Raw genomic sequence first — 242,880 nt, 5'->3', positions numbered from 1 at the left:
CAAGTGAATCTAAGAATCAAGTGAATAAATAACCTGATGTACAGAATGAACTGGTGATTATAATAGAATCAGGGACATAGAAAGGGAATGCACTGACTATGCTTGGGGGGGAGCGGGGGGAGTGGAAGAAGCCAGGACATGATAGGGAATCCCTGTGGGAAGAGACTGGACAAAAATCATGCACCTATGGATGAGGACAGTGGGTGGGGAGTGAGGGCGGAGGGTGGGGTGGGAACTGGGAGGAGGGGAGTTATGGGGGGTAAAAAGAGGAACAAATGTAATAATCTGAACAATAAAGATTTAATTATAAAAAATAAAATAAATAAATAAAATCCCCTCCAAGCAGGAAAACTTTCCCACCAAATACAACATTCAAATTCATAATTCCTCTTAGTAATATGTCTATAGCATTTATAGCATAACTGGATGCCATGGTGCATTCATTAATAATGAGAAGTCGGGCCTTTTTAATAGTTTTAGCAACTTCACTGTTTATATTGAGTCTAGAAATTGAAGTTTCATTGAATGGAATTGGTAATTTATATTGGGAATGAAAGGTCCTTCCACCGAGAGGTAAATTTGCAGCAATTCCTTCCACCACGACTTCTAATATAATGTATTAAAACTTTATAAAGATATGCCTCCATGCTCTGAGGGCCGGTTCCTGCCTCAAACCTCGCCCTTGCGGGAAACAGCTCAGGGAGGGTGCAGCCATTGCCAAGGCGACACCTGCAGGACTGACTTCCTTCCAGTTGGTCAAGCCTCGGACATGATGGGCATTACACTCAGGGTTTTTATATAAATAGATACCTGTTATTTCTCATCCATTTGCCTCAACAGATTATAAGCTCACTGACATCAAAGTTTGTGTGTATTGTTCACTTCTGAATTCCCGGAGCTTAAAATAGTATTCAGCGCATGCTGGATGCTCAACCTATATGTGTTCTTCTAATAACCATGTGTTACTATGAGAATTGTATGAGTTAGTATTTATAAATTCCTTAAAACTCTGCCAAGTGCCATGTGCAAGAAAAGTTTAGGGCCTGGGAAGCAAGGCTGATTTTGACAGAGCCCCTGACCTCAGGTTGCTTCTGCCTGATGACCTATTGTTTGGAGACTTGAGTTGACAATACAGAGTGGCAAATGCCAGAGTGGGGGCCTCCAGGGGAAGATTTTGGAGCAGAGGAAGGCTTTGAAATCAGAACAGGAAGCCTTTAAAGACTTGCAGGGAGAAGAGTGGGCTGGATCCAGGTTTTGAAAGACTTGCTGAAGTTAGCTAGAAGAAAGAGGGGAGAATATTTTAGACAGAAGGAAGCTAAAAACAGCCTAACCTAAAGTGGAAGAAGCCAGGACATGATAGGGAATCCCTGAAAGACTTAAAGCAGGCAGTGAACAATCAGATCAGCATGTTAGAACCATCACTCAGGCTGCATTATGGAGGGTGGATTGCAAGGGCAAATTCAGCCCAGTCCTGTAAGGAGGCCACTGCAATAACCTAAGAGCAAAGGAAGGAGGATTGAACAAAGGCAGCAGGCATGGGGATGAAGATGCCAGGACAGGTATTTGCGATAATACAGGGCACTTGGTGCTATAACAAGAAGATGAAATTTCCCTGGCTTGGTAGTTCATTGGATGTGGCTCATTTTCCCTCAATCCAACCACTTCTATTTGCATTTGGGTGAAGACTTTCTGCCTGTTTTAATGTCATTGAAAATAATAATAAAAGGGTAATATGCAAATTGACCTAATGACGGAACAACCAGTCACTATGAAGCGCACTGACCACAGGGAGCAGACGCTCAATGCAGGAGCTGCCCCCTGGTAGTCAGTGTGCTCCCACAGGGGGTGCACCACTCAGCCACAAGCTGGGCTGATGGCTGGCGAGCACTGCAGCCCACCTCCATGGCAGCACTAAGGATGTCCAACTGACGGCTCCATGGGGAGCAGGTCTAAGCCGTCAGTTAGACATCCTCCAAGGGCTCCCAGACTGGGAAAGAGCGTAGGCCAGCTGAGGGACCCCCACCCCGGGGTGCACGAATTGGATTGAAGTGAATGTTGTGCACTGGGCCTCTAGTTGAAGAAAATGGTCATGTGACTCCAAAAAGAACATTCTAAACCTTTTAGAAATAAAAATGGGAAGGATTCATTTTTTATTCATAGCTTTAGAATGATGGTACAATGGAATTTCTTCTCATAATCATTTAGTTTAATGATAATTTAAAATATTTTTATTGTAAAAGTCACTTATACATATTACAGAAGTTTCAGAAAATAAGTTGCCTTCTACCTTAATCACTCCATTCTTACATAGCCACTGTAAATAATTTGGTTTATTTGCCTACATAATTTTGGAAATATTTTTAATATTTTAATGAAAAATAAAACGGGGAAGTCTTGTTAGATTTAGTTAGATTTGTTTATACGTCTTTTTAATACAAATTAGTTAGATACAAATTAGAAACAGGTTTTAGTTATTTTTAGCTGAATATAAATACACAATATCCTTATAAATATTAATAGTTGTGGGATGAAATATTCTTGGTCTTTTTTGAAATATAGCCTTGCAGAGTTAAAAAACTTGAATAGTTAATGACTACTGAAGACCCTAGAGCAGTTCTACCGAACAGTTCTAATATGCATAGTGCTGAAACTTATTCTCAAACTGGTTTTCATTAACAGAGTTTTAAAAAGTACCCATTAATCATTATCCTTTCAAAACAACAAGGGGTTTTCTTGTTGTTAGTAATAGCTACCATGTCTTGAGTGCTTGCTACAGATGACGCACTAAGCTAAGCATTTTGGCTGCATTTCCTCCAAAGCTCTTTCAGACACGTGCAATTAACCTCATTATTACAAATAAAGAAACTGCTACAGAAAAAAGTTAACTTGCCTGAGCTTGGTCATACAGGCAAGAATTTGAGTGAAATCACCTGACTCCAAAATCAGAGTATGTAACCACTGAGGCTGCTGCCCTTGAAGTTGTTTTAGATACAACAGCCCCGATTTGCCCCGACAACCGGGCACTTGGCCCTCTAGAGAAAAGAAGCACACTTGGTTTCTCTTCTATATCCTTCTCCCCCTCCCTTAACAAAGGTCAACTAACTCCCTCTGGAGGGGTTCACCGGTGCTGCCATCCAGTCAGGAAAAGGCTGCTCCTGGGGGACAAGGGCATGGATGGGACTGTATTGCCACCACTCTCTCCCTGGATGCCTACAGTAATTTCCTAACAGGGCTCAGCAGAGCTTTTAAAAGCCTTGGTCAAGCCCATCTGGTGTGGCTCAGTGGTTGAACATCGACCTATGAACCAGGAGGTCACCGTTCTATTCCTGGTCAGGGCACATGCCTGAGTTTCAGGCTCGATTGGGTTCTTTAACTTGGGATATTATCTGATTAGATTAGATTGGATTTAAGTGAATTAAAGCAAAGTGAATATTCATTTAGCTTGGCTGAAGGTTGGTGTTATACCTAAGCGTGGCTAGAGAAGGTCTGGGTCCTATAACAAGCCCTTCCTTCAGTTCCATTGAGTCTTTGTTGGGCTGGTTTTTTCCTTTAGCTAAGAGAACTGTCACAAGGAATTCACAGGGGCATGCAGGAAGCAGTCAACCGATGACTCTCGTCATTGATGTTTTTATCTCTCTCCCTCTCCATTCCTCTCTGAAATCAATAAATTAAAATACAAAAACATTGGCCACGCCAAGTCACTGACTTGTGTAAAACCCTCCACTGCTGTCCTCCTGCACTTGTCATGCAATCTAAACCCCTCAACATGCCCCAGGAGGGTCTCTTCTGTGTCCCCCACTCCTTTGTCGGATACCACTCACTCTTGAGTTGACTGTCAGTCCTGTGCGAGGCACACTCACCTCCTCTTGATTCTGCGGTCTTGTCTGGTTCTCTCACAACAGTTGCCCTTTTTGTTCCCTCTGCCAGGAATGCTCCTCAGCCCTTCATGCACCTGCTGGCTTGTTCTCAGCCTTTAGGGCTCAACCTACATGTTGCATCCACCCCACCCTATAATGGTAGCTGTTCCTACCAAACCCCCTTTCCAACACCACCCTGTTAATTCCACTTACAGCACTCCACACAATCTTCTTGAGTTTGCTCCCCTGACTATTGCCTGTCTCCCTGGCTGGAATATAAGCTCCATGGGTCCAGGGGTCTTGTGGGTCTCATTTATTGCTATCTCCCCACAGGCCAAAACAACACATGGTACCTCACTGGTAGCACATGGTAAATCTTTGCTGGATGAATATATTAACCACATAAGCATTAAAAAATTGTCTAATATGTAATGGCATGGAACATGCTTATAGCATAATGTTATGTTTAAAAAGCCAAAACAATATTGCATTTACAGGGTGGGGCCCTGGGGTGCCCTGAGGGAGGAGAGACCAGATCTCAATCAGGTCTCTAACCCACTGGAGAATGCTGGCCCCTCTGGCTGTGGGTTGGAAAGTTTGCTTCTACCCAACTGGAAGAATGTCATCTAGCAATGGAGTGGCATTCGGGCATGTGCAAAATCACAGCCAAAGAAATGAAAGGAAGATAAACAAATGAGCCCCTGCCTCCTGAAGAACACAGCAACAATGCTTGAGGAAAGCCTCGTCTATGAGAGTCCAAACTAAGAAAAGTAGGGAGAAGGCAACAAAAAGTCCCTGCCATGTGATTTCCCTGTGACAGTTCTCTTAGCTAAAGGAAAGAACCAGCCCAACAAGGACTCAATGGAACTGAAGGAAGGGCTGGTTATAGGACCCAGACCTTTCCTAGCTACGCTTAGGTGTAACACCAACCTTCAGCCAAGCTAAATGACTATTCAGTTCACTTTAATTCACTCAATCCAATCTGAGCTAATCAGATGATATCCCAAGTTAAAGAATCCAGTCAGTTATTGACAAAGGAGAAATATTCAAGACAGGCAGGGCCCAATTAGCCAGTGGAACGTAACTGTGCTGTCTGGGCAGACAGTGCTTCTGCCATCACCTGCCTGGTCACTGGGAGCACAGAGCATTCACACCATAAAGTGCTTTGGCATTTCCAAGGGCGGAAGTTTTACATTAGACCCTCAGAAAACTGGGAGTCAGAGAGGGGACTGGCTTTTCCAGGGCGAGGCGAAGGCTGAGGGCCCTGTTGTCCCAGGATCTTACTCAGGTTCTGCTTCTGGAACCCTTCTTCTTCACCTGGTAAGAGGTTTCCCGAAAGGCAGATTCTTTTTACTCCTCTTTTTCAAACAATGAAAACATTTACTTATGAAAACAATACGTGATATTTACATACAATAATAGAGATTTAGAAACAAATCTTCACTGAATACAGATCCTTTATAGCCCACCCAGAACATTTACACACTTGACCATTTGTTTGTCCACAAAGACAATCACAACAAATTCCAAAGGAATGATGTCATATCAATTATATTTTTTTTTTCACTACAATACACCAAAAATAGAAACTAACAGTAGGAATGTAGTCTCCCATTCCATAAATTTGACAATAAAAATATTCTAAATAATCTCTGGATTATAAGAGCAACCATGGTGAAGATAAAAAATATTTAGAAATGAAACACAATGAAAGAATGCATATAAAAGCATACGAGTTACAACTAAAATTGTATTCAAGGGGGAATTTAGAGCTTAAATGCATTTTTTAAACAAAAGAGATCTGAAAATTATTGGATTAAACACTCAATGATCTAGAAAGAAATATTTAAAAGGAGAAATTAATATAAAACTAATAGAATCTAAAACCAAGAATATAAAAATTATCAATGAAATCAAAATATTGTTAATTCAACAATAATAAAATAGGCCAGTCCGTGGAAAGTCTGATTAGAAAAAAAAGAAAAATCAAAATAAACAATATTAGGGACAAAAACGCTATAAACAAATTTTTGCCTATAATTTTGAAAACTTTCATGAAATGGACAACTTTATAGAAACATATCAATTCAGAAAGTGACCCCAAGGAAATAGAACATCTGAATATGCCTGTAACTATTGAAATGAGTCAATGGGGCCCTGGCCGGTGTGGCTCAGTAGGACAGCCTCAGCCCCAGTACCGAAGGGTCTCAGGTTCCATTCCCAGTCAAAGGCACGTACCTGTACCTGGGTTGCAGGGTTGTTTCCTGGCTCTATTCAGGGTACACGCATGAGGCAACTAATCAATGTGTGTCTCTCACATTGATGTTTCTCTTTCTCTCTCTCTCTCTCTCTCTCTCTCTCTCTCCCTCAATCAATCAATGGAGGGGGGAATATCTTCAGGTGAGGATTAACAAAAATAATAAATAAGTAAGTAAATAAATAAATAAATAAAATGAGTGAATGGGTAGTCAAATATCTCTCCTCAAGGAAAGCAACAAGCTTAGACAAGTTTATAGGCAAGTTTAACCAAATTTTCAAGGAACAGAAAATTTATCTTAGCCAAATAATTCCAGACAGCAGGGAAAAAGGGAAAAGCTACAGAGTTTATTTTATGAGGTTAATATGAGTGGAAATGTTACCAGTGGAAATGGGATTCTTCCATGGAGTTGCAAGCAAAGCGTTTCGGGGACCCACGTGGAGGAGGATGAGGTATAGTGAGATTTATTAGAACGGGAGCAAACACTAAGGATTGTCCCCAGGTGCCCAGTGTCTTATCCAAGACCAGGTGGCTCAGCTCCATCCTTCTGTAGAAGTCCAGCTTTGTCTTTTCTAAGCCCAGAAGAAGGGCCAGGGTCCAGAGACGTTGTGTCATCACCGGGCATGGGCAGGGCCTAGGACGCTGCTGTAGTTCAGTTCAGTTCATACCAAAGTTTAATTCAGCTTAGTCTCTGTCCCTGGCTGCACTCCTGCGCTTGGAACCCACAGTTTGGCCGCTGTCAGGCCTGCAGGGCTGCTACAGAGGGAGAATGCCTGAAGGGGTAAGTGCAGAACTAATGCTTGTGCTACTGAGAGGAGCCTTTGTTAAGCTCTGATTATATTACCCTGGCTTGGGAAGGCATAAGCTTTCTTTCAAACTAACCAATCTCTTTCCTGGCTGTTTGAGGGCTTGTGTTGGGTCCTCCCGCTATACCGTCTCTATCCTAAATCTTCTGAGGTTTCATGTCCTCATCCAATCCATTCCTTTTCCCAGGCTAGACACCTCCCCTTTATGCCATCTTGGCTCCTACTGCACATGTGCTTACCTCCCCCAGGGCCATCTTGGCTTCTACAGGGCATGTGCCCAGTAGAAGAATTTCCCCTTTATTGTTTATTCTCTCCCCAACCCCCATAGTCCAGGCAAGTGGACCAGTTGAACCCTAGGGAAATTGGAAAGCCCATCCTTCCTCCCTACACAAGGTGAGTGGGGAAGGGGAGAGAGGAAGGGAAACAACAGAGGGGTGTTAATCCCCTTGGCAGGGATTCAGCTAGCCCCTGTGTGTCTGAAGCTATAATTTCCAGATTTAAGCCTGATAGCTTGATTAAGGGTAACTTCCAGGCTCAATCAGGCCCAGCCAGTCTAGTTCCCTTCTCTTTTGTTAAGTCCTAGCTGCCTACCTATAATAATAAAAGCGTAATATGCTAATTAGACCAGATGTCATTCTGGACATCCTTCCAGACAACCTTCCAGACGAAGCTGGGGCTGTGAGGGAAGCCAGTGCCAGCAGCCAGGGGAAGGAAGGCCTACTCTTGCAAGATTTTCATGCATAGGGCCTCTAGTGGTAACAGAAAAGAATAGTAATTATTTTTAGAAGCACCCTAACCGGTTTGGCTCAGTAGATAGAGCGTCGGCCTGCGACTGAAAGGTCCCAGGTTTGATTCTGGCCAAGGGCATGTAACTTGGTTGCGGGCACATCCCCGCAGTAGGAGGTGTGCAGGAGGCAGCTGATTGATGTTTCTCTCTCATCGATGTTTCTAACTCTCTATCCCTCTCCCTTCCTCTCTGTGAAAAATCAATAAAATATATTTTAAAAAAACAAAAACCAAAAAAACCTACCAAATCTAATTTAGCATCATATAACTAAGGTTTATCCTGTTAAAATATATATGACTCAACATGAGAAAAATATATCAAGTTACTATAAAATATGAAGATGTTAAAGTGAAGAAAACCACATGATTATTTCAACAAATATGGGGAAATTCAATACTAATTCATTTTTTTAAAATAAAATTGTAAACAAACTTAGAATAGACAGAAACTTCTTTAACTTGGTAAAAATATTTCCTGCAAAAAACCCTATAATGGTATCATCTATATAATAAAAACCCAGTGGTTGTAACACTGTAATGACCAAAGACCGGTCACCAGGAGGTGCCTTGACGCTGCATCCTGCAGTGCTGGCGGGACTTGACTCTGGGTCCTGGGGCACACTGGGTCTGGGTCTCACACGATTTCGCGCTCTGGGCCCCTAGTATTTAGTAATAAAATTTTAAACACATACCTTATTACATTCAGGTACAAGTCAGGGTGCCCATTATTACCCTACTACCCAATACTGGACTGGGGGTCCTTCCTTACCAAAGAAAAGAGACAAGAAAAGAAGAGACAAAAGAATCAGGGTGAATTTGTTTGCAAATTATCTTCTTTGAAAATCCAAGAGATTCTTCAGACAAACTATTAAAATGAATAGAGTTCAGCAAGTTTGCTGCATACAAGGTCAACATAAAAATCATTAGCATCCCTTTATATCATCAATAACTGATCAGAAATGCAGTAGAAAAAAATAGCAACAAGCAATTATATTGAATCTAAGAATAATTTTAAGCAAATGATGTTTGGAACTTTATAGGAAAAATATAATGAGTTGTTGAAAAAGAAAAAAGAAAAGTTGAATACATAGACACAAAGAAAGGCTCTATATTTCTTTCCCCAAATTCATCTATGACTCCAATATAAGGTAATTTTTTCAAAAAGCAAGGATGTTTTAGTTCTCTATTGATGTATAACAAATCTCCCCAAAACCTAATGGCTTAAAACAATTACTGTGACTCTGGGGTCTGGGATGGGCTCAGCTGGGCATGTCTGCTGTCCCTGCAGGTAGTCACTCAGGTGCTGCACTCAGCTGGGGGCTCAGGTCTAGGCTGCATTCAGCCAGCTGCTAAGAAAATTAGACTTCCTCTTTCTCTGGGGAGACTCAGGGCCCCTCCCCTCCCACATGGGTTTTTCTCCAGCAGAGCAAACACTTACATGGTTGCTCAGAGCTCCCAAGAGCACAAAACAAAAGCTTAAGGCCCAAGGGCTGCTGAGATAGATAGGCTTCTCTCTTTCTCTAGGGATACTCAAGGCCCCTCCCCTTCCACGTGGGTTTTTCTCTGTGGGTCTCTCCAGCAGAGCAGTGACCACTTACATGGTGGCCCAGAGCTCCCAAGAGCACAAAACAAAAACTTACAGGCCTAAAGGTTAGACCAAGTATTGGCATAGTATCACTTCTGTCTCATCTTAAGATTAGGAGGTCTGGTCCATGGGCTATCTACCACAAGGGACCTATCACACATCAAGATTTGTAAAGTTAACCTACAGTGTTGGTGCAGGACCAGATAAATAAATCAAGGGGTCAGAGCTGAGAGCTCTTATAAACAACTAGAGGCCCGGTGCACGAATTTGTGCATGGGTGAGGTCCCTCGGCCTGGCCGGTGATCGGGGCCTATCGGGAGGGCAGGTTAGCAGTGGGGAGGGGCCGAGGGAGGTTGGCAGGCTGGCCCCCCGATCAGGGCTGATGTGGGGACTGGCCAGCGGAGGGGGAAGGGCCACGGGAGGTTGGCTGGCCCAGGGGGGGAGAGGCTGGAGGAGGAGCCATGGGATGTTGGCTGTGGAAGCACACTGACCACCAGGGGGCAGCTCCTGTGTTGAGGACTGCCCTCTGGTGGTCAGAGCATGTCAAAGTGACTGGTTGACTGGTCATTCCGGTCATTTGGTCGTAACGGTCGCTTAGAATTTTATATATATACTAGAGGCTTGGTGCACAAAAATTTGTGCACTCGGGGGGTCCCTCAGCCCGGCCTGTGCCCTCTCGCAGTCTGAAACCCCTCAGGGGATGTCCACCTGCTGGCTTAGGCCCACTCCCTGGGGGATCAGACCTAAGCTGGCAGTCAGACATCTCTCTGGCAGCCCGGCAGCCCTTGGGGGATGTCCACTTGCCAGAGGGGAGCAGGCCTAAGCTGCAATTGGACATCCTTAGTGCTGCTGAGGAGGCGGGAGAGGCTCCCACCACCACCACTGTGCTGGCAGCCATAAGCCTGGCTTGTGGCTGAGCAGAGCTCCCCCATGTGGGAGCGCCCTGACCACCAGGGGGCAGCTCCTGCATTGAGCGTCTGCCCCCTGGTGGTCAGTGTGTGTCATAATGACCAGTCATTCCCAGTTGTTCTGCGGTTATGGTCAATTTGCATATTATCCTTTTATTATATAGGATAGGGGCCTGGTGCACGGGTGGGGGCTTCCTTGTTTGCCCTGAAGGATGTCCTGGATCAGGGTGGGGGTCCCGCTGGGGTGCCTGGCCAGCCTGGGTGAGGGGCTGATGGCCGTTTTCAGGCTGGCCACGGCCTCGGGCTGGAAGCAGGTATCTGGGATTTATTTATCTTCTATAATTGAAACTTTGTAGCCTTGAGCGGAGCTCAGGGCCGGCAGGGCAAGTGGGAAGGTTGACTTCTTCCATTGCCAGGGGCAACCCAAGCCTCCATGGCCACCGCCATCTTAGTTGGGTTAGTTTGCATATTTGCTCCTGATTGGCTGGTGGGCGTGGCTGTGAGCGTGGCTTGTAGGTGTAGCAGAGGTATGGTCAATTTGCATGTTTCTCTTTTATTAGATTAGACTAGAGGCCTGATGCATGAAATGTGTGCAAGAGTAGGGCTTCCTTCCCCTGGCTGCTGGCACCAGCTTCCCTCTGGCACCCAGGACCCGGGCTTCCCTTGCAGCCCTGGCTTCATCCAGAAGGTCGTCTGGAAGGATGTCTGGTCTAATTAGCATATTATGCTTTTATTATTATAGATAGATAGGAACCTGGTAAACGATAGAAGTGTCACTATAGATCAGTGAGAAAAGGTAGGCTTTTAAAAGTAAGTAGAGAAGAGGCAAATAACTTTTTATACTTATGGTGGCTTTCAACTTCTTTGATATTCCTGCCTTGAAGATGTTCAGTGTCATTCCCCTCCTATTGAATGTGGGCTAGATTTAGTGAAGAGGCTCACTTCAAATGAATAAAGTACAGTGGAGGTGACAGCATGTGACTATGTCATAAAAAACATTTTAGCTTCTTGCTTGCACATACTTTCTCTTGAGTGGATCACTCATTCTGGGGGAAGCTAGCTACCATGTCATCAGGACTGTCAGGCAGCCCTGTGGAGAGCCTCCATGGGGAGGAACCAAGGCCTCCTGCTGACAGCCATGTGAGTGAGCCATCTTGGAGGAACAGACTTCACATGACTGCACCTTTGACCAACATCTAGATCCTAAGCCAAAACCACCCAGCTAAACTGTTCCCAGATTTCCAGCCCCCTGAGATTGTGAAATAACAAATGTCTGTGGTTCTAAGCTGCCAATTGCTGGGGTAATTTGTTTTACAGATAACTAATACAATATCCCACCACCACCACTCCACCAGAATGATAAAATAATAAAATTGGATCCTTCCTCATGCCTCACACACAAATCTTTAGAACTTTCCAGGAGATAATATTGGACAATATTTCTTATGATTATAGAAAATAGTTCTTAAACCAGACACATATACAGAGACACATGCCACAAAGGAAAAGATACTATAATCAAGGTTAAAAAATAAATGACAGCCCTGACCGGTTTGGCTCGGTGGATGGAGCGTCGGCCTGCGGACTCAGGGGTCCCGGGTTCGATTCCGGTCAAGGGCATGTGCCTTGGTTGCGGGCACGTCCCTAGTGGGGGGTGTGCAGGAGGCAGCTGATCGATGTTTCTCTCTCATCAATGTTTCTAACTCTCTATCCCTTCCTCTCTGTAAAGAATCAATAAAATATTTTTTTTTAAAAATAAATAAATAAATAAAATAAATAAATGACAAACATATAGTATACAGAATATACCAAGAACCCCATCAAATAAGATAAAAGACAAACAGCTGAATAGAAAAATAGAAAAAAAGTGATAAATAGGTAATTCATGGAAGAGGCAACCTAAATGACCATTAAAACATGTAACGAGTAACAAGATCAATGCAAAGTAAGCCAGAATGAGATTTTTTTTCTGATCCATCAGAATGACAAAAATTAACAAATCTAAAAATATCAAGGTTTGACCAGCATGTGGGCAAATGGGAATTCTCATACATAACTGGAGGGAGTATGTAGCCATGTGGAAGCAATTTGGCAGTCTATAGTAAAACGAAATATGTACATACACTGTGACCTGACAACTCCACTTTGAGCAATACTAAAATTTCCAGAGAGAATCCCTGGCACCATTCACAAGAAGACCCATACTAGGCTAGTTATTGCTGAATTACTTGAGGTATAGAAATACGTAAAACAACAAATATGTCCATTAATAAAATCTATAATAATAAAAGCATAATATGCTAATTAGACTGGACATCCTTCCAGACGAAGCCGGGGCTGTGAGGGAAGCCCGGGTCCCAGGTGCCAGAGGAAAGTCGGTACCAGCAGCCGGGGGAAGGAAGGCCTAGTCTTGCACAAATTTTGTGCATCAAGCCTCTAGTGCAGTGGTTCTCAACCTTCTGGCCCTTTAAATACAGCTCCTCATGTTGTGGCCCAACCATAAAATTATTTTCGTTGCTACTTCATAACTGTAATGTTGCTACTGTTATGAATCGTAATGTAAATATCTGATATGCAGGATGGTCTTAGGCGACTCCTGTGAAAGGGTCGTTCGACCACCGAAGGGGTCGCGACCCACAGGTTGAGAACCGCTGCTCTAGTGGATAAATAAAAGATGGTATATTTAAACCACATACCACACCAGGGTAAAGGAATAAACTGCAGTTTTGTTTTTGTTTTTAATTAATTTATTTATTTATTGTCTAAAGTTTTACCTATGTCTCCTTTTTCCCCCGCTTGGCCCACCACCCAGCCATTCCCACCCCGGCAAGCCCCCACCACCCCAGTGTCTGTGTCCATTGGTTATGTGCAGTTGTTTTTTTAAAATATATTTTATTGATTTTCCACAGAGAGGAAGGGAGAGGGATAGAGAGTTAGAAACATCAATCAGCTGCCTCCTTCACACCCCCCACTGGGGATGTGCCGGCAACCAAGGCACATGCCCCTGACTGGAATTGAACCTGGGACCCCTGAGTCCGCAGGCCGACGCTCCATCCACTGAGCCAAACCGGCCAGGGCTATGTGCAGTTTTTAATATCAATATTGATTGGCCTCAGAAACATAATGTTGATAAAAATATAATTACTTTTATATTGATAATAAAATCACATGCAAACAATTCTATGTTTTATGGATATATATGTGGATTGTGTGTGTTTAAAAGACATTGGAAGAACTCCTATGACTATACATTAAAACAGTATGCAAATTAAATTCAATATGAGACTTTTAAAAATAGATTGGAAAGACTGTAATGATTAATTTATGTGTCAACTTGACTGAGCCTCAGGGTGTCCAAATATTTGGTGAAACATTATTCTGGGTGTTTTTGTGAGGGTGTTTTTGGATCAGATGAACATTTTAATTGGTTGACCAAGTAAAGCAGATTATGCTCTCTAATATGGGTGGGCCTCATCCAATCACTGGAAGGTCTGAATAGAACAAAAAGACCAACTCTCTCTCAAGTAAGAGAGAATTCTTTCCTGCCAGACTGTCTTCAATCTGGGACCTCAATTTTTTCCTGCCTTTGGCCTTGAACTGAGACATCAGCTCTTCCTGAGTCTCCAGTTGCCAAGTTATTCTGCAGATCTTGGGACTTCTCAGCCTCCACAATCCCCTGAGCCATTTCCTTATAATAAATCTCTCTTATATATATTCTATTGGATTTGTTTAATATGTATGTGTGTTTGTGTGTATGTGCATCTCACATCTGTTTATCACCTCCCAGGTCCATAGAACATTCACACACATACACACACACACACACACACACACACACACACTTCTCTGAAAAACCCTGACATATTCAAGACAAACAATAAATACCTAATAGCATTTGTTTCTACAAATAAGGTAAGGGGAGTGGGACTAGCAACTTTAACTTCAATGTTTTATTATACTTTTCTTTATTTTTTGTAAAGTTCTTGAGAAATTTAAAAAACTGCCCTTATACAAAAAAATATTTAAAAGAAAGTAAAGTATAAAGAAGAAAATAAAAATTACTCATGATTCTACAATTATTGGCATTTGGGTGTACATTTAGGGTAGTCCTGAAGTCCCATTTCCACTTAGACGAAGAGAATTTCCTTTTGTTTTAGAAGTCATATATATTTTATAAATTTCTAAAATATATCTGTGTTGATTTCAGAGAGGAAGGAAGAGGGAGAGATAGAAACATCAATGATGAAAGAGAATCATTGATCAGCTGCCTCCTGCACGCCCCCTACTGGGGATCGAGCCTGCAACCTGGGCATGTGCCCTGACTGGGAATCAACCATGACCTCCTGGATCATTGGTCAATGCTCAACCACTGAGCCACACCATCCAGCAGAATTCATATATTTTAATTTCAAACACTCTTTGAAGGCTCCTAGAATTGCTAACCACATTCTGGTTCCTTTTTTTTTTTTAATTAAATCTTTATTGTTCAGATTACATTTGTTCCTCTTTTTTTTTTCCCCCATAACTCCCCTCCTCCCAGTTCCCGCCCCACCCTCCGCCCTCACTCCCCACCCACTGTCCTCATCCATAGGTGCACGATTTTTGTCCAGTCTCTTCCCGCATCTCCCACTCCCCTTTCCCCCCCAAGCATAGTCAGTTCATTCCCTTTCTATGTCCCTGATTCATTATAATCACCAGTTCATTCTGTACATCAGGTTATTTATTCACTTGATTCTTAGATTCACTTGTTGATAGATGTATGTTTGTTGTTCACAATTTGTATCTTTACCTTTTTCTTCTTCCTCTTCTTAAAGGATACCTTTTAGCATTTCATATAATACTGGTTTAGTGGTGATGAACTCCTTTAGCTTTTCCTTATCTGTGAAGCTCTTTATCTGACCTTCAATTCTGAATAATAGCTTTGCTGGATAAAGTAATCTTGGTTGTAGGTTCTTGGTATTCATCACTTTGAATATTTCTTGCCATTCCCTTCTAGCCTGCAAAGTTTCTGTTGAGAAATCAGCTGACAGTCGTATGGGTATTCCCTTGTAGGTAATTGAGTCTCTTTCTCTTGCTGCTTTTAATATTCTCTCTTTGTCTTTTGCTCTTGGCATTTTAATGATGATGTGTCTTGGTGTGGTCCTTTTTGGATTCCTTTTGTTTGGGGTTCTCTGCGCTTCTTGGACCTGTAAGTCCATTTCTTTCACCAGGTGGGGGAAGTTTTCTGCCATTATTTCTTCAAATAGGTTTTCAATATCTTGCTGTCTCTCATCTTCTGGCACCCCTATAATTCTGATATTGGTGCGCTTGAAGCTGTCCCAGAGGCTCCTTACACTATCTTCGTATTTTCGGATTCTTTTTTCATTTTGCTTTTCTGGTTGGGTGTTTTTTGCTACTTCGCATTTCAAATCTTTGACTTGATTCTTGCGCTCTTCTGTTCTGCTATTGGGTGTCTGTATAATATTCTTTATTTCAGTCAGTGTATGCTTAATTTCTAGTTGGTTCTTTATCACAACATCGAGGGTCTCACTAGATTTCGTGAGGCTCTCATCAAGTTTATTGGCAGCTTCTAGCACATTATTGAAAGCCCTCAAAATTGCGTTTTTTAGCTCTATATCTTCCATTTCTGTCATGTTTTTTTGTCTTCGCATTTTTTATGCTTTCTTGGTGCACCCCCTTGTGGTCTTTGTTCGTAGTCTTGTTCTAGTTAAGCCTTGATTGTTGTAGTTAATACTAGAGGGATTTGACCACCAGGCCGACTGGCTGTGAGAATCAGCTGTATCTGCAGTGGGAAAACTTCTGTCCTCTGAAGAGGTGCTAATCTAGCCTTTGCCTGAGGCTATCTGGCAAATGGCTCTGCGCAGGGCTTGGGCGGGTCGGGTCGCAGGGTATCAACAGGGCGGGCGGAGGGAGCAGTTATGGTTGCTCTCAGACCCGTTCCCAGAGGCTCTGCTTCTCAGAACCCCAGCAACCGCTGCAAACCTCGGAGAGAAAGCTGCCCTCATGTTCCAACTGATGCCAGATAATCCCGCTTCTCCCGTTTGAGTCTGAGTCCCTAGAGACTCGCCCGGATCTGGAGCTCAGAGTCTGAGACTCCATCCTGATTGAAAACGACAACCACACCCTCAGCCACCAGCGGGCTCCAAGCGCACCTCCATACCTTTGTATTTTCCACACTGCACCTCCTCTGAGCCTTGGTATGCTGTTCTCTTTCCTTCTAGTTGAAGAATCTCTCCTCAGCCAGCCTTCCTGTGGTTCTGGGTGATGTCCGTTCCGTCTTTTAGTTGTATTTTTGAAGTGGTTGTTTGCGGCAGCAATCTCAGGTATTTACCTATGCCGCCATCTTGGTTTCTCTCTGGTTCCTTTTTTAAATGAGACCTGCTTTCATAAAAGTCACAGGATATGCAGGTATCAGTGGCAGCATCCGTGTAAATGACCTGCTGTGCCCCTGCAAGGCTGTGGACCAGGGACTAGAGCCTGAGATTGAAGACAGGACATACCCCAGTGGCAGCATTGCCATGTTATCCAAAGGTCCCCTGTGCCATGCCCACATGGCCAAGGGTGAACCTGAGGAGGGGTGGTGAAGGATTAAAGAAGACAGACAAGAGAATACAGCTGGGGCTCCGTGGATTTCCAGTGCCTGGATGAGGACACAGAAAGAACCAGCCTGCAAGCTGAGGCTTTATTTTATAGTCAGATCAAAACAAGGGTAGTGGTCAAGGTGTTTACAATGTTCTTGTGAGTTTCACCTTGTTTTGGCAGCACTTGCTGCACCTCCCACAGCCCATTAGCTACCTAGGTAGGAACTAGGGAGGGCTATAAGGTTAAGCTTAATTATGCTAAGAGGGCTCTGCCCTCCAGAGGTGGAAACATCAGTTTCAATGTTATTAGTCCTTTAACTGCTCAGGATTTCTTCCTTCTATGGACAACTTTTGTTTTCAGTCATTTTCAACTTGCAAAGCACTCTGCCTGAGTGCCAAGCCCCTGACCTGTCTCTTCTTGCTGACACTGCAGAAACATAAATGAGGCTACATTTTTATTTCATGTTGTAGAAAGAGTCAGTAGAATAGTGCAGGGCAGCAACTGGAGCATCTTGGGACCTGTCCAGCACTGAGGGGGAGACACTCAGGAGAATGGAGACAAGAGGGCAAATGGAAACCGCAGCGTTCATTTAGAACGCAGTAGAGATAAGAGTGTAGGACTTCTATTGGAAACATCTGAGACAGCCACTTGAAAGCCAAGTTTTGGAAACAGGGGCTCAGGGTAGAGGCCTGGGGATGGAAGGATGAGGCGAGAAGTTTCTAAAGTAAGCTGTACTGTGTATGAGTGGGCAGGGGGTGACAAGGACTGAGAAACCCTCTACTGTGGACTCTGATTCTCAGATAAGCATGTCTCTATTCAAAGTTCTGCTAAGTAGAGCGACAGACAGCAGCCCTATTCTACCCGCCAGAGGGGTGCGAGAGAGAAGTAAACAAGAAGGGGAACCTGCAGCCTCTCTCTGCCTCTGCTCTGGCCTGCAGGCTCTTTACCTGAAAAATGAAGGGATTGTGTTAGTAGGTGTCAAAGGTCCCACCCAGTTTTTATAAACCAATATCCATTGTCTTGTAGCCACTCATTCCACACCCAGTCACTATTAACCATTCTGATGTACATTTGCCATGGGAGAAAAGAGAAGAGAAACTGAAAAAACAATGGATCCAATAGATTTTGTGTAATGAACACACAAATAAGTGGTTTGTGGTGTAACTACAGACCAGTCCAGGTCTTGAGCTAGAAGGGCAAAGGCTTCCTTTACTTTTTCTCCCTGTAATTCCCTCTAACCACAACATATTCTTTATTATACCTGTGCATAGTTTGTGTGGTGAAGCAGGACACTCCTTGAAAACAAGCTCTGAAAATCAGTGACCACATTTTTTCTCTGAGAACAATGGAAGCACTTATTGCTATATCGACTGTGTGGAGACCTAACTACCCAAATATGCCTGTCCTGGACACTATGCCAACTCATTAACATTCATGAGCTACCAAACACATAGTGGCTCTGGAAGGAAATTTTGGGTGGTTGGTTTTAATCCTTCAGGAACTCAATAAATAATCACTCTGAGCAGGAGCATGTAACTCATCGGTAAGCAAATTGAAATACACAGAAAACGTTTTATCATTTGACAACTTGAAAAGTTTCTATACATATGTTTGAGTTCCAATCCCATGTCAAGATTGTGTCAAGATTCGGAAAACCTTATTGCACTAGAAAGAGTGGAATTATTCGCTCTAAAGGTGAATTATTTGGGTTTTTCTTTAATAGAGCAGTGCATATTTTTAATGAATTATAAGAAAACTGAATCTTATCTATAATAAGAGCTATTAGAATCTATAACCAGGAGACCAATTTATTATTTTCTAAACTGTTATAGTGATGTCCATTCTGGGTATCCCAAATGATTCAAATACACAATTATATATTTTATAATCGAGGCTTCTGTAGAATTAGATGAAGCAAGAGGGATGAGATTTGGGGGAAAGGAATATATTTTCTCAGATTTAGATTACTCTCGTAAAATATTAAAACTTATGAGGTTTAGAATGCATTTTTTTTTACTTTAAAAAAACTTGTTTGTTAAAAAGCTCACTAATCGCCCAGCTGGTGTGTGGCTCAGTGGATGAGTGAAGAGCTATGAACCAGGAGATCTTGGTTCATTTCCTGGTCAGGGCACATGCCCAGGTTGCTGGCTCGACCCTCAGTAGGGGACATGGAGGAGGCAGCTGATCAATGATTTTCTCTCATCATTGATGTTTCTATCTCTCCCTTCCTCTCTAAAATCAATTAAAAATATATTTAAAAAGCTCACTAATCAAAAGTGGATAGTGCGTTATCACAATGTTCTCACATTTGGGAAACCATTTCCCAGGTCAGTAAGTAGAATATTCCCAGTTCTGCAAAAGGGTCCCTAAGCCCCCTCTATCTATATCCCCTTTTCACTCCCCAAAGATAACCACTATTCTCACCTCTAATAACAAAGATGAGTTTTTCTAAGACTTTAAAAATTTATATAAATGGAATGATATAAAATGTATTCTTTTTTTGTACAACTTCCTTTATTCAACATTACGTTTTGGAGATTTATCCAAGGTGTTATGCGTAACTATAGTTCACTCTTTTTAAAAAATATATGCGTTTTTTTACTGATTTCAAAGAGGAAGGGAGAGGGAGAGATAGAAACATCAATGATGAGAGAGATTCATTGATCAGCTGCCTCTTCCATGCCCCGTACTGGGGGTCGAGCCACTCCCCGGGCATGTGCCCTGACTGGGAATCAAACCGAGACCTCCTGGTTCATAGGTCAACACTCAACCACTGAGCAACACTGGCTGGGCTACAGCTCTCATTTGATTGCTATGTAATATTCCATTGTGCGACTATACAACAGTTTATTCATTCATCCTGCTGTTCATGGATATTTGAGTTTGTTAGAAATTGTGCTGGTGTGACCATTCAGGTCCATGACTTGAGTGCACATCTCTGCATGGATTTCTGTTGATGTATACTCAGGACTGAAATTGCTGGGTCATAGGTTATACGAATGTTCGATTTTGAGAAAGAATGCCAAACAGTTTTACAAAGTGTTTGTGAAGCTTCTTTTATTCTTGGCAGTCACTCTTTTTCTACTTCTGGCAACGGAAAGTAAAGTAGGATTTTTAATGTCTTACAGGTTTCTTGGAACAAAACATCTTTTTACAAACACTACTTGAATAAGTGTAGTTTAAAGTAATTAGGCTATAGGGATTAAATTTCTAAACTACACACTTAAAAAAGAAAAGTGAAAAAGCACTTGGGGCAAAATACATTGGGGATTTCCTTGTTGCCAAATATGTGAAAAGTAATTCCAGCTGCTCAGCTCAAATAATCCACAGCTGGGCTGGCCAACTTCTGACCTCATATCATCCTGAGATTTTCAATAAAATAAACAAACAAAATACAGAGAGAAGCTAGGATCCCCAATATCAAAGTGATGCCAGGCGCAGTGGGGGGTCCTTTTCCCCACTGGGTGCTGCTGGGATGGAGTTCTTACTATATCCCAAGAAAAAGAATTTTCTGAGACTTGCATGGGAGGACGAGTGATTTTTATTTGTGTGGAATTAATTCCCTGTGTTTCTAAAGTCCCATTTCCCTTAGTCCATTTATAGAAGTGTGGCTGGGGTTTCAGTAAAGATAGAAGCAGAGCCAGTGTCCAGAGTTTCCTTTCCATGTTAGAGGCAGGTCCAGTACAGCTTCACACTAGTTGCAGTCCATTAGTCCATTGTGTGTGGGGTCCACATGGCCATGGGCCACACACGAGAATGCCAGGAAGCCAAGCGTGAGCCATGAGCCAAGCATGCCAAGAGGAACCAAGAGAGCCCAAGAATTTAGTATCCCAAATCTTTAAAGGCTTGCAGTGGCCATGCCCATTCTGGCCAACCACTTCTGTCCCCAGGTGTGACTGACAGTAAGCACCTTCCCTAGTCATCTCAACTTTACTGGTCATGCGTCTATCTTCCCTTTGTCTAGTCTCCTTCCACCAATGTTTTGCTGGAAACATGCTTATAATGTCTGGCCTTCCCTTTGCTCTATTCCTATCTAAAAGCCTAGGCAACCAAACAACCGAATGACCAAATGACCAAACGACCAGCCGACCAGTCACTATGACATGCACTGACCACCAGGGGCCACATGCTCAACGCAGGAGCTGCCCCCTGGTGGTCAGTGCACTCCCACAGCGGGAGCGCCGCTCAGCCAGACGCCGGGCTCACGGCTGGTGAGCGCTGCTGTGGCAGCTCAAGCCTCTCCCACCTCTGCAGCAGTGCTACCAAGTGGTGGCAATGGCAGGCGCAGCTGACCCCGGTTGGGGCTCCTTCCCAGCCACCTGCTGCTTCGCGCACTGCTACATCCCTGCAGATCAGAATGACGTGCAGAGGTCAAAACCGGCAGTCCGACATTCCCCGAGGGGTCCTGGATTGTGAGAGGGCCCAGGCCAGGCTGAGGGACCCCACCAGTGCATGAATCCATGCACCAGGCCGCTAGTTATTAATAATTAGCTAATTGCAACAGTATCAACAACAATGTCAGCCCTGTGAACTTAAGCAAAAAAACAAACATTTTCAATATAGCCATAGTTCCACCAACAACTGGGACAGGTTTGAAGATTGAAAAAGAAAAGAAAGTTTCTAAGATTAGACATTTTCTTCTCTCTGATATGAAAGACAGGTAGAAACAAGCAATTGAGTGAGGGGAAGAAGCTTTGCAAAGGCTACTATAATGTGTGCTGGGCTGTCCCCTACCACCTGGGTCCTTCAGTGTAGAGCTGTCTTTCCTCCCCAGCCAGACCAGAAATTCACTCTCTGGCAGGACTGTGAAGCATGGGCTCACCAGTGCCCCCTAGGTTTCTTAACGGGTTTTGTGCCAAGATTAACAAAGTGTGAGAACTTAACTTTTTTGTGTGTACAAGCATAGGAAGGCTAAGTAGCAAGTTAAGAAAATTGGCCAGGTACTCCACATTAAAAATTATTCTTAAGAGTGTGTGATTAAAATGGGTAAATTGCAGTATACTCACACAATGGAACACGAGGTAACAATGTGGATGAAAGAACTGCAACTACAAGGAACAACAGACATAATTGTTATATAAGGGCACTAATAAGGGCACTAATCCCATCATGAGGGCTCTACACTCATTCCTCATCTAATGTGGAATGAAAGAAGCCAGGCACAGAAGTTCAAAAACAGCCAAAATTAACTTATGCTTCCAGGTCAGAATGATGTGCAGAGGTGGGATTCTGGTGTGCTGGTCAGGATCTATTTCTTGGTCTGAGTATTGGTTACATGGGTGAGCTCATTGGTAAACGTTTAACAAGCTGTGTACTTATGATTTGTATGCTTTTCTGTTATGTTTGTTATGGTTCAGGATTTTTTGAAAAAAATACAGTTGCTTTTGAGGGAAAAGGTGGGCAGACCTCAACTGCGATTCTTTTCACAGTCCCAGGGTGGTGTCAAATAGCCACTCCTACAAAGCCTCCCCAAATCTCTAGCGGGAATAATTACCATTTTATGGAATAACAGCCATGTGCTAGGCTTTGTGTCAAGTCCTGTACATACATTATCTCCAGGCCTTAAAACAAACATTCAGAATGGGTAACATTGTCCCCAGACTCGGATAAGAAAATAAAGGTCAGAGATGTTTAACCTTATCCCCAGGTCACACAGCTTGTGGAGGCTGAGCCAGAGCTGAGTCCTGCCTCCTGCCTCATCATCCAGCCCTTTAGGAAGTCCTCCTGGCTCCCCGCAGCGCAGGGCAGCGGGGAGTGTGGCTCTAGGCAAAAGGAGGATGTGCTGTGCAGTAGAGGCTCGCCCCCCTGTAAGCTCATGAAGGGGCCACATCAGACAATGTCCATTCATAAGAGGTAAATCCAGGATTACTCTTTAGTGACTAAACCCTGATGAAACCCAACTCTCCACCCAGGTTATCATCACCGTTTAGAGCATCCACTCCTCCCCTCCAAACCACGCACACCAACCTCCTCCTCCATGAAGCCTTCCCAGATACATGAGGCCACAGGGCTCTCACTCTTTTATTTTAGGAGTCCCTTCCACAGACGCTGTTTCATTAAATCTCCACAAGAAGTAGCCAGTAAGTGCTACCTCCTTTCCTTAGATGAGAACCAAGGCTTAGAGGGGTTAAATGCTTTGCTCAAGGTCAAAACGCTATAAAGTTGCACAGCTGGGATTCAAAGTTGGTTTTGTCTTCTAACCCCTCCCCGCCCTCTCTGACCTAAACCTCCATCCTCTGTTTCCTATAGTATATCTGAATTTATCACATCTTCCCGCAATCATTGACTGTTTTGTTTTTGTTTTTTTGGGTTTTTTTTGCTAGTTTACCTGAGTAGATGGTGAGGAGAACTTCAAGTGGTTTATTTGATTGTATTTCCCCCGTCCTCAGCTAAGTACCTGATAAATAGTAAAGACTCAAAAAGTTTACTGAAAGAATGAAAGAATGAATCAATGCCTCTAGTCCTGCATCCCTCTTAGCTAGATTTATGTACAGTGACTGAGAGGCAAGGCAGCTGGGAGGAGTCAAAGCACAGGCTGTGGAAGCAGTTCTGCTTCCACTCCTCTGCTTGCTAGTTGTGTGCCTGTGGGTAGAACAGGCAACATCTCCGGGTTTCATATTTATTAAAAGGATTTAAAAATTGTCCCCATTTCATAAGGTTGCTCGCCTATTTCAGGTTTCTAACAAAATACCATAGATGGGGTGGCTTAAACAACAAGCTTTTATTTATTACAGTTCTGGGGACTGGAAGACCAAGATCAAGAAGCTGGCAGATTCAGCCTCTGGTGAGGCTTGCAGATGGCCACCTTCTTGCTGTAGCCTAACTTGGCGGAGAGAGGAGCTCTGGGCCCCTCCTCTTCTTACAAGGGCACTAATCCCATCATGAGGGCTCTACACTCATGACCTCATCTAAACCTAAGTACCTCCCAAAGGCCCAACCTGCAAACAACATCACATTAGGAGTCAGGGCTTCTACACATGGGTTTTGGGAGGACACAGACTTTCAGTTCATATTAACTATGAGAATTAAATGAATTGAAATATGTCAAGCACTTTGAGCTCCGCCTGAAATATAATAAAAGTAGGCATCCCTAGTACAGGGTGAACTTAGCTAAGTTACCTGGGCAGCTTAAACACCAAATCACTGTGGGCATACAAAGGAAAGAAGGGTCACCTGTTGTTGCATGTACACTAGGTACCAGGAACTGTCGTCCACAGGTGCAGTCACCACCTCCACGCTGCACGGTAGGGGTATTATCTCTGTTTCATGTATGAGAAAACAGAAACTTAGAGAGGTAAGAACACTCACCCAAAGTCCCCCAGCCAATCGTTGTGCAGCTGGGATGTGAGCCCAGGTGGGCCGGCTTTTGCCATCCATGTCTTAGCAACAAGCCATAGTGAGGCTGACTGGGGCCACTGGGGAAGGCTTCAAGGGAGAGATGATATGTGAGGTGAATCTTGAAAAATGAGTCAAATGTTAAGCAGTGGTAACGTCTGTAGTCTTCATTTTGGCACTTGCTGTTCAGTATTGTGTTTTTGGCTAATTGCTTTGACTGTGTCAGGGTTTCTCAGTCTCAACACTACGAACATTTGTTGTGCTGACTGTCCTGTGCAGTACAGGTGTTACCAGCAGCCTTGATCTCTACCACTAGATGCCAATAGCATACCCCTACCTCCCAGTTATGACAACTAAAAATCTCCAGCTTTCCCTCCGTTGGAGAGTAAAATCGCCCCTGGTGAGAATCACTGCTTTATATGTGGTCTCTTAACTCACTTGTCAGCAGTATGAAGCCCACAACAGGTTATGCCTTTTGCATTCTCCAAACTAATAATCCAAGTCTGGAAACAGCAATTGCTCCATAAAATACCTGTTGAAATGAATTGAGTTGTCACCATAGTCACCTTACACCTTTGAAAATGACTCCTATTTATCCTTCAAATGTCACCTCTCTAAGGATGTGGTCCCCAAATCTAGACTTGTCAGTTTCTTCTTCTTCACTTTCAGCGAAGTGCCGCTGGTCTTTGGCCGAGTCTGGAGGGGTGCTGAGCTGCAGGTGGAGAAAGGAAGACTTCAGATGAGGCAGAGTTTACTCAGGTGTGGGCCCAGGTGTGTGGTCTCCTAGTGGGCAGCATTCACTGTCCTCTCCCAGCAAGATGTCAGGCATTCATTTAGTTACTGACGTAAGTAATTGGCACCTATTGTTGTGCTGGGTCCTGTGATAGGCACAGAAGATGCCAAGGTGAGCACAACAAGGTTGTCCCCATCTCTCAACCCTAACTAATTATCATGCAAATAAATGTTTAATTACAAACCGTGACAGGTATTGGGAAGGTTGGGCACAGCATGGCATGAGAGCATAGAACAGAAGGACATCCCCTGGTCTGAGGGCTGGTTTCCCTGCAAAGGTGACAATTGAGCTGAGATCTGAAAAGTGAGTAGGAGGTTATTATGTTCATGTGTGGGGGGAGGTGGTAGATGGCTTCAGGCTGAAGAAACAGCAGGGCAAAGACTCAGGCGGACCAGTGGAGGAAGGAGGCTGAAGACTGCAGGGCCATGGAACATACAGTTGAGCCCAATAAAGAAGGTTAAGGTGATTAGAAACAAAGAAAATAAAGCTAAATGCACCATTCAATGTCCTAGAATCTAGGACCTAGATGGTGGGAGTTTCCCCTGCCAACAGGACAAAAATAAATATAATACCCCAAAAAGAAAGATAGGCTGGCTTTGCAGACAGGGCCTGTCTCTTGATGATGGTAGAATATTGGTGGGGTGGTCAATCCAGAGTTTTATCTGAAAATGTCTAGTGATTCAGCTTTTCCGGTTCCTTCAGTCAATCAAATTCAGGGGATTGAGTCACATTGACCAAAGTCACAGAAAACAAATGTATAAATTAAAATGCCTGTGTATAAATTTGCCATAAGAAATACAACTGCCTGCAAACTGAAATGTTAATGTCTATTGGTCAATGCACTCCCTTCCCTATAAAGCAGTCTACAGGGGAAGACAAATGCCAATCAGAAGGTTAATGGGTGAGCAGAAGTTGGGACAAGCCAGATATGACCATTTAATGCACCATTTTCCACTAGAGGTAAGCATATTTTCTTAGCCCCAAATCAGAACACAGGGCTTAACAGAGAACTGTAACCTGATTTATTCGTTCATTCATTCATTTATTTGTCTTTATTGGGCCTTCACTAATACATAATAATATTACTTAATAACTATATAATAATATAATTGAATAATATAATTGTTATACCATATTATATATTCATATAATCCTATATAATAAAAGGGTATTGTGCAAATTGACCCTAACAGCAGAATGACCAAGAATGACCGGTCGCTATGACTCACACTGACCACCAGGGGGGCAGACTCTCAACACCGGAGCTGTCCCCTGGTGGTCAGTGCACTTCCACAGGGGGAGTGCCACTCAGCCAGAAGCCAGCATAGCGGCGGTAGCAGGAGCCTCTCCCACCTCCACAGAAGTGCTAAGGATGTCCGACTAATGGCTTAGGCCCGCTCCCCATGGGCTCCAGGGCTGCCAGAGGGATGTTTGACTGCCAGCTTAAGCCCGATCCCCCACAGAGTGGGCCTAAGCCAGCAGGTGGACATCCCCAGAGGGGTCCTGGACTGGGAGAGGGTGCAGGCTGGACTGAGGGACCGCCCCAAGTGCAAGAATTTTTGTGTATAGGACCTCTAATTATAATAATAAAATTAATATTTTATTATGTTTAAATAAACCACCATTATTAGAAAGAATAAAATTATATGAAATACAACATTCAGCAAAATGTATTTTTAATTGATTTTAGAGAGAGAGGAAGAGAGAGAGAGAGAGAGAGAGAGAGAGAGAGAGAGAGAAACATTGATGTACAAGCCCCAACCAGAATCAAAACCTAAACCTGGGTATGTGCCCTGACCAGGAATCAAATCAGTGACCCTTCAGTGCACAGGATGACACCCAACCAACTGAGCCATATTGGCCAGGGCAAAATATATAACTTTTAGTTCAATATTTGTGTCATCATTTTTTAAAGAATAGTTTATTGGTGTTTAGAGAGAGGAGAAGGGAGAGTGAGAGAAAGAGAGAAACATTAATGTGAAAGTGCAACATTGATTGACTGCCTTCTGCAGGCTCCCTGCCAGTGATGGAACCTGCAACCCAGAAATGTGCACTTGACCGGGAATTGAACCAGCAACCTCCTGGTACACAAGACTATGCCCCAACCAACTGAGCAACACCAGCCAGGGCTGTGTCATCATTTTTATAAAACATTAATCTATCCAAGTTGATAAGTTTAATTTTCCAACTTATTTTCTACTTATATTGTTTTCTTAATTACTTTTCTCTTAATCATATAACGCATCTTTTAAACAGTCTTTGAGTAATTTAAGAGATAGTGCAGTTTCATTCATTATTGAAGACATTTTCATTTCCTCAATGTTATTCATCAGACCAACAAGAACAACGCAGTGGCAGTAAGCAACTCCAGCACTGGATGTGGTTTCTAAATACATTCCTCACTAATAGAAACAAGGGATCCTTGGAGAAACAACCAATTCAAGCTCTGGGGTAGGAATTGTCAAGATGGGGCTCGAATATTTGTTATGCCTAAAATTGAAGCCACTATAAAAGACTCCTGGGATCATGGCAAAGGATACAGAAACTATCTTAAAGGGGCTCTCCCTGTCCACGGTTGAGTCAATTTGAACACCAATGAAAAATAATAATCATAATAGATGAAACACATCCAACATATAAAAATCCGATAGCTCACGTATGATAATTTAAAAACAAATTAGTGATATTCTCTGGAGGTTGCTAGTGTACCAACTCCTGACAGGCCTAGAACCACCTGTCAACTTAAAATCACTAAAGGTAGAAACTCAAGACATCATATCCTTTATCTGATGTGATGCAATAGGAATGCACAATGAACTGCCTTTAAAAAATGCTTGCCAAAATGAACCTGAATCGACTCAAGACTCTAGGTTTAAATACCTGTTTTCAGGAGACGTGGGGGTATAGGAACATGTAGATGACACCAGGATAATACAATCAGTCAAATCTGGAATGTGAGACTTTCTATAGGACAAATGACCCCGTGTCTTTGTAAAATAAATGGCATAAAAAGGGGGTCATCATGGGGGAACGTAAGAAACTTCGAAGTATATTGTATTAGTCAGCTCAGTCTGCCATAACAAAATACCATAAACTTCAAGAACAAAACTTTACTTTCTCACAGTTCTGGAGGCTGGAAGTCTGAGGTCAGGGTGCCCACAGGGTTGGGTCTCACAAGAACACTTCCCGGTTTGCAGATGGCCACCTTCTTGCTGTGTGCTCACTTGGTCTTTCCTTGGTGTATGCGCCTGGATGGAGAGATTGATCTCTCTCTCTTCCTCTTCTTATAAGGCCACCAATCCTATTGGATTAAGATCCCTACTCTCATGACCTCACTTACCCTTCATTTATCCTAAAAGCCCTATCTCCAAATATAGCAACATGGAGGTTAGGGCTTCAACACGGGGACTTGGGAGTTGGGGGAAAGGACACAATTCAGCTCACAGTATATATCAACCAGATGTCATGTGTGAATCTTGTTTGAAATCTGATTGCAACAAACCAGTTGTCAAAAGACATTTATGGGACAATCAGGGAAATCTTAATATCACCTATCAGAACACTAGATAATGTTAATTATTGTAGACTTGACAAAGATGTTCTGGTTATTTTTTAAAAAAAAACAAAACATTCCTGATCTCTTAGAGGTACATACAGAAGGATTTACCAGCCCTGACTGGGTAGCTCAGTTGCTTAGGGTGTCTTATTGACACACCAAGGTTGTGGGTTCCATCCCCAGTCAGGGCACATACAAGCATCAACTAATGAGTGCATAAATAAGTGGAACAATAAATTGATGTTTCTCTCTCTCCCCCCCCTCTCTCAAATCAATAAATTTTTTTAAAGCATTTACCTTTGAAATTATGTACCGTCTGGGACTTGTTTTAACACATTACATAGAGGTGCAGGTGGAGGTGAGGAAGAGGTGTGCAGGAAACGAGATCATCCATGTAACTATCAACACTATTGAAGCTTGTGATGCACACTTGGGTCATGTGAGCACACAGACAAAGGGCAGCTACCTACAAGCCAACAGATGAGGCCTCAAAATGGGACCCACCTTGCTGGCACCTTGGTCTTGGACTTCTCAGCCTCCAGAACTGTGAGAAATAAATATTTGTTGTTTAAACCAGTCTGTGGTATTGTGTTATGGCAGCCTGAGCAGACTAATACAATGGCCCAGCCAATTTGACACATAAAATTAACCATCACACAGGCATTTATATTGTCTTGAATTTGCTTTAAAATACTAAAACCAGCAACAACAACAACAAAAAACAGGGCAGATAGATGAAACATGATTGGCAAAATGTTGATAATTGTTAAAACTGGGTGATGGATAAGTGGAGTTTCATCACATTATTATGTGAAACTTTCTGTCATAAACGATTTAAAAGAAATATTTCAGAGACTATCGTGTTCTAATCCAATAATGACAGGAAGAATTCGCACACCCTCTTTATACTTGGAATATGAATGTTTTAATAATGAAATTCTTTACTTTTGTCCAGCTCTGATCTGCAGCTTCCCTTTTTCTATTCAGCCAGCAAGTTCTCATTAAGATATGACTCAAGGACATAGAGTTCATTAAAATGATCGTCATATCACATAGTGGGAGGAACACTGTCAAAAAATTCCGTCTCCTGCAGAGCGTGTCATTCAGGGTTTTCTGCAACTGAAACTGAATAGCTAATAGGGATGAAGACCTAGATAATGGGCCACATTAACATATAAATCCCTGTAACGAGACTCAAAATGCATTAGATGCCATTGTTATACGTCTCACACTTTGCCCAGTAAAATAATATTTTCTCCTAAAATTGTATGTAAATGCAGGTATTTATATACAACTTCCTACTGCTACATTTCTGTTTTAGCTAAGTGAATGCTAACAGTGTCATCAGTAAGAAAACAACCAGAACCAAAGCTGTTACTTAGGATCTTTGATTTTTCTCCCCCCTTAAGTGTAACAGGAACCTTTTCATCTAATAAAAAATGCCCTCTGAAGGTTGAGCATTTTTATTATTTGAAGAATAGGCATGTTCAGAAACCTCATACTCTACGTTAAAATTTGCAAATAAAACATCGTTACAGTTTCTCAGCACAGGCAGAACTGGGGCAGAGAGAGCATCGTCCCCGAAAGGGGGAGTCTCCCACCTGCTCTGTCCCCCACCCCTCCATGGGTGCCGCCGGACAGGTTGGAAAATGGGACTCGGCGTAACTGCTTCTGAGTGAAAGTGGAAATTGGGATTTGGGGGGAGTTGTTTGGTAGAAAATCTTGACCCATAAAATAAGAGCTTTGCTGTCCAAGGGCCCTGATTTAACATTTCAGCCCACGATTCCGACCTCTGATTGTCCTTTTCTGTTCTGAGAGGCGTGGACTGGGCAAGGCGAGAGCCAAGCTTCTCCTGCAGGTCACGTCCGGTCAGCCTGCCGGGGCTCCGGGTCTTGCAGGCCTGACGGCAGCACCTCTGAAACTGCGTGACAGGCGAGGCAGACTGACTCGCAGCACCTGCAGGTGTCCCTGCAGCTGAATAAAACAAAAACAATACAAGGGAACGGGGGGGGGGGGGGGGGGGGGGAGGGACGGGGGACATCTATCATCTGAAAATACCATCGGAGGGGCACAGAAACTTCCCGGCCCCAGGCAGCTGAGCAGAAGCCACGGAAGAGTACTAACTGGAAAAGGAAGCGGGCACCGGGAGAGCAGATGAACCTGGAGACGGAGAAACGTGTATTTGGGTCAAACGCGGGCACGACAGCCCTTAGGAGACAGGTGCTGGCAGAGCCTCATAAATAGCCTTTGGCTCACTGCCAGGGGGAGCAGCATGTGCGCCAACCTACCAGGCCCGGCTGCGAGCACTGGGGTCGCCTGGACCTGGCCACGCTGTGAGAAACCAGCAGGTTCTCAGAGGAGCCCGTGGGCACTGCCTGTGCGGAGCAAGCGGGATTCCCAGAGCAAGGGGAACTGGGCATATTCCCTGTGGAAGGCTGGAGCCAGAGCTCCAGGGAGAAGCTGAGACAAAGTAGCAGCAATCCTCGTTCTGCACCTTTTTATCACGAGTGCCCCAGAAAGAAGGGCCACTTTGGGGTGGGAGGGGAGGAAGAGCTACCCACCGTGCAGCAGCCAAAACACTGACTGGTGGAGAGAGGCCCATTTAAGGGGAAATGCAAGACCACTATCCGGGCAGCCTTAGGCTGCCACAGGGCTCAGGGTCAGATGGCCTTACATCGCACAGAACTTTCGAGTTGGCAAAGACCTTCCCCACACTGCAGCACATTTTGGTCTGACAACCACAGACTGAGGCAAGGTTTATTAATCCCCTGCTGTGAATGCAGAAACATCACTCAAAGAGTTTAAATGACAGTTACAATGTCACCCAGTTACCCAGTGACAGAGCTGGAATTCAAACCTCATCAATGGATTCCAAGTAAAATCCTTTCTCCAATAATCTATAATAATAAAAGCATAAGCCCTAACCGGTTTGGCTCAGTGGATGAAGCATTGGCCTGCGGACCCGAGAGTCCCAGGTTCAATTCCAGTCAAGGGCATGTGCCTTGGTTGCGGGCACGTCCCCAGTGGAGAGTGTGCAGGAGACAGCTGATCGATGTTTCTCTCTCATCGATCTTTCTAGCTCTCTATCCCTCTCCCTTCCTCTCTGTGAAAAATCAATAAAATATATTTTTTTAAAAATAAAAGCATAATATGCTAATTAGACCGGACGTCCTTCTAGACGTCCTCCCAGATGACCTTCTGTATGAAGCCAGGGCTGTGAGGGAAGCCCGAGTCCCGGGTGCCAGAGGGAAGCCAGTGCCAGCAGCCGGGGGAAGGAAGGCCTACTCTTGCATGATTTCATGCACCGGGCCTCTAGTAAAATAATAATAATGGCTACTATTTATGGAGATTTCCTACCTAAGTGCCATGCCCTATCCTATGTGCTTTACACACTTAAATTTAGTTAACCCTCATGAAAACCCTATAAGGTCATGATATTATTATTCCCATTTTGGACCAAGGAAAGCTGAGGCACAAGGAAGCTAAGTAATTGCCCAAGGTCACACAGCTAGATCATGCTAGTCAGTGCCTGCCTAAAACCTCGCTATTCATACTTCATTGCAAATCACAAACTCAGGCAGGAAACAATGTACTAGGCAGATTGGGACCCAATTTAAATGTTTGGGAAATTCAGCATCAACAGTCATTTACCCTGATGAGGGTGCTGGTCCAGGGGCTCAGCCCACAGCAGTGAGCTGTAGGTGTTTGCTGCTAGATCTGGGGACAGGCTCCACCAGCACATTCTAACCTAAATGAGAAGGTTTGGTGAGAGTATCAGCCAGGGCCCTGGCAGGAAGCAGATGGCATACTCCAAAGTGTTTGAAAATCCTATATAATAAAAGCCTAATATGCAAATTGTCCCCTTGACTGGGAGTTCAACCAGGGGGCAGGGCTGGTGGCGGTGGCGGCAGGTGGCTGGGGAAGGGAGGCCCCCCGGCTGGCAGCCAGCAGCCGCTAGGGACCCTCTAGTTTACAGTGATGGCGAACCTTTTGAGCTCGGCGTGTCAGCATTTTGAAAAACCTTAACTTAACTCTGGTGCCGTGTCACATATAGAAATTTTTTGATATTTGCAACCATAGTAAAACAAAAACTTATATTTTTGATATTTATTTTATATATTTAAATGCCATTTAATAAAGAAAAATCAACCAAAAAAATGAGTTCGAGTGTCACCTCTGACACGCGTGTCATAGGTTCGCCATCACTGCTCTAGTAAGTTAATAAAGGGACTATTTACATAAGGGTGGGCAGGATTACAGGAAGTGACGAGGGGTGCTGAGACACCCAGAACCACCAAATGCCGGAAGCTGTTACCACCAGGACTGTAGAAGTAAAGGGAGGGAATGTGTTACCAAATGCAGTGAGCATCTCCATCTCCTAGAGGTGCCCTCCATTAGCAGAGAGCCCGCCTTAGTGAGGCTGTCCATAGGCAGCTCCCCGGCCACCATCAGGGCGAAGGACAGAGAATAAAGGGGTGGAGCAAGCAAGTGGAGAACACCCAGCATGTGACCAACACATCTCGTCCTGAGTCTGTCCACACACGGCATTAACTGAAGCCAGACAGCGTCTGAGCTCCAATTGCCTCTAACAGAGCCAACGTGCTCTGGCTCATGCTTTCTCCCAAGACGCAGCTGTTTTACGCAGACCAGATAGTTCAGGGAGCATCAGATCTCGTCTGTCTCTTTCCCAGGGACTGCCCTGGGTTCAATCAGCACCGCGGAGCCTGCTAGCCCAGTGGCATACAGAGGAGAGTTCTTTCCCCCATTTCATCAAGGATGAGTGAGCAAAATCCCAGAGCTGTCTCTCTTCTCTGCACCTGTCTTTTAACCCTTAGCTGCTCTGACTTTTTAAAACATTTTACTTCAAGGGGAAGGCAGCAACAAAGAGCAAATGACTTTCCAGGCCGGTTGTGCTCACCTAGTCGTGGGGCGGAGTGCGCTGCGGTTGTGTCTGCAGGTAGGTGGCAGGGAGGGGCACCTGTGCCTGCCAAGCATCTCAGCCCAGGAAAGAGGGAAGGAAAGGGTGGGAGTCACAGGCAGAGCTCAGTGTGTTACCATGGAAAGAGGAGAGGAAGGGTTTTCTCCTGAGAATCAGAACTTGAAGAGAAGATGTACGGTAAGCTTCAAAACAAAAGCAGCCTCCAAGGCCTGAAACAAATACCCACACTGGAGGGACTGCTGTGTCAAACACAGGCCGAAGCAGCCTGCCGGGGGCGGCGGGGGGGGGGGGGGGGGGGGGGGCGCCTCCCCGCACTTGGTCCGGCCTTTAGAAGATCCAGGATCTCACAACTCAAGTGACAGCTGCCCTGCAACCTCTAGGTGGGCAAAGGAGGGGGCAGGCTGGAAGAGGAGTGTTCATGCTGTATCTCTTTCTTAGTGGTAAAGTGGATTTTATTTAAATTGTGGGAAGAAGGGGGGCTTTCCTCCCCTGTTAGACTTGTCACTCAGCTTCATCTCCCAAGGCACCTGGAAGATCAGAATCTTAATAATGTTTGACAAGAACTGCTCTCAAGTGGAGAACAATTATACAACATGGCAAGTTAGGATGAAGCCCATATTGAAAGATGAGCAAGTCACAAATACACTGGAGTGTGGGGGAGGGTGGGGTGGGGAATCGTAAGTGGCCCAACCATGTCTCCTAGTCTGGTTCTTAAGGGTCCCAGGTGTTTCCCTTTACTCATTGTTTACACAAAGGATCCATGATAGTGATAATAAACAAACAAATGAATGAATAAACAAATGGATGGATGGATGGATGGATGAATGAATGAATGAATGAATGAAGCCACTTTAAAATGGAGCAGAGCTGCCATGCCAGAGGAACTGCATTACATATCTTATGCCTCAAATCTTTGACATGTTAAACAGGGCAAAATAACCTTTGGATGGGACCAAAGCAACACTGTTTGTAAAGATAATAAGAAAGCAGTTATTATGTCTACTGACCTGATGTCTACTGAACTGAAAAATTTTTAATTGCTTAGAATTAACATCACCATGTTACATTATCTGCACAAATAGAAATGCCTTCCTTCTATTGATGTAATTGTCCCCCTTCCCTTTCTCATAAATACCATTGTTTGTGTCTCCTAATTGAAACACTATTTGGGTTTCTGCCTGAATCAGTACATTCTGAGTAGCTATTCTTATTGATCTTAAATAAATGCTTGTTGCCTCTTTCTTTGAAAGTCCTTTTATGTTTAGGTTAACACAGTGGAGAGAGACCAAAAAGGTCACTATAAAATGCCCAGTGGTCATAGTCTGGGCTGTCCCACCTCCAGTATTGCTCTATTAATGACATGCCTATCAGCCTCATCACTCGGACCCTAAACCAGGAAGTCATCTTAGACTCTTCCCTTTCCCCCAACATGCAATATTCCACCAGTCATCAATTCTGACTGAAAAGGCAAATAAAACATATTTATTGTGCAGCTATGATGTGCCAAACACAATCAAGGTAGTGAGGGATTATAGGCCTAAGGCCCTCACAGCCCAGGAGTTTACAATCTTATCAGATAGGACAATAATCAATATATAAACAAATAAAATAATCTCAGATTATGTGTGAAGCTGCTTTTGTCTGTTAGGTAAAAGAAACTGGCTTAATTGTAGTTGTGGAGAAGACTTCAGAGGTTCATGATCAGTGGCTGAGACTGTCATCAAGGACCCAGGTTCTTCCCATCTCTCTGCTCTGCCATCTTGTTTTGCTTTGTACTAAGGCCAGAAGCAAGGCGGCTGCAGCAGCTCCAGGCACCGCCTTCAGACATTACCAAGGCCAGAGGGAGCAGAGGGGCCCTCTCTTCTTGTGGCTCTCCAGGGAGAGCGGCACTAACTTCCCGTCATGTTTCATTAGCCACAATTGGGTCACCTACCCGTTCCAGAACCAAAGACTAGCAGAGGGACTGGGATTGCCTTTAGAACAAACAGGATGGAGTCTCTCCCACAAGGGGGTGTGGGGGAAGGTGATATCTGAACAAAATTAAGTTTCTTTTAAGGAGGAGGAAGAAGGGGAACAAATTCTCGGCTGGCAGTCAACAGTGTTGACAATAATTTTAAAAGGGCATTAAAAATAAGATGGGGCCTGGCCGGTGTTGCTCAGTGGTTGAGCATCAACCCATGAATCAGGAGGTCAAGATTCAATTTCCTGTCAGGGCACATGCCTGGGTTGCAGGCTCAATCCCCAGTAGAGGGCATGCAGGAGGCAGCCAATGAATGATTCTCTCTCATCATTGATGTTTCTATCTCTCTCTCTCTCCCTCTCCCTTCCTCTCTGAAATCAATAAAACATATTTTTTAAAAAAATAAGATGTGGTAACAAGACAGAGGGGATCAGGAAAGGCTGCCTTGGATCTCACCCCCATTGCCACCAGCTGGGGTTATGCCAGTAGCCTCCTAACTGGTCTTCCAGCTGCCAGCCTTCCCGCCCTCAGTCCATGAAACCATTTTTCATATTGCCCCAATGAATCTGCTGAAAATGCAGCTCTGCTCATGTCATTTTCTTCCTGTAGCTCCTATTTCATATGGGATAAAAAGAAACTTTTTGGCATGATGTGATAATTGAGTACTTATAATTGAGTACTTACTGCATGCAAAGCAGTATTCTACGCACTTTCTATTGTGTTTTTACTTCACCTCTCAGGATAGCACTGTGATGATAATGCTTTTATAGCTTCATGTATAGACAGGTGATCAGGCACTGGGATGTTAAATATCGTGTCCCTATTTACTACTCCAACACGTGATCACAAACGTACTACCAGCACAAATTGATTATCTTACCGTTTTGAAGGTCAGAAGTCTGAAGTCCGTTTCCAGTCAAGATGCCTGCTGAGCGGTGTTCCTGCTGGAGGCTCTGCTTTTTCTTGCCTCTTGCACCTTCTAGAGCAGTGGTTCTCAACCTTCCTAATGCCGCAACCCTTTAATACAGTTCCTCATGTTGTGGTGACCCCCAACCATAAAATTATTTTCATTGCTACTTCATAACTGTAATTTTGCTACTGTTATGAATCGTAATGTAAATATCTGATATGCAGGATGTATTTTCATTGTTACAAATTGAACATAATTACAGCATAATGATTAATCACAAAAACAATATGTAATTATATATGTGTTTTCCGATGGTCTTAGGCGACCCCTGTGAAAGGATCATTCGACCCCAAAAGGGGTCGCGACCCACAGGTTGAGAACCGCTCCTCTAGAGGCTGCCTGTATTCCTTGCTTCGTGGCCATGTTGCTCAACCTGTTTCCATCCTCACCTTTCCTTCCCTCCTTTCTGATTTCCTGCCTCCTCCCATAAGGACCGTTGTGATTACACTGGGCTCACTCAGATAATCCAGGATAATACCCCAGCTCAAGACCCTTAATCACATCTGCAAAGTCCCCTTTGGCGTGTAAGGTAACATAGTCACAGGATACAGAGAGTAAGAGAGGGACATCTGTAGGAAGCCTTAGTTATTCTGTCTACCACTCCCAAGGTCAGATGGCAAGGAAGTAGTAGAACCAAGGTTTGAATTCAGGCTCTGCAGCTCCCAGAAGAGGCCAGGCCCTACCTCCAAATCTGACAGTTTTGTCTAATATCTGGAAGACCTCTTCTGCATACCCCAGCCCCTCACATGCTAATTACCACTGAACCTCAGGACCCAGCTCACAGGGATCTCTCTGGGAAGCTTTCCTTGACAGCATTTTTCCTACTCCTCCACCCCTGCACCCCTCCTCTGGCTGGATGTCCCTCCTCTGTGCTCCCGAGTACCAGAGCTCACTACTAAAATAACACACAACTCTGAATGTGAATTGGCTTCTCATAGAGTGCATGGAGCTCAGGCAAACTGGCTGGTGGTTGGTTGGTTGGTTGGTTGAATAAATTAGCTGAAGGTAAGACACTTGAAAGAAGATAAAATATTTTAAAAGCTAATATGTATTAGGGAAGAAGGCTTTTTGGGCAATAGTCTTTTGTAATCTGTTTGAGGATTGAAGTACATTTTGGGGTTTGGAATACCTTATAATTTTTAAATTCATTGATTGACGAGAGAGAAAGAGAGAGAGAGAGACATCGATTTGTTGTTCCGCTTATTTATTTCTTCATTTATTGATTGATTCTTGTATGTGCCCTGACTGGAGATGGAACCCAAAACCTTGATGTATCAGGATGAGGCTATAAGCAACTGAGTTACCTGGCCAGGGCGGGAATACCTTATACTTTTAAGAACCAAAGGGATCGGTGTAGGGCTCAGAGAAAGAGGCAGGTAAGTGGCCCTTTCCGGTTGCTCTAGCTTTCTAGCTCAGTCATCAGGTGGGATAGGAAATGAGGAAATGAGTTTCAGGACAGGAGATGGATTCTACTCTAAAGAGTGCGCACGTGGTTGTGGGTCTCTCTCAGGGACAGCGGTGTGACAGATGAGGCACAGGGTGAGTGTCAACCCTTTAACCACTCCCTGATTTGTGGACGTCCAGTACATTAGAGCTTAGAATTTGAAGCCCACATCACACACACACACACACACACACACACACACTGGGGGAATAAAATTAAATGTGTAGCCACAGTCACAAATCTAGTAAGTACTAGAACCAGGTTTGGAACCCCACACTGTCTGGGTTCAATAATGTGTGCTTAACATTGCATCAGGCTACCCATCAAATACCAATTGTGCTTTATGTATCTATTTTAAGTTTTCTTTTTTTAAAAAAATTATCTTTATTGTTGAAAGATGCTCCCTTTTCCCCCCGATTGGCCCTCTCCACCCCGAACCTCCCCTTAAAACTTCACACTATTATCTGTTTCCATGGGTGATGCGTATATGCGTATGACTTCTTTGTTTAATCTCTCCCCACCTACCCACCCACATCTTCCCTCTGAGATTTGACAGTCTGTTCCATGCTTCTATGTCTCTGGATCTATTTTGTTCATCAGTTTATTTTGTTCATTAGATTCCACATATGTGTGAGATCATGTGATACTTGTCTTTCTCTGACTTGTCTTTAATGAAATTACTTTGGAAAAGAAAGCAAATATTTGGAGACTTTGGAGCCTGGCCTAGTGGGCAGCCATGTCACAGAAAGAAATAAAGTCTAGGAGAAGAGAGGGTGAAAGAAGGGGTGAGGATGAATTTCAAAGGGCGTGTCTCAAAACCAGATGTCAGGAGGGTGTGCATAGTACTAGGCCAATGAGCCATTGTCAGGACGTTTGTTTTCTAAATGACTTTGCTTCTCAAAATCTGCAATGATCATTCACTGAGGATTATGATTTTTACCAAGGAAAAAGGAATCTTAAATGTAAAAGAAATTTTATGCTATAACTCAAACTAATTCAATGCTGTGCAAAAGACACAGAATGACTTCTCACCCAAAAGGGCATATTTATTTCAAGTGTGCCATTTGCCAATGAGTTGAATCAGTCAGGGGTCTTAAAAGGCCCTGCCTAATATTCTGAATTGTGTTTTTATCTAATAAAAAAAACATAAAACCCTTCTGTTTCCCTGTTTCTAGGGAAGCTAAAATGCCAACATAGCTCGATATAAACCATGCTCCCCTAAGCAACCCAACATACACTTTTGTTGAATAATAAATGGACTAGGGATTTAATTCTTATTTCCCCAAAAGAGGTATTAATATATATTGACTAGCATGTGTGCACAGTTCAACTCTGCTAACCCAGCCATAGGCAGGTCCCCGAGATAAGCCAAAGCCTTAGCATGGTGGAGAGTATGGCAATTTTCCAAGGGTAGCCTTTTTCTACCAACATGAAGCTCTGCATTCATAACAATTGTGCTATGTCTTGCTTAAACATAACAATAACACCTAAAACGTTGAGGGTCCAGCCCATCATTTTACAGATGAGGAAGTTAGGGTGAGGTAGATGCATAACTTGAGGTCCTGGAGTTTGGGGCAGAGACCCAGGCTGAGGGTGTGGGTTTGGCAAGCTTCAAGATAATCAAGAGAGGAGGCAACCAGAAACAGCAACATTGAAGAGTAAACAGAGGAGAGAACAGTAAAGAGGCTCTGGGAGTGCTCCTAAACATGGAAGGAGAGAGAGAGAGAGAGAGAGAGAGAGAGAGAGAGAGAGAGACCAAAGTCTGGGAACCAGATGAAGAAAATAGTCAAAGCAGCAGTCATCCTGTCACAAAGCTGCACAGGGGTCAAGAAAGAGAAGAGCTGAAAAATCCCATGGATGTGGCGACTGGAGGCCATCGGTGGCCTTTGGCAGAGCTTCCAGCTGAGTTTTGGGGACAGAAGCAGATCTCAGGCGCTCCATGAGGGGTGGGAGGTGAGTGGAGACACACTTGGGGGCTTCCTTTGAGAAGGTGGCTGTAAGAAGAGAGGAGAGAGGGTGGGGGGAGACATCTCTTCATGCTCCTGACCTTTGGAGACAGGCATTGAAGAGGGAAGACTAGGAAGTATGGGAGAGATGAGGACTAACCGTCAGAGCCACGGAAGGAGACAGGAAGAGTTCCCTCCTCATTAGACACCCAGTTTGGCATACCAGCCAGAGGGGCCTGGTGAGGAACGTCCTACTTCCAATGACAGGAGAATTCACTAAAATCTCAGTTGATTGAAATGCCCAGAGAGGACTAACTTAGTGCTCCCTCAGTTTGTGATCTGAAAGGCTAGGGAGACCCCATGTCTCCCTAAACTACCCTGGCCAAGGTGCCCTGGTGCTGGCAATTTTCATTTTTCTGAGTCAGAAAAACACTACAGGTATGAGGAAATTTTTTCTAAACCAAGTCTATCAAAGAATACATTCTGCTCCTAATAAATGACCACAGAGGCGTCCCTAATGGTTCTTAATTTGGCATTTTGATCACAACCACTAATCTATTTGGAGGTAATTTATTCTCTCTGGAAACTGGCTGAAGACATTGATTCAGGCATTATTCAATGATTGTTATCGTTGTTTTACATGAAGATGGTTAATAGGCCCTGCCTGTTACCCCAAAACTACAATATCTGGATGTTCTTTCTTGGTCCAGAAGGGAATAAAATCCAGCACATTGGAGGGAGCGGGGGGGGCGAGCGGGGGGGGGGGGGGGGGTTCAGAAGGTTCCAGGTGTCTCCAAAGTTGCTCACAGACTTAGCGCAGCCCTGAATATAGAGTCACTTGAAGAAAAAAAAAAAATTTTTTTTTTAGATGAAGGGAGAAAGGTAGAAAGATAGAAACATCATTGAGAGACTAACATCGATTAGCTGCCTCCTGCACACCCCCTATTGGGGATTGAGCCTGCAACCCAGGCATGTACCCTGACAGGGAACCAAACCAGTGACCTCTTGCTTTATGGGTTGCCGCTCAATCACTGAGCCACACCAGCTGGACTGGAGAGATTTTTAAAAACAGTGGTGCCTGGGCCCCCCCTCCAGAGATTCTGACCCAAGTGACCAACAGAGGACCTGCGCAGTTTATTAAGGTGTCCAGGTGAGTCTACTATGTAGCCAGGATGAAGAATCTGTGGCCTAAACCTGGTCCCCTCATTAAATCAGTCCAGGCCAATGAATCAACCTTGAGTCTTACCTCTTCCACATCCTCCAATTTTCTACTGTGGCCTTCTGCCGCCAGTGATTATAGGGTGAGGAGAAACTCTACTTTGTTTCCCTGCTAATTTACCTGGGAAGTAAAACCAGCACCACCCTTTTCCCCCTTCTATTGAATTTGTTGGGGTGACACTGGTTAACAAAATTATACAGGTTTCAGGTGCACAATGCTACAAGACATCTTCTGTACACTGTAGTGTGTGTTCTCCACCCAAGTCAAGTCTTCGTCTATCACCATTTATCCCACCACACCCTCCTCCATCCCTCTATCCCCCCCTCCCAACCCCTGCAATCACCATGTTTTGTCCGTGTCCATGAAACCAGCACTAACTTAAACCGTCAGCCACTTATACCTTTGTGCTTTGACCCCTTCCTTACCTTTAGGGCACCAACCCTTTGGGAAGTTAACTGGTCAGAATTCTGGTGCCAAGAGAAGTGCAGAAAAAGGCAAGGAACAACAGAAAATCAACTCAATTCCTTCATCTGAACCATTCTCCCAATTCTCTGAATTCCACAGAAAGTTCCCATTCTGCTCATACGCCATCCTCTGTGGTACAGTGAGCTAAGCAACTCAGGCATGTAGCGGTCTCCAAAAATGGGAGGCTGTCAGGGAGGGCGAATGAAGAGAAAGATACATTTGTTGGGGTGGTGAGGCGTGCAGAAATTTGAGGAAGTTCACACCCTGGGCAGTAAATCAATCCTCTGTCAGCCACATGAACCTTAAGAGAAGTTAAATAGCTTTCCCGAGGCTTCAAAGTGGTTGCCAGGTGTCTGTGAATCCACAGTTGGTTTATTTTCTCTGAGTGGTGTTGGCATCATGTTGAAATAGGCCCACAGTTGCTTATTTGAAACCGCTGGGGCCAGAGTGGCTTGGAATTTAAATTTGGGGGTGGGGGGTTTAAAAAAGTAAAACATTAATATGTCTGCAGCGAAACTTACTAATATTTTTACCAAAGAGGTCAAGAAAGCTCAGATCAGCTTTTATCAATCAGGCCAGGTTGTACCACCAAATTTAGGATTCAGAGCTGTTTGGAATTTGGTAATTGCAGATAAAGGACTGTGGAGATGAATGTCAAGGGAAAGAATTGTATGTAGCAACAAACATTTATTGGAGAGTGCATATTTGCCAGACATTCTGCAATGCTCTAGACAGGCATAACCTTCGCAATAACCTTGTGAGATAAGTACTATTTCTATCCTTATTCTAAAAATCAGGAAACTGAGGCATGGAAGTGTGGATGAAAAATGGTTCTAGGAAAGTAATCTCACCGGGTGGCGATCTGATCATAAACCCTGAGCGAGGCGGGTCATGGCGGGTAGTCACCCCAGGCATATAACTTCTTTAGTAAAAGGTTTGTCTTTGCCTTAAGCAAGGCCTGTCCATTATTTTTTGTGCGTCTAAGTTAACACATCTTTGAAATAATACCTCAAGAGGATGTTACCATTATAGTAAACCTGGTTATTATTTAACTGGGAAGGAACCAAGGGACTGGAGAATAGACGCATGCCCAGTCAGGCCTGAGTGACATGAGAATAAAAACGATTACTTCTCCTGGGGGGACCTCTGGAAATGCTGATTCTAGGGGTACCCCAATCTTGTTAACTATCTTGTAATCCAATCCTTGCCTTTCTTTCTCCCACCTTCCTGTAATCTACCTTACGTCCTCGCCTTAATTCCAAATGCATAACAGAAACTGCAAGCTGCCATTCTCTGGAGCATTTGAGATCTTGCTTCCCAGCCATTGTCGTCAGTTCAGCTCAAATAAAATCTTATTAAAAACTGTGGAACTGTACACTTGAAACCTATGTAATTTTATTGACCAATGTAACCCCAATAAATTCAATACAAAAATTCATTACATGTTTGAATGTTCTTACCTAGACAGATGGGTTGAGTAACTTGCCTAGTCACCTGTCTAATAAATGCATTCATTTGTTCAGTCCCAGTTTAAATTAACATCTGGGCACTGGGCCCTGGTCTGAAAGTATAACAGAGTGAAATGCTCTCTCTCTCTGACTCTATCTTAATTCCAGCCTGCATTTCTCCCATGGTCTTCAGGAAGTAGCTTCTGCTATAGATGTGCTATTACAGGAATTCTGCTTGAGGCTTGAGCTTTTGGCAAGGATTTGAAGGAGCCTCAAAACCAGTCTCAGATCAGCAGGGGTCAAGAGACTTGGGAACAAAGAGATTTGGAGATTTCATGCTCTTCCTTGGATCCTTGTTGATGCCTAGATGTCACACACCTCTTGCCTTACCCATTTTCCCTTCCCTTGACATAAAAGAAGCCTGAATTCTGAGCTCTCTTAAAATGGATTTGTGGAAGCTGTAAGTGCCCCACCCTACCCCACCCTCATCTTCTTAAGCAGGCACCTTCTCGATTAATAAAACTTTCCTTACTCCAAACTCAGACATTTTCAATATTGGCCTTTTGAAGCATCTGCACATGAACCTTAAGCCTGTAACAAAATGCATTCATTTGCTGCTTGTTGAACACCCACAAAGTTCTGGCATGTTATCAGCATTAGATCCACTTCTGATAAAGCAGAGCAGTGTGAGAACTTCCACGAACGCAGTATTGTAAAATGAAGGGTGGACCGTTGAGGAAGGCTCTTCCTTGGTGATGAGACTCCACGTGTCCATGGCAGAACCTGGCGTGAACAGTGTGTTCTGCCTCATGTATAACTCAGTTTCCTCTGGAATGAGAACCTTTGCCTTCCTAAGTAAGCTACTAAAACTCATGCATGGTCCTACTACTGTTCCCACTACTGTTTTTTTAGGATACACTTTACTGTCAAAGATTTATCAGAAAAGTATCAATGTTCTAATAATTATTGAAACAGAGAGACTTGAACTTTACACAACCATTTAAAATTCTGAAAGAAAAATGTACTTTGTTGCCCTGAATGGTTTGGCTCAGTGGATAGAGCGTCGGCCTGCGGACTGAAGGGTCCCAGGTTTGATTCCAGTCAAAGACATGTACCTTGGTTGCGGGCACATCCCCAGTGGGGTGAGCAGAAGGCAGCTAATCGATGTTTCTCTCACATTGATGTTTCTAACTCTCTGTCCCTCTCCCTTCCTCTCTGTAAAAAATCAATAAAATATGTTTTAAAAAATGTACTTTGTTAATCTTTTATTTTTCCTTTTAGAACTGAAAATTATTGTGCAAATAGTATAAATAATGCCAGGGACCATGCATGTATTTTGTGATTAACTGAATTTTTTATTTCAGAAAAGTAGAAAATTGTCCTTTTTCCATAAATGCATTTTAAAAAAAATATCAGTTGTTATCTTAAGAGTTATTTTATTAAGCTTAGGTAATAAAATTATCCAGATAACACGATCCAAAGGGAAGAAAGGTTTATCCATGAAAAAAATCTATGGGCAACTTTGAACAAATTTATTCTTAAAAAAATAATAATGCGTCCTTATGCTGAGTGCGCTTGCCCTACAATATGGTCTACTACTTCTTCACAAGGCTCCCTCTGGTGCTTAATAAATCCAACTTTCCCCAGCTCTTTTCTAATTATCCTAAAAAGTTATCCATTGACGCCTCACAAATGATTTAAAAAGCTAGAACATTTGGCCACATTTTGAAAAACATTGAGTACATAGTACTTTCTCAACAAATGTTTGTTGGATGCATTGGGATATTCCTATCAACCTCACATCATAAACCAAGCAATGAAGGCAGACAGAGGTAATTTAACTTTCATCTATTGGCTATGCGACCTTAGACAAGTCACATTACTTTCTTTCTTTATTTATTCAACAAATATTTGCTGACTGTTAATCCATGTCAGGCACCATCCCTTTCCCCTCCCATATTGGTGCAGGGGACACAATAGTTGGGAGGCAGGTATGGTTCTTGCCTTCATGAATCTTACAAACTGAGAGGTCCTCCAACTTGGTGTGCATTAGAATCACCCAGGAGACTTGCTTAAAAAGAAAAAGGTTGCTGGGCCCAATGGGCCGAGTTTCTGATTCAGTGGGGTAGGGACGAAGAATTTGCATGTCTAACAAGTTTTCAGGGGATGGTGCTGCAGCAAGCCTGGGGCCCCACTGCAAGAGCCACTCCCCTAAGAGGAATACAGCCCCAGGAGCATAAGGGCTATGAGAAGCAGTCCATGGGGATAGAGGAAGTTTCCCCAGACACAGCATATTTAATCAATTCAAAGACCTTAACATCTCTGAGATTGGGATACAATAAACACTGACCATTCTTTTCACACTTTAAAATCTCCAAAATCAGCCATAACCTGTTTGGCTCAGTGGATAGAACGTCGGCCTGTGGACTGAAGGGTTCCAGGTTCGATTCCGGTCAAGGGCATGTACTGTGATTGCAGGCACATCCCCAGTAGGGTGTGTGCAGGAGGCAGCTGATCGATGTTTCTCTCTCATCGATGTTTCTAACTCTCTATCTCTCTCCCTTCCTCTCTGTAAAAAAATCAATAAAAAAAATAAATAAATAAAAATAAAATAAAATCTCCAAAATCAAAATCATTTGCTGAAATACTGCCACAACATTTAATTAGACAGAACCTCATGTGTGAAGGTCTGGAAAACATGAAGCATGTAAAAAAAACACACACACACAAAAGAATTTCAATAGGGTTGGCAGATATTCTCTTTGAGGGAGAGAAGACTGAGAATTAAGAAGAGTGGCGCCGGGCCACAAAGCCTTCCTGTTCTTCCTGCTTACACTCTAGGCCAGTGGTTCCCAAAGTATGGTCCCAGACCTGAGAACTTGTTAGAAATGGGAATTCCCTGGGCCCCACCCCAGACCTACTTGATCAGAGACTCTAGGGGTGGGATCCAGCAATGTGGGAGTTAACAAACCCTCCAGCTGATGACACTGAAGTTTGTCTGCTTAAGTATCTGACTTGGGAACAGAAACCAGTGTATGTCTAACTGTGTAACTCTAGTCTCAGCACTCCCTTGCTTAAAATCCTCTAACACTCCCCAGTAACTGCTTAGTAGGCAGAGGGCTGACCCTTGTGCATTCAAGTCTAAAGTTCAAATTCCTTAGAATAATTTAAAAAGAAATTACAGTCTTCCCCAATTTCTTCCATTCAGTTTCAATTGGAGGGGTTCTTGGTGCCTGGGTAGATGGAGGAGCTCCTGTAGGACCGCCAGCCTGGACTAATTGTGTTCCTTCATGATGTGAAAGAAAAGTGGGCTTTGCAATAAACCTGACAAGCTGGTGCGGGGAGGGCAGGGAGGGAGAGGGAGACACATGGCGAGCCTGACAGGTTCGGTGACCAAGGGTAACCACATAGGATGGTCTGATCATAAATTCCTAACTACACAGCCCATGGTGGGTCGTCACATCTCAGGCCTCTAGCTTCCTTAGCAAAGGTCTATCTTTAAGTAAGCTCTGTCCATTGTTCTTAGGCATCTAGGATAACATAGCTTTGAAATGTCAGAGTGATTTTCTTTTCTAGACCTCTCGAAGGCACAACTGCAGGCACCAGAGCATAGAACCCCTCATTGTTATCTTATTCCCTGAATACCGTCTCCATGTGCTGCCATTGTTAATTATTAACTATTCTGTACCCATCAATGTAAAAGAAATATGTGTTCCTCCATTTGGCTTATAACCTAATCCTAGAAATTTCCCTGATATGCTTTCTCCCACCTCCTTAACCTATCGCCCATGGATTTCATGAACCTTCCTAACGTCTTCTGCTTTGATTCTAACATATAAAAGGAACTGCAAAATCGCCATTCTCCAGACCATTTCTCAATCTGTTAAGATCTTGCTTTTGGGCATGCACTCAAAATTTGGCTCAAACAAACTCTTATAAAATTTTTCTCTATTTGAATGTTCATGAGGTCCAAAATGTCACCCGTCACACCACTTTTCAGAAAATTCAAGGTGTTCACAGAGGTAAACTGCCGGGGCTGACCGACAGACCCTGAACGATGGATGAATGATTACTCTGACACACGTTTCTGTGAAAGAGAAGCTAAGGGGCTAGTTGGCATAAGGAGCCAAAAAAGCCCCGATTGCCGGCCTCCTTAGGCTTTTATTGTAACAGCAGCTTTACCTAAAATTAACCTCTAGATACAATCAGCAGGGTAAGTATCCTTGAGAAAGCACATGCTTCTACAAGCTCAGGTCTAAAAGACTAAACAGAGACCTTAGCAAAACACCTGGGGGCTCCAACTTGTTTGGAAAAGTCAAGGTAGGGGCTGCCACTTTTGGCAAGGTCCCCCCAAAGGCCCCCAACCTTTCAGAGAATCCTCCTTATAGACATTCCAACCAAGTCCCGTGCTTCCCCACAGTAAACCTGGCCCCACAGCTACTCATTGGCAAAGCAAAAACCACCACCACCACCACCACCAACAACAACAACAACAAAAGCCAAACTCTGGCCTTTAGAGCAGTTATTCGGGCAAAAATTATGTTCCAGACACCAGTACCTTGATGATGCTAAAGATGACAATAGCTGAGAGAGGACAGAGGAACTGTGGTGTCAGCTTCACCAGGGAAAAACTAGTCAGGCCCAGTTATCCAGAATCTACAATTTGCATACTCATGGTTCTTTCAGAGATTATTCCTACCAAGAAATTAATTACAGCACTCTGTTTACCATTGCAGGGTGGGGGTGGAAGGTTCTCCTGTGTGCCTACTGTTTCCCTTCAAAGAGTAGTGTAGGGGTTCAGAACAAGCTGCCCCACTATGTGCCTCCATGGTATGCATATTACTTTGAGCTAAAGGCAGCCAAGATCCTACAGGCTCAAAAGAAACTTCTGCTCCACACTTAACTCTCTAGAATAATTAAATTAAGAGCCTGGCCCACAATAAGAGTTATCACCAGCAGCTACATTTTACCTATCTGTATGGCAGGGCAAATTCCTGATTACTGAACATGTGCTCTTCCTGCAATTACCTTCCGAGCCCCAAGGTGCCTTAGCTCATCCCTAACTTAGAATGTCTTATAGACCTTATTTTCTCTTTCTGTCTCTGAACCTCTTATGTATGTGTGGTCTCTGGCTCTCTCATGTATGCATGTAATGGGGTGACCCGTGGAGACGACCACCAGGGACTCAGATAAAAATTTAGGAGCCTTTATTAAGCTGGCCAGCGACTACAGTTACAGCACCCTGCCGAAGCAGAGGCTGAACTGCAGTCCCGACTACAGGAGTTACAGCGTTTTTATTTGCAAAAACCACAAAGTTAGTTACAAAGCCTTGTTTACACAATTTGTTCCCGACACAGTACAGTATCAGTACAGTGACTACCTTCCTATCTATGTGTTCTAGGACAGTGTACCCGCCTGGCCAAAGCGCCAGATATGCAGCCCAGCACCTCCGGGCCTTCTGAGAAAGAAGGCCTGTGTGCTGGGAAGGGGCCATGAGACCACATCTCAAGGCTTCTCCTGGTGTCAGCACTGACAACTCAGTCTGGGGCATAGTTTACGGCCTCTCTGGAATGGGAGTAGTCCTATTTTCCTTATTATTTAAGACAGAAGCCAGAATAGCAGGGTTAAAATTTCAAACAGCAGTTTTTATATAAGATGGATACTTCATGCAGAGTTCCCATACTTATGTATGTAATTCAATTTGGTTGTTTTCTTCTGTTACGCTGCCTCATGTCTATTTGATGATTAGAACAGAACCTGGAGGGCAGAGGAAAGAGTCTTCTTCCCCACAGGAGCATTGAAGACATCCCTACTTTCTTCCAAAGTTTAGAAATTTGCAGCAGCCTAATCATTATATCCTATTCATATATTTTTTGGTTTCCTTTCTGGCTTATTGAAGAACTCTGAACTTTGATTTCCCCCTTTGAGTCTTGATCATTTAAAGCTAGAAGTGAATACACAAATGCTCTGTACACATGGGACCTGCCTGTATTTTAAAGCTTTGACCTGCAGATCTGACTGAAAAACACCATGAGAGCAGCAAATGATTGTTCCAACCATAATGATTAAAAGTTCTTTTCTTCATAATTTGGTGCTTCTCACCTTTATTGCACAATAGAATTACCTGGGAAGCTTAAAAAGAAAAAAGAAAAAACCAATACTTGGGCTCCACTCCAGATAAATTAAATTCAATCAAAATTTGGGGGATGAGGGTGGGTAAAGAAGTCGAAGGATCTGGGCATCTGTTTAATACGTTTCCCCAGGCAGTTTTAGTGTGCTGCCAGGGTTAAGAACCATGTGACTTGCTGAGGCCTTGTGTAGCCACTGGTTCCTCTACTCATCACTATTCCTTGGTTTACCTCCTCATTTTGATTAAATACATCCTCCAGCAGCCTTTTAGGAAAGGTGCACAGGATGTAAGTTTTCTGAGTTTTAAAAATGTCTGAAATGTCTTTATTTGGTTCTCACCCTCCACTAAAGTATGATGAACTAATAGTTCACTATATGAGCTAATACACTAAGAGTTTGCCTATGCACAGAAGTTTATGTCACCATAATGATCCCTCGGAATTTTGAAGCACTGCTCAGGAATCCTGGGTTTTTCTTGGAGATTCTTAGAGTATCCTATAAAGCTATTGAGAAACCTCCTGCTTTTCTAATTCTCATTCAGTTAACTGGGATCTATTTTTTTTCTCTGGAAAGTTTAATCTTCTTTATCTGTGGTGTTTAGAAATTAAGCCTGAGGAAGGGAAGGGAGAGGAAAAAAGAGAGGGAGAGAGATTATGTTTATATATTGTATTGGAATATACTGGGCCATTTCAGTGAGGAGACCCATGTCAAATGTTTCAAAAATTATTTTCTTAATAATTTCCTCTCTCCATTTTCTCTATGTTCATTTTCTGGACTCCTACTTGTTGATTACCTGACCTCCGGATTTGATATCTCAGACATTTTTCTCACTCTCAAATTTTCCGTCCCCCTCGCCTCCAAAGATGTCTTTGACTGTTTTCCAACCATATCACCAAATTTCTTATTTCAGACAACAGTTCATTTCTTTTCGATGCTATTTAAATAAACACAACAAAAATTTTTTCTGGAAATATTCAAGCTTATTTTGACATTTATCTGGGAAAATAAACAATAAAAGCCCTTAATGTTCTAAGAGGTGATACACTGAGAGGGGACAAGCCTTGTCAGATATTAAAACACACACAAAGCCTTAGTAATGAAAGCAATGTGGTATTATGCATGAAAAGACAAACAGAGCCTTGTAGCAGAATAGAAAGTCCAGAAACAGGTTCAATCTTATAAATAAATTTAATTCATGAAAAAGGTAACATTTCCAATCAGTATAGTAAAAATAGCCTTTTTAGAAAAAGATATTGCAGTAACTGGGAAGCTATTTGGAATAAGCTGGAGTTGGATTCATACTTCACACCAGACTCAAAATGGATCAAAGTTTTAATGTAAAGAATTAAACTGTATAGCATACGAATATCTAATAGAAGAAAAAATGGGTGATTTTTTAAAACTAAGAAATAGAGAAGGCCTTTCAAATTATGACTAAAAATTCACAAGTCTCCACAGAAAAGATTGATACATTTAACTACACAGAAAACAAACAAACAAACAAACAATAATTTACATGGCAAAAACACCAAAAGAAAAATCAAAAGATAGAGTGGGAAAATATTTGTAAATTATATTACAAAGGTCTAATTTTTCTAGTGCATATAAATGACCCTTCCACATAAGAAAATATGAACGACTTCACTTATAAAAAGAAAAATATAAATGTAAACTGCACCAGGATGCCATTTTTAACCTATCAGATTGACCCCCCCGCCAAAAAAAAAATCTAAAAATTTGATATCACACTTTGTTAGAAAGGCTGGGAAGAAATAGGCACTCCCATACTTTGTTGGTGCAAAATCATACAACCACTTTTTGAGGGGAATCTGGCAATTCTACCAGAAATACATATATATCTTCCTGTTGACTCAGCAATCTTTCTTCTGAGGATATAGCCTACACAACCTTTTCCATAAGTAAGATTTAACATATGTACAAGTTTATTGATTGTGGCATAATTTTTAAAATTTAGATATTATAAGCAACTCACATATTTAGTGGTTAAATACTAGTTAAATAAATGAAGGCACGCCCATTTGATGGAATACTATGCAGCCATAAAAAGGAGTGTGGAAGACCCCTACTGATGTGAAGAGATCTATCTACAAGGCTGTATCATTAAGTAATAAAATGAAGGTACAAAATAGTGTATATAGAATGTATAGAATATGCTACTTATAGTGAAATAAGAATATCTATTATGTTCATCTTTATTTACATTAAGAAACAGTAAGAAACTAATAAAATATATTCTCTTTGGGAGGAATGGTTAATCAATACTCAATTCCTCTAAGGATACAAAATGGATTTGAGTGAATTGTGGAGGTTTTATTTGTTTTTCAGTTTCCTAAATGACTTACTTTGGTCTCTGTATCAGGAATGTTTTCAGCCACAAGTCACAAAAAGCTTAAATAAACAAGAAATATGGTGTTAGGCAGATGCTGGGCATTGGTTAGGGCTGGTATCTCTATAGTCTCTTTTTGCATTTTAAAAATCTTTATTGTTGAGAGTATTACAGATGTCCCCCCCCCCCCCCCCCCCATTGCCCCCATCCCTTTCTTCACCACCCTATTGTCTGTGTCCAAGGGCAATGCATATGCATATGTTTTTGGTTAGTCTCTTGCCCCCGCCTCCCTTCCCTCTGAGATTCGTCAGTCTATTCCATGTCTCCATGCCACTGGTTCTAGTTTATTCATCAGTTTATTCGATTCCACATATAAGTGAGGCCCCAAGCCTGAAGACTGTCCTGGCTCCTGGTCTCTTTAAGGCAGTGGTTTTCATTGGGGAGCGATTTTGTTCCCCAGGGAGAGTTGCCAAATTCAGCAAATAAATATACAACAAATGGTTTGTTTGTATAAGTCTGTTTCAAATATTGCATGATTTATCTGAAACTCACATTTAACTGGACAGCCTATATTTTATCTGGCAACCCTATTCCCAAGGGATATATTTGGCAACATCTGGAGACATGTTTGGTTGTCACGACTCCAAGGGTGGGTAGAGGCCAGGGATGCTGTTACACACCCACAGTGCCCAGTGCAGTCTCCCACCACGAAGAATTATTTGATCCAAAAAGGCAGGAGTGTCAAGATTGAGAAACCCTGCTCTAAGGCAAAGCTGTTTCCTTTCAGCTTCTGAGAATAAAGATCCAAGCTCCTGCCTGACATTTTGTTCCTAGGGTGGGGCACACTCATTTATTTTTTAAATTTCAGCATAATTTATTTTCCACAGTCATAGCAAAAGTCAAACATTCTTCTTAGTGTTCTTCTATCGCTAATAGGCAGGCCACAGAAACCCTGGCCAAGAGAAGACAGTATTTGCATTAAGTCCCTGGCACTAGGGCCAGCCTGCACATGCTCCTTGAGCCTTTCCTTGGTAAAGCCAGCCTCACAAGCAGCCCTGAGCTGGGGGTGGGTTTGGAGGGAGCCTTCCCATCACATTCAGGCGGGGAGTCCCACCTTCCTGGTGGTGAGGAGAGGGAAGGGCTGGCCACACACAGCTGCACTGCTCATGAAGAGAGGCTTTCTTTGCAGGCCCGGGGTGGGAGGGAGAGGCAGCAGAAGGTGGGGATGGTATGCATGGCTGTTAGAGGACGACGTTTAAAAGAACCGGAGAGGAAGGAAGCAAAGGGGCGGGGAAGGTTTTCTGGTTGGAGATGTGTATAAATTCATGGGAGGTTATTTGAGGATATTTACCCCAAGCCCTATTCACAGTTGTCCTTGACATGAATGCCGGAACATTAGAATTCAGGGTCATCGCTCCTTTTCTGCAAGTTCCTTCCCTCCCAGCCAACCCCTGGTCATAGCAGAAACTCAAACCCTCACACATGTTGGTGTGTATGCAAACAGAATGAACACGGATCCTCATTCACCCAGTTTGTAGGCTTTGATGTTCCTGGGGGAAAATTACTGGTAGGTTTTTTATCTCCCCTTTATTTTATTAATTTTTAAAATAAAGACTATAAAGACTTTTTTTTTTAATCACTAACTGCTGACTCAGGGATAGAGACCAGGGGTTTTTTCGTTTTTGTTTTTGAGAATTTAAAAATTAAAAATTCATCATTAAGTCAAGCATGATGAATCAGGCTGTTAGCTATATAAAAGTCTGGCTTTTTCTGGAAAATCTGTCTTAGCAGTTCTCTGCTTGCTGGAGAAAAGAATGCAAGAAGCATAAAAAGCCAGACTGTGCACGCAGCTTTATAAACACTGGGAAAACCCCTTTTAGGCTCAGCTGTGGTCTAGCACAGCCTAGGTAACAAAACCTATGAGTGAGGGGTGGAGCTTTGGGGGTGGGCGCTCATGACTGTACATTGTTTGTCTGCAGTAAAGTCCTGAATTGACTGCCAGATAGTGTTTGTAATTTTTGTCTGAACTTTAGTGACTTCATCTATTCCTATTGGAAAGTATTGCAAACTAAATCATATATGTCTAGATATTTTTAAAATAGTCTGATCTATTTATGCATTGTAAAGGTAGTAGAGATGTGTTAGGGGAAAAACTCAGAAAAATTTAAAGTAGAGAAAATAATACTTGAACCATATTTGAACCCATAGTTGTTCACCCACTGAAACAATCCTTGCCTTTGACATATGTCTTTCCAGGTTTTCTCTAAAGCTTAGTTTTTAGATTGAAATCTTATAACGACTCTTTAGATGTAAGGTTCTAGCTCACTCAAAAAAAAAACAAACAAAACAAAAACAAAAAGTAAGAACTATCATTTATTGTGCAATTACTGCTTGCCAGACATATTGCTAACACTTTATTTACGTAAATCCACTTACTAATCAAAACAACCTGATGGAGAAGATACTGTTGTTACTTCCCATTTTATAGATGAAAAACTGAGTCTCTTACTAGCCACAGAGTAAGTGGCAAAACTAAGCATACCCTACTTTTTTCACACTTAATTTTGAACATGACCTTTTCCCTGTTATAACTCTAAACATAATTTTAATTGTGGTCAATATATTGAGTTGTTATATCATAATTTATGAAACATTTATTTATCATTGGACATTTGGGTTACTTCCAATTTCTTGTGGTTGTGGGTAATGTTAAACTTTTATCTGTGATTGTGGATAATGTAACAAATACCTTTGAGCAAAATTATTTTTAGATTTAGATATTTTAGGAATAGATGGAATTTCTCTGGCCAGGTAGTTCAGTTGTTTAAAGCATCGTCCTGACATGCCAAGGTTTGGGGTTCAATCCCTGGTCAGGGCACATACAAGAATCAGCCAATGAGTGCATGAATAAGTGAAACAACAAATCGATGTTTCTCTCTCTCTCTCTCTCTCTCTCTGTGTCTCTCAAAATCAATCAATAAATAAAAAAAGAATAGATGGAATTTCTAAAAATGTGTTTAAGGAGTGCTACACATAGAGATCAACACTAATGTCCAAATAGGCCCCCTTCTCTGTATCTTTATGAGCAATGGGAATTATTATTGAAAAATAATTTAGTTGACTTTTTAGAAAGAAATTTATACTAAGTGGTTGAATTTAATTTTGCTTTATAAGTAACCAGATCAAAATATTTTTAATTCATTTTTTGGCCAGAAATAAATCTCCTTTTATGAAGTTTTTCATCCAGCTATTTATTGGGGCTTTAATGTTTTTCCAACCAAATTCAATGAGTAATTAGATAGTAAATATTTTGTCATTTGTCATGGTCTCAGTATTGTCCTCAGGTTTCTATTTTTCTTTTACATTTGATTACTTTTGTCATAACATTTAGAAATGTTTATTTTAAACCTCCCGGTGTTTTCCATTGTGCTATCTCTCATGTAGAGTTCAGACACTCCTTTTTTTCTCCAAGTAAACTGTTCTTAATACTTCTGAGAGATTTCTCAGTAGTATTTATAAAAATTAAGGTTCAAAATAACACAGAGAAAAACAACATACCCCTACCTCAACCCCAGCTTTACTTGAAAAATTGATTGCTGTGAGCTGTGGATTTCAAACCAACCAGAACTGATTTGTGCAAGCCAGCCCCAGGCACAGTTCTGGCTCCTGCATTCCCCTGGCAAGCCAACCCAGGGTTTAACTGCTCGCATTATGTGAGATCAAAAATTCTCCAGGACAGCTCATTTGAAACTCTTCTTCTGCCGTGCAGATCCATTTGCCTTTGTTCCATTCTCAGCACAGCCAGAACAGCTAGGCATTGTTCCCCTGGGGAACACTTGCCCAGTGCATGGTAGGCTCTCAATAAATAGTTTTTGATTAAAATTTATATTTAAAACCTCTAAATAGAGCTCCCTCTCTCTAAGTTAAATGAGCTAATAACTTTTTTTTTTTAACCCTTTCGATCATCTCTGTGTTTCTCTCTAACTTACTTCCTGGCGCTCCCAGTCTCTTCAGGCATTGTCTCCAAGCTGAGGCAGAGAAGTCTGTGTCCTTGGGTCTCCCCACCCCAGAACCTCAGGGGTAGGCTGACAGTCACTTAGCACCCTCACCTACAGTTTGGCTCACCCGGAGATGTGATATAGGTGACCTTTATTCTCCCTGGAATAGATACAGGCTGACACAAAGATGCAAGGTCAGAAGAGGTAAGATTGGCTGGGGACGGAACTGAACTCTCAGGCCCAGGAGTGCCAGGCACAGGCAATAGCTAGCTGAGGCTCACAAGCTGGCATTGAACTGAAGATCATCCTGTTTCAAAAATAACCCTCATTAGTGAAAATATTTAGCATTAATGTAAGTTGATACATTAATGTCAGCAGATAGTCCCATATGCTCTTTACTAGAGGCCTGGTGCACGAAATTTGTGCACTCAGAGCGGGGGGGGGGGGGGGGGGGTCCCTCAGCCTGGCCTGCGTCTTCTCACAGTTCGGGAGCCCTCGGGGGATGTCTGACTGATGGCTTAGGTCCGCTCCCCTTGAATCAGCAGTCAGACATCCTTAGCCCTGCTGCGGAGGTGGGAGAGGCTCCCACCACCACCACTGCACTCGTCAGCTGTGAGCCCGGCTTTTGGCTGAGGAGCACTCCCCCTGTGGGAGTGCACTGACCACCAGGGGGCAGCTCCTGCATTGAACGTCTGCCCCCTGGTGGTCAGTGCACGTCATAGTGACCCGTCATTCCACCGTTCGGTTGATTTGCATATTGACCTTTTATTATATGGAATAGTAAGCTAACTCTCAAAATATCTAAGATATTGTCTGAGAACAGCATGCATGCCCCCATCCTCAAAATATCCTCAGGAAAGATCAGACTAATACAAATAATAGCGCTATAAGCCTTGTTCCTATGTCACTCTATATTTGATGCAGAGGTCACCATTATTACTTTTGAAAATAATAATAAAGGAGCTGGAGACTGGAAAATGGAGGGGCTTTGATAGCTGCTATTTTACCTGAAAATGTATGTAGTTTTTATTTTAAATCATCTGAAGTTTCTCTTTCCAGTACTTGACAACCGTAGTTGTTACTAAAAGCGAATTAAGAATGGGTGACATGAGAGCTCAAATGCTGTGCAAAAACCTTGCTCAGAGGTGAAAGCCATTTTCAACGTAAGCCAAAAAGAGGTCAGTACCTTAACCTGCTTAGGGAAAGAAAAGGAAGAACCTAGTTTTTAAAAAAGATTTAAAAGTGGGATAGGGGGAAATATAACATTATAGCCACTACCAGCAGCTTACTAAGTGCCACACATCTTAACAAATGCCTTATGTATGATTTTATTCAATTCTGTGAAACAGGTATTATTTCCATTTTACAGATAAAGAAACTAAAGCTCAGAGAAATTAATTTAGTCAAGTCCATACAGCCAGTGAGCAGGGGACCATGATTTCAATTAAAATCTGTCTGATACCAAAGCTTAGACTTTTTAAAAAATATACTTTTTTATTGATTTCAGAGAGGAAGAGATAGAAACATCAATGATGAGAGAGAATCATTGATCGGCTGCCTCCTGCACCCTCCTACTGGGGATCAAGCCTGCAACTGGAACCAGGACCCTTCAGTCCACAGGCAACACTCTATCCACTGAGCCAAACCAGCTAGGGCAAAGCTCAGACTCTTAATCCTTACTCAGAGTTGTTTGAAACCTAGCTTAACCACTACCTTATAACCTTAACTAAGCTACTTAACATCCGGAGCCTTAGTGTCCTCATACATCAAATGAACTTCTGTAGTGACATCTGTCATTTTTGGCTGCCCAACATCTATTTCCCAGTGGACTTCTAATAGTATATTGATTTTCTCTTGGGTGATCACTCTCTTCCATTCTTATTTAGTGCATGTGGTTCAGATGCAGCTGACCTACCTCTCCACTCCTTAGGGGATTTGGGACCCACGTCTGGCCAATCATCATCTTCCAGGCTCCTGGCCCCAGTGATTATCTTTAGGGTGGTCACATGATCCAAGCTAAGCCAATGAGATTCAGCCCCTGTCTGGTAGCCTCACTGGCGCAGAGACATTCTCTTCCTACCGGTGTAAACCAATTGTGGCCACCTTTACCACTACCTAGAAAGAGCCTGCTGAGAATAAAACCGAAAAGAAGCAAAAACTGCTTGTCTCTGCACTTTATTGTTTCTGAAAATTCTCACACACATAACCACAATTAGATGACAAAAACACTCTGTTCCTTAAGCCAGTTTGCAGTAGGTCTCTGCCTCTTGCAATGGAAGTTTCCATTAAAGCATTATATAAAATGCTTAGCATCGTGTTTGGCACCTATGAAACCTTCAACAAATAATAGTTATTGTTTTTTAGGACATCTTCCCCAAAGTGCACGCACTATTTAAAAATTAAAAATAAAAAAGGAACTTTTGCTTTGTTTTACTTATTTAGCCTAAAAAGGAACTACATTCCCATCTCCCTCCCTGTCCCCATTTTAATATTTGTCAGGGGGAAAGGAGTTATGTGGCTTACTTAAATGTCTCATGTCACCTTCATTGGATGCTAAATATAGTTCCCAAAAAAGAGGATTTCACCAACCAGGAAATATGTCCATGAGCTTGGCGATGCTCAGCTCAGACTTCCAGTTAAGCGTTCTTTCCAACATCCATACCTGCTTCCCTGGTTCATGATCTGGACACTGAAATGTGGCAGAACCCCAAAGTCATTGGTTGTTTTGTTGGGTTTGTTTGTTTGTTTGTTTGTTTTTTGAGCCAGCAGCAGAATTACTGGATGGTCGATTTGGAAAATGGCCTTTCAATAGTTTAGCTGCTGGGTTTTGTTTCTCCACACTCAACAGGCTCTGTTCCCACCTGCCCTGGGTGAAATGACCCTATACCACTTGCCTTCTCTAGAATAATGCTTTCCACTGCCTCAGAAATAAACAACTGACAGCTGAGAGGTTAATTGGTATCCAGAGGATAGAATGCAAGAGTGAACCAAGAAGTTGATGTAGGCCCAAGCTTTTTCTACTGACCCTGCAGAAGATCCATTTTCTTTGGTTCTCTCATTAAGTCACTATTGCTTAGTTACAGGGTTCTCTGGAAGGCAAAGGAAACCAAGTTTGAATTCCCTTCCGAAGGTTTTCTTCAGCCTCTCTGAGGAGCGTAACAAGGAAAACTGGAAGACAAGCACTGTTCTGATGCTTGTCCGGAGGTAGCACCTATTGATTTTGTATGGCAGGGCCCTGGGTTGCCTGTGAGTGCTTTTAACCTTCCCTTGCTTGAGAGTCCTACACAAACGTATTGCATTTTTTGCCAAATACGTTTTAAACAGACCCTGCTACTAAGCAAAGAATAATAGAATATTAATTTCTAATCACATTTAAGAAATGACTCCTTAGCTTAAGCTAAAATTCTCTCTTTTTTAAATGATTTTTGAGAGAGAAAGTGAGAAAGAGAGAGAAACATTGACTTGTTCCACTTATTTATGCATTCATTGGTTGCCTCTTGGATATGCCTTGACCAGGGATCAAACCGGAAACCTTAGTGTATCTATGGGGGACGTACTAAGCAACTGAGCTACCCAGCCAGGGCTAAAATGCTCTCTTTTTAATATCAATTTTAGTGACCCGAGCTCTAAGTCACCTCTTCCATTAGCCCCTCAGAAGGTCATTTTTAGAACATGAGTGTGAATGTATAAAAACGCAGGGAGAAATGTCTGAAGTGGCAGTTTCAGTGTCTAAGCTTAAGGCCTTGAACCGCACTGATTTACAAGTCCTATCACAGCATGTTTATCAGCCCTTCTTGGCTAACACTCCTCCAAGACAAGTTTTAAACAGCTCATCACTTAATCTTTCTCTTTCCTTTGAGTGGCCTGGCTCAAGAGCAGCCTTCTTCCAATGAATGATATAGTGTTGGACTCTTCTTTTTGTATTGAATTGCACTATACAATCCCAGGTTTGACAGTGCCTCACCACCAGACCTTGGGCCAGTCACTTAACCTCCATGTCCAAGTGGCTGCACTTAAAGTGGAAGATGTTAACACTGACCTGAAAATTCAGGAAAGAATAACTTATTAATGATTTGAAAGCACTTAAGACCCATAAAGCGCTATAAAAATCTCTCTTGCAATAATATACAACTAGCATTAAATGAAGCATGATAGCCAATTGCCATAGTGGAAACGAACCACTTAAGCGCCGTTTTGGCATCCTGTGAATTCAAGCAAAGGAGGATATATACCCCTTTTCCACCACAAGGTTTTTGCCAAAGGACAAATCCATCAAAGTAAGTGGACACTTGTGAATTTGCCTTCTGCTCATTTCCCTGTGGTTGTACTGTAACAATTTGATGTAATTCAAATCTGTCTTTATGTGTCAAAAAGTCTGGGGTCTCCTCATTGCTGTTGTTTGTTTTATTATTTTTTTTTTCTTGACCAAGAAGATAAAAAGCAAAGCTTGTACTATTCAACAAGTTGGAACAGAAAATGCTAGCTGGTTTGGCATGTGTAAGAGTCTTGTCTCGAAACTGCAGTGGAGTATGTGGAAGGAGCGATGGACAGGCAAGTGGATCCCTGTCAACCATCTCAGTGTTTTGCAAGAGGTGTAGATGTGCTATTCTAATGCGAGTCATTTCTGGACCCAAAGAGGCCAATTTTAGACAACACTTTAAAGAGATAGTGTTTACTGTCACAGTGGATATTGTCCCCTTGCTGTACCTGCTTCCACTATTGGAGAATTCTCCCATCTTAGGAATTTTGATAGGAGGCAGAGTCTGCCTTGGACTCAAGAAGGTGAAAATGCAAGATTCTCACTTTCCTAGGACACAGCCACAGGACAGTGCCCGACAAAGGCACCTGCCCTGGACTTTGAAGACAGAGCTAGGAAGGGGCCAGAAGGAACTCTCTCTCTGACAGTGGTGAAGGATATGGAAGCTCAACTCCCTGGGCAGGAGAGAAAGTGATGCTGTGGCAGCATCCATATCCAGAGTGAGCAGAGTCCACAGCTCAAGTTCAGATGTGGTTCCCAGTGGGGCTGGCTATGGAGGTGTTCTTTCTATAGCAGCTCGACAGTGGGATTTTGAACATTGCTCCTGATCGGAGAACTCAAACTTGCTCCCAGTGATTCTGTGAAATACCTGGTACCCTTTTGCTGTTATGTACTTTTAAATGTGAAATTTCCAAACATACACAAAAAAAGAGGGAACAGTCTAACAAACACTCCTTACCTATCTGCTATCTCCCCACCCTCCACTCCTTCAGGTATAATAGAGCTGCTAGCCAAGATCTTTTTTTATGTTTTAAAAAAATATTTTTCATTTTGAAACAATCAAAAACTTACAGAAAAGTTGGGAGTACCATACAATTAACCTTCTGAACCATTTGGCAATAATTGCTGATCTGATGTCCCATTATTTCCAAGTACTTTAGCATGTATTTTCTACAAACAAGAGCATTCTCCTATATAACCACAAGACAACAATTAAAATCAGGAAATTAACTTTGATACATCACTACCACCTAATCCTCAGACCCATTAAAGTTTATTCATTTGACCCAATAATGAATTTCATAGCCAAAGCATGCAGGTCATGATCATGTGAAGCATTTGGCTTTCATGTTTCTTTAGTCTCCTTCTGTCTGGGACAGTTCCTTAGTCTTTCAGTGGCTTTCATGACCATGACCTTGATACTTTTCAAAGATAAGAGCCAAGTTATTCTGTAGAATATCCTTCAACTGGGTTTGTCTGATGTCTCCTCACTATTAGATGAAGTTATCATTTTTGGAAGTGATTGCATCCTATAAGTTCTGATTGTCCCATTACTGATGATGTCTACTTTCAACCCTTTGATTTAGGTGATGTATACCAGGCATAATAAGTATTTTGTGGCATGGTACTCGGAAAATACCTAAATATCCTGTTCTGCATCAAAGTTTATATATAGACAGTGTAATATATATATATATATATATATATATATATATATATATATAAAATTACATTCCTATGGTTTTCTTATTTCATAGGTTATAATCCTTTATTATTATTATTATTTTCATGTTTAAATTGTCCCAGATTTGGCCAGTTGGGAGCCCCTTCACACTGGCGCCTGTTACCTTCTGATCTTCACATCGTTCCTGGAGCATGTTCTTGCTTTCTGACACTACAAGATGTTCTGGCATCATTTCATTCTTTCCCTGTGCCAGGCATGTTAATTGATACTAGGGTATTGCTGCTCCCAGTCTTTCAGTAGACGGAACTAGGAATATATATAAGCATATGCATATACACACATACACAATCACATTACATCTACATTTCTATCTACCTATCATCTATCTAATGAAAACTGTAAGTTTACACTGATACCTCCAATTCCAAAACACTAGAGTTTATTTTAGTTTTTCTTCTTTCTTTTGACTGCCAGTGAGAAACATCGTTCATATTATTGCTGAATCATATGGCAGTTCTAATTTTAATTTTATTAGGAAACTCCATACTGTTTTCCATAGCGGCTGTGCCATTTACATTCCCACCAATAGTGCACGAGGGTTCCCTCTTCTCTATATCCTCTCCCCAACACTTGTAATTTATTGTCTTTTTCATCATAATCATTATAATAAATATGATGTGATATCTCATTGTGGTTTTGACTTGCATTTCCCTGGTGATTAGTGATGTGGACTACCTTTTCATGCATCTGTTGGACATCTGTATGTCTTCTTTGAATAAATGTCTATTCAGTTCCTCTGCCCCTTTTAAAATCAGATTGGGGTTGTTCAGGGCTTTTTTGCTATTGAGTTGTATAAGTTCTTTATTTTAGATAGTAATCCCTTGCCACATATATAATTAACAAGTATTTTCTTTCATTCCGGAGGTTGCCTTTTTATTTGTTGATAGTTTCCTTTGCTGTTCAGGAGCCTTTTAGCTTAATGTGATCCCACTTGTTTATTTTTGCTTTTGTTGCCTTTGCTTTTAGTGCCAAACCCAAAAAATCACCTGCAAGACCAATGTCAAGGAGCTCACTCCCTGTGTTTTCTTCTAGGACAGTGATGGCGAACCTATGACACGGGTGTCAGAGGTGACACACGAACTCATTTTTTGGTTGATTTTTGTTTGTTAAATGGCATTTAAATATATAAAATAAATATTTGGTTGCAATATAAGTACTATGGTTGCAAATATCAAAAAATTTCTATATGTGACACGGCACCAGAGTTAAGTTAGGGTTTTTCAAAATGCTGACACGCCGAGCTCGAAAGGTTTGCCATCACTGTTCTAGGAGTTCTATGGCTTCAGATCTTATGTTCAAGTCTTTAATCCATTTTAAGGTGACTTTCGTTTGTAGTGCTGTGGAGGTGCGACTGCTCTAAGATTTAACCTCTGCCTGATGCATGAGCTGGACTCAGATCAGGGGATAGAAATTGCTTCTCACAAACCCCTCTCGGAGACTGTCTGATTGTAATCAGTGTTCGTTGTGACATAAACCAGCATCCCTCTCCTGCCTCCCACTATATGCTGGTTCCTAGAACAGGCTGTTATCCTGACCTGGTCAAACATGTAAAGTAATTTTCTCTACCTAGTAGCATTCACATACTAGTACCCATGACTACCCTCCCACCCCCATATAATTCTTTGGCACCTGCCAAGTGGGGCAGGAATCCATATTGTCTTTAAGTCACTCAAGACGTACCTCACATGTAACTTTCCCTTAATAAATTCTATTAATTACCATAGTGGAATGACCAGCCTCTTTCCCTGCCCTCCGCTTGGGATGTAGAATTTCAGTTTTGGGACCTTTCCTTAGCTCTGTGTGTACTAACAGGTATAAGATAGAGGTACAGTTTCATTACTTTGCATATAGCTGTCAAGTTTTCCTAAAATGATTTATTGAAGATTATCCTTCCCCATTGTATAGTCTTGACTGCTTTGTCATATATAATTGACCAGATACACATGGGATTATTTCTGGGCTTCCTATTCTGTTCCATTGGTATGTGTATCTGTTTTTATGCCAATGCCATACTATTTTCATTACTATAGCTTTGTGATATAGTTAAAAATCAGGAAGTGTGATACCCTAGCATTCTTCTTTCTCAAGATTTCTTTGGATACTCAGGGTTTTTTGTGGTTCCACACAAATTTTAAGACTGTTTGTCCTATTTCTCTGAAAAAATGCCATGGGAATTTTAATAGGGATTGCATTGTTTCTATAGATTGCTTTGGGTAGTATGGGCATTTTTAACAATGTTAATTCTTCCAATCCATGAACATGGAATATCTGTCCATTTATTTGTGTCTTTCTCAATTTCTTTCATCAGTGTACAGGCCTTTCCTCTTCCGTGTTAAAATTATTCCTAGGTATTTTTGTTCTTTTGATAAAATTATAAATGGGATTGTTTTTCAAATTTCTCTGCCTAATCATTTGTTATTAGTGTATACAAATACAGCTGAGTTTTGTATGTTGATTTTGTATCCTGCAACTTTACTGAATTATTTATTGTTCTGACAGTTTTTTGATGGAGTCTTTAGGGTTTTCTATATATGATACCATGTCACCTTTAAATAGAGACAGTTTTACTTCTTCCATTCTAATTTGAATACCTTTTGTTCCTATTTCTTGCTTAATTATTTAACTAAGACTTCCAATACTATGTTGAATAAAAGTGGCAAAAGTGTGAATCCTTCCTTATTCCCTATCTTAGAGAAAAATCTTTCAACTTTTTACTGATAAATATAATGTTAGTTGTGGGTATTATTATGTGGAAGTACATTCCCTCTTTACCCACTTTATTAAGAGTTTTTATCATGAATTGATGTTGAAGATTGACAAAGGCCTTTTCTGCATTTATTGAAAAGATCATATGATTTTTTTTATCCTTCATGTTGCTAATGAGGTATGTCACATTGAAAGCTGATTGATTTGTGCATATTGAACTATCCTTGCATCCATGGAATAAATCCCACCTCACCATTGTGTATGATCATTTAACATGTTGTTGAACTAGGTTTTTAAAAGGACTTTTGCATCTGTGTTCTTTAGGGATATTGGCCTGTAATTTTCTTTTATTGTAATGTCCTTGTCTTATTTTGGTATCAAGGTAATGCCGGTCTCACAAAATGAATTTGAAAGTATTCCCTTCTCTTCTATTTTTTGGAAGAGTTTGAGAAGGATTGGTATTAATTATAATTTAAATGTTTGGTAAAAAGCACCAGTGAATCCATCTGGTCCCATACTTTTGTTTGTTGAGAGGTTTTTAATTAGTGATTCAACCTCTTTACTAGTAATTGGTCTGTTCAGATTTTCAATTTCTTTATGATTCTGCAGGTTGGTAGGTTGTACATTTCTAGGAATTTATCCATTTCTTCTAAGTTATTCAATTTGTTGATGTATAATTATTCATAGTAGCCTCATGATCCTTTGTATTTCTGTGGTATCAGTTGCAACATCTCTTTCATTTCTGATTTTATTTATTTCAGTTCTTTTCTTGGTAAGACTGTCTAAAGATTTATCTATATTTGTTTATCTTTAAAAAGAACAGCTCTTACTTTCATTGATCTTTCTATTGTCTTTTTAGTCTATATTTCATTTATTTCCACTCTGATATTTGGTATTTCCTTTCTTCTACTAAGTTTGAGCTTAGTCTGTTCTTCTAATTCCTTTAGGTATAAAATTAGGGGTTTTTTTTTTTTAGATCTTTCTTATTATTTAATGTAGGCATTTATCACTATGAAATTCCCTTTTTCTTTGCTCTTGCCGCATCCCATAAGTTTTGGTATGTTGGTCTCCATTTTCATTTGTATCAAGACAGTTTTTGATTTCTCTTTTTGTTCTTTCTTTGGCCCACTGGTTGTTAGCAGCATGTTGTTTAAGAACCACATGTTTGAATTGTCTAGTATTCTTCTTGTAATCCTATATAATAAAGCCTAATATGCTAAGTGTCCGACCATTGGACTGTTCGACCAGTCGCTATGACATGCACTGACCACCAGGGGGCAGACGCTCCAACCGGTAGGTTAGCTTGCTGCTGGGGTCCCGCAGATTGGAACTGGGCGAGACGGGCTGGACATGGCCTGGAGCCCTCCCGCAGTCCCTTCCCAGGCCCGATTGTGCACCGGTGGGGTTCCTCGGCCTGGGCTGTGCCCTCTTGCAATCCAGGACCCCTTGGGGGATGTCAGTGAGCCAGTTATGGCCCGATCCCCACAGGCCAGGCTGAGGGACCCCACTGGTACATGAATCTGTGCACCGAGCCTCTAGTTGATTTATAATTTCATACCATTGTGGTGAGACAAGATGTTTGATAATGATTTCAATCTTCTTAAATTTATTAAAAGATCGATCATAAGATTTATTATGAAAAATCTTCTGTGTGCACTTGAGAGAAGTGTGTATTCTGCTTCTTTTAAATGAAATGTTCTGCATATGTCTATTAAGTCCATCTGGTTTAACATGTTGTTTAAGTCTAATGCTTCCTTACCGATTTTCTGTCTAGGTGACCTATCCACTGATGAAAGTAGGGTATTAAAGTCCTCTAATATTATTGTAGTGCTGTCTTGTCTATCTCTCCCTTTAGGTGTGCTAATATTTTCTTTATATATTTAGGTGCTTTTATTTTGGGTGCTTAATCTTTATAAATATTATATCCTCTTGTTGGAGTGATCTCTTTATCCTATATAATAAAAGCCTAATATGCAAATCAACTGAATGGCAGAACAACCGGTGGAATGACTGGTCGCTATGATGCACACTGACCACCAGGGGGCAGATGCTCAATGCAGGAGCTGCCCACAGGCACCAGGCCAGCCAAGGCAGGTGCCAGCGGGGGGTCCCCCGTTTGCCCCACTGGTTGCCCCACAGATTGGCCCTGATGGCGGCCAGGCCTAGGGACCCTACCCATGCACGAATTTTGTGCATTGGGCCTCTAGTCATTATATAATGCTCTTCTTTGTCTCTTACTACAGTCTTTGACTTAAAGTCTATTTTGTCTGATATTAGTAAAGCTACTGCAGCTATTTTTTGGTTTCCATTTCCATTTTCTGTGCATATGTGCCCTTAAACCTGAAGTGTGTTGCTTAGAAGCAGCAAATAGTCAGGTCTTCTTTTTTTCTTGTGTGTGCGTGTGTTTTTTTTCATTCAACTACTCTGTCTTTTGATTGGAACATTTAGTTCATTTACATTTAAAGTACATATTGATTGGAATGAAAGTATTATTATTGTAGCAAGTGTTTGTGGCTGTTTTAGAATTCCTTTCTTATTTTCTTCTTCTCTTGCTCTTTTTTGTAATTGATGATTTTCTGTAGTGGTATGCTTAGATTCCTTTCTCTTTAGGGTCTTGCTTTGTTGTCACCATGAGGCTTACATAAAGCAACTTATATCTATAACAGTGCATTTTAAGTTAATAACAGCTTGTTTGAATGCATTTTTATTCTACCTCTCCCCATGTTTTATCTTGTTATCAATTAACAAATTATTTAAAGTTATTTATCCAATATCTTTAAAAATACATTCATTTTTTTCTAATTAAATCAGCCAGAATTACTTTCTGTTGCTGCAATTAAGAACCAGACTGCTGCCCTGGCTGGTGTGGTTCAGTTGGTTGGGCATCATCCTCTGCACCAAAAACTTAGGGGCTTAAAACAACAAACATTTTTACTATCTTACAAGAAACAGAAGTAGCTTAGCATGAAGATCCCTCAGCACCAGTCAAGCCTTCAGATGATAGCAACTCTTAGCTGACATCTTAGCTGCAACTTCATGAGAGATCCTGAGCGCCATCTCACAGCTAAGCTGCTCCCAAATTCCTGACCTACAGCAACTGTGAGATAATAAGTGTTCAAGTTTTGTCATAATTTGTTACATAGCAATAGATAATTCTAAATCTATACCCTCGTTTTTTGTTTATAGCCCTTTTTTTCTTTAAAAACATGTTTTTATTGATTTTAGAGAGAGAGGAATGGAGAGAGAGAGAAACATTGATGTAAAAGAGAAACATCCATTGGTTGTCTCCCTCATGTGCCCTGATCAGGGATCAAACCTACAATCCAGGAATCAAACCAGCAACCCTTGGGTGCACAGGACAATGCTCAACCAACTAAGCCACACAGACCAGAGCTACAGTTCTTATTTTTTAAAGTCAGGTTGTTGAGATATAATTTATATACAGTAAAATTCATCATTTTTAGGAGTACAATTTTATGAATTTTGACAAATATATATATATAGTCATATAATCCCCTCTACAAAGAAGAGATAGAATACTTCTATTTCATGCTTTTTTTGTAATCAGTCCTTTACTCCACCCACATCACTGTCATTTAATCTGATTTTTATGCCTATAGCTTGCATTTTCCAGAATGTGATACAAATTAAATCAAGCAAATTTTGAGTTTGGTTTTTTTCACTTAACATGATGCTTTTGAGAGTTGTCCATACTGCTGCATGTTATTCATTTCTCCCTTGTTATTCCTTAGTAGTATCTCTTTGTAAGGCTCTACCACAATTTGGTTATCCATTCACAATTGATGGACATTTGAGTTACTGCCAGGTTTTGGCAATTTAAAATACAGCTGCTATATACATTAGCTTTGGGATGTTTCTGTGCACATGTTTCCATTTTAATTGAAATACCCACGAGTGAGATTTCTGGATCAAATGGATCACAAACCTAAATGTAAAACCTAAACCTATTAAACTTCTGCAGCTACATTTTCCAATACAACTTTCTGTAGTGATGGAAATATCGTATTATCCTGCCCCCCTATCTTCTGTTCACCATCCCTTACAATTCAGTTCAGTTATTCGTGTCAATTTTATTTTCTTAAGTGTGGGTTGTGTGTATTGTTGCTGTATTAGATGCAGACTTGTTATATACAGACTAGAGGCCTGGTGCACAAAATTGCGCACTCGCGGGGGGTGGGGGGAGGGGTGGGTCTCTCAGTCCTGCCTGTGCCCTCTCACATCCTGGGAGCCATTGGGGTATGTCAGGCTCAGGGCTTCTGGCTGAGCTGCACTCCCCCTGTGGGAGCACACTGACTGACCACTCCTGCATTGAGTGTCTGCCCCTGGTGGTCAGTGCACATCATAGCGACCAGTCATTCAACCTTTTGGTCGATTTGCATATTAACCTTTTATTATATAGAACTAGAGGCCCAGTGAACAAAAATTTGTGCACTCACGGAGGGGGAGGGGGGTCCCCAGCCCGGCCTGTGCCCTCTCGCAGTCTGGGATCCTTCAGGAGATAACGACCTGCTGGTTTAGACCTGCTTCCGGGTGGCAGAGGGCAGGCCCAATTCCTAAGTGCAGCCCCTGGTCAGGCTCAGAGCAGGGCCCATTGAGGAGTTGGGGTGCCGCCCCATCATGCACAGAGCAGGGCGGACCGGGAGGTTGCAATGCCACCCTCAGTCACACTCAGGGTAGGGCCGATTGGGGGGTTGGGGCACCGCCCCCTGTCACACTCAAGGCAGGGTCAATGGGGAGGTTGCGGCGCCACCCCCTGTCACACACAGAGCAGGGCCCATCAGGGGGTTGGGGCGCTGAACCCTGTCACACTCAGGGCAGGGCCAATGGGGAGGTTATGGCTCTACCCTGTCACACACAGAGCAAGGCCCGTGGAGGGGGGTTGGGGTGCCACCCTCTATCACCCACAGAGCAGGGCCGATCAGGGGGTTGGGGCACCGCCACTGTCACACTCAGGGCAGGGCCGATGGAGAGGTTATGGCTCTACCCTGTCACACACAGAGCAGGGCCCATGGGGGGGGGAGGGGCGCTGGGGGCGCCGCACCCTGTCACACACAGAGCAGGGCCGATCAGGGGGTTGGTGCGCTGCACCCTGTCAAACACAGAGCCGCAGGGCAATCAGGGGATTGGGGAGCTCCCCCGTATCAGGCACAGAGCAGGGCAGATAGGGAAGTTGTGGCCCCGCCCCCTGTCACTCACAGAGCCGCAGGGCGATCAGGGGGTTTGGGCGCTGCCCCCGTCACGCTGATCCCGGTGCCGGGAGGCATATTACCCTTTTACTTTATAGAATAGAGGTCTGATGCATGGGTGGAGGCTGGCTGGTTTGCCCTGAAGGGTGTCCTGGATCAGGGTGGGGGTCCCCACTGGGGTGCCTGGCCAGCCTGGGTGAGGGGCTGAGGGCTGTTTTCCGGAAGCGAGTGACTGAAGCTTCCAACCGCTCCTTGTTTTCTTTTCTTTTCTTTTTTTTTTTATTCTGGGCCAGCTTTAGCTCTGAGGCCTCGCCGCTGAAAACATCGATACAATGATGCTAAAGCCCGGCTGAATGAAAGCCGGTTTCTGGGGTTTTGTTTAGCTTTTTATTTGCAACATAGTACATAGTTACTTAGAGTTGCAGCTGAGAGGGAGGCAGCGGCAGGTGGGGAACATTGGAGTCCGCAGTCACTGGAGCAAGCAAGCCTCATGTTCGCTTCAGTGCCTGGCTGCCGGCGCCATCTTGGCTGACAGTTAATTTGCATATACTCACTGATTAGCCAATGAAAAGGGTAGCGGTCATACGCTAATTACCATGTTTCTCTTTTATTAGTGTAGATAGTAAGCTAACTCTCAAAATAAACTGTGGGAAATAGTTAAAGTTTGATTGGGAAAACCAAATGTTAATGTAACTTTTTTTTTGCCCCAGAGTTCTCAGACCACTGCTCTTTTGGATCCATTGGCACGCTCCAAAGCAATTACATACATTCTAGGAAAAGTAGTCCTGGAGGTAAACCGGATTAAAGAAAAAGAAAGAGCCCTAACCACTTTGGCTCAGTGGATAGAGCATTGGCCTGCAAACTGAAAGGTCCCAGGTTCGATTCCAGTCAAGGGCATGTACCTTGGTTGCGGGCACATCCCCAGTAGGGGGTGTGCAGGAGGCTGATCAATGTTTCTCTGTCATCGATGTTTCTAACTCTCTATCCCTCTCCCCTCCTCTCTGTAAAAAATCAATAAAATATATTTTAAAAGGAAAAAAACAAGATGCCAGATTTTAAGAGTCGCCAGTCCTCGAAGCCCTGACACTGTTTCCTTCCCACGGCATGGGTAAGGACCCCGGCACCAGCACTCGGGTTTGGTGGGCTAGCCTGGGAACCCAACGAACCATCCCTGGAAAGTGATGTTCCCGGGAAAGCCCCAACATCTGAAACGCTCTGTCCTGATTTGTGCGATCCAGCTGCGGCTCAAGAGGGAAACAGGGAGTAATTCACGACATCACGACATATCTGGGAAGCTCTCAGAGACCAGGCTCGGCGCGGTCTCCTCCCTCGCCCCGCCGTCACCCAAACAGAAAAGCAAAGAAACGAACGTTAATGATGAATAAGACCCGGGACCGGCCCCCACCGCGCAGGTGTGGGTCTCAGGCAGGGGCCGCTGCAGCCCGCGCAGTTGGTCGCTCCGCCCGGCCCCGCCCCGCCCCGCCGCCTCCTGCCCGCCCCTGCCCCGGGGCGCCACCGCCTCCTGCAGGGGCGTGTCCGCGGGCCGGTCCCGGGGCCTCTCTCAGCTCCCGCCCGGGTCCGCCGACGACTCGCTCCCGCGAGCCGCGCGCAGCTCCCAGTGCGGACTCGGGCCGGCGTCAGAGCGCGCATGCGCAGCCAGTCTCTGCCCTCCCTCTCCCATCCGCACCCCCGCCCCCACCCCCACCCCCGCGTTCGGGGCTCCGGGCGTCGGCGGTTGGGCGGGGGAGGACGGGCGGATGCGGGGAGGGGAGCGGCCCGGCCTCTGCGGGAGGGCCTAGGCTCCTCGGCCCGGTGTCCTCTGGCCCCGCACCGGGGCGGCGGCTGCACGCGAGACCAGGGCGGGGGCAGGAAGCCAGGCTGCGAAGTAACGCGGCCCGAGCAGGTGGGCTGGTGGGCCGCTGCGAGGGGGGCCGGGAGCCCCTGTGCGGAGCGCCCCCTCCGAGCAGTCGCCCCGGTCAGCGCAGCGTCCGGGTGGCAGAGGGTAGGGGCCTGGGGCGGCGCGGCGGCCGTGGGCCTGGGAGGCGGGGTGGGATTGGGGCAGTGTGTAAGGTGCAGCTGTCAGGACAGTGACCGGCCTGGCCGCGGGGTGTGAGAGGGGCAGAAGCCGGCCGGGGAGGGAGATGCCCTAGGCTGTGCGGGTTGATGGTCCGGGGACAGTTCGGAGCTTGGCCCTTTGTGGGGAGCCGTCTGTCTGGAGCCCGGGGAGGAGGTGCCTCAGAGTTTGGTGGGAAACCAGGCGAGGGCGTCCCCCGGGAGCCAGGAGAAGCAGGAGGAGAGGTGAGCAAATGGGTCGGAGACTGGACTTCATCGGGGTTTGACCTGGCGGAGGTCGCCAGTGACCTTGTCGGGAGCACGTGGTAGAGGAGGGCGGGGAAGGAGCCTGCGGATGTTGATAGCCTAGGACCGGTGCATTGCATAAGTTTAGCTCATGGGTGTTCAAAGTGTTTATTGAACGCCTGTGTAAGTTTTTGGAGTTCCTTTGCAGTATACTTCTCATGTGCTTTAATTTTTTTTTTTTGCGTGAAATATTTTTCTCTTGCATTCCTGATATAACCTTTCATTTATTATATTTTTCAGAATTAGTAGGTTGCCCCCTTTTTCCCTCAGGGAACATACATTTTTTCTTTTTTCCTACTTCCATAGGTGAGTTTCAGGTTTCACAAGAAAGCCTGGTTACACTGGGGACTGCCATCCCAGCGGTTCTCAACCTTCTTAATGCCTCGACCCTTTAATACAGTTCCTCATGTTGTGGTGACCCCCAGCCATAAAATTATTTTCGTTGCTACTTCATAACTGTAATTTTGCTACTGTTATGAATCGTAATGTAAATATCTGATATGCAGGATGTATTTTCATTGTGACAAATTGAACATAATTAAAGCATAGTGATTAATCACAAAAACTATATGTAATTATATATGTGTTTTCCGATGGTCTCAGGCGACTCCTGTGAAAGGGTGGTTCGACCCCCAAAGGGGTTGCTACCCACAGGTTGAGAACCGCTGCATTAGACTCATGCCAGTGTACCACCTCGGGAAAGTCTGTTTGATGAATGAGTTTATTTCCTCCCCTGAGGCTTGTCTTCTCCCCCTGAAGATATAATCAAGGCAGAATAATTGGTAGTTTCACCCTGGGCAGTTTTCACCCTAGGGGTTTCTGAAGGGGATAACCTGAGTTCTCATTGCCCTGTGGCCTTTCCCTTTTCTTCTGGGAACTTGCTTTTACACTTGAACAGGGCTGTGAGCGTGTGGAAGGTAGGACCACTGCCCACTCCCACTCCCCCCAGGAAAGCAAATATATGTTGGCACACAGACAATAAATACTTTGTGGTAGCCTCTTTAAAACAGCCTTATGATCTGAGCATTTCTGATCTTGGAAATAAATTTCTGGTGGCACTGACCAGAAAAGATGCGACCATTTTGTTTTCATTCTCTGCTTTCACATTTACTGAGAGATTTGCAGACCATCTTGTAAATTAACAGGAAATTTGGCAAAACAATTCCCACATTTATTTAAAAAAAAAAAAACCCAACATGTGAAATGTTGACTAATAAAACTGGTAGTAGAATGGATTTTGTAACCTGGCAGACCAAAATTTTCTCACTGGTTCATTATGTCAGCTATACATTAGATTTTCAGTAATATTAAGTATGATAAAAATTTGAAATTTAAAAATATACATTTAGAGCATTTATAATTTTATACAATTCTTGAGTGTGTGTATACGTGTGTGTATAATACATGTATGTCATTAAACATAATTCACATGAGAACTAAAGTTATCTTTACAAAATACTTGCTGACTGCATTGCCTAGGCAAAGGATCTAGAAGCCAGTGATTTTTTGGAAATGTTGAAACATGAGCAAGTAAATCTTTTTTCTATTTTTTTACTTTGAGTGGAGTGCTATGGTGAAAATAATTATTACTTAATAATGAAAACATTTGAGTAAAGAAACTTAGATGAAAAATAGTAATATTTTACCCAGATAATACAAGTCCTAATGTTGTCAATCCTACAATTAAAAATTCCTTAATACTCTCTGACAACTCAACAGATTCAAACTCATGTTCACAGTAGAATGAAGACTTGTCTTCATTGCACAGCTACCCAGCAGATGACCCATCCTTAGATCCTCGTGTAGAAGAATTACACTGATAGCAGCATAGTCAACTGCCTCTGCCTTGTAAGAGCATCCAAACCTGTAGTGAATTTTTATAAGAATTTATTTGAGCCAAACTGATGACATTGCCAGAAAGCAAGTTCTCATTCTCTGGAGAATTAGATTTGCAGTTTCTTTTTCTTCTTTTTATTTATTGATTCTAGACACAGAGGGGGAGAGGGGAAGAGAGAGAGAAGCATTGATTTGTTGCTTCACTTATTTATACATTCACTGGTTGATTCTTATATGTACCCTGCCTGGGGATTTGAACCCTCAACCTTGGTATATGGGGATGATGCTCTAACCAACTGAGCTATCCAGCCAGGGCCTGAAGTGTCTTTCTTTTTTTTTAATCCTCACCCCAGGATATGTTTTTATTGATTTTTTTTTAGAGAGAGGAAGGAAGAGAGATATAGAAACTTTGATGTGAGAGAGAAAAATTGTCTGGTTGCCTCCTGTATGCACCCCTCTAGGATCAAACCTGCAACCTTTTGGTGTGTGGGATGACACTCCAACTGACTGAGCCACCTGGCCAGGGCTGCAGTTTCTTTTATGTATTGAAATTAAAGAGGTAGCTAAGGAAGATTACATAAACAAGATTATATGCTTTCTTGAGGGTGATTATGCTTATTTCAAAGGTGTATTAACCTAGATGCACAAAAACAATGGACAGGTCTTGTTTAAGGCAGAGATAAGCCTCTTAACTAAAAAGTTATATGTCTGCAGTGTGACTACCCACCATGACCTGCATAGTTAGAAATTTATGATGATCAGATCACCCTGTGAGGCTCCTTACCTAGAACCCATTTTTCATCCATACCTCTGTTGATTATCTGTTATTTTTTATCCTCACCAGAGGATATTTTTTCCATTGATTTTTAAAAGTGGTTATCAGTTTTCTCATTTTTAAAAAATATATATTTAATAATTTCAGAGAAGAAGGGAGAGGGAGAGATAGAAACATCAATGATGAGAGAAAATCATTGATCGACTACCTCCTGCTTGGCTCCCACTGGGGATCAAGCCCGAAACCTGGGCATGTGCCCTGACTGGGAATCGAACCATGACCTCCTGGTTCATAGCTCCATGCTCAACCACTGAGCCACACCAGCTGGACTTTAGGATCTTTTAAATTCTTTTTCTTCTGGTTATTTCTCCATTGATATTTAAAGAGAATGGAAGGGAGTGGGAGAGAGAGACCAAAACATCGATGTGAGAGAGACACATCGATTGGTTGCCTCTAGCACAGCCATGACCCGGCCTGGGGATGGAGTCTGCAACCAAGGTACATGCCTTTGACCAGAATTGAACCCATGACTCTTCAGTCCGTGGGCCCACACTTAATCCACTGAGCCAAACCAGCTAGCCTAAATTCTTTTTTAAACAATTTATCTTTATTGTTGAAAGTAATACAGATGTACCCCCCCCCCCTCATTTGCCCCTTCCAGCCTCTCCCCTGCCCAGGCCTTCACCACACTATTGTTTGTTTCCATGGATGTTGCACATCCTTTATAATAAAAGCCTAATATGCTAAATGTCCGGTCAGTCGGCCTTTCAACCAATCAAAGTGTAATATGCTAATGATATGCTAAGGCCACTCAACTGCTCGCTATGACGTGCACTGACCACCAGGGGGCAGATGCTCCAACTGGTAGATTAGCTTGCTGCTGGAGCCCTCCCGCAATCCCTCCCTGGCTGGCCAACCTCTTGCATCCCTCCCCAGCCCTGATCATGTACCCGTGGGGTCCTTGGGCCTGGCCTGGACCCTCTCACAATCTGGGACCCCTCAGGGAATGTGAGAGAGCCGGTTTCGGCCCAATGGCAGAACATCTGGTCACTATGATGTGCATTGACCACCAGGGGGCAGACACTCCATGCAGGAGCTGCTCCCCAGTGGTCAGTGTGCTCCCACAGTGGGAGTGCCACTTAGCCAGAGGCCGGCTCATGGCTGGCAAGCACAGCAGTGGTGGCAGGAACCTCTCCTGCCTCCATGGCAGCGCTAAGGATGTCCAACTGCCAGCCATCAGTTGGACATTCCCCAAGGGCTCCCGGACTGCTAGAGAGCACAGGCTGGGCTGAGGGAACCCCCCTTCTGAGTGCTCTGGGCCTCTAGTTTACATAAAGTTCTTTGGTTAATCTCTCTCCATCCCACCCCCTCACCTCTGCCTTCCCTCTGAGATTTGACAGTCTGTTTCATGCTTCTATGTCTGTGGATCTATTTTGTTCATCAGTTTATTTTGTTCTTTAGATTCCACATATGAGTGAGATCATGTTATACTTGTCTGACTGGCTTATTTTGTTTAGCAAAATGCTTTCCTGGTCCCTTCATGCTATCTCAAAGGTTAAGAGATCCTTCTTTAAATTCTTAATGACTTTTAAAATCTTACCTTCATGTCTGCCCTTGCCAGTGTGGCTCAGCTGGTTGGTAGTTGTCCCAACCACTAAAAGGTTGCCAGTACCATTCCCAGGGTTATAGCTCTATCCCCCATAGGGGACATGCAGGAAGCACCTGATCAATGCTTTGCACTCACACTAATGTTTTGGCCTCTCTCTCTCTCTCTCCCTTTCTCTCTCTAAAAATCAATAAAAAAGCCCCCAGTGTGGCTCTGTTGCTTGAGCATGGTCTCATGAACCAAGAGGTCACCAGTTACACCTGGCCGGTGTTGCTCAGTGGTTGAGTGTTGACCTTTGAACCAGGAGGTTACAGTTCAATTCCAGGTCTGGGCACATGCCCAGGTTGTGGGCTTGATCTCCAGTATGAGGAATGCAGGAGGCAGCCAATTGTTGTTTATCTCCCTCTCCCTTCCTCTCTCTAAAAAAGTAAAAAAACAAACAAAAAAACCCCACACATTTAAAATACCAATAAAATATTTTTAAAATGTAATTTAAAAAACAAAATAAAATCCTACCTTCATGCCTGAGAAAAAAATATGACAATTTATTCAGGAGTTATTCAGAATTCTTTGGCCATAAATGGGAATGTTTGCTAACATTTAAAATTAACAGAAGAAAAAAATTTTCTAGATCAAATTGATGTCTCCTAATTAAAATATTATAAAGCAACAGTGGAATCAAACATCTTTGGGAGAAATAACTAAAGACATATATTAAGCTCAAAATGATAACGTAGTAACTTCATGCAACATGTAAGGAGCTTTTAGTAAAGTTAGACAGTATTGAGTACTTTACAGTTTTCAAGATGTGCAAGTTTAACAATATCATCTATGACAATATCTTAAAGCCTCAAATGGATCTGAGAAAACTCCTTTTTTAAAATTTACCTTTATTGTTGAAAGTATTACAGATGTCCCCTTCTTCCCCCCATGGACCTACTTCATCCCACTCCACACACCCCCTCCCCGGGCCTTCCCAGCACTAGTGTCTGTCCATGGGCTATGCGTATATGTTCTTTGGGAAAAAAACCTTTTCTTGATCATTATTAAAGCTAGGTTGATAGAACAATAACTCGTATTTTTGTAGATGTTTAAATCTTTCCATAATTAAAAAATAAACTATAGTAACACCTTACTTATCCATTACTAAGGTATTCCGATAATTAATTTTTCCAAACAAATTGAAGCTTGTCAAAGCTTATCATGCCCTTGCTGGTTGAAAATCATGCCAAGCTATTTTCTCCATGGGGTGATTTTCATGATGGTTGGGCATTCCATTGTTAGAGTCTACAAGCTGCTCACCAGAGTGGCCTTCCTGGTGGTGGTGTCTGAGTCTGCCCACCTTCTCCACTGGTAACCGGTCAGCCAAGTGCCTTTTCTGACTCTGACCTAAATTCCCTGAGAAAATGACTCCAGGCAGCCAGAGGCTCTTGTCTCCTGAAGTGTTCTGGACCAACACTACCCCATTTTCTCTTCGGTATTCCAAGCTTCTTGTTTAGTTTTTTTTTTTTTTAATTACAGCAGAGACAGGTTACAATGAAAATTTGTTGACATGCTTTCTTGTCATTAAGTGAGGTTTATTGAAATACAATTTATATACTATAAAATTCACTCTTTTTATTATAAAGTTCTATGAGATTTGAAAAACAAGCACAAAATAAAGACAGAATTTTTCATTGCTTTTTTTATTGATTAAGGTATTACATATGTGTCCTTATCCCCCCATTGCTCACCTACCCCCACTCATGCCCTCACCCCTCTGGTGTCTGTGTCCATTGGTTAGGCTTATATGCATGCATACAAGTCCTTTGGATGATCTCACCCCTTACCCCCACCCTCCCCTACCTTCCCTCTGAGTTGCGAGAGGTTCATCAGTCTTGTTTATCCTTTCAAAGAACCAGCTATTGGTGTTATTGATCTTTTTTTTTTTTTTTTTTGGTCTCTATGTCATTTATTTCCACCCTGATCTTTATTATCTCCTTCCTTCTGCTCACTCTGGGCTTTTCTTGTTGCTCTCTTTCTAATTCTTTAAATTGTAGAGTTAGATGATTTATTACCATTTTTTCTTGTTTTCTGAGTTAGGTCTGTAGAGCTATAAACTTCCCTCTCAGGACTGCTTTCACTGTGTCCCATTGATTATGGATTGTTGTGTTTTCATTGTCATTCATTTTCAGGATGTTTTAAATTTCTTCTTTGATCTCTTTGGTAACCCAATCATTGTTTAATAGCATGCTATTAAGCTTCCAAGTGTTTGAATTTTTTTTTATTGTTTTTATTGTAGTTTATTTCTAATATTATGCCATTGTGATCTGAGAAGATGCTTGATATGATTTCAATCTTCTTGAATTTGGAGAGACTTTGCCTGTGACCTAATATGTGGTCTATCTTTGAAAATGTCCCATGTGCACTTGAGAAGAAGGTATATTCCGTGGCTTTGGGGTGAATTGTTCTGAAGATGTCAATTAAGTCCATCTGATCTAGTGAGTCATTTAGGATTGTTGTTTCTTTGCTGATTTTTTGTTTAGAGGATTTATCCAGTGATGTCAGTGGGGTATTAAAGTCCCCTATTATGATTATATTGTTGTTAATCTCTCCCTGATATCTTCCAGGAGTTTTTTTTTTATGTATTTGGGTGCTCCTGCATTGGGTGCATACTAGTATATGTTTACTAGGATTATATCCTCTTATTGTATTGATCCCTTTAGTATTATGAAGTGGCCTTCCTTATCTCTTGTTATGGCCTTCACTTTGAGGTCTATTTTGTCAGATATAAGTATTGCTATCCCAGGTTTTTTTTTTCATTTCCATTTGCCTGATTGATATTTTTCCATCCCTTCACTTTCAGTCTGTGAGAGTCCCTTGTTCGGAGTTGGGTCTCTTGTAGACAGCATGCATATGGGTCATTTTTTTTTTTTAATCTATTCAGCCACTTGATGTCTTTTGATTGGAGCATTTAGTCCATTTACATTTAAAGTTATTATTGATAAGTACTTGTTTGTAGTCATTTCAATTTTTTGTGCCTGTGTTCCTTCTTCCCTTTTTATTTCTTCTTTTTATACCAGTCCTTTTACCATTTCTTGCATTGCTGGCTTGGTAGTGATAAACTCCCTTAGCTTTTTTTTGTCTGTGAAGCTCCTTATTTACCCTTCAATTTTGAATGATAGCCTTGCTGGATAGAGTATTCTTGGATTCAGTCCCTTGCTTTGCATCACTTTGTAAATTTCCTTCCATTCCTTTCTGGCCTGATGTGTTTCTGTTGAGAAATCATTTGATAATCTAATGGGATATCCCTTGTAGGTTAACTTTCTGTCTCTCTCTTGCAGCCTTTAAGATTCTCTCTTTGTCCTGAACGTTTGCCATGGTAATTATGATGTGTCTTGATGTGGGTCTTTTTGGGTTCATCTTGTTTGGGACTCTCTGTGCTTATGTGACTTTTTTCTTCTTCACATTAGGGAAGTTTTCTGATATTATTTCTTCAAATAGGTTTTCTAACCCTTGTTCCTCTTCCTGTCGTTCTGGCACCCCTATTTTTCATTGCTTTAAAAAAGTTTTTTGCCGAAACCGGTTTGGCTCAGTGGATAGAGCGTCGGCCTGTGGACTGGAAGGTCCCAGGTTCGATTCCGGTCAAGGGCATGTACCTGGGTTGCGGGCACATCCCCAGTAGGAGATGTGCAGGAGGCGGCTGATCGATGTTTCTCTCTCATCGATGTTTCTGACTCTCTATCTCTCTCCCTTCCTCTCTGTAAAAAATCAATAAAAATATATTAAAAAAAAAAAAAAGTTTCTTGGGCCTCCTTGCCTCCTCCCTCCCCCAGACCCTGAAAACCATAGATGTGATTTCTCTACTTACAGTTTTGCCTTTTCAGAATATCATATAAATGGGAACCATTTGAAATCTTGCTCCTGGCATATGTCATCAGTTTGGCTCACATAAACTCTTATAAATATTTATTCTCTACAGGTTTGGATGTTTCTTACCTTCACATTATACGCTGGAAAGGGCATGGTGATGAAATTGACAAAAGGGTGCAAATGTAAACATGGTTGGAAGAGACTTCTCTAAGGAAATGATATTTAAGCTGAAATGTAATGCATGGAAAGGGCCAAGGGAAGAATATAATGGCAAAAAGAAAATCAGGTACAGAGGACCTGAGCAGAGACTAAATAAGGGTGTGGTAGGCAACACATTGAATGCAGGAACAGATATGAGAAGTGAGTTATATTCTATTTAACCCGACATTATAGAGATTTGCAGAAATGTAATCAATACCACTACTTTAAGTACATTTTTGTTATTGTTGAAAATATAGTTCTTTTTTAATAAAAATATGTAATGGGTTAAAAAAAAAGAATATCTCAATGGTCTCAAACATGTAGCCTTTCACTTAGTATAATGCTTATCTTCCTTTTTTTAAAGAAAACTTTATTTTGAAATATTTTTAAGTTTACAGAAATGTTGCAAATATAGTACACAGAGTTCCCATGTACTATTTACCCAACTTCCCCTAAAGTTAATATCTGACATAAATTACAGTACAGTGGTCTGAACTAGGACATTTACATCTATTCCGTACTATTAACTAATTTTCAGACTTCATTCAAATTTTGTCAGTTCTCTCACTAAAGATCTTTTTCAAGTTCTGAATCCAATCTAGGATATCACATTGCATTTAGTTGTCCTGTTTCTTCAATCTCCAACCTGGGACAAGTTCCCTGTCTTTATCTTTCATAACCTTGATAACGTTTTTAAAGAGTATTAGCCAGTTTTGCTGTAGAATGACCCTCAATAGGGATTTTTCTGATGCTTTCTTATAATTAAATTGAGCAAATGCATTTTTTGGGGAAAATACAACACAAATGATGTTTTGCCCTCCTCATTGCATCCTACCAGGAAGGTACATGAAGTCAGTGTCTTATTACTAGGGGTTCACTTTGACTACTTGGTTAAGATAGTGTCTGCTAGGTTTTTCCACTGCAGGTTACTATTATCTAATTCTTTAAAAATTCATCCATGTTGTTTTACGTATTAGCAGTTGGTTCTTTTATTGCTGAACAGTATTTCATTGCATGGATAGACCACAATTTGTTTACCCATTTATACGTTGATGGCCATTTGAATTGCTTACAGTTTTTGGCCTCGCACTATCTCATAGGCCTTGGTGTTCTCCTATTAAACATAAATAATTTCACAGAACACCTTTATCCTGTTTATTGTCATAAAAATATTTTTCTGCTTACTTCAGTTCTCAGAATTTGCATTCTTATAGAACAGTATTTTAATCAAAAAATGAGAGGCCAATGATTTTCACACCTTTTTAAAAGCAGCTGAACCTGTTTTTCAAATGAATTCTCACATCTAACCCCTTCTCAATCTTCTAAGGCAGATTCTAAAATTTGAGCATCAGAATCACCTGGACACAAATGTGAGCCCCCCATCCCCAAAATGTCTGATTCATGGGCCTGTGGTGGATCCCAAGACTTTGTATTTCTAATAAAATCTCAGGTGGTTTTGTTGCTACTGGTCTGGGGAACCACACATGAGAACCACTGCTCCAGGGCACATAGGTGCTCTTGAGAACCAATTGAAAACAGCTGAATACCATGAAGATCTGACACTAAAAATATTGTAAAGGCCTTCATATGTACATATATAATATATATAATATAGATGTACATATATATCTAATACATATATGTATGTAATACATACATGTATGTATGTATATATTTAGTACACATATATGTAATATATATGTACATATATAATGTATATTTGTGAAATACAAGTATTTTCTGATTGTTTCTATTTGTTTTTGTGATTTTTCTGAAGTCCATCTCAAGAATTAATACTATAAAGAAAACCTGATGGGACTTCTCCAGATTGTCCCCAGACGATTAATTTCCCAACTGTATTGTGGATTGAAGTCTCCAGTTGCCACAGGAACCAAGATTTGCCTAACAATGGCTCGTCCAAGTTCAAGTAGGTCTTTCTTAGCCTGCCATCTCCTCATCTCTAATGGAATTTGAAGTACCTGAAAGTTCCTACACTTTGAGGGGAATGATTATATCGAAGTGGGTGCTGGGCAAGATTTTGGAAGAGGCCATTCTGTCCTTTTCTCCTTAGGCAAGCCCCTTCCAAGACAGGTCAGAGATGATCTCTTAATAGTTAAGGTAAGTCTGTTTAAGACTTTGTTGCTTCTCATAAAATATTTGCACTTACGCCTTTCACACATGATTTGTATTTTAAACCCTTCAGCTCTCTGCAGAAGAGAAAAGCTGATGATTGTCCTACAGCAGGGGTGGGCAAACTTTTTGACTCGAGGGCCACAATGGGTTCTTAAACTGGACCGGAGGGCCGGAACAAAAGCATGGATGGAGTGTTTGTGTGAACTAATATAAATTCAAAGTAAACATCATTACATAAAAGGGTACGGTCTTTTTTTTCTTTTTAGTTTTATTCATTTCAAATGGGCCAGATCTGGCCCGCGGGCTGTAGTTTTCCCACGGCTGTCCTACAGGGTAATATTGGATTAAATTTTTTACTGGACAGAAATGATTTGTATCTCTAACCAAACACAGGTTTGGCTGCTTGCAGCAACCAAAGCCAAACTTGTAAGACAGGTGCTCGTGAGAAGGAAATAGGTTTATTCAAGTGCTGGCAACCTGAAAAGATGGGGGACTCTCATCCCAAAGATCATCTTAACACCTCAGTGCAGGCAGAGGTTTTTATTAGGAAGGAGAGGGAAAGCAGAACAAAGAAATCAGGGGTAGGTGGGGTTGAAAGTTCTCTATATGTAAATCAGCACAGTCCATTCCCAATAATTATCTTAAAGCTGGTCAAGTGGAGGTCATTTTTATGGTTGAGAGTAAGCAAGTCTCCTGGAGCCAGCATGTCCTTCCCTGATACTAGTTCCTGTAATATGCTCAGAAGGCTGCTAGTAATTTATGGCAGGCATGACAAGCCTGACCTTTGTTTTAAGGCATCCATCCTCTTCCCTGATTTGGGGAAATTATATGTTATTTAATCAAGAAGGTTATTTTGTTGATTAGCATAAGATTTCATGTATCCTCTGTAAATCTCTACCTGACAAAAACCTACAAGTTAACATATCTGGGCCCTTCCTCTGTAGTGGGTATAGAGTTTAACATATTTATATAATAAATGATCCTTTTAAACAGTGTTTCAATGTGACATTGAAAGGCCAAGTTGAACTCTTTTTGCCTCATTTTCAACTTTTGGATAACTTTTTCTAATACTACAAGTCTGCTGAATTGTAATAATACCTCCTTCCATTTTGCCCAATCTCAGGAACAATAAAGAGCCCAAATAACCCAGTTCCACTCATCTATCCAACCCTTGGTGTTCACAGCTATGCAGGACAGGCTGCTAGAGGCTGTGGTGGGACCCAGAAGCATGTGCTTGACAAAAAGTGGGTCACCTGGGTCTGAAACTGTAAAACATGCTGGTGTGTTTTCCTTGAGCAGTTAGGAAATGTCGTCTATAACACAGCTTTAACATTATTATAGCTTACATCCTGTTTTCCAAAAACCAAACCTGAGTTGACTTCTTTATCTGTTTCTAGAAATTGCTTAAAGTGGTACCTTAGCAGAACTCACTCTGACCTGGGAATCTATTCATCAAAAGGATGACAGACTTTACATTTGAGGTAGAAAAGGCATTCAGAGCGGGGGAAAGTTTTATGGGTGAACTTTGAAGTCCTTAAATATGTTTGTATGGTTCAACTCAGGAGTCATATAAATAGTTACAAGATGTAGTTAGCATCTTGTTCTCTCAGTGGATAGATCGGACTACAAACCCTGATTCACTCAGATTAGATATTTTTTTCAGAAATATTCTTGGTTGGACAGCTTTAGCAGGCCTTATTTTTCACATCAGTCCATTTCTGAAAGGTATGTGAGGGTAGGCAGAGTGTTAACATGGCTGGCAGGTAGTTGGGCTGGTTATACCTAAAGGCAACAATGTGCCTGAGCCATCTTCATTCCTTTGAGTCTTGCTGCGAGAAAAGTGATCCCAGAGAGCTCCAGGAATGTGGCCGGCAGGGAGCTGGAGCCTCTGCTTTTCTGTTTCTGAAACCAGTTCCATCTCTTATTGTGTGCTCAGTCAGCCCAAGGGTTAACCTTGGTTGCCATTGGAAGACCAGAAAGTCCACTCCATCAGCTGTGGGACTCACTTCCATTTTTGCTGAACTTTTCTGTTAGCACAGGTTGGCCACTCCTAGACGTCTGCTTCGCGGCCCAGGCCAGCCCCAGGCAATGCTGGTCTGGCACTCGCTTTTCCAGGTAGAGGGCAGAAAGGGAGTCTCACTTCTCCCTGAAGTTTATGCTCAGCTCTGTACGGCTTCCATCTGGCCTGCTGGAGCTAAGCACTTACCCCTCGCATGAGGGCCTGCAGAGCCGCAGTGTCTGTGAGAGAAGGGTGTTGCCCTCAGCCACATGCTGGGTCCTGACCTAATACTCTGCCACCCAAGAGACACAGTGGCACTGTCAAGTCTGGCTCCTTGTTTTTATCCTGGGATGAGGACATTCTCTTCAGGGGCAAACTCATTTTGTGACCCATGTAAAGTGCTTGGCACAGCCTGGGGTGCAGTGAGCCCTCACTCTGTAATGGCTACTGCCTGCGTAGGTCTGAGATCAGGGTAGAATGCCTGGAGGTGCAGAGCAAGGCCTTTGATCAAGAGGGCAAGCCATGGTCTGTGACTATGATTACGTGCTGCCGTGTTATTCTCTATGTTCAATTCCCTTTTGTTACCCCAAGTCTCTGATGACATCTTGTTGAAAAGTCTAGCTCTTATTTGAGCCGTAAAGGAAAAAGTCATGTGTCTAGGTTTAGGGCACAGCATTTGTTCACAGGGGAGGGGCCCTCATCCTGACCTTTGGTAGTGATGCTGAAAGAAGGTAGGACTCGCGCGCGCTGCGCAGCGCGCGCGCGCACACACACACACACACACACACATACAACTTGTCTTTACTTTCTTTACTTTCATGAAGGAAGTTGCATTCCCATCCATTAATCTTCATAGCAGTCCTGTTCTGGGGAGGACAGTATTGTGCACATTAAATTGCCAAGGGAGCCCAGGATAGCAGAAGGTCAGTGATTCACAGAAGATCTCACACATGAGTGGAGGTGGAGCTGAGATTCAGAGCCAGTGCTGTGTGCCTGAAGGCCCTGCTTCTTTCTTAAGATGTTGTACATTCACACATCAAGGGCGTGGATAGCGTTTTCATGATACAGGAATGATTTTTATTTGAGTATCTTAAAGTATAATTTCACACAAGGTCAAGTTTCAAAATATAGATATCTTCTGCTTTTCCAAAGCTTGCTCTACACCAGCGGTCACCAACCGGTGGTCCATGAGGTCCAAAAGGTTGGCAACCACTGCTCTACACCACTTCACTATTACAAAAAACTAAATTAGTATCTGTTTTCGCTAACCAAAAGAAAACTGAAGAGGATTTTGCATTGAAAAAAGGTTTAAGACAAAAATAGCATTCAGCATTAGTCTTGCAGCGAGTTACAGAGACAGGGCACACCCCAGCAGCAAGAGTGGCCCCCCAAGCTCCTTCTCTGGAAGCTACATTCAGCATCAAGCACTACAGCTTTGAACTGTGTCTGTGAGCATCTGTGCTTTATCTCCACTTATTCTGTGCATCCATTAGCAAAACGTGCCCTAAGGTAGTTGCTTCTCTGCTTTATGCAAGTTTTCATAAGAAACACTCTACTTTCAGAGAGCAGGGGAAACCTAGGCAGATGATTGGTATGAGATATAAATATCCAAATGGTGCACTGGATTGATAAAGATTTTATTCTCTCTTTAGGTATGGCCGATTTTCGGAAACTTTTTGCAAAAGCAAACCACATAGTCATCATTTCAGGGGCTGGTATTAGTGCTGAAAGTGGGATTCCAACTTTCAGAGGAGCCGGAGGTTATTGGAGGAAATGGCAAGCTCAGGTTAGTAGTGTTTCCAGAATATTAAGAGGCTGTTCTGAATGAGGTCATAACAGAGTTTGACTCAGAACCTAATGATGGCTGAAACCCAGAGAGCAAAGTTTTGAAATTGGCAGCGACTCTTGTCCTGTTCATTTTGGCATCGACACAATGTCCATATGATTAAGATCTGAGATTTAAGCAAAGCAGCCACGTCCCTTATTTTTTAGGTATGTATAATTTGCATTTTTTCAGATAAAAAAAGTAGAATCAGAAAACCCTGATTAGCATAATTCATTACTATAGATATTGAAATTAAGTATTACACATTTTTAAAGTTTCTGTGAACTTTTCATATTAACATTGAAGTTGAATTCTTGAAGACCTAGAGCTTAATATTCAAAACTTTATATGAAGGCCTTTAGAAATTAAGTTCTTTGGGGGTGTGCATTTTTTAAAAAAAATTTATTGAGGTATATTAGCCATACAATAAAATTCACCAATTTTAAGTATACAATTCAATAACTTCTAACAAGTGTATACAGAGTGTAGCTACCACCAAGATCACCTGTGGAACATTTCTGAACCCCGGATTATTCCCTCAAGGCCCTTTGCAGTCAGTCTCCACCACTCCCCCAGGCAATCCCTAATTTTGAGGGCAGGGAATTTTGTCTGTTTCATTCATTGTTCCTTCCCCAGCTCTGAGAACTCTGGAACAATGTAAGTGCTTAATAGATGTTTCTTGGTTGAATGAAAGCAATCATAAATAATTACTTCAATACTTGACTTCCAAATTTAGCAGGTGATTTCTTATTGAGTGAAGGGTTAATGAACCTGCCCTTCTTTCCTGAATGAAAGGTCTCAGGATGGCAAATGTTTAGGACAAGCATGTCAAACTTGCCGCCCGTGGGCCACATGTGACCCACAACGAATATTTTTGGGGCCCAGCCAATGTAATGGTATGTAAGAAACGCTTTAATAAAAATTTCGTTACTTGCCAAAACCGGTTTGGCTCAGTGGATAGAGCGTCGGCCTGCGGACTGAAAGGTCCCGGGTTCGATTCCGGTCAAGGGCATGTACCTGGGTTGCAGGCACATCCCCAGTGGGAGATGTGCAGGAGGCAGCTGATCGATGTCTCTCTCATCGATGTTTCTAACTCTCTATCTCTCTCCCTTCCTCTCTGTAAAAAATCAATAAAATATATTTAAAAAAAAAAAAAAAAAAAAAAAAAAATTTCGTTACTTAATTTTTACAATATCCCGTTATACATAATTATTAATAACTATAACATTTGCTAATGACTGATTGTTATAATCATGTTGCATTCATTTTCCTTACTCACCTTACGTGCCTTATGCGCCTTACGCACAAGACGCACAAGTGCACCATTTCTCTCCACTAACACTAGTAGCAAACATTTTAGCTGCTGATTGCCATGTCATTGGTCTTGTACTGACTTGTTTGGTGTGAAAAACAGGAAATATTTCACTTTCAGAGAACAAGAAAAATGGGTTTATTTGTTTTATGCTTATTAATTTGTGCACTTATTCAGTGCCTGGTAAGTTAATGTTCAAGAAAAAATATTAATTTTTATTAAAATGTTCTATTATTTTATGTTAACAATCACTCATTTATTTCAGCCCTTTGTATTCAGCATGTCTCTATAGAAATAAACCTATGTTTCTATGAAAATTGAAGCTTTTGTTTTTTTGAGGCCCACATAAACTTAAACCTTGTTTATTTGGCTCATGTTAGCCTTTGAGTTTGACATGCTTGGTTTAGGACAGTGGTTGGCAAACTCATTAGTCAACAGAGCCAGATATCAACAGTACAACGATTGAAATTTCTTTTGAGAGCCAAATTTTTTAAACTTAAACTATATAGGTAGGTACATTGTTATTAACTTAATTAGGGTACTCCTAAGGCTTAGGAAGAGCCACACTCAAGGGGCCAAAGAGCCGCATGTGGCTCGCGAGCCGCAGTTTGCAGACCACGGGTTTAGGATGTTCTGTCACCTCTCTGCTGCCCTCCAGGTAAAGCCTGGGGATGTAGACATGGCATCATCACCTTAAAGGTGAAGGAGAGGAGAAGGAAGAGTGAGGGCCATTAGGGTCCCACAAGAAAAAGGAGCCACAGAGAGCCTCCCCTGATTTAGAGAATCAGGGGATGGGGCTCAGATGGTGTCAGGAGGAACTTACAGAGGGTGGTCAGTCAGGTCAGAGCAGCTGATTTTGTGGGGAAGCAATAGATTACGTTTGACTCCAGCTGTGTTCCCAGGACACATACAGGGTGGGGCACAAAAGTAGGCTTACAGTTGTGAGTTCACGAAGCACAGTTTATTCTTGTTTTATTAATTAACTACTGTAAATCCACTTTTGCCCACCCCTGTATATCCAGGTTCGTGTGCTCCAGGCCACTTGTGCTCTAAGTAGAGGGCAGGAAGGAAGGAAGTACAGGGTTGAAATGGATAATCTACAGCGTAGATGATCCACTCCCCAAATGAAGGCTGACATGGCTACCAGGCAGTTAGGGACCTTTACAGTAAAATAAAATGCATGATAGCACCACTGCCACCACGGAGATACAGAATACTTTGGTCACTGCCAAGGTTCCCTTGTATGTTTCCTGTCAGCTTCCAGCCCTAGACAACTACTTCTCTGCTGTCTGTTCACTGTAGATGAGATTTGTCTGTCCTAGAAGAGGCTTTGCACCTTAAAATACATATTCGTCTATGTTTTGTTAATATAATGTGTATGGTGAGTGTGTAACTGTAAGTGATAAAAACTGAGTTTCTCAACTATGGCCATTATACTTCAATTGAACATTTTACATTTCACTTTTTTTCCTGGACAAATGATACTGACTCCATACATTTTGGTGCTCCAATCTAAATTATCTTCTTGCATATTACTTTACCTCATGTCCATAACTTCCTTGAGGGTCAAATGGGACAGGTTGTATTTTCTCTGAGTTATAATTGGGGAAATTAAAACCAATTTCTCCATGGTCCCTTGTTAGTCCCAGGATTGGGACACAGGCTGGTGCCCAGGCCCCTGCCCTGTGTCTGCCATGCTGCACGAACCTAAGCAGACGTGTGCCAGCTTGCACGCTCCCAGAGCTGCCTGCCCATTGTAGGGAAAGAGGGGCCTGCCAGTGTTTGCCGCCACTGCCCCGGCACTCCAAGGTTCCGTTCGCGCCCCGCTGCCTGTGCTCTGGACGGAGCATGAGCGCTTTTTCCCTCCCTGACTCCTGCCCCCTCTCACCCCCAGACCCTGGCCACTCCTGAGGCCTTTGCCCAAAACCCGTCCCTGGTGTGGGAGTTCTACCACTACCGGAGGGAAGTCATACTGCGCGTGGAGCCAAACCCCGGGCACATCGCCATCGCTGAGTGTGAGGCCCGGCTGCGTGAGCAGGGCCGCCGGGTCATGGTCATCACCCAAAACATCGATGAGCTGCACCGCAAGGCTGGTACCAAGAACCTTCTGGAAATCCATGGTGAGAACCCCCAGCCTCACACGGGGAGGGAAACTAGACTTGAAAGCATATGTCCTGCCATTTTCCACCTGGACTCACTGACAGAATCTGCATTTTGACAACACACCCAGGTGTCTGGCGTGCGCCTGTTACCCCGCGAAAGCGCTAGTCTGCACAGCTGCGTGCGTGCCCCTCCCTGAGCAGCTCTTGAGGGGGTTGTGCTAGAGACAACTGCCCAGCTGGGCTGAAGGGAACCAGGAGGGGTGGGCCATTGGACAGGTGGCTTTAGCAGGATCCGGCATGGGGGGCCTTGGCATTCCTGGGGCATCTATTTACTTTCCCTTTGTCCCACTTGGTACTGTCTGCTGAGGCTGTGCTTCTGCTAAGCCCTCCAGCCGTTCGGGAGCTACCCGCTCAGCGACCTTCCCTGAATCAAGCCCACCAAGTTGTGACACACATAGGTTTTGTCTTAGGTCCCTCTGGCTTTCCCTCTCTTCCCTGACGACAGCCTCCTTTCCCCCTCTTGTCTTCTTACTCCTTTCCCCTCTTTGATCTCATCAAAAATCTAATAAACCCATTCATACAAGAGCATCAATGGGCAAGCAAGGATTTTTCCCCCAAGGACATTTGCATTTAAGAGTCTACAAAACTTTAATTCCAAGGGATCCATTTCTAATAGTGGCTTTTCCAGGAACAGTGAGCCAATGGGGATGGTGCTTGTGTGCGTACACCGTGAGGTTGCCCATTTTTGCCTAGGCTTATGGTCACCCTGATAATGAGAGTTGACCACTGTGTGCTTGGATCCCATCCCTCTTTTATGTCCTAACAGTGTCAGCCACCTACTAACCGAAGTCTTTGGCACCTTCTTCTGTTGGATCTAGGATACTTTCCACATGGCTCTTCTCGTTTCTCTGCAGTGTCAGATTGTAGGCTGTCACTTGCCATGTAGAATGTATAAAATCGAAATCCAGTTATTTTAAGCATGAAATAAGATAATATATACATATTAGTTGGGACTTTTTTGTTTGCAAGTGATGAGAACTCTCTTCAAATTCAGGTAAAAACAAAAGGAAGCCCTTTCTTTCATCAAATTGAAGACGCAACATGTTTTTAATGTGATACTTAGAAAGAAAATAATCTGCCCAAACCATAATACCTTATTTTATTACTCCTTAGAATTCACTATTTTATACAAATAGAAAGGGCTTGTTAAAAGTTATTTAGATACATATTTTTAGAAACTATCACTCTCATGCATATAAAAAACAAAACATGGGTAAAATAGAGTGGTTAAGATATTCCTTCTGAATGACTTCTGAAGGTCTCCGAGGTGTCAGTGATTGTGTTGTCCACAGTGTGTGGGATCGGTGATGCAGCATTTCCTAAAGGGAGATCCTCTCTTATCTCTGGGTTTCCCTCCCAAGCTGCTGACACACATTCTGCAGGTTTGACGTTGGCCTTTCTTGATCTTACCAAAGGGTGTGAGTGGAAGGGTTCTAGATGACAACCAGGACTCATTTTTCTTCCCCAAATGGACCTTAACTGGTTTGTTGGCTGAAATATGCAGAGGCTGCCTTTGTCCAGTCAGGACACATGTCAGTCATTGGTGTAATCCTTCAACAAGTCTGTGCAAGTGCTGGCTATGGCAACCACATCACACCCGTCATATGGCCAGTGGCAGTTACAGGACGCGTCTGAACTTCAGAGATGTTAACGGGAAAGTAGCATGCTAAAACTGACAAAATAGGTACATTGGTTGGCAACACTGAGGAGCCTGGGAGAAGCTGACGTCAGCAGCAGGCTCACTGTCTTTCTCTCCCTGCCTCTCTGCCTCTCCTTCCCTCAACTTTGCTCACTCAGAGTTACTTTACCTCTCCCTCTGTAGTTGATCACCTACATGTGCCAGCAAAGTAACGTCTGGCAGCTCCAGGCTCACTCTAACTTAGCTCTCTCCTCAGAAAACAAACCTCGGGTAGCCTTGCTTGGGTCACTTACCTGCTTTTAACCAAACACTATCGCTAGAGGGATGGGGTACTGGGATTGGACCAGTCTGAAACGTGTATCCAAGCTTGTATTTTAGGATGTGATTGACACCTTCATCAGTTTGGCATGGGATAGAGGAGAGATGGGTCCTCAACAAAGTGACACTGGACAATGGAACAATGTGTATCCACCACAGTGTGTGTGACATGCTCAGCTCAGCACTGGGCACATGACAATATGTAGTGAATTGTGGTCACCATTATTGGGTGAGCTCAACAAATGGTTGCTAGTTTTAGCAGTTATTTTCTTCATTTATTAGTTTATTAATTATTGATTGATCTTGTTTTAGATAAAATATTCAAGCTTTATTCATTTAAAATTAAGATTTGTAAACACATCCCAAGCTACTGAACCTTTATCAATCATGTACTTAGTAAATCATGCCCTTAGTTGGTTGGCTTCATCTATCCTATAGATCAGTTCAGGCCTACCTGAGCATCACTCCGAGTAATGTGAGAGCTCCTTAGTCATGAATGATTATTTCATCTGTCTCTCTTCCCTCTAAGAGTACAAAGTCCAGGAGGACAGATGCTCCTGGCTTGTTCAATAATACTGCATGCCTTTACATTTCCCATGATGCCTAGGGTAGGCCCATTTGCTAAAATGAACATATAAAAACTAAGTGATTTTGTACCCTTTTGGACATGGAGACAATTGCTCTTGATGATATTATTTCTGGTCTTGCTTGACTTATGTTTTTCAGGTAGCATATTCAAAACTCAATGCACTTCTTGTGGGGCTGTGGCTGAGAATTACAAGAGTCCAATTTGTGAAGCTTTTGCAGGAAAAGGGTAATTATGCTGTACTATAGAATGAGCGTGTGTTGTTTTCTCTTTTAAATTGAACATAAATGCGAGGAAATAAACATTAATTTAAGATTTGCATGGATATTTATAAAAAATAGGATCCAATACATTATACCATATTATGAAAGAAATATTTTGCTCTCAATTTATAATATTAAGTGAAAACCACAGGATCTAACTCTATACAGTTTGATCCCAACTTTGTATTTTTTTTTTTAATCCTCACCCAAGAAATGAGGATATTTTTTCATTGATTTTAGAGAGTAAAAGGGAGGAGGGAAGATGAGAGAGAGAGAGAGTGAGGGAAAAGAGAGAGAGGGAAATATCAACATGACAGAGATATATCGATTGGTTGTCTCCCACATGTGCCCCAGCAAGGTGGGGATCAGACCTGCAACTCAGGTACAAGCCTTTGAGTGCCCTTAATAAGGAATGGAACCTGTGGCCCTCGGTGCTCAGGCTTACACTCTAACCACTGAGCCATGCCAGTCAGGGCCCAACTTTGTATTTAAACTCTCTCTCTCTCTCTCTCTCTTTCTTTCTCTCTCTCTCTCTCTTTCTCCTCCCATGTTGATGTATTTGTGTATAGATGACAGACCTAAAGAAAGCACAGCAAAATTTTAACAGCAATTATCAGGAGTGATGGGATGATAGGTAATTGTGATTTCTGCTTTATATCTTTTTGAATTTTTCAACATTTCTATGATGAATGTGTACTATTATTGTAGTTAGGGAAAGAAATTAAGAGTAGACTCAGAATATTGAGAAAAATTCTACCTGATCATTTTAAATCAGTATAAAGTATACAAGAAATATCTACACTAATAAAAGAGAAACATGGTAATTGGCGTACGACCGCTACCCTTCCCATTGGCTAATCACGGGCAATATGCAAATTAGCAGTCAGCAAAGACAGCGGTTAACCACCAACCAAGATGGCGGCTAATTTGCATATTGCCCGCAGGATGGGGCAGCACCATCATGCCTGCCCCTCCACCATCCAGGCCTGCTATCTGTGACCTGGATGGCGGGTGACCCAACCCAGGGCTGGCGGGGCGTGACCGCAGTGGTCCCCTACTGGCCAAGACCCCAACCGGCTCTCCCACCAGCAGACCAGGGCTGGCCTGACGGCTTCGGCTTCCGCCCACAGTCACGCCCCCCAGACCTGCTGCTGCCAGCAGACCAAGGCTGGGGAGGCAGAGGCTCCCAACCCGCTCCCCCAGCAGACTAGGGCTGGGGAGGTGGCTGCTGCAATCGCCCGCACTCACACCCCAACCCGCCTGATTGCCCCGACCGGCTCCGCTGGCAGACCAGGACTGGCGGGTAACCCTGGACCCGCATTCCCGCGGGCAGACCCGGGCTGGCGGGGCGGCTGCGGCGTTCGCCCGCAGTCACGCCCCCAAACCGCGAGAGCTGGGAGAGGGTGGGGGGAGGGGGCGATCGCCCTCACTCACGTCCCCAACCCGCTGGCAGACCAGGGCTGGCGAGTTGCCCGGGACCGCATTCCCGCGGCAGACCGGGGCTGGCGGGGCAGGTCCGCCCGCAGTCACGCCCCCAACCCGAGCGGGTTGGGGGCGTGAGTGTAGGCGATCACCCCAAAACCGCTCCCACTGGCAGACCGGGGCTGGCAGATTGCCCTGGACCCGCATTCCCCTGTGTGCACCTGCCCGTGGGATCGCAGCCGCGATCACGGAGCAGGAAAGGGCGGCCTGCAGCCAGCCCATGTGTGCACTTGCCCGTGGGATCACAGCCACGATCACGGAGCAGGAAAGGGCGGCCTGCAGCCAGCCCCACTGTGTGCCTTTCCCTAGGTAGCCCTGGGGATCCCACAGTAGGGAAGGGTGCCCCACCCTGGCCACAGCTCAGGGGAGAGTACAACATGCAGTGGAGGCCAGGAGCCTGAGTGATCAACAGAGAGGGGCGCCTGCTTGAAGCCTTCAGGGTGTGGCTGGTGGTAGGCCTCCAGCAGACGCGCACACACACACACACACACACACACACAGACACACAGCGCTTACTCTGAGCTTCCAATGTGGTTGGGAGCAGACCACCAGTGGACACACACACCTGGCAACTGCTCGGAGCCTATATGGCAGGGCTGGAGGCAGGCCCCCAGCAGACACACAAACACACACACACACACACGGGGATGGCTGCTCCAAGCCTCTGCTGCCAGACTGTGGCCATCAGTAGGACATCCACTGAGGGCTCCCAGACTGAGGGGCAGGCTTGGCTGAGGGAACCCCATCCCCCAGTGCACAAATTTTGTGCACCGGGCCTCTAGTATTAATATAATGTCGAAGAAGATTCAAATGATAACATATGAAATGTAAGTCACGAAACTCCCCCATTAGCGCATATGGCTGCTTTACATCCTCCCCACATACAAATTCCCTCTTGAGGTAAAACCATTAGTAATTAGTTGGTGTCCATTCTTTGAGTAGCTCATGTATTAATTAGGAGTTTTGTACCATACCCTGCTACGAAAATATACATACTTATTGGGTTATGTTATTCCTTTGTTCTTTGATGATACCAATGACATTTTCTCTTTTCTAATATTGTTTATTCAGTGCTCCAGAACCCGAAACGCAAGATGCCAGAATCCCATTGGAGAAACTTCCCCGGTGGGTAAAATCTTTAATCTATACTTGGTGTTCCAGGTTGCAAGAAAAGAAAATTAGGAATTAAAATCCAAGTTCATTTGGTGAGATGCCTCTTAAATCCTCAAATGTAAATACCAGCCCTGACCTATGAGGCCAAGGGCAGAAATAGAGAGGATGAACCAAACCTGTGGAAAGAGAACTGCTTTTCAATCCTTCTTGCTTTTCATTAGTTACTGTCATCTTCATCCTCTTCCTCCTCATCAGTGTTATTAATCCAGGTTTATGGAGACAGTAAAAGGTCTTGCAAAGATGAAATTATAGGACCAAAATGTTGTAGATTTTTTAAAAAACGTAGAAAGATTTTTGTCAGGTTTTCAAAGCCAGATATTAAAATAGCACTTCCAAAAGTGTTTCAGCAAGCACTATATCCATGTGATGTTCATAGGCATTGCTTGAAAAAAAGATGTTATGTGCTCAGATCACACTAGATTAAACCAAGTCAGAGTATGTTTGCTTTACTGTAGGACTTCTCAGAACATTTCATATTCTAAAGTACATTGTTACTCTCTAAAAAGTTGTTACAATATGCTAATATTTGACTGGTTTATTTGACCACAGAACCCTTTTTATTTTTCTTAATAAGGCTTTTCATTACTAAATGCTAAAGTTTCTATCTGAAAGAACAGGGAATCCTGAGGGGTTCCTGGGTAAGACATTAATATGATGAAAACTATGTTTGGGGGAGGTTATTTTAGAAGGTAGAATAAAATGGCTAAGAGAGAGTGTGGAGGAAATGGTGACAGATTTCTAGTAATTGATACTGGAGAACTTGACTATAGACAGGACCAGAGAGAGGCGAATCTCCGAGAAAATAAAAGGAGGTCATTGATGAAGTTAGGGGATGATTGGGGTGTCTGAGACAAATCTTAGTCCAGTGTGTCCTCCCAGGCCTGGGTCACTGAGCAGAGTCATGCCCATGAGGGTGATGAAGTCACTGTGAAAGAGAAAACTGTTTAAAGAGAAGGTCAAGCTTGGCTGAAACACATTTGTCTCTAAATCAACCCAATGCATTCAGACAAATAGAAACTTTATAAGGCAGTTAAAGTTAGTGCTTCATATTCAAGACAAGCTCCTATGGGCTGGGAGAGCAGGGATGGTGATCAGAGGATGAGGTGACCTATCTGGACAGACTGGATTTGGGGCAGCCCCTGGTCTTCCTCCGACCCACCTGGCAGACCTTCAGGCAAGGTTGAGTTAAGGATGATGTTTTTACAGGTGTGAAGAGGCAGGGTGCGGGGGCCTGCTGCGACCTTATGTAGTGTGGTTTGGAGAAAACCTGGACCCTGCCATTCTGGAGGAGGTTGACAAAGAGCTGACCCTCTGTGACTTATGTCTAGTGGTAGGTTTCGTTCTTACCTGATTGTGGGGATTTTCTGAAACACCAGGACTGGGGTGGAGATTAATGTTGTTCCCTCCCTCCCATCCTCCCTCCCTCCCTCCCTCCCTCCCTCCCTCCCTCCCTCCCTTCCTTCTTCCCTCCCTCCTTTCCTTTCTCCCTCCCTCCATTCCTTCCTCCTTTCCTTCCTTCTTTCCTTCTCTTAAGATGTGTTTTGAGAGTTGTGGTGTTCTACATAAAAACTAAAAAAACAGTGAATAAGAATTTATCTTAAAATACAAAACAATGCAAGACCATGTCTTCGGCTTCTCAAATCCTTTTCTCCCCACAAAAAATATCATAAAAAGAGCATGTTATTGGTTCTAATTTTTAAAATAATACATGCTCATTATTAAATTTAATTGAGAAAACACAAAAAGAAGAAATTAAAAATTCGATAATTCTACCATACAAAAATAATCAGTTAGCATTTTAGTATGTTTTCTTCTAGACCGGGGATGAGCAAACTGTGGCCTATGGGCCAAATCTGACCTGCCACCTGTTTTTGTAAATAAAGTTTTATTGGAACATAGCCATGCCCTTTATTCTTTGTATAGTGTATAGTTACTTTCACACTACATTGGCAGAGCTGAATGTTTGCAACAGAGACCATGTGGCCTATAAAACCTTAAAAAAAACAGCAGTATTTGGTCTTTTACAGAAAAAAGTTTGCACACCCCTGGTCTAGACCTTTCCACATGCAGATGTACACATATTGATTAAAATTTTTAAAAATGTGTTCATACTCCCAAAACACTAATTAGAAAGAATATATGCACCCTATGTTAATTGCAGCCTTATTTAAAATAGTGAAGATATGGAAGCAACCCAAGTGTCAATCAATAAATGAGTGGATAAGAAAGATGTGGTACATATATACAATGGATTACTACTCAGCCATGAAAAGAATGAAATCTTATCATTTGTGACAGCATTGATGGACCTAGAGGGTATTGTGCTAAGTGAAATAAGTCAGACAGAGAAAAACAAATACCATATGATTTCACTTACATGTGGAATCTAAAGAACAAAATAAATGAACAAAAAAAAAATTGAAACAGACTTAGAGATACAGAGAACAGACTGATGGTTGCCAGAGGGGAGTTGATTAGGGGACTGGGTGAAAAAGGTGAAGAAATGGATAAGTACTAATTGGAAGTTATAAAACAGTCCTGGGGATGTATATTATAGCTTAGAAAATCTAGTCAATAATCTACACTAATAAAAGACAAACAGGCAAATTGACCGTACTTTCGCTACACCTTAAGCCACACCCACCAGCCAATCAGCGACTATATGCAAATTAACCCAAACAAGATGGTGGCTGGTAGCCACGGAGTTGGAGTAAGCAGGAGGCTTGGTTGCTCCAATGATGGAGGAATCCAAGCTTCCCGTGGTGGCTCTGAGCTCCACTCAGAGCAACAAAGTTTCAATTATAGAAGGTAAATAAATCCCAGAATAAAAAATAAAAAAAAAGGAGAGGCTGGGAGCTTCTGTCACCGGGGCGGGGGGGGGGGGGGGTTGGCCAGCCTGAAAATGGCCTACAGCCCCTCACCGAGACTGGCCAGGCTCCCCAGTGGGGACCCCCCACCCTAAAGGGGGTGTGGCCAGCCTGAAAACAGCCATCAGCCCCTCACCCAGGCTGGCCAAACCTCCATGGGGTGAGGGTCCCCACTGCGGGGGGCTTGATCAGCCTGCAAACAGCCATCAGCCCCTCACCCAGGCTGGCGAGGCACCCAAGCGGGACCCCTACCCTGATCTGGGACACCCTTCAGGGCAAACCAGCCGGCTCCCACCCATGCACCAGGCCTCTATCCTATATAATAAAAGGGTAATATGCAAATTGACCCTAACAGCAGAAAGACTGGGAATCACTGGTCACTATGACACACACTGACCACTAGGGGGCAGATGCTCAATGCAAGAGCTGCCCCCTAGTGGTCAATGGGCTCCCACAGGGGGAGTTCTGCTCAGCCACAAGCCAGGCTGATGGCTGCCAGTACAGCAGTGGTGGTGGGAGCCTCTCTTACCTCCTCAGCAGTGCTAAGGATGTCCAACTGCAGCTTAGGTCTGCTCCCTGCTGGCAAGTGGACATCCCCCGAGGGCTCCCGAGCTGCCAGAGGGATGTCTGATTGCCAACTTAGGCCCAATCCCCCCGGGGAGCAGGCCTAAGCCAGTAGGTGGTCATCCCCTGAGGTGCCCCAGACTGTGAGAGGGCACAGGGCAGGCTGAGGGACCCCCCCCGCCACCGAGTGCACAAATTTTTGTGCACCGGGCCTCTAGTCTATAATAATGAAAGCATAATATGCTAATTAGACCTTCCAGACGAAGCTGTGGCGGCGGGGCCAAGGCAGAAGCGGCCACCACGGCAGCGGGGGCCAAGCCCCTTGCACAAATTGTATTGTAATAACTATGTATGATGTTAGGTGGGTACTGGAAATACCGGGGGAAGCACTTTGTAAAGAATATGATAGTTAACTGCTATGCTTTACACCTGAAACCAATATAAAATAATATTGGTGTAAATGGTAATTTAAAAATTTTTTAAATGGGTCCATATATGTTCTTTTTTGAAACTATTTTATTCATGTAGCAATTCACTTAGCATATTCCATGTCAGTACATCATCTTTTAATTGGCTATGCAGTGTTCTGGTGTATGCATTTAACCAATTCTCTATTGTTGGACGTTCAGGCTGTTTGAAATTTTGATATTTTAAACAACGTTATAGTGAATAGCCTTAGACATAACTCTTTTAAAAAAAAACTTATTGATTAATTTTTAGAGAGAGAAACATTGATGTGATATTCCACTTTTATTTATGCATTAATTGGTTGCTTCTTTTATGTGTCCTGTCGGTGGATCGAACCTGCAATCTTGGCATACCAGGATGATGCTGTAACCAACTAAGCTACCTCGCCAGGGCCTCAGACATAACTTTTAACATGCTCATCAAATTATTGTCTTAGGACAAATTTTCTAGAAGTGGAATTAACTGGACAAAGGGTAGGCATATTTCAAATTTTTCTTAACATGTGTTTAAAAGCAGAGTCACTTTTTCATGGATGCATACTCATTCAGCCAGTGTTTACTGAGTGCATCCTGAAGTTGAGTATAGGGTCAGTGGCTAGGTGAAAAAAGCTGGTTTGTAAAATATGTTCTGATCTTCCCATTCCTTCTCCCCAATCGCCCCCCTCTACCCTCTCAAAAAACCTCAGCACTTGAGTCCTGGCTAAGAAAGAATTCAGAGTGAAGACTCAAATATAAGCAAAAGTTTATTTAGAAAGTCACAGAGGTAAAAGAAGTGAGTCAGGGAAGAAATAAGCCAGCTAGTCTTCCCATTCTTGTAAAGAATGTTTATAAAACTACTAGAGGCCCAGTGCACAAAAATTTGTGCACTCGGTGTGGGGGGTGTCCCTCAGCCTGGCCTGTGCCCTCGTGCAGTCTGGGACCCCTCGGGGGATGACCACCTACTGGCTTAGGCCCGTTCACCGGGGAATTGGGCCTAAGCTGGCAGTCAGACATCCCTCTGGCAGCCGGGGAGCCCTCGGGGGATGTCCACTTGCCAGCAGGGAGCAGGCCTAAGCTGCAGTCGGACATCCTTAGTGCTGCTGAGGAGGCGGGAGAGATTCCCACCACCACTGCTGTACTGGCAGCCATCAGCCTGGCTTGTGGCTGAGCAGAGCTCCCCCTGTGGGAGTGCACTGACCACCAGGGGGCAGCTCTTGCATTGAGCATCTGCCCCCTAGTGGTCAGTGTGTGTCATAGTGACCAGATTCCCAGTCTTTCTGCTGTTAGGGTCAATTTGCATATTACCCTTTTATTATATAGGATAGAGGCCTGGTGCATGGGTGGGAGCCGGCTGGTTTGCCCTGAAGAGTGTCCCAGATCAGGTGGGGGTCCTGCTGGGGTGTCTGGCCAGCCTGGGTGAGGGTCTGAGGGCCGTTTTCAGATTGGTCACACCCCTTCAGGGTGGGGGTCCCCGCTGGTTGGGGTCCAGCCCCAGCAGATCCAGGGGTTCCCAAAGGTGTGGACGGAGTCGGTGAAGAATGAAGGACACAGAGACAGCGTTCAGTTGATCAGCAGCCTAGCCAGGTTCTCTAGCCAGGTTCTAGCCAGGTTCTGTGTCTTGTCTTGTTACATCTGTATTTATACCAGTTGATTTTAATCCTATTAATTTCTATTCCAAAGGTTAGGGCGTTTCTTATCTCCATTCCAGGGAGTAAAGATTATGTAGCTTAAGCGTGATTGTTCATAGTTAAAGTGATTAACTACCCGCCTGGCACTAGTTAAGGGGTTTTATTCCCTTCCTAACTTTAGGGAAAAATCCCTACCTGGGGAAACAACCTTTCTTGGAGAGGTGACCTTGGTTAAAACACATAGTGCCAAGAAGGGGAGCAAACATATTAAGAACAGTATGCCATATTCGCCAGGTCCCTTGAAACATATGCTGTGCAGATGTTTCTTCCCTGCAGCCACTGTGTCAAGCAGCAAGGATGGACTGGCTTCAGGCACCCGCTGGAGTGCCTGGTCAGACTGCAAACAGCCATCAGCCCCCAGCCACCCAAGCTCCCAGTGGAGACTGGCTGGAAGCAGGTATCTGGGATTTATTTAGCTTCTATAATTGAAACTCTGTTGCCTTTTGCAGAGGCCACAGCCGGCCAGGGCAGGCAGGAAGCTTGGCTTCCTCCATCACCGGGTCAACCAAGCCTCCTGCTTGCTCCAGCTCCGTGGCTGCCAGCCGCCATCTTGGTTGGGTTAATTTGCATATAGTTGCTCTGATTGGCTAGTGGGTGTGGCCTGGGGCATAGGGAAGGCACGGTCAATTTGCATGTTTCTCTTTTATTAGATAAGATATCCATAGGGGATAACCTGAAAGAATATCCATCAATATGTGAGCAGGGGTTATCTTGAGGTAGTAGGGTTATGAATGATATGTATTCTTTTTTCTTTGAGTTATCTAACTTAGAAAAAAAAGGATCATGGATTATTTACATCACTTCAAAAAACAGAAACAAAAACAAAACTAACCCCAAAGGTGATGAGTCATTTCGTTGCCACTTTCTCCGTTTGCACAACCCTCCTTTTCATAACACATCTTTCTGAGTTCCAGTGATCAGCCAAAAAGATGCCTCCTAACTCCTGATTTGTCCCTTAAATCCTCTCCATTTATCTCATCCAGCTTAATTTCCCCTCCCCACACCTGCAACCACAAACCTGCCTGGGCTTATGTGAGATTTTCTGAAATAATGTTTCTTCTCGCATAGTGTGGTCATTTGTCTGTTTCCATCTGTTTGCTTTGTAGGTGGGAACTTCCTCCTTGGTTTATCCTGCTGCCATGTTTGCCCCCCAGGTGTCTGCCAGGGGCGTGCCAGTGGCTGAATTTAACATGGAAATCACCCAAGCCACAAACAAATTCAGGTACAGGGATTACTAGGGTGGGAAATGGAAGGCATTGAGCAGGATTGGACATGGTCATCTAAAGACATTTTATCTACTGTTCTGTTCTAATTAAAAAAAAAAAAGACACTGAATTTGTGTTTTATTTGGTCTGTTGTTGCTTTTTTTGAAGAACAAAATATTGTTAACTGTAGACTAAGGTGGCTCTGTCATTTTACAAGCGGTTTGCTGTAAGACTTTAACTTTTTCACATTTTGAAAGCTTTCTTCGATTCCTTTGGCTTTGCTTTCATTTGTCTTTTTAAGTAGATTTAGTGATGGCAGGCATTTGGATGTAGGTAAACTGAACGAATGCAGAGCAGTAAGCCTTGGAGATACCAGCCAGAACTTCTTCCCACTGCTCTCATGGTGAGGCTGCTACACACATGTCTCTGGTCTAATTGCCAAGAATATTTGTACTTGTGGCTTTGTTATGATACTGATTCTGTTTCCCACCTTTGTGTGGAAAGAGTAGATCATCATAGTATGCATTTTTAGCCCGATTCATGTCTTCACCTTTTTTTCCTTTCTTGTTTCACCCCTGCTTTTTTGTCTTCACTTTTAATTTAGTTTATATTTTATTGTTAGTCTGCTTAATTCCTTTCTAGAATGAGATACAATAGAAATAACTAAGCATAAATAAATAAAATTCTAAAACACCACTGAAACTCTTGTCATTACTTCAGTCAGTGGTTTTCAAACTTGGCTACACATATTTAAAATACTGATGAGTTGGTACCACCCATGACATTCTGATATAATATCTTCTCCAGATATTTTTAATCAGCTACAGCCTGTGTGTGTCCTCAATACATAAGTGGTAGGAACTAGAAAGACATCCTTTAAAAAAAAATCACTCTCTATGTAAAACTTATACTCTGAAAACTACAGAATGCTATCAAAAGAAGTAAAGAAAACCTAAATATCTATAGAAGGACATCCATGTATACAGATTGGACAACTTAATATTATGAAGGTGGCAATACTCCCCAAATTGATTTGCAGATTCACCCATTCTCTATCTAAATTGCTTCTGGCTTCTTTGCTGAACTGACAAGGTGATCCTAAAATTTATGTGAAAATGCAAGGGACCCAAAAAGCCAAAACAAAGAGAAGAATAAAGTTGGAGAACTTATACTTCCCAATTACAAAACTTACTACAAGGTTAGTTTTCAAGATAGTGGGGTACTGACGTAAGGGTAGACATACAGATCAGTGGAATAGAATTGATAGTCCAGAAAAAAACCCTCACATTTATAGCCAACTGACTTTTGAAAAAGTATGAAGAGAAAGCAGTGATGGAAAGAATAATCTTTTTAACAAATGGTGCTGGAACAGCTGGATAGCCACATGCAAAAGATTGGAATTGGACCCCTTTATACCATATACAAAAAATAACTCACAGGGATCAGAGGCCTAAATATAAGAGCTACAAATATATAAAATTCTTAAAAGAAAATGAAGGAGTAAATCTTTGTGACCTCGAGTTTGTCAAAACCTTTTATATGACATAAAAATCATAGGTAACATAAGAAAAAATGGATAAATTATCGCTTCTAGGCCTTTTGGCTAAGATCAAGTGTGGAAAAATGGATACATTGGACTTTATCAAAATTAAAAACTTCTTTACTTCAATGGACACCATCAATAAACAGAAAAAGACAACCCACAGAATTGGAGAAAATATTTGAAAGTCTAATATTTGATAAGGAATGTGTATCCAGAATATATAAAGAATTCTCACAACTCAATAATAAAAAGACAAATAATCCAATTAAAAAGTGGGTCAAAGATTCAAATAGACAGTTTTCCAAATATATACATATGGTCAATAAAAACATTGAAAAGATGCTGAACATCATTAATCATTAGGGAAATGTAAATTAAAAGCACAAGATACCACTTAACCTCTAGTATGGCTCTGCAGAAGTCCCTTCTTATCCACAGGGGATATATTCCACGACCCTCCAGTGGATTCCTGAAATCACAGATTGCACTGAACCCTATATATACTGTGTTTTCCTATATATACATAGCTATGATAAAGTTTAATTTATAAATTAGGCACAGTAAGAGATTAACAGCAATAACTAATAAAATAGATTACTTACAACAATATAATGTAATAAATGTGATGTGAGTAAAAAAGTATGCAGTTACTCAAAGAAGGGAGTTGTTCTGATTCTTTGCAGCTTGTCCTGGGAAAATATGTTTCCTACTCACTCTGCAGCTGGCTTTATCTGTGTCTCTTATTCCCATCTGAGGGATGGCAGGGCTGATTTTCACTGGCCAAGCTCAGTATTACCTTTTCAATGTCAATTGTAATTCTTAGTTTTTGGTTTTTATAGATGGATGTACTGGGAGAACTGGGCTACATAACCCATGACATGAAAGGAATTTCAAATGGCATGGCCACTCAGATTTTGGACCTCCTTCCAAGTTACATGCTAAAATGCCATAGTAGTATCTTATTTCATTGTCTGTTAACTGACAATTCTACCAGACCCTCTTTCCATTTTATTGAAAGCAAGGATGAAAAGGCCTTATTTGCATAAGGATGTGATATCCAGTCTTCAGAAAGCATTTGTTTTCTTTAATCTACACCAATATTTCAAATGTCTCTTTAGTTAGCACCCGATAGGTTTTCACACTCTGGGCTAAGGCACCATCTAAGATTTGGGGTGAGTGAGGGGTACAGCTTGCCTTTGTGAAGTGGGGGAAAGGGGAAGTGAAAAGGGGCACTTGAGAGTCACTTTCTTAAGAAGGAGACCATGTGGGATTGAGGATATGGAAATTCCCTGAAAGCTCTCCATGCCTTGGAGGCTATAATTCAGTGGTTCTCAACCTTCCTAATGCCGTGACCCTTTAATACAGTTCCTCATGTTGTGGTGACCCCAACCATAAAATTATTTTCGTTGCTACTTCATAACTGTAATTTTGCTACTGTTATGAATCGTAATGAAATATCTGATATGTAGGATGTATTTTCATTGTTCGCGACCCACAGGTTGAGAACCGCTGCATAATTCTTGGACAGCCTCAAGGGACTATGACCACTGTGCTGGAGAGGAGCTTTCTAGCGGCCAGTGTTCAGCGCGCTGAGCGTGGCAGGAGTGGAAATGCCATTGGTCAGGGATGCCCATTAGTGGCACTTTGTGATGTGAACAGTGTTTAAGGGATAAGGCATTAACGATGTGTGTTGTATCAGAATTGGTAATATGATGAATTACATTAAGCAAATGCTTTCTTCATTTTTAATTGTGCTCAATTGGTTTTCTTATTAATAATATACTAGAAAACCCTGCTATTTTTCTGCCCTAAGTATTTTCTCTTGAAGGAAGCAGAAATCATTGATTTTTCTTCCTCCTCACTGCTTTTTCTTTTTTCTTTTTTTCTCCTTTCTGACTACAAGTCAGAGCTCTTTGTGAAAGGTATGGTTTGAGAGGCTGTTGGCGCAGCTAAAATCCTGTGGTCTGTATGGCGCATGCAGTTATTTTTCTCTTGTCCTTAGTACATATGAATGCTGTTTTAATGTAGTATGTAGATATCGTAAAACTTAAAACTTTCATTATGGCCCTGGCCCTGTAGCTCAGTTGGTTAGATAGTCATCCCAGTTCACCAAGGTTTCGGGTTCAATCTCTGGTCAGGGCACATACAAGAAGCAACCAATGAATGCATGAATAAGTGGAACAACAAATCAATGTTTCTCTCCCCTCTCCCCTCCCTCTCTCTCTCTCTTTCTCTCAAATCAACTAAAAACAACCTTTTATGAGTTTGGCAATATAATCATGAAATACAATTTACAATCATATCTCCCCTTGCTCTTTAAAATAAAATTCTTATTTATACCACCTAAATTCTAGGCATTTCCTTTCCTAAATTTTCTTGATCACAAGGACCAACCCATGGTGAAATGTCTATATCTTGAATTGTCAGAAACTAGATGAAAGAAGTGGGCACAAAAGCTCATAATGCCACATTTATGAGAATTTGGATTTTCCTCTGGGTAAAATTAAGAAATGTGTGACTTGCTGAAGTAGTATGTTGGTTTCGCTCCTAACTGCTGTATTTGTCCTTCTGTTTCAGGTTTCATTTCCAGGGGCTCTGTGGTAGGACCCTTCCTGAAGCCCTGGCTCCTCATGAAACAGAGACAGTTTCTTAATTGTCCTGGGAAGGAAGAGATTATAGTACATCTAAGTACCAGGCCACAGACAGATGACATACAATCTTGTGGATGGGGAGCTGAATATTGGAAGATCTAAAAATAGTCTCTGATTTCCTGGCTGGGATCCAACCTTTTGATAAGTGGTAGGGGCCTTGGAGGTAACTGTAGCAAATATAGTTACAAGAAGTCAGAGAACTGTAAAGTTAATGCATGTTATTTGGTTTGAACTTAAACATAACATACCTCTGATCCTCTGATGTGTTTGATTGATTATTGAGAGGGGGAAATTCTAATTAGATTGTCTTAAAAATGTAATTATCCCAATCATATTTTTGCTATTTGTCAAAGATAGAAGTAGAAAGGTAAAACATTGCTATTTCTGATTTTTATACAAATTTTGATGGAAAATAAAATCACTCTCTACAGGAGGTAATATATGGTATACAGATGTGACCCTGAGAGATACCTTTATTGAGGATTTTTTCTTTTCCGTGTTTACCTTGTTTGGCTGCTTTACCTCAAAATATGTGGGATAGCTTAGAACAGGAGCTCAAGAAAGAAAAGTAGCAACAAGGTAGAAAATCAGGATGAGGCCCCCACCCCAAAATGACACAAATATATAGATTCCAAAGGTATTCACAACTGACTAAAATGTAGTACTAGCCTTTTTAAAAAACATATGTTTTTATTGATTTCAGATAGAGGAAGGGAGAGGGAGAGAGATAGAAATATCAATTGGCTGCCTCCTGCATGTCCCCTACTGGGGGACATATGCCCTGACCCAGAATGGAACCTGCACCCTTCTGGTGTATGAGATGACGCGCAACCAACTGAGCCACAAGCTGGGCAATACTAGCCTTCTTAGCAGCCAAGGAGGAAAGGGAGAGGTGATGGTTGACTATTTCTTGATATAAACACAGAAGCATATAGGCCCTTCAGGGTCTGCCAAGCTTTCCCCGACACTGAATTCTGAAGGGAATGTTTTCCTTAGGACTTTACCTCAGAGTAAGGTAGCAAGAACACAGTTCTCACCTCAAGCCCCACACCTAATATAGTACCCAGGGCCCATGGAATGCCTGCTTGCTCTCAGGCAAGCATCAGAAGCCTGACTGGGAGCAGTGGCCTTTAGTAAACAGTGTAGGAAGGTCATACATAACAATGGCCCTTGGGTCAGCTGGCCCCCTGGGTGATTACACAGTCTCATCACCTCAGCCCCGTACAAGAATTGATTTAATGTTACATCCTTGGCTTTTGTGGGAATAGATGACAAGACACTATCATACAAAACTTTGTACTGCATTTGCAAGTCATCAATATGCAAATAGACCGAATGGCAGAACAATGGAAGAACAGAACAACCAGTCACTATGACATGCACTGACCACCAGGGGGCGCACGCGGAACATGGCAGCCCTCTGCAGCAGGTGGCAGAGCATGGAACATGGCAGGCGTCGGCCACGGTGGGATGGTGGAGCAGGTGAGCGGGGTCGCCAGAACAAGGCAGGGTGCCAGTTGCTATCATTGGGGCGAGCCTCTGATGGTTACTGAAAATTCTTTGCTCCTGTGCGCTGCGGTCCCACCCCAGCACTCACACCTGCTGCCGGTGCCAGTCCCGCTTGCACCTGCTGCCAGAGCCACTGCTCGCACCCACTGCCTGCACCCGGCGCCGGCCCCGATCGCTCAGTACTGTCAGCGGGTGCAAGCAGCAGCTGCTGGCCCCGATCACCCCTCAGGGCTTCTCCACCTTCCCTTGCTCCTGAGGGGTGATCAGGGCAACAGCTGCCACTCGCACCCATTGATGGCGCTGGCCCTGCTGGCACCTGCTGCTGGCACCGGCCCCAATAGCTCCACGCCATCAGTGGGTGCAAGCAAGGCTGGCACCATCAGCACATGGGAGCGGTGGCGGCAGAGAGGGGACTGGGGGCCGCGGTGGGAGGGACCAGCAGAGGATGGGCTGAGACCTGCCCTGGTGCCCACTGCAGCCTCTTGGCCCACAGTTCTTTTCAAGGTGCACAAATTTGTGCACCTTGAAAATTTTATTAAAATTTAAATCCAAAAGGTTCTTAGCATAAGAGGGATGTTCATGATGTTCATAACCTACAAGGTGTCTGAAGGGCCAGCCTTTGGGGTTCACTTCACACGAGTGGCTCAAGGCATATATACTGAAGGGACTTGTGATACTTATAATGTAGTTTTTGCACATAAAATACCATTGTTGTCTTTTAATAGGTTTGTTGTTGGGCTTCTCTGTTACTTTAAACATTTTCCTAGTGTTAGCAATGATGGAAATCAGTATGCTGTCTCAGTCTGATTATATTTTTAATCTCCATCTGCCCAAGGCCCAGATATTTCAGTACAGTTCTTTGCAACTCCTCTCAAATTGGGCCTTTGGTACCAGCAGCTTTGTGTGTGTGTGTTTTATCATTTGTGTTCACATTTTGGTTTTATTAGAGAAAATGAAAGGAGAATTGAAAAAAAAAGTGAGGTAGAAATTATTCAATTCAATTTAGTATTATTGAATGTCTACCACATAATAGGCATTAGAAATATAATTAGTAAGAGGTGGGCCTTGCCATCAAGGACTTGACAGAATGTTGGGACAACTGTCATGTAAACTATTTTACAATGTAGAAACTGCAGTAATAGAAATTTGTTCAAGATTCAGAGGAAAATGTAGTTAAAGATGGGCAGAGTGGGGATGGGTAGATGTTAAGGGTCTTTGAAAGACCTTTAAAGGAAGTCAGCCCTGGTCTGTGTTCAGGTATAAATAGTTCCACGTGGGGGAGTGTGTGTCATAAAGGGAACAGCATGTACAAATGCACGGCAAGTGTGAAACCTTGGTTTGATGGGAGAATGATAGATGACTCACTTAGTATTGTATAATGGGTGGGAGAAGATAAACACAGGTCAGGAAGGGCCATGTATATTCCAAAAAATGGCATATACTGAGGACACAGAAATAGTACTAGGGCTGCATTCACTGAGTGCAGGGTGGCATTCTTTCACTGGATTCAGGATTTGGGATGGGCTGGCCATTGTTTAAGGTCCTGGGGTTGCATCAGGTGGGCTCCCTACTCTCACAGAGCTTACATTTAAGTGGGGGTTGGGCGGCAGAGTCAGGTAATACACTGTTGGGGAAGTTGTCAGTGATGGACACAGAACAGAGGCATGGACAGACTGGTGGAGGAGCTGGTGGTCGGGGTAGCCTGATAAACGGGGCCAAAGTCGCCCAGCACACATTTGGTGCTGGGAATTGATTTAATCCGGTGTCTGTCAACTCCTCCGTGACAGCAGGTCCTGCCACTATAGCGGATTTCTTCCCTTTGAAACGCCACTACTCCCGAGCACGGAGTGAAGGGAGTCAGATCTATAAACACTGTCAGCGGTTCTCTGCCGGTGGGTCGCCACCCCTTGGGGTCCAACGACCCTTTCACAGGGGTCGCCTAAGACCATCGGAAAATATAATTACATATTGTTTTTGTGATTAATCACTATGCTTTATGTTCAATTTGTAACAATGAAAATACATCCTGCATATCAGACATTTACATTACGATTCATAACAGTAGCAAAATTACAGTTATGAAGTAGCAACGAAAACAATTTTATGGTTGGGGGTCACCACCACATAAGGAACTGTATTAAAGGGTCCCGGCATTAGGAAGGTTGAGAACCACTGGATTAACTGAATCCAGTTCCTGAGCACCGGATGGCGTGACCCCGCGCCAGCCCGCCTCGAGGAGGTGGGGACTCAGCCAGACCTGCCGTCAGCACCCCAGCCAGGAAGACAGCACGACGTCTGCCCGGCCTGCAAACAGCCCCGCGCCCACCGGCTCCCACGGGCGCCTCGGCAGCAGCGAGGAGGGAATGCGGCAGCCTGAGCGCTCAGCCTCCGGCCGAGCGGAAGGAAACGCCCCCAGCTTTCCTTAGGCCACGCCCTTCCCCGCCTGCGCATGCGCCTCCACTCGCTGTGGGGCTTCAGAACGTGCAGGGAGCGACTAAACTCGAGTCGCTAGCTCTTCGCGTCACGCTCGGCTTGTGGGCTGCTACTTCCGGGTCAGAGGTCGGACGGTCCGGCACGCCGTGGGCCATGGTGCAGCTCCGACCGCGGGCTTCCCGCGCCCCGGCGTCGGCTTCGGCGATGGTGGACGAGGGCCAGCCCGCCTCGGAGGAGGCGGAGCACGGCCTGTTGCTCGGGCAGCCCAGCAGCGGCGCGGCCGCCGAGCCCTTGGAGGAAGACGGGGACGGGGACGGGGACGACGAGTGGGACGACGAGGCCCCAGAGGAACTGACTTTCGCCAGCGCCCAGGCGGAAGCGAGGGAAGAGGAGCGGCGAGTCCGGGAGACGGCGCGCAGGTCGGGAGAGCACGGCGGGGCCGGAGAACCGTCCCTCCCGTCCCACTGTCTGTCCTCGCACTGACTTGTCTCCCTTTCTCTCAGGGATAAAACACTCCTGAAGGAGAAGAGGAAGCGGCGCGAGGAGCTGTTCATTGAACAAAAGGTTCGACTTGCAGGGAGGCATCTTCTTTTTTAAAAGAACCCGGTTTGGGGTGGAATTCCCGTGCTTGTTGCAAAGCTGGTAGGATATGGAGGTGGGGGGGAAGCCCTAATGTTTCTTCAGACATCGGTGAAAACAAAGATGCTCGTACTCTTGGCTGCCCACCGCTTAAAAATGGGGGCGGGGAGAGCTGTGAATTTAAAATCACACGGTTAAATGCCGGCCCTGCGTTCAGCTTGCCGGGACATCTCAGTCGCTTCTCGCCGGCGGTAGTTTATCTGTGTCGCTGGGTTGCTGTTGGACTTGGCTGAGGTGCTTTGGAAACTCAGGGCGGTGCCGACGGCGACTGCTCTGCTGTCGGGTGTTTGGCAGATGGGCCGCAGGGAGCTGACTCCGGGGGGACGTGACCTAACTGCGCTCGGGGCGCGCAGTGACGGGAGGGTCGGGCGCCCGGTCCAGTCTTCCCCGGGTCTTCCCCACAGTGTCGAGCGGGCTGAGCTCCGTGACCGCAGTTTCCCCCCAGCTTAGAGGCAGTGGAGGCAGCGGGCAGCCGACATTCTTCATTTGCCTAGGATAGAAGGCAGTCCCCGAGCCTGTAACGTCACAAGCAACCCAGTATGTTGCCATGTACCTCACGCTATTCTTTTAAACTGTCTTTAAGAAAAGGAAACTCCTTCCAGACACTGTTCTAGAGAAGTTAACCGCCGCTTCACAGACAGAGTAAGTAATGGGTCTTGTTATATTACTTGCTTACATACACCCATCTTTGAGATACATATTGGAGCATTTATTTGAATCCACATAATTAAAGAAATAATAAAGACTAAATTAGACAATAAGGCTTCAATTACACAGGTTTTTTAATTTGGTGGGAAAGATGGAAATGTTTTACCTCTTTGCAGTCTTTCCCCATTTCTTTTTGTTCATTCCCACTGCCAGCGCTAGCTTCTGAGTTCCTGATCCCAGAGTATTTATTCAACAATTGTGTATCTGTCATTGTACCAGGCAGGGTAAATGGTGAATAAGACAGGCGCCTTGAAATTTATCCGTTAGTGGAGTAGCAGACATGTACCTGCAGGCTCCTCCTAAAACTCAACTTGTCCCGTACTTGCCTTACCTGCCACCAACCTGCCCTTCCTCCTCGTTCCCCATTTCATTCAGCAGCGTTGCCACCCACTGAATGTTTGAAGCCAATGTCATAGTCATCCTCTTCCTCATCTATCCCATGAAGTCAGTCAGACCTTACTCAATTTAAACTTGTAAATATTTGTCTTTCTCTCCTCTCCCCTTAATGCTTAGACCTATATCTTTGACCTGGTTTTCAAATGTCCTGTAGAACTTTTCCAGTTATTCAGATCTTGAATACATTAAACGAAAAAACAAATGTATTTGGTGGCAAATTCCCCTTTTATCCTTTAAAACCAAACTCATGTCACCTCTCATTCTCTCAGTCCACCCACCCCGTTACTTCCTCCTTGTAGCTTTTCTACTGTGCATGGTATAGGCATCTCATCCTGTTTTGTCATTTTTCAGACCAGATTCCTTGAGCCTCGTCCGTCTCCCTGCTTGTCTCTTGTGCTTGAACTGTTGAATTATTCCTTTGTGACTTCTCCAAATAAAAATGAGGCCTACCACTTTCCACTTTGTATTTCACCTTTCACTTTAACTCCATTAACCACAGCAATCTGCTTCTTTGAAGCCTGTTGATATGCTTTCAAATTTTAAATTCTGAGAAGATACTCCCATCCAATATATACTAGTTTGTTGATTGGGAATTGGTGGCCATGAATTTTGGGGATGACTTGCTTTCTAAAACTGATTAAAGATCCTGAGTCAAAACTGAGGGTGGTGGTAATGAAAGGGGTTATCTTATTTGTAAAATCAGATTTAACTGTAATGAGTTGAGTAATCTTGGCTGTCTGCCATTCCAATCAGTGTTTTTGTGTTCTCCCTTAGCATAAAGAAATCACCAGGAAAGTTAAAAGAAGGTATGAACTATTCTAAATTAAGTAACTTCTCATGTAAGTGTCAAGAGCATTTGTAGTCCAATGTTATTGGGAATATGAATGGCTGGCCAAGTTTAGTTTGGGCCTGTTGCCTTATTTCTTACAAGTTGGTGTGAGTAGATATTTAACAATGAACTCCAGGAAATGTTCTTGATTTATTTTTATGTAAGTGCTAACTAGAAATAAAACTTTTTTATTTTTTAGATAATTTGCAGAAGAAAAATGAAGAATGTGAAAAAGGAAGTGAGTCCAAGAAAGCTAAAGAAAAAGTACAGTCTATTGGGTAAGAAGAGTCTTTTTTTCATGTAGGATATAAAGGTAACTTTTTGAGAAAAGTGTTGGCTTACGTAGGAAAACATTTTAATTAGTAGCAGTTTCAGATTGGATCCTTTGGAAAACCAGTTGTGATACTTATATAAAAACAAAATATTTGCTTTTACTAAAATGTGAATAAAAACAAAATTTTTGCTTACTAAAATGTATTAGCCCATTTCTTATAAAACAGCCCTGGAATTTATTTTTTATTTATTATCCTATCTGCATTTTGTTTTCACCTTTTGAGACAACTAAGAAAAATACTTTAAGCATGTTATCAACCTCATTCATTTTGACTTTTTGTTTTGACTACCAGCCAGAATAAAAGCTACGTGGCTCTAAGGCTAAAAGATCAAGATCTGAGAGATTCAAGGCAACAAGCAGCCAAAGCCTTCATACAGAATTCTTTGTATGGCCCAGGAACCAACAGAACTACTGGTAATTTCCTTATGGGCTGTTTTTCTCACTTTTTATATCAGTAAACAAAGAAATGATCAATAATTCTCTTTTGTAGTAAATAAGTTCCTGTCTCTTAACAATAAGAGGTTACCAGTGAAAAAGGCTGCAGTCCAGTTTTTGAATAATGGTTGGGGTAAGGTCCAGCTTTATTTTCTTGGTTATGATAGTTTTATATATTGAATAATATTCCTTTTAAGGAAATAGCAAATACTCAAGTATGACTTACCTTTTTTTCTTATAATGGCTTCTATATTAATATTTTTTAAGTTGCTTCTGGAAAATAGGTCAGCATAAGTATTTATGTATATCTGACATAAAATCTAATTTAATAGACCTAATTTTAGTATTTATATTCATATAGAGCAGTGGTTCTCAAGCTTCCTAATGCCGCGACCCTTTAATACAGTTCATGTTGTGGTTACCCCCAATTTCATTGTTACAAATTGAACATAACTAAGCATAGTGATTAATCACAAAAACAGTATGTAATTATATGTGTGTTTTCCCATGGTCTTAGGAGACCCCTGTGAAAGGGTCGTTCGACCCCCAAAGGGGTCACAACCCACAGGTTGAGAACCGCTGATATAGAGGATCTTGAAAAGTTTTTAATTCTTTTTTGGGAATATTTTCTCTCTAATATTCTTACTGCACAAACTTTCTATTCTAGGAACCCAGAAAAAACAAAATGCCAAGAGGTTTAAAAGACGGTGGATGGTCAGAAAGATGAAAACTTCTAAGAAGTAAATCAAAGCTAAATGAAGAATGAGAACTTTGTATGTATGGAACTTGCAGTTATTTAGTTTAGAAGATTAATTTGTCTTTAAAAATCTAATAAATCATTTTAAAGGATTACAAGTCATAAATCTATTTGGGGAAGTACCCCATCACATTTCATCCTTCTGGAATACAATTGTGCCTTTAGTCTTTGAGGGTCCTGGAAGAAATAGCAATTTAAAAGGAATTGTCTTCCTTTCTTTTTATAAATATTTATCCATTTCAATGAATACAAACGATACTGCTAATGGCACCTGTTTTGCCCCTCTTCCCAGTCCACAATGTGGGTGTGTGGCAGGAATGGCAGGGAGGAAGAGAAATGGATATCCAGGAAGTCTTTCCAACTGCAGCTCACAGATGCCTTAGAGTCTCAGATGTTTTGGTGCTACTGATGAGAATTTGTTTCACAAAATACAGAATGAGAAAGAAGTAGCTGTGAAAATGCAGTATCTAAGTGTAGATAAATACCTACTTTTCTTAAAGAAGATTCAAACCTCAGTGTACAAAATAATAGCCAAAGTGTATGGTCATCCTCTTGAACAGCTTGTTTAAATTTTACTTTTAACTGGTTTGGGGGTTTGCTTTACTGTCAAGTAACCTGTCTTTATTGTGATTATGAAAATAAGGACATTAATTTTCCCCTTTCTTTCTGTGTACCCACATTATTAGGTCTGACTCTAATACAGGGAGGCTAGTAAACTGAACAGTTTTAGGTTATAGAATTCAGACTTACAGTAAAAATTATTCATTAAGCTCTAATTTTATATTAATCATAAGAAATAGGTAAGTACCTAATATATAAATTCAGTTGACACTAATATCTGTAGAAGTAAATTTTTAATGGCTGGTTAATTATATCACTACATTTTTATTGCAATATAGTACTCATTTAAGCACTTAAAAATGGAAGGTGTACAAAGATTAAATTAAGACACAGTAAATTGACTAAATATTTGGTTTTTATATAAATAAAGGTCATAACCACACCGTTGACATATAATACTGTTATAATACAAGTTAAACTTGTGAGTCTACAACAGAATTCGTTGGTAGTTAAACAAGAAACAAAGTTGAAAAGACCATGTTAAAACAAAACTACTGGGACTAACAGGTCGGGATTGTAAGTAGCAACAAACATATTCACTCAGCTCCTGAGTATTTCAAGTTTTACAGTACACATTAAAAATGATTTCTTCCATCAACACTATAAATTCAAACTGTCAGATGTTTATGCATTTTGCAAGTTACACTGATTGAATGTTTATATGTGAGTGGGGGTCGGAACATCTCCCAATTTGAAATTTACATCACCCACATGCTAACACAACACAACTTGTTCCATTTCCTTCCCCCCCCCTCGCCCCCCAACAAAGAAGGCAGGATTTTTTGGTTTCTTTTAGGTAATTGTTTTAAAGGATTTGTGATGATAAATTTGAACGTCTGAGATTCAGTAATATTTAACTCTTAGACAACTAAGAGATTAAAGATGGAAAATAATTTCTCCTAACACTAAGTTAGAAAATCATTTGCATCATGCTGTAAACTAGGAAGCAATGTAAAGCGACAAAAACCTGTCCCCAGTACATAATTAAAAAAATCTAAATTTCAAATCAGCAGACCTGGTCTACTTCCATGTTGACTATATGCCACAATATAAGTGTGAGCTCCTTGAATGCATAGCTAATGTAGGTAGTCTTCCACTGTGGCAAATGCACAGGATCCAATTCCTGACCGAGCCATCAGTCCTAAACATTGTGTGGCCTGTCCCATTGCTAGGGCAAGTGGAGGTTGCTTTGGCAGATTGTGGGTTTCTGAGGAAAAATGATTAAAAATGAAAATAGCAATTAGCAAGACATTTTTAAAAACATTTTCAGGAAAATATTGCATTATCTACAAAATTATCAATATATATGTCACTCTTAACTAGCAAAGATAGTTTCTAAGCAAATGATTAATTAATTACCTTGGAAATACTACGCTGACAAGGTACTAGGTATTCAACTATAAGGAAAATTCTTGCAGAACTATACTTTTAAAGCATTAGATACTCTAAATCTTTTATTTCCATATTAACTATGATGGGAAATACATATTTTGGCTGCTATTTTAATGGGGGCATAAGGAATATTTAGTATTTCTCTTCTATCTGACTAAGTTAGAAAAAGGCACCAGGGTTTCACTAAGTTTCATTGATGGATTCTTCTGGGGATAGAACACAACTGAGGCTGCCTAATTGTTCCCAAAGCATATTGGTAAATGTTATTTGGGTTGGTAAGGAGCAAGGGGTGATGGTCACCATGAGAGACAATAGAGCAAAATTACTTACAATTTTGGAGGGGTAATTTACAATTGATAGTTCAAACATTTTAACTATCAAAATATTCAGGGTTCTACATACCAGAAATTTGTCAGACAGTTATAGTACAAATAATAATATTTGTTCTTTGCTAGAAATGAAAAAAAGTGAACGAATGATGAAAATGGCCAAACATAGAAGCTGGTACTTTTTCCTTGTGAATAGATGAACTTTAAATTTATATAAATTCCCAATTAATAAAATTAATGGTCCGTTAACAAAGGGACAAAACAGTGATAAATGACTAGTAAGGCTCCATATGACTTAATTCAAAGGTTGTAATCTCAGAGAAAGAAAAGTTCTAGAAGAGTGGTTCTCAACCTTCCTAATGCCGTGACCCTTTAATACAGTTCCTCATGTGGTGGTGACCCCCAACCATAAAATTATTTTTGTTGCTACTTCATAACTGTAATTTTGCTACTGTTATGAATCATAATGTAAATATCTGACATGCAGGATGTATTTTCATTGTTACAAATTGAACATAAAGCATAGTGATTAATCACAAAAACAATATGTAATTATATATGTGTTTTCTGATGATCTTAGGCGACCCCTGTGAAAGGGTCGTTTGACCCCCAAAGGGGTCGCGACCACTGTTCTAGAAGGAGTGAAGCAAAAATAATGAAGCAAGTTCAGGATTTAAAGTACAAGAGGAAAGAAGATATGATTAAGAATAAGACTATGCAAAGAAATATACGCAGATTGGTGAGAAGGAGTAGTTTGAAAAGGTCTTTGGGTTAAGATTACTAAAATACTGGCTATCCTGTGGCAAGATGCTAGTTAGCTAAATTTTGATAGTGCTAAACTTTTTTTTTTTTTGCCAACTCTACACAGGGTTGACTTTATAATTTTAAATAATTCTGCCTTAATTTGAATTAATTCCTTTCAAAAATGTCTCCTGAATGTTTTCAGGGAAATAACCTTGTTGAAAGGTAAGTATCTGGAGGTACTTTATTACAATTTTATTTGACCAGGGTAGGCACCTGGTTATAAACATTTAAAAATTTTTTTTTAGCCCGTCCACCGGTTTGGCTCATAGCTGATCATTTACCTATGAACCAGGAAGTCATGGTTTGATTCCTGGTCAGGGCACATGCCCAGGTTGCAGTCCCCAATGTGGGCAGCCAACAGATGATTCTCTCTCATCACTGATGTTTCTATCTCTCTCTCCCTCTCTCCTTTCTTTTAAATCAACAAAAACATTAAAAAAAATTTTTTTGGATATAAAATTTGCAAGAATTACATACAATTAATAAAACTTTAAGCACTATTTATAGATTACATAATTTAGAATTTATAGATATGCAGACACCCCCACTGCAGTTTAATAATCTTATTAAATTTAAGCACTATTTGTGGGTGAAATTACATAATATATAGTACAATACATAATACATAATATATGGATAATGTCCCAAGTAATGTACTATTTTAAAATTTAATCCCCTTGAAGAACACAAGATATAGAAAACTGTTTTAGGAAAACTGGTTACTTTCAAATTTTTCCAGGTCTGAATGGTACCTAAATGCAAAGCAATGATAGGACTTCATGATTACTGATACTGTAACTTAAAAAAATATAAGTATAGCAAGTCATAATTTGCCCTACAATCCCAGCACTGCTACTAAGCTTTTTTTTTTTACTAGCAGAGCTACATTAATTTCATAACCAAAGAAATTACAACATAATTAAACAATGAAAACTCACATCATTCATTACATACAAGTTCTAAATTTAAGAAAAACTATAACACAAAGATATTACTCTTATTCCAAAACTTGTGTGAGACCTTAACACGAGTTAAAAATGAGTTTTATAAGGAAAAAAAAGATTTAAGGCTCAAATATGTTGCTTGCTTTATATTCTGGCCATATGAGGGCCCAGGCCCTCATTACAAGTTTCCAGGTCTAAATACCCTTTACTCTGTGGAACTGTTCTATCTACCTAAAATAGTTTGAAGCATGTTGCTAAAAGCCCCGAATCCTAACAGGGCCAAATTGCACATAAAAGTTTTGTAAACTGGAGTCCCATTTTATCTGGGGAATTAGAAAAAGTCAGGTGAAAAAAATCACTCTTATCTGAATTACTGAAAAGAATTGCCCAGAAATTAAAACATAGCTTTACATAATTAACCCTATAGAGTTTAAATATAAATGCACAAAATATACAATTACATAATTCATATAAAAAGAGTATGTGTTCAACATGTAAACAATATAATTATATTCTGTAGTGAGCTGCTCATAGGAATGGCAATCAACCAGGGAAACACCAAATTCCAATTTTTCACTTCATGCTCACCCCTGGCTAAGCTTATTTAAATTTCTGTTCTCTTCCTCACACACTTTTTATTTGGTAAGGGCATGCAGTTGAATATGCTTAACTTTAATACAATTATAATTTGACTCAAAGGGTTAGTAGTGACAGGGCATTTGCAAATCACCTGGAAGCCCCTTTGTGCCTGTACCTGAAGCATGGTGGGAGCTGTAAAATGGGTGGCTCAGGCCAGAAATGTTTACATAAACACAAACAAAAATTTCTAATTTCCAAACTTCCCAATTACCACTGATATGAGTTTGACATAAAAAGGATGCATCCCAATGTACTGTTTTTAGTCCATTTGAATCCATTTAATCTGGAACTAAAATAATGGAGGAAGGTTACTATATTCTAATGTAATCTTAATTTTAAAATGTAGAAAACCTTTCCCTTATGATTTTATTAAAATATAAAATGCCAACACAAATAACCACCTCAAACATTCAAAGTATCTAGTTGGAGTTGTGCTTTTTAGCTTTACTTACCTAATATTGCACTGTTAAGAGCCGAGCATACAGGTTCTCTCTGAATTGGATCAAGCTGATTTCCAACAGGGCTGTTCCAAGGATCTGAATAAGCTAGTAAACTGAATGCATCCTGTTGAAAACAGCAATTTGGTTTTTAGTTCAAATAGTTCAACTACTATGCTCAACACGGTTACAAATTGAGACACTAGATGCGGCTTTAAGGCACTAGACTACTGTGACATTTAAACCCATTTACTAGATTATGAACCAAAGCCTAATTTTTCGTTCTTTTTGTAAATACATTCTCATTATCTTCCCCCTATCTCTACAATACATACAGAGCAGGAACAAATACTAAAAATTGAAAGAACGAATTCCTGTGAAATAGGCTAATACTGGTTAAGTTAAAGAGGAAGACAAAACATTCAGATACTTTATAATTTATTACCACTGATATGAATTTGACATAAAAAGGATAGGGCCCACCTTTATCCAACCATCTTCAAGCCACCCCTCCTCCCCCTAAAGTAGCTGACACATCATAGTCTTTTCAAATGACTTTTTTTAATGGGAGGCACACACACAGTGGTTTCAGACATTGACATCAATCACCAGCCTGCATCATTAGTGTAGCCTTTAGCAATTAACGACCTAAGTATCAGTTTCATCATTTGTGTAATGGGGATTATAAGAGATCATATTTCACAATGAGCTAAATGAAATTAGCAATGTTGGTTCATTCTAAACTTTCAATAAATGATGTATTATTATTTTGCCAAAGGGAATACCCTAATCTGGAGTAATATTATAATATAGGTACAGATATAGTTATAATTAGATACAGGGCACCTTCCCAATTCAGAACACATACATGGAGAGGTGCTGAGGAAATTGTAAATCAGTGAATTCAGTAACAACTTTCAAAATGCTGACTCTGGAAGTGTGGAAGACTGAGATTCCCAAAGATGATTATCTCCTAGGTACAGCTCCAGCATTCCTCTCAGTATCTTATTAGTGTTCTGAGAGAGTAGAGGTGGGGGAAAGGCTTCCTGGTCAACTGTATTCTTACCCTTTCTCATCCAAACTGGCCTATATATTGTGGAAATAAGGGAAGAATTGTCCATAAAGCAAAGCTGTGCCATCAGTCCACAGCTACCAGACAGGGAATACGTCCGTCTCTAAACAAACATGTGGGTCCCCACTGTCGTTATTGCTAAGTATTTCACATCAGACTTCTCACCCCGATTATTATAATGAAAGTTCTCTGAAGATTAAAAAAATTATACTGTTTTGAATCCCCTATAGTTACTGATAGGTGCTTGATATAGGGAAGAAGCTTCACACACCTGCTGATCACAAGACCTGCTTTTTAAGGTATTTTATGCATCCCACAAAGCTACTTAGGTTGTATTTCCTGAATGCCCCCAATCCTAATTTATTGATGGAAAGAATATTAATAGTCTATATCCTATAAAGCTAACTCTAATCAACCACATTACTTCTAAAGACTGAGCTTTGCTCAAGCCTTAATTTACCCCACAACTATCTAATGAGGTACCATCCCCAAATAAATTTTTAAAAGATATTCTAAAGAATTGTCCAGGGAATAATTGGTACATAAAAATTTTAAGCACAAAACTATCCTCTTGGGTCTATATATGCGGACATGCTACCAAAAAGGTGAAATGTCTCAAATCTCAAATCAAGACCATTTTTCTGTTTACACCTTCTAGTATTTAAAACAAAAACACAATGATAATGATGGTAGTAACTTATTATGCACTGTTTTAAGCACTGTTTTAAGCACTAATGTGGATCATCTTATTTAATCCTCACAAAATCCTTATGAGGTGGATACTATAATGTTCATCATACAGGGATGCAAATTGAGGCAGTAAGAAGTTAAGATCACACAGCTAGTACTTGCTGTATGTACTTCTTTTAGTAAGAGAAGTCCCTTTTAATTTTCAATATAAATTTTAAGAGGAAAAAAGTCCAAAATTCTGCCCTATTGTTTTCAGTACAATTCAAACAAATATTTATTGGACACAGCAGCCAGATAACTGAGGATACACGGATCACCGGGACCTTGTCACCGTTTCAAGGACTCACATAGTTTTGTGGAAAAAACAGACACATAAATAACATAGCATATTGCTTATTAACGTACAGTGTATTGTGTCACATGTTGTAATCATAGAAATAGGTGCAAGCTACATGGACACAGGCTGAGCGAAAGGAGAAAAAGGCATGGTTGGAACCATGGGTAAGGGGTTAAATCCTAAATTGCCTCTGAAAACACTAAAAAGCTTGAATTTTTTTTTTTGGCTAATAAGGCAATGGAGTTTTAAATACAGGAGTGGTATAGATTAGACTTGATTATAGAAGAATCACACAGCAACACTATGTAACAGTTTAGAAGTAGAGTGAAGCTGCAATCAAGAAAACTAACAAAACCTTAAAAAATAAAAAGGTTAACAGCATCAACTTCCCAGTAGTAAATACCTAGCACCATATCTTCCTTTACAAAGGGAATGAAATCAACAAAGCAGCTTCAATGTTTAAAATCCTGCTATATGCTGAACCGGTTTGGCTCAGTGGATAGAGCGTCGGCCTGCAGACTCAAGGGTCCCGGGTTTGATTCCGGTCAAGGGCATGTACCTTGGTTGCGGGCACATCCCCACTGGGGGACGCGCAGGAGGCAGCTGATCGATCTCTCTCATCGATGTTTCTAACTCTCTATCCCTCTCCCTTCTTCTCTGTAAAAAAATCAGTAAAATATATTGGAAAAAAAATCCTGCTATAAAACTTAATTGGTGATGGTAACCAAAGACATCATGGGTTACTTTTTATTTTAAAAACTAGAGGCCTGGTGTACAAAAATGTGTGCACTGGCGGGGGAGGGATAGTGGGGGGGGGGGGGGGGTGTCCCTCAGCCCCACGTGTGCCCTCTCACAGTCTGGGACCCATTGGGAGATAACTACCTGCTGGCTTAGGCCCGCTCCCCGGGTGGCAGATGGCAGGCCCGATCCCTCAGTGCCTGCCCCGCCTCCCCGGGTCACGCACACGGCAGGGCCGATCCGGGGGTTGGGGCGCCGCCCCGAGTCAGGTCGCACACGGATGCCCATCGCCCTGGGTCACAGATAGCAGGCCTGGATGGTGGCAGGGCAGGCGGGATGGTGCTGTCCCACCCCACCGCCCTGGGTCGCAAATAGCAGGCCCAGATGGCAGCGGGGCAGTCAGGATGGCACTGTCCCTCCCTGCCTGTAGTATGCAAATTAGCCGCCATCTTTGTTGGCGGTTAATTTGCATATTGCGCTGATTAGCCAATGGCATGCGTAGCGAAGGTACGGTCAATTACCATGTTTGTCTATTATTAGATAGGATATTACCTCAGTGAGAACAATTTCAGAGGGAAATGTGATTTCATTTAGGTAGGTTTCTGAAGCTACTAATATTTGCCTTAAAATCTGTAGCAGTTTATAAATAGAGTGAGTCTAAATGGCTCTACTGCTTCAATTACTGAAGTAAAAGTCCTGCTAGCTGGGGCTGCTCATGCACATTCGACTCTCCACACTGCCTATAGCAGTGCCTGGCCACACTGCGTAAGTTCAATAAATAGCTGCTGACCAAAGTCAGGTAGTTCCCAGGGAGCCTCTGGCAGGCTTAGACAGGTATGGAACAAAAAGACAGCAGGGAAAGAGGAAAGGAAGACTGACAAAACTAGAAAAAAGGTCAAGGGAAACTGGACTGCTGCAGGGACTCCCTACCATTTTACCACAGGTGGGCTGCAATGTGCCGGTTACTCCACAACTGAGGGAAGCAAATATTGTACATGTGCACCTTATCATAAAGCATTTTAGGTGATCTTACCTTTGACTTTACCCAAACCATTCTTTCCATATATATGTATGTGATTCAGCAGTTTATACAAAACCAGAAAAATAAAAAATACCCCCTACATCACATGTAATCTGAAGTGAAGAATAAAAAGGAATAAAGTCTAAATATTTTCAACTATGGCAAAAACCTTTATTCTTCACACTGCTTCAAATCCTTCAGCCTTGTTCTTTAGGTACTTATAAGATTACTCACTCGTTCCTATCTGGGTCAAGAAAAGTTTGGGGCATGGGAAAGCAGCTCAGAACATAAAGGAAGTCTTTAAAAGCAGTTGGCATTTGCTTAAAAGTCAAGAGATGCAAAATCAAAGCCATCTACATTCTTTAGATGAAGATGAATTACACTTTCACATAATTCAATATATAATTAAGGAATATCTTTGAGATTAGGCCATGTAATGCCATTTTCTGAGCTTCATGCAAATTGGAACCAAGGACAGTTAGCTGATTGAGTGGAATCTTAAATTTTCAAAGGCACTGCAGAAATCACACATTCCTTCATCATGTTCAATTAGCATAAAGTTTTAGCAAGAAAACAGATGACCTGCTCTAAAAAATGTCTATGAATTCTTAGGATCATCTCATATTCCCAAATATCCACTCAAACAACAGTTCTTAACGTGTAGTCCAGGGACACGGGTCCAAGGCCCTCTCAGAAGGTTTTGTGAAGTCAAAACTATTTTCATAGTAACACTGAAAGACTACTTTTATCTTTCTCCTTCTCTCACAACTATATAGTGGAGGTAAGTATGAGAATCCAGCTCATCTTGATTAAAACTAACATTAAAGACTTGTGAAAATGTAAAGCAATCCTATGCTTCTCATTTATTCCCCATGTTGGGGAAGATAGTTTTTTTTCCACAAAAATATTTAATTAATGGATTTACTGTTATTTCTAATGACTTGTTTTTAGTTTTAGTTCTAATTTCTAGTGTAGTGAAATCAATAAACTCTTTGAGAATCTTTAATAGTTTCTTAAGGTGTCTAGACACCAAAAAGGTTGAGAACCTCAGTATCTAGCAAAATAATTTCCTAAATGGATGACTTTAGCTATCTTAAAATCAACTTAAGAAAGGCCAAGAAATAAGTTTCTTCTTGCCACTCTTGATATGAGAAAAGGTTCTATGAAGTTGACAGTGATGAAAATACCCAATCTTGAAAAATCAGTTATACTTTTCAAATGAATTCAATCTCAATTGAATAAACATCCATTGAATACCTAGGTTTTATATGCATAAGATATATTTAAAAGGGGAGGAGTTAAGGAAAGGCCTAGCCTGACCTCAAAGAACTCATTATCTTATAGGGCAAATGTGGACAGCTATTTTCCTAATAGTATATGAATGTCTGATATGACTTTTTAAACAAAAAATAACTGCCCATGTGGCTCAGTGGTTGAGAGTTAGGAGGTCATGGTTTGGTTCCTAGTCAAGGCACCTGCTCGGGTTGCAGGCTCAATCCCCAGGGGGGCATGAAGGAGGCAGCCAATCAGTGATTCTCTCTCATCACTGATGTTTCTCTCTCCCTTCCTCTCTGAAATCAATAAAAATTATTTTAAAAAGGATGAATGTTTAAAAATAAAAACAGCTTAAATCACATAATCCACCAATTTTCTTTTAAACTTTTTCTTTAAGAGCTGATGATCACTATTAGAGTAGCAGTTTGCTATCCAGTAGATGAAGTACTATGTATAGTGACTACACCTCTCTTCCCACCTCAGATACTGAAAATACAAGACTGCATACCTTTAACTGGAGATGTATATAGGTGTTTCCTTAACCCATCCTAGATCAAGCAGATATGTAGGTGCATGATTTTTGCTAACTTTATGCCATATTCAGTGCTACTGGGTGTTGCTACTGGTGCACCGACTCTCAGTTTGAGTCAGGAAGGGAAGTCAGGGGCCTTGCCCTTTGCTACTACGTACATTACACCCAAGCAGCACAACATGAATCTCTCCTTGGTTTTTTGAACTTTCAAAAATTCAGGAGAAAATGTTTATAACTTAGCATCTTTGAGCCCAACCTGATACCACTGTAATAACCTGGTTATTAATAATTAGAAAGAAGCAAAGAGAAGGTTAGATAATGTAGGCATGCCATTTGCACAGCTTTGCCAGGAAGCTGCAGCTTAACGCTCTCCAGGTCTGAGTGACGTGGGAAGGTACTTGTCTGTCAATCACACCGGGGAACACGCCATAGATCAGAACAGGCATGGTCACTGCAAGTGTGGGAAGATTTGATATTCATTAGACTCCTAAACAAAGGAATTTCTCCCTTTGTTTGGCTCTGTTGGCCCTCCTGCTCTCTTAGCACTCTTGTTGCAGGGGCATGCTCCCCTGCATTCTCCCACAAGGCCCACACAATGGACTAATGGGTTACAATCAGTCTGATGCACTGTTGGACTCAACTCCACCATGGAACAGAAACTTTGGACACTGGTTTTGCTTCTAGCTCTGCCGAACCCCCAGCTGCATATTTTCCAAGACTGGTTTAAGGGAAATGGGACTTTGCAAACCAAGGGATATAACAACACACAAATAAACCTTTCAATATATCTCATTCTCCCGTGAGTCTTAGGAAATTATTTTTCTCAAGATATCCTAAGAACCCCACTCCCACTAGCAACGGAGAAATTCCACCCGTGCAATTCTCTGATAACAAACCTAACACAGGATTAAAAATATATATACAATGGCTAGGTTAATGTTTCATAGACTTACAGGGCTGGTAGGACTTTTTCGAGTCTGAAAGAAGCTTTTAAAGGAATAACATCTCCACAGCTAATTACAATCCTGACTTAAAGTAGGAGAAAACTCCAACTTCAAATGATACACAAAATTGTGCCTAACTTACTAAATTGTTTAAATTGTATCCATCTTACTAGCTATCATAAATGTTAACTAGAAAAGACCTGAAAATGTATTAACTAGATGACCCAAAATCCTTCACCAATCATCATCAAAATGAAAACCGTGTACATATTAGACTTTCAATTTGCTACAACTCTGAGCAATGTTTACTAAAATAAAAATATCTCAAATTTACAGTTTTATCAGCATACTCACATTTTTCCTAACTTTGCCAATTTTATAGCTGAGAAAAGACCAAGAAAAGTAAGTTGACAAAGTGCACACAATGCTGACAGGTTGCACAATTGGGGATTGAGTCTATACTTTTTACTTGAACTCCAGTGCTATTTCCAGTAGAGCAGAACTGCCCAAGCACATACAACACTTTCACTCTCAAATAGGAAGCCAGGGGGGAGTTCATGTGCAACAAGAATTTCTAGCTCTATTCTGTGTGTTACAAAACTACAATTTAGTTCCTTTGATGCATTTATATTTTACAGGGGAAAACAAATGTACCTTCAGCATTTTTTTATTTGCTGTGTTCTTGCCACATTCTCTCCTCAGCTGTTCACTCATTGCTTGTAGCTCTCTTCCAAAGTGAATCATTCTTTCTATGGCAGCTTGACTTCCTCCACACAACTGGCGTCTTAACTGACTTGAATCAACTTCTGTAACCAAAACAAGTATTTTACTACCTCACTGAATGAAGTGCAATGGAGAAATGAACATAAATTGTTTATAACATTTTATATGTTTAATTTAGTAACTATTACCTAATGTTTTTCTCTAAATATGCAGATTTATTTAATTTAATATGAAACTTTGCAGTTAAAAGGTATGTTTTATCTAGGTCTCAAGAGTCTAGGATCCAATATCTAGCATGCAGTTGAAAGTCAGGTGACAACCTTTCTCAGTGTTAGGATGTACCTATATGTCAAGGGAAATTTTATAAAAAGTTAAGCACAATTCTCTAAAACTACAATAAGCAACATTAAGAAAAAAAGAAAAAGTTAGTAACTGCCTGTCAGGCTACTTTAACTGCCATAGAATAGAGGCAGAATTAAATGATTCCTGGATGCTAAGAGAGGCTAAATAATTCCAATAAAAACATTACGCTCAGAAGAATACTACTTTTAGAAAATAATTTTAGGGTATATATTTTGGTTGACAATAATGATTAACAATGTAACCATTTAAATTACTAATAATACATGTAATCACAAATGATTATGATGATATGTAATAAGCACTTTGTTCTATTAGCTTTTCACAGATTAGCTCATTTAATTGTCACAATGATCTATGAAGCAGTTATTATAATATCCATTTTACAGATGAAGAAACTGAGACACAGAGCTCTTAAGTAACTTGTCCAACGTTACACAGCTAGTAAGTGGCAGTTGCAGAATTTGAATCCAGGTAATTTGGCTGTATAACTCTTGTTCTTAATCACTATGCTCAAATTACTCTTTGAATTTTTAAGTTGCTGATTATCTGATAAAATAAAACTAGGCTGCCTTTTTAGTCATACTCCTTGCTTGAAAAAAGGATTTCTACAGTAGAATACATAATCCCCAACAACAAGGTAGTTGTATAAATAATAAAATAATAACTACATTTTTAAAGTAGTTTCTTATATATACCCATAACAATTTGAAAAAATACCTTTTAACCTCAAAATACTAAGAAGTCTAATGTTGGCCATGGAATTCTGACAAAGAAGAATTTATAAGCTTTAATAATGTTCACTTTCCAACTGATGGGAAAGTTTGCTGGTTTAACTTTACAATGCAGTTTACTACACAAGTTGTCAAGAAAGTAAAATTAAGGATGACGTTTAATTTAGGGGAAAGAGGAGGTGGAGTCACACTTAAGTACCTACTAAGTGCCAGGCACTGAACTATGAATAGTCACATATATTCACATTAAATGAATTTAAGAAATTCTGTTTGATTAGAATTTAAAAAAGCATCTCTACCCATTTGGCCTTTATTGGCTACAGCAAAATGAGTATAAAACCTTTCTATATCTCCAACCTTAAATATCCTCTAAAGCAGCGGTCACCAATCTTTCGGACCTCATGGACCGCCAGTGGTCCATGGACCACTGCTTGGCGACTGCTGCTCTAAAGGATATTTAACACTAAGTTGGTACCGCTGCACTAATGACAGTGCTAACAGCGAAGAAAACTCTGTAGCATTTAACCTCAGAAAGTAGTATAAAGTAACTCTGCTCTGTCTAGCAACCCACTCTCACAAGAAAGTTTAAGAGAAGTAATGTGTATTATCAAATCCAATGGCACATACATCTATCTTTAAATTTGATTTATGCTCATCAGCTGTAAATCAGTACGAGTAAAAACATAACCTTGTAGTCATCATTTTTTATTAAAAATGTAAGAAATATCACTGCAGACCCATTTCGGTGTCACAATCTTCCATTTCGTGGTCATGTTTAGAGCTACCATTTAGGAAACCATTGGATGAAGTTTCTCCAACTCCATTGGAGTAGTGATCTGTTTCCATGTCTACATCATTACTGAAAATGAAAAAACAAACCTAATTTTAGAAATCGCATACTTGCAGCTTAGTTTAAAATAAATTACTACTCAACTACATAGCCTACTTATAAAAATGATTTCATAAGACAAAAGCAATCTTCAAAGTAGGTATTTAGTTAAGTCTTGAATATATTCAAAGCCAAATATGTAGCTGACTTTTAACAAAGTTGTACTCCTGGAGATAAGGGAAATAAAGTACACATACTAAAAGTATTGCCAAATCTTAATTTTAAAATGTTGATTTGGATATTTAGGGTGTTTTCAATTTTCACTCATTTTACATTTACAGAATAACTATGTGCCAATAACTACATTTGGACATAATATAGTAGTCAATGTAGGACCTTCAGATTCATCGACACAGGAAGCAACAAAAAATACCTAATCTTTAAGAATCGCCTATGATGATCTAGATAACGATTACACAGCCCAAAAGGAAACACTTGATGAAAATTTAGGAAATATTTAAATAAAAATGACCTTTTCTATTAAAAAAGCAAGGGATATTCATTTCTTAGAAAAACCAAGAACATTGAATGCAGATGAACAAAAAGCATTCTACGTATAATGCCACCAGAGATGGTTAACACCTTGCATGACTCGTGTGTGTGGTTTAAGTACCGTGTGTGTGTGGGTGGGTATGTGCACACTTCTATCAGTAAAATCTATTTGGTGAAAAGACAGAGATCGATAAAGAAGGTGGCAACTGCCTTAGAACTCCATGAGTCAGAAAAGCTTTGTATTATATTGGTGACCTTTGAGAGTTGTTAATTAACATTAAAAACAATGTTTAGTAGAAATCCTTAAGAACATAGCTTTTGGTGATCTTAATGATATACTAAACCACTTTTTAAGAAAACAATTCAATATACTATTTGAGAGGGATTCTTTCATTTAATACACATTCAAGAGCTCCTGAGCCAAGTTCTTCATGTTCCATGTTAGGTGCTAACGATATAATGAAACTGCCTCTGCCTTGTAGGAGCAAACTACCTGTTAAAAGCTAATAAAGTTATTGTATTGCAAAGGACTATTACTATGATAAAAGTTAATCACAAGGAGTGACACATGTGGAGGGGATATAAATCAAGGCAAAAATCCTGGAAGAAGTAACGTTAACTAGAACAGACATTAGCATGGAGAGGAGACTTTCAAATAGAGGGAAGTATAATGGAAAAAGCACAAGTCTGGAAGTCACAAATCCTGGGAAGTCGTCTCAGTTCTGCAACTTACCAGCTACTAATTATTGACCTTAAAAAAAGCCCACATATTTACTTTTTTGGTATTCAGCTCTACATCTGTAAAATGGTTTTCATAGTTAATACCATTTTTGCCTACTACACAATACTGTTGCAAGGAAAGCCATTACCAACTATAAAATAACTGTTACTGTTGAACAGTTTAAGGGGATTTAAAAGCTTATTTTCTTATACTGAACACAAGGGAGAATGCTGTGTCATCAACACCTTATGTTACATTTCCTTTCCTGAACTCAGGTAATAATAGGTCCCTTTAGCAACTTCCTGCCATGAGGATAGTATTTAAGAGAAAAACTCACCAACTGATTGCAAAAAATGGCAGAATGCTCTATTAATGATAAAGTACTAAAATCTTACCCTTTAAAATTCCCATACATAATTTTTACTACTAAATATTCTAATTTTGTTTTTACTATGTCATCTCTACTGTCAAAGACGACCCTGACCTCCTCAGCAAAAGATAGTTACTTTTTCTACTGTTCTCATATGACTTCTGTGGACCTCCATTATAGCCTGTACCACACACCATTACTTCAGTAAATTTTGGTCACTTCTGAAGGATAACATGGAGACTATGATAAATTGCCAAATTTGCAAATACAGATTTTTACATATATTCCTTTTTCTGGAGTCATATTTCCATTAAGATTCCTTGCTAAAAGTTAGGTTCTCTCTCCTTTGATAAAATCTGCACTGATGAACAATTTCCCCAAAATGTAGTGAGACCAATCAATTCATGTTATAAGACTAAACCAACATCAAATTGTAAAATCTATCCATTATTTTTTGTTATTTTTAAAATTAATTTTAGAGTGTGAGGAAGGGAGAGGGGGTGGAGAGAAAGAGAGAGGGAGAGAGAGAGAGAGAGAGAAACATCGATTAGTTGCCTCCTGTACACAATCCAACTGGGGACTGAACCCACAACCTGGACATGTGCTCAGACCAGGAATCAAATCAGCAACCTTTCAGTGCACAGGATAATGCTCAACCAACTGAGACACACCAGCCATGGTCATTATAATTATTTTTAAAATGTTATAACATGAGTTCTAAACCAAATTAAGATTCAAATGCTAGATGATTTGGGCAGGCTAAATTCATAGGATTTTGCTTTCACAACACTAGTACTGAATTCAGGTGATTACATTTCAGGAACTTTTAAAAGATTTCATGAACATTAAACCTGAGTATACTATGACATACTAGAGGCCCAGTGCACGGCATTCGTGCATTGGGAGGAGGGGGAAAAATGACACACACCTCAGCCCTCAGCCCTTTCACAGTCCAGGAGCCCTTGGGGGATGTCTGGCTGCGGCTTAGGCCTGCTCCTGCCAGGAGCGCACTGACCACCAGGGGACAGTTCCTGCATTGAGCATCTGCCCCCTCCCCCCCACGCCGTGGTCAGTGTGAGCCATAGCGACCAGTTGTTCTGCCATTCAGTTGATTTGCATATTACCCTTTTATTATATAGGATAGTCATCTTTTCTCTCAAAGCTCTTCCTGCCTAGCAAAATGGCTGACATCCAACGGTCCTTAATACTCTCCTCATGCTCTATGTTCTATATCAGTGGTTGCCAACCTTTTGGACCTCACGGACCACCAGTGGTCTGTGGACCATCAGTTGGCAATCACTGTTATAATGACTTAACCACATCTGCTATAATCAAGCTACATAAAGATAGGCTCTTAAATAAGAGTTTTTATAAAATTAGTTAATTGAAAGTCACTAAACATTCCACATACATTTACAGCAAAAAAATATACATAGAGAGAAAAAATAGTTGTAAACGTGTCATTTGTTAATACTAGAGGTTAAATATAATACTTTGATATAACTTGGAAACATAACAAATGGCATGTGTGTGATCATCTATATAGGACTGTGATGGCAGGAAAAGTAGACTGCAGAGCCCTGCATTTGTCCTTATAACCTCACTATAAGGGCAAGGGAATGGAGAGTAATAAGAAGGAACAAAGGAAAGAGCCTATGAGCATACTGAGAGATTGAAAAGCTTTGGGAAACTTATTTTCTAACCTTTTTTTCTCTAAGGGATTGGGAATTCCTAGACCTCCATTATAGGGCATACAACTCAAATTTTCCAAATTATTAAACATGATAACACCTGAATTAGGCTGCTTATAGTAACGTAAAAGCTAGAGAAATCACTTACCTGGTGAAGTTATTAATTTGCTGTGATCTTGACATGTTTATACTGTTCAGTTCTGGTACATTCAAATTAGTTGACTGGTGTTTACTATGGCAATATGATTGATGTGCTTTATTTGATATTACACCATTACTACAATTTTCAAAACCTGGAAAAAAGGGAAAAGATAGATCATGAAAATAAAAACAAACATTAATTTATTATTAGGTTGTAAATAATATACCCATATTTTGACTTTTGTATTTAAAATATAGGACTATTTAAATCAATGGACTATTTAAATGGTAAACAGTTAACTTCTTTGAAAAGATATATGTACACTTAATTGTGAGCTATAATTATCATCTCCTCTAACATTTATTGAAGGCTTCATTATGGATCAATCCCCCATAAGGGCAGTGTTATCATCACCCTCATTTTATTAAGGCTAAGAATTTGTCCAAGTCTGAAGTGACTATATATGATATTCAAGAGGGGAAGCAGCTAAGGATATAAACATGAGAATCATCTGCACTGTACAGGATAGTGATATAAAAAGAGAGCTCTATGCTGATTGAGAAAAAGCAAAGTTGTTACTCTATGAAAGGAAAGGAAAGAGCACTTGACTTGTTTTATAAAGTTAAATGTACTGAGGAAGATAACACCATGGGAAAAACAGAATGAAAGAGACAAGCAAAGAAGGAAGACTAAGGAGGATTAGAAATAAACTTGTAGAAATCATCATAAGAGAAACCAAGATGGCGGCATAGGTTAACGCCGGAGTTTGCTGCCTCGAACAACCACTTCAAAAATACAACTAAAAGACGGAACGGACATCATCCAGAACCACAGGAAGGCTGGCTGAATGGAAGTTCTACAACTAGGAGGAACCGAGAATCAGAGGAGGCGCAGTGCTGAAGTAAAATACTAAGGTGCGGAGTGCGCGCGGCACGGGCTGGTGGCTGAGGGCGTGGTTGTCTGTTTCAATCCGGAGGGAGCCTCAGACTCTGAGCTCCAGATCCAGGCGAGTCTCTAGGGACCCAGACTCAAACGGGAGAAGCAGGACTGTCTGGCTACGGTCTCTCCGAGGTTTGCAGCTGTTGCTGTGACAGAGAGGCAGAGCCCCTGGGGACGGACTGAGAGCAGCCATAACTGCTCCCTCCTCCGCCCTGTTGATCCCCTGGGACCCGCCCCGCCCAAGCCCTGCACAGAGGCATTTGCCGGATAGCCTCAGGCAAAGGCTAGATTACACCTCCCTAGAGGACACAAGTTCTTCCACTGCAGACACAGCTGATTATCACAGCCAGTCGGCCTGGAGGTCAAATCCCTCTAGTATTAACTATAACAATCAAGGCTTAACTACAACAAGACTGCGCACAAAGACCACGAGGGGGTGTACCAAGAAAGCGTAAAAAATGCAGAGACAAAGAAACAGGACAAAACTATCAAGGGAGGATATTGAGTTCAGAACCACACTTTTGATGTCTCTCAAGAGGCTTCTAGAGTCTGTCGATAAACTTGGTGAGATGTACAGGAAATCTAATGAGACCTTCGATGGTATGATAAAGGACCATCTAGAAAGTAAGCATACACTGACTGAAATAAAGAATATTATACAGACTCCCAACAGCAGACCAGAGGAGCGCAAGAATCAAGTCAAAGATTTGAAATGTGAGGAAGCGAGAAACACCCAACCAGAAAAGCAAAATGAAAAAAGAACCCAAAAATACGAAGATAGTGTAAGGAGCCTCTGGGACAGCTTCAAACGTACCAACATCAGAATTATAGGGGTACCAGAAGATGAGAGAGAGCAAGATATTGAAAACCTATTTGAAGAAATAATGACAGAAAACTTCCCCCACCTGGTGAAAGAAATAGACTTCCAAGTCCAGGAAGCGCAGAGAACCCCAAACAAAAGGAATCCAAAGAGGACCACACCAAGACACATCATCATTAAAATGCCAAGAGCAAAAGACAAAGAGAGAATCTTAAAAGCAGCAAGAGAAAGAAACTCGGTTACCTACAAGGGAATACCCATATGACTGTCAGCTGATTTCTCAACAGAAACTTTGCAGGCCAGAAGGGAATGGCAAGAAATATTCAAAGTGATGAATGCCAAGAACCTACAACCAAGATTACTTTATCCAGCAAAGCTATCATTCCGAATTGAAGGTCAGATAAAGAGCTTCACAGATAAGGAAAAGCTAAAGGAGTTCATCACCACCAAACCAGTATTATACGAAATGCTGAAAGGTATCCTTTAAGAAGAGGAAGAAGAAAAAGGTAAAGATACAAATTGTGAACAACAAACATACATCTATCAACAAGTGAATCTAAGAATCAAGTGAATAAATAACCTGATGTACAGAATGAACTGGTGATTATAATGAATCAGGGACATAGAAAGGGAACGGACTGACTATTCTTGGGGGGAAAAGGGTGTGGGAGATTGGGGAAGAGACTGGACAAAAATCGTGCACCTATGGATGAACACAGTGGGTGGGGAGTGAGGGCGGAGGGTGGGGTGGGAGCTGGAAGGAGGGGAGTTATGAGGGAAAAAAGAGGAACAAATGTAATAATCTGAACAATAAAGATTTAATTAAAAATATAAAAAAAATAAAAAAAGAAATCATCATAAAAGCTAAGAAAGGAGAGAATTCTAATCAAGAGAATACCAAAAGCCTTGGAGAATAAGGCTGGTGAGCAAACAAACAAACAAAAACACAACAAAAACAGGAGGCGGGGGGTTAGTGGTGGGGAACAGGAGAAAATGAACTGGTCTTGGTTGAGAAAGAATAAGATAGATAGCAGGCAGCCCAGCTAGATTTGGTGATTAGCAGCATAAGACATCACAGACACATCACCCCCTTTAAATTTAAACTTCATTAAAACATATAATTATGTTTTCATTACCAAATATTTATTATTTAATTTCTAGAGACAACTCGAACATTAGCATTTGTTTATGAAGATCTGCTATAATAACTTATTTTCAGAAATAGCTCAAGTTACTTCCTGGTACTAAAAACACAGGCATCTGATCCACATATAGTTTTTCTTCCAGACTATCTTGAGACCAAGTATACACATGTGTAAAACTGCTACAGAAGTGTCTAGATTTTTTAAAATTTTATTGTGATTAAAAAATATAAAGGGCAAAAACATAAAGATAATATCATAAGATTGAATCTCACCAGAAAAATGTGCAGCACTTCCTTTGCCTGATGCTAAACTGTGGATATTCATTCCATGGCTGGGGCTCATACTTGGACTACTAAAAGGTCGAGGGCTAACAGGATAACTGTCTTGAGATTTTGGACTTCGGCCTCCCAAACACCGTACTTCACTATCCGTACCATTCACCATTTCTATAAATTGACGCACTCTAAAAAAAGAAAAAACATTTACTTGGATAATCTTCAAAGAGCCATTTATTTAATAGCAACAGATTTCTGAAAGGAGACATTTTAATAACTTGTACTTATCAATAACTTTGGCCTTAAGATAGTATGCTAAAAGCACTAAGTATGATTTTATATACTACTAGTGGCCCGGTGCACGAAATTCATGCACATTAAAAGGGAATTAATTAGAGGAAATATTTTAATCAGCTTCACCTCAGCGCTGGGCGGGGACACAGGTAGGCAGCATCACATTCCAGGTCGGGGACACAGGCAAGCAGGGTCATGTCCCTGGCCAGGGACACAGGCAGGCAGCTTCACCTAAGCGCTGGGCGGGGACGCACGCAGGCAGCGTGATGGTAGCGCTGGGCAGGCCTGTGCGTGCCTCCGCTGGGAGCGGAAGTCCCTGCCCACCAGCTCCTGCCTGCACATGCCTCCATTGGAAGCGGCCTCCGCCTCCAAGGCAGCGTGACGTTAGTACTGGGCAGGCCTGAGCGCACCTCCGCTGGGGGCGGAAGTCCCCACCCGTTGCCGCCCATAGTATGTGTGCATGCAGCCTGTTGAACCGTTGCAACTGCGACACCGTTAGGACCAATTAGCATATTACCTCTTTATATATCTATATATCTATATTTATCTATCTATCTATATATAGATATAGATATAGATATAGATACTGGTTAGAATATTTTTTAATTTTCCAGAAAAATAGACTATATGCAAAAGCTGTATGTCCTTTAATCAAGATTTACTAAGAAAATGAAAGTTTATCTGTAGCTATAATAAAATCAAAATGGACTACCATTTTAGCCCCCAAATAATTTAATCAAAATAATATTTGCACTTGGTAGCAAATGAAATCGTATATAAGAACACGATGGGCCAAAACCGGTTTGGCTCAGTGGATAGAGCGTTGGCCTGCGGACTGAAGGGCCCCAGGTTCGATTCCGGTCAAGGGCATGTACCTGGGTTGCGGGCACATCCCCAGTGGGAGATGTGCAGGAGGCAGCTGATCGATGTTTCTCTCTCATCGATGTTTCTAACTCTCTATCTCTCTCCCTTCCTCTCTGTAAAAAATCAATAAAATATATTAAAAAAAAAAAAAAAAGAAAAAAAGAACACGATGGAATTCCAACAGATATTTCATCACCCCTATTAATAGCAGCATTATTCACAATACCCAACTATGGGAACAACTCAAATATGTAAGATGGATGAGTGAATAAACAAAATGTGGTATATGAATACAATGGAGTAACATTCAGCCTGCAAAAGGAAGGAAATTCTGACAGAGCTACAACACAGATGAACTTTGAGGACGTTATGCTAAGGGAAATAATCCAGTTAAATATTTCATAATTCCATTTATATGAGGTACACAGGGTAGTCAAATTCAAATTCAGAAAACAGAATGTTAGTTGTCAGGAAGTAGGGAGAGGAGAAATGGAGAGTTAATGTTTAATGGGTACCAAGTTTTAGTTAGAAAGGTTCTGGAGATGAACAGTTAGCACTGATTACAAAACAATGTGATGGACTTAATACTACTGAACTATACATGTAAAAATGGCATTTTTTTGTTATGCATATTTATCACAATTTTTAAAAATGCCACAGACTAACTATGAGGTACTTTGCAGAAGGAAAAATAGATTCCCATCTTCTAAGTAAGATTTTCACATTTGGAAACACAGAGATAGAATGACAGAAGACCAAACAAAAGATGCCATCTGTTTATACTCCTCAACACAAGTATTTTTGTAACCTGTTATTTAAACGTGCTCTATTACAAAACTTTATGTCAATATTTGAAAGAAGGTTAAACAAAAATTAAAACATGGAAATTATTTTGGTTACATATAACACACATATATAATAAATATAACATATTTTATTAAACAAACTCACTTCAATGTGAAAAGAAGATTAGGATTTCTTTCAAGTAAACTTGGGTATAACTGTTGTGTTGTTTCAATGGCTTCTCCCATTCTTCCTGCTAACACCAATTTCTGAATTCCTATTTAGAGAAAAAGAGCAAAAGATTAATTTTTTAAAGAATAGAAACACTATCATATAAGTAATATAGGAAAAACACCTGTTAATCAATACTGAAATAATAAAAACTAAAGTAAAAAAGATGGCCCTGGCTAGTGTGGCTCCGTTGGTTGGGTGTCGTCCTGTGCACTAAAAGGTTGCCAGTGTGATTCCCAGTCAGGGCACACACAGGGTTTTGGCTCAATCTCTGGTAGGGGGCATGGAAGAGGCAGTCCATTGATGTTTTGCTTTTACATCCATGTCTCTCTCTCCCCTACCCCCCCATCCCTCGCTCTCTAAAAAAATCAAATAAAAAAACCTTTAAAAAAAAAGATGGCTATTTTTATGGCATACATGGTGTGGTGATGGGTTCATGCACATATAGTAATCTCCAAACTTATCAAATTACATTCACTAAATACGTACAGCTTTTAATATGTCAACCATACCTCAATAAAGTGGTTTTTAAAAAGACCATAGGAAAGTCAAAGAAGTAATACTCAAAATGTCTTATCAAATATGATAACCTTTTAATTTTATATCTTTATTGTTGAAAGTAATTATGATAACCTTTTGAAGCAATACTAAAAGAATGCTAGACGTAGTAAGATCTGAATTCAACAGACACTCATTAAGCATTTCTTGTGTCAGGTATTTGTTATATTAGATGATGAGGACACAAAGAATTTGTGATCATTTCCTGTTCACAAGAGCTTATTATATAGTGAGACAAAGCATACAGTAGCTACAATATAATGTAGTCAGTGATATTATAGCAGTTTGACCTATAAAAAATTTTCTTTTCATTCATCATGATTTTGCCCATGTTTTGTTTTTATGCCTACACTCTAATCACGTTATACCCTTCCTGATGGAGATACCATTTTTATGATGACTAACTACGGTACAGTTATCATGCTGATTTACCTTTGTAAGAACAGGCCCCACTGCTCTGGCTGAAAACACTAGAACCTAAGCAATAAATGCTTAAGATCAAAACTATCTTAAATTTAGATAGCAATTTAAATGCAAAGGTATTTATCTTTCATGTATTACCTCCACTAACATCTAATTATGGGGATACTTTACTAATAAATAAAATCATTTTATTAAATGTTTATTTCCTAGAAGGTCAATAAAACTTTTTTTAAAAAGTGGTACACATTCTTACAAAGTCTCCAAAATTATATCTTTCTACATCCAGAATGCTAGCAAAGTCCTATGTGAATTTTTTTAAAGGTAATCTTAAAAAATATCAATAAAAATAAATTTCAGAGGCATCAATTTTAAAATTTATAAAAATCAACATAACCAAACCTATAATCTGAAAACAAGTGTGAGCCATGCACCATAAGTCCTTACTTTGTCTATTCTTAATGGAAGCTAATTCTTCTAGAACGGTCTGGTCTGTAGATCTGGCAAAGGCCTCTGCTGTGGCACAGTACCCATGGTGAACTAAGTAAGATGAAACCATTCTTAAAAAAAAAAGAAGAAGAAGAAACACAACTTTTAGTCAAGAGAATACATGCTTCATACGACAATTTACATAAACAAGGTCTACTCTGGTGTTACAAAATTAATCTATTCCCTTGAAATAATTAAGGCTTTAATAACCTCAAGTTTAAAGTTCAAAAAATAATTTTGTTCTTTCATGTAGTATTTCCAAAAAGGTAACTGCAAATGCTATGTTGAGACTACTGTCCCTAAAAATAAGTATTATTAGAGAATCAAGGACACCCCATTTTCTCCAGGTCCTTTATGATTGTTTCCTATCCTTATATTCAATCCTACTCACCATAATTCCTGTTTCACATTTATCACAACTTATCCCAGTAAACTGTTGTCATTTTGTAAAATAAAACAAATGTAAAATAACAGATTAACTCCTTGTATTCTGGACTTCAACCCCTTTCTTTATCTGTAAGTTATAGTAGATGGATCACAAGTTGTGAACACAAGAAGTACTAAAGTGAACTTGGATAATCTTCCAGAAAAAAAGTCTATAAAGGTGAAAATACTAATCAGCCTTCTAATCTAAATCAATTAGTATGGCTGTGCACCAGGAGATTAATTATTCAAATGTGATTTATATGTAAGTGACACTCTTCCAAAGAACAGGTTTATTTTGAATAAGCCATCAAGTGGCCAAAACATGTATTTACATTTAACCACAAACTTAGAAAAACTGCTGACTAAGCAATATTAACCCAGATAGTCAATAAAGCCAAATATTCAACTTTAAACCCGCCTTCATTTGGACTACTAAAGACCTGCTAGAAAATGGTAGGAAGAAGCAGTGGTTCAGGGAAGGGGGATTGACCAGAGGGTATTTTAAAAAACAGATTTTTCATTTTATTTCATTTAATTCAAATTATTTTAAGAGGCAGAACCTTTGAAAATAAACTTTCCAGGAGGTCATGTGAGTGTCTATTTCGTGAAGAATGGGGTTGGGGTGGGGGCTCTCATAGAACTCTGGCTGTAGGATAAGATGATGATTCCTCTGCTACTATCCTGCCATGATGCTTAGTGGTGACCATTTTTAAAGCATTAAAGGGCAGTGACCCCAGGAAAGCAACTTATCCTAGCTCTAATTCATGGCAACTATGAGAGTCTGGGTCAGGGTTCACTATTCTTTCAACTGCAGGACAAAAGTACTAGTGCAGATTCTGCAATACCTGATGATAATTGCTCTAGTGAAGAAGCATGTTTTCAGAATCATCAAAATATCTTCCAATCATTATCTCCTCCAAAAGGTACACACAAAAACCTTTATTAGATTTTTCAATTTCGGCCTGTTCAAAGCAATTATAAAGACGTTTAAGATGAACTGTGTCAGATTGATGGTATCTGAAAGAATTTGTCATTTTCTTTGGTTATAGTAGTGAAAATGACTATTTAAACTTACTGGTGTTTATTTCATTTTTAAGTTTATACTATTTCAAGCTTTATGAGCTACCATTTAGTACTACTGATATCTGGTGTCATCTTAAGCCTTTCAGTAAAGGTAAGTCTAAAAAGGTGACTGTCATAGGAATTATATTTTCCTGATTTCCATAAAGAAATTCTACTTTTTCATAAAAAGTAAGTTAATAAAACAAATTGAAATTTGTTGGTAAAAAATGAGAGGTTATTCATTTTACAGTACTTTTACTGACTCCCAGTGTGTACTCTGCTGCTGCCCACCCTCCCCTGCTGCTATTAACTGGATCCTAAGTATTTATCCTAAACTTAGTATCCTAACTTCACCTTCACTGTTCCTTGGCTTTATTTCCTTTACCTCCTTTTAAATGTCTAATAATAGCACATACAAGCAAATGGCATTAAAATAATCATAAGATTTTTAAAAATTTCTTAAGCCAGAGGTTATTGGTCAGATTTTTCTATTTAGAATAGGCGCAATTAGAACCTTCCTAAATCTAAATGATAAAAAATATTTAGCAAAAAAGGAATATTAGTAAACAAAAATAGCAGACATTATTCTTACAGAATAACTCATTCACTAGAAAAATGTAGCCAAATCCTGAAAACTGAAATATACATATTAAGTCTGTATTCCAGTATATAAACTTTATCATTATTTTGATGCTTATTCTTATTGGGTAATAATTCTTTTTTCCCCATAAATATTTAAACTACTGAACAACATAGTCAAATTCATGTCAAAAAACATGATCCTGAATTATGCAATCTAAATTATCTTTCTGAATTTATCTTTTGCACTGGCACTACTGTTAGTTGAATCATGTAACCTATGGAAATCATTAAATGCTATTACTAATGCTAGAAAATGAATTACCCTAACCTAAGTGATCTAGTGTCACTTTATTTCTTCCATCAAATTAATAAGTCAGACTAACATATTATTCTGTATGTTCAAATCAAACATTATTTTTAATTGTTCAAATAGAGTGAGTTATTTTTAGAGATTAAAATATTCTTTTGTACCAAAAGAATCACATCCTATATAATAAAAGCCTAATATGCTAAGTGTCCAACTGTTCGACCAGTCACTATGACGTGCACTGACCACCAGGAGGCAGATGCTCTGACCAGTAAATTAGCTTGCTGCTGAGGTCCGCTGATCGGGACTGGGTGAGATGGGCCAGACATGCCCTGGAACCCTCCTGCAGTCCCTCCCCAGTCCCAATAGTGCACAGGTGGGATTCCTTGGCCTGGCCTGCACCTTCTCACAATCCGGGACCCCTTGGAGGATGTCAGAGAACCAGTTTCAGCCCGATCCCCATAGGCCAGACCGAGGGACCCCACCAGTGCATGAATCCATGTACTGGGCCCTCTAGTATTTTATAAAAAAAGTACTTTTGAATAATATCCATTCAAATTTCTTCACTTACTTTTGTATCATGGTCTGCCATTCTCCTTCTCGATCTCCAATAGGAAACCGGTCTATCTGTGCCTGTATTTTGGTTCTCCACTCCCGCATGTAGTCTTCTATATCAAACACAAAAGGATGTTGCCCAAAATTGGCATCAACGACCTCTCCTGGTGTCTGGAGCCCAACAGTGGGATATAAATTTGGCTGTAAGACAACACATTTCGATAAGCATCTCTCCCTTTTATGTTAAAGACATTCATTCTTTCAAATGCTGTCTCTTTAAAATAACAACTACTAATTTTCTTTGCAAATATTTTAAAATATCAATCAAAAACTAGTAGAGGAAGACTAAAAGCAAATACTCTAAAATACAATCTATACCAGATGGAAAAATCTCATTTCTTGTAATCTAATCAGGGAGGGAGGGAGGGAACAAGGAAGAGACAACCTCAGTACTTTTTTATTTGTTCAGAAACCACATGAAAACAAACTTTTAATAATAAATTGCTCTTAAGAATATGTCATATAGGTCCTGGCCAGTGTGGCTCAGTTGGTTGGAATGGGTCTCATACACTGAAAGGTCTTTGTTTCAATTCCGGACCCAGGTCCAGGCCCATGTGAAGGCAACCGATTGTTTCTCTCTCACATTGATGTCTCTCCCCCCACCCCCGTCTCTAAAAAGAAAAAAAGAAATCAATGAATATGACCTTGGGTGAGGATTTAAGAAAAGAAAGTCATATACTAGTTACAGAAGTATAAACACATAACTCAGGTTTATACTTTTATATATGATACTAGAGGCCCGGTGCACAAAAATGTGTGCACTGGCAGGGGAGGGGGAGTCGGGGGGTGTCCCTCAGACCCACTTGTGCCCTCTCACAATCTGGGACCCCTCGGGAGATAACCACCTGCTGGCTTAGGCCCGCTCCCTGGGTGGCAGATGGCAGGCCCGATCCCTCGGTGCCTGCCCCGCCTCCCTGGGTCATACACACGGCAGGGCCGATCCGGGGGTTGGGGCGCCGCCCAGGGTCGTGCACACAGCATGGCTGATCTGGGGGTTGGGGCGCCACCCGGGGTCGGCTTGCACGTGGGATGCCCGGGCTAACCGGCTGATGACTGCTGCCCTGCCTGGATGCCCCGGGTCAGGTCACACACAGGATGCCCGGATGGAGGCCAGGCGGGCTGGCCGATCACTGCTGCACCGCCCGGCCACCCCGGGTTGGTTCGTACACAGAAGCCCGCCGACCCAGGTCGAAGATAGTAGGCTGGGATGGCAGCAGGGCAGGTGGGATGGTGCTGTCCCGCCCCACCGCCCCAGGTCACAAATAGCAGGCCCAGATGGCGGCAGGGCAGGCGGGGTGGCGTTGTCCCAGCCTGCCTGCAGTATGCAAATTAGCCGCCATCTTTGTTGGTGGTTAATTTGCATATCGTGCTGATTAGCCGATGGGAGGCATAGCAAAGGTACGGTCAATTACCATGTTTGTCTATTATTAGATAGGATATGTGATGCATTTCTAGAAATGAATGTGAAAGCTAGTTGCCACAAAAGTACAATCCTAACTAGGCAAGTGCTATTTTAAGTTTATTAATTTCACTTATTTGTCTATTTGGGATGCCTTTATAAAAGGACTAGAAGCCTGGTGCATGAAATCGTAAACTGGTGGGGTCCCTCAGTATGGCCTCCAGGGAATGGGCTGAAACTGCCAGTCTGTCGCTGCCTGCCACTCCTGCCTACTGCTCCTGATCATCCGGGCCCCACTGCGCCTGCCACGGGCTCGCACCAAGTCAGTCCACATTGGGAGAGGCTCACCCCGCCACGGCGGTGCTCACCAGCTGTGAACCCTGTGTCTGGTACCCACTGGTCACCTGAGTGGCACTCCCGCTGTGGGAGCACACTGACCATGAGGAGGCAGCTCCTGCATTTAGCGTCTGACCCCTGGTAGTCAGTTCACGTCATAGCAACAGTCAACCCATCATTTGGTTGTTCAGTTGCTTAGGCTTTTAGATATATACTAGAGGCCCGGTGCACAAAAATTTATGCACTTGGGGGGGGGGGGGGCCCAGCCCGGCCTGTGCCCTCTCGCAGTCTGGGACCCCTCGGGAGATAACGACCTGCTGGCTTAGGCCTGCTCCCGGGTGGCAGAGGGCACACCCAAAACCTGGGTGCAGCCCCTGGTCAGGCTCAGAGCAGGGCCGACTGGGAAGTTGGGGCGCCGACCCTGTCATGCACAGAGCAGGGTGGATTGGGAGGTTGTGATGCCACCCTTAGCCACGCTCAGGGTTGGGGCAACGCCCCCTGTATCACTCAAGGCAGGGTCAATGGGGAGGTTGCAGCGTCACCCCGTCACTCAAAGAGCAGGGCCGATCAGGGGGTTGGGGCGCTGCCCCCTGTCACTCACAGAGCAGGGCTGATCAGGGGGTTGGGGCGCTACCCCTGTCACTCACAGAGCAGGGCCCATCAGGGGGGTTGGGGCTCCGTACCCTGTCACACACAGAGCAGGGTCGATCAGGGGTTTGGGGCACTGCACCCTGTCACACTCAGGGCAGGGCCAATGGGGAGGTTATGGCTCTACCCTGTCACACACAGAGCAAGGCCCATCAAGGGGTTGAGGAGCTCCCCCGTCATGCACAGAGCAGGGCCGATCAGGGGGTTGAGGAGCTCCCCCCTGTCACTCACAGAATAGAGCCGATAGGGGAGTTGGGGCACCGCCCCCTGTCACACACAGAGCAGGGCGGATCAGGGGGTTGGGGCGCTGCACCATGTCACACTCAGGGCAGGGCCAATGGGGAGGTTATGGCTCTACCCTGTCACACACAGAGCAAGGCTCGTGGAGGAGGGTTGGGGCGCCGCACCCTGTCACACACAAAGCAGGGCCGATCAGGGGGTTGGGGCGCCGCCCTCTACCACCCACAGAGCAGGGCCGATCAGGGGGTTGGGGCGCCGCCACTGTCACACTCAGGGCAGGGCTGATGGAGAGGTTATGGCTCTACCCTGTCACACACAGAGCAGGGCCGATCAGGGGGTGGGTATGCCGCACCCTGTCAAACACAGAGCCGTAGGGCAATCAAGGGATTGGGGAGCCCCCCCCCCATCAGGCACAGAGCAGGGCTGATCAGGGGGTTGGGGCGCCTTCCCCTGTCACGAACAGAGCAGGGCAGATAGGGAGGTTGTGGCCCCGCCCCCTGTCACACACAGAGCCGCAGGGCGATCAGGGGGTTTGGGCGCTGCCCCATCACGTTGATCTCTGTGCCGGGAGGCCTTGTGGCTCCACTGATCCGGTGTCGGGAGGCATATTACCCTTTCACCATATAGGATAGAGGCCTGGTGCATGGGTGGGGGGCGGCTGGTTTGCCCTGAAGGGTGTCCTGGATCAGGGTGGGAGTCCCCATTGGGGTGGCCTGGCCAGTCTGGCTGAGGGACTGAGGGCTGTTTTCCAGTTGGCGGGTGACTGAAGCTCCCAACAGCTCCTTTTTTTCTTTTTTTTTTTTTCTATTCTGGGCCAGCTTTAGCTCTGAGGCCTCACTGCTGAAAACACTGATACAATGTTGTGGTCCGGCTGGCTGAAGCCCGGCTGACTGAAAGCCGGTTTCTGGGGTTCCGTTTAGCTTCTATATTTGCTACATAGTTGCTTAGAGTTGCAGCTGAGAGGCCGGCAACTCAGGCGGGGAACGTTGGAGTTCGCCATCACTGGAGCAAGCAAGCCTCCCTGTTCGCTTCAGTGCATGGCTGCCAGCCGCCATCTTGGCTGACAGTTAATTTGCATAAGGATATGCTGATTAGCTAATGGGAAGGGTAGCGGTCGTACGCTAATTACCATTTTTCTCCTTTATTAGTGTAGACTAGAGGCCCGGTGCACAAAATTCGTGCACTGGGGTGTGGGGGTTCCCTCAGCCCAGCCTGCCCCTCTCACAGACCGGGAGCCCTCAGTGGATGTCCTACTGATGGCCACAGTCTGGCAGCAGAGGCTCAGAGCAGGCGTCCCGTGTGTGTGTGTGTGTGTGTGTGTGTATGTGTGTCCCCACTGGGGGTTACCCCCAGCCACATTGGAGGCTCAGAGCAGGCACTGTGTGTGTGTGTGTGTGTGTGTGTGTGTGTGTGTGTGTCTGCTGGGGGCCTGCCCCCAGCCACACCATGGAGGCTTGGATCAGGAGCCCATCTGTGTTGATCTCTCAGGCTCCTGGCCTCCACTGCATGTTGTACTATCCCTTGAGCTATGGCCAGAATGGGGGGGCTGCTTGCAAGCCGGGCTTTCCTGCTCCAGGATCGCCATGGCGACGGGGAAGCAGGCCCAACTTGGAGCTGCCCGCAGGCCGGGCTTGCTCTCCTGCTCCCGGATCCCCATGGCAACTGGGGAGCAGGCCCAGCTGGGGGCTGCCCGCAGGCCGGGCTTTCCTGTTCCCTGATCAGGGGCAGCTGGGGGCTGCCTACAGGCCTCACTTTTCTACTTACCGATTGCCGGATCACCACAGCGACCCAGGGTCCAGCGGCACTTTCCTGCTCTCCAATAGTCATAGGGTCCTGGCTGGGGGCGGCACTTAGCAGTGCAGGGCTTAGGTGGCACGGGGGTCCTGGCTGGGGGCTCAGGTGGCACATAGGGGTCCCAGCTGGGGGCGGGGCTTATGCCCCGCTGCCCAGGGCTGCACATGGGGCCCGGATGGCAGCTCGCACTGCCGCCCTATCTGTAGTATAGGATAGAGGCCTGGTGGGGGCCAGCTGGTTTGCCCTGAAGGGTGTCCCGGATCAGGGTGGGGGTCCCTCTTGGGTGCCTGGCCAGCCTGGGTGAAGGGCTGATGGCTGTTTGCAGGCTGACCACAGCCCCTTCAGGGTGGGGGTCCCCACTGGGGTGCCTGGCCAGTCTGGGCCATTTTCAGGCTGGCGGGTGACTGAAGCTCCCAGCCTCTCCTTTTTTTCTTTTTAATTCTGGGATTTATTTACTTTCTATGGCTATCACTGGAGCTGAGAGCCGGCTTTAGCTCTGAGGCCGGCTCCAGCTTGAGGCCTCGGCTGCTGAAAGCAGATATCTGGGCTTTGTTTAGCTTCTATAATTGAAACTCTGTTGCCATCACTGCCGCTCTAAGCTCTGAGCTCGCTGCTGGCTGAAAGCAGGTTTCTGGAGCTTGTTTAGCTTCTATAATTGCAACACTGTTGCATCCAGAGCTTAGAGCTGGGCTGCCGCAGGCCAGGAACCTTGGCTTCCTCCGTCACTGGAGCAAGCAAGCCTCCTGTTCGCTTCAGCTGCCTGGCTGCGGCTGCCATCTTAGTTGGCAGTTAATTTGCATGTCCTGCTGATTAGCCAATGGGAAGCATTCGGGAGTATGGTCAATTTGCATGTCCCTCTTTTATTAGATAGGATATAGATGGTTATAAGCAAAACACAGTCTCATTAAGAGTAGGGATTCTCTAAATAAAAATAAAAAGCTCAAATGCACATATTTCAAGAGAGGAAAAGGATGAATTTAAAGTTCATGAAGAAATGCATTTAGATATACTCCAAGATTTTGAGGCTAATCAATTTAATAGCTTCAAGTATACAAAAACAAACAAACAAACAAACAAACAAAAAAATCAAAGTCCTTCTTTTGGCTCTATCACTAGTTCTTACATCTAAAGAGAGAATGAGTTACTAAATGTCTACTAAATGGCTGTGATTAGTCATTATAATAATCCTGTGAAATAATTATACTGTTTACAATTACAAAACTACAAAGATTGAGACTCAGGGGCAAATTAACTTGCTCATGGTCTTTCTACACTATAGCAGAGATAAGATTGGAACAGGTTTATCTGTCACCAAATCTAAGTCCAATTTTTCTTTGTAAAACTCCAAATCCTACTTCATCTTCATTCTATGTCTTATTTCTTTGCTTTATTGATTACCACAAATATTTTCTGAACAGAATTATGTAAAGATGATTAGGGCATACTTTGTGTATAATATAAGATGCTTAAACAGATTTCACAGTAAAAAGCTAGAAGAATGTGCTTAAAAACAACTGAACAACCGAGCAACAAAATCAGAAACAAGAGTACTGTGTTAAAATTCTGAGAAATATAGTTGTATTGGGCTAAGGGGAGAAATGATAATGCAATGCACAAAAATGCACTGACTCTTAATAATCAACAAAACCAGCAAGTTACTAGAGTTTTAAGCCAAACACAAGTCAAATATTTACTACGACCTTCCCATTTCACCAATGAGAAAACAGACCTAGAGTTTAAGGAATTTATCCAATAGAACACCACTTATTAATGACACACAGGGAAAAAACTCAGGTCTCTCTACTTCTAGCACAGTATTCTTCCCACTAAAACCCATTACAAAATTATAATGTATTTTAGAACAAAAATATATAAAGCCAGGGCTCTTAATAAGGATATAAATAGAATAAAAGCAAAAGACTCTTAATAAGAATATAAATAAGCCAAAACCAGTTTGGCTCAGTGGATAGAGCGTTGGCCTGCAGACTGAAAGGTCCCGGGTTCGATTCTGGTCAAGGGCATGTACCTGGGTTGCGGGCACATCCCCCGTGGGAGATGTGCAGGAGGCAGCTGGTCGATGTTTCTCTCCCATCGATGTTTCTAACTATCTATCTCTCTCCCTTCCTCTCTGTAAAAAATCAATAAAATATATTTAAAAAAAAAAAAAAAGAATATAAATAGAATAAAAAGCAATCCTATTCATTAAGCAGAGTTTATAATTCTGATGTTCAGCAACGTCCAAACAGAGATGCTTTTAAAATGGCTTGCTAATCTTAATTTTTCTTAACAAATTCAGGAAAAGAACTCAGATCAATACTACAAAAATCAGCATTCATGAATACTCTGATAAAAAATGTGCCATACAAAGGTTTCAGTAATAGTGTGAACAACAACAACAAAATTGGGGTGGGGGGGGGACAAAAACATTTTAGATTAAAAAAAAGCTTCAAACTTCCCTATGAGAAAACTTGCCATAAAGGTCAAGAAAAATAAACTTTATAGAACAAATATCTGCCACACATGTGAGAAAGGATCATTTCAAATATAAAAAATTCTCATAGCTGAAACCAGTTTGGCTCGGTGGATAGAGCGTCGCCCTGCGGACTGAAGGGTCCCGGGTTCAATTCCGGACAAGGGCATGTACCTGGTTGCGGGCACATCCCCGGTGGGGGATGTGCAGGAGGCAGCCGATCGATGTTTCTCTCTCATCGATGTTTCTAACTCTCTATCTCTCTCCCTTCCTCTCTGTAAAAAATCAATAAAATATATTAAAAAAAATTCTCATAATACAGGTAGACAAAGATTACTAGTTCAATTACAATGAAGACACTTCGTTCAATTTTAAAAAATGCAAATAAAAACAAGTTGATTTTTTTTGCACATCAGGTTAAGATTTAAGACTGATAATACTCAAGTATTGATGAAGTTTGAGAAAATAAGCCCTCTCTTCCACTGTACACAGAAATGTAAACTGATCTTTTAAAAAGAAATTTTGGCAAAATCTATTAAAATTGACAAAGCAATTTCACTTGTAACAATTTAATCCTAGAGAAAAACAAACATATGCAAGGACATATGTCCTATAGCATTCATTGTTTGTAACTGCAAATAAAAAATTAAAAAGAATGTCCATTTATAGGACATTCACCGAAACCCAGACTCCAATAATTATGATATGCCATTATTTTATGTCTAAGAAATAACACTGCCCATTAAATTCTGACAGACCACAGATCCTAAGATGCCCCATCTCATAAATGTTAAATTATAAAATTAAGCAAAATCAGTAAAAAAATGTGTACACTGACAAAGATGCCCAATATATATTACTAAATGAAGAAAGAAAGCTATAGAATAGTGCATAAACTATAACCCCATCTTTTCTGTAAACATTTATACAATGGACATACTAGTTAACATAAGTTTAGAAATCGATATGAAAGGCTATATACCCAAGTTAACACAGTCATCATATTTAAAGAGGCTGGCACATTTGTGTATTTCTAAACATTTCTATTATCTGCATACTAAAACTATATATTACTGTTGTAATCAGAAAGTGATATAATACTGAAAATTTGTTAAAGTCAGGTGGGCTCAGTGAAAAGTAACTAAGTTTTAATATCATTTACTTGATCTTAAAACTAAAGAATTTGAGGAAAAGGAATTAAGGACATAGCATTTAACTGGTCAACCATAAATTTTAAAAATGTAATAGAAATCTTAAATTGCAAGATTATAGATTTCTAAAAGTAGAATATAACAATGCAATGGTTTTTAGTTTACTCAGAGTTGTATAGCCACCGTCATTATCAAATTTACATTTTTATCACTCCAAAAAAGTAACCCATACCCATCACAGACTCCCCATTCCTCATCACTGTAACTCTGATAACCATTAATCTATTTTCTGATCCTAAAGATTTGCCCATTCTGGACATTTTGTATAAACAGAATTATACAATGTATGTCTTTTGTGACTGGCTTCTTTCAGTTAGCATAACGTTTCGAGGTCCATCCATGTTGTAGTATGTATCTCAATTATGGATTTATGTAAAACAATGTTTCCCAGGAAACTGTTTCTCAAAAAACAACAACAACAAAACAACACAAAAATCACTCCTGCACATGTAGAATTAGACAAAAGTGAGAATAATTTAAGTCTCTAATCAGATAATAGAAAAATAGATCTCCTCATTTCTATTGCCTTAGGAAAAAATAGATTCTATTCAAAAGCTAAATATACACAATAAAATTATGTTCTCAATAGCATAAGCTTTGTTTTATTTCATTTAAAATATTTTTTCTATGAAAATAAAAGCAAATAATGTATCTATAAAAAGATTTCAAATCAGCCTAAGGAACTGGAAAGCTGGATTATTTTAAATGAGAACTGCTTTTATAACAAAAGAACTTTACTTAATCCCATACTGAATTAGTCAGTTTATAAATGGACATTTCTCAAACTGGTGAGGGGAAGAAATATTATTCTGAAGTAGATCTAAGGTTTTCAAGTTGTATAAATACCCTGTGCTCCATAACTCTAATACAGTCTAGGTCAGTGATGGCGAACCTATGACACGCGAACTCATTTTTTTGGTTGATTTTTCTTTGTTAAATGGCATTTAAATATATAAAATAAATATCAAAAATATAAGCCTTTGTTTTACTATGGTTGCAAATATCAAAAGACTTCTATATGTGACACGGCACCAGAGTTAAGTTAGGGTTTTTCAAAACGCTGACATGCTGAGCTCAAAAGGTTCGCCATCACTGGTCTAGGTAAACTTTTTGTTCTGTAAATATACATACTCTCTACTAGAATTTAATGCTACAACTAAAGGGTAAGAGATCACAGGTACAAAACACAAACAAATACTTGTTTGGTGGTCCCTTTAAGGGAAAACTTTTTCCTCCCTTTTTTAAGTAGAAGAATGGTATGTTGCATGTGTAAGTCGCAGAAGATCTCAGTCATATAAATAAAGAACTCTCCAAACCACAATCACCATAACCACCACTTTACTCACTGTTACAAACTGAGTATCACCACTGGTTAATTATAGACAAGGCAAAACATAACTGGGGATTCTAAAGTGGGACAAAAAATAGTTATAAGGTTAAGAAAAACATGTCCACAACCAGCTAAGCCTTTTTCAAATAAATGATCACCATCTACCAAGAAACAAAGAATCTGCTCACTCTGACAAGTTGATTTTACTTTAGTGCCACAAAAAGAGGGGAAAAAAAATCCATCCGGGAAGTCCTTTAACCAATTCCAAATGAAACTTACAAAACATTTGCAATGGTTCTGAACATCAACCTACCTACCACCATCCACACCTATGCTCGACCACCCTTCCCTCCTACCCCCTTCACCACAGATGCTCTTCTTTTTTAATCCTTGTAGGGAGGACAAGCTTAGAGAGAGGGAGAGGGGGAGGAGGAGAGGAGGAGAAGAGGAGAGGGGAAGAGAGGAAAGGGGAGAGGGGCGCAAGGGGAGAGGGGGAGAGGGAGGGATCAAACCAGCAACCATTTGGTATATGGGACGACACTCCAAACCAACTAAGCTACCCAGACAGGGCCTCAGGTCCAAAATCTTGAAGTTAGATACTGATTCTCTTATTTTCACATCTAATTCATCAAAAAATTCTCTTGGCTTACAGTGGATTTTTAAAAAAACACTTATTTTTTTATTCATACTCTTGAATCCATCTGGAACTTACTGTGGTATAAATACAAAACAAAATCCTAAGATTATATATATTTTTAAAACAAACACTTGTTCCACTACTACTTATTAAATAATGCTTCTTGGGGGGCAATTTTGATCTGTAGACTCTGAATTTTCTTGGGTTAGCAAAGTTTTTTCTATAACTTTGAATTCTTCTGTTTTTCTAGGATTTTCTTGAGGGATATTAATATTCTATACCTTAGCCGTAACCGGTTTGGCTCAGTGGATAGGGCGTCGGCCTGTGGACTGAAAGGTCCCGGGTTTGATTCCGGTCAAGGGCATGTACCTTGGTTGTGGGCACATCCCCAGTAGGGGGTATGCAGGAGGCAGCTGATCGATGTTTCTCTCTCATCGATGTTTCTAGCTCTCTATCACTCTCCCTTCCTCTCTGTAAAAAATCCATAAAAAATATTTAAAAAAAAAAATCTATACCTTAGATGTCTATTCTTTGCCTCTGAGTATCCTGTCATCTCAAAACACCCCTGAAACTGGAATGTGTCTTAGAATTAATGGCACCCTACATCTGGCCAGGCAGCTGTTATGATGCAACTGTCACTGCCTGCACAGGTGTGAATTTGTTAAAAAATGAGCTCACAAAAAAATTTGGGACTTGATTGTTTTTCCTGATGAAACATCTGGATAACTGCAACCCTAAGACATTTTAGTCAACAAGCCAACTAAGAAAGGGATACAAGAGTCTTGGCTATTGTCAAAACACCTGTGGTTAATACTTTCTGGCAATATTAAGAAAGTGATAGCAACAAAACCTGTACAATGCAATCAGGAGCTTAGAAGAAAATACCAGACATAATGGAGAACTATTAAGAAATGTTCTTGATGGCATAGAAGACAATGTCATGTAGAAAACCACAGACATCAACTCTAAAAAAGTGTTAAGGACTTGGACTCTGAACATAAGAAGTTTGGGGAACACTTTAGTCAATTTATATTGCTATTTCATCATTTTTATGCATACAAGTAATATTGATTAAAAATATATTAAGTACACTCAAAGATCAATGGGTAAATGTAAAATAAAAATTCAAGTGATAAGAGAGCATATATATATACATCTCCTATCTAATAAAAGACAAAAAGGGTAATTAACCGTACCCCCACTACGCTTCCCATTGGCTAATCAGGGCGATATGCAAATTAACTGCCAACAAAGATGGTGGCTGGCAGCCACGCAGCTGAATTGAGCAGGAGGCTTGCTTGCTCCAGTTATGGAGGAAGCCAAGGTTCCCGGCCTGCTGCGGCCTGGCTCTGAGTCCGAAAGCAACGTTTCAATTATAGGAGCTCAACAAACCCCAGATACCTGCTTTCAGCAAGTTGTGGCCTCGGAGAGCGCAGGTGACCTCGGAGAGCGCCAGTGACAGCAACAATGTTTCAATTATAGAAGGTAAATAAATCTCAGAATAAAAAAAAAAAAGAAAAAAAGGAGAGGCTGGGTGCTTCAGTCCCTGGCCAGCCAGAAAACGGCCCTCAGCCCCTCACCCAGATTGGCCAGGCACCCCAGTGGGGACACCCACCCTAAAGGGGGTGTGGCCAGCCTAAAAACAGCCATCAGCCCCTCATCCAGGCACCCTAGTGGGGACCCCCACTCTGAAGGGGTGTGACCAGCCGCAAACAGCCATCAGCCCCTCACCCAGGCTGGCCAGGCACCCCAGCGGGACCCCCACCCTGATCTGGGACACCCTTCAGGGCAAACCAGCCGGCTCCCACTGGTGCACCAGGCCTCTATCCTATATAGTAAAAGGGTAATATGCAAACTGACTCTAACAGCAGAAAGACTGGGAATGACTGGTCACTATGACACACACTGACCACCAGGGGGCAGATGCTCAATGCAGGAGCTGCCCTCTGGTGGTCAGTGTGCTCCCACATAGGGAGCTCTGCTCAGCCACAAGCCAGGCTGATGGCTGCCAGTACAGTGGTGGTGGTGGGAGCCTCTCCTGCCTCCTCAGCAGTGCTAAAGATGTCAGACTGCAGCTTCGGCCTGCTCCCCGCTGGCAAGTGGACATCCACCGAAGGCTGCCAGGCTGCCAGAGGGAAGCCTGATTGCCATCTTAGGCCCAATCCCCCGGGGAGCAGGCCTAAGCCAGCAGGTGGTCATCCACTGATGGGTCCCAGACTGTGAGAGGGCACAGGCCAGGCTGAGGGACCCCCCACCCCCGAGTGCACAAATTTTTGTGCACCAGGCCTCTAGTATATATATAAAAGCCCAGCGACTGGAAAAAAAAAAAGCCCAGCGACTGGAATGGTGGAACAACCAGGCGCTATGATACGCACTGCGGTGGCCAACTGGCCCGATCTGAGCCCCGATCGCCCCCTCCAACCTCCTGTGGCCCCTCCCCCTAGCCCACCCCATCCCCGATTGGCCCCCCCCATCCTTATTGGGGGCAGGGCGAGCCAGACCCCACCCATGCAAGAATTTGTGCACCAGGTCTCTAGTTGAATTATAGTTTGCTAGTTTTCCCCTCCTAGTGTTATATGTGATGCATATATTACAACTAGAGGCCCAGTGCACAGATTCATGCACTGGTGGGGTCCCTCGACCTGGACTGCGGGGACTGGGCTGAAACCAGCAGTCTGACATCTCCTGAGGGGTCCCAGATTGTGAGAGGGTGCAGGCCAGGCCGAGGGACTCCACTGGTGCATGAATCTGTGCACCAGGCCTCTAGTATGCATATAAGATCTTTGGTTAAGCTCTTCCCAGCCTGGCTTGCACCCTCTCCAATCCGGGACCCCTTGGGGGATGTCTGCCAATTTAAGACCAGATCCCGCTAAACCGGCAGTCAGACATCCCTCTCGCAATCCAGGACTGCTGGCTCCTGACTGCTCACCTGCCTGCCTGGTCACCCCTAACCACCTCTGCCAGCCTGCCTGATCACCCCTAACTGCTCCTGCCTGCCTGATCGCCCCTAACTGCTCTCCCCTGCCAGCCTGATTGTCCCTAAGTCTGCCTCGGCCCCAGCCACTGTGGCTTTGTACGGATGGATGTCTGGAAGACATCTGGTCTAATTAGCACGTTATGTTTTTATTAATATAGATAGAGCCTTAGATTTGGTAAATAAGGTATCTAGAATCACACTTCTTACACCTCACCTGAATTTCTGTAATAGCCCCTCTCAAATCTGTTTGTCTCTACCCTTACTCTCCCGCCTCCCTTCCCCAGCCTAATTTTTCCATCCAGCTGCCAGTGGTCCTTTGAAAACTGAAGTTGTATCATGATAACTAAAAAACTCTGCAATGTCTCTGTATTTCACTCAAAGTAAATGCTGAAGTCCTTACAATGGCCCTCAAGGTCCAGATGATCTAGCCAACCCCCACACCCATCATTATCTCTGACTCATCTCCTACTACTCTCTGCCTTTCTTGTGTCTCTCTACCTCACTTCATGCTATTCTTCAAACATACCAGACATGCTCCTGCTTTAGTACCATACCTCTAACTGTTCCCTTTGCTTGGAATATTCTTGATCTATATATCCATTTAGTTATCTCCCTTACTTCTTCAAAAGCCTCCGCTCAAATATTACCTTGACCAAAGGTGAGCAAATTGTATATCCTGTGTTCTGTTTGGTATTCCCACACTCTTTTTTCTCTTTATTTGAAAAGTACTTAAAACCTTTTAAAATATTATAATTTGCCGAAACCGGTTTGGCTCAGTAGATTGAGCGTCGGCCTGCGGACTGAAAGGTCCCAGGTTCGATTCCGGTCAAGGGCATGTACCTGGGTTGCGGGCACATCCCCAGTAGGAGATGCGCAGGAGGCAGCTGATCGATGTTTCTCTCTCATCGGTGTTTCTAACTCTCTATCTCTCTCCCTTCCTCTCTGTAAAAAATCCATAAAAAATATTAAAAAAAAGAATTATAATTTACTTATTTTTAATGTATTGTTTATTCTCTAACTACTCCAGCTTGAGGACAGAGACCTTACTATTTTCTTGACTGATATATCACAGAACCTGCCACACAGTATGCGTGCAATACACACTAAATTAAAAAATGACTAGAATTGCTGTACAGGCACTCGCTAAAAAGTCCAATAATACCAAAGATACATATTTCAAATAATCACAATGACATTAAAAAGTATATTTTAATAATAAATTCTGATTTATTTTTTAGCTACAACGAAGTTCCCTTGTTCAACGGTGTGCAGTGAAATTTGGAGCTTAATTTCTGAAGATCCACACCAATGGTGACTAGAGAAATATCTCTAGTCTATGCACAGCATATAAATTGAATGTCAATAAGAATGCATTCTGAACAAGTTTAGTACTAGTTTTATACTTTGTTTCATTAAAAATGCAAAACTGATTTTTTAAAAAAAACAACACAAGTCTTACCGGTAGGTCAGTGAAAGCAATACCTGAAGGGAAAAAAAAGGTGGCATTAGAAGCTGTTTTGCAAAGGCAGACTATGGCGACAAGCTAAATTTCTAATTAAAATGAAGAAAAAAGAATGGCAAAGGCAGAGAAGAAAAAAAATTAAAAACCCAAATACAAAATAATGAGTGATTTTTTCTTAATAACACTAACAGGTCTGACTGAATGCTGACCCTTTTTCAAGATCACACACCAATTTTATTTTGGGAGTACTGCTATTGATTCCAGGATTTCTGAAATGATTTTAGATATGTCTTCAAAGCTATGTTAGACATCATGTAAGAAAATCAGTTGTAAAATAATCATTTGAATTTCGACCAATATCCAAGATGCTTTATCCAACCTTATCATTTAATCTTCCTCACTTAGATTTAGCTTTTAAATAATTTTGAAAGGGAAAGATTTTATGTTGCACTAAAAAGGTAAACAATGTAAAATACACTACGTTTGTTCTTTAAAAAAATAAAATTTCTTATAAAAGAATATTCTTGAATAACCTTTGACTACTCTGAAAAAAAAATTCCTCCTTCAAAGGATAAAGATATAAACAGTTGAGAATTTCTCTTGAATGTCCTCTGACAGTAATTTCAAGTCATGTTTCAAATACACTTGAATAATGATAATATTGGAATTAAGTCTCCTAGCATCCCAAAGTGGTTATTTAATAATCTCCCTTAAAATATTAAAATATATTACTTAGCTGAAAATAATAAACCAAACGTTCCTATAGCACTTTATTCATATGATTAAAAAGACTTGAGTTCTAGAATAATGGCAGGAGGTGATGTTGATGAATGGGTTAATATCAAACCTTCCAGTCTAAACACACATTAAAACAAACTGGAAGACCACACCAGCACTACCCCTACAGTGCTGATCACCACAGAAAAAGTGAGGGCATTTCTGTTAAATTGTCTTCCCACTTGAGATTCTTTAACTATATAATTGTACTGTACCATCAGAAAACTGACTCTATCCATGAAAGTACTAAAGTTAAAAGATAAACTGACCATATATCTTTACTATATATGCTTTAAAATAAAGGTGTATAAATAGTGCTTTGTAGTGAAAGTCTTTTTTGAAACTAGTAAATTAATGCCCTGCCACTCCAGTGAAATAATCTGATTACTTTTAGCTTCATTCATAGAAAAGCAAAGTGGCTGTGGGCAAACTATGAAAATTTATTCTAAAAATTTCAGAAAACTTTTACAGGAAATAAAGAATAAATATTTCAATAAAATGTTATCATACATAATTGCCATTTTCATAAAAGCCTAATCATTTATTTTCCTCAAAGATGTCTATTTACAAAACTGCCAAATTTATATTCCTTTAGTAAAAAATTCCTTTTTGCTATTAATTACTCAAATCGCTCTTTACTAAACACTCTCATAAAAACTCCAACTTAATTTCATAGATTATCACTTTTGACTACTGCCAAATATAGCTATCTAAACCTATAAATAGTGAGACCACAAAAAGATGCCAGTTTAATAAGTTGGTATAATTATTTAAATACACAAAAAGCAAGTTTTTTATATCTCTAACTTCCTGATTTGTCAAGATGCTTTTTGAAAAGTGATCTTCAATTGATGAATGATACTCATTAAAACTAAGTAAAAAAATTTCAAATTACGTTAACCTAAATTTTGAAATGTTTCTCCTTTAATTTGTTTCTCAAATAAAAACCTTTCCATTTCTCCTTTTATAGTAAATACATATTTTTAAAACTTTCATGAGACAGAAATTAAAGATGTATCAGCTTTTGGGCGAAACTTATTCACTTTGGGAAGTACTACAAGGAACAGTAACTGAATAATATTTTATCTTCTAGACGTTAGACTCTGGACCAGAGGTAAGCACAATTCTCCTACAAAGAGCCAGAGAGTAAATATTTCCTTCTCCTTAAGCCATATGGCCTCTGTTACAACTACTCAATTCTGCCACCGTAGCAGGAAGGCAGCCATACACAGTGCATAAAAATGGATGTGGCTGCATTCCAATAAAACTTCAGAAAAAACAGACAGGAGACAGATTTGGCACATCTAAAGAAATTTGGTTCTAAAGAAATGACTATGCTCACCGATGTTTTACCACTGCATCCCTGGCACCTGGCCCAGAGTGTGGCAAACAATGATAATAAACATTTACTGAGCACTCACTTTGTGTCAGGCAATCAGTTAAGAATTGTACATGCATCATTTCAGTTTAGTCTAACAACCTTAATAAGGTAGGCATCATAGTGAAACTATTTTACAAACTGAGGCACAGAAATGTGTTAAATAACTTGCATAAGGTCACATGGCCTAAACCAGGACACAAAATCAGGCAACTAAAGAAACCATATTAACCACTATATACTGCCTCTCTATGTGCTTAATAAATATTTATTAATTTATAAATAATGTCAAATGTTTCAAATTTACTTTAAAAAATTGAATGTAATTCCATCATTATGTACTCTTTTAAAAAAAAATCTCACATTTTAAAAAGTTTTCTTATTCAGGAGAAGATTTAAATATCTGTAAAAATCTAACAGAAAAAAAACAAAATCACCTCTTCTCATATTTCAAAATAAAATTTCTCTGGAATAAAGTTTAAAAAAACTGTAAAAAGACTGATTTTAATTTTAAAATATGCCTTTTGCATTTCTGAACCCAAACTCATACCTAAGAGAGGATTTCTCCTGGTTTAAGATATTCAGTATCTTTAGCAGCCAAGACATGAAGACTACCCCAATTAACTGCTTTGATAAATCAAAGCCAGAATAGTAACAATGAATAAATTGAAGGGGCTGTACCCTTATAGAAACCAGTTAGCTATAACAATCAAATTACAAATACACAACAAATTTGCATGGCATCCTTAACATTCTTACACTGATAAGAATACTTAACCCTTGAACAAAGCAGGGGCTTGGGACACTGACCCGTGTGCAGTTAAAAATCCACATATAACTTCTGACTCCCCACAAATGCTTAACTACTAATAGCCTGTTGACCACTACTCTTACCAATAAACAGTTGATTAACACATATTTTGTACATCATATGTATTATATCCTGTATTCTTACAATAAAACTAGAGAAAAGAAAATGTTATTAAGAAAATCATACAGAAGATAAAATACATTTACAGTACTGTTTGTATTTACTGAAAAAAATCCACATACAAGTGGATTAAAACCTGTTCTATGATGAACTGTGTATAAGGATCTTTTGTGGACTTGAGACAATCTTTAAGTCAGATAACACAGGACTTCAGAATCAATATTAATAATCAGAGAGAAGCATTTTAAGCCAAATATAAATATAAAGATACTCACTTTATATTAAGAATATGTTGAGACACTAATAAAAAATAACTATTACCGATACACTTAGAAATTTAGAATTTTTCTCTGAAATGAGAGAAAGAATAGTTTTTGTATTGAAGAATATACATTACATGTCTAAGCATACCATTTGCAATCTAATTTTTAAATACAAAGTAAACTAGAGGCCCGGTGCACAAAATTCGTGCGGGGGGGGGGGGGGGGGAGGTGTGTGTGTCGCTCAGCTAAGCCTGTACCCTCTCCAATCTGGGACCCCTCGAGGGATGTCCGACTGCCTGTTTAGGCCCGATCCAGGACTGCTGGCTCCCAACTGCTTGCCTGCCTGGCTGCCTGATTGCCCCTAACTGCTTCTGCCTGCCAGCTTGATCACTCCCTAACCATTCCCCTGCCAGCCTGATCAACACCTAACTGCCTTCCCCTGCAGGCCCAATCACCCCCAACTGCCCTCCCCTACAGGCTTGATCGCCCCCAACTGCCCTCCCTTTCAGGCCTGGTGCCCCCCAACTGCCCTCCCCTGCAGGCCATCTTTGACCACATGCAGGCGGGCAGTCATCTTGTGTTGGAGTGATGGTCAATTTGCATATTGCCTCTATTATATAGGATTGAAATTTCTGCCTTCTGGGGTTACTCAGTTTTTGACTCCTTTCACTTTATCTCATCAGAAATAGTTTGCTATGAATCAAAGCTATTTCAAACAGTAAAAGTACTGTGAAACCTTTATATTTTTAAAGCACTAATCTTGCTACCCTTTATGCTTTCCATAATGAGGAAAAAAAAAAACAACACAAAAAACCTAAAAGAACTGCTATGAAATGGGAGTGTAACAACCATATATAATTTTAAATTTGAAGTATTATGAGTTCCAATTTAACTAAAAACCCTATTTTTCTATTATTAGTCTTACAATGAATAGGTATCTTCATGTTTTTATTACTTTATTTATTTCTTAATTAGTCACCTACCTGTCTTTCATTCTTAGAAGTGTTGCTGCTATCTGCTTGTTTTAATTCTGATCCCTTTTGCAGAACTTATAGTCACCATCCTCTATCAATCTTTGTTAGCAGGCATGACCTTTGGTGTGTCAGTGCCCTTCATTTGGTTGGTAGCATCAAGCTTTTACTTTATTTTACCCCCATGCTGGACTAAAAACTGACAGCCCTTTTTCTTAGCACCTGTTAACCTAGAGAACTGAATCATACAGTGAAGGGCTTTATTCAAAGCAAAGCAGAAAACACTTCTATTATTACAATAAATATCTGAGCATAGGAATTATTTTTAGTTATTCCTATACATGTGATACAATGTGCCTGCACAGAATACAATTTTTCACCATTTTGTCAACTTTCACCTGGAAGAAACAAAGAAATAGCTTCCAGAGGCACCTACTTATAAAGAAGACTATCATAATGCAAGTACAATAATAACAATATTTGGTTATTTTACATGCAATACATTATGTTAGTACCTAAACTATGTCCATTCTTGGTGTAGAAGCAGGTATTGTTGATAAGGTTAACACAACAGCCAATGACATCACCAGTCGTAAAAGTTGGTCCATAAGGTTGTCCCGTTCCAGAAGAACAAAATGAATGTCCATCATCCCCATGATAACCATATGAATGTTTATCCCAGCCTAAAGAGAAAGTTCCAGTATATTTACAATGAAATGAAAAGTTCCACTGTGCTACAATTTATCCACAAAGATTATGGAAAAATAAGCAAGAAGAGTACAACAGATAACACAGACATAAAATTCCCAAATGTACATTTAAATTCTCAACAATTACACAACCTAATTTCTATATTAAAATACTGTTTACAGCCCACTGGGCATGGCTCAGTGGGTTAAGCATGACCTATGAAATAGGAGGTCAGGGTTCGGTTCCTGATCAGGGAACATGCCCCAGTTGCAGGCTTGATCCCCAGTGGGGGCCATGCAGGAGGCAGCCGATCAACAATTCTCTCTCATCATTGATGTTTCTCTATCCCTTTCCCTTCCTCTCTGAAATCAGTAAAAAAAAAATATACACACACACACACTATTAATAACATTAAGGAAAATGAACTCAACACACAGAATACAAAAACATGTATTAAACAGAGAGGACTCCTAAACAAAAAAAAAAACAAGACACGTTTTCCATGCATATTTCCTTTGGTAATACACCAAAGGAATTTTGCTTTGATTTGATTTACACACACACAAACAAATATACACACGCGCAGTTTAATATAAAATAGAAGTTTTCTATTTTGCTTTCTAGTTTCAAAAAGTTTACCCCCAAATTAATTTTAAGCATTAGTAAATAGAATACCAGAAATATAATCATCTGATTAATAATGGTTTTGAGAAACAGTCTGACATCTGAATTCACACCTTCCTTAGTTTACTTTTAACATCAGGCCTACATTCTGAGAATATTAACAACTGAAATATAAACAACTGAAATTGGGTTAAAAGCCAAGAATGTGTTGGGTAGCAAACAGAGCTAACCACATTAAAATGTTTAAAGTTGGTATGACAATGTACCGAAAGTCAAAAATACAATAAATAAATAGATAAATAAAACAAAATGCATGGTATATTTGTATTAAATTATGCCAAATAGCAAAAAAATTTCAATTTATTTCAACAACTCAGTTTCTATTTTGGACTCATAGTACAGGTAATTAAAAATACAGAAAAATCAATGTACTTTACTATTTCAAGTTATTAACTGAAAGTTTTAGCCACAAAGATCTATGAGACTACACTATATAGTTCAATTACAACTGTACCTGGTAATCTATTCATGTTCACACCTTGAGCAGACAGACCAATTCCCATGTAACTGTTAAAAAAAATAAAAAGGAAGAAAAGCAGGTTATTATAGTCATATTATATATATATATATATATATATATATAACCAATACCAACTTGAAATTCATAGGATAGCTAAAAAAGTTATTGCAATTCTTTAAATAGCAAAAGGGAAACATTAAGCAACACTAAAACTCAGATCACAGCAAATTCCAATAATCATTCATAAACACACCCAAAGTATCCTATATAATAAAAGCCTAATATGCTAGATCGTTCGACCAGTTGCTATGATGTGCACTGACTACCTGGGGGCAGATGCTGACCAGTAGGTTAGCTTGCTGCTAGGGTCCAGTCGATCAGGACTGGGCAAGACGGACCGGACACGCCCTGGAGCCCTCCCGCACTCCCATCCTGATCTGGACTGGGCGAGACAGGCCAGACACGCCCTGGACAAATCTGTGCACCAGGCAAGTTTCAGTCCAATCCCTGCAGGCCAGGCCAAGGGACCCTACTGTTGGTGCATGGCTCTAGTTGGTAATTATGCACTCTATTAAACAGAGAGGACTCCTACAAAATAAAAAAGACACGTTTTTCATGCAATAAAAATCTTCCCAATTTATCAACACATATTTAGGATTTAGACTTCTAACAAAAAGTAGTAAGGAGCTTGTGGAAGAAATCCTATATAATAAAAGCGTAGCATGCAAATTGTCCCGTTGACTGTGAGTTGTCCGGGAGTTTGATCAGGGGACACGTCTGGCGGGGGAGGGGAGGGGGGGAGGAAGGGAAGCCCTGACCTGCCCTAGGCTCTAGGGACCCTACCAGTGCACAAATTTCATACAGTGGGCCTCTAGTGTTAAATAAGAAATAAATGGGGCCCAGCTGATGTGGCTGAGTGTCAGCCCATGAACCAGGAGGTCACGGTTCAATTTCTGGCCGGAGCACATGCCGGGGTTACAGACAGGCTGGATCCCCAGTAGGGGATGTGTAGGAGGCAGCTGATCAATATTTCTCTCTAATAAATGTTTCTGTCCACCCCTCTCCTTTCCTTTTTCTAAAAGCAATTTTTAAAAAATTGATTTTAAACAAATGTTTCGAAAGGACACAGTAAAAATCCAGAACGCACAACCATACAAAATAACAGACACATACTTAGAAAAAATGTCAATTTCATAAAAAAATCTGAAATCCTTAATTACACTAAAAAGTATATACTGTAGAGTATCTATATATTAGTTTTTGAAAAGTGTTTTGGCAAATTGACAAAACTCACCTAAACGTAAGACTCTCAAGTATTAGTTTTTGAAACTAGAAGAAAATTATCTCCACAAAAGAAATACAAGAGAAGATAATTATTAAGGTATGCAATTAATTTTTAAAGTGTTATAAAATACTAATAAAGCCTGATAAAATAGTTCAAAAAGAGAAAAGTATAAAACAATACACTTGTTAGTACTGATGCAAAAAGAAAACCTAAAAAAAAAAAACCCATCTGAATCCAATTTGTTAAAAAGCTAATTAATTGACTGTGATTGCATCAAGACTTAAAATGGCATTGAACAAATTTCAGGTACCATTTCTAATAAAAACTTGAGTAAAAGTAAACTTACTTAAGTATGACACACTTTTTTCCAAATATATTCGGAGCAAGCAAAATATTCAAGTGAAATACTGGAAGCCATTTCCATTAAAATCAGAAATATGAAGATGCCTATAATGGTTAAACATTGTTTTTGAATGTTTCAGATAACTCAATAAAATTAGAACACTAAGTGACCTCTAAAAATATAAAAATATAAAATCATGTTCATTTTTAGTTGCTGCTATTCTGTACACAAAATCTACTCAACTCTGAATATTCACTGACATCTCACAAGAAAATATCAAATCCAGAAGATAGTGGAATGAAATATATAAAAGTACAGAAAGGGAAGTGGGGGACCCATGCCAATACAGGATATTATATTCATGGAAATAACCTTCAAGACTGAAAATAAAATGAAAACATCTACACATATAAAGAGGTGATATGCTAATTGTCCATTACGGTGTCCCAGTAATGACCAATTTGCATACTGACAGACCAGCAGGAGGGTGGGCGCGCACAGCAGGGGGCGGGTGGCAGGCTGGAGCCAAGTTCCCGGGGGTCTGAGGAGAGTGCCTGACACTAGCCTGGACTGCAAAGAAGGAAGAGGAAGCAGCCACGGGGAGCTCTTCCAATCCCTCTGCACAGACACCCTACCCCAGCCCCTGCACCACTGGGGGGAAGGATGAACACCCTACCACAGTCCCTGCACCCCATGGGGGATGGGGAGGCTGACTGGACGGGGAGAAGACCCAGCCTCAGAGGTAGCTGCAGGCCACACCTCTGACTCCCTATCTCTTGTCCCGCCACACCCGCCAGGGGTGCCCACAACAATAGCACACCGGCAACCACCAGTAAGCACCCCTGAGACACCCGGGGCCCATGGCCTGCTGCTGCTGGGCCCCCTCCACTGGGGCTGAGCACATCTTTCCTCCCTACAACTCCAGACCCGGGTGGAAGCAGACCTGAGCGGCCCCCCAGGGTCAGACCCTCCACCCCCACCCCCCCAGCAGCAGCGCCATCTCCTCAGCGGAAGCGTGCTGAACCTTGCTGGGGGCATGGCTAAACCCACCCTCCTAGCCCGCCTGGCTCTGCCCTGGCCTGGCCCCCACCCAGCTCTAGGAGATTGGAGCCCTGCCCTGAGCAGATACAGCTGTGAAACAGCCACATACAATTTAAAGAATGGCGCCAAGTGGGAATGTTTGACAGTTACTCCCCCTTCAGCCTTGCCGCCCCCCTAACACCCTGCCCCCCACCAGTGCCTCAAAGGACAACCATTGCTACAGGGCTGCTGGCCAGAGCCCGCCCCTCCGAAGCCTGCAGAACCCTCTACAAAGTTTCCATAGCTACAGTCCCAGGAAACAATCATGCCCTCCTCCCCTAATCAGCACCTGCTACCTGCAAGGGTACCCATGAGCTTGATGAAACATTTCTACGTTTATTAGCTCAGAACCTCCTCATGACAACCCAGTGAGGTAGGCGGAGAAGAGATTACAATTCCCATGGTATATGCGTATGCAGAAATGAAGCTCAGAAAGGAAAAGTGTCAAGCCCAGTGGCTCCCAAGGTGCTGCACACACCCAACGTGGGGGGGGGGGGGGGGGGGGGACAATTTGATTTTAAGTGGGGGCAATTCAAGAATGAGTTAACAGTGAATTTTTTGCATTTCTTATGGTTCTAGGGGGCCTCATCTACAGCATTTCCTACCTAATAAAAGTCTAATATGCAAATGACCAAATGGTGGAATGACCAGTCACTATGATGCGCACTGACTACCAGTGGGCAGACACTCAACACAGGAGCTGCTCCCTGGTGGTCAGTGTGCTCCCACAGGAGGAGCACCACTCAGCCAGAAGCCAGGCTCACAGCTGGCGAGCACAGTGGCAGTGGTGGGAGCCTCTCCTGCCTCCGTGGCAATGCTAAGGATGTCCGACTGACGGCTTATGCCCAGTAAGCCGTCAGTCAGACATCCCCCCAGGGATCCTGGACTGCGAGAGGGCACAGGCCAGGCTGAGGAACACCCACCGCCCCCGAAGTGCATGAATTTCGTGCACCGGGCCTCTAGTTTTTATATAAAACAAAAATAATAGAATGTGTTACCAGCACACCTGCACTAAGAAAAATGCTAAAGTAAGTCTGCCAAATTAAAATGAAATGACATCAGATAATTGGACTTTCAGAAAGGAATGAAGAGCACTGGAAATAATTCACACATGGGTACGTAATAAAAGACTGATTTCACTCTTAATCTTCTTAAAACATATCACTCTTCAAAGCAAAAACAACATGTATTATGCAATTTATAAGATATGTAGATGTAATACATATGAAAACTACAGCAAAATCAAGAGGGAGCCAATGAACCTATATAATTGGAAGTTTCTACATTTTATGTGAAATGATACAATGTTCTCAGGAGATTATGAAAACAGGCATCTATATATATAAAAGCCCAGCAACCGGTATGGAAGAATGACCAGAACTACCAGAATGACTGGTGGCTATGATGTGCACTGTGGCAGCCAACCAGCCTGATCCGGCCCCAATCGGCCCCCAACACCCCAATCGGGGGCAGGGCTGGCCACCAACTGTCTGCAGCCCCTCCCTCTGGCTGCCCCCCCACACACACACACACTGATTAGCCTAGGGACCCCACCCGTGCACAAATTCGTGCACCAAGCCTCTAGTATATAATACAATCTCTAGAGTACACACTAAAAACTTCAAAAAGATACAGTTAAAAAGCCACTAAGTAAATTAAGATGGAATTCTAGAAATATATCAAATAATAATAATATATAAACATCAGGTAGTGTTTAACCCAGGAATGCTAGGTTGATTTAACAAACACAAATCAATGTATTTTACTAAATTAGGCAAAAACACATATGATCATTTAAATCACTGCAGGAAAAAATTATTTAACGGAATTCAACATCCATTCACAATAAAAATTCTTAGCAAACTAAAAATACAAGGGAACTTCCTCAACCTACATTTATAAAAAAAAAACCTGCAGCTAGCATATTTAATAGTAAAATATTGAATGTTATTCCCCTAAGAATAAGGCAAGAATGCCATCTGTCACTACTTATATTCAAAATTGTACTGCAAATCTTAGACATTTCAATAACACAATAAAGAGAAATAAAAGGCATAAATACTAAAAAGGAAGATATAAAACAAACTTTATCTGTAGGAGAAATGACCATTTATAAATTTATTTTAAAAGCCCTAAGGAACAGGAATTAGGAGGAACCAAGATGGCGGCATAGGTAAACACCGGAGATTGCTGCCGCAAACAACCACTTCAAAAATACAACTAAAATCGGAACGGACATCACCCAGAACCACAGGAAAGCTGGCTGAGGAGAGATTCTTCAACTAGAAGGAGAGAGAACAGCATACCGAGGCTCAGAGGAGGCGCAGTGTGGAAAATAAAAAGGTGCGGAGGTGCGCGCGCAGAGCGGGCTGGTGGCTGAGGGCGCGGTTGTCGTTTTCAATCAGGAGGGAGTCTCAGACTCTGAGCTCCAGATCCGGGCGAGTCTCTAGGGACTCAGACTCAAACGGGAGAAGCGGGATTGTCTGGCATCAGTCGGAACGTGGTTTCTCTCCGAGGTTTGCAGCGGTGGCTGGGGTTCTGAGAAGCAGAGCCTCTGGGAACGAGACTGAGAGCAGCCATAACTGCTCCCTCCACCCGCCCTGTTGATCCCCTTCGACCTGCCCCGCCCAAGCCCTGCGCAGAGCCATTTGCCAGATAGCCTCAGGCAAAGGCTAGATTAGCACCTCTCCAGAGGACAGAAGTTTTCCCACAGCTGATTCTCACAGCCATTCGGCCTGGTGGTCAAATCCCTCTAGTATTAACTACAACAATCAAGGCTTAACTAGAACAAGACTGCGCACAAAGACCACTAGGGTGTGCACCAAGAAAGCATAAAAAATGCGAAGACAAAAAAACATGACAGAAATGGAGGATATAGAGCTAAAAAACGCAATCTTGAGGGCTTGCAATAATGTGCTAGAAGCTGCCAATAAACTTGATGAGAGCCTCACGAAAACTAATGAGACCCTCGATGTTGTGATAAAGAACCAACTAGAAATTAAGCATTCACTGACTGAAATAAAGGATATTATACAGACACCCAACAGCAGACCAGAGGATCGCAAGAATCAAGTCAAAGATTTGAAATGCGAAGAAGCAAAAAATATCCAACCGGAAAAACAAAATGAAAAAAGAATCCGAAAATACGAAGATAGTGTAAGGAGCCTCTGAGACAGCTTCAAGCGCACTAATATCAGAATTATAGGAGTGCCAGAAGATGAGAGAGAGCAAGATATTGAAAACCTATTTGAAGAAATAATGACAGAAAACTTCCCCCACCTGGTGAAAGAAATGGACTTAAAGGTCCAAGAAGCGCAGAGAACCCCAAACAAAAGGAATCCAAAGAGGACCACACCAAGACACATCATAATTAAAATGCCAAGAGCAAAAGACAAAGAGAGACTCTTAAAAGCAGCAAGAGAAAGAAACTCAGTTACCTACAAGGGACTACCCATACGACTGTCAGCTGATTTCTCAACAGAAACTTTGCAGGCCAGAAGGGAATGGCAAGAAATATTCAAAGTGATGAATGCCAAGAACCTACAACCAAGATTACTTTATCCAGCAAAGCTATCATTCCGAATTGAAGGTCAGATAAAGAGCTTCACAGATAAGGAAAAGCTAAAGGAGTTCATCACCACTAAACCAGTATTATACGAAATGCTGAAAGGTATCCTTTAAGAAGAGGAAGAAGAAGAAAAAGGTAAAGATACAAATTATGAACAACAAACATGCATCTATCAACAAGTGAATCTAAGAATCAAGTGAATAAATAACCTGATGTACAGAATGAACTGGTGATTATAATGAATCAGGGACATAGAAAGGGAATGGACTGACTATTCTTGGTGGGGAAAGGGGAGTGGGAGATGCGGGAAGAGACTGGACAAAAATCGTGCACCTATGGATGAGGACAGTGGGTGGGGAGTAAGGGCGGAGGGTGGGGCGGGAACTGGGAGGAGGGGAGTTATGGGGGGGGGGGGAAGAGGAACAAATGTAATCTGAACAATAAAGATTTAATTTAAAAAAAAAAAAAAAAAGAAAAGCCCCAAGGAACCTACAAATAATCAGAATTAAGTGAATTTAACAAGGTTGCAGGATACAAGGTTACTATTGTACTTGTATATACTGAAGCAAACACTTGGAAAAGGAAATTTAAAAAACACATACATGTACAGTAACACCAGAAAATATAAAACACTTCAGAACTGAACATAAGACATGCCATACCTTTACTAAAAATTACCAAACATTACTAAGGGGAATTTTAAAAGATTTAAATAAATGGAGAGATATATAATGTGTAGAGACTGAAAGACTCTGTATTATTTAGGCTGCAATTCTCTTCAAATTGATCTTTAGAATCAATGTAATCCAACTCATAATCATACTAGGAAGTCTTGACCAGGGCCAGTCATAGGCTTTTGCTGAGTGGTCTCAGAACCAGCACTGTCACTCACTGAGTTTGAACCTGTATCAATCTGGTAAACATCACTCACCTCTACCTGGTGACTCACTGAGAGCCTACCTCATGCAACTTGAGTAAAGCCAGGGACTCAGTGACTGAGCCTAACTGGCAGCCAACAGGCAGAGAAAGGCGGAGGTGAATTTACAAGTGTGTTGGGACTTTTGCTGACCTGCTCTCAGGCCAGTGCTGGTAAAAGCTGGCTTGGTGCACAACTTGGTTCTTCCCAGAGCAGAGGAAGCCAAAAATTTTGGATTGCTTTGTAGCCCCTAACAGGTTGCCTAGGGTCAGTCATAGGCACCATGTGACATTGGCCTGCACCAGAGTCCCTCCCAAGAAAATCCAGAACCAACACACCCAGTGGCCAGCTTCAGACCAACACCAGAGCAGGAATCTAATTAATTTCATAAACGACATATCCAAAGGGATATCTAGGCAGGCACCAGACACTACTGAGACAAATTCTGCTTCATGTGGACAGCATCAGTACAGCAGCTTGTAACACTGTGGTTGGGGTTGATCCTCAAACAGCCTGAGGATTGACCACATGCACAAGTGGGACAATACCAATCAAGACTCAATCACAAAAGGAGAGGCTACATAACCCATACAAGGGACATTCCTGGAGCACCAAACTCAGGTGAGCAAGAAGACTGTGCCACTGGGTCCAATAGGACACCTACTACATAAGGCCATCCTACCAATACTTGGAGTCATGGCAGATCTACCTAATACATAGACACAAGCACAAAAGAGGTAGCCAAAATGGGGAGACAAGAAAACATGCCCCAAATATAAGAACAGGAGATATCGATAAAAAAAGAGCAAAATGAAATGGAGGCAAGCACTGTATCAGATATAGAATTGGAAAATATGGTTATAAAGATACTCAAGGAACTTAGTCAGAACTATAACAGCATGAAAAAAGACAACGAACCCATAAAATCGGACCAGTCAGAAAAGAATACAACATCTGAAATGAACTATACACTAGAAGGAATAAACCATAGGTTAGATGCAGAGGATCAAATCAGCAATTTGGAAGACACAGTAGAGAAAAACACAATCAGAGCAGGAAAAAATGAAGATAGTTTAAGAAAAATTTGGAGTAACATAACAACATCTGCATCACAGGGGTACCAGAAGGAGAAAAGAGAGAGAGAAAGGGACCGAGAAACTATTTCATGAAATGACGGAAAACTCACCTAACTTGGTGAAGGAAAAAGACACACAAGTCCAAGAAGCACATAGTCCCAAACAAAATGAACCCAAAAAGGCCCACACCACGAAACATCACAATTAAAATGACAAAGGTTAAAGACAAAAAGAGAGTCTTAAAAGCAACAAGAGAAAGACAGTTAGCTACCTACAAGGGAGCTCTTAAAGGATGGTCAGCTGATTTCTCAACAAAATGATTTCAGGCCAGAACAGATTGGCATGAAATACAAAGTCATAAAAGAAGCAAGAACCTACAACCAAGACCACTTTATCAGCAAGGCTAGCATTTAAAATGGAAGGAGAAATAGAGAGCTTCCCAGAACACAAAAAGTTAAAGGAATGCATTACCACCAAACCAATATTACAAAAAATGATAAAGGGTCTTCTTTAAGAAGAAGAAGAAAAAAAAAAACAGAGGAACACAGTTAAAAGAATATAATGGTGGAGGATTAAGATGGTGACTGGCAAGAAGGTAGGGAGGTAGAGTGTGTGAGAGAGTAAGGGAGCGATAGAGAAGTGTGTGGTGTGTGTGTGTGTGTATGAGCTAGGGACAGTTAGATCCTGTAGGTCTTCCAAGGGACTGGCAAATCGGGCAGTCTTAGACGGCAAAACCCCGCTGCCACCACGGACACTACAGGGGCGGCCAGCGCGGGCACAGAGACCATGCCATCTTGAAAAACAGAACTGCTTGACTAGGATTCTAGCATCAGCACTACCCCATCTGGTCTCAGACGCAAACCGGGACACTGCAGCCACTAGCGACAAAGACCTGCGACCACAGCTGCAGAACCACAGACACCAAGAATCCAGACATCATAGCCACAGATTTCTGTGAGTCACAGAGCCCATCCCCCTACCCGCAGACTTGCTGCAGCACCATAGGAACTGCTGGTCCCGCCCAACGCACAGGACTGCAGCTCCACTACAGGAATTTGAGCCTGGGCGCGCATACGGACATTGGGAATCTGTTCCCCGTAATGCAATCGGGCAACCAAACTCCGCGTCCACGCAGAGCGGTAGTGCCACAGGACTTCGATTCTGGGAAAGCACACACGGATGTCTGTTTTCCACAACGCAGGAGTGGACCTCCTGCAGACACAGTGCGACTGTGCTACCCGGACCCCCAAGCAGACCAGGGAGCCTGACTCTCCACATGAGAGGCAGCACTGAGCATCAGTGACTTGATTCTGTTTCTCATTGTGTCCGCCTAGGATCCCTGATTTCCAGTGCATTAACACTAAGAGCCAGTGATTCCAATTCTTGGCGCATGCGCAAACAGGGACCCTGATTCTCAGCTTAAGGCCACACCAAGCAACAGAGATTCTGATACTCGATTCTTGATGCAGGCACAGGGGAACTCAGACTGTTGGCATGCCCTAGGGAACTCTGATTTTCAACACACTCCAACAGGGTCTCTCTTTCAGCGCAGCACAGGCAAGGTTCCTGATTCTAGGTGAGCACACGAGGCCACACTAAGCGCCGGTGATTCTGATCCTGGGCGAGCGTGGCTTCCACCAACCCACGGCAGCAACACGACTTGGTGTTGGGGCTCTTCAGTGACACTTGGGTGGCACGAAGCTCCCACTGCATACAACCCAGTCCCCTGCAACTTGGCATTTGAACCTTCTAGGGCTAGTTAGAATGAGGAGACATCGAAACAATCCCCAGAGGAAAGAAAATGAAGATCATCAAGAAAGGAAATAAATGAAATGGAAGCATGCAACATGACAGAAAAAGAATTCAGAGTAATGGTACTACAGGTCATACACCAGATGGATGAGAAAATCAACAATCTATGCAAAAATCAGGAAGAAATCAAAAGTGATATAGCTATAATCAAAAACACCATGGAAAATTTCAACAGTAGACAAGAAGAAGCAGGGGACCAAATTAGTGAGTTAGAAGATAAGGTAGAGAAACAAGCCCAATCTGAACAGCAACTGGAGAAAAAAATTAAAAAGCGGGAGGCGAGCCTAAGGGAGCTTTGGGACAACACAAAACGAAGTAACATACATATAATAGGGCTGTCAGAAGGACAAATAGAGCAGCAAGGATTAGAAAATCTATTTGAAGAAATAATGACAGAAAACTTCCCTGATATGGGGAAGAAAAAAGTTACACAAGTACAGAGAGTGCCAAGCAAGATGAATCCAAAAGACCCACACCAAGACACATCATAATTACAATGTCAAATGTTAACAACAAAGAGAGAATCTTAAAGGCTGCAAGAGAGAGACAGAGAATTACCTACAAAGGATCCCCCATCAGAGTATCAAATGATTTCTCAACAGAAACAAATCCAGTTAGAAGGGAATGGAAGGAGGTAAACAAAGTGATGCAAAGCAAAGGACTAAATCCAAGAATACTCTATCCAGCAAGACTATCAATCAGAATTGAAGGGGAAATCAGGAGCTTCGCAGACAAAAAAAAGGCTAAGGGAGTTTATCATTACCAAGCCAGCAATGCAAGAAATGCTAAAGGGAATGCTATAACAAGAAGATATAGAAAGGGAGGAAGGAACACAAGCATAAAGTACAGAAATGGCTACAAACAAGAACCTATCAATAATAACATTAAACATAAATGGATTAAATGCTCCAATCAAAAGACATTGAGTGAGTGAATGGATAAGAAAACATGACCCATATATATGCTGTCTACAGGAGACCCACCTCAGAAAAAGGGACTCACACAGACTGAAAGTGAAAGGATTGAAAAATATCAATCAGGCGAACGGAAATGAAAAAAAAAAAAGCTGGGGTAGCAATACTTGTATATGACAAAAAAGACCTCAAAGTGAAGACCATAATAAGAGACAAGAAAGGCCACTTCATAATTCTAAAGGGATCGATACAACAAGAGGATATAACTCCAGTAAACATTTATGCACCCAATGCAGGAGCACCCAAATACATAAAAAAAACTTCTGAAAGATATCAGGAGAGAGACTGACAGCAACACAATCATAGTAGGAGACTTTAATATCCCATTAACATCACTGGATAGATCCTTTAAGACAAAAAATCGGCAAAGAAACAGCAATCCTAAATGACTCACTAGATCAGATGGACTTAATCGACATCTTTAGAACATTCCACCCCAAAACTACAGAATATACATTCTTCTCAAGTTCATATGGGACATTTTGAAAGATAGACCACATACTGGGACACGGGCAAAGTCTCTCCAAATTCAAGAGCACTGAAATCATATCAAGCATCTTCTCAGATCACAATAGCATAAAATTCGAAAGTAATAACTAAGATCATACCTCAACATTGTTTAACTAAAGTAAAAACAATCACAAAAATTCAAACACTTGGAGGCTGAATAGCACACTATTAAACAATGAGTGGGTTCCCAAAGAGAGCAAAGAAGAAATAAAACACATCCTGGAAACAAACGACAATGAAAACACAACAATCCAAAATCTTTGGGACACAGTAAAAGCAGTCCTGAGAGGGAAGTTCATAGCATTACAGGCGTACCTCAAAAAATAAGAAAAACTGGTAATAAACCATGTAACTCTGCAACTTGAAGAACTAGAATGAGAGCAACAAGAAAAGCCCAGTGTAAGCAGAAGGAAGGATATAATAAAAATCAGAGTGGAAATAAATGACATAGAGACCAAAAAAACAATACAAAAGATCAATGAAACCAAGAGCTGGTTCTTTGAAAGGATAAACAAGATTGATGAACCTCTCGCCAGGCTCACCATGAAGCAAAGAGAGAGGACCCAGATAAACAAAATCAGAAATGAAAGAGGTGAAATAAGAACAGACCTCACAGAAATACGAAGAATCGTAAAAAAAAATACTAGGAGCAACTCTACTCCAACAAACTGGTCAACCTAGAAGAAATGAACATATTCCTAAAAAAACACGACTTTCTAAAACTCAACCAGAAGGAATCAAAAAGTCTGAACAGGCCGATAACTATGGAGGAAATTGAAGCAGTAATCATAAAACTTCCAACAAACAAAAGCCCTGGACCAGACAGCTTCATAGGGAAGTTTTATCAAACATTCAAAGAAGAAATAAAACCAATCCTCCTCAGACTATTCCAAAAAATTCAAGAGGAAGGAGCACTTCCAAGCTCTTTCTACAAAGCCAGCATTACCCTAATCACAAAACCAGATAAAGACAATACAAAGAAAGAGAATTATAGGCCAATATTCCTCATGAACATAGACGCCAAAATCCTCAGCAAAATTCTAGCAAATCAAATCCAGCATTACATTAGAAAGATCATACACCATGACCAAGAGGGATTTATTCTGGGGATGCAAGGATGGTACAACATCTGCATATCAATAAATGTGATATACCACATAAATAAACTGAGAGATAAAAACCATATAATCACATCCATTGATGCAGAAAAAGCATTTGACAAAATCCAACACCCTTTCTTGATAAAAATTCTCAGCAAGGTGGGAATAGAAGATCAGACCTCAACATGGTAACAGCCATATATGACAAACCCACAGCCAACATTATACTCTATGAGCAAAAACTAAACCCATTTCCCTTAAGAACAGGAACAAGACAGGGATGCCCACTCTCACCACTCCTGTTCGACATAGTACTGGAAGTGCTAGCCATAGCAATTAGACAAGAAGAAGAAATAAAAGGCATCCAAATTGGAAAAGAAGAAGTAAAACTGTCCTTATTCGCAGATGACATGATATTGTACACAGAAAGCTCTAAAGACTACATCAAAAACTACTAGACTTAATAAATGAATTCAGCAATGTAGCAGGATACAAAATTAACACCCAGAAGTCTATGGCTTTTCTATACACCAATAATGAACTCACAGAAAGAGAAATTTAAAAAGCAATCCCATTTACCATTGCTAAAAAAAAATTAAGATACCAAGGGATAAACTTAACCAAAGAGACAAAGGACCTGTACTCAGAAAATTTCAGGACACTAAAAAGAGAGATAGAGGAAGTCATGAACAAATGGATGAATATACCATGTTCAGGGATTGGTAGAATCAACGTCATTAAAATGTCCATACTACCCAAAGCAATCTATAAATTCAACACAATCCCCATTAAAATACAAAGGGCATAGTTCAAAGACCTAGAACAAATTCTCCAAAAATTCATCTGGAATAAAAAAAGACCCCAAATAGCTGCAGCAATCTTGAGAAAGAATAACAATGTTGGAGGGAACATAATACCAGCTATCAAGCTATATTACAAAGCCACTGTTCTCAAAACTGCCTGGTACTGGCACAAGAACAGACATATAGACCAGTGGAACAGAACAGAGAACCCAGAAATCCACACAAGCCAGTATGCTCAATTAATATTTGACAAAGGAGGCAAGAGCATACAATGGAGACAAGACAGTCTCTTCAATAAATGGTGTTGGGAAAACTGGACAGATACTTGAAAAAAATGAAACCAGACCACCAACTTATACCATATACAAAAATAAACTCAAAATGGATAAAAGGACTTAAACATAAGATGGGAAACCATAAAAATCTTAGAAGAAGCCATAGGCAACCAAAGAGCAAACATTTGTCTTAGCAATATCTTCCTCTTGAATTTTTTTGTAGTAGTCTGAGGAGGATAGGTTTTAGTTCTTCCTTGAATGTTTGGTAAAACTCCCGTGAAGCTATCCAGTCCTGGGCTTTTGTTTGCTGGAAGCTTTTTGATGACTGCTTCAATTTCTTCCATAGTTATTGGCCTGTTGAGATTTTTAGATTCTTCCTGATTGAGTTTTGGAAGTTGTATTTTTCTAGGAATATGTCCATTTCCTCCAGGTTGTCTAGTTTGTTGGAGTAGAGTTGTCCATAGTATTTTTTAACAATCATTTGTATTTCTGTGGGGTCTGTTGTTATTTCGCCTCTATCATTTCTGATTTTGTTTATTTGGGTCCTCTCTCTTTGCTTCTTGGTGAGCCTGGCTAGAGGTTCATCAATCTTGTTTATCCTTTCAAAGAACCAGCTCTTGGTTTCATTGATTTTATGTATTGTTTTTTTGGTCTCTATGTCATTTATTTCTGCTCTAACCTTTATTATCTCCTTCCTTCTGCTCACTCTGGGCTTTTCTTGTTGCTCTCTTTCTAGTTCTTTGAGATGTAGAGTTAGATGATTTACTACCATTTTTTCTTGCTTTTTGAGATAGGCCTGTAGAGCTATAAACTTCCCTCTCAGAACTGCTTTCATTGTGTCCCATAGGTTTTGGATTGTTGTGTTTTCATTGTCATTAGTTTCCAGGATGTTTTTAATTTCTTCTTTGATCTCATTGGTAACCCAATCAATATTTAATAACATGCTATTCAGCTTCCAAGTGTTTGAGTATTTTGGGTTGTTTTTACTGTAGTTTATTTCTAATATTATGCCATTGTGGTCTGAGAAGATGCTTGGTATGATTTCAATCTTCTTGAATTTGGGGAGACTTTGTTTGTGACCCAATATGTGGTCTATTTTTGAAAATGTCCCATGAGCACTTGAGAAGAACGTATATTCTGTGGCTTTGGGGTGAAATGTTCTGAAGATGTCAATTAAGTCCAACTGATCTAGTGAGTCATTTAGGATTGCTGTTTCTTTGCCGATTTTTTGTCTAGATGATTTATCCAGTGATGTCAGTGATGTATTAAAGTCCCCTCCTACGACTGTATTGTTGTCAATCTCTCCCTTGATATCTTCCAGGAGTTTTTTTATGTATTTGGGTGCTCCTGCATTGGGTACATATATGTTTATCAGGGTTATATCCTCTTGTTGTATTGATCCCTTTAGTATTATGAAGTGGCCTTCCTTATCTCTTGTTATGGCCTTCACTTTGAGGTCTATTTTGCCTACTGCATGGGAGAACATATTTGCCAATGTTATCTCCGATAAGGGTTTAATCTCCAACATTTACAGGGAACTGATACAACTTAACAAAAGGAAGCTAAAAAATCCAATCAAAAAATGGGCAAAGGACCTAAATAGACACTTTTCGAAACAGGAAATTCAGAAAGCCAAGAGACATATGCAAACATGCTCAAAGTCACTAATCAACGGAGAGATGGAAATCAAAACAACAATGAGGTACCATCTCACACCTGTCAGAATGGCTATCATCAACAAATGACAACTGCTAGCGAGGATGCAGAGAAAAAGGAACCCTCCTTCACTGCTGGTGGGAATGCAGACTGGTGCAGCCACTGTGGAAAACAGTATGGCATTTCCTCAAAAACTTAAAAATGGAACTCCCATTTGACCCAGTAATACCACTTCTAGGAATATATCCCAAGAAAAAAGAAACACCAATCAGAAAGGATATATGCATCCCTATGTTCAAAGCAGCACAATTTACAATAGCTAAGTTTAGAAACAGCCTAAATGCCCATCAGCAGATGAATGGATTAGAAAACTGTGGTACATCTATACAATGGAATACTACGCTGCTGTTAAAAAAAGAAGGAATCCTTACCATTTGCAACATCATGGATGGATCTGGAGAGCATTATGCTAAGTGAAATAAGCCAGTCACTGAAAGATAAATACCAGATGATCTCACTCATTTATGGATAATAAAGAACATTACAAACTGTTGAACAAAAATAGAGGCAAAGAAGCATCGAACAGACTGTCAAACTACAGCGGGAAGGTAGGGGAGGGTTGGGGGAGTAAGAGATCAACTTGTATGAAGGACTTGTATGCATGCATATAAGCACAACCAAAAGATGCAAAACACTGGGGGCGGGGGGATGAGAGCAAGTACCAGGGGAAGGGGAGGCCGGGGGGAGGTCAGTGGGGAAAAGAAAAGGAGACATATGTACTACTATTTGTAATACCTTAAACAATAAAATTAAATTTAAAAAAATACAATGGCAATACATATCTATCAATAATCACTTTAAATGTAAATGGATTAAATCTTACAATCAAAAGACATAGGATAGCTGAATCGGTAAGAAAAGGACCCATATATATGCTACCTACAAGAGACCCACCTCAGAACGAAAGATACACACAGACTAAAAGTTAAGAAAGGAAAAAGTTATTTCATGCAAATAGAAAAGGATAAAAGCTAGGATAGCAATACTTATATCTGGCAAAATAGACTTTAAAACAAAGATTATAAAAGAGACAAAGAAGGACATTACATAATGATAAAGGGAGCTATCCAACAAGAGGATATAAACCCCTATAAACATTTAGGCACCCAACGTAGGAGCACCTAAATATATAAAGCAAATCCTGATGGACATAAAAGGAGATATCAATAGTAATACAGTCACAGTAGGAGTTTTTAAACCCCATTGACCCCAATGAATAATCTTCCAGACAGAAAATCAACATGGAAACACCAGCCTTAAATAACACTAGATCAGATGGATTTAATTGATATCTTCAGAGCATTTCACCGCAAAGCATCAGATTATACATTCAGACCTTTCACATGCACATGGAACCCTTTCCAGGATAAACTACGTTAGGACATAAAACAAGTCTCAATAAATTTAAGAAGAATGAAATCATATCAAGCATCTTCTCTGACCATAATGAGACTAGAAGTCAACCACAAGAAAATAACTAAAAACACACAAGCACATGTAGGCTAAATAACATATTACTAAACAATGAATGGGTTAACAATGAGATCAAGAAAAAGCATTTAATAAAATCCAGCACCCATTTATGATAAAAACTCTCAGCAAGATGTGAATAGAGGGAACACCTCAACATAATAAAGGCCATATATGCATGACAAACACACAGCCAATGTCATTCTCAATGGGCTAAAAACTAAAATTGTTTCCCTTAAGATAGGTAATAAGATAGGGATGTCACTTTCACCCTCTTATTCAACATAGTACTGGAAATCCTAGCCACAGCAATAAGACAAGAAATAAAAGACATCCAAATTGGAAAGAAATAAAGTAGGATTATCATTATTTGCAGATGACATGATACTGTATGTAGAGAACCCTATAGATTCCGCACTAAAAGAAACTTTAGAATTGATAAATGAATTCAGCAATGTAGCAGGGCACAAATAAATATCCAGAAATCAGTTGCATTTTTATACACCAATTAGAGGCCCGGTGCACAAAATTTGTGCAGCGGAGTGGGGGGGGGGGGGATCCCCTCAGCCCAGCCTGCACCCTCTCCAATCCTGGATCCCTCTCACAATCCAGGACCGCTGGCTCCTAACTGCTCACCTGCCTGCCTGCCTGATTGCCCCAACTGCCCCTCCATGGCAGCCTGATCACCCTTAACCATCTCTGCCTGCCAGCCTGATCACCCCTAAGTGCCCACCCTGCTATCCTGGTCACGCCCAACTGCCCCCCCCCCCACTGGCCTGGTTGCCCCTTACTGCGCCCCCCTGCGGGCCTGGTCTCCCCAACTGCCCCTCCCCCCCCCCCGCCGGAATGGTCGCTCCACGCAGCCTGCTGCTCAGTCGTTTGGTCGTCCCTCACTGACCCCCCTGCCGGCTTAGTTGCCCCACGCAGCCTGCTGTTTGGTAGTTACTGTGATGGCATCCCAGACAATTTGCATATTCCTCTATTATTAGTATAGATAATGAACTATCAGGGAAACTAAGAAAACAATCCCATTTATGATTGCATCACAAATAAAATACCTAGGAATAAATTTAAGCAAGGAGATAAAAGACCTGTACTCAGAAAAGTATAAGACACTAAAGCACAAAACTGTAGAAGAAGATGCAAATAAGTGGAAGCATATAACATGTTCATGGATAGGAAGAACATCATTAAAATGTTCATACTTCCCAAAACAATCTATAGATGCAACACAATTCCTATCAAGATACCAATGGCATATTTCACAGAACTAGAATACTTCAAAAATCTATATGAACACACAAAAGATCCCAAACAGCCTTAACTATCTTGAGATTTAAGAATAAAGTTGGAGGCACATGCTATCTGACATCAAACTGTACTACAAGGCCATTATTAATCAAAACAGCATGGTACTGCCATAAAAAAACAGACATATAGATAAATGGAACAGAATAAAGAGCCCAGAAATAAACCTACACCTTTACAGTCAATTGATATTTGACAAAAGAGGCAAGAACATACAATGGGTAAAGACAGTCTATTCAATAAATGATATTGGGGAAATTGGACAGGTACATGCAAAAAAATGAAACTAGACCATTAATTTACTCAATACACAGGAATAAACTCAAACTGGATAAAAGACTTAAATATTATACTCAAACCATAAAAATCCTACAAGAAAACATAGGCAGTAAAATGTCTGACAATTCTCTTAGCAATATTTTTTCTGATACATTTCCTCAGGCATGGGAAGCAAAAAAAAAAAATTAACTAATAGGACTTTATCAAACTAAAAATGTTTTGCACAACGAAGGAAACCATCAACAAAATGAAAAGACAACCCAATGAATGGAAGAACATATATGCCAATGATGCATCTGGTAAGGGGTTTATATCCAAGAATTTATAAACAACTTATACAAGTTAAAACAAACAACAACAAAAAAACAATCCAAGACAAAGGACCTGAATAGACACTTCCCCAAAGAGTACATACAGATGGCTAATAGACGTATGAAAAGGTGCTCAACATCACTTATCATCAGAGAAATGCCAATGAAAACCACAATGAGATATCAGCTCACGCCTGTCAGAATTGCTATCATCAATAAGCCAACAAACAACAAGTGTTGGCAAGGATTCAAAGAAAAGACAACCCTATGCACCTTTGGTGGGAATGCAGATTGCTCCAGCCACTGGGGAAAGTAGTAAGGAGTTACCTCAAAAAGTTAAAAATGGAATGGCCTTATGACCCAGTGATTTCACTTCTGGGATCAAAAAAACCCAAAACATTAATTCAAAAGAATATATGCATCCTTATATTCATTGCAGCATTATTTACAATAGCCAAGATTTAGAAGCAGCCCAAGTGCCCATCAGTAGGTGAGTGGATAAAAAAGCTGTGGTACCTTTACACAATGGACTACTACTTGACCATAAAAAAGAAGGAAATCTTACACTTTGCAATAGCATGGATGAACACTATGTTATTGAAATAAGCCAGTCAGAGAAAGGCAAGTACCATATGATTCCTCTCATATGATGAATCTAATGAACAAAATAAACTAACAAACAAAATAGAAATAGGCTCATAGATACAAAGAACAGACTGTCAGCTGTCAAAGGGGGCGGGGTGAAAAAGATGAAGGGATTAACCAAAAATCAAAACCAAAAAAAAGGAAAATACCTCAGACACAGACAACAGTATTGTGATTACCAGAGGAAAAGGGGGATGGGTGGAGGTAGAAGAGGGTAAAAGGAGAATAAATGGTGATGGAAGGAGACTTATCTTGGGGTGGTGAACACACAATACAATATACTGATGATATATTAAAGAACTGTACACCTGAAACTTACATAATTTTATTAACCCACTAGAGGCCCAGTGCACGAAATTTGTGCGGGGGCGGGGGGGGGGGGGTTCCTCAGCCCAGCCTGTGCCCTCTCCAATCTGGAAGCCCTCAGAGGATGTCCGACTGCCGGTTCAGGATTGGGCCTAAACTGGCAGTTGGACATACCTTTTGCAATCCAGGACCTCTGGCTCCTAACCGCTTGCCTCCCTGCCTGCCTGATCGCCCCTAACCGTCTCTGCCTGCCAGCCTGATCGCTCCCTAACTGCTCTCCCCTGCTGGCCTGATCACCCCTAACTGCCTCTGCCTCGGCCCCTGCCACTGTGGCTTTGTCTGGAAGGATGTCTGGTCTAATTAGCATATTACCCTTTTATTATTATTGATTAGTATAGATGTCACCCCAATAAATTCAATTAAAATAAGAAATAAAAAAGAAAGTGAATTACTGATACATGCAATATGGATGATCTAAAAAATGTTATAGTGAATCGTATGACTCCTTTCATATAAAGTTGTAAAATCAGACAAAATGAGAAGGTAAAGACAGGGCCTCACTGGGAAATAGCACAAGGGAACTTTTCTGAGGATGACAGTATTGTTCTATATTTTGATAGAAGTTTCCATTTCACAGGTCTATGTATCTGCACAAGTCACCAAGTAGTACACTTAAAATTTGTGTATTTTGCTGTACATAAATATTATAATTTCAAAAGAGTAAACGATATCAAATTCTAATTAATATGTATACTGCAGCCTGGCTGGCGTGCCTCCATTGTTGAGTGTCAATCTATGAATCAGAAGGTCATGGTTTGATTCCCGGTCAGGGCCCATGCCCAGGTTGTGGGCTCAATCCCCAGTGGGGGGCATGTAGGAGACAGCCAATCAATGATTCTTTCTCATCGCTGATGTTTCTATCTCTCTCTCCCTCTACCTTCCTCTCTGAAATCAATAACAATATATTAAAAAATAAAATAAAATATGCATACTGCAGTGATTTGGTGTGAAGTCTACTTTGAAATGCATCAAAAAATAAGATAGACCAATGAATGGATAGATATGAGGTAAAGCAATTAGTTTTGCTATATCACAACATTTAAGTTCCTTAAAATCACCATACTAAACAAAATCATGCAATAAATAAATCTACAGTGTTTATGGGGAAAATAAGGTTAAGAGCAGTGTTCCAAAATTTCAACAGTAACACACACACACACACACACACACACACACACACACAAAGATAAAAATTCAATTTAATTTAAACTCAAAATTCAATAAAAAGTTTTACACAAGTTGTTAAAAAGAATACTACAATAAATGTGGCATATTACACTGAAAAAGACCTTAAGTTTACTTGGGGAAGTGGGTGACATAAAGATTACAGCTTGTAAATTATTTCAAAGTGGTGGAAAGAAAGTTATCTGAGAAGGGAAAAATTGTAACACCGGATATGCATGGGTGTGGCTTATAACACAGTGAACCAAGATAGCTGGTAGATGGTTGAGGTGTTGTATGACATATGAAAACACGCTCAAATTCAACAACAGTGAAGGAATGACAAGATTTAAGCACACAGGGCATAAGAAATTTATTATTGTGGTACTATGTGTTTAAAAAGGGAAATGGTCGTGGATACTTTTCAGAACAATATATCAATACATAATCTCAAATTATACATTTATTAGCATTGTTAAGTAGATAACAGTTGTACCAGATATCAAACAACAGAACTAAGAGGACTAAGAGCACTAGGTTAGTTTAATTCCTATTATAGATAGGAATTAGGTTACTATTACTGCTTTATATTGTTAATGCTATGTACTAGTAACCTAATTAGATTACCAACTGATTTCTCATCAGAAATCATGGAAGCCAGAAGGCAGTGGCATGACAACTGAATATAAAGCAGTAATTGTAACTCTCTGGGCTTGAACTATATAAAGCTACACTTTTATGACAATACCAAAAAGGAAACGGAAGAAAATGGAGATAAAATGGACCAAAGTTTAATATGCTATTAAAATCAAGTTGGTATTATTAATCTAAATTATATTAAGTTATGATCTGAGTAAGCCTCCAGAGCAACCACTAAGAAAAACTCACAACTTGAAATGAGTTTCCCTAAAACCAGCAACCCAATTCTTAGACATCGACCCAGGAGAAATGAAAATACATCCACACAAAACCATTACACGAATGTTTGTAAAATCATTATTCATAACAGGCAAAAAAAAAGTGTTTCATCTACTGATGAATGGATAAACAAAATGTGATATATATCCTTATAATGGGATATTAGTTTGCAACAATGGGGAATAGATTACCGATAAATGCTATAGCATGAATGAACCTTGAAAACATGCAAAGATAAATAAGTAAAAAACAAATGGTCACAAATTGCATGATTCCCTTTATATGAAATTTTCCAGTATAGGAAACTCTATAAAAACAAAATAGGTAAGTGATCGCCTAAGACTGGGAAAAGTGACTGCTAATGGGGATAGGATTTCTTTTTCAGGTGATGAAAATGTTCTAAAATTAAACAGTGGTAATGGTTGTGCAATTCTGTGATACACTAAAAACTAACCAAAATATGTTTTAAAAAAGCGTAAATTTTTTTGGTATGTGAATTATGTCTCAATGAAACTCACTGTCAAAACATAAACAAGAGGACTTCTGATTTTAGCTCCAATATGTAAAGAGCTTGAATTTTGTCACTTACCCTCAAAACAAGGAAAAAGTGAACAAATTGAAAAATCAACAATTCTTCTTAGTCACCAGAAAACTGAGTTCACAAGGCAAAAAGCCTCTAGGAAAATTGAAAAGAATCCGATTGAGATTGCCAGGAGCAGGAGCCTCCGAAGACGGTAACCGGTAAGAATATTTTAAAGGTATTTGTGTAAGTAAGCTAGCTTGGGCTTTAAAATCCTTTCCATCTTTTTTTTTTTTTTTTTTTTTTTTTAATATATTTCTATTGACTTCACAGAGGGAAAGGGAGAGGTAGAAACATCAATGATGAGAGAGAATCACTTATCAGCTGCCTCCGGCATACCCCACATTGGGGATCAAACCTACAACTTGGGCATGTGCCTTGATCGGGAATCGAACCATGACCTCCTAGTTCATAGGTTGATGCTCAACCACTGAGCCACGCCGGCTGGGCAAAATCCTTCCCATCTTAAAGAAGTCTCCACATATTCATGAGTTTTACCTTGGGAACTCCACCAGATTATTTTCAGAAAAAAAAATTCCTTCCAGTTTTGGGATGGGGGAGAGGAAGAGTGGATATGCCCAGGGCAGTCAGTTCTCCTTAACAAAGACTTGCTTCCAAGGGAAACTACTGTATTAGAGTCTTATCTGACCTAGAGTAAGGACAATTAGACAACTCCAGTCCCAGCTAGCCTTCCTGACTAAAAGGGGAAAAAATACTAAAACTCCTCTGAAGATCATAACCTGATCCACTACAACAACTAAGATTTAATCATAACATTATAGAACACATGTCCATTCCCCAGAACCTTATCACCACATCAACAAGGTTCCAGGATAAAAACAGATGACAAGTCAGAGAGCTGCAAGACACAGACTATAGGAGTTTCTAGGGAAAACCTAAAACTACCAGGAAAGATAAGGAAACAAGAGGAAAATAAAGCCTCTGGCACCTATAAACAATACAAACACACCTAGCAAACATTAAATATGGCATAAAAACAAGCCAGATAATTATGTACCTGAGTTCCTATCTATACTAATAAAAGGGTAATATGCTAATTAGACTGGGAGACTTTCCAGGAGACCTTCCAGACAAAGCCATAGTGCCGGGGCTGAGGCAGAGGCAGAGGCAGTTAGGGGCAAGCAGGCCTGCAAGGGGGGGGGGGGGGGCATTTGGGGGCAATCAGGCTGGCAGGGGGGCATTTGGGGGCGATTAGGCTGGCGGGGGTGGGAGGGTGGGAGCTGGGGGCAAGCAGGCCAGCAGGGGAGGGGGCAGTTGGAGGTGATCAGGCCAGAGGCGGGCAGGGGGGACAGTTGGGGGCAAGCAGGCTGGCAGGCAGAGTGGTTAGGAGTGGTTAGGAGCCAGTGGTCCCAGATTGTGAGAGGGATGTCCGACTGCCGGTTTAGGCCCGATCCCACAGATTGGCGAGGGTGCAGGCCGGGCTGAGGGATACCCTCCCCCCATGCATGAATTTCATGCACCGGGCCACTAGTTATACAATAAATCATATAATAGTCAACAAAAAATTACACTGCATGACAAAAAGCAATACAAATTATATTCTAAAGAGACAAAGCAAGCATCAAAACCAAAATCAGATACAGCGGAGATTTTGGAATTATAAAACTAAGAATTTAAGATAACTGCTACTTTATATGCTATTGGCTATAAGAATAAAAGCAAAATGCTAGAAATGAAAACCACTAACTCAAATCAAGCATGCTTTCGATGGGCTAAACACAATTGAGGAAACAATCAGTCAGCATGCAGCTATGTCAATGGAAATGTCCTAAACTGAAATGCCAAAAAGGGGGAAGAGAATATATAAAACCTGTGGAACAACTATAAGGGGTATAACATACATATAATGGGAATACTAGAAGGAGGAGAAAAATTGAAGTTAATTACAGACACCAAATCAAAATTCCAGAAAAATCAGAGAACACAAAAGAGGTTAATAGAAAAACATCAACACCTAGGCTTATAATATTCAAATTGCAAAAGTCAAACTATCAGGGATAAAAAAATTTACTTAATAATAAAAGGTCAATTCTGAAAGACAACATAACAATCCTTAATATTTATGTGCCTTATAACAAAGTGTCAAAAGATGTGAGGCAAAAACTGATAGAATTTTAAGGAAGAACAGTTACATCCACTATTATAACTGGAGACACCAAAAAACCTGCATCATTATCTTCCAGACAAAGCAGGCAGAAAACTAGCAAAGGTACAGTCAAACTCAATAGCATTATCAATTAACTGGATTTCATGACATTTATAGAATACTTCATCCAATAGCAGCAGAATACACATTATTCTCAAGCTCACAAAAATATTCACCAAGATGGACCACCGCATTCTGGGTCATAAGACAAATCTTAAGATATTTTTAAAATTGAAATAATACAAAATATGCTCAGACCACAATTGAATTAAACCAAAAATCAAAAAAAGATAGCTATAAAATCCCAAAGGAATATTACAAAATAAAACATAAACAACTATAGACCAGCATCTCTCTTGAACATAAATGTAAAAAATCCACAACAAAATATTAGCATATCAAATCCAACAAAGTACAAAAAAAATACACACTACAACCAAGTGGGATTTATCTCACACATGCAAAGCTGGCTCAAATTTAAAAATTAATTAATATAATTTATTTCATCAACAGGCTAAAGAAGAAAAATCCTGATTATAATAATAGATGCAGGAAAAGCACTTGACAAAATCTAACACGCTTATTCATGATTAAAACTCTGAGTAAAGTAGGAATAGAGGGAAACTTTCTCACCTTAAAAAAGAACATCTACATAATACCTAGTTAACATCATACTTAATGGTGAGAAACTAGATACTTTTCCACCAAGACTGGGAACAAGGAAAAGATGTCTCCTCTCACCCTTCCTATTCAACACCATAATGGAAGTTCTAGTAACTTAAGAGGAACAAGAAAAAGAAATAAAAGAATTACAGATTGCAAAGGAAGAAATAAAACTGTCTGATTTTTGCAGCTGATAAGAATGTCTATGTAGACAGGGGTCCTCAAACTACGGCCTGCAGGCCACATGCAAATACAAATATTGTATTTGTTCCCGTTTTGTTTTTTTACTTCAAAATAAGATATGTGCAGTGTGCATAGGAATTTGTTCATAGTTTTTTTTTAAACTATAGTTCGGCCCTCCAACGGTCTGAGGGACAGTGAACTGGCCCCCTGTTTAAAAAGTTTGAGGACCTGTGATAGAAAATCCCAAAGAACTGACAAAGCACTCTTAGAACTAATAAGGGATTATATAGCAAGGTTGTAGGATACAAGGTTAATCTGCAAAAGTCAATCCCTAGTGGAATTGTGCACCCTACACCTTAATAATTCTGTTAACCAGTGTCACCCCAATAAATTCAACAGAAAGGGGGGGAAGTCAATCCCTACATATTAGTAATGAGCAATCTGAATTTGAAATTGAAAAAATTGTGTCATTTAATTAGCACATGAAAAAGGAAACAGGTATATTGTTAACAAAATATGTACAAGATTTATATGATGAAACTATAAAACTGATTTAAAAATTGAAGAACTAAATAAATGGAGAGAGATTCTACATTTGTGAACAAGATAACTCAATGCTGTTAAGATGTTGGTTTGATCTGCTGATACAACATAATGCCAATCAAATCCCAAGCAAGCTATTTTATGGATATCAACAAGCTGATTCTAAAATTTATATGAAAAAATAAAAGATCCAAAATAGCAAACACAATGCTAAAGAAAAATGAAGCTGAAGAACTGACACTAACCAACTTTAAGCACACACACTATAAATCAACAGTATTTAAAGACCACATTTAGAAAAAAAAAAAAGACAAATAGATCAATGAAATAGAATAGAAAGCCCAGAAATAGACCCACAAAAATATAGTTAACTGACTTTTGACAAAGGAGCAAAGGCTATTTATTCAATGGAGAAAAGAGTTTTCAACAGATGGTACTGAACAAATAGATATCTACTTGAAAAAGTGAATACAGACAGAGACCTTATTACATCTCTCACAAAAATTACTCAAAGTGAACTAGAGACCAAAATATAAAACTCAAAATTATAAACTGTCTAAAAAAAAAATTTAGGTAACCTTAGATTCAGCTGTGACTTGTTAGATACAAAACGGAAAACAAGATCTGTGAAGAAAAAAAAAAGGAAAGTTGCACTTCATTAAAATTAAAAACTTCTGCTCTTCAAGACAGAGTTAAGAGAATGAAAGCTAGCCATATATTGGGAGAAAATATTTGTAAAAAATCTGAACAGATACTTCAGCAAAGAAGATCTACAAAATGGTAAACAAGCATATGAAAAGATGCTTAATATCATACGTCATTAGGGAATTGGCAAATTAAAACAAAGATAAAATATCACTACACACCTATTATAGTGGTTTTTCAGAAGAATAAAAAACCTGACATACCAATTGTTAGTGAGGAGCAACAGAAACTCTCATTAAATGCTGGTGAGAATGCAAAATGAAAATGGTAAAGCCAGTATGGAAGACATTTAGCAGTTTCTTATAAACTTAAACAGTCTTGCCATATGGCCCAGCAATCATGCTTCTAGTGAGCATATTTACTCAAGTGAGCTGAAGACCTGGTTCATACAAAAACCTGCGCATGAATGTTTATGGGAGTTTCACTCTTAACTGTTAAAAACTAGAAATAACCAAGATGTTCCTCAATAGGATAAAACAGTGGTACATCCATACAATGAAGTATTACTCAGTGATAAACAGGATCTATCAAGGCATGACGAGACACAGAAATCTTAAATGCATATTCCTAAGTGAAAGAAACCAGTCTAAAAAGGTTACATATTATATAATTCCAATTATCAAATTATGGAGGCAGTACAAAACATCAGTAGTTACTACTTTGAAGATGAAGCGTAGAAAGGAAATGGGGGGAGGGAGGAATAGGTGGACCTAGAGGATTTTTAGGGCAATGAAACCATTCTGTATGAAACTATAATAGCAGATACATGACATTTGGCATATGCCAAAACCCACAATACTACTCATCACACAGTGAACCATAATGTAACGTATGGACTTTTTAAATAAATTTAGTAAGTATCAATATTGGTTCAACAATTATAAAAATGTACCATACTAATGCTGGATACAAACAGGGGAAGCTGTGGGGGAAAAGGAGATAGGGGAACTCTATGTACTATTTAATTTTTCTATAAACCTAAACTCATAATCAACATAAACTGGAAATAACCTAGTCCTTCAACTGGTGAGAGGATAAAGAAATTGTGGTACATCCTTACAGTGGAATACTACTCAGTAATGAAAAGCAATAAACTACTGGTACAAGCATCAACATGTATTCATCTCAAATGTATTATGCTAAATTTAAAAAGTCAGTCTCAAAAGGTTACATGCTACCTAGATCCTTTTATATGTCAGTTTTGAAAAAGAAAACCTTTAGGGAAGAAGAATGTGGTTGTCAGAAGTTACAAGTGTAGGAAAAATTAATGAAGGGGCATTCCCTTTTAGGAAACTTTGGAGAGTGATGAAATTATTTTGCAACTTGATCGTGGTGTTGGTTGCAGGACTCTATGCATTAGTCAAAACTCACAGAATCAGACAAACAAAAAAGGTGAACTTTATGTTAATTACAAATGAATTTTAAAAAGAGGAATACTCCAATAAAAATGTCACACATCAAAGTAAACATGAAAAGTATGTGGCCTCACTAATATTCAAAGAAATTCTCCTCAAAATGGCAAACCAACCTGGCTGGTGTGGCTCACTGGTTGAGCATCAACCCATGCACCAAGAAGTCACCAGTTCAATTCCCTGTCAGGACACATGCCCGGTGGGCTTGATCCCCAGTAGGGGGGCATGCAAGAGGCAGTCAATCGATGATGTTTCTCTCATCAATATTTCTATCTCTCCCTCTAAATCAATAAAATCCATTTTTAAAAACTAGCAAACCATTTTTCACTTAATATATCCTAAAGAAAATAACCATGGATATATGCAAAACTTATCTACAAGAACATTTAATGCAGTGTTGCTTATGTTATATAAAAACCAGGGCTAACCTATATGTGGAACAGTAAATCACTGTACATGCATATATTTAAACGATGTGGCACTTCGGCCCCCCATCTCAAGAAGGCTCCACCCAAGCCCTGTCCACTATGCAAACTGGAGGGCTACAAGAAGAGAGAGCCCTGAAACAGGGAAGCCATCAAACTTTCGCCAGGCCCTGCTAGGACCCCCAAAGCTTTAAAAACAAAACAAACCTCCAAGGTAATTATAAATACTGCTATAAAAATAGTATTTAATGAATTGTAAAAATACAAGATTATAATGAGAGGGAAAGTATGTTGTAAAATATCTTGTGCATTTGTTAGAAATATAAACTGACAATGTTTTCCAAAAGGATAATATAGATGGCAGATATAAAATTCAATTTTCAGCAATTTCAAAAAGACTGGTAAGCTAGACATTTTTATCCTATAGGATTGGTTAGCTTTTAATTTACAAGAGAATTCATTTAACCAGTACCTTATTTGAAACTCAGTTTTATCACTATGATTTCTTAACACACGTTTATAAATTATAGAAATAAAGAAAATTTCAAATTATACTAAATGTTAGCTTCTCAGTAAGCATTCATCTAATGGGCATAATGGGCATCTATCTAACTCCTTGCTTGATGCTTTATTTTAAAAATTCAAATTCTGAATAACTTCTTCATGTAACTCAAGATACAAGAGGGATCTTTTTGTCTTACAGGACTTAAATTACTTAATATCTTTTGAAATAATCCGTTATTTCTGCAGAATGACATCATGAATACAATGACATGACACATAAATTAAGAGTACCAAATGAGCCCAGCTTGTGTAGGTCAGCGGTTGAGCATCTACCCAAAAACCAGGAGGTCACCTGCTCGATTCCCAGTCAGGGCACATGGTGGGGTTGCAGTGCTCATCATAGCAACTGGTCGAACAGTCAGACACTTTAGCCTATTAGGCTTTTATTATACAGGATGCCAACCCTAAACTGTTTACCCTGCCCTGCCCTGCTTTTCCCTTGGGAACCTCAAAAACACTCTGACCTAGGCCTTCCTCTCACTCCTGTCTTCTGCCACCTGTCCAAACCCTTATGCTTTCCCTCTGACACTGAGTGGCATTTGTGACCCCTCTCTGGGACCTGTGAGTATAATAAACTTCCTTCCTAGTCTCATTCTTATTTCCTCCTGGTCACAACAACTTTACCACATCACATCCAACAGGTGCATTCATAGAATAGCCACTGTTAGTATACAAAATTCAATATGCATATCCAAAATATTACAAAGTCCTAATTATCTGAGCCAACAGAATTGAGGTAAATAATTTACAATTGAAGTAACAGAAAATGAGAATTCTTTTTTTCAATACTACTATTCGAACCTAGAACATTTTGATTTCTTGTCTGTGACAAAATTTTGTTACAATTCTAATTCTATACTTACAGCAAAGCAGCTATTTCTCTCTATATATACAGCACCTGCCTGCATTCCTCCCAAAGCAGAAAGATCACAGAAAACAAAAATTGACAGGCTCTATTTCTTGCATCTAGAACAGGGGTGGGCAAACTTTTTGACTCGAGGGCCACAATGGGTTCTTCAACTGGACCAGAGGGCCGAAACAAAAGCATGGATGGAGTGTTTGAATATAAATTCAAAGTAAACATCATTACATAAAAGGGTACGGTCTTTTTTTTTTTTTTTTTTAGTTTTATTCATTTCAAACGGGCCGTATCCGGCCTGCGGGCCATAGTTTGCCCACGGCTGATCTAGAAAGTCCACAACAATAGGTATCAAACCATCAGTTCCATAATTCTCCCATTACCTCTCAAGGAATATATAAATACACAATACTAAAATGGACTTCAAGTACCTATTCATTTATCTTGCCTTTTAAGTAATAATCCTAGCTAATAAAAGAGAAACATGGTAATTAGCCGTACAGACGCTACCCTTCCCATTGGCTAATCAGGGAGATATGCAAATTAACTGCCAACCAAGATGGCGGCCGGCAGCCAGGCAGCTTGAAGCGAACAGCGAGGCTTGCTTGCTTCAGTGACGGAGGAAGCCAAGCTTTCCTGCCTGCCTTGCCGGCCTCTGAGCTTGCAGTTTGAAACATTGTAACAAATATAGAAGCTAAACAAAACCCCAGAAACCACTTTCAGTCAGCCAGGATTCAGCCAGCAGGATCGCAACATTGTTTCAAATACAGAAGGTAAAAAAAGGCCAGAAACCTGCTTTCAGCAGCCGAGCCTCAGAGAGAAAGCTGGCTCTCAGCTGCAGTGACAGGCATAGAAAGTAAATAAATGCCAGAATTTAAAAAAAAGGAAAAAAGGAGAGGTTTGGAGCTTCAGTTGCCCGCCAGCCTGAAAACAGCCCTCAGCCCCTCACCCAGACTGGCCAGGCACCCCAGTGGGGACCCCCACCCTGAAGCAACAAGATGGCGGATAATTTGCATACTGAAGGCAGGCGGCAGCAGGCAAGGCTGTCTGTGGTCTGGGACCTGGATCTGTGACCCTGCCGGGCAAGGGGCACCGGGGGAAGCTGTCTGCAGCCCAGGACCCGAATCTGTGACCCTGCTGGGTGGGGTCAGTGCGTGAGGCTATCCACGGGACCAAGATACGGATCTGTGAACCTGCCGGGCAGGGGGCAGCGCTTGAGGCTATGCACGGTCCCGGGACTCGGATCTGTGACCCTTCACGGCGGAGAGGCAGCCATCAGCGCCCAGGAGTGACTGCGCAAGATCCGCCTCCTGGCCCAGAAGGTGCAGGATCGCAGGGACAGCCACCGTGACGGGCCAGACTGACGTCCTCCTGGCCGCTCCATGGGGGTATGTGGATCTGCAAAGCCAGAGGCCTCCGGTGTGCACATATCCCCCTGGCGTGCGAACATCCCCTAGCACACTGTCACCCTCCCACGCCTGCAACAGTTGCAAACCAAGGCGTGCACAAGTTCCCCCCGCCTCTCCACCACACTCCATCAACCCGGCATACCTAACACCCCCCACAGGATGTGCACACATCCCCTCTGATGCGCTCACGTCCTTTGGAGAGTGTCTGGGTGTTCTGGGTGCTGAGAGTGGGCACCTGTGAGATGACAGTGAGAGGGGCCGAATGGTGATGCCCTGTTCCCACGGAGGCCAGTGCAGCTACGAGATCACCTCTGGGGAGTTAATGCAGGTGCTGAGGCAGGAGCAGGTGCAGACAGACACACCTGGTGGGCGCGGGCGGCCCTCTCTGAGGTGCCTTCGGTCAGCGTTCAAGATCAAGAACCCAGAGGCAGAGAGGAATTCGGTTCTCTCAGTGAAACAGTGGGATAGTCGGGGTGACTGTAGAGGAGGAATGTGCACTTTGGGTGCCAGCACCCCTGAGCGAAGGCTGCCCTGACTGAGCCTTGCTTGCTTGGGGCCTAGCGCACTCCTGCCGGGCAATGGGTGACAGGACGTGCTTTTCCGAATTAATGAGAGAAAACATTGATTCTCCTGCTGCCCACGAAGGTGGAAAGTGAAGTGGGGAGACATGTGGGGAATGAGCAAGGTTCCCTGTCTGGGGGTTCCAAATTTGCTGTTGGTTTCTTTCACCACTGACTAGAGATATACAGGGTGTCCCCCCAAAATGTATACACACTTTGAATACCTACTAATTCCAATGGTTTTAAGCGTAAGAAAGGAACAACAATGGAGCTGTTATTTGTTAAAAGTGTGGGCACAAACAGGTAGTTGGACATTCCCTGAGGGGTCTCAGATTGGAGAGGGTGAAGGCCAGACTGAGGGGCCCCTTCTCCCCCCTCCCCCACCCCAGTGCACGAATTTCGTGCACCGGGCTACTAGTTAAGATAATAAGACTCTAACATCAACAAAAGCATACTACTAGTTTGAGAGTTCCTCTAAAAACTCTTTGTCAAATAATGTCATCTGTAGTTAGTAAAAACAAATAAACATAACTTGGTTTCCTGACTTTTCAAAGTAGCTTGTTATAGTGTTAAATATAATGTAAGAAAAAGAACTTATCACATTACACATATAAAACAAATCCTACTTTTCACCTCATAGACACTAAATTATTTGACTCTAATAAAATAAAATTTTTATTTAATAAAATTCTATACATTGCAATAAATTCCATTTTAAAATCCTTTTATTTTTCATCATGTCCCTATAAAATTAATGAACAATGAAAAGCAGCAATTCCAAATCATACAAATAAGTCAGCAAGAAACTGCTGCAAATTTCAACTATAAATTTTACAGGCGCTTTCCATCATACTTAGTGACAAATAGCTATAAAACTATTAAGATTGATGCCAAAACCGGTTTGGCTCAGTGGATAGAGCGTTGGCCTGCGGACTGAAGGGTCCCAGGTTCGATTCCAGTCAAGGGCATGTGCCTGGGTTGCGGGCACATCCCCCGTGGGAGATGTGCAGGAGGCAGCTGATCGATGTTTCTCTCCCATCGATGTTTCGAACTCTCTATCCCTCTCCCTTCCTCTCTGTAAACAATCAATAAAATATATTTAAAAAAAAAAAAAAAAAAAAAAAGATTGAGATGTATTTCACTGTTTGGTTTTCGGCAATATTTTTCTTCACAAGTGTTATAACTTAAAATATACACTAGATATTTAAGTCTTTTTCATAGCAAGTCTCCAATTTTTAATTTAAATACGTGGGAAAATAGTGTTTTTATTTGCATCATGAAAGAATTAAAAGAAAAAAAAGAAGTGTTATATCAGAAATAAAGACAAACTAAATGCAACACAAGAGTGGAACAAACCCCACAAGAAAGAACAGAATGGAGAAAAATTTTAAAATAAACAAATAAAGAAGAAAAAGATTTTGTGAGCAAATGATATAGAAGTTAGGCAAAGAAGATCTAACACACTCATAATTGGAGTCCACCCTCCCACCCCTGTTCCTGCCCCAAAAGAAACCTATGTAATGAAACAGGACAAATACTGAAAACTCATAAAAGAAAAATTTTCTGAAATAAAAGACTTAGCCCTATTATTTAAGGCCATACATAAAGGTTAATGACAAGACATACTCAAGTATTGGTACTTTTTTAAATAGGAAAAATCTTTTCGGTATGTAAGGAAAATACCCAGTTTCATGTAAGGGGAAAAGCATGAGACTTTGACAATAATACTTCATATCCAAGTCCATGGAGCTCACAAGAAAATGTAAGGCATGGATTTTATACCCAATCAATCTTTCAAATATAATGGATGCAATGGTCACAAACAAGTTATGAACCAAAAAGGACTGAAATAATATTGTCTCCCATGAGCTCTTCCTGAGCTCTCTGGTAAAGAGTGAGCTTCAGACAACCAAAATACACAAGAGAAGTTTTGGGACAAGATCTGGTGGTGATGTTGAACATATTGAACTTAGAACTAACATTAAATGATGAGATTTCAGATGTTCTTTTACAACAGATAGATATACTAATACAATTAACAAAATGGAGATGGGGAGACTTTACCAAAAAAAGAACGAAATATTGATAGACTGGATTACCTAAAATGAATCTCAAATGCATCAAATTAAGTGAAAAAACATCATACTCAAAAGATTACATTTATGTGACATTTCCATTTATATGACATTCTGGTTTCAAAAGGAAAAACTATAGAAATAGAAAACAAATAAGTGGTTTCCAGGAGTTAGGGGTGGCTGGAGGATTTGATTATAAAAGGGCAACAGAAGGGGATTTTCGGAGGTGAGGGAACTGTTCCACATCTTGACTGCGGTAGTTATTACATAATTGTATTTTATTTGTCTAAACTCACAGAACTCTACCACGCCATCCCAAAAAAGTGAATTTTACTGCATGTAAATTGACAATAAATTTTTAAATGCCAAAAATATAGATACTAGGGAAGAGGGAAAGGAATGTGAAGAGGTTATTACTAATTCCATTACTGCTCACAAAAAGAGAGCATCTTGAAAGGAGAGGCCTGCAGGTATTAGTATAAAAGTAACTTTCTAAACGTAAAAATATACTAATCTCTAAAATAGCAAAGAAAATAAACTACATTATAAAAAAAACACACAAAATTCAAAACTGACAAAAATGTTTAAAGTTTCCTTTCACTATGTTCAGAAGCTAACCACTTCCCCTATCTAGAAAAGCAACTAGTGTCACCAGTTATCTGTGATACATGTTCAGAGTTTTCTGTGGCAATATTTACTTATATTTTCAAAAGGAAATGATAGAAAGATAAACCAAGAACCGTATGATGCCATTTTTAAACCATTCCAGAAACAACAAACTATAGAAACAGAAAACCAATCAGCAGTTGCCAGGGACTGGAGATAGGGCAGAACTGTATATAAAGGGGAATGAAGGAGCATTAGAGGGGTGGGCAGTAATAAAACTGTCCTATATATTGATTATAGTGGTAGTGAAATGACCATACACATCTGTCAAAACTCACAGAACTACACACTAAAAATGATAAATGATAAATTTTACTATATGTAAAATATAGCTAATTTTACAATTGGAAAAAAAAGAGAGAGAAAACCTGGCAATAAAGAGATAAGCCTGAAAAATTAGAAAGGAGTTCATCTTCATGAAGGACCCTAAGAAGTTGTAATGATAGAACTAGCTCAAACTGGCCCTATCCTGTTTCTAACAAGATACTGAGTTGTTTTTCAGAGACAACAAAACAAAACCACAAGTCATTCTTGAGAAGCACAAGTATAGAAATTTTGACCTCCAATCACACCCAGAGATATTCCACCCAACCTTCACCAAAAGCAAAGCCTGAAGGCTTTCAGAAGTAAAGTCTCCATTGTCCAGAAAATCCATTGCCTGAAGCCCCTACCATATCTTATCATGAATGACCCAAGTTCCAAAGCCCTTCTACAGAAACCTGCCTTCAGCACTTGTGCATACCAGCCAGTTCCCTTTAACCGCTTAAATCTCACCTAGAAGCCTGGATGAGGGAGACAGATTTGAGCTCTCCCTGTCTCCTTACCAATTCACCTCTCAATAAAGCTTTTTTCTGTTCTTAAAATCTGGTGCAATAGTATTGGCTTCTACCTGTGTCAGGGAGTGAGCCCTTGTTTGGTAACAAAGTTTTAGATTTTATCCTCAAAGCAACAGGTGTACTAAATGATCTCAAGAAGGGGAAGTCACAATTCAGTTCTGTATTAAGAAGAACACTAACAATTATAGAATGAAATAAGAAAACAGGGAGCCCTAGCCAGTTTGGTTCAGTGGACAGAGCATGAGCCTGCGGATCGAAAGGTCCCAGGTTCGATTACGGACAAAGGCATGTACCTCGATTGCAGGCTCCTCCTCAGCCCAGGCCCTGACTGGGGCACCTGCAGGAGGCAACGAATCGCTATGTTTCTCTCACACTGATATTTCTCTCAGTCTAAAAATGGATGGAGCCCTGACCGGTTTGGGTCAGCAGATAGAGCGACGGCCTGCGGACTCAAGGGTCCCAGGTTCGATTCCAGTCAAGGGCATACCTTGGTTTCGGGCACATCCCCAATAGGAGATGTGCAGGAGGCAGCTGATCGATGTTTCTCTCCCATCGATGTTTCTAGCTCTCTATCCCTCTCCCTTCCTCTCTGTAAAAAAATCAATAAAATATATTTTTTAAAAATAAATAAATAAATAAATAAATAAATAAAAATGGATGGAAAAATATCCTCAGGTGAGGATTTAAAAAAAAAGAAAAAGAAGAAAACGGGGAGCAACTAGGAAACCAATGAACCAACCACCTCAGGAATTTAAGGGATAAATTACCAAGACCTGACTAAAGTAGAGGCTTTAGAGATGGACAAAGAAAGTAAAACCAGGAAGTTCCTTGACTTTCTAGTAACTAACCAACTAACCAAGCAAGCTAGCATTGAGAAAAAGATTTCAGACAAGCTAAATTTAAGTGCCTTGTGGGGTATTCAAATGCTAACATCTGGTTAGATACTGGTCCAGAGCTCAGGGGAACAGCCTGAGATGTAGTTTAGATTTGAAATTCATGAAGGTATTTGCAGTCATGAAAATATAAAGTCGAGATCATGGCAAAGGTAGACTATGTAGTGTGAAAGGAAAAGAGAACCCTGGGAATCATCCTGCACAACACCAGCAGTATGGGGTTTAGGATATAATTTGAGTACAAAAGGAACTGGCTTACTAAATATGCAGCAGTAGAGTTAGAAATTATTACAATCATGCCTATTTCAACTTGGATCTCTCAACTCAGAAAGATAGTGTAAGAAAAGGCATGGGAAAATGACTCACTATCTCTATTATTTAATTCCAATTCTTCATTTTAAAGACAAACCTATCAGAGAAACTTGGTTAATAGAAACATTATGAATTGAAACAAAAATAATTACCCAAGAATAGCAAACCATTTTTCCCACCACAATTTACACTTACCCATCTCTTCCCTTACTGACAATTTTTACTTCAAAATAATAAATCCCACAGGCTGCTGGTATTGGATGTGTGGCACGAACTGATGCTGCATCTTTTGGGGTTTTGCCATGACCTGCATACAAAACAGAAAGGAAAAAAAATAAAATGAGATATCCAAATGAGAATCTTAACAAATAATTCAAGAACAAATATGGTTTATAGAATAATATATATATATTTCTGCATCCATGAGTACAAATAATTAAAGACTGAATGGTCATCACAATTAATCCAATATGCAAAATAGCCCAAGCTAGCCATGGAACTCTTCACACAGTAGTAGTTTTAATAAAATTTCAGAATCTAAACACACTGAACCTAGCAGTCCTTTAGGAAAATTAAAGTATTTTTAGAGTAGACTGTATTTTTAAGAGAAGAAAAAAAAGGTTGCATTTGAAGAACATGAGAATATGATCTTAATTTTATTCATCTAAATTTGCATATCATTTATAAAATTTCTAAACAATACTATTTTGCAAAATGGCCTGCTTTTTAAAAAAGAAGCATCTGTATCACAGAGTATATTTTTAAGTGAAATTTTATACAATTAGATTGAATTGGCAAAAGAACATTCTTAAAGAATTTATAATTTTGTTCTGTGACATATCATTTATTCTATATAAACGCTGACCTATAAATTTCTTCGGTCAACTACAGCATGAGAAATATCTAATCTCTAGTTGTATTTTCTTTCTTTTTTTAAAAAAAAAGAAAGAAATATAACCCCATACCATTGCTGACATTCTTAGAAAATCTGTTAGATAATAGCTTTAAACATCTTAAATTAGCTATCCCTCAATTTTGATCCCAGAGAGTGTCTGTCCTTCACTCATAATCACCTCCCTTGTCCCTTGCCCAAGACACAATTAACCTTGAAAACTAGCATGTACAAAATAAGCCCATAAAACCACAGAATATGAATAAAGACAGAAGCTGAAATAGCTGGTCAAAAAGTACTCAAAGAGAGTGAGTGAGACCAGTCTCCACAATCCCCAAAAAGGCTGTATGAGAAACAATACTCTAAAATCATTATTCAGGTGTTCTAGTTAGATATGTTCCACATAATACAAACTTATGTCATTAATCTCTTTTTTTAAATATATTTTCATTGATTTCAGAGAGGAAGGGAGAGGGAGAGAGAGAAACATCAATGATGAGAGAGAATCACTGATCGGCTGCCTCCTGCACGCCCCCTACTGGGGATGAGCCTGCAACCCAGACATGTGCCCTGACCGGGAACTGAACCGTGACCTCCTGGTTCATAGGTTCAGGCTCAACCACTGAGCAACGCCAGCTTGGCTAACCTTTCAGTCACACTATAACAATACCTTCATGGGGAGCAGAATTCCCCACCTCAAATTTACCATGATTGTTTTAACACTAAAAAACTTAATTCACAAATTCTATCTTAGCCATATAATAACCATCACAAACCAATGAGGTCATATCTTCCCTTACCATGCACTTCATCAAATAACCAATGTACATCCCATCATTAAACAGTTAAGTTTACAGTTGTAATGCAAATTAGCCCATGTTTACATGGCTTGAAAGAAAGTGTTGAACTCCACAGCTCCTTCCTATTACCATGAAAACTTGTGTCCATAGATGTCTTAAGTATATATGGTGTTGTGTTATGAAGAGAAATAGATGACCGCTGGCCGGTGATAAGCTTGGCTAAGAACATAAAAGTGGCAGCAGCAACATACAGACTAAAACTGCTTTAACATATGTAGGTAATAGATTTACACTGAGCTAAGCAGGAAAAAACAAACAACAGCACAAATCTGCAGAATGACACCAGTGACTTTTTAAAAATAGATATTTGGAAGGTTATGGTTTTAGCAAAACATCTTTTCAGTAAAAATATGTTAAAAATAATTGACTTGCTGGGGGAAAAGGTCATGTAAATTAAATACATTAAAAAAATTAGGCAGTTAAAATAAATCCAAAGAAAACCCTAATTAACTCTGGAGTCCTAAATCAACTAGCTTTTATATTTGTTTTAGTTTTTTTGGAAGGGAAATGATCGAAACTTTCAGAGATAAGATAATCTCAAGGCTTACTTAGTAATAATAATAATAAGTGGTAATTTATTATTTACACCTGTCATGCAAATTAGCCCATGTTCACATACATTTAATACTATGTGAAAGGCACTGGTTCTAAGAGCATTATTAACTTATTTAGCATTGAAAACAACTTATGAAGTAGATACTATTTATTTTTATTTCAAAAACCAGAGGCCTGGTGCACAAAATTCATGCACTCAGGGGGTACCTCAGCCCGGCCTACACCCTCTCGCAGTCCAGGAGCTCTCAGGGGATGTCCGACTGCTGTGGAGCCAGGAGAGGCTCCCACCACTGCCGCTGCACTCGCCAGCCATGAGCCCGGCTTCTGGCTGATCAGTGCTCCCCGTGGGAGCACACTGACCACCAGGGGGCAGACGTGGTCAGTGAGCGTCATATAACCGGTCATTCTGCCGTTCGGTCTATTTGCATATTAGCCTTTTATTATATAGGACTAGAGGCCCGGTGCACAAAAATTTGTGCACTAGGGGGAGAGGGGGCCCCTCAGCCCTGCCTGTGCCCTCTCGCAGTCTGGGACCCCTCAGGAGATAATGACCTGCTGGCTTAGGCCTGCTCCTGGGTGGCAGAGGGCAGGCCCAATTCCTAGGTGCAGCCCCTGGTCGGGCTCAGAGCAGGGACGATTGGGGAGTTGGGGCGCCGCCCCGTCATGCACAGAGCAGGGCGGATGGGGAGGTTGCGATGCCACCCCTAGTCACGCTCAGGGTAGGGCCGATTGGGGGGTTGGGACACCGCCCTCTGTCACACTCAAGGCAGGGTCGATAGGGAAGTTGCGGCGCCACCCCCTGCCACGCACAGAGCAGGGCCGATCAGGGGGTTGGGGCGCTGCCCCCTGCCATGCACAGAGCAGGGCCGATCAGGGGGTTGGGGCACTGCCCCCTGTCACACACAGAGCAGGGACCATCAGAGGGATTGGGGCGCTGCCCCCTGTCACACACAGAGCAGGGACCATCAGGGGATTGGGGCTCCGTACTCTGTCACACACAGAGCAGGGCCCATCAGGGGTTTTGGGAGCTCCCCCCTGTCATGCACAGAGCAGGACCGATCAGGGGGTTGGGGAGCTGCCCCCTGTCACACAGAGTAGGGCCAATAGGGGAGCTGGGGCACCGCCTCCTGTCACATACAGAGCAGGGCCCGTGGGGGGGGGGGGGGGTAGTTGAGGCGCCACACCCTGTCACACTCAGGGCAGGGCCAATGGGGAGGTATGGCTACCCCGTCTCATAGAGCAGGGCCCGTGGGGGGGTTGGGGCGCCGCCACTGTCACACACAGAGCCGCAGGGCAATCAGGGGGTTGGGGCACCGTCCTCTATCACCCACAGAGCAGGGCCGATCAGGGGGTTGGGGTGCTGCCCCCTGTCACACACAGAGCCGCAGGCAATCAGGGCGTTTGGGCGCTGCCCCCTGTCACCCTGATCCCGGTGCCGGGAGGCCTCACGGCTCCGCTGATCCTGCCTGGCAGGGTCACAGATCCGGGTCCCAAACCGCAGACAGCCTTGCCTGCTGCCGCCTGCCTTCAGTATGCAAATTAGCCGCCATCTTGTTGCTTCAGGGTGGGGGCCCCCACTTGGGGTGCCTGGCCAGTCTGGGTGAGGGGCTAAGGACCGTTTTCAGGCTGGCGGGCGACTGGAGCTCCAAACCTCTCCTTTTTTTCTTTTTTTTATTCTGGCATTTATTTACCTTCTATGGCTGTCACTGGAGCTGAGAGCCGGCTTTCTCTCTGAGGCTCGGCTGAAAGCAGGTTTCTGGCCTTTGTTTTCTGTATTCGAAACAATGTTGTGACTCCAGCTCTGAGATCCCTGCTGACTGACAGGAGGTTTCTGGAGTTTTGTTTATCTTCTATAAATGTTACTATGTTTCCAACTGAAGCTCAGAGGCCGGCGGGAAACGTTGGAGTCCACAGCAAGCAAGCAAGCCTCCTGTTAGCTTCCAGCTGCCTGGCTGCTGGCCGCCATCTTGGCTGACAGTTAATTTGCATAAGGATATGCTGATTAGCCAATGGGAAGGGTAGCGGTCGTACGCCAATTACCATGTTTCTCTTTTATTAGTGTAGATGAGGAAACTAAGGGAAAATAAAGAACTGCTCAAGGTTATACTGCTGTGTGAGAATTCTAAACCAGGATTTGTGCTGGGATTTAAATTCAAGAAGTCTGATCCAGTGCAGCTCTGAAACCATAGGAAGGATTTAGTTACAATGAGCATTCTGGGATCGCCTCACATGTATTCCCATCTCCTATCCTTGCTACTTCTTTGGGAAAAGAGATAGAAAATATTTAGGATAAACAATCTCTCAAAGCATTATGTGCTTTTCTATAGCTTCCCCTCATCCAACGTCTGTGAAATAGGTATTATTTAACCTCATTTTTTAAAATGGAAAAATTCTTAGAAATTATATAACCTTGTCCCAAATTAGTAGAATCATGTTAAATCCATTATGAATTAAAATCCCCTACATTTTTCCATTATGCAAAAATAACTGTAAAAAACTACACAATCATAAATCTTCATTATGCTCTACTAAGACATTGTAGAAAAATTCTATAAATATTTAAATATTTAGGAAAAAGTTTAGATGTAAGATTAAAAGGATTCATGTTGTGAGGCTGGGTGAAAAAGGTGAAGGATTAGGCAAAAACAACAATAACAAAAACCACCACCTCTTAGACAATAGCATGGTGATCAGCAGAGGGAAAAGGGGTGGGGGCAGGCAGAAGAAGGTAAAAGGAGGATAAATGGTGAGGGAAGGAGACTTGACTTGGGATGTCGAACACACAATATAATAACTGATGTATTGTAGAATTGTACAACTGAATCTATGTAATTTTATTCACCAACTAGAGGCCCGGTGCATGAAATTCATGCACTGGGGAAGAGGGGGTCCCTCAGCCCAGCCTGCACCCTCTCCAATCTGGATCCCCTGTGGGATCAGGCCCTAAACCGGCAGTCAGACATCCCTCTCACAATCCAGGACTGCTGGCTCCCTACCACTCACCTGTCTGCCTGCCTGATTGCCCCTAACCACTCCCCTGCCAGCCTGAGCAGCCCCTAACCGCTTCTGTCTGCCAGCCTGATCACCCCCTAACCACTCCCCCCTGCCAGCCTGACTGATACCTAACTGCACCCCTGCTGGCCCAATTGCCCCCAACTGCCCTCCCCTGCCAGACTGGTCACCCCTAACTGCCCTCCCCTGCCGGCCATCTTATGGCTGTGGGTACTGCCATCTTTGAGGGCGGGGCAGCCAATTAGCATATTCCCTCCTTATTGGCTGTGGGCGCCGCCATCCTTTGCGATAGCATGAGGGTCAATTAGCATATTCCCTCTTTATCAGATAGGATGTCACCCCAATAAATTCAATTTTTTTAAATATATTTTATTGATTTCAGAGAGGAAGCGAGAAGGAGAGAGAGACAGAAACATCAATGATCAGAGAGAATCATTGACTGGCTGTCTCCTGCATGCCCCACACTGGGATCAAGCCCACAACCTTGGCACGTGCCCTTGACCAGAATCGAACCTGTGACCCTCTGGTCCTCAGGCCGACACTGTAACCACTGAGCCAAACTGGCTAGGGCTAAATTCAATTTTTTTAAAAAGGATTCATGCTATTTCTTAGGTGAGACTACTATTATCAGACTGAAGGGCCTACTTCTAATAATGTTCATCAGCAGGAATTTTATTACCTAAAATTCTGTAATGACCAAAATACAACCTTACACTACCAAAATGTAAACTTTTAAAACACAAGTCTTCACTACTGAGCATTTTCTATATGGTTCAAGAAGAAAATACATTTACTGCTTCAAAACTCTAAGGCTAGAAAAAGTTAGTTCTTTCTATTAAATCTGTTGACTAGTTTTGTTGAAATGGAAAGGGTCTGAATAGTCCATCCCATCCCCCTCCATTCTCCAACATGCTACCAAGTGTCTTTCTGAAAATATAAATTTGCCTTCCTTGTACCACTATCCCTCAATACAATTAAAATTCCTTCTTAAAAGCCTCCTGTTAAACCTAGGGAAAAGATAAACTTCCAGAAAGCCTTGTTTGAGCTCCCCCTCCCCCAGCACTTTCTATCTCCTTTCTGCTCCAGCTACATTCACCAGGCCAGTCTTTGCCCCAAGCAATTCCCTCTAACTGGTAAGCTTGCCTTTCCTTCTCAGCCTGGGTAGGTCCTACTCTTCCTTCAGATCTTAGCTCAAGCTGTACTTCCTCAATTACTCTTTCTCTACCCTCTCTGACTTGGTCTAATTTCCTTTTTATATGTCCCTCATAGTAACACATATCTTTCCCATACATTAAAACACTTAACAGTTATTTGAGATTATTTCACATTTTTGAATTTTAATTCCTGAACACTTTTTGCATTTTAATTCCTACTGATATCCACCCTAACTTCAATCTTTCCTCCTGGAGCCACAATGATTTCCTCAAATGATTCCAACTCCGAAATATTAAATTCTCATAAAGTTTGTTCTGCTACAAAACACATTTCTTGAATACAAATTAACTGATATGCCCTTGATAAATGTGGGAATGATGTCAGCATAAAAAAAAGTCATCTTGTTCATAACACAGCTTTCCCCAGTACATTAATGAATGAAAGAGAAAAGTTTAGCATGTACAAGAGGCCCTAGGTCAATGAAGACTGGGATTCCTACAGAAGTGCATTCCTATAATGCCCAAAACTTAGTGACTTCAGGAACTACTTACACTTGCCACTATATGAAGCCATCTAAGGAAAATGCAAGTGCAGTGCAGATCAAAAAGTGCTAAGGTATTTCCTCTTTGGTTATATCTGTATGGACTCAAACATCTCATGCATGTTTACTTTATGCTTTGGGTTATAATTCAATACTACTTTATTTTGTTGCTCAAACTGTTCTCCCTTAGACTATTGGGAGTGCTTTTCAGTTGGCTCCTCTGACACTCAGACATATTTCCATGATGTGTCCTTGTTTGTTTGTTACTTTCTAGCACCACAAAATGCTAGTATAGTTCCTGCCCCCCTCCTAGAATGACAAATTTCACCAAAGAGCCCTGGCAAATGGCATTAGAACCCAGCTCTAGGTATTAGTATGCTAGTTGTTATGGAAGTACTAGAGGCCCAGTGCACAGATTCGTGCACACTGAAAGGAAAACAATTAGAAGAAATATTATAGAGGCTGGGGAGGGACCGCGGGAGGGCTCCAGGGAGTGTTAGGCCTGTCTTGCCCAGTACCGATCGGCTGGAACCCAGCAGCAAGCTAACCTACCGATCAGAGCATCTGCCTCCTCGTGGTCAGTGTGCATCATAGAGACTGGTCGAACGGTCGGACACTTAGCATATTAGGCTTTTATTATATAGGACTAGAGGCCCGGTGCACAAAAATGTGTGCACTTGGGGGCTCCTTCAGTCCAGCCTATGCCCTCTTGCAGTCTGGGACCCCGCGGAAGATGTCCACCTGCTGGCTTAGGCCCGCTCCCTGGGGGATCAGGCCCAAGCTGGCAGTCAGTCATCCCTCTGGCAGCCCGGCAGCCCTCAGGGGATGTTCACTTACCAGCAGGGAGCAGACCTAAGCTGCAGTCGGACATCCTTAGTGCTGCTGAGGAGGCGGGAGAGGCTCCCACCACCACCGCTGTGCTGGCAGCCATCAGCCTGGCTTGTGGCTGAGCAGAGCTCCCCCTGTTGGAGCGCACTGACCACCAGGAGACAGCTCCTGCATTGATCATCTGTCCCCTTGTGGTCAGTATGTGTCATACTGACCAGTCATTCCCAGTCATTCTGCTGTTAGGGTCAATTTGCATATTACCCTTTTATTATATAGGATAGAGGCCTGGTGCATGGGTGGGGGCCAGCTGGTTTGCCCTGAAGGGTGTCCCAGATCAGGGTGGGGGTTCCACTGGGGTGCCTGGCCAGCCTGGGTGAGGGGCTTGTGGCTGTTTGCAGGCTGGTCACAGTCCCTTCATGGTGGGCGTCCCCACTGGGGTGCCTGGCCAGCCTGGGTGAGGGGCTGATGGCTGTTTGCAGGCTGGTCAAGCCCCCCCCAGCGGGGACCCACACCCCATGGAGGTTTGGCCAGTCTGGGTGAAGGGCTGATGGCTGTTTGCAGGCTGGCCACACCACCTTTAGAGTAGAGGGTCTTCACTGGGGTGCCTGGCCAGTCTGGGTGAGGGGTTGAGGACCGTTTTCAGGCTGGCCAAGCCCCCTGGCGACAGAAGCTCCCAGCCTCTCCTTTTTTTCCTTTTTCTTTTTTTTTTTTATTCTGGGATTTATTTACCTTCTATAATTGAAACTTTGTAGCCTTGAGTGGAGCTCAGAGCTGGCCAGGGTGGGTGGGAAGCTTGGCTTCCTCCATCGCCAGGGGCAACCCAAGCCTCCTGCTCGCTCCAGCTCCATGGCCACAGCTGGCTGAAAGCAGGTAACTGGGGTTTATTTATCTTCTATAATTGAAACTTTGTTGCCTTGAGTGGAGCTCAGAGCCGGCCGTGGCAGGCAGGAAGCTTGGCTTCCTCCATCACTAGGGCAACAGAGCCTCCTGCTCACTCTAGCTCCGTGGCTGCCAGCCATCATCTTGTTTGGGTTAATTGGCATATAGTCGCTCTGACTGGCTGGTGGGCATGGCTTAAGGCATAGCGAAGGTACGGTCAATTTGCATGTTTGTCTTTTATTAGTGTAGATTATTACTTTCATGTGTCCTCATTGACAAGAGCAAGGAAATATGTGTTTTATACTAAACCCCTGCATATACACATATCTGTATTTCCATGTTATCATTTGTGTCAATATTAAATTAAACACGAGTTCATGGTGATGTCTCCAACTCTAATCATCACATGGATCACTCTAACCTCTGCTTTTTATCCATAAAATTCCACTCCAATGGTAAGAAACCTAGCTCCTATCATTTGCCATCCATTGATTTACGTGTTCAATTCTAGTATGTAGCAGTAACAGAACTGTTAACTCATATCCCCAAGAAATATGACTTTATCAAGAGTTCAGTACTCACCTAGTTTATTTTTTTAAAATATATTTTTATTGATTTCAGAGAGGAAGAGAGAGGGGATGGGGAGGGGAGAGAGAAACATCAATGATGAGAATGAGTCATTGATCGGCTGCCTTCTGCATGTCCCCTACTGGGGATCGTGCCTGCAACCCAGGGATGTGCCCTTGACTGGAATCGAACCTGGGACCCTTTAGTCCACAGGCCAACGCTCTATCCACTGAGCCAAACCAACTAGGGCTCACCTACTTTCTTTTACCTTTAGTTTAACAGACCCCACTGATTTCCAAAGTTATTTAGCTCAGTACCTTTCCCTTCCCCTTCTCCAGGCTGTTTCATACATTTGTAAAAGATTATGTGATCACATTCTGCATTCTATCCTGGGATTTCCCCCCTTCTTCTAAATAATTTTTTAATTTGCATCCATTAAGGTTCATTTTTCATCCTGTAAAATTCTATGGGTTTGATAAATAAATACAGTGTCAGGTATCCACAATTACATATCATACAGAATACTTTATTTTTTTAAAATATATTTTATTGATTTTTTACAGAGAGGAAGGGAGAGAGTTAGAAACATCGATGAGAGAGAAACATCGATCAGCTGCCTCCTGCACATCTCCTACCAAGGATGTGCCTGCAACCCAGGTACATGCCCTTGACCGCAATCGAACCCGGGACCCTTCAGTCCGCAGGCCGACGCTCTATCCACTGAGCCAAACCGGTTTCAGCCAGAATAGTTTAACTGACCTAAAAAATCCCCTGTACTTTGCTATTCCCACCCTTTCTTTCTTCCTTCAAAGCCCCTATCAACCAGTCATCTTTTTACTACAACTATGGTTTTGTCTTTTCCAGGTCATATAATTGAAATCACAGTATGTAATCTTTTCAGTCCGGCTTCTTTCAGTCAGCAATATGCACTTAAAATCCCTTGTGTCTTTGCATGGATGGGTAGCTCACTTCTTTTTATCACTGAATAATATTTTATTGCATGGATATACCACAGTTTATCCATTCACCTACGGAAAAGCATCTTTGTTGCTTGTTTGGGGCAATTATGAGAAAACCTGCTATGAACATTCATGTGCAGGTGTTTGTGTGGGCATAAGTTTTCAAATCAGTTGGGTAAATAGCAAGGAGCTGAAATGATGGATCATATGGTAAAACTATGTTTAGCTTTGTTAGAAACTGCCAAACCATCTTCCAAAGTGGTGGTATCACTTTGCATTCCCACCAGCAATGTCTGAGAGTTCCTGTTGCTCTGCATCCTCTCCAACAATTAGCACTGCCAGGTTTTCTTTGGATTTTAGCCATTCTAATAGCTAAAGGTAGGTATTTCCTCTGTTTAAAAAAAAAAAAAAGTGAAAAATACTAAATCCTGAATCAGATTTTTATTTTTGATTAGAGCTGTCAAGTGCTCACATCTCTAAGAAGGAAGCCAAAACCCTGAGGCTTAAGGATGTGAAAGATCAGCAGCCAGTGTAATATTGGGCACAAATGCCAGTGGAAATTTAACTGGGCTTGTATTTTATTAGGACTATTATTTTTGTAGTCTATGGTTACAAAGTTCCACAGGTTTTAAACGGTCTGCACAGCCTTCTTTTTCCCATAAGCCCTGCTACTTTTAGAGTGCAATTTTGAGGAAAACATGGGGTTTTCTCCAGTAACACATTTTTGGCATTACAGCAGAAATGCCTATACTTTCCCCTAGGACACACCATCCTATCATCTCCCATTTCTAAAGACTTCATTTCTATACTTTCCAACATCAAAGGAATTCCAATTCCCTGGACCCTTTCTTGGTTTGTTTTTATCTTCCTTTTTCCTCCCCCAGGATGGGCTTACATGGTAATCACTTAAAAGCTCCCAAATAGCCTTGATTTTCCTCAGATGCCTATCCTTCCATCACACCCCACCAGCAAAACCACAGCCTTAGATCAATACTATAATCTCCCTTCCCTAACTCCTGCTCTGAGCATTTGGCCTCTGCTGAATAAAGTCCAACAATCTTGCCAAGACCCACTCTTACGAAGTCAGCTGGGTTCTCCCACTGTTATCAACAATACACTCAGAAATCTTGAGTTTGTTCCCCATTCCCCTCTGTGTCTAGCCCACATTTTCACCATTCACTCTGAGCCCTCTACTCGAACTCATTGAGCACACTACCTTGACTATCTAATCTAATAAAAGACAAACATGCAAATTGACCGTACCTTTGCTATGCCTTAAGCCACGCCCACCAGCCTGGGACCCCCTCAGGGGATGACCACCTGCTGGCTTAGGCCCGCTTCCCGGAAGATCGGGCCTAAGCCGGCAATCAGACATCCCTCTGGCAGCCCGGGAGCCCTCAGGGGATGTCCACTTGCCAGCGGGGAGCAGGCCTAAGCTGAAGTCGGACATCCTTAGCGCTGCTGAGGAGGCGGGAGAGGCTCCCACCACCACTGCTGTACTGGCAGCCGTCAGCCTGGCTTGTGGCTGAGCAGAGCTCCCCCTGTTGGAGCGCACTGACCACCAGGGGGCAGCTCCTGCATTGAGCATCTGCCCCCTGGTGGTCAGTGTGTGTGTGTGTCATAGTGACCAGTCATTCCCAGTCATTCTGCTATTAGGGTAAATTTGCATATTACCCTTTTATTATATAGGATTATTATTCATTAATGTATTAGAAAACTCCTGTAAACCTACTTTTGCCCCACACTGTATATAATCCTGTGGTATAAATCACTGTCAATAATGCACTGAGGTTGGTGGTGAGCATAATGAACTTTTAAAAAAAGTTTTTAATGTAATAAAAACAAGTACAGTTAGTAATTATTTGTTAAAATGCGTTAAATTTTGTATACATTTATTGGGATGCCATACCTTGGACTGACATCTTACTGTCATCTAACTTATGTCTCTTCAGTTTTATCTACACAAACTAAAATGAAACTTACTTAGAAATGATATAGTAGTCTCTAACAGTACTTTCTAAAGGGGATTTTAGGGATACTTTTGGATTATGTGGATTTTCATCTTACATGCTGACATTAGAAGCTAATTGCCAGGCACAATGTAACTCCACTATTAGCCAGTCATTAAAAAACGAAACACAGACCTATTTAAAACCACAGACCTAGAGACAACCAAGATGGCGGCATAGGTAAACACCTGAATTTGCTGCCACGCACAACCACATTAAAACTACAACTAAAAGACAAAACGAATACCACCCAGAACCACAGGAAGGCTGGCAGAGTGGAAATTCTACAACTAGAAGGAAAGAGAAAAGTGCATTGAGTCCAGTAGGAGGTGCAGTGGTATGGAAGTGTGGAGGTACAGAGGTGCATGCGAAAGGGCTGGCAGCTGGGAACACTCTCATATTTTTCAATTGGGAGGGAGATACAAGCTCTCGACTGCTCTGAACTCCAGCTCCGGGTGAGAATTTGGGGATCCAGACTCATATGGAGAGAAAATGGACTGTCTGGCATCGGGCCAGAACGTGAGGGCAGCTTTCTCGCAGAGATGCTTGCAGCGGTCATTGTTCCTGCACAGGGCCACGGAACACAGATCCCGGGCCTCTCTGAGGCAGAGCAGACTGGCAGCCATTGCGTTTTGCTCGACCCTGGTGATTCCGAGACCCCGCCCCACCCAATTTACAAGCCCAGCCAAGCTGTACGCAGAGGCTTTTGCATATGAATGGCCTGGTCTTTCTCCGCCTAAAAACCTGGGCAGACTCAGTGAACGCCAAAGCCCGACTGAAGCAAGTCCTGCCCCATAAGGGTGTCTCCAGCACAGAAGTTCTCCCATTGTAGACACAACTGGTCCTCACAGCCAAAGGGCCTGGAGGTCAATTCCTCCCAGTGATACCTACAACAATCAAGGTTTAACTACAACAAGACTGTGCACAAAGCCCACAAAGGGGTGCACCAAGAGTGTCCACCTCAGGTAATTGGGGAGGCTAAGCCACTGGGCCCTATAGGACACCTAGCACACAAAGCCACTCTATCAACACAGGGAAGCAACCAAAATGTGGAGACAAAGAAACATGTCACAAACAAAAGAAATGGAGGAAAGCAAACTACTGGATATAGAGTTCAAAACCACGGTTATAAGGTTACTCAAGAATCTTCTAGAAACCTCTGAGAAATTTAGTAAGACCCTCAAGGATATGAAAAATGACTAACTAGAAATTAAGCATACACTGACCGAAATAAAGAATACTATACAGAGATCCAACAGCAGACTAGAGGATCCCAAGAATCAAGTCAAAGATTTGAAATACAAAGAAGCAATAAATACCCAACCGGAAAAGCAAAAGGAAAAAAGAATACAAAAATACGAAGATAGTGTAAGAAGCCTCTGGGACAACTTCAAGCATACTAACATCCGAATTATAGGGGTGCCAGAAGAAGAAAGAGAGCAAGATATTGAAAACCTACTTGAAGAAATAATGACAGAAAACTTCCCCTATCTGGTGAAATAGACTTACAAGTCCAGGAAGCGCAGAGAACCCCAAACAAAAGGAATCCAAAGAGGACCACACCAAGACACATCATCATTAAAATGCCAAGGGCAAAAGACAAAGAGAGAATATTAACACTTGGATTGCGGGAAACGAGTTAAGTCGGCTCGCGTGAATTGCGCGTACTCCGAGGGAGCCGTCTTAACTCGGTTCATATAGATTTGCGGTGGAGTGCGGGAAACGTGTAAACTCGGGCCGATTGTAACTGCGTATTACCAAATATTTGTTTGTTTGCCGTTCACAAAGATACCTACCTGCGTATGCGAACCGTTTCATACCCATTGGGGTAATAGGTATCATAAAAATCCCTTGTAAGTAGAGAACACTTTATGGCGCTGGTCGAGTACAATACCGTTAGGGTACCAATGTATTGTTTTCTCATTTTATAACCGATATCCCTGGATATCTCACCATGCAAAGAGAATAGTTATTGAGAAATACTTCTTGTGTCCGGACGTCTTTAGTTTTGAGTTTTGTGAATATTATTACGTGTTTAAATATTTAAATATATTGTGATAAAGACATTCATATAGAATTTTTTAACCAAATAAAATAAAATCGTTCCGCAAAGTGTTCGCATAATAATTATTTTTTTATATCAGATATCTATCGGAGTACCGCTATTTTCAGTTAGTATTATTTTTATTTGCTTTAACCTAGAATGTCGCAGCATTCAGACTATAGTGATGATGAGTTTTGTGCAGACAAGTTGTCCAATTATTCTTGTGATAGCGATCTTGAAAATGCGAGTACAAGTGATGAAGATTCTAGTGATGATGAAGTAATGGTGCGTCCCAGGACATTGAGGCGACGAAGAATTTCGAGCTCCAGCTCTGACTCAGAGTCAGATATAGAAGGCGGGAGAGAAGAATGGTCGCATGTTGATAATCCACCGGTCTTAGAAGATTTTTTAGGGCATCGAGGATTAAACACAGATGCTGTTATAAATAATATAGAAGATGCCGTGAAATTATTTATCGGAGATGATTTTTTTGAATTTCTTGTAGAGGAGTCAAACAGGTATTATAATCAAAATAGGAATAATTTCAAACTTTCAAAAAAAAGCCTAAAGTGGAAAGATATAACCCCTCAAGAGATGAAGAAGTTTTTAGGGTTAATTGTTCTCATGGGACAGGTGCGCAAAGATAGAAGAGATGACTATTGGACCACGGAGCCATGGACGGAGACGCCATATTTTGGTAAAACGATGACGAGAGACAGGTTCCGACAGATATGGAAAGCTTGGCACTTCAATAATAATGCGGATATCGTAAATGAATCAGATAGACTTTGCAAAGTGAGACCAGTACTAGATTATTTTGTGCCTAAATTTATAAATATTTACAAACCTCATCAGCAATTATCACTAGATGAAGGGATCGTACCTTGGAGGGGAAGATTATTCTTTAGGGTATATAATGCTGGCAAGATCGTTAAATATGGAATATTGGTTCGTTTGTTGTGCGAAAGTGATACAGGATATATCTGTAACATGGAAATTTATTGCGGCGAAGGAAAGCGATTATTGGAAACGATACAAACAGTAGTGTCTCCATACACTGATTCGTGGTACCATATATATATGGACAATTATTATAATAGCGTCGCAAATTGTGAAGCACTTATGAAAAACAAATTCAGAATATGTGGAACAATCCGGAAAAATCGAGGTATACCTAAAGATTTTCAAACAATTTCTTTGAAAAAAGGTGAAACAAAATTTATAAGGAAAAATGATATATTGTTACAAGTGTGGCAATCAAAAAAGCCTGTATACCTGATTTCTTCGATTCATTCTGCGGAGATGGAAGAAAGTCAGAATATTGACAGAACATCAAAAAAGAAAATTGTCAAACCGAATGCACTCATTGACTACAATAAACATATGAAAGGTGTTGACCGGGCCGACCAATACCTTTCATATTATTCGATATTGCGGAGGACGGTCAAATGGACAAAAAGGTTGGCAATGTATATGATAAATTGCGCATTATTTAATTCTTATGCAGTTTACAAATCAGTGAGGCAAAGAAAAATGGGTTTTAAAATGTTTTTGAAACAAACAGCTATCCACTGGTTGACGGATGATATTCCAGAGGACATGGACATTGTTCCAGACCTTCAACCAGTACCGTCTACTTCTGGAATGCGGGCTAAACCACCTACATCTGATCCACCATGCAGGCTATCGATGGACATGAGAAAGCATACGTTACAGGCAATTGTCGGAAGTGGAAAAAAGAAAAACATTTTGAGAAGGTGTCGCGTATGTTCCGTTCATAAATTGCGCAGTGAGACACGCTACATGTGCAAATTTTGCAATATACCTCTACATAAAGGGGCGTGTTTTGAAAAAATCATACGCTAAAAAACTATTAATTTCTATTTGTTTTGATTTATTATGAAAATTTTATTTTAAACTTTAAAAATATGTGTATATTTTTAGGTAATAAGTATTTTTTGGGTTTTTCGTATTTAGTTTATATATATCGAATTATTTATGTACTGAATAGATAAAAAAATGTCTGTGATTGAATAAATTTTCATTTTTTACACAAGAAACCGAAAATTTCATTTCAATCGAACCCATACTTCAAAAGATATAGGCATTTTAAACTAACTCTGATTTTGCGCGGGAAACCTAAATAATTGCCCGCGCCATCTTATATTTTGGCGGGAAATTCACCCGACACCGTAGTGTTAAAAGCAGCAAGAGAAAAAGTTAGTTACCTACAAGGGAGTACCCATATGACTGTCAGCTGATTTCTCAACAGAAACTATGCAGGCCAGAAGGGAGTGGCAAGAAATATTCAAAGTGATGAATAACAAGAACCTACAACCAAGATTACTCTACCCAGCAAAGCTATCATTTAGAATTGAAGGTCAGATAAAGAACTTCACAGATAAGAAAAAGCTAAAAGAGTTCATCACCACCAAAACGGTATTGTATGAAATGCTGAAGGGTATTCTTTAAGAAGAGAAAGAAGAAAAAGGTAAAGATAAAAATTATGAACCAGAAAGTGACAACAAATAAATATCTATCAATAAATGAATCTAAAAATCAAGTGAATCAAAAATCTGACAAACAGAATGGTGAATACAATAGAATCAGGGGCATAGAAAGGGAGTAGACTGAGAATTCTGGGGGATAGAAGGGGGTGTGGGGGGTGCAGAAAGGCACTGGACAAAAATCATACACCTATGGACAAGGACAGTGCGGGGGGGGGGGGGGGGGGTAAGGGCAGCGGGTGGGGTGGGAACCGGGTGGAGGGGAGCTATGGGGGGAAAAGGAGGAACAACTGTAATAATCTGAATAAAGATTTTAAAAAAATAATAAAATAAAAATTAATTAATTTTTAAAAAAACACCTGATTTAACCTCAATCCTCCTCTAGGCACTCCCTAACCTCTTTCCTCATCCATATTTCTCAAGAGTAATCTATATTCACTTTCTCTTTGCTTGGTCCCTTCTGTTTATTCTGATTTTTTTCCCCACCACTCAATTCAAACTGTTCTCCCTGAGATCACAATGATCTAATTTCCAAATTCAGTGGAAAATTTTCTGTGCCTATTTCACTAAACCTATCTGTTGCATTTGACACTAAAGAGCACTTCATTTCTGATACTCCTCTGCTCAGCTTCTGTGACACCACACTCCTCTTTCCAGGTCCCTCTTAACTATTCCTTCTTGCGATCCATCCAGTCTTTTCATGTTAGTGTTGCTCAGGGTTCCATCTTTGACTCACTGCTCTTCTCACTTCACTTACTCTTTCATACACTCCCAGAGTTCCAACTACCAAGAGGTGATTCCCAAATCAGTCATGACCTGGATCTCTCCCAAGCTCCAGGCAATAATGATCCCTGCCAATCTGCCTTACACACTTCCTTACTGAAAGAAGTAGAGCCCAGACCATCCTTTGTGCTAAGAGGATGTTTTATATATCCCTAGAGGCCCGTTGCACGAAATTCATGCATGGGAGGGGGGGTCCCCTCAGCCCAGCCTGCACCCTCTCCAATCCGGGACCCCTCTTGCAATCCGGGACCACTGGCTCCTAACTGCTCACCTGCGTGCCTGCCTGATCGCCCCTAACTGCCCCCCCTGCCAGCCTGATCACCCCTAACCGCCTCTGCCTGCCAGCCTGATCGCCCCTAACCGTACCCCCCTGCTGGCCTGGTCACTCCTCACTGCCCCCCCCTTCCAGCCTGGTTGCCCCTAACTGCCCCTGATGCCGGCCTGGTCACCCCTCACTGCCCCCCCTTGCCGACCTGCTCGCCCCACGCAGCCGGCTGTTTGGTCATTGCATTAGGGCATCCCGACCAATTTGCATATTGCCCTTTTATTAGTATAGATTACTACCCTCACACGCCTACAGCTGATTCAACACAGGTCAGCACCTGACATTGAAAGTCACCAATTCACACCACAGCATATAATGAAAAGCTATGCCAATGAAGAATGATGACAATTAGCAAGACCAACTTGGTAAGTCTCTCAGGAATTTGAAATAGGAAGGAAAGAATAAGTCAAGAGAAAAAAAGAGAAGTAAGAAAACGAGAAACTAGTGATTGCAGCTGAGTCACTTTAGAAGGGGAATAAAGTAACAAACCATGAACTCCAGCTGTTGTGATTACTGGAGCCACCTTAACCCAGAAGACCTATTCTTTGCGTAAGGCTTGCTTCTTTCGCTTTTTCTGGTTTCCATGAAGTCAGGTCACATGGCTAAGATTTCCATTTTCACTTATCTACAAATATATTGTAACTAGAGGCCTGATGCATGAAAATTCATGCAAGACTAGGCCTTCCTACCCTCGGCTGCCAGCACTGGCTTCCCTCCAGCACCCAGGACCCAGGCTTCTCTACTCTGGCCGCTGGCAGGCACCTGGAACCCAGGCTGGCTTTCCCCGGGCCGCCCACAGGCACCCAAAACCTGAGCTGGCTTCCCCCAGGCTACCTGCAGGCACCAGGGGCCCAGGCTGGCTTCCCCTGGGCTGCCCTCAGGCACCCGGGACCCAGCTGGCTTCCCTCCAGCCCCGGCTTCGTCAGGAAGGACATCCAGAACGAAATCCGGTCTAATTAGCATATTGCCCTTTTATTATTATAGATACTTCTTACAATTATTATTTGATTCATGGTTCCTCGCAAGAACCTAACAGAGTCAGAAACCCAACCATCAACTTTGATTTCTCTCTCCATCATCCCATTATATCCTGTCAGTGCTACTTTAAAACATTACAACTATGTTTGTTCTTCTCCACCCCTACCACTGATCAAGTTCAGATCCTTATTTCTGATGTGGTCTGCTGGAACAGTCTTCTAAATGGGTTTGATATACCCAATATTGTACCCGTTGAATCTATCTTTTAATTATTGTGTAATCTGACAAAAATGAAAATATGAACCAGTCACTTCCTATTTAAAATCCTTTAATGATTCATCTCCTACAGAATAAGATCTAAGATCAATAAAATATTCTATAAGGCCTCTCACAATCTTTTTCCAGCTGCTCCTTGTTGCACTTAAATTCCAATCACCCAAAACTGCTTGTAGTTCCAAACATATACAAGAATTCTCCGTGCTTTCTTACTTGTAATACCTAGCCCCTCCCCTTCCCCTATAGACTACTTATCTTTTAAGACTGACCACTAGCCTCATCCTCTCTAAAAGCTGTCCCTGACACCAACTTCATCCCTTCCAATGTCAGCCTGAGTAGAGCTCCTCCTGCCCTCCAACGTGTGCTCTTTATAACACTTCCTTTACCACATCATGTCCTTGGTGCTCTTTGAATAAAAAGACAGTATTGCATGCACCTCTGAGTGCCCAGAACCTTGCACAATGTAAACAAACACTCACTAAAAGGTTGCTGAATAAATGAAAGAATACGGAAATAGAGACCAAGGCATATACACAAACTAGAGGACCGGTGCACAAACAGATTCGTGCACCAGTGGGGTCCCTCAGCCTGGCCTGTGCCCTCTCACAATCCGGAAGCCCTTGGGGAATGTTGGACTGCCGGTTTCAGCCAGATCCCTGCAGATCAGGCTGGAACCAGCAGTCTGACATCCCCTGAGGGATGTAGTAGTGCACACAGTGGCAGGTGGCTGGGGAGGAGCCCAAGCCAGAGTCAGGCGCCACGCCGCTCCCGCTTATCCCAGCCAGCCCTATGGCGCAAGCCTCTGCCACCACTTGGTAGCGCTGCCATGGAGGCGGGAGAGGCTCGCGCCAGCGCAGCTGCGCTTGCCAGCCATGAGCCCAACGTCTGGCGCCCATCAGTCAGCTGAGCAGTGCTCCTACTGTGGGAGCGCACTGACCATCAGGGGGCAGCTCCTGTATTGAGCGCCTGCCCCCTGGTGGTCAGTGCACGTCACAGCAACCTGTCAAGCAGTTGACCAGTTGTGTAGGGTTTTATATATATAGACTAAAGGCCCGATGCATGAAAATTCATGCAAGAGTAGGCCTTGCTTCCCCTGGCTGCTGGCACCAGCTTCCCCCTGGCACCCAGACCCAGGTTTCCCTCCTCCCACCGCCCGCAGGCACCCGGGACCAGGCTGGCTTCCCCCAGCTTTGTCAGGAAGGATGTCCGGAAGGATGTCCGGTCTAATTAGCATATTACCCTTTTATTATTATAGATTATCTAGCAGGGTATCTGCTAAACAGCAACTGCTCAATGAACTATCATTACTATTGTCTATTTTACTACAAATATGATTATTAGACTCACTTGATTCTTTCAATTATCAGCTGGTATTTTTAAAGCTAAACTTCCCAAAAATCTGGCAAAGGGAACCCTGGGAAATGCTCAGTTTGGTTTTTAAATTCCTTGATTTTTGAGGAGCAATTTTATATCACCCCCATAATTCTTATAGGACATTTGTATTGGCAGGCAAGCAAATATTTATTGAGATATTTGTTCAACCTTAAGAAGTGAAAGAAATCAGATAAGCAATTAAACTTAGGTCTAATGGCAGTTGATATTGAGGGGGAGGGGAATTAGGCATACCAAAAGCTCAACCTATTTGGTTAGATACTGTTAATAATGCTTTAAATTAAAAATGCAATCCACTATTTCATTGCTTCCTACCATTCCCAACTTACACTTATCTTCTAAGCTGCCCTAAATTAGCATAATCAAGGTGTCTGGACTTTTTCATGGCATTAGTGTGATCCAGGTAACACTTTTCTCCAGTAGTTTTAATGTCAACTATTCTTCAAAAAGTTCTAAATGTGATCAATGAATTTTACCTACTTGAGATACTTAAAAATCTCACACAAGTTGAAATAGGCAATTCAGTATAGTGGAAAGAGCTACATTTAGAATCTGTGAAAATAAGTTTCAATCCTGGCTTAACTGTGACTGGCAAAATCTAACCTCTAAGTGCTCCCACTTTCTCAGATCTAAAATGAGAATTCCACCACCTTATCCAAATCTACTTCTATCAAAATGCTTTATAAAATATCCAAAGAGTGATAACTTCACAAATATAAAAATGAAATCTGTAACTGAAAACATTTCTGGTAATCAAAGCCATTGTCAAATTCATGAAAATGCTTTAAGTTGGAATAAAGTTATCATAATAACTTAAGTCTAAACTTTTGTCATATTTGTATTTATTCAAAGCTGACAACTGTAAAAAGGAAAGAAACATACCTGAGTATTTCAACAGTTGGTGTAAAACTGCTAAGCAAAAGGTTTTGTTGTGGGTTTGTTGTTGTTTTTTTAACGTACAGAATACACACCCTATTTCTCGTCAATCCAAACAACTTTGTCTATTTGTCTGGCATTAATATTAATCCCTTCAGATCACTTAAGGAGCCACACACTGCGACCAAAAACAGTAATTCCAACTTAAAAGAATAAACTCTTAAAAACAGAATGTGGTCAGAGCAAAAGAAACCAAGATATTTCTATTTCAAAGGTAAGGATAATTCTCATTCTGGAAAATAATTATCAATCCTTTAAAATTCTGTAATATGCAAAAAAACTTTGTGAATAGTAGTTATTAATGTCAAATGTGTCTCAAAATGCTTAGGTAAAAACAATGCAGCACAATGATAGGTTAAATAAAATCATCTCTGCTTATTTTGGGACTTCAAAGTTTTACTTTCCCACAACCTATTACACTTCCCCTTTTCTCCCTTCCCTTATTACTGGGACAGAGTTGCCCAGTACTTTTGGTGTGATCCACTCAGAAGGCACACAGAAAAACAACAGGAAGAAAAACACCCAACACATTAAAATAACAAGACAAGAGGAAGAGGCAGTAGAAGGGGGAAAAAAGAGACTGTGTTTGCATCAAGGGGGAAGAGAGAGACAAAGGGGAGAAAGAAAGGGACAAGAGAGCAAAAGGATGACAAACAACAAAATCTGTCCTTCCGGAAATAATGGTTTATGATTATAAAAGAGTGAAGTTTCCAGAAAGTGAATCTTAGTCTTACACAATAGAAAGTAATACAGAGGCCAACAGGAAAAATAATTGAGACAGCAGTGTCATAAATATTCCAAACGCCAACCAATTTCACACAAGCATGAACTTTTCTCTGACCTAAATCAACAACTTTAGGTAAAAGGAGTTAGTAAAACTAATCAAACCATGTTACAGTGCTAAATAAACTGTAATCATACATCTTAGATATCATGGAAATTCAGAGCTGGAAATTTCCTTCCCAGCCATCCAGCTCAACTCCCTCATCAGGCAGAGAAAGAAACTGATGCCCTGTTTTGTAACATGCCTAAAATCACAAATGATTGCAGAACTCAGGGAAGCTAGAACTCTTTGTTCAATAATCTTCCATATCTTCTGCTTCTGATTTTTGTAAGTTAATTATTAACCATCAACCATACATTTAAAAAGTTTGTCAAGTCTAACAAAAAGCTTTCTGGTGGCCAGATCAGAAGTAAACACCTCATAACATAGCACTGTTCACACAAATTAAAACACAAAATTAAACAGTAGCCTTGACAGGGTATTAACAAAATATCCGAACTTAAGAAAAAACAAAAGAAGCCCAGTATTCTGAAATTTTCAGCCATTTAAGTTAAGAAACATATGGGAAGCTTTTCTCTGGGTCTATGAATAAAAAGAAGAAATATTCAACAAGGCCTATTTTTGTACGTGGTTCTATGCAGCCAAAATCATTTGGTAGATTTGTCCCCATTCTCCTTTCTGATTAAATAGTAACTTACTTGTCAAGGTTCTTCTTAAATTTCAGTTCTGTATACTTTAAGTATTTAACCACCACAATTGTTTATACCCTCTCTATCCATGTCACTGGGACCTGATTAAAACCCTCCCTTTGTAGCCAATCAAAATACGGCTGCTTTGAATGTAAAAGCTCCAGATTCAGGTTTGGGGCCTAAAAAATTGGATTTGTTTCCAGGCAAATACATTGGATTGTTTCTCCCGGCCACCCCACCCCACCCCACCACTCACACAAGTAAACTTGATGCATGCTCTTAATTTGGGCTACATTTTTAAAATTCCCATTGCAACTTATAATTTTATATAAAACTGATCTGCATGAAGCTTTGTTTTAATATAGCAGACACTGATGAGGGAAGAGGGAGACAAGCACAAGCCTAAGGCTTTTTTTTAAAAACTGCAGGTGTAAAACCCAAGCCAATTTTCTTAAAAATACTAAATAACATTTTTTTTAAAAATCCTTGTTTTCAACCAAACTTCACATAATGCCAACACGTAAATATACGGCATTTCCAATCAGCAGTGGTAGATTTCTGCTCCCGGAAGAAAACGCGGACTCCTGAGGTTTCACCTCTCTTACCCTCCCAGCTGCCTTCCGTAAGACACATTGACGGCAAACTTGGGCCCCTCGTCCCTTTGTCCCCCCCTAATCTCTGGCCTAATTTTGGACAAAATCCCCCACTGATGACTCCTCCCCCTGTCTACCCCTGCACGCCCTTAGCAATTACACCTCGGCACCGGGCCTCTCTCCCCGCCGCGTAAGAAGAGAACGCCTGACCCACGCCACCTGGAGAACAATGTAACCCAACTCCGCGCCCATGGATTCCTCCATCCAGGCCCTAAGATTTATCTCCAGGGGAAATCAGAAAGCGAGTCGTGTCCTGTCATGCTGGCTTCCCCCGAGGTGTCCTAGTCCCAGCCGAGGCTGACCGCCCCGTGACGCCGAGGAGCAGGTTACTCACCTTCCCGGCCCCGGCCCCGGCCCCGGCCCGCACACCTTCCCCACGACCCCATCCCGCCCGCGGGGCAGCAGCGCGGCGGCGAGTCCCCTCCGAGGGCGCCGGGCCCGGAGGGAGGGAGGGGGCCGGGGGCGGTCGGGGCGGCGGGGACCCCTACCTTTGTAGTGCACCCGCAGGTTGTTCTGCGACAGGCCGATGTAGCTGAACTTGTCCTTGGGGCTCCAGGACCGCGGCAGCGGCGTCTCCTGCTCGTCCACGGCCGGGTAGAGGCGCTTCAGCCGCCGCTGCAGCTCCTTCTCCTGCTCGTTCAGGGCCGAGTCCCCGTGCGGGAAGGGCGCCGCGGCGCTGCTGCCCGCCAGGGCCGGGCCCGGGGCTGGGACGCCTCCGGCCGGGCCCGGGCCCGCAGCGAGACCCGGCGGCGCGCTGGCGGCGGCGGCCGAGGCGGGCGGCGGGGGCGGCGGGGGCGGCGGGGCCGCGGTGGCCGGGGGCGGCGGCGGCGGCGGCGGCGGCGGGTGCAGGAGCAGGGCGGCCGCCGCGGCCCCCAAGCCGCCGCCGCCGCCCGCGCCGCCACCGGGCGAGCCGGCGGGCGGGGAGCCGGCGCTGACGGCCGGGGGCGCGGGCAGGACGACTCCGGAGACCGGGACCACGGCCGCCGGCGGTGGCGGCGGCAGCTGCTGCTGTGGCTGCGGCGGCGGCGGCGGAGGCTGCCCGGACATCCCGGCCGCGACTCAGCCCGCGGCCGCCTCCACCTCTTCTCTCCTTCCTCGTCCGCTTCCCGGGGGCGCTGTCGCTGCGGCCGCGGGCACCAGGCGCCCAGTCCGCCCGCCCCGGAAGCAGGCGGCGGGCCGCGCGCCCAGGGAGAGCGCGACGGTTGGGGGTCGGGGTCGGGGCCGGGTGGGCGGCGGGCCCGGGAGCCCGAGAGAACGTTGGCGGAGCGCGGCCCGGGCCGGGGCGCCGGGGCGAGGCGAGGCGAGGCGAGACGGAGCGCGGGCGGGAGGGCGCGGAGGGCGCGGAGGCTGCCGCTGCGGCCGCTGCTCTCGCGGCTGTTTCCCGGCGGGCGGGCCGGGCCGGCGCGAGACGCTGCGCGCGGGCGGCGCTGGGCGAGGGGGCGGCACCGAGCGCGAGCGGCGCGGGGGGCGGGGAAGCGCCGGCGGCGGGGCCCGGGCGGCGGGGTGGGGGCGCGGCCCGATCGGCGGAGCCCGTTCCCCGGCCCGCAGGCGGCTCGCGGACGCGGCGCGGGGGTCCCCGAGGAGGTCCCCGCCCCCTCCGCCGAGCTCGGCCCCCCCCCCCCCCCCCACTATCTCCTCCTACTTTACTTCTTTTTGTTGTCGTCGCCCCACCTCCCCACCGTGGGGTTCCCGCTGGAGCGGCGGGGCTGCTGCTCGCCCAGGCGAAAGTAATCGAGCCCCGCTGGGGCCTCCGGAGCGCTCGGGCTCGGGGACCCCAAATCCGGTCCCCGAGGTGAGCAGTGTGGAGAGTGCCCCCGGGTCCCCCGGGACAGGTTCCGGTGGGCCTCCCTGCGGACGAACCCACTTCATACTTCACAGTATTCAATACCTTGACGTTGTCATTAGGGCGTGGAAACCTTTCCTGAAGGCAGGCTCACCCTTAAAACAGCGAGCATTGTGTGGCTTAATTTTACGAGGCCCTTATGCACGGACGGTGGTGGGCGGTGTAACAGGTACACCCCCAGAGCAGACGCTTCAGAGAGCAGTCAGGAGACAAGGCTCAGTGTGTACGTTATAGGAAGGGCTCCTAGAGACATCAAAACATTTTTATAGGCTCGTTAATTTTCATAACAGGGCTCTTTGGGTAGCAAAGAATTATGCTCATTTAAAAATATTTTTTTATTGATTTCAGAGAGGAGGAGCAGAGAGAGAAACATCAATGATGAGAGAGAATCATGGATCCGCTGCCTCCTGCACGCCCTCCGCTGGGGATGGAGCCCACAATCCCAGCATGTGTCCGGACCAGGAATTGAACTGCGACCTCCTGGTTCATAGGAAGCTGCTCAACCACTGAGCCATGCCGGCCTGGCTGTGCTCATTTTTAAAACCAGGAAATGTTCACTGAGGTCAGCAGAGTCAAAAATAGGACTTCCTACTTTGCAGTTCCCAATCGAGTGCTTTGCATGGTCCCCAAATTTGGCACAAGCTGCCAAGTGTTGCTCTCTGACCCATCCTAGAATTACTATTTTGTTTTCACCACTTCCCTTTATGTTATCCTTTCCTTAGTGGACAAAATTGGACTTTACATGTATAAACTACATGACATAAATTCTGGTATTTTGTTTGCTTCCAAAGATATTATCATGGCAGTTGACCAAATAAGCAAGGAACAGTTTGCTGGATAGAGAATTCTTTATTTTGTCTTGATGGTGATTGAACTGAAGGCCCTCAATGTCTGGCCAGAACTAATAGACACTTATCTAATTTCTCTCTCAATTACCCAGACAACTAGATCCCCTGTTGTTCTTTAATAAAAATATTTGATCTATTGTTTGATGACTTTTTCAAGTCATTGCACTTTAAATGTTGCCATTGTATTTAACTTGTTCTAAAACTTTCATTAATATCACAGTGACAATGAATCAAATGTAAGCCAATCTCTGTTTAATGTTGACTAGCCAAGGTAGACAAGCCTCACTCAAACTTTCTCAAAGTTCTCATCAAGGTTTTATGTGTGAAGGTGTAATTTTTTTCCTGTCAGCACACTTGGAAACTATGTAGAACTTTACGTATCCTGGGAATGGTTGAGGAAATATAAGTATCTGACATTTTGTTGGAAGCTTTTTATAGGAATGACTGGTTTTCTCCAAACAAGCAATCTCAAGAAATTAATGATTTCAGTTCAGGGGAGGATGTTGTGAAACAGGCACTTATACTGAAGGTGGCAGAGAACATTGATAATGTCATTCATTTTATTTTATTTTTTTTAAATTTTTTAAAAATATGTTTTATTGATTTTTTACAGAGAGGAAGGGAGAGAAATAGAGAGTTAGAAACATCGATGAGAGAGAAACATCGATCAGCTGCCTCCTGCACACCTCCCGCCAGGGATGTGCCCGCAACCAAGGTACATGCCCTTGACCGGAATCGAACCTGGGACCCTTCAGTCCGCAGGTCGACGCTCTATCCACTGAGCCAAACTGGTTACGGCATGTCATTCATTTTAGAAAGCTACCTATTTTGTAATTTTTATAAAGAGACATGAAGGTGTTCGTGCCTATTGACTTATTTCTACCAAAAACACAAAACAAAGTAACAAAATCTAAAATGTGGAAGAAATTTAGGCCTAAACATGTTCAACAGGAAGTACTGATGGATGAAATACGAAAGCAAACAAAATGCTCAGCATGAAGGGACTAGTTGAAGAAAGCATCGTATACCCCTCTCAATGGAATTAGGACTGCAGGAGCACATATAGTACTTTTTTTTTTTTTAATGCCTCCTCTCTGGGCAGGGAAATTGCCAAAAGAATGAGGCCAAAAATTAGAAAAAGACACTTCTTCCTGTTGATTTAATCAGTGGAGACTGAGCTCAATTGCAGATCCACTTCTGCCAGGCCTCTTGCACAGGCACAGGCTGAAATAAGTATTAGATGGCCTCTTTAAAAATGGTTTTTAAGACATGAAAAAGTGATGTGGATGTGCTACATGGAACAAGGCTACACCATAATTATAGTTTGCCAAAACTGTTACTAAAAAGACATGAAGGAAAATCCCAAACTGTTTTATAATGGACAATTGCAATACATAATTAAAAGTAACTTTTTTATTACAAAACTAGAGGCCTGTGCACGAAATTTATACATGGGGGGAGCGGGAGGTGGTGTCCCTCAGCCCAGCCTGCACCCTCTCCAATTGGGGCTTAAACAGCAGTCAGATATCCCTCTCACAATCCAGGACTGCTGGCTCCCAACTGCTCGCCTGTCTGCCTGCCTGATGCCCCTAATTGCTTCTGTCTGCCAGCCCGATCACCCTAACCACTCCCCTGCCAGCCTGATCGATGCCTAACTGCTCCCCTGCTGACCCGATTGCCCCTAACTGCCCTCCCCTGCCGGACTGGTTGCTCCTAACTGCGCTCCCCTATAGGCCTGGTCCCCCCCAACTGTCCTCCCCTGTAGGGCTGGTTCCCCCCAACTGCCCTCCCTGCAGGGCTGGTTCCCCCCAACTGCCCTCCCCTGCTGGCCTGGTTGCCCCCAACTGGGCCTGGTTGCTCCCAACTGTCCTCCCCTGCAGGGCTGGTTCCCCCCAACTGCCCTCCCTGCAGTCCTGGTTCCCCCCAACTGCCCTCCCCTGCAGGCCTGGTCGCCCTCAACTGCCCTCCTCTGCCGGCCATCTTGTGGCGGCCATCTTTGACCACATGGGGTGGCCATCTTGTGTGTTAGAGTGATGGTCAATTTGCATATTGCCCTTTTATTAAATGGGATATTAAACTTGTACATAGAGATATAAATGATAAAAATGCATTAGCCTTGAACTTCGCACTCTTTGTACCTGTTTTTTCAGTCTTTACAATGTATTGCTATAATACTGATATATATCCACTGAGGTTCTCAGTAGCCAACAATAAGCAGCAAGAACTTATTGGAAAGATATGTATGGTTCTCAGAATTGAGCAGAAGGCTGGAAAACTAGCCCACATTCAGGGAAGAGGATGATACAAAGGTATAAATACCAGTAGGCAGGGATCTTGTGACCATCTTTGAAAGCTGTCTATCACGGAGTCGGTGCAACTTCTTGTGAACCCAGAAAGACTGCATTGCCACACAAAGATCAAATATAGCTCTAGACCAGTGAGTGGCAAACTTTTTCTGTAATGGGTCAGTAGGAAATATTTTAGGCTCTATAGGCCATATGGTCACAGCTACTCAACTTTGCCATTGTAGATGAAAAGAAGCCGTAGAGGATCCGTTAACCAATGAATGTTGCTGTATTCCAATAAAACTTTATTACACACATATACACACACACACACACAAAGGCAGCAAACTAGATTTGGCCCACAGGTTATACTTTGTAATCCCTAGTCTAGATCATTTTATCGATAGTCCTTATAAACTATTCTCAACACTAAATGACAAGACCAAGTCACTGACAATGAAATTCCAGGAGCTGATAAGTTTATTACCAACAGTGCATGCTGTGCCCTAGAGTCCCAGACAAAACTATGCCATATGTGAATGGAATCAGGATATTTTGGCAGCTGGTGTGTGGTAAATTGAAATGCATGGCGAACAGCCGACCAATGCGAAGCAACTACAGCAGGATAAAGTCCAAATTGGAAGTAGGGCTCTGTCAGCATTTATTAAGCACCCATTATGTATGGAATCCTGTTTTAAGTTCTGGGCATGGAATAAGCAAAAGAGGAAAGAGGGATTACAAAGATGAAAAAGGCAGTATGGAACCTGTTCCTGCAGTGAGCAGAGTAGAGTTGGAGAGGCAAACTGGTACACATGAATTAGAGCAGGGCTTCTCAAACCTGAACATGGGGATTTGCTGAGTGGGACCTGAGATTCTGCATTCCTAGCAGGATTCCTGATGATGCCGCTGCTGCTAGACCACCCTTTGACTAGCAAGGCAAGCATGGCCGGCCGTGAGTTTGACATGCTTGGAGGCCAGGTAGACAGTCTAATGAGGGGAGGACTTCTTATGTTATCTTGGCCAGTCTGGGAAGGTGGAGCTGGCTATACCACCAAAACCAAGATATAGTAGCTCTGGGGCTTAGGGTTCAAAGTGAAAAGAATCTGTAGAATCACATGGGATAATACAAGTGCATTACTCCATATTCATGCATGAATGAAATGGTTACAGTTCAGTGTTCATTAATATATGTTAAAAACAAAAGTTATTACATTTTTAGGACAATTTCATTAACATGCTCTAGAACAGCGGTTCTCAAACTGTGGGTCGCGACCCTTTGGGGGTCGAACGACCCTTCCACAAGGGTTGCCTACGACCATCGGAAAACACATATATAATTACATATTGTTTTTGTGATTAATCACTATGCTTTAATTATGTTCAATTTGTAACAATGAAATTGGGGGTCACCACAACATGAGGAACTGTATTAAAGGGTTTTGACATTAAGAAGGTTGAGAACCACTGCTCTAGAAGAATTTGCACAGAAATTGCAATTTTGCCTGAAAGAATCTGAGCTAACAATTATTTAACAAATTAGTCTACTGTCAATCTCCTGATTCTCCTCTCAATTTTCCCTTCTCCTTTTTCTTTTTTTTCCCTCCACTCCTTTTTCTAGTCCATTAGAAACTTATTTGTCAAAACTCACATTTTTTCTTTCATATTGATTTTTATGTTTCCTCTTTCTTGTTTTCTTTTAGCAATATGTAAACTTGCATTCAAAATGGAGTAGCAACAGGGTGCAGATGGCAGAAGCTCACTTCCTCTGCATCGTCTCCCTCAGTGTTGTAGGGCAGGCATGGGAAGGTTCTCAGTGGAATCATGGAATGTGAAGGATGCCCCAGAATTTCCTGAGTTCCACACAATGCCACTGCTGGCCTAGGAAATGGCCATGGGTTCAGTGCATTCTATAGCCTCCAGGCAGTCAAAGTCCTGGTTGTTTTAGTTTATTCAGACCATTGTAACAAAATACCATAGACTGGGTGGTTTATAAACAACAAACAGTTATTACTCACAGATCTGGAGGCTGGGAAGTCCAAAATCAAGCAAGGTACAGCAGATTCAGTGTCTGGTGAGAACCGGCTTCCTGGTTCATAGATGGCCATCTTCTCACTGGGGTCTCTCTGGAGTCTCTTTTATAAGGCACTAATCCCATTCCTGGGGGCTCTACGCTCATGACCTAATCACCTCCCCCAAAGCCCCACTTCCTAATACCATCACAATGGGAATTAGGTTTCTACATATGAATTCTAGGGGTGGGGGGGGGGGTGGGGGGGGAGGACACACAAACTTTCAGTCTAGCAACACAGTTAGGGAAGAGATGAGAAAAGGGATGATAAAGATGAAAATAGGAAGAAAAAAAAAAGGAGAGGAAAAACAAAAAAGATGTGTCCTTAAAGAACAATGATAAGTAGTTCCCCAAAGTGCCAGATATCATTGTGGGCTATACAACTTGCCTACTCACTGGGGGTTAACCCCCTATTCCTGAGATGTAGGCTGCATTTTAGGCATGATTTATCGAGTACCTACTATATGCAATACACAGGGCTAGATAGCAGGTAGACATTAAAAAAAAAAAAAAAAAAGGAACTTAAGGTCCTTGCCCTAAAGGAGTTTATAGTTTTGTGGGAGAGAACATTATTTACACAACCAATTTTTCAAGGTAGATTGTGAAAAGTGCTATAATAGAGACAAAAGACCCATGGCTATTTTTCTGATATTCCAGGAAAAGTAATTCTCTAGTCTAAACCCATTGTTATAAGTAAAATGAATTAGTTGTTCAATTTAAATTTCTTTGTACCTAGTTTATAGCCTGGAGATATACACATAATCATGATGGTCCTCAAAGAAGGTGCAAGGCCTAATTTGCAATCTAAGTAAATATTTTTAAAAACAATTTAGTGAAACAATTCATTTCAGAATTCACTATTTCTTTCATCATGGCTGCATGATTTTATGTTTGGTTATTAATATTTTAAACATTTTTGTTTGTTTTCCTTAGGTACCTTTCAAGATATGCAAGGAAAAAGATGCTCAGGATTTGTGAGGCTTTTTCAAATTGTCATGTTTCAGGACATCTATATCTTGAAAAGCAACTGTTTCAAAAACTTCTTTAGTATTTTTCCACTTTCATTTGCAATTAGTTTATCTTACAAATATTTAACTTAGAAATAGTATCAATTAGTTAAAGAGGAGTGGCATTGGCTGTGGAATCCCTGGTCTGTTTTCTAATATCATTAACATTCTCAGTCCCTCATATGTGCTTTATGCCACTGTTCATCAGAAATCTTCTCATAGATAGTTGAGTTTTGGCATTAAGAGACCAAAGACATTTCTGTAGCATAATATGCCACCCCATAATATTCCAGGAGTATAATGAAAATCTACATGATTAGAGAACAAAGCCACACTTACATGAGGGGATGGGGGTTGGCTAGGCTACTCATTGACCAAGTGCATATTTCCATTCAGTGCACTAACCTCATCACACATGGGTTGCTATTTATGCTTGGCAAAATTATGAACCAAAATTATGACAAGAACCTCTGGCCTCCTTCTAAAGAGTCAAGACTGGGTATTCAATGTGAATATAAGTGTACAAGTACTGCCCTGATCAGATTCTTCAATTGTGCACATCCCCCTTTACCTTAGTGTGGTTGTATAAGCACACACAAGCAGTAGATCCAAAATTAACTCCCCAAATATCCACCTGTGAACCTGTGAATGTCATCTTATTTGGGAAGAAGGTCTTTGCAAATGCGATTAAATATCTCAAAATGAGATAATCCTAAGTTATCCTGGTGTGCCCTAAAGCCAAAGGCAAGTGTCCTTGTAAAGAGAGGCAGAGGGAGATTTGAGACAAATGAGAAGGCACACACAGAGAAGACCATGTGAAGGTAGAGCAGGGATGGATGCGGCCACAAGCCAAGGAGTGCCAACAGCCACGGGAAGCTGGAAGAAGCTAAGAATGGATTCTCCCCCAGAGAACTGGAGGAAGTGGGGCCCTGACAGCACCTTGATCTCAAACTTCTGACCTCCAGGATGATGAAGAGAATACATTGTTGTTGTAAGCCACCAAATCTGTGGCAACCACAGAATACTAATGCACACATACACTTCAAATATTTTTAGATCATGGGTTGGGGGGAAGTTGTATAAAGTTGTTAAGATTATGTTTCTGTGTATTGTGGAAGCAAGAGTAATACATTAGCTCATGTCCTTCATCAAATTGCAATGCTTTTTATTTGAATGTACTTTTTTGTAAGATTCAGAGCTCATGAGTCATGTAAATTATATACATAAATCTAGGTTTATTACTTTTCTTCATAAGTCCCTTTCTTTCTCTCACTCTCTGTCTCTCTCTCTTTCTCTGTGTTTTGGCCACAGTTCAGTAAAGGAAGGGGTTATAAGCACCCTGGTTTGATGGAAAAATAATTCTATGATTGGGGTATGCATTGAAATTGCTCTTCCATTGAGCAGAAGTCATAAATGCCATACAACTGCCTTAAGGACATTATTATAGGGTCACCTTGGCTTCCACAGCTCAGGGCTGTTACTTTTTAACCATTACATACCTAATGACATGTGTATTATGCTTTAACAACCATTTAAAAATCTACCCCATGAGGATAACTTCGTAGGATGGGTCAGGTACCTCACAGCAGGTTTCCTAGCAGCAGAACCTGAGATGGGGTTTCTGATGCAAGTGATATTTTTTTTAAAAGAGCATCTCCTCACCCTGGCCAGTGTTGCTCAGTTGTCCCATGCAGTGAAAGGTCTCGAGTTTTATTCCCAGTCAGAGCATATATCCAGGTTGCAGTTTCGATCCCCGGCTGGGGTGCATGAGGGAGGCAACAGATAAATGTTTCTCTCTTCTCCTCCTCTCTAAAATAAATAAATAAATAATTTTTTTAAAGAGCATCTTCTCAAGTGAAATCCATAGGGAATACGGGGAGCAAGATGGTGCAGAGGAAGAAGCCAGGTAAAGACAAGGGTTCAGTGAAGTCTGCCGTAAGCCTGCCCACACAGGGAGCCCTGGAGTGTATGGCACTGCAGCATTGCCTCAGCTTAGGCAGGAGTCCAGGACTTTTATAACCGGTATTAGTCATTCATTAGCTTAGACCACCTGCTTCCCTCGGGGAGCATAATATCTTGGGCATCTCTGGGGAAGGAGGCTCCTTTCAGGCAAGAGCAATTCTCTGGAAAAAGGTGTGGCAGGAGCCATTGGCAACCAACACAGCAGCCTGAGAGGGTGCACTGGCAGGTAATGGGAAATGCTCTGGGCACCAATAGCATCTAGGGATGCCTGGGCTCTGCTCCAAATGGCATTTCTAATCACACAGCTGATCATTTCAGTGAATACCTCTGCCATAAGAGAACTCTGAAAGAAAGAAATGTTTGCATTATTGAAGAGTGTTGGAATTTTACAAGGCTTGTAAATCATATTATGGAGATATGATCAGCAAATACTTGCAAATTTTCATAGGAATGCTCTGGGAAGAGTGTCTTTTGTAAAGAGTGACTTTTGTTAGCATGCATGTGTAGGCAGGAGCACAGTCATAAGTTTGGCTGTGGTATGGTGCTCAGAGCTGACCTCCGTCCTGTTCATTTTCATGGTCTGTATGTCTTTTCCACTCTCTATCGGCCCCATGAACATCTGTCTGTGTCGGTGTGGTTTACTTTAGTCTGTAAGGTTATAGTAGGTACAGGTCATATCTATTTATTGTTCTTTATGTAACATGTTGCACAATTACCTGCTTAACAACTGCTTCTTTTTGATGATGCAGTGTAGATACCTGACTGTTTGCTTTTTGATGATGGCAGTGATGTACAAATAATTGCCCAGGCTTTAAATATATGACTCAGGCAGGAGCAGGACATGCACATTCAGATGCCTCTTCCTAGGCAGATAATGTGAAAGAGTGAACCAGGCTAGGTATACATAAAACAACAGAGAGCTGTGGGAGCTGTAAAAGACTGGAGAGCTTAAAGGAATTCAAATCAGGATGTTTGAAACACTACATGGAACAAACAAACACTTCTGTGGGTCAGATGTGGCGAATGGGTCACCAGATAGTGGCCTGGAGGCTGGTCTGAACTCAAAGCTGAAAATGCAGGCCAATCACAGATGTCCTGAGTGTGCTCTGCGGCCTTACATCTCTGCCTGGCTCACTGAGGACCCTAAATTGTTATTATTTGCCTCTGCCCACAGTGGGTGGTTGGAAGCAGCAGATTTTTTTTTTGCCCACACTGCTTGGCCTGTAGAACCAGACCTAGAGCTCTTGAGATACTTCCTGGCTTGCCAGGGAAATCTGAGTCTTAAGTGCCCCATTATTTAACACAACCATGAGAAACACATTAAAACCCATTTCCTATTCTAGGGCCCTACATCAGGTAGGCACTCCTTAAATACTGCTTGATGCTACGAACACGTGAATTTCGTAATGCTTGATTCCAAGTCTTTATAACCCGCCCCGTAGTTTTCATTCTAAGAATGTTGCTTTTCATAGTTTGATTATGATGCCAAGATTACGTGTACAAATAGCGTGTTGACAAGGATGTGGAGAAGTCAGAATCTTCACATGCTGCTGGTGGGAATGCAGTGTGGGACAGCCACTGTGAAAAACAGTATGGTGGCTCCTCAAATGACCCTCCATTCCTACTTCTCTGCACATTCCCAAGAGGAATGAAAACATGTCCACATAGAAACTTGTACACAAATATTCATAGAAGTGTTATCAATAGTCAAAAGGTGGAAACAATCCAAATGTCTACCGGTGGATGAATGGATAAATAAAATGTATATATCCATACAATGGAATAGCATTCCCCGATAAAAAGGAATGAAATACTGATACAGGCTGCAACATGGCTGAACCTTCATGATTCATTTATATGAAATGTGCAGAGTAGGCCAATTCGTAGAGACAGAAAGTAAATTAGTGGTTGCCAGGAGCTAAGGGGAGGAGGGGATGGGTGGTCACTGCTAACAGTGTAGGGCTTCTTTCGGAAGTGATGAAAATGTTCTAAAATTCATTGTGATGATGGTTGCGCAACTTTTGATTATACTAAAAACCATTCAACTACATACTTTAAATGGATGATTTCTGTTGTATATGACTTATATCTCAACATATCTGTTATTAAAAAAATGATTATATGTGCCATGAAGGTTTGTGTCATAGCCACCAAATACTGTGTACATGAATCTACTACAGTATAACTTTCAATGCTTTGCTCACTGTGGGGTACATAGTAGGTGATCAATAGATGTTTGTTGAATGAATGTTAAACAGATTTCTAAAAAACTACAATATTCCATGAATTTAAGGTGGGAGAGTTTGGTCATTTTAACTGTCTAAATTTCTGGAAGATATTCTGAAAATCTATGAATTTTCTTTCCTACCAGAAAGAACCTAGCACAAAATCTGGCATTTGACATGCTCTCAATAAAAAGCAGTTCCTTTCTTCTTTTTTTAGAAACAGGTTTAAAATCTATTATTCCACTTTCTTTACTTAGTATCAACTTTGTCATCTTTATAATGGATCATCAATGGAAATAGAAGTAGCGACTCAAAAAGACCAATATTACTTGTGTTCAACAGTGGGAGTTACACTCAGCTAAGAAATGGCTTCTTGAATTTTATAAATGTTTTGAATAAATGGACGAGTGGTTCTCAAACTTTTAAGAGTGCATCAGATTCACCTGAAGGATAGGTCCAGGTGGGACCCAAGTATTTACATTTCCCCAAATTCCTGGTTAGTGCCGATTCTTCCAGTCTGGGTAGGACTACTCTGAGAAACACTGGACTCAAAGTTACAGGAAAGTTAGAAATAAAGTACAAAGAACTTTTATTTTACTGAGCCATTTGAGAATAAGTTGCTGACATAATGCCCATCACATTCTAATATTTTAGTGTGGAATTCCTTAAAAAGATAGTCTTCTGTATAACTAGAGTATGGCCATTATGATCATGAAAGGAACACTGATGCATTGTTGCCATCTAATCTTCACACCCTACTCAAATTTCACAAATTGCCTCAATAACATTGTTTATAGCCAAAAGATCCAGCTCAAAACCATGCATCACATTAGGTTGTCATGTTTCCAACGCCACGGTACAGTTTCTCGTCTCTCCTCGACTTCCATGACCCTGACCCTTGAAGATCACAGGCCAGCTATTTTTTAGAGTGCCCCCAAATTGGATTTGTCTGATATTTTCTCATGTTACACATGTTGGGCAGGAATGTTACAGAAATGTCTTTGTGTTCTTCTCAGTGCATCTGATCAGATGCTGCATGATTGCAATGTCTCCTATTAATGACAATGCTAACCTTGATCATTTAATAAAGATGGCATCTGCCAGGCTAATCCACTATGAAGTTATTCCTTTGCCTCTTTGCAATTAATATATCTTTTATACAGAGGTATTTTGAAATGATCTAAATATCTCATTTCTTACCAAACTTTCAATTTATTCATTTGATTATTTATGTCTCTACTAGAGGCCTGGTGCATGAAATTCGTGCACTGAAGCGGGGGGGGGCTCAGCCTGGCCTGCACCCTCTCGCAGTCCGGGACCCCTCGCTCCTTACTGCCCACCTGCTTGCTGCTCCTTATCACTCAACTTGCTGCTCCTTAGGGCTGCCGCGGAGGTGGGAGAGGCTCCCGCAACCTCTGCTGCACTCGCCAGCCGTGAGCCCCGCTTCTGGCTAAGTGGCACTCCCCCTGTGGGAGCTCATTGACCACAAGGGAGCAGCTCCTGCTTTTAGCATCTGCCCCTGGTGGTCAGTGCGCATCATAGTGACTGGTCATTATGGTTGTTATGGTCATTATGGCCATTATGGTCACTGACTTTTTTTAAAAATATATTTTATTGATTTTTCACAGAGAGGAAGGGAGAGGGACAGAGAGTTGGAAACATCGATGAGAGAGAAACATTGATCAACTGCCTCCTGCACACTTCCTACCGGGGATGTGCCCGCAACCAAGGTACATGTCCTTAGTCGGAATCGAACCTGGGACCTTTCAGTCCACAGGCCAACGCTCTATCCACTGAGCCAAACCGGTTAGAGCAGGTCACTGGCTTTTTATATATAGAGACTAGAGGCCCGGTGCATGAAATTCGTGCGTGTGTGTGTGTGTGTGTGTGTCCCTCAGCCCAGCCTGCACCCTCTCCAATCTGGGACCCCCTGAGGGATATCCAACTGCCCATTTAGGCACGATCCCACAATCCAGGACTGCTGACTCCCAACCAATCACCTGCCTGCCTGCCTGATTGCCCCTAACCGCTTCTGCCTGCCAGCCTGATCACCCTCAACCACTCCCCTGCCAGCCTGATCGATGCCTAACTGCTCCCCTATTGCCCCTAACTGCCCTCCCCTGCCAGCCTGGTCATCCCTAACTGTCCTCCCCATCCCCTGCTGGCCCTGTCACCCCTAACTGCCCTTCCCTGCTGGCCTAGTCGTCCCTAACTGCCCTCCACTGCAGGCCTGGTCTCCCCAAACTGCCCTCCCCTACAGGCATAGTCCCCCCCCCAACATCCCTTCCCTGCAGGCCTGGTACCCCCCCAATTGCCCTCTCCTGTGAGCCTGGTCCCCCCCAACTGCCCTCCCCTGCAGGCCTGGGTCCCTCCCAGTTGCCCTTCCCTGCTGGCCTGATTGCCCACAATTGCCCTCCCCTGCCGGCCATCTTGTGGTGGCCATTTTGTGTCCACATGGGGGCGACCATCTTGTGTATTGGAGTGATAGTCAATTTGCATATCACCTCTTTATTAGATAGGACTAGAGGCCCGATGCACAAAAATTTATGCACTTGGGGGGGGGGGTGTCTCCTCAGCCCAGCCTGTGCCCTCTCGCAGTCTGGGACCCCTTGGGGGATGTCCGCCTGCTGGCTAAGGCCTGGTCCCTGGGGGACCAGGCCTAAGCTGGTAGTCAGACATCCCTCTGGCAGCCCGGGAGCCCTCAGGGGATGTCCACTTGCCAGCATGGAGCAGGCCTAAGCTGCAGTCGGACATCCTTAGCGCTGCTGAGGAGGCGGGAGAGGCTCCCGCCACCACCGCTGTGCTGGCAGCCATCAGCCTTGCTGGTGGCTGAGCACAGCTCCCCCTGTGGGAGTGCACTGACCACCAGGGGGCAGCTCCTGCATTGAGCATCTGCCCCCTGGTGGTCAGTGTGTGTCATAGTGACCAGTCATTCCCAGTTGTTCTACTGTTAGGGTCAATTTGCATATTACCCTTTTATTATATAGGATAGAGGCCTGGTGCACGGGTGGGGGCCGGCTGGTTTGCCCTGAACGGTGTCCTGGATCAGGGTGGGGGTCCCGCTGGGGTGCCTGGCCAGCCTGGGTGAGGGTCTGAGGGCCGTTTTCAGGCTGGCCACGCCCCCTGGCAACCCAAGCTCCCAGTCTCTCCAATTTTTCTTCTTTTTTTTTTTTCCTGGGATTTATTTGTCTTCAATAATTGAAACTTCGTAGCCTTGAGCGGAGCCCAGGGCAGGCAGGAAGCTTGGCTTCCTCCATCACCAGGGGCAACCCAAGCCTCCTGCTTGCTCCAGCTCGGTGGCTGCCGCCATCTTAGTTGGGTTAATTTGCATACTCGCTCCTGATTGGCTGATGGGTGTGGCTTGTGGGTGTGGCTTGAGTGTAGCAGAGGGATGGTTAATTTGCATGCTTCTCTTTTATTATATAGGATGGGCTTGTGGTTTCCTATTTTATTCAATAAATTCATAATCCACTACTGTAATAATTTATTTTAATGCTGAAATCATTCTGAATTTGGCTTATGGGAGCCCTTTTAATCTGGGTTTCTATATCCTTTTGACATGTACCCATCATTCTTTGAGCACTTCCTTGTTTTCTGGCACAACAAAATGTTCTAGATTCATCTTATACTTTCTATGCTGCAGCCTTGGAATTAGTAATTTCTCTAAGAAGTTGAGGTTCCTTTTAGTTGAAAATGACATTTGAAACCCAGATCTGGGAACCAAATGTGCTTATTGTTATCGGAGCGTTGCTGCCCTTAAGCCTTCTCAGTGAGAGCTAAGGTATATATACTACATATATTGCTGGGTTACAAATTACCACAAATTTAAGACAACACATTTGTTTTCTTATGGTTTTTGAGGTCAGGAGTCCTGGCGTGTCTTAGCTGGCTCTCCGGCTTCAGGCTTTCACAAAGTATCAGCTGCGGCTGTGGTTTTATTTCCAGGCTCAGCCGGGACAAGATCCCCCTCCAAGCTCAGGTGGAGGGAGAATTCAGTTCCTTGAGGATTTGTTGGACTGAGGGCCTCCTTTTCTCACTGGCTGTTGGCTGGAGGCTGCCCTCAGTTCCTTGCCACGTGGGCCTCTCCAGAGGGCAATTCACAACATAGCAGCTTGTTGTAAATGTTTCCCCCCACATCCCGCGTGGTTCAGGGTTCAGGATCTGGAAGAGGAGCCGCACACAAATGGAAGAGAAGAGACAAGAGGCAATTTGGAAATATTGGGGGGCCAGGCAGGTAAGTCCAACTCAAGGGGAAGGACTTCCACTGGTGCTCAGGCCTTGCCAACCTTTTATTGGTTTGGGATACACCCATAGCCCTTAGGCAGACAAGTTCCAGTAACACACAGACTATCTTATCAATAAGGATTTACATGACTATCTGGTGGGGAAGTTGCTTCAGCTACCATTGTCTGGACTAACAGTGGGTGCACAGCTCTGACCTTTGCTAGGGCTTCAAGGGTCACCAGCCTTCCAGGTTCTCTGTCCATACCTCTCTGCTAGTGAAGACAATAGGCGGTTTCCCACAGCAGCTGGCTTCACCAACGCCGCCAGGGAGAGTGTCTCCAAGCAAGACAGACATATAATCTTATGTAACATAATACAGAAATGACATCCTACTGTCTTTGCTCTATATTCTGTTATTTATAAGCAAGGGGAGGGAAATACACAAGGGCATGAATACCAGGAGATGTGGGTTGGTGGGGGCCATCTTAGGAGTCTCTTACTGCACTCACCTTCCCCAGTGGCAGAAGCAGGGGACACCCAGGCTTCCCAAAGTGAATAACTGGGGGCCATCTCCAAATCTGTCTGCTACAATACACATTCGCACATGTACATCTGTTTACATTTCTATCCTCTATCTTATCTATCTGCCATCTCTCATTTTTCTACCGTGGTTTATACAAATCATGGTTTATACAAATACATCTAATTCCAATCCAACACCTCAGAGCCCATATTTCTTCCTTTCCATATGTGTGACTCCCTTCTATGACAGTGGAAAAACCTCATCTATTTATTCATGTGATCAATTCCCTATCTTTGCTGCCACCCCTCCCCTCTTACAGATGTTTTTGTCTGTGCTCAGGCTCTGACATCTACATCAGGCCCCAGTCATGAAGATGCCTCAGACTCTGACACATTCAGAGCCGCCTGAGTGTGGGTGCCCTCGCCCTCATGGGCTCTGGGCCCTCCACCTTGCTGGGGTTCTGACACACCACAGCTAACCCTTTCTCATCACAATATTAATGTCGACCTCACTCTGCCCCGTCTCATACCTTAGGGCTAAATCACCTGGAAAGAAGGGAAGGTAAAGGAAGGGAAAGAGCACATTTCTCTTTAATGATTCCATTATTTTCCTCCTTAAACACAATTCTCCTTCCCTCTCCCCAAAGATGGGAGAATAGGTAGAAAATATTCCCTGAACAGATGGTGTAAAACAGCAGTGGCTATTCTGTGATTTGCAGCCTGCTAGCTGGAGTTGGAGGAACTCTAATGTGTGAATCAGCAAAAGAAATATAGAGGAAGGACAAAGGGAAACACTTTTGCTTGAGCTCATCTATTTTCCACTCTGAAATGCCCACTTTTCTGTTCTTCACATTAGTTTGATTTCTCACTTCATGTAAAGGCCAGCTCCTGAGGCTCCTTCTTCCACAGAAGTCCCTTACTAACCTTAACCCAACCACTTATTCCCCTTTAAAATTCTAATCCATACTCAAGTCTTTGTGACCACATTCTAATGCTGGATTCTCTATGACCTTGTGTCGATCTCTAGCTCTTTTATGTATACACATCTTTTTTCCTGAACTAGATAGTAAGTTCCTTAAAGATATACTTCATTCCCTGGCCATGAGGCTCAGCTGGTTAGAGTTTGTCCTATACACAAAAAGATTGCAGGTTCAATTCCAGTTAGGGCACATACCCAGGTTGTAGGTTCAATTCCTGGTCGGGGCACATATGGGAGGCAACTGATCAGTGTTTCTCACATTGATGTTTTTCTCTCTCTCTAAAGAGAGAGCGAGAGAGAGAGAGAGAGAATGAAAACATATCCTTGGGAGAGGATTCCAAAAATATATATACTTCATTGTGTCTCTAATATGTTTGTTGAGTGATTGAAACCAGCCCTGTGTGGGGACATGATATTGAGGAGAGGAACCTTTTCAGATGGGTGGCCACTAGCTATTTCGTCTTTTGTTCTCTTGTTTTGTGACTGAAGGCAAGCACAGCACAGCATTGGAATATTCAGTAAATGTGTACTGAATGATAATTTAGCACATACAATTATCCCACCTCCCCAGGATACACGAGCCCCAGAAGCCACGTGCATCACATGCCACCTACCCCAGATGGATGGTCAGGGACATGCAAATAGAACTGGAGGAAGAGCTTTATTTCTACCCCTGTTTTTCTGAACCCTGTACATAATACGAGCCCCATACTTTAGAGGAGTCTCACTGAATGTGGATGCCCAATTATATTTACAAACCATTGAAAAAGTAGTACCAAAGATTAAGGCCATCTTCTGCTACAGAGTGTGAGTTAAGAAAGGCAGCACCTGTTGCCTTGATAAGAAAATAGTAACTTCCTAGCATGACATGTGCCCTCCGTCTTTTATTGTGTCCCAGACATGGGGTTAAGGGAGTTGCTTCTCATGGATCCCTCGGGGCTATTTAGTGGACTGGGCTACACGTGATTTAAATTTCAGACGTATCTATAACAACGAATCAGAAGTTTGTTTGTCTTACAATAAAATTCCTGGTAACTGTGTAGGGGGTGAACATTAGTCAGCATCACAGAAATGTTAACGTGTTAGACCCAAGGCACTAAAAAGCATCAGACCTGGAAAGGCTTTACTTTCTGTCCAGTAAACCTTCCAAGAGCCCTTGTGGGTCGTTATTTTTTTTCTTGTTGTGCTCATGATGAGTAACAAGATAGTGCCTTTGGGTTGTACGCCGTATTTTAAGAGATATTATCAACCAGCTTTCCCTAAACCCCCCTGATCTACAACCCCATGGAAACAGACCCAAAGCACCACACAATCACAACCTGCAGTACACCCGTCCTGCCACCACCGCTGGGGTGACAGCTCCAGTCCCACTCCGCTGAGCATGGCTCCTTTAAGGGGTGGAAGCAGGGAAGAATGCATGCGGGCGGCCAAAACAACATGTGAGCCTGGCGAGGAGGATCCCGAACCGAGCACGTGAAGGGAGAGCTGCAAAACGTAAACAGTGCTCTTGCTTCTTGGCAAAAACAAGAGACAAAAGACATCTCGTAGGAGAAAGAAAAGGCATTTTCAGATGTGACAGTGATAGCCATTTTTAGATCTTCCGTCCCCTCCCCCTCTGACAAACTTAAAACTGTTTTGCTTTTTGAAAAATAGAACATTCCAGTTGAGTTCTAGAAAGTAATTGGATACACATGTGTACACACACACACACACACACCACGTGCCCATTTGGAGGCCAGGGAATATCTGATGATATGAATAGAGCATGTTGACTTGTTATGTATGACAGGGATCACAGGGCTGCCTCTGAGCGTTCTTGTCCCTTCCGCAGCGCTGAAGGGAAGGCTGCAGTGCTTTCGGATAGGATCAGCTCCATAAGGAACTGTTTCTTAAGGTTCTCCTAGTCCTTTGTTTGCATAACTACCATTCCAAATCAACAAAGTCTCATGATGAGAAAGAGACCGGTTGAAAAAGGAGGCCGGACAATGGCAGGCAGTATAAATCTACTCAAACACACACGCTGTCGGAGAAACAGTAAAAATGAGAAGCTTTTGCTCAAGGCAGGTTCTGTGAGGAATTCTTTTGTTTAGCAATATTTTGGGATATTTCTGAAACTTCAGTTATCCGGTTTGCTTAATTTAAGTCTTACCTGTATTAAAAACCTGGAAATGATTGCTTTTCCATTTACCAGACTAGTAGGTAGTGGAAAGGGCGGGGACTTTGGGGCCACACCTAACTATAACCCACTTCTTGCCCCTAACTGAGGGCAGGGAGTCATTTTGCCTCTGATCTTAAGTTTCTACATCTGCAAAATGGGGGTCATTTGTCCAACCTCACGGAATAGTCTGCAGTACTCCCTCCAGGGCTGGCCCAGGCTGGGTACACAAGGAA

The 242,880-nt window shown here is 41.9% G+C and overlaps 3 protein-coding genes across 9 annotated transcripts; 2 read left to right on the top strand and 1 right to left on the bottom strand.

The window, feature by feature from the left end:
- Positions 1-71,006: 71,006 nt before the first annotated feature.
- SIRT5 (sirtuin 5) lies at positions 71,007-105,813 on the top strand. 7 transcript variants are annotated; one of them, XM_070405706.1, is made up of 10 exons: positions 71,007-71,148; positions 79,782-79,958; positions 81,651-81,800; positions 85,658-85,791; positions 89,037-89,262; positions 91,988-92,075; positions 94,664-94,717; positions 95,972-96,095; positions 101,437-101,552; positions 105,656-105,813. In XM_070405706.1, the coding sequence occupies exons 3-10, from the start codon at positions 81,686-81,688 to the stop codon at positions 105,729-105,731; spliced, it is 933 nt and encodes a 310-aa protein (XP_070261807.1). In that variant the 5' UTR covers positions 71,007-71,148; positions 79,782-79,958; positions 81,651-81,685; the 3' UTR covers positions 105,732-105,813. The 7 variants fall into 7 exon arrangements, with proteins under 7 accessions (XP_070261807.1, XP_070261805.1, XP_070261811.1 ...); XM_070405705.1 differs by lacking the exon at positions 71,007-71,148 and adding an exon at positions 71,339-71,543; XM_070405704.1 differs by lacking the exon at positions 79,782-79,958.
- A 3,952-nt stretch (positions 105,814-109,765) lies between these two features.
- NOL7 (nucleolar protein 7) lies at positions 109,766-113,861 on the top strand. Its single transcript, XM_070405703.1, has 8 exons — positions 109,766-110,090; positions 110,175-110,235; positions 110,894-110,952; positions 112,189-112,220; positions 112,443-112,521; positions 112,870-112,991; positions 113,068-113,145; positions 113,680-113,861. The coding sequence occupies exons 1-8, from the start codon at positions 109,825-109,827 to the stop codon at positions 113,754-113,756; spliced, it is 774 nt and encodes a 257-aa protein (XP_070261804.1). The 5' UTR covers positions 109,766-109,824; the 3' UTR covers positions 113,757-113,861.
- Positions 113,862-114,606: 745 nt separating this feature from the next.
- Positions 114,607-223,647, bottom strand: RANBP9 (RAN binding protein 9). Its single transcript, XM_070405702.1, has 14 exons — positions 223,015-223,647; positions 199,098-199,209; positions 162,129-162,181; positions 160,816-160,983; positions 155,978-156,000; positions 141,433-141,617; positions 138,443-138,555; positions 136,955-137,063; positions 134,843-135,033; positions 131,673-131,817; positions 128,099-128,220; positions 126,199-126,350; positions 118,951-119,062; positions 114,607-115,597 (listed from the first exon to the last, which is right to left on the bottom strand). The coding sequence occupies exons 1-14, from the start codon at positions 223,571-223,573 to the stop codon at positions 115,467-115,469; spliced, it is 2,175 nt and encodes a 724-aa protein (XP_070261803.1). The 5' UTR covers positions 223,574-223,647; the 3' UTR covers positions 114,607-115,466.
- Positions 223,648-242,880: the final 19,233 nt, after the last annotated feature.

This window comes from Myotis yumanensis, unplaced genomic scaffold, assembly GCF_028538775.1.
Source record: "Myotis yumanensis isolate MYYU_CA2020_CCGP unplaced genomic scaffold, mMyoYum1.0.hap1 SCAF_2, whole genome shotgun sequence".
In the NCBI taxonomy this organism is placed as follows: Eukaryota; Metazoa; Chordata; class Mammalia; order Chiroptera; family Vespertilionidae; genus Myotis; species Myotis yumanensis.
This window is presented reverse-complemented; position numbering and strand designations above follow the sequence as displayed.

What these genes read in the sequence shown, in the direction of transcription:
- NOL7 (XM_070405703.1), top strand. Translation starts at nt 109,825, where the DNA reads ATGGTGCAGCTCCGACCGCGGGCTTCCCGCGCCCCGGCGTCGGCTTCG. An exon ending in AGGAACCAACAGAACTACTG is followed by an intron (nt 112,992 to 113,067) that starts GTAATTTCCTTA and finishes TCTCTTTTGTAG; the next exon opens with TAAATAAGTTCCTGTCTCTT. An exon ending in GTTTTTGAATAATGGTTGGG is followed by an intron (nt 113,146 to 113,679) that starts GTAAGGTCCAGC and finishes TTTCTATTCTAG; the next exon opens with GAACCCAGAAAAAACAAAAT.
- SIRT5 (XM_070405704.1), top strand. Translation starts at nt 81,686, where the DNA reads ATGGGACTTCTCCAGATTGTCCCCAGACGATTAATTTCCCAACTGTAT. An exon ending in AATGGCTCGTCCAAGTTCAA is followed by an intron (nt 81,801 to 85,657) that starts GTAGGTCTTTCT and finishes TTCTCTCTTTAG; the next exon opens with GTATGGCCGATTTTCGGAAA. An exon ending in CAAGCCACAAACAAATTCAG is followed by an intron (nt 101,553 to 105,655) that starts GTACAGGGATTA and finishes CTTCTGTTTCAG; the next exon opens with GTTTCATTTCCAGGGGCTCT.
- RANBP9 (XM_070405702.1), bottom strand. Translation starts at nt 223,573, where the DNA reads ATGTCCGGGCAGCCTCCGCCGCCGCCGCCGCAGCCACAGCAGCAGCTG. An exon ending in CCTGCGGGTGCACTACAAAG is followed by an intron (nt 199,210 to 223,014) that starts GTAGGGGTCCCC and finishes TTTTGTATGCAG; the next exon opens with GTCATGGCAAAACCCCAAAA. An exon ending in AATCTTCTTTTCACATTGAA is followed by an intron (nt 135,034 to 136,954) that starts GTGAGTTTGTTT and finishes TTCTTTTTTTAG; the next exon opens with AGTGCGTCAATTTATAGAAA.